Raw genomic sequence first — 249,941 nt, forward strand, 5'->3', positions numbered from 1 at the left:
CTTGGAGACAGTCGACACAGAGCTGCAATACCGTATGTCTAATCAACACACAAAGGTCTGTGATATACACTAAAATGAGAAGATAATGTTACATTTCTGGGTGATCTTTAATGACTTGTTTCCCACTTTTTCCTGAATCATCTGACTCCTGATCGTAAGTTGTGCATCTTGGAGGGAAATGCATTAATTAGATAGCCTGGTGTATAAAGGGGTGCACAGTATCTCGACAGGTATCACCACGCTTGTTCTGACAAAGTGAAGACGTAGAAGCAAAGCCGGTCTCTCTGGTGTGAGAAACAGCAGCGTTCTTTTTTTTTCTTCAGATATATCCCCACCACCACCACCACCACCACCACCACCACCAATCTCCAACCCTCCCTCTAAGTCATCCCTTCACTGGGCTTCCCTCTCTCTCCTCCGAGTGGGTGATGCACTGATATCTCTTGGAAGCGGATGCGGGGGCCCTCATTGCTGCGCCGCCTCAGTCTTCTGCCCTGTGGTGCCTCTTCATATCTCATGGTGCTTGTGTTCTCCTCCTCATTCGTCTCCCTCTATCTCCCCCCTTCCCAGCCTGCGAGCCACTGTCTTCTTCTCCTCTCTCACTCCCTGAAGATGTTGCCTTTAATTAGAATTCAGCTGTCAACACAAAGCCCCTCTGACTGCCTTTACTTCACCTCTGACCCTGTGACCTCACGCTCACTTGCAGCCGCCGCTATCTTCTTTTCACATTCCCCCCTAATTGGTCGTTGCATATACAAAACACTTGTCTTTTGCCTTAAGTTAGCACATTTTACCCAGTGTGTTCTTTCTATCTCACAAACATCCTGCCCCCTCCCCCTTTTCTCCTTCTTCATCTATCAATGTTTTGAAAATACAGAATCTGACCCTGCTTTCTGCCCGCACCTCCTCCGGCCTCCTCCCCCCTTCCCTCTCTCTCTCCTTCTTGCGAGTCCTGTCAGTGTCTCATGGTGTTCTTGCCAAACTTGTCGCCAAGTTGTTGGATGAGCAGAGCCAGCTCTCCGGCGGCCTGGGACTTCTCCTCCAGGAGCTCATAACGGAGGCTGGAAATGTCTTGCTTAATCTCCTTCAGCTCGCCTGCAACACAGTCAAACACGGACACTCAATCAGGGCACGTGAACATGAGCGTATATGGACGTGTACGCGGGTAAGCAAAGCCATGAAACTGTGCTACAGTTGAGGTGTGAATATAAAAAACAGATTTGAGTTCACACTTTTTATTTTTTAACAATCCTGACTTCTCTCTGACTTTAAACTCAGAATTAAAACGATTTCCCTCAGAATTCTGAGAAAAAAGTCAGAACTCAATTTCTTTTACAGTGGCCCTAATCCGCTTCTGTAGAAGCACAACCTCATATTGTGGACTTTATCTCACATACAGACACACACATACTAAGTCCTACCTCTTGTCTCTCACTAACTCATGCACACACATGCCCTGAGCAAATAATGACACAGTGAGAGTGGGCGCTTAATGAAGAGGGACTTTTTACCTTCATTGACTTCATCGTTCTCTCTGTCCACTTGAGCCTTCAGGACGTAGCGCTTAATCAGACGCTTCATGATATTCTACAAGGAGGAGAGGAAAGGAAGAAGATTAAATAGGGAGAAGATGACAAGTGTGACGTGACAACGCACGACGCAAAGAACAGCAAAGTGTCTCCGAGACTGTGTGTGAAATGTTGAGGATTGATCTGCAGCCAATAGGGACGTCCCACAGCTGCTGCCGAGGCTCCGGCAGTCGAGCTCTGCATGTAGGCAATCTGGATGTGGGTCGATACCTGTCACTGCACATACAGCACACATACAAAGGTCCAATCAAGTGACATCTATATAAGTGCATGGTGTGAGTGATCTTGTGTATTGTAAAAAAAGCAGTGAAAGAATTTAAGATCCCCCTCGGGGCAAAAGGCGAGGGGCAGACGTAGGAGGAGAGAATCTCGTACCTCCTAACTGTGATATTTTCAGCTCATTTACAGAGTGTCTGCTTTCAATCTCCCTCAAACAGCTCATTAGAGGCATTTTCAGCTTCACTCAGACGCTCTCTTTTTCTTTTTGCCACTCCTCCTCTTTCCCCTTTCACTCGCAATCAAATGTTCAATCCTGCCTTCCTTTCAGTTGCTGCCCTTTCATCCCAACTCTTGTTAAATTCTTTCCTCTCTCTTGTCTCCTTCCTCACTCCTCTTTCCCTCTGTCGTTTATATGATTTTCTCTGTACCTCCTCCACCCCTCTCATTTTCTCTTTCCATCTCTCCTCCTGTCATCCGCCATCATATCAACCTCCCACTCTCTGCACCTCTCTGCTTTTGTCCTGGTCTTTCTTCCTTGCACTTCTTTTCATTTCTCGTTCTTTCCTGAGATTCTCCACCCATCCTCCGCTTCTTCTTTCTTACCTGGTATCTTGTCGGGTGTTTTCTAGACTTTCTGGGGATGAACTCTTCTCCCGGGCGCAGATGAGACCTGAAGCGCTCATCCTGTTGCAACAGTGGGACACAGACAAGAGTCCAGAGTTAACGTCACATTTCAGGGTCGAGTGATCCTCTATAATGGAAGCATTTGAAAACTGTGTTCGAGGAGGCAGGACACTGCCAAAACAAAACAACAATGGAAGGCAGGGCTTTGTGTGTTTGTTATCGAATGCTCACAGATGTCTTCAAAGAGGACTGACAGCAACACTTGACCAGAGTGAATCTCTATTAACTGACACCCAGTTCTAACTCCACGACCTTGCTTTGGAGCTTGTGTGTCATTTCAGCGCTGCACCGTCAAAGTGAGTTTTTAACTGAAGTGTGGACACACGCAACCATCTGCTATTCAATGTGCACTAAAGCTGCAGAGGAATGGAGATTTCTCAACATAATGGCTGAATAATATTAACAGTTTGACAATGAATAATGCTTTATATAAGCTTCAAAGTTTAAAGCCCTGACAAAGCCAAATCCCATTGGTTTTTTAATGTTGAAGAATGTTCGATTTCTCTCGAAAGGCAGCCGAATTTTTCTTAATTATGAATGTAAAACATATACAGTATGCATTTATAAAATATAAAAATACTGAATGTGTCTGCACTAAATAAAAGAAAAGATTCATTCTAAACAACACCCAGGGTATACACTGAACAGAAAATCCATAATATAGAAATATATGTCATTTATAAACTGAGGATTTCAGTTACAGTAGAGACCATTCAGGCTGACATTCATGTACGCTCTCATTGATTTTACATTCATATTCCTGAATTATGTTTCTTTTTTTCATTTTGCAGGGAAACTCATTTTGTGTCTCTGAAAGAACTGAATGTACAGTAATTGATTTAGGACTTTGCAGAACAGAGAACACCTACCGCTAATACGAATGATTTGCTACAGAGAGGCAAATTAACTTTCTTATATACTCGTTGCTTTATTGAACCACACAACCAGATGGGAACTACTGTTTCAGCTTCGTCTGACTCTTTTATGCAGAGGTTTTGCCAATGCCCCGCTGACAAAGCTTAATGCTCTTTGTTGTGTAGTGTGATCTAGTCCCTATCAACAACCTGCTTTGCTGGCCTCTGTTTAATTGATATTCTATTGTTTTTTTGCTTTTGGCAAGAAATTAACTGTCTTCTGTACTGTGAATATTTGAAATATTGCCATATTCACCACAGGGCATCTGCATCCACTATTGCATGTGAGCAAACACACACACAGAAATATGTCAACTTTTATCAAATCCACATACAAACTTTCATTAAAAATATATTACCAGAGGCTCAGTCAGTCAATTTCCCTTAAACATATTAGACCCAGTCATTAAAACTTCCCCAACCACTGTCTTGGTTATCTTTCTGAACATATGCTGCTTTGAAACTCACATAATGACCTTTCATTCAGTGCATTAACTTTTCTCAAAGTCCCACATGAGGAACATATGGACCAAAAGACTGAAATAAAAAAATTGATTCAGAAAGCCCACGCTGCCTTTTCTAATTCTCACTTGACATTTCCGAAGCTGCACTGTGGTGGAGTGTGAGCTTATGTATCGATCGCTTGCTTCACCTGCCTGACTCTGCAGTTAAATTGTCAGGGCTGCAGAGAACTTTAGGAGCTCACAGAGGCAGCGGGGTGTAACCCTTCTTGTCCCCGTCCAAAACTTGCCCAGGCATTTGAGCAGACGCAGGCAGATCTAATGGCCTGAGTAATAGCTTAGCCGAGGTGAGCCATCTGAGCTGAGGAATCAGACAGAGGAAATGCAGGCGGACGAGGCCAGCGCTAAGATTGATTCTGTGTTAAATGGCGTATGCTGTTTTGGACAGAGGGGGAAAGCGTGAGGGGGAAAAGTGTGAAAAAGCTTCATCCCAGACCCGCAGTGGGAATATCATGTATTTCCTGTGTATTAACCACAAGGACATCTGAACACACGAGAAATATTATAGTTGCTGACGTTACAGAAATAGACCTTAATGCTACAAACAGTTGACCCAAGCCTCTACAAGAAGGCAAGTCCAATTAGTGAGCTTGTCCTTTGCCCCTTTTGCAGTTTCATCAGTCCTTTTACTGAAGCCACATGGGAAGCAAAACATAACCTCATTTAGGTTGGAAGAAACCTGCAAGAGAGGAATATCTGAAAGGCAAACACACTCATGGTAATCAGTATGTCCACCACTGCTCAGAAGCAAAGAAAGCAAACTTGAGGTGAACTGAACCAAACACCATTAGAAATTGCTGGTTACAGCGTTTACAGTGTAAATTGCCACCTTACAGCACCAATTTCCTGTTGTCTGACAGTAATACGCCAAATGGGAGGCCAGAAAAACAAGTTGCATTTTGTCAGTAATTAGCTTGTAATTACTGACTCCCATTGCAGCTCCTGGAAACTGTCGGAATAATTGAATCAAATCACTTACAAAAGAAAATCATACTGGAACGAAGAAAAACTTTATTTTTTAGTGGCTACAGCAACTTGGTGTGGAAAATCATTTGTCTGCCATTTTTCACAATGTCAAAAACAATGTCAGCCCTTTAGTCGTCCCTCTGTCACACAGGATAATGAATGCATAATAGCAACATATTTCTTAGTTTGTTTTGAGATTAGGAGTCAGCAGAGCTCCTTGGACTGACCTTGGCCTGTGAGTTGATCATGCCCAGCTCCAGCTCGTTGTTATGGCGACGGCTGCCGGCCTTGCAGAGGTGGATCAGGCAGGACTTTATGCGGAGGACCAGGTAGTAGAAAGACTTTGGGCTTGGAACCAGGTTGAAGGGGGCGGGCAGGGTGCGGCCCTCGTCAAAGTAGGAGAGCCACAACTTGGCACGGGCGAACTTCCACTCAACGTCGGCATCCTCCTACATAGACAGCCAGGCAGACACAGAAATAAGTCAGGCTGGTGATGAGTGAAGACTTGAAGAAACCTTTGAGGAAAAAACTTACTTTCTTCTAGTTCTTGGACTACACAAATTTTTAACCTCATGGTTAACTCATGAAAACTAAATCCAAACAATTAAAGCTACTTGAGAACAAATCAAGATTTAACAACATGTTTTCACAATAAAGCTGCAGTAAGTAAAATTATAGAAACCATTAAGACCAATCTACATTTTGAACGCATCCAACTGAAAAAGTCCAACCTCCACCATTCAGGCCTCCCTCCAGAGCCACTCCTTCGAAACACATGAAAGTGCAATGCCTGACGATGACACTGACAAGACTGCCTGCTGATAGCTCTCACTGGCCAGCTAGGAGATATGTGTGAGCAGCTAGTTATACAAGTTCTGTTTTTTAGTCTAATGAATGAATGAATGAATGAGTGAATATATAAATACACAACTATGTTAAATGATAAACACAAGCAAAAATAGCCATCATGAACGTGCATCAGTTTGAGAAGGCTATCCGCCGCAGGAGTTTCTCTTCTTCTTCTCTCTTTATTGCTGTAAGTGTGTGCTTTGTGCTAACAGGGTTAGCTTTGCTCAGGGGGTGTGTACTTTTTGCTAATATTAGCCGCTGAAGGAGGCTGTTACTGCATCAGTAGCTCTGTTCTTTGGCTCAGGGCCTGTGTGCTTTGTGCTACTGAGTTAGCAGCTGAACGACAGGCTCAGGGGCTGAGAACTGTTAAGGTAGCACACTGTTGTCAATGCTAACCATATCCAACTACCTCATGTCTTACTCACATGTAAGAAAACACCAAACATTATCATAATAAATGTAAACAATGAACATGGCTATTGTTGTTATTGTTATTGTTAGCTAGTATGTCAGTATTTGGAAAATTTGGGTCACTTTCTCTGTCATTTGTGTGCAACTAGCTCGCTAATAGATTTACCAATACATCTGCTGAGCCTTGTGGAAGACTCTGGTTGGGATATTAAGAAATCTTAATTGCTCCTAGAATAAGTTACCAACCCTATCTTTAAACCGGTGTTATCTATTAGTTCATGTGGATGTTTGCAAATTTAGACGATTGTTGTTCTATAACTAATTACCATAATTACACCTAGATTGTTATGACAGAAACTATGTCGAGTTAGAAGTATCAAACTTACAACAAAGGATAGCATTGTTCTGTCTAGAAGAACTGAACAAGACATCCAATTCATGTGTTGAAAATAAACAGCTGAACATCTATCTGTCCACTGATTTTCAGCTGTTGTCTTTTTGTTTTACTGGGATGGAGCAAGAACAAAAGAACGTTTGTTTCTCTGGTTTTCCAGACAGCTCAGATTTTTTGCAAAAAAAGTGACAGTTTTCTGAGTGTAAATCCATTTGGTGAAAATACTTCTCGTTTGTTTGTTTTTTTTTGGCGACAGCTTTGCAATGCGACTCCTGCTTTAATTTTCCATTCTATGTTTTTGTTTGTTGCCACTGAATTGATTTTTTACAGCTTGCGGTATTTTCATCTCACTCTCTAAGCCTTCTGCAGCCACAGAGGTGATCAAACAATGATCCTTATTGACTTGTTGACAATATTACACACTTTCTGTATTGAAGGACAGTCTTATTTATCTACCTCTATCTCCTGGTACGAGCTGTTGATCATAGCGATGAGCATGTTGAGAAGGACGACCACCATCGTGACGTTGTAGACTCCGTACAGCACGTAGCCGATGTTCTCTATGAACTTGTGGTCATACTTCAGCACCACTGAGATCACTTCAGACAGCCCGAAGATTGACCAGAAAAGAGTTTTGAAACTCTCCTCCACCCTGCAAGGAAAGAGAGAGAAAACAGTGCATGACACACATAAAGGACCACCGTGTTAGCAGCTAATTGCTCTTACACTCAAACACACAAAATGCAGTTTAATGTTGTTAGGTTTATGAGGTGGCACTGATTAAATACCTGATGAGTCATGTCCAATTTTATCTCTTACACACATACACATAGAAATACACCCACTTTTACAGTTACTGCACATACATATAAACACAAAGAAAGAGCAGGAAATTACAAAACTTCAGCATTTGAGAGATCAGTTGGTTTATAGAACCTAGTTAATTAAGTCTGTAGCCTTGTCCTGTGGCGACCTTTACGCATAATAGATACTGAAATGTCGCTGTGGTTAATGAGAAAAACAATAAAGGTTTCACTCGATAACTGAAAATGAACGCGCATGTGGTCTTTTTTCGGGCTGTAACTTAAAAGATAAATGAAGACACATTTCAACCCAGGGCTCATTAAACTCATGGAACATTTTCAAAACCTCATGGTGGTGAAATTAACTTAATTTAATTTAATTTGAATGCCATTGTGAATTAAATTTCTGAGATTGTTCATCGTAGAGACAATAGACAGCAGAAGGACTTGCGTTTCCCCCCTGCCATCAATATATGACAAATCAAGCACTCCATTTGTTGTTCGATTAAAAAAATATAGTGTGTTTTTCCACAGGTCCACAGTCAAATCTCGGTTCAGCCAAAAGGATCATTCTCTGACACTGACCCGGTGTGTAAGATAAGGTAAAACAGCACAAAGCTGCAAGACCTGTGAACATTGACATTCAGGTACATGTCTGTTGTTAAATATTCCATGAGTTGCAAGCATGGGCTTGAGATGACAGAGGCGGGTGGGCTCAGTAGGGAGGAAGGAGCCGCCTGCTTGGATTGCTGGAGGGGCTGGAGGTGGAAGGAGGCTGTGGGGAGAGAAGATCTGTGGGCTCCTGGTTAGAGCTGTAGGCGTCTTCCAACTTAAATTCTTTCAAAGAGACATGGTTTTATTGGCAAGCAGAGAGTTGGTAAAGGTACAGAGAAAGGGAAAAAACACACATGAACAAAAAAAGAGACACACATACACATACACAGACTCTCTCCTCTCCTTCTCCCTCACACACACTCAAACAAGTGCGCGTGCGCACACACACACACACACACACACACACACACACACACACACACACACACACACACACAGAAACAGAGACTCTGAATACTGCAGCATTAACCTTTCAGGAGGAAACCAAAACACACTCTTTAACCTTCAAGACCAGATCTGTGTGTGTTCTCTCACTCTAACTCGGGTGTAAAGCATTGAAGAATAAGCTCTGCCCTTACACAACATCATTTATTGAAAAATACATTGCTTTCTACTAACACTGATTCCAAAAAAGTTGGGATGCCATGTTAAAATAGAAATAAAAACAGAATGCAATCATCTTTTTTGAAATTGGAAAATATGGCTCCTGCCAGGTAGAATAGACTGTTGAAACTCTGTAATATTGAAAGCACCCTTTGCTGTCTTTTGCTTCTTGTTGAGCATTAAGCTCAACCTTGTCCACTGTCATTGCCAATTAGACACTCCTCACTGAATCCCTTTCACCATTCCCTGTGGATCTCTCTCTGAACCTCAGATAGTATGATTGATGGTCAGCACATATCATGTATCTACAGCTTTTAACCTTTGAATAGATCATTTCAAGTTTTCATTGATTTCTCCATGTTAACATGTATTGCCAATGTGCTCACCTGCTAACATGACTGATGTGTTTAAAATATTATGTCCAGGATCACATTGTGTTAACATGCAAAAAAAAACACTTGCTACGACCAAAAATCAGTCAGTCGCTATTTAAAATACCAGAAGACTCTACACCCACAAACCAAAGACCGTGAAAATGTTTTTTTCACAGCTTTTTGTTATTTCCCATGATGCATTTTTTACTTCAATCAACCTGGCTCAACTCGGCTGCTGCTGATACCAACTCTCGTACAAACCGCCTTCAACACTTCCTGTACAACACAGTACAAAAGAGACAGTTCGGAGGATTCAGGGCTCGCCAGATTTGTTTAGAGTCAGGCGGCGCTGTAGATTCATGTTTGTCCGCCTGTGGATATTATTCCTGGCTGCAAGCTGACTTTGGCAGAGTCTTGCTGCAGTTTGAAGGATAGTTAGACAACTTGCCTGTCAGTGTTTTGAATTTAGATTTAAATACTTTTATCACCTCCAGGCCATTTCTTGTTTCTGCTACTGTCATGATCAACAGATTTCTTGTTTATTTACTGTTCTAATCGTTATGTAGTCTACAGCTTAACATTTTGGGAACATAATGCTGTACTTCCACTCAATACATCATGTTAGCCTTGCTTTAAACAAAAGTTTTACTAAACAAGGCATAGCACGAGCTGAGACTAAAAGTAACATTAATATGCTTCTGACCACAGAAACATAGAAACATTTTTTTATTATTATTTTGAGAAAATTAGCCTTTCTTTGATAGTGAACATGGATGCAGAGGCATACACATTACACTATCACTATCACTATCAAAAGTGCCAAGACATCAGATTAACATCGGGCACGGGAAGTACCTGTATGTGTGAACAGAAACCATTCACAAGCATTAATAGTAGTTTTCTCGAGTGGTTTTCCTCTTTGTGTTGCTGTAATAGGTGGCCGAGGCATCAGACTGGTTGTGAGAAAGCAGCAACCGAAGGGCTGTTATCAGCAATACAGCCTTCTCACTCACTATTCCCATCACACACATCCACCCACCTATCGTGCAATCAGGAGAGCTGTGGAAGGTGATTTTGGTAGACTTGCCTCGAAAACCTGTTATTTCAAGCCTTCCCTCTTTAAATAAAGTCTCATCACTTATCTGGAGCCTCTGTTACAAGATAAAAAATGCTTCTTCGTGGCTTTGAAATACGAAACTAAATAGAAAAAGGGAACAATTATCTGGTCACGATTATGTTATAGCCTAATTATCTTTCTAATCAAATTATTGAGTCTTCCAGCTTTCCTTCCCACCCGTGTGAAACGCTCGCCCGATTTAGATTTTCATGTTCCCAAAATATGAGTGCAGACACGGATGAAGGGCTTTGTTCCAGGCAACTTTAATGTGCCATTAAAGCAGATACTGGCAGGGACAAATGTACACACACAATTAAAATTAAACTCATATTGCGGACTATTCATATACACTCTTCATCTGTTCTTTGTCCTTGGTGGACAGTTAACTATAAAGCAAATTCAGAAAATATGTTGGCAGTGTTCCTGGCAACACATAAATGAAGCCCTCCTTACAGCACAATCTGAGTCAAGCGTGTATTACACATGGCTACATACATTACACCTCCTAGCTTCTATTCATAACACATTAATACAGGTAAAGATGGATATGGATAGGTGTATGTATGAGAATAGAAGGTCTTCTTCCATTCTGGATAATGTTGAATCATGGGCAGCCAGTGCTGCACTGCATAATCATTTGTTTTGCTCACCTTGTTTTCTGCTTATTTAATTCACCGAAATCAGCGTGAGATGCCTCTCAGGGAAGAAGTGCAATTACTGAAAATCCAAAATGTATCCTTGGAGATCACCAACATTGATAAATTTGAATTTGTTTGTGGGCTCTTGTGAGCCAAGGTACTGGTCATGTGTGTATTATGCAATACACTGTTAGTGAGACAAATGAGACGCTCGATGCCCCGGATAATGGGAGAATTACAATAACAACAACCTAGGAATAAGATTAATCCAAATCAAACCTGCGTGTCTGTGTGTGTGTTTTATAACAGCATCGTACGACTGGCAGTGAATCAGCAGGGACGACGGCATCTGCAGACGGGGACGGACAGTGTGTTATTATCTGTTATTAAGATTGGCAGCTCCCAATAGGCTGAACGCAACATGACGCCTTCACACACACACACACACACACACACACACACACACACACACACACACACACACACACACACACACACTCTTAGCCCTGTAGGATACTGGCAGTAAAGAACTACTCACTCTTCCTCTCCAGCACACACACACATTAACACACTCACCCCACATACAGCCTGGTGTGTGTCTGTGTGTGTGTGTGGGAGTCTGGTGAGTCACCTCGGCACCGCAGGAGCAGTCCAAACCCAATCACCGACAGGCCCAAATCAACCTCTTCCCCCCCAGAGACATGCTCTCAGTCTCTCTCTGTCTCTCTCGCTTTATGTTTGTCTCAGTCGCTGTTTAGCTCCCCCCCACCACTATAATCTCTGCCTCTTGTTGGTGTTCTCTATCTCTCTCACCCATTTTCTCATTATATTCCCATTGCCATTGCTTTTATATCTATTCTCCGCATCACCCTCCCTCCCTCCCTCCCTCTCTCGCCCCCTTTTTCCATCTTTCATCCCAACAGCTTTTAGCTATTTCTGTGTCACTCAATCTATTCTTTTGATTTATACTTTTCTATTTTTTCCCATTATTTTTCTCCTCTCTCACATCTTTCTCCTCTTTGTTTAATCTGCAGCAATATTCTCACGTTGGCCGAATGTAAATGCAAATGCAAATGTAGACTTTGTGACGTCTACAGTCGGTCTTCTGCTCTGTCGCCATCTTTCTGCCCTTTGGTCATTAGCGAGATATTAAATTTCTGCTTCTTGATCACTTCTTGTCTGTTTTCTTTCTCCTAAACCTCTCCTGGAGACAAGCATTCAGACAGACAGGCAAGAATAGACAAAACATCTTTAAATATTAAATTGAGTTTAACTTTCTATCTGTCGCACCAAAGGAGCTGTCACCATGGCGACAGCAAGGGCCTTGCCCACCTCGGCTTTTAATGAATGAATGAATGAATGCTGCTCCCAAGAGATGCTTGCCTGCCTGTGTGTGCGTGTGTTTGATAGAAGGACAGAAAGAGGGGGAAAGAGAAAGGGGGAAGTGAACAAAAACTGATGCGTGTGTCTCATGAGTGTGCCTTTTTTGTGTATTTTTGTGTGACTGACAGCGCAACACAAACTGAGGAAGAAAGATAGCAATGCAGAAGGAAGCGGTTTTGTTGTGTGTTTTCAGGCAAGTTGTGAGAGAAATCTTATTAAGCGGGGAATACAACACCACAAGACGAGCAATTAGCAGCGTTTTGATACTGAATCAAGCTCGACATCAAGAAACTTTTTTTTTTTAATTCGCCTGCTCCCTTGCTGTCTGTCTCCTTTTCTGTCTCTCTGTTATCTATGTTGTCGAATAAACCGACATGTTGGGACTGATGTGTGCTGACTATTATGTGTGATACCAGCCTGACAAATTGGATGATGTACAGTATGTACATTTTGTTTTGCATTTTTAAGTAACCAATAAAACTGTTAACAGAAAGATTTGTCTAACCCCCTCCTAGAACAGAAATTGTCCAATTATAGCTGAGCACCTGGTAAGCTTTGGCTTTCTCCATCATTTGCATGGGGCTATAATAAGACCATACTCAGGGAGTTTGTAAGGTGATTTCTTTATTAGCCTTTACAAAACCAAGGATTTTGGTAAATGATCATTCCAGCAACTCCAGCTGAACCTGATAAATTATAATAACCCGAGAGCTACTCTTGTCAAACACAAGCATTCTGACGAAGACGGGAGATTGTTCTTTGTCAAAAAAAAAAAAAAAATCTGTCAGAGGAACAACTGAAAATCGTCTGAAAGCACTTCCCATTTATCTCACTGAAATGTTGCTTTGTAAGTTACTGTCTTTTATATTAGTTGTTATGAGATGTTTGAGTAGAAATAAGACAAATCTTCTTCTTTTAATATCTCCTGAAATATTAAAACTGAAACATACGTTTCGAAAATATGACCAAGTTTACAAGTTTAAATGTCAAATTTGTCTTGCTTGTCCAAGCATGTAAGCTAAGCAACCAAGGATATTTTATTATTTCCCCTGGTCATTGCCCTCATGTTACAGTGAAACCATAGAATAACTGTGGAAACTCTACATTGCAATAGAAAAAGAACCCCATTGATAGAGGAGGCAGGAGAAACCAAGTTAAAACAAGAGTGAACAGGCAATGCATCGTTACAGCAATGCATCATATTCTATCAGATCGCCATAGTGTTGCTGTCCTGTAGGAACCATGTATCTCAATTTTTCATAGGTTCAGAGTGACAGCCTGTTTTCAGCTCTGTGACGATGCATTCTAAAGCTTATCCAAGAGGATTTTAAAAATGCTTATTTAGCTTAAAAGTTTGGGGAAAGGGAAACTTCATCCTTCAGTTTATGACAAACATTCACACTCAAAATCAAATGGGTTTGAAAAATTGCTGTCAGACAGTAAAAAGTATTTTACTTTAGCAGAGTACAGACTTTTTTTTCCCACCGGTGCTAAACTTAGTGAGCCAATTATGACTCTATTATGTTATTTTACCGTATGTCCCTATAGTTAATTAATTCTTCATATGATCGCCTAATTAACAGTAATGAGGTGTTAACATGACCATATATGGAGTGATGATCCCTGCTCTGGGACGCAACTCAAGGAATGAATTTCATTTGAAAGATTTGTGTCAAATGACGGCCTCAGTGTTTATGTATTTCAAAGGGATTCCACCTCACCAAGAGGAAAACTGAATGTTCGACATCATTTGTCATGATTATAAATAAAAATATTGGCAAGCATTGACATTTAAAAGCCCATGTTTGTCATGCTGCATGAATGCTTTTCGTTTTTCTGTTATATTTGTCTCTATCTGGCCCACCTTAGTTGTTATTGTGTCTCCACTCCTCATTTTGCTAAAGGCTGAAAACGACACCTTTGCCTTGCCTTCAGAGTTAATCAGTCCTCTCTTTTGCTCACCCATCTCTGCTCTCTCAGCCACCTCTTATCGTCCTTTCAGACCCCGTCTCTCTCACCAGGATCTCAGTCTTGCCACCAACTTCCAACTCTATCCATCAATAGACTCAACAGCTCACACCCTTTGTTTTTTTTTCTTTCTCCTGACACTCTCTCAGAATTCACTTCAGCCTCAACTTCAGTTCAAGCTTGCATTTTCATCTCTGCATTTCTGTGTGCCATCCTTTATCCACTCCACCATTCTCTTTTGTGTCTGCTTGCATCCCTGGCCTCTTTATCTCTCTCTGTCTTTCTCCATTTACATTGCATTACATGGCTTTGTCCTTGGCTTTAATCTGATATGCCTCCAATCTCGGCAGTACCGTCTCTGCGCTCATTGTGTCTTTCAATTCAATCATGTTTCACTGGTATGAAAAGAAGGCCCATGTTGCCAAAGCAACTTAATGACTCAAACCAACATAACCTAAAATAGCACATTATGGTACAGAAACAGCAGGAAGTGAACGAGTAATACTCACTAACTGCTGGAAAAAAAGAGCTACTGACAAAATCTTTATACTGTAAATACCATGAGTTATTTTGTTTCCTTTGTTTTCAATGTATGCACTCTAAATCTGTCCAAAACCTGTGTGGCTGTCTGTTGCTCAGCCTGTTTGACCTTCTCTCATCCTCTCACTTTCTCTCTCTTTTTCCTCCGTATGTATACTGGCCATTCTACCACATTTTGGCTGAACAAACATCCGAGCCAAAAACATCCCCATCTGCATTGGCATCTCTCCCTGTGGGTCTCTTCTCATCCCATTCCCTCCATCTCCCTCCACCCTTCTCCTCCTGCCAGTGGACTGCATCTCTTCACTTTGTTGCACTGCTGATGCACCGATTGCTATGCTTGTGCTGCATTTATTCACTATCACTCTCACTGTTTCACTTACTGATTAATGATTATTTTTTAGAGATGCACGATACATATCGGTCTGATAAATTGTTGGTGTGATACTGGGAAATCTATATCATCTGCCATTTATCAGTATCTGTGAAATGTATAGCTGATAAATGGAGCACATAATATTTAGTCAAGTTACTTTCATTGCCTTAACAAGCACAGCATCATCACTCTCCAATGCAGAAGGTGGCAGTATGCCAACTTGGTTTGCTGACTGCCAATAAACACAGAGTAGAAGAAGAAGAAGAAGAAGAAGGAGAAGAAGGAGAAGAAGGCGAAGGAATAAGAAGAAGAAGAAGAAGAAGAAGAAGAAGACTCCCTGGAAGTCTGCACAAAGGCACTTGAAGGCCATTGTGAACTGGATGAATTGTGAGTTTGGACAGCCCTCAAGATTCACAGACTTCCTGCAAATGTACACGCAAAGTCCATGAGTCTGCAAGTGCGGTGAAGTCCGAACGTTTGGATGCAGCCAATTACAATTTGCGATACATGTTCTGCAAGAGTTCCGGGAGGAGTGATAAAGTCTACATTGTAAACAAAACAAATCTTTTTAGAGCTGATGGACTACATCCGAGCCTTTTTTACCCTCAAGTGTGCATAAGCTACAGGTTAGGAAGTTCTTTTTCAAATATAAAAATGTAAAATTATCGGTTACCTTATCGGTATCAGGCATGAAAAGCAGGTAATTATCAGTTATTGAAGAAAGAAATCCATATTGAGCATCTGTAATTACTTTCATTGTCGTTTTATCTGCAGATTACTTTAATGCTTAATCGTTTAATTGTTTAGTCTGTCTAAAATTTTTCCAAATGCTCATTACAATTTCCCAGGTAGAGCCCAAAATGACATCTTTAAAGCCCCAAAACAGAACACTATAATTAATAGCATCAGATGGTTGCTTATTAATTTTCCTTTAATAAAAATTGACTTATTTCTGCATCTTTACAGCATCAGTATTAAAACTATTTAGTTTTTTTCGAGGTCCTTGCAGCCCCATGATGAACCTTTACTCTGCCCCAAAATATGTGCAACTTCACTTTCCTATTTCATCCATCTCTCCCCTTTTTTTATGCCTTTACCTTCCCTGTCAGTCCACTCCCTCTCTGTCTGTCTCTCTGTGCAGTGTTGTCATGCATGGTTGACTAGAACATGGAGACAGGTCCACTGCCCGACCAGCGCTGTCCAAACCGGAATCCTGATAAGCGTCTGTGTGTGGGCTGATCTGTACATAAATGTTTGTTTGCCTACCTAAGCAGCACCATATGCAAAAAACAAACAGCGAGGGTGAGGATGTGTGAATGTGCATGCCCCTTGTGTGTCCCCACTTAAGTGTGTTTGCACGTTTGAGAAACATTAATGTGTGGGCACTAAACAAAGAGCATGTGGTGTGTGTTTTTGGAAGTGTGTGAGTCAGATATCCAGTCTTCTGGGGACAGGGTATGTGTGGCTATTACTGCTCAGTCCTCATTAAGCCCTATCCAGCTGTGCATGTATGTGTATGAGTGTGAGTTTTAGCTTGTGTGAGTAAGTCTATGTATGAAAAAGATTGATATCCTCCTCCTCCTCGCTCTTTCACTATATCCCACCCTTCACATCTCTCCTTCCGTCACCCAGCCCGAGTGGTCCCTCCTGGGGTATCATTACTACCTCCACCTGGCTCCCTCCTCATCTTCCTGTATCAGAGCCATCAGACCAGCCCTTTCTTCTGCCCTCCATCAAACACGCCCTGTCAGATAGCTGAAGTCACACAGCCCACGCACACACACAGAGCTGAGCACGAGCGCACACACTTACATCCACACAGGCACATCTGCTGGGTGACCGAGAGAAAAGATAAGACAAGAGATAGACGGGGGATTGTTCTTTGCGCAAACCACAAGCAAGACTTAATAAGAGTTGTGCAAAACACATTGTAGTCACACCTCGTAATTGAACTGAGCGGCACAGAAAGATAAACATGCACAGACACAAAAGAGACACAAAAATGCATCATAGAGCACAGACTGCAAATTCTGTCACATTTACAGACACAATAATGAAGAAAAGGGTTGATGAGATTGACACAGTACAAAAATAAATGCATTATTGTCTCTCTGCACAGTTCAGTCAGGCATTTGTTCTGTAAACCATTATACAGAGAAGGTAAGATTTAGAACCAGACTGACCCCTGGTGGAGAGATTGACAACAACAAAAGAATTAAAGGGCTGTCAGTCATGCTAAAACATCTTTATGCAGCTCCCACCATCAGAGTAGACAATGGAAAAATTGTCATCCAAAAGGAGAAACTCAGGGACACTTTCTTGCCAAAAAACAAGAAATGCAGTCAGAGGTTTTCAAGTTGAGCAGAAGTAGTTTCTATTTTTAGCACAGCTGTGTTAATGCTGATTTTTGAAGTCAGCCTTGATGTTGATCTCTAAAGCAGAGAGGAAAAGTGATGGAGGGACAATGTACAGAGCGCTGGATCCTACACTCATGATGGAAATGAGTGCGTAATGGAGATGATAAGGCACTTCCATCTGCAGCCATTTTTGTACTTGTCCTTTGCTTTCTCAGAAGTCTTCATTATGTCTGACTCACAGGTTGTGACCACAATCTTTCTTACCGTCCATCTCAACTTCCATTAGACTCTGTTTCTACCTGTCTATCTGCCCTCCTTTCTGTCTGTTAACTCCGTCTCATGCTGCTGCTCCGTCTGTCTGCTCATCACATTGCCTGGATCTTTGGCTCCGTGTGGGCAGCCAAGCAGAACTCACAGCCTCTAACACCCTCTCTGCGCTGGGGCTCAGCTGAGGAGCTGCTGTATATGCACAGCGCAGAGGTGCAGGGTAAGTCTGTATGGGAAACTCAGGTCTTCACACTAGAAGTCCAATCAAAAACCTTTATCATCAGTGATTCTATCTAAGGTGAAGGCTCAGCAGGTCATTAGCTTGTAAATTGCTCCCAGGCTTCACATACCTCACACGTGATGGCAATATGAGAGGATAATGGCGGTCAAACATCTGGAGCAATCAAACAACTGAGGCTGCACAGCTGTAACATAGATATTCGACCCAATTTACTTGTATGTACCTTATCAGCTGTAAGTATGTGAAACACTAACTATCTGAAACAAAGTTGTGTTTATAGGCTAAGCTCAGTCACACACCTACAGTACCATGAGAAAAGCCTGTGCATCATGTGGACATATAGACTCAAGTGCAGGCAGGTGCACAGACAGGTGTAAAACCAGATAAGGAGAACAGGCAGCCAGACAGATGGACAAGCAGTCCTGCACAATGAAGTCTGCCAACGAAACTAAATCTGACTCGCTGTACAGCTTGCCAAAACAACTAGGAACAACAAAGTGGTGTCAATGCTGGCAGGTCATTCTAACTTTATCATATTTAATCCTTCAGTTTGCTTCTATTACAGAGGGGAAGCGTAGATCGAAGCCAAATAATGGACCAGAACAAGAATCTGAAAAGGCAGGTCTGTGGTGCATCGAACTACCGTGTGATTTACTGGGAGAATTCCCAACCAGCAACAGCAAAGAAGACAACAGCGCAGGGTCTGTGCTGATGAGGAGACACATGTTGATGCCTGGTGGTTGTTTGTCATGGTTGGAAAGTCTGCGGATGCAAAATTAACTGAGGGCAAGAATTTAAGTTACACTCTTTTTATGTGTACACAAGCCTGTAAGGCAAATTATCACAAAGAACATAAACAAAACCATCATTGACTGATTTTTTTTATGCCTAAACAAACTAAATAAACAAACTCTCTTCGTTTTCATTACTTCATAAACTAAATAAACAAACATACTGTTATACTCTAATGGGGAGAAAAGATGTGTTAGTGTTGTGTATTTGCAGAGACCCTGCAGCCCTCTGCCTGGGTTTTCTTATTTTCTCAATTTGTTGCTAACCCTAACCCAAAAATGTTGGTCTTTGACAGTCAACTATCTTTCTGATGTGTTTACGAACAGCTCGAACAAATCCTACCGATTCTAGCTTTAAGTTTAATAGTCTTTGACTGATATTAATATGACGCGAGGTTCAGTAAGCTTTGCACAGAAATGGCTTAGTACATTTCAGAGCCTGTACTTTCATACTTTTACTTGAGTAAAGAAGTTGAATCAGTGCTTCCACCTTTACCAGATTTGTTTTTCTACACAAGTATCTGTATTTCTACTTCAGTAAAGAATATGTGTACTTTATTCCTTTTGTGCTTGCAACTATGTATACCTTAACACACCACATCAAAAACTGGAAAGACTTTTCTGTTCAGCAAATGAAAGAACGGTATATGACAGAGTAATCACAGACCAACTTGTAGAGCCTGTTTTGCTCTATTGGATTGAGCACGAATGGCATAATGTCATCTGTTTAAATCTGCAGATATCTCCCTCTGAGAAAATGAATGATGACATGTGACAGCAAGAGACCGCAGAGAGAGTTTTCATTTCGACATGAATGATGATAAACAGACTTGCTGAGAGATTCTGTCAGCAGCCAGAGATGGATAACTTTCCTACAAATATGAGACAATGACAGTGAGAGATCCACCGTCGCTCTGTTTGCAGCCGATGGGAAAGAATGAGCGCTCAGACACACAGATAAGATAAAGTGAAGGAAGGCAGCAGATTGTTCAGATTGATGTGTTGCAGGACTTGTTGGACAGGTGGATTGCTTTACAGGCAGGTTGATGTATAACAACACAACATGTCTGTGAAAATTCCAAAGTAAAATGTATAGACTTTGAACGTCTTATTGCTGATGTGAGTAACATTCAAATACATATCTGAGCAATGTATGGTTGTTTTTTATACACTGCAGCCTTCAAGTGCAATCTGCATATTCACTTAAAAAGTGCAGTTGACCATTTGAAATGGATGACCGTGAGAATGAAGTTAAATGCAGCACTTAAGCAGGTAAAGTGCATTTAGAGTACTGTGAGTGTTGTTATGATTGCTTTTGCAATTTCAGTCGGATGATTTTCAATTATCATATAATGTCTGATCTGATTTTTTTTTCTAACCACACTGCTAAAGCCTGAACAGTGGTCTAGGAAGAGAGTTTGTTAAATCCTGCTTCGGTACCCTGGAGCTTTATAAAGCATTTTTTTCTTTTCCTTCAGTGTTTTATATCAGTTCTTGTCTACACCAACAGAAGCTCCTCTCTCCCACAGAAAACACTGCTCATGAAACGCCTCATCAGTGCTCCCGCCTTTAATTCTGTGACTTTGTGACATCGCACTACAACACCATGTCACACATTTGCATAATTAATGCCTAGTGGCTAGTTTGACATGCAAGAATTGATTTCGCACAGCTGCTCTGTTGTTTTTAGCGCTGCAGGGTCTTGCATGTGTGAGCTGACCAATCAGTGCAGACTGGGTATTCATGAGGGGGGCATTAAAGAGACAGGAGCTAAAACAGAGCATGTCAGACAGACGGGGGATGCTGCAGCATGGACAGTATGAGAAAACGGATGTGTTTTTGGAGCATTAAAGCATGTAAAATATGTCTCCTTTCAATGATGGGAAAGTTCTTGTGCCTCAGGGAAAGTTCACCAAATGGTTTGACCGTTTTGAGACGCTGTCAAAACATCTCCAAAATCTCCTCTTCTTCTCTCCATACCGATCTAAAATTAAATGTCATCCATGGGAGATGTTTTACCTCATCACCAGCTGCATGTCATATCAAGGAGATTTCTCATATCAAACATTAGACGTTTAAATTACACCAATTTTGATTAATTTTTCCCACAGCTCGGACAGAATCTGCAAACCTCTCATTGACACTTCCATTTTCATTTTTAGTCCGAAATAGTTGCGTTGGGAGAGACACAGCAGAGCTGATCTCTCTTCTACAATACAGTGAACACAAAATGGTGCTGGGGAAAAGCTTAAATTAATACCCATAACTTTGTTTAAACTGTGAGAGAAAACCACAATTCACCAGTGTTAGTTATAGATTTTAGTTAGCCAGCCATCCAATTCATTCTTCTTATTAAATTCAACAACATAGACCGATTGCTAGCATTATACCTGAGGGAAGATTAAAGTTCGATCTACACCACTGATAACGCACCATGGATGTAATGAACCCAGCACAGTCTCATCAAGGAGGATATATGACGATTTATATTGTCCTGGGATTTACTTGTTCCATGGCTTTGTCTGGCAATTAAAGCAACATGGGAGCCAAATCAGATACTTTTGACATGAATCCTTTTTCTTTTTGCAGTCAATTCTGGTATAAAACGACCGGAGTAGAGCCGTCATGCAGCTACATTGTGTTCGACCTTTTTGAAAGCGCACATAACCACCATCTAATCACACAGTCACACACATTTACCAAAACACTCTGACAGCAGGAGGCACTCACGTGGTGAAGGCAGGATTGTACTTGGCTCCCAGGTAGTATGAGTACAGGTTGAACATGCCGATCATGAAGGCCACAAACACCATGATGAAGATGACCATGAACTTGAAGATGTCTTTGACCGTGCGCCCCAGTGAGATCTGCAGGGGGCCAAAGCTCTCATTGGCCGGCAGGATGTAGGCAATGCGTGAGAAGCTCAGCACCACGGCGATGGCGTACAGTCCCTCCGAGATTATCTGGGGGTCGGAGGGTCGCCACTTGTTCCTGGCTGAAGAAGAGGAAAGAAAAAGATGAGCAGCTGAGTAACAGCGGTTGATGTATCATTCAAATGAACTCCTACAGAGTCAAACCGGAGATCGTTGTGTTACTGTTTGATTTATTTTTCAGGTATACAAGCGTAGCTGCAAAATTAATGATGAAATGAAAATAATAACCATCGTAATCATCCACAGCTGCATATGTGTATTTAGGATTTTTATATTTCTATGATATCAAATTGAAACACTTGGTCTGATCACAGTATTTTTCACTGTGCCATAATATCCTATTTAGAAAATTCTGCATACCTTCAGCTTGATGTTGCACACTTTCCTTTATCTTTTTTTCTGGGCATGTGCAGAACAAACTGTTGGTTACAGTAGGATCTAAATGTTTGCAAGAGATGTTCCTAAAGAACATAATCTTCGCTTTTAGGGACATTGATGGAGGAGAAGAGACAGCAAGTAGATGGATTATGTGAGGATGGGAAGAGATGTGAGGGAACGACGGCAAGAGAAGGGATAAAGGGATAGTGTGTCCAAGGAGAAGTAAGGACACAGAGAGACAGAACGTAAAGGAGGGGCACCAGGAAAGGCAAGGTCAGATGGAGAGGAAGATTGAGCTAGATGGAGAAATGAGATACAAAAGAGATTAATGAAGTAACACAAAGACCAAAAACTGCTAAAAATGAAGTAAAAGAATGAAAGACTTCATTTGAAGGCATAATTTGCTGATAAACTGTGAAAGTCTAGGAAAGTAGCATGCACGTCTTTAAAGTGGAGATACAGAGACATATAGAGAAGAGCTTATATTAACTGACGCTGCAGTAATATACACCTTCATCAATTCACTGATGTGTCATGACAGAGTCAGTCCACCAGATGACAGCACTGATGAAGGTTCCCTTAGTAGGCCACTATGAAGTGTACAATCCAGTAGCCTGTAGCTTGCGGCATTGTTTCAATGTGTTGTAGAGGAGTTTTTGTTGTGGAAGTGAAGCAAAATGTACATGTTTTGTTACAGGTTTTATAGATTTTATAGGTTTTAAAATAACCTATAAAATAATAATAAGACAATTATTAATACCTACCTTAGTTATTAATGATTGTCTGAGGTGGGCTTTGAATCTAAATTCTCCTCTTAGTATTCTGAGCTTTAATATACTTTGAACTTTACTGAGTTTGCTCACCAGTGGAGTTCACGTCTGCCTGTGTAGTATATATATATCTATGCTTACTTGTAATCGTGAGAATATCATTTAAACCTGTGCATGTGTATAAGTGTACACATGTGTTGTCATTAAATGTGATGTGTTGCCATCAAGCTATGGGTCAGAATAAATATGCAACAATTACATTTTTATCTAAATGACTAATAAACTTCCATCTTCCAGCGCTCCAGCTCAAGGTTTTAATTTTTCATGACATTTTTACACAAAACACTCATCTGATTTGTTATTCCTTATCGGTGGCTGATGTAGCACAACAATGATTCAAGCACCTCATACAAGCTTTTACAATTCATTATGTGGTGTCAAAAGGGACTCTTTTTTTTGGAAACATTGTCTGGTAGATGAGAAGTGAGTTTTTGTCAGACTAAGTGAGTGTTTTCCAGACTGAAGATGAGAGGATAAGAACAATTATCACAAATAGAAATAGTCACAATAGCTCAGAAAACAAAGAAAACACTGAAATGAAATGACTAAACAATCCTCAAAACCTAATCAAATGTAATAGTGCTTACATTACTGACATTACATTCATATTTTTAAAGCTCAGTGGTAACTGATTCCAGTGATCAAAAAGCTTGGGACAGAATCCTTCCTATACAAATACTGTTAAAATAATTCACTAGCGAATTAAAGATTTTTTTTATACATGGCAACATATGAAAAACATTTTTAAACTGCTGTAATTCTATTTTTTTTACTCCCATGATCATTTGCCTCAAGGTAACCCATCTAACTCTGGCTGGCTGGTGCTGCATGCACATTGAAAATCATGACAGGAAAGAGCTTAAGCTTATGACAAACAAGATGCAGCAGTGAAACTTGGTGGCACTCTAAGTTGCCAAATTGTGTGGCAAACTTCTTTTTCAGAAGGGGACCTGAAAGCAGCTGGATAAACTGTTTTTACTCTGTGCACTTTACCCAACCTGGATACACTGACTAAAATAAAGAAACTGATGAAACATTAGCGCAGTATCAGAGTATATAAAAATAGAGATAACTGTCAAAAGGAACATTAATACATGTAGTATAACAGTAGAGGGCAGCAATATGCCATTGCAACGTCTAGTCAGTCTTATCCAAAGTAGAAGAAGAAGCACCGGCGGTTATGTTGCTGTCGTCACTACAGCAGTGCTTCTATACTACAGTATTTGCCTGTAAAATTATGCAACCAAACAAAAGGTTGGATAGCATTTTTGGTTGCAGCCAGTAGCTGAGTTTTGGCTAATGCTGGTAAAATGCTAGAATAACATCAATCAAGATATTGGAAAAAGACCGTTTATCTCGATCTACAACTTATACAACTAGCTAATTCATCACCTGAAGATGTCGATGAAATTGTCGATACCACACTTAAAGCTTCACTGTTCATGAGGGGTTTAACTCTTCATTAATGAGTGCAGCGATGGCTGCAGGCATGCTAGCAATAACATCAGCAGTGGCTACTGCATAGAACCTGGATCAAACATCAAATTAAACACGGTGCCCTCTTCAGCTTTTATATTTTGTTTTTGACCAGGTGTTTCCTCAGGTTATAAGTGTTGGCAGCATTGCATTTTGCATAACAAATACTGCAGCGAGTGTTGCCCTGACTCAATGTGACCTGTTCCAGGGGTGGCGTCTCGCTCTCTATCTTTTTCTCCATACTCTAAATCTCATCATAATTCAAAGTACTGAGTTCGGTACCAAACCCTAATCATGTGCTACATTTTCAAATGTCAATTAGATGGTAACTGCTTACCGTAAGTGAAGTAAGCGACTTCGTCAGGCAGCGAGGCATTGCTGAGGTCTTCGTCTGGTACATGCATGTCCACATACTGCTGGGCTTTGGTAGCCTTGAGGAACGCCATGAAGCGTGCTGTGAAGGATGCCACGAAGATTGACAACATGCCAAAATCCAGAACGTTCCATAGGTGCATGATGTACTCTCTGGGCCCGTCACTCCAGATCTCCTTACATTCTGACCAAATCATACCTGAGGAATAAAAACATGGATATAACCATGTGCAAAAATGGAAAACACAAGAAATAAACACACAGAAAAAGCTGAAGAGGCTCTAACAGGCACTAACACAATCGTAAACAAGGTTATCATGCACCGACACGCTCACAAAAGCAACATGCACCTACACAAATGTTGACAACAAAGCTTATAATTTATACAAAACCACTCAGACATCCCTACTTATAGCTCGGGTGAACACACATCTAATTCCTCCAACACGACTACTGTGTCATTCTCTATTTGGAGCCAAAACAAGGAGAAACATTGTTTACTGAAAAAGCACCCTGATCAGTACCATCTCTATAACAATTACTGGGCCTTCAAAACATGCTGCTGGAATTACAATTACCCTGCTCTACCTAAGCCACCACTCACTGCTCACACACACACACACACACACATACAAGCACCTGCTGCCAAAAAAGACCGCGGATGGGAAAAGAATGGTGCCATTACACGTAAACAAATAAAAACAGAACCATGTGCACCAACATACACAAACCACTCACATAATGTTATTATATGGGTGTGTGTGTAGATGAAAGGATGAACATCAGCAGATGGGAAGCAGCTGAGGTCTGACAGATATTGCCATAGGCTATTTATCTGTTGTGTTTGTCTTTGTCTGTCCGTTTCCCTGTTTCTTCAGGCCTGTCTTCTTGTATGCTCTATCCTTCCCTTTACTTTCACCCCTCTTCTCCCTTTCTGCCAATTTTCTTGTTCTCTCCATCCCTCCCTCTTTTGTTTATTCAGCACCACATCTCAAGTCAACCTCCAAATTTCCCTCCAGTTTATCTTTAGGACGCAGAATGGCCACTGTTGCAAGTCTGGGCTGTACTGCATCCACCTAGGAAAACTTGTATTTGATCTTTGGAAGATAAAAGAGAACGAACTGTTGTATTGCCAAAATATTGGCTTTCATCCACTCGGTTAGTATGGTGCTGCATTAATCTTTAATTCTGCCTCATATCAAAGCTGGGCAATAAGGGTCACAGACTCTTTTACTCTTTTACTCTTTATCGATTTGCGCAGAAGGTGTGTTGTAGAAAAACTCCTTTGGATTAGCATCAAAAACTTTTAAAACCTTGGTGGAAAAATAAACATAAATCTTCTGCACGTTGAAAAAGTACATCAACACTGATTAAAAAATGAAAATGAAAATCCTCCAGGAAATGTTCTACCTCAACTCTCTTCTATGCCATATCAAGGTTATTCCTTATTGTGATGGAGAATCTGCCTTGACAGCGATTATCTTACATCTATTTGCATTTTAATTGGCTGTAACTGTGCAGAATTTTAAACACCTTCACATTGTGTGTGCACCATGTGTGGCAAGGCGACTTACCCAACACCCACTTCATGATCAACATCTCTGTCCAGGAGAACTGGGTGGTTTTGACTCTGAAAACCTGTCGCGGGTGGTCTGTGATGGTCTCATTGGGCAGGTTCTTGACACCCTCAAAGCGGTCGGAGGCATTGATAACCAGCAGACCCAAGAAGATGGTGAAGGAGACGGCGTGAGCCACAAACTTCATGAAGGGGCTTCGCAGGATCTGACCAATCTGGAGGTTAAAAGATAATTTTACAAAGTTGATTTGCTGACAAACAGTTTTCTATTTCAATATTTGTTGACACAGAGCATCATTTGTATTCAAATATGTATCTGGCCAGCTGGTCTATGTACAATAATAAGTCTTCTTATAGCACTTTCTTGGGCTCAGCCAAATATCTAGCTCTGCTATGGCCACCAGCTAATTGCTGACTGTGTCTGTTTGTCTTTTGGAGATGAGAAGATATGTGTATAGTTGGTTCTCCAGAGCCTTTTTCCCTGAAAACAGCTGTTCAGTACATCTGGAAACAAGGTTAATGAGAGTGAATCAATAGATATTCAGGTCATAATTCTCAGTGGGTTCATCACCTCTCGTATTTAACGCAGATTACGTGATATTGTGCATTATTAAGATAACTACTGATTGCAGCTTTTTTTTTTTAAGTTCTCTGCAAAGTTTAAATTGTAAATAAAAAAGTTATATTTAAATTCAGTGCTGTGTGCATTGTTGAGCTGTAATAATTGTGTTTTCCACGCTAGCGGTATTCTTCTTTCCTGCCATTGCTATTGCATCGCTGCATTTTGCGGGGCATTACTACCACCTATTGATCAGTATATGGAACCATTGGCAAGAACGTGTGGGGACCAACTTATATAAAATAATCAAACTCCTCATAGCCCTACTAGTGGTCAAACACTTCATAGGGGCTTCCATATTTGTCAAGTAAACTTGTGTTTGCCAACACAACAGCTTGCAAAATCAGTTTTTGTGCGAGCGAATCAGGCTGAAGATACATGTTAAAGTTGTAATTTCCTTGATCAGTTAAAGAAATGACTATACACAAATGTAAAAATGCAGTGGAACAAAACATCTGTTTTTATTTCAGAGATAACTGTGTTCATGCTTTTTGCAGAGTTTCTGAGATTTTGCTCCTCAGGAGATCAAGATCTGTAAAGCACCACTACACAACCATCATAGCAGGCAAACAGCATCTGTTGTAATTCATGGATGTGCTTAACCACCGATCGCTCCCACAGCAACATAATGCTAGAGTAACTAGATGCCAAACAATCAGCAGAGTTTGTGGAACTGCACCATATGGGGAGAACGTGATGCAAGGTGGTGCTGCACAAGGAGCGTTAAACACGCCACCGCACAGAGGGACCTTTTTATAATTGCACAAAAATATGCCAAGACACACAAACACACAGAAACACATACACACATATTTCGAACCCCATACAGACGTCATTGAGATCCCAACATTTGCCACTCTCTAAGCCTGCTGTGTTCAATATTAACTACCTACAGGATAGCTCTACTCTCTGCATGCACACTAACACATCAGATTCAATAGCTGTGCCCATGCCACACACACTACTATCCCATGTGGGAAGAGGTTGTCGGGTGAATCTTAACCCTGCAAACCCTCCTCCAAACCTACTCCTGCCACTGAGATGACTCTGCCTCCTTCATTTAGCCCATCTGCGCTGCTGATAAGGCTGATCCATTCCACCCGCAGTTTAAATGAGATGGTCATCCGAGATCAGGCCTGCTGCGGTGTGACGACTGCAAACCCCACGGGTTTCTTTTTTATCACTGTGATGGTGACAAGAGCTGATCTTCTCGAAATGTTGGCCGCTGGCAGCAGACACATGCAGACTGAATAAAAGAGGTTTGGTGCGAAATGGGAATCTCACAAGGCCAGAATGGAGCTGCTGTGTCCTTTATTATTCCCTAACATCTTTTCACCTGGGAGAATCAAGCCTGACGTACACTGTGTGCAGACAGACAGTCACTCTGAATAATTACTTACGGTGTCCAGGTATGAGCAAAAACCTGACATACTGTGGATTATATTTCATGTCCACTTTGTGTTTAAATGACAATAGATTATTGGGGACTCCTGCAAATGTCTCTTTTCTCATTATCCTCCTCTTTGTTTCTTTTTTTTATAACTCACACACAGATACACCATCCTATTTACAAACATAGATTATATAAATGGTGAATTGATCTAACTTCGAATCACACAGAATTACAGCTCACCACCATAAACCTTTTGCTTTCTTACCAAGTATAATATTTTTTAGGTGATACAATTTTTGAATCCTTACCAACAAGGATTAATATACTGCAGGACTATTCAATGATGTCATTGCATAAATGATAGATGAATTGTGAGCCTCTCCTGTGTGTATCAATATCGACTGGAGTTTTTTTTTCTCATGGTGACCTCGGTTTGAATTTCCCAAGAGACGAGAGAGGAAAAGGCAAAAGACCAAGAAAAGGACAGAGGAAGCACACAGGAGGTAGCGAAGGAACTCTTGAGACGTTATTATTTCAATGTTTCCTTTCTTTTTCAAGTTCGCTTCCTTCTTTCTTTACATGTTCCCTCCTTCACATCTTTCCTTCTCCTATTCATTCTTTCCTTCCTTTAATTTCCTTTCTTTAGTCCTTTCCTTTCTTCCTCCTATTCTTTTCTGCTAGTTTCCATCTTGTGTTTCCTTTCCTTGTTTTCCTGTTTCTTTTCCTTCTTTGATTTTCTTGTTATCTTCTCCTGTTGTACTGTTTTCTAGTTTTCTCTTAATCCTTGTTTTGACTTCACATTTCCTTTCCTTGTTTCCTTCTTTTTGATTCCTTAATTCCTTTTTTCATTTCTTCTTTTCTCTCTTCATTTAATTTCCAGCATAGCTCCACTCAATTTCAACCTGACTACAGGTCTAATAAGCCAGACTAAGGGTGCAAAGCATTTCTAGTCATCCTAGAGTAAAATGTAATGTATGCAATATAAATGTGGTGGAGTTAAGACTACAATATTCTCTCTGGAATGCAGTGAAGTGGCAGTATAAAGTGGCATAAAACTGAAATTCACAACTTAAGTACAAGTACACCAAAATGACTGTAGTAAATGTACTTTCCACCACTGACTGAATCAATATTATTATCCATTAATAATAAAATGCTACAAGTTGACCCTTCCAGGGAAGCAGCTGTGCAGTTTAAATCTAATCAAATATTGAGATTATTGACTTTTTCCTTGACGTAAGTACAAAGCTTCCTCTAGGAGGAGAGGAACCTGCCAGCCAATCCCAGGCAACACTTTTTTTCCAGTCTCTTGTTCTTTTCTCTTATTCTATGTTTCATCTCTTTTCTGTCACTCAGCACAGAGGAAAGGTATCCCTATGAGCTCCTACCAATATGTGTCCCATCTCCCAGCATGTATTCATCGCTTTTCACCTTTTTTAATCAATAAGAAACATTCAGTACCGAATACGCATCTGTTTCTCATCACCCCCAAAGCCTATCTCTTTGATGACTTACTACTTATTTGTGAGCAACAAAAATACCAATATCTTCTTCATCTCCCCCCGCTGATATGTAATGTAATATGGTTCGGGCCTCCGATAATGGCTTGTTGCCGTGGTGTAAAAATGGAGAATATTATGAGCTGTAAGAGATGAGCAATTGATGAGATGAACAGAGGAAAATTGCATGATTAACGGCAGGTGTGGAGGGACACACTACACACAGTCAACCAAAACACATCAAAGCTTTCTCTCTGCAACCTGTGTCTGTCATCATGTCTCTATCTATTTCATTATCAAATCTATTTAATATACCTTTGTGTCTCTGTTGAGCTTCTGTCACATTGTTATTAGGCATGAATAAACATTAATTTTGTCTCTCATTTGTTAGTTTGATTTAATTGTTATCCCACAGTCTGTAGTTGGGCCTTTTCAACATCTCAAATGCTATTTTCAGTATTTTCAGTCATGAACTGGTTTTTAATAGCAATACTACTTCTACTACTACTAATAATAATAATACACAGTTTTGAGGTGCTTTGCATCGTCATGCGTCAGAAAATGGCAGACTATTGCACACAGGCACATCATTTTAATCAAATGTAATCACACACCCATGCACGTGCATACATGTGCATGGCATGGGATGGTGGAGATGCTCTCAGCGTTACTGCTCTCCGTTCTCCCTCGCACACTTAAGATCAGCTGCTTTCTCTCTATTAATCTACAAAATTACTAATTCAACAGTCACACCTGACACGAACCACTCAGTAGTCCTCCACGCTGTTTCTGAATCCACCACAGTGTGTGCACACAGACACACACAGTCACACACAGCACTTGATGATGAGGTAGAGGATTATCCAGGTTGATGAGCAGATCTGCACACAGTCTCTGTATGAGTATATGTGTGTGTGTGGCCTCTCTTATACTGTGTCATTTTAAAGATTATAATTTGCCTGATGGAGCATTAACAAAATGTGGCTGTAGGGCCCTATAATCAAATAGTGATTATACGGCGCTCTTTAAGTCACAAATCTGTAGTGTGTGCCACGCTAGTCTTTTTGTTTGTCCCTCCAACACTTTGGTCTAGACTTAAATACCTACTCTACTGGATGGATTAGCATTAATTTTGGGTACACATTTGGGTACAAAACTACAAGCCACCTGTACAGTATATATCTTCGACTCACAGATACTGTAGATTTTGGATGGAATATGACTTTAGCATGAAGCTATGTTAGAAATGCTACTGGTAGCATGTTCATAGGTGCTGTAAAAGGATTGGAATGGGACTGTTAGCATGCAAGCATTAACCCCAAAGCAGATCTGTACTTAACGTGTTAGGGTTAGGGTTTAAATCCATACAATCATTTTCTGGTGTATAATGATTTGTTTAGCTGCCAAGGTTTGTTCACTGGCTATTGACTTTCGTTATTATTGCCACAGCCATATACACACCATGTTGTGGAAAAACGTGCTAAAGCATGAGAACATTTCTATAACAAAAATCATAGTACATAAAGACAACAGCAACAAGTCCATCTAACCCTTTAAATGCTTACCTTATTAGCTTACTGTCACATTGACATGGTGGTGCAGCACCTGGGCGTCAGATATAGCAGCATTTTCTTTGATACTGAAGGGTTTTGATGAAAGCAGCTCTGGACATGAAGATGTAATTGAGGCCAGTGATGATGCCAGGTTTGTTTTTGAGCCACTTATGAACTAGATCATTTAAAAAAAACTGTGAGCATGTGAATGACAAAGTGCGCTCAGACGATATGACGTCCCTGTGCACATGTGTGATTCATACCTTGCTACATGGCATTATCCAGTAGGCGATAGCCAGGAAAGGCAGACCTACGGCGACCCCCAGCACTGTCCAGCACTTCACCCCAACGGACTGCTGCCTCAGACCGGGCAGGTTCTCGTACCAGATAGTCAGCAGCTGCTGCTGACAGTTGGGATGAGCAACAAACTGGAGAGAGAAACAGAAAGAGACATAAAAATCAATGTAGAATAAAGGGCAAGGAGATGGGGAAAGATGAGAGAGGAGAAAGAAAGAAGGAAAGAGGGTAGGTGGAGAGAGGAACTATTAACAGCCATAACAGCATCAGTGAGGACATTCACAGAGAGGCAATACTAATTCGCTTTTCTCACCCTATCTTCATACTTTTTTTTCAGATTATTTTCCCTTGAGGGGTGTGTAATGTCTTTAGCAGAATATTGAGCAAACATCGTGATGCTGCGTGTCTGGCAGCTACACTAAAACGGCCCAGTAGTCACAAACAGGAAAAGGGAGGATTATTTAACAAGCTGGAAGCAGGCATAGTTATCTTGGGGTTCAATATTTTGTAAAAAAACCCTGTAGATAAACAGCATACTGAGAATAACAATCTGATCTCACAAACTATCCTGGAGCCTTTGTACACACAAACATTCAATGCTGCTAACAGGCTCGTGCGTCACTCGTAATGATCCAATAATATAGAATTTATATATGACATTCTGAAAAGGGCTCATTCTGCAATAGCGCATTTATGTTTCATACTTAAGTACAGTTTGCTGCTTTGGAGGTACATTTGGAGGTACATTTGTATTTGTATTTCTACATTACGGTAATGATCTCATACTTCTTCCACCACTGGATTGTCCCCAGGACACAACACTCCAGGGAATGCGTAAACAAAATTACACCAGTGGCTTTTTCAGCAGAGCTGTACAAGTTGGAACATGGTGCCGTTTTTTTATGTTTACCTCTGAAAATCCTGTTTTTTTGTTTTTTTTGTTTTGTTTTTTAGATAACATGTATTTTTAGTTGCGGTATTGTCTTTTACAAATGTGTGACAGATATGATGATGGTTGTGTCTTCTATAATAGAGAGCAGGCTCGTCTATTTCTTCCAAATATTGTTGTTTTTATGGTCCAACATGCATTTGAGCAATCACTGCATTCTTTATGTCCCACTCCAACATCCTGTTTGGATGTTAATGACAAAAGCAGCAGATTTAATTTATTCTCTAAATTTCTGTACAGAATAAAATATTACACTAATCATGACAAGCAGAAATGCTACACAAGGTACTTTCATGTGCATTTGAATTACATCACCACAATGAAAATAAAATTAATAGGGTTAAAAGATGACCTATAGATTCATGAAATGGTCTACTGGTGCTCCTCTTTATGTTAATAATCAAGATATTCCTGCACAGCTGAGTGTGCAGGCTGCTTTTATATTCACATCTGTTGTGTATTTATTACAGTCAAAGTATATTATTCACAACATGTTTATAGTCACCGTTGCCACTTGACTTCATTTAGAATGAAAAAATATCAACAGCAGGTTGGAAAAAAATCTATTTAACATACAGTGCGCAAAAGAAAGCAGGCAGCGAATAAGAAGCACTGAGTGTTATTTGCTACTTAAACATGTTTGCTTTATTAAATAAGGCTTGGTCTGGTATTTCAGGATCTGCTGACGACTTCACTCCAAGACAGGACGTGATAAATGAAAGCCTCCACTGCTCTGCTGAGGAAGGAAAGGATAGATGTTTTTGTTCCAGTTGGAGGAAGGATGTGGATGACAGAGCGATCGATGTTCAGTAGGAGGTCGACCAGTGTAACAATCAAACTCTGAGTCTGAGTATTGTTTATCAATCATATCTAACATCTGAGCAACAGGTTAGCTCTGGTCAAACCTGGTCTCTCTTGATTTTCCCTTTGTTTTCTCCCTTCATCAATTTTCCCCACCCTTCACCGATCCTCCTCTGTTGTCGCATAAAGGGAGCATTTATCTAAGCTGACGATCGACATCCTCTGCTCCCCTCCACCAATCGAAAGGCATACGCACAATGTGTAAATGTGCACTCAATCATTTCTGCATTCAGAGGGAAACCATAAACACTGCACACCAAATCGCGGTTAACATAGTTTTCCAGTGGTGTCCAGTGACCAATCTATAAACCCACTGACCCATGACATGAACCCTGCCATCAACATATCAACATGAAGTCAGTCTCCACCTGGTTTCCATGGCAATCTGCCCCTCCCTCTCTTCTGGCTTGCCTCCTGTATAATTAGCTCTCTGTGTATCGGTCACGCTCTCTTGTACAGGATAAAAACACAGCTCAAACAAGCTGTGTAGCAACACACACACACACACACACACACACACACACACACACACACACACACACACACACACACAAACACACACCTGGGATATACCTGTTTAGAGTAAATATGCAGCCCATGAAGGTCAAACAGAGATAGGGTGAGAAAGAGAGCGAGTGTTGTAAGGAGAAATCGGGAAAAGGGATTCGGTTTGACATTTTGTGAGAACACCTCTGCTCAGCACGGATTAGCTTCCTGACATAGAGGCCAGTTTGTTGTTTACAGAGGTCCCTCAGAGGCCACACACATGAAAATAACACATACTGTGTGTGCACGTGCATAAAATGTCTAATAGCTTACTTAGACACACAAAAAGTACACGTTTAAACACTGCAATAAAACACTTTTGGTATTCTCCCATGTTAATCCTCCCCAACATGTATTATTAAATTATGGCATGCATTGTATCTAATTGACTTTTGAGAAAATAATTAAAGCCAACATTTAAACATGTGCTCAAATTGAAGTTTATAATTATGAGCACCCACGGATTATAATAAACCCAATCATCCAAATAATCCTAAACAGAACAGGATGTGGATGGAATTTTTCTAATATGTTGTGAATCTTTATTTGATCATCATCTAAAGTACCTGGCAGGTACTGGTAATTGTCCTGCTCAGGGACTCTTGGCAGGGTGGACATGTAGTTCCTCCAACAAGTCATCATATCAAAACGACAAAACAGGTTGTTTGTCAGTGCTTTTCAAAACCTATGGCCATCATCTACCCCCTCCTAATCGTAGAGGGCCAGTACGCCATTTTTACACATCAACATGAAGTTTACTTATTAATGGGAGTACTACTCAGCTTGTGAAATAGTTACAACATGTCTGTGGCTTTGGAGGAAATTGCTAAAGTATGAAAAAATAATCCATGATTACGTGATAGTGATACAGACAAAGACAAATATATATAAATATTTTAAAGCTGCTGTAAGCGTTCAGCTAACTTCCGGTCCATTTTGCAGTTAGCAATCCCCTCCCTTTTCTCTACGTCACCACACTTGCACATCTCCTTTCTTTTTTTCAAGGCAGCTCTCTTCGCCTCTTTCTTTTTCTTCAAGTGGCACTCCCAGCTTTACCCATTCCACCACCACTGGTAACCAGGAGGATCCTGCTCTCTGCATGTTGACCATTAGAAAGGACCACCTCTTTATGGAGGTTTCTGTCCTGATTGGATAAAGTTGGCCGGGATACCAGAAAGTTTCTTTTCTCTTTTACTGCATGAGCAGGGGGAGGAGAGACATGGCTTACTGACCAAACACTCTATAACAGTGATTACTGTTACAGATTATAGAGCTAGAACACCTATTTTAATAAGACAATAACGAGTTTGAAAGACTTGAGCATTTATCAGGAATTAATTCAATTCATTGTCTTGATTGTCCCCCAGCTGTATAGAAAAGCCCCCTTGTTAAGTTTAGGTAAGATCACTAACATGGTTTTCAAGGAAACAGACACTGTGATGGGACCTGAACTCTGTTTTCTCTATGTACAACCATTCACCGGCCTCCTCACTCTTATGATATGTTGCACCATAAAAATGTCACAACACTTTCTGCTTTGGCATTTAACATGCTAATAGGTCACTTGAAGCTGTTTGAACGAACACCACTGCCATTTTGCTCTGTCCTTTGTACATTGCCCCGTATCTATTGACATTTACAGTTTTTCTGCATCAAAAAGAGTCATGAGGAAACTTCAACCTGCCCAGAAAAGAGCCGCTAGACTGGTCTTACATTGTCCCATAAGGATGGGACTAATTCTCCCAGTCATTGTGTAAGCAGCGTTAGAAATGAATCATAATGAATGATATCTGAATTAATGTTTGAAGAAAATGTTCTGACCATTTCTGACCATTTCTTGATCATCTCTTCGTCAGTTATTTTTGGTCATCTTACCTTCTTGACTTCATACTTGATGGCCAGTTTGATGCGGCTGAGGCAGGGTCGGTTGTAGGGGCTTGGAGGGCACAGGTCCATGTCACCGTTCAGTATGGCCTCCACTTCCTCTGTGTTCCGACAAAGGTCCAGCACGCCCACCACAAAGTCCTTACACTGCATGGAGAGTTTGCGGTAGTCATTCTGCACGAGTCGGGGGGAGGTGAAAGTGGGGCGGGAAGGGACAGGGAGAGAGGGAAGATAGAAGAAAGGACAGGAGGGAGAAGAGAAAGTTGACTTGAGTTCAAACAGAATCATTCAGATAGCTGGTTTCAGACAATGTAACATATGCATCAACTTGTGACTGTGCCTCAGCTGCCCCTGGTGGGTCCTCACCTTGGAGCTTGGATTTGAGAAATGTCAACCGCATAGAGACATTTATTCTCATTTGCAATTATAATTTGGCTACAATGTAAAAAACTGAAGGGGAGATACTGTGATTTGGTTCATGGCCTTTCCATTTAGAAATAAATCAGCTTAACTTTGCATGAAAAAAAGAAAAAACATTTGTGGGGTGTATGTCTGACCTTATGTCTAAAGAAAAAAGCTGGATTATCAGTACAAATGATATTTGTCTCCGGAGGGAGACCGCTTCACTTGTTTTACATTAATAGCCAATCCATTTCATAATAACAGTCTTTGTTACATTCCCAGATTTCATACATCATTAGAAACAGTCATAGGCACAACAGAATGCACTTAAACCCCACAAAAGCTGAAATAAGGGATCCATGTGCTTTGTTATGCTCATTTTAAGTGCTCATTTAGTACATTCCCACACACCTGATTTTATGCACAGTTTGAATTTTCACAACAAAGAAAAACTGAATGTAAATGCCTGAAATTTCCAATAACTGTCTTCCTGGGGAGACAACAAAGGAAAACCATTTAGCAGAGAAATACAGGAGTTACTGTTGCAGTCTTGTTACACTCTCTAAAGAATATTTGCATAACAGTTGTTGATTTGCATTTTAATTTGCCAGCGTTTTCAAAATTCAGTAAATGTGTATTAGCTGAATGGGAGAAAAAAAAGATAATGGAAATCTGCACATTCATAACGGCAATGCATTTACACTCACATATACTTACAGATGAAGGCAATCAATATGAGGCCAGACCAAGGCCTAACGCGAGTCCATGTTATCAAGAAGACAAGACAACAACATGCAAGCACCTCATGAGGATGGGTGTGTGTGTGCTTTTTCTCAGTTTTTTTTTTTAAAATCAGTTAAATGGAAACATCACTATTGTTACTTATTTACACCTTTTGATTGACGGTCTTGGTAAAATGACGCATAAACCGAAGCTGCACCTTTTGAGAGTTGTGAGTTTTTGAGAATACAGTGATGTCACCCGTTCCTACAGAGCCCCCAATGTCCTGAGAGACTATTTTTTTCTCTTGTGTGAACAAGATAATGACTTGTGGACACCAGATAAAAAAATACCATCTTTCAAGATCCATAGGGTTCATTTTTCTTCCTCATCAGGGGAGGCAGAGTAAAAAAGAAGTGTGTGAAGTGAACTGTAGTGGCCTCAAGACAGAAGAGCAAAGGGTTGAAAGAGTGTGAAGGAAAGGAGGAGAGAGCGCTGAAAGGTCACAGGAATTTTACAGTTTACAGGTCTTGTAGAGTACTTCTGCATATGTAAAAAAAAGTAGTATAAAGCTTTATGAGGACTGTTCAAAAACAAATGATCCAAATTGATGCAGCAGCCCCCAGAGATATTGCCTTTTTTTATTCTGCTCATTCTTCTTCCCTTTTAAAACCTGGTGTCTGCATAACCCACAACAGCCACTGAGTGACATCACTGGAGACAATGTAACAGATTAGAGAACAAGAACTGTTAACACACTTTAATGTTTAAAATTGGTGGAGTGACCCTTTAACTACGAGGGTCCCAGAAGTAAAAGACAAATCTATTATTTGCATTTGATGATGGTGATCGGCACTTTGAGCAACTTCCAACATCGGGATCCCACAGAGCCAACAATTCTTTGAAAGATTACTTGTGAACAAGATAATGACTTGTTGACATCAGATTAAAAAAAAATGCTCAAAGTGGTGATTACCATCGTTAAATGCAAAAATGTAATTTGTTCTTTTACCTCTAGAAATATGCAAGTTGAATATGACTTTGTCCACTCCCCTACAACTCACAATTCCTGCCAGACCTTTCAACACTCCTGTTCCTTCACACACCTTCAACCCTTTGCCCCTCTGTCTTGTGGCCACCACAGTTCACTTCTCCCCCATTCTTCCACCTCCCCTTGTACTACTCCCTTGTTCTGTTCCTCAACAGTTGGCTGAGCAGGTAAACAGTCAGCAGATTAGAGCTTCTGGCAGCTTCAGAGTCCCAATGGACTGATTTTCATTTTGCATTCACCAGCGTGTTTGTTCTGTGCGCAAACATACCATAACAGTGTGTTAGATGATGCACACTCTCAAAACTTTTACACATGTCTCCCCAAAGAAATTAGTTTAGCACACACTTTTGCTGTAAGCAGAAATGATAAGGTGTTAATGTAGAGTATATACTTTATTTTTCTGTTTTGCTGCATACAGCTTGTCTTGAATATAAAATGGTTCACAAAATCAGTTTTGTGCAGTCACGGTGTGTTCAAACTCTTACCAAACAGCTGCAGTATCTCGGAGCTTAACTTGGATTTATCATAGAAAAAAAACCCCCAAAACCTTAACAGCATGTTAGATACGGATGTTCAAAAGGCCTACTATCTCCAAATCAAAAAGTAAATTCCAGGAATCAAGCGTCTATCAGCTTGTCGGGGACATGAAGGAAAAGGCACCATGTGGTGTATTTTACCTTCAGGGTTGAAGTGAAAAAAAAAATCAATTACATTCTCATGTTTACATTCAGAGAAAGGCAAGGCTTCAGGGAAATACACGCACAAGAACAATTTCTTAATCAACGATATATGCATTAAAAGACACACATCAAGATCACACTCACACAGGCACCACACACACGCAGCATATGTGAAAATCCAATCATAGTTCGAGGTGTGTGTATGTGGTATGTGCCTCGCAGGCTGAAAAAAAGGAAAAGGGAACGATGTTGTGCGATTGAAAATGGAGACGGAGCAGTGTGAAGCAGAGTGAGAATGGTTACAGACGAGTGAACTGAGGGGGACATGAGCCGAGCCTTAGACATGGCCGGAGGGAGATGTAAGATGGACGGATGAGAAGAAAAGGGGGATAGAGATAGTTTTTATTACTGCACTTCACTGGACATTCACCACCATCAGTTTACCTCTCTGTGGCTGTGTTCCTTTAAATTAAATCAAACTAAAATCGGCATGACACAAGCGAAGAGTAAAATGCGATTTGAAAAAATTAAACAACACCCTCCTCCGTCTCACTTTCTTTCACTCTTTTGCTCTGTCTCTCCTTAGGCTATGTGGAGGGTGTGTGTATTATGTGTGTCTGTGTGTGTGTTTCCAGAGGCTCTTTTGAGAAATTCATGGGCTGTCTTGAGAAGGAAGATGTTTGAAGATAAATGTTAGGCTGTTAAGGAGGCCTTGATATGCCTTTAGCAGTCCCCACATAAACATCCAATGTGCAGCACGAGCAGCACTCTTATCTCTGCACACTGACAGGTTGAATATGTGTGAGAAAGTGGTGTTTGCTTGCACTTGACTGTGCAGGGTTTCCGCTAGTGTATTGCAACCCTGGCTGCCCGCCGGGCCTGAGTTTACCCCCCGTCAGGCTAAGGATAAGGGAATGTTTTTACAAAATGTAGCCTATTTTTAAGATGTTAGTTGCAGTGGGGTGGCTCGGCTGGAAACAGATATAATAGTTGGAAAGCCAGAGACATCTGTTGGCTAAATCGTGAACACAGTATAGGAAAACAGTAAGTGTTCTTCACCCTCATTGTGCCGGAGTGTCGACATGACGCTTTTGACTTTCACAAGCTAATGTCCCCTAGCAACCTTATCTAGTATCACAGATAACTACTTCATTTGTGATATGATGTCAAGGAAGAAAAGTAAAAGCTAAAAAACCTTAGACTGCTCTTTCAGACAGCCAAACACTCGAGGTGATGATGATGAAAAAGAGGTTGCAAACATCCACCGAGTCAAAAGTAATGGCAGCCCAGTACTGCGCATGGGCAACTTTCATCAGAGAGAAGGAAATGAGATGGATCACTCAATATTATACTTAAATTATATAAACAATAAGCATCCATAGATAATTAATTTTGTTTTGAAAATCTTGATCAATGACATTCTGAACTAGAGACATCTTCATTTTATTTATTTATTATTTATTTTACTATACACAGCTGTAAAGTTTTATACTGTATCTTGTGATTGTGTCTGTGTCCACAGACAAACAGACAGACATATCAACAGCTGGCAAAGTATTTAAAACCAATTCTGTGTTAGCTCCTGCTACGAAATGTGTCTCTAGGCCCACATTTTGCGATGATGACACACGCACAGAATGATAAGGTAAAAACATTAGCCGACGCTGTTGTGGCTGCCAATTTAACATATTGTTTTTTCCAAAGCTGATGATTGAAGTAGCTAATGAGTGAGCCATCTCACTTCCTACTCATCTCTGTTGAGAGGTGTACATATGCAGTACCAATCGGGCAACTAGCATGGAAGAAGGAAACATCGCTCTCATAATTAAAATGATGTGTCTTCGGAAGCTTCCATCACAAAAAGGCTGACGTTCACACAGCACATTAATGAACCACAGCACATGCATCAGCTTATTACAGAACATTGTCACAGACAGTGTCAGAGGCCTGGAAACAAGCGTCACTCTCATAAAGTTGCCAGGAAGCTACACTCAAGAAACAGAATTAACTGCTGGGCAACTGCACACACACAAAATTTTCAGTGCAAAAAAAATGTAAAAATGAGAAGACTGGAAAACATGTCAAGGCACTGTCGTGATTGAAATATTGCTTCAGTGGCTTTTGATACTGATATGATACTTCACAAAACTTCCTGGCGTTGGCATCAGCATTGAAAATCTCATAGTTGGAAACCTTTTTGAGTGATTGGGTCTCATAAAGGTGTCATTACATGTTACATTCAGTGACATGCCCTAACTCTCATTCCCCATGTTTGATTTCCCCATATGGAACATGACTGTCTCAAGCTACTGGCGCATCGTCTTAACATTATTTGATATTTTAACTTAATGAGTGGGTGATGTGAAGAGGGACAGGAAGTCAAATAAAGAGGGAAGACAGGGGGGTGATAATGAGATGGTAATGAGACAGATGAGCTCCAACACAACTCTGGTCCCTCAGGTGAGCCGGTCTCATTAACTTGTCTGGAGATGGGAAACAGAGTGACAAGCAGAGAGGTGGAATGACAAACACGAAGGAGGGCAGAAAATTTGAGTAATGGAGGAATAAGGACAGACAGAGATGAACAGAAATTCAGCAACACAAGGGCGGAGCAGTGCGTTCAACTCTGAGGTCAAATAAAACTGTATTTTATCTGAAAAAGTCTAAATATAAAGTCCTTTAGTGTACACACACAACTGTACATTGGCATAAGTAATATAAACACTCAAGAGAAAATCATGACAGAGAATACACTACGAAATGTAAAACAATAAACAATACAAGTTCCTAATAGTGGACATTGTCCACTGTTTATTTGTCTTGGGAAAGAAGGGGATCTTTCTGCTGGCTTTGAGGGATGATACACAGAAAAGGGCATTTTTTTCATGTGGTGGAATATGAGAGTGTCAAGAATGACAATACCATAGAGCCAGTAAAGTGGCTTTTAACAGGTTTCCGTGTCACTAATCTCATATCATTATCACCAAAGCAGTGTGGACTGATAGTAGAGAAAGTGATGGTGTATCTCTCGGTACGTGAATACAGTTCAGACTTACTGAAATTTGATTTTCTTGCTACGTAAGCCCCTTAGCTGATGACAGCGTTTAATTCGGGAGTCGTCCTGTGTCCAAATGAATGATTTTGAGCAAGCTGTGATTAAAAACTTTCTGACTGAAACATGGTTTTTGTCTCTTGTTGTGCATGATTTCTAATATAAATTAGATTTTTTTGAGGGTAAGACTTTATGGCATTTTCGCCTTGATTTGATATTATATTTTATATTTATTTGATATTTTATATTGTCACAGCTTCAAGAAATAGTAAACACAAGGAGGAGATGGATGGTGATTACATACGACAAAGGTCACAAGAATTGAAGATCAGGAACTCTCTAGCTACAACGTACAGAACCATGCACACACAGGACAATCCCAGTTTAATTTTTCTGCGGGATTTTGCATTGATTTGCTATTTTTAATATTTATAACAGCTATCCTTATCAATATATTAAATAGGACACTCATAGCACTCAGCAGTACTTCCACCAAGGCCCAACACTCCCCTTTAATTCAATAATGCCTAATCCAATATCAAACTCAATAGCCTTGTATAATTCTAAATTTGACACCACCCATGACTGTTTAACCGTAATTTAAGCTCACCAGATCAAGGATCTGCATCAAATTGTGCTCCCTAATAGCCAGCCAACTGAAAACGCCTATTTTTTTTTTCATCAAAATCCATGCCTTACTCCCTGAGAAATTAATGAAAATGTCAAAAACGTGAGAAAAAGTTCTTGGATCAGTGCCTTTTTTGGATCTGCACCAAAAGTTATGGGGGATTGTGTAATCCTGCTGACAAACCAACCAACTAACAAACAAACAGCAAACGGACACAGGTGAAAACATTACCTCCTCGGCGGAGGTAATAATGTTTCTGATTGCATTGGCCAGCATTGTGTGGCTGTTCCTCTTTCTCAGTGGGTCTAATTTGTCAGTGAGTGTGCTGGCCCTAATATCCCAATCCAACTGATTTGGGACAGGTGTACCAGCTGGCACAGTAAGTGAGAATCATCGCCCTATCCATCTCAGGCCGTTACATAAAGCGTGCCCAGACCTGTCACACAGTGTGAGTGAGCCCCTGGGCCGAGCCAATCAACCTGCCTCAGGACAGAAGCCATCACATTCAGGCAGGTTTGATTTTTTGGAAAAACAAAGTGTGTGTGTACGTGGACTGTTATGAGTCAAAGATGTAAAGACCTTAGATTCAGCCTCTTCAAACAACATCATTAACTGTTACACACATGAGCAACTTCATTTTCTCCAAGACACACACACATACACACACACACACACTTTGCTCTTCCATCACCAGCATTATCATGGAGACTAGGTTCATTTTAGTGACTGCATCATTTAGAGTGCTTTCTTTTTCCTCAGTAAGAGCGTGAACACATCTCATATTGTACGGTAAGTGTTTCCCTTTAAAGTTCTTATTTCACCACAAGCTGAGGGAAGATTGTGCTGGTAACAAGAAACTGAGAAGAGTAATAAAAAAAAGCTGAGAGTGCAGTGGGAAATGCATTCAAGATGAGAGTCAAGTGATAGTTTTAAATCATTGGCAGAGATGGATCTGCAATTTTCCATTCAGCAAGAGGCCTGCTTTGTCTATAAACCCCTGAAAAAAAAGAAAAAATGTCAAAACTGTACTCATACTTGAGGTGATAAATTACGCTATTTTACATTTACAGTATTTGTGCTTTATCATTCTCAATGTCTTGCATTCATCTTTCCACCTTCCTTCTCTATACCACTCTGCTAAATCAAGCATTTCCCAACCCATTTAATGTCTGTTATGTCTGGGCATTAAAAAGTGAGAAGATTTAAAAAGTAAAATACTGATATATAAGAAACAAACTGGCAAAGATGTCAAGAAAAATATACAGAAACCACCGTACCTTAAACTCTGTCTCGATGTTGGCCAGTCTTGCCAGTTCATTGCTGAGCTCGAGGGCGGTCAGTACAGGGTCTTCACTGCTGAGTGACAGGTAAGCAGCACTGGCCAGGCCCTTATATGCATTCATCCTGGAGCGTGAGTGACTGAACGAGTCTTTCTTCTGTTTCTCCACACATTCTAAACACTTACAGAAGTAGTCGTGTGGCCTTTCTATGCGGGCCCCCTTCGTCAGAAGGATGTGGACGATCTCGTACTCCTGGCAGTGAGCAGCCAGGATGACGGGCGTGACGTCATGCGAAAAACGCGTCCCATCCTCGTCATAGGCATAAAAGTCGTCATCACGCATCTCCTGCTCCAGTGGGCTCAAAGCCAGTCGGAGACCTCCTCGAAAAGCAGGGTGACCGAGAATGGCTTCAACGATTCGAACGTAACCCTTAGAGATAGCCAGAAGCAGACCATCCCCGATCCTAGCCAAACCATCCTTCTTAAGAAGCAGCTCAGTCACTTCTAGGTGCTCATTCCCCACTGCCAGCTGCAAAGCATTCTGGCCCATGTAGTCCACACAATTGAAATTGAGGGTTTTGGACTCTTCCAGCATTTTACGGACCACAGGAATGTTTCCATATTCTGCAGCATCCATAAAACGCTCCTCCTCTGCAGTGAGGGGCGAGCCGCGTTCATTGAACATGTAGGCCGGGCCGCGCACTGCCTGGCGACGCCCCTTCTCTCTCAGCGTGGTGTGCCGGCGATGCATGGCCTCCACCCTGGAAACAGAAAAGAGGAGAGCAGTCAGTGAAGAAGTAATGAAGTGATGAAAGGTGAGGGAAAGAAAAGTGGCAAATGACAGAGGCAAGAGGATAAGACAGGCTCATTAGTTACATCAAACTGACCATGGTGTAACAAGGCAAACAAAATCATTACTGTCTCTCCATGCGGATGTACTACGCGGACAGGGACTGGTCAAACACAATCAGCAGTGCTTAACACAGACTTCTCCCATGACCCCAGAGAAAGTCCCACCATGACATCTATGATGTATCTGTCCCTGGCCAGATCAATGAACCTCTACCAGGGTCACAACTCAGTGCAGGGCCATCAAAGGTCAACAGCTTTGATTGGCAAGAGAGAGATGAAGCTGTCGCCTTAATTGGTTCCAGCATGACAAACTCACACTATGAGTAAGTGGTTATCCAGAGAGGCTCTTCAGCCATCATCTTTATCTGTCAACACACTAGTGCTGACTTTCTTCCCCTATAATCCCATTCAAATGCTGCTCATCATCTTTAATAATCAAATTATATTTAAAAGTTTAATGCTCAGATTTAGCCTATTATTATTTACTATGAGCCTACACACTGTGTACACAGACTTAGGCACAGCCAATACAAAAAGCACGTAGTTGTTATACACTCTGTCCAATAGGGGGCATTCGGTTCTTCATTGAAAGAAGAGTCAAGAATGGCACTCAATGCTTTTCTTGCCGGAAAAGATGTTTTCCCTCTTCTCCTGACTGGCTTTGGAAAGAGTTTGATATACCAACTGGCTCCACTGTTAGCACTCTTCGACTTGGTGGAAGTTGTGATATGATATGATATGACATTATTATGACAAACATTATTGCAACTGAGACTATAAAAGCCCATTTGTGCGAGTGGATCAGTGGATCACTGACTATTGTTGAGTGTTGTGTTTTTATCACCCACAGCATTGTAAGCTTGTTCTTAGCAGTGTAGTCAAACGTATGTTAACATAGCGTTAAGTTAGCTAATGTCTATCAAAAACCACATTCACCATATGCTCAAGTCCTACATTCCAGCTCTCCCCCAGTGCTCCCCAAAAGCTGTTTTGCAGCCGCCATTAAACAACAAAAACAGAAAAGATGAAGACACAAAAACACTTGACAAACAAGAGGATACTGTGATGATATGGTGAGTTCAAGCGCAATGCTGGAGCCAGAAGACACACCTGCTTCTTTCAAAATAAAGTGGAAACACATCTAACAATCACCGGTCCAAAGCAAAAAACGAACAACTTTTTTAAAGCAGCCTCTAGATGTAACAGCAGACAGGGTCAAAGACTTTACCAAAGCAATTTGCATTTACATCACGTTTACATTTGTTTTTTTAACAGCCCTGCATAAAAATATGACCTATGTGAGAGTGTATGTCCAGTGTTTACTGCTTAATGCACTCCCAAGCAAGGTTAAGCAGCATTTTATATTCTCCCCACCTGTTGAACAAGCTTCCTGAATACCTGAGGTCTGCTTAACTGTCAGCTCATTTAAATCAGGGCTTCAAACATTATTGTTTATCTTGGCTCTCCAATAAGATATAACCTATTTTTATCTGAAACTATTCATTTGCTGATTTTTGCTTTTTTTTATTGCTTCTAAATGCAATTTTGAACATTTTCTGATGTCTTACTTCTTAATGCATTTCTATGCCCCTGTAGAGCACTTTGAATTGCCTTGTTTCTGGATGGTGCTGTATAAATAAACTTGCCTTGTCTTGCCTACAGGCTGTACCAACTATCTCATGTGGAACTAGGTGGACACTAATTGGAACAAACTTCACTTGCACCACTGTCTGATGAATATAAATGAAAAGACTTAGCCTTATGTGTTATGAAGTTTTTGCTACTTTTTTCCTGTTGTAAAGAACTCTTACAGAACCATGACTTCACCCCTATCAAATAGTAATTTCAGCATTCGATGAGTGTTATTTTTTTACCTATTCAAATTATATTTGACTCCTGAAATTCATTACAAGTGCCCTGCAAAACACGTCATATGTCTTCATTTGTTTTTCTTTCTAAATGGAGCGCTATTTACAATGCCACACAGTCCCAACCCAGCAGACATATTGGGTTCAACAATAATATTATATAACTAGCTGTACCTTGCACAGAACCACTGGTAATCTCACCCCTCTTACTGCAAAACACATTTTTCTGGCACCATTGTACTCCTCCTATTGTATTTCAGAAACACAAAGATCTATCACAGTGACATTGTCTGCTGTTTGGCCTGACACTGTGACCCACATTATGAGAAAAGCCTTGATGTTCCCCAAAGCTGGAAAGACAAAAGAGATGGAGGAAGACTCAGAGACTCAGTGTGGGAGTGGAGGAAGAGATACTGGATGTGGGTAAGCTTTGAAATGTGAAAGTGGGAAGGGGAAATTAGTAGTGGTGTTGGTGGAAAATTACCCAGAACAGTTTAGTTCTCCAGTGTGAAATAACCAATTTAGACTTAAGATTTAATTTATAAAACGTTTCCATGATACTGTGTCACTCAGATCACAAGGGAAGCACTTCTTATTGAGCGGACTAAAAGGAAACACACCAACTTGCTAACTTAAATAGAACAACTGTGTTCTCTGAATTGGTCTAGTGACATTACAAATGACTCGGGGTCCAGTTTCCCAATAAGACCTGCCACCAAAATAAAATACGAACATGTAAGGTTATTTGGTGGTCCAGGCTATTTGTAATTCCTTTTACTTCGTGGGTTTGTGTGTCTGTGTGGGTATGTGTGTGTGAATGCACAAAAGGCTGGGCATTGAAGGAAGGGGTGAAAATGGAAACCTGTACATGGTGAAAAGATTCCCCTGGGGGTGTAAAGGATGTGGAGAAAGCGAAAAGAACTCACCAAGGCACATCACTGTGGGAGAGTGTGTGTGTGTGTGTGCATGTGCGAGAGACACAGAGACAGTGTGTATCCCAGTGTGTTTAAAGGGTATAAAAGGTCTGCAGCTCTTGATTGATTTTCGATTTACACAATCAGCTGTGTGTGCCTCAGGCTGCCAATCAATGGTACATGGCAAAGTCTCCCTCTGTCTCTCCCTTTCATCACACACATGCACAATTGATATCTATCTCACAAATGAACACACACACATAAAAATACCAATGTGGACTTAAGGTGCATACGCGTTCTGCAACATTAGCACCATCAGCACACATCCAGAACATGAATGTGCATATAAGGTTTTTGCTTCTTAAGGCGATACTTTGTGTTGGTGGTTTGCTACAATGCATTATGCTGTAGGGTGGACCTAATATCATCCCCAAACCCCCCAGCTATACACAAACCCAGACATATTTGTAAGCATTGGGAGGATTCGTCATAAATGAGAGGACAGACTGGCTGCCAGCCCATTTAGATAACCTCATAGTCAAGTAATGAATCGCCATTTTCCATCCCTCTCTATCTTCTTCTCCATCCATCTCTGACTGCTTGTGATTCTGATCTGAAATAGAATTTACCTGCATCATTTCTGTGCGGAATTACAATCACAAAGATAGGAGGAGGCAGACACAATGGAGATGGATGGATGGAGAGAAAGTGTGTGGTGTGTGTGTGTGTGTGTGCAAGAGGGGGAGAGAGGATGGAGATAAACAGTTGACGGAGGAGACAAATGAGCAAGTGAAGGACATATTTGTGTATCTGCTTATAAACCTAGTGATTGTGATTGTATTTTCGAACATCATATTATGTTATTATATAAGTTAAGACTGAAGGATTTGTTACATTATCATCGTTGAAACCATAACTTTGTTTGCCACATGGGTCTAGCAGATCATAATGTCATGCAACAGGAAGAAGAGCTCCCACATGCATTTACTACAAAATACAACTACATTTTCATCCATCCATTCTCACTAGATTTGTCTACCTGTCTACCTGTTGGGTCCAATGCTCACTCACCTTTACTCTTTGTGTTGCTTCACAACACATCTGGGTTTATAAAACTTGCTAGATGTTTGACCGTCCTCACTAATCACTTCCTTTCTGATAGCAGAATCAGAATAATGAGCTGGAAGTCGGTGAAAGTTGGATTGTAGAAATGGGTCTTGATTCGCAGTGTTGGCAACCTTTTCACGTTTCATTTGATTAATGTTAATGGACTGTTTGAAGCAACTTGCAATGTGATTTAATGTCAATAGTTTGTAATCCCCAAACCACCAACTGCCCCAGTTCAGTTGTTACTGGCTCCTCATTTGGTGCTGTATCCAAGTCAAAGGCGGCTGCAGATCACTCAGAGCCCCTGTCCAAGCAAGCAGCTCCCTCTCCTATTAAAAACTAAACTGTCAGAAAAGGGAGAAGCTATCTTGCACCACTGCAACTGATGATTCCAGCTATATTACAACACACCATTGCAAAAATAGTCCTTTATTGAGCCAAGCTGAAATTCTTTCATTACAAAAATAATGTATTTTTTAGTATGTTATATTGGCAAGCATTACTAATGTAAAGTAAGCCCCCCTCTGATAAAGGTAACCTCCAAAGAAAAATACATTGGTTGTGCTTTGAGTTATACAGTATGACTTCAATTTTGTGTGCTTAGGGGCCTTCGGAGAGTTCTGATTTCTGAGAGTTTAGAGCTGTTTAGTGGAGGTATCAACTCAAGAAGATCACTATTCCCGACTACATGCAGAAACAATAAATAAACTCATCTGAAAACATTGTTTTCTTGTAATGGCAGTCATGTAAGTGTGATAAGTAGTGGGCTAAAACAAGAAGATCATTTCCGAGGGTGTGCTTTCATTGGATTCATAAAAGATGCTGTGCCAACAAAAAACTCTCTTAATCAGGTTAAAAGAATCGAATTTGTAAATTAAGCATTTGTGATCTATGAAACTCAAAGCAGCTTAAATTGATGGCCCCTGCCTTCCTATTTCCCCTTATATAGGGCAGCATAAATGAGGGTTTAGCCATGAATAGCCACAGACCAAAAGAAAAAATCAAACGTTTTAGAAGACAAGATCACGACAATGGTAGAGGAGATTGAACCAGACATCATTCACTGTTATTTGGTGGACTAAATAGCCCCATTTCACGGGAGACATTTTGACTTGTCAATGCAGGAAAGGCACAGATGTGACCAATAATATTGACAATGGTTCAATTCTATTAAGTGTCCCAATAGGCCATGTCAGTGAGTGAGCATGCACAATACCAGTGCCCTGCAACTAGCTCACCTAAATGGAATGCAGCCCTCATTAGTGTTAAAAAATTCTACCTGTGCTTTTCCGGCCTTGACAAGTCAAAATGTCTGCTGTGAAAAGAGTCTATAGTGGGTTGACAAACAAATCTAAACACGCAGCTTGGTAGTGTGTTGCTGCTGCAGTAAACAAAGTGGGGTCGCATTATTCAGAAACCACGTTTAAAATTCTCCACAGGCTTCGATACATTCAGATGTGTCCCAAACTTCTATATTATCAGCAGGGAAATCACTTCAATCAAGCCTTTTGGTTTTAAAATTTTTTTTTTTTTTAAAAACTACTTATGTGTGGTTTTCTGTCTACGTTATACTTGATATAAAAATTGATGGTAAGTCAGTTTTTATAAATAAGGCCCACAGTCTTTTAAAAAGGTGCAACTTTTGTAGTTCACATAGCTTTATTTCACTCAATGAATATAAGCAAATAGAAAGTTGTTTTTGGAAAAATCCCCACATTTTGATGATGAGAAGATAACTTGAAAAGCACTGAAAATGTAGTGGAAATGTAGACAAAGCACTTTCAGTACAGCTTCAGCATAGAATGAAAAACTAATTATCTCACCGTGAGCTCTTCTGTTGTGAACCCTTTATAATCAGTTTTGAGTTAATCAAACAGCCTCTTTTCTCCAGCTAAATGTTCTAAGGTTAACCCACCACGTTCATTATTTTCAGTTTAAGCAGTCGGCTAGGTTGTGTCGCATATTTGTGAACTAGAGAAAAAGAAAAGAAAGTAAATTTGAGGATAATGAGTGAAAAGAAGTTTTGACTCAGCAGGAATATTTACAGAACTGACTAATGAGATGGTATGTTATCAGTGCAGAGACATGAGCAGAATATTTTAGAAGAGGTACACTCTCAGCGCTCTCTCTCTTTATCAAATACACACACAGACACTCTTTCAAGCAGTAAATTGCCAATTTTTGAGATCAAAGGTGAGTTTCCTCACCATATTTTGCTGGTAATGAGAAACAGGCATGTTTACCCTCTCTTACACACACACGCACTATTGGTGAGAGCATACATGCTTCTTCTCCATGCAAAGCCTTTTAAGCTGAACACTGGTGTATCAAAGGGACAGACCAGATCAAAGAGCCAACACTGAGGCCTGCCATCCTCAAAATCTGATCGTCAAAGCCAAGCTGGCACTGCTACGTGAATACCCATTAAGTGCCACCATTTATGTCCAATATGTGTCTGTGGACGTGTCCTGCATGGACGCAACGGACTGCATCCACAAAATGGTCTGCAGATCACTTATCTCTCTGTGAAGTAGTTAAATATACAGGACAATTTGGTGAAATTATATAGGACGTTGCATTTGCAAAATGGCAGAGAGGCTCCTAATCAGAGTTTTGTGAGTGTGTTTGTGCATATTTTGTGTGTTAAGATGAGTGTGACATTGTGGGGACGTACTGTGCAAGCTGATTTATGTCGTCTGTTCCGGCTCAGTGTCACATGGTTTTGCCCCGGTGTCTCTCTCTTACTCAGACTTAAACACACACACATACACACGCACAAAATCCCTGTTGACTGCTGCTTATGCATTCATGCACTGGAACCAATCAAGCTCTCTCGCTCTCTCTCGACCCAGGGAACAATGTAAGAGCTGTAGTGGAAAAGCCCCACAGACACACAAATTCATTCAATCTCATACACCCTCCACTTCCTTATGTATACTTTCTGTACATATTCTCAGGGGACACACTGCAGTCCAAACACAACCACCACACACAGTCTGCTTGGTATAATGACGTGGAGGGGGCCAGAGAAAGCTTCAGTTACAGGAGCTGATATGTAAGATGAAAGCAACACATTTCAGCACAAAGCTGAAATAACAGAAAAAAGTTCATTTACTTAATGCACATATTGCAAATGTTCCCTAAAAGATGGTTTGTAATTGAAGCAGTGCATGCAGCAAAAATATATATATATATGATGATGATCTTCCAGTAATGGCAGTCTACTGTATTACAGTACATGTCATCAATAGAAGCACAGCTGAGTGTCACACACAGGTGATGCAGCTGGCTCAGTGAAAACCCTGTCTCCAAAACTGACCTCTACTTGTTGACATCCCAGGTGGATTAGTTGCTGATTAAATTCTCTCAGCTTTGCCATTTCTAAACTATCACTCAGAAGCCTCTTTTGCGTCACAGCAAATGACTAAATACGCACATGGGCTCTACACAAGGCCACCAAAATGGTCACTTTACTTGTTTATCACATCTCTGGATAGATTAAAAAAAAAGTTGTGGGTTAATATGAAAGGATGACTCACGTTTGCCTGGTTTCGGAGTTGACCTCGGTGTCGATGTGCTCAGCAGAGTGGTGGTTCCCTTGGTCCGAGAGCTCCGGAGCCCGGTGGAGTCTCTGTCCGTGGTGCTGGAAGCGCTCAGAGTTCGCCCCACCGCGTCCTCTCCACTTGGGGAAAGGGTCATCGCAGCGGTCGTACACCGCGCCTATCCGCACATCCCGCCGCGAACGAAACGGGGAACCGGCCGTGTCCCCGGTGCCATGGTGTAACTTTGGCGGTGTGAGGTGCGGGGAGTCCGGGTTCTCTGGAGACGGGTGACGACACTCCGGAGAGGCGAGGTAAGGCGGGTCTGTGTCCCCCAGCAGCGGAGAGGCGGAGGAGAAGAGGTCCAGGGGCCGCGCGGAGGAAGGAGATCCTCGGGGAAGACAGACGGACAGAGGCGGGGAGGGAGACTCGGAGAGGTGCCCTCTCTCGCCGCTGTCGCTTTCCTCACCCTCGTCAGACATTGGAAGAGTTCGTGAGCAGCATATACTTCAAATAATCTGAGCTATGTGACGGACATTTAACGATGTTTGTCAAAGTTTCCACCGCACAAGTTTCTCCTGAGCGGCGCAGCAGCGACGAGCTGAGCCTCCACCTTTACACAGGAGCGCGCGCGCCAATTAGAGAGCACGCGCAGGGAGCCAGCCCCTTACAAAATGGGGGAAATGAACAAGTGGCAACATGACAACGTAACTCAACTTACACATCACACTGGCTCACACAAATTAGTACATTTAGACTACTTTTAGACTACGTTTTTGAAATTCAGGTTTTATCCCACTACACTGTTCAAATAAGCCAGTATGGTTAGGTATGCTACTTTTGCCAGTGAGCTAACACACACAAGAGGCAAGGTAATGTAAGTGTCTTCTTTGCAAAGACCAAGCACACATAACTGACTTTTCTATTTTCTTTCTTTTTTTTGACCAGGTTAAGAAAGCTAGGCTACTACCAAAAAAACAAAAAAAAACAATGGAAAAATAAAACGATGTACCGCTGTGCTGCAGAGATGGCATATTTTTTTAGGCTACCCCGGAAGTTAGCTAAGCCGCAGTTCCCTCGACCAAAAAACTTAAGGGACTTTTGAACTGGATTTTGGATTATTACCTAAAATAAGCTCTGTGGCAAACTCAAGTTTATGATATTTTTACATTTCGGTCAACAAGATAATCTTCACAGATGAACAGCACTTTTATGATTTTTGAAGCGTATATAAATGCAAGGAGTAGCTAAAACGCTAACGTGTGTTAAGGCTATCAACGAACTTAGGCTGTACAAACTACACTGTTATCGCATGACTTCAACGTCACCGCCACTAACCGTCTTACTACGCTTTAGTATACACACTTTCCTTTAAATCGATCAGTCTACAAGGTAGTCTCACTTAGCAACTTAGTAACTTATTAGCAACTGCTGTTTTGAGACACATAATGCTTCATAATTCAATTCACTAATGGGGTATTAACTGGTTTATTTTATTCCATAGAACAAGAGTTAAAAATCTCTTCATACTGGACATGACCACTGACCACGGACATGATTTCAGGCATTTAATCGAGAACCCATTAAAAAAAAACATTGACTTTGAGACCTGGGAACAGGAAGTGCAAAAATGGTCACCCATTTATGGTTTTTAGGACTCATTCCTGTGGCACTCTATTGTAAGACCCATTTGCAGGGGTGAGAAAGGGAAGGAATCCATTTGAAAGAGTCTGAGGTTGGTTGGGGAGTGAAGGGGCTAACATGCCTGCCTGTTGTATGCCAATTACTGGGACTGACATAATATTGTTACTGCTTCAGAGAACAAGCAATTAATACATTAAGTCACCCACATCTTATCTCAGTGGTGGGTTTGTTGTCGGATACATTAGCCCTTACCTGCTCTTTGGTAGGTTTAGACAAACCTGAACACAGACTTCAAAGGTCTTGGTATTAAGAGGAAGACAATGCAGTGTTTGAATGTCACTCTGTTAGCGTGTATCCTTGTGTGTGCAGTCCTGTAATTACAGTCAGGGATCCATTAGTCATGATGAAGACTTCCTGCACCCCCCACGCAGACAATAACCAGTCCCATCCCAGCTCTTTGATCCCTGTATTTATGCACCCGACACATACACACAGATTACAACTAATCAAATTAACACACATCTCACGTGACCGACTGTTTTCACTGGTGTTTATATTTGGGGAGAAAAACGTCGAAAAGAGTAAATTATCTAGAATATCTGGGTTTCCAGAAAACACAATGCAGCTAAGTTTTGTAAAAAAAAATGATTATCAATTTCTTAATAACTTGTTACTTAACAATTTATTCCGTAATTTAACCATAAAGCAAGAAATCTCTGTCTGTCTGTATGTTATTTGTATATCTCGAGAACTCTTCATCTGATCTACTTAACACCTGACAGGTGTGTTAGTGAACACTGATCTGTGCAGCAGCAGGGATTGGGCTTCAGTGCTCTGACTTCATTGCTCTGCAGACTGAAGCTGCTCACACTACAGCACTTTTAGAATAAACGATTTTAGGATGGGGTTGTGTCACATAAAGAAGGAGAAACTTCACACATTTTCTTCTATAGAATCTTAAACATGTACATACTACAAGATTTTGAAATAATGGCACAAAGTACACTACAGATAAGGTTAGCGTGCCAGGGGGAGCAATGCACCACCTCAAGTGATCCCTCTCATGTGATCTAATGGGGAAGCAGACATAAACAAAATGGAGATTAGCGTGGTGCAACAATTTGCTGTAGTAACGTCTTGCAACGAGGAAAAAACCAAAGCAGAAGGTTCAACAAATCTCGATGAGTGGTTAACACACGTTTTCTGCTGTTCAGCAAAAACTTTACAGCAGTATGTTAGCTAACGTTATCCTCAACGGATGAATGATCAATGATTACCGTTGCCTGGCAGCACTGTCAACTGCTCCCGGGATGCCTCTATCATTGGTTGTAGTGGTCCGGTTTGGAGACGATGTATTTAATCATCATGATTTTGAATGAAATATTTGTTTGATATTACCAGAGCGGCCCTGATGACTCTGTGAGCAGTTCACGAGGCTTAAGACTGGATCTGTAAACCCCTCACATTACTAGATAATCAATGCCAAACAGCATGTTTTGAATGGCACTGCACTAGTAATGAATAACAGATGCCCATTAACCATATAAATACACTCTATATTCCTTGAATTGCTCTGCTGTAAGTTACAAAAACACAGGAAGACAAACTTTGTAGATTGATGTGTTCAGCTGTTAACCATTAGGCCTCAGGGTTTCACTACTGACTTTTGGCTCACTCCAGTAGCTTGAAATTGCTCAACTAAATGACAAAGTAATTTCCAGGAAATAAAAGCTATATATAATTTCTTTTCTAGGAAATGAGGAAAGCAAGGGGGCCATAAAATATTTTCATGTCAGATTTTCACATTTTCCGCACATTAGAGTGATTAGGATTCAAATGAAAAAAAGCAGTGAAGCAGCCCTGCAGGATTAATTACATGTATGAAAATGAATGCTTTAATGATACTGTAGACCTGGTACAAGACACTCCTAACATTTGTGAGTTTGACTTTGGCTTCTAGTTAAAAAAAAAAAAAAAATTGGCTCGGGCTTTGATATTCAAACCTGCAACCTTGAGCGAAAAGAACATCTAATGGCTATGCATTAGTATTGCTAAGGTTAGCCCTTAATCCATTTTTAGATTGAGCCAATATAAGGATGATGAATTGTGTAACACTGTACGTTCCCGATTGAATGTCAAGAGGTACAGAGCTCCTATCCTTGTGTGTGTGTGTGTGTGTTTGCCTGTGCATGTAAGGGTCTGCCATTGTACCTCTTCTGTCATATTGCTTTGGGCTTTTGAAGTAGAAAAGGGTTGCTGTGAGTGTATGTGTGCGATTACAAAGTTAAAGTACAATAAGCTACTTTTAAAATGGTTTATCCTGACAATTTTTTCTTGTTGTTGTGTTGACAACCAGCCAAGCTTATAGGACATTTAAAGTGCCATTGTCAGAAGCACAATATTGAAGAAGGGACACAGGCTGTGTCTTTGTGAGTAACTGTAACAATTATGTAGTACTCCAGTTGTCCAAGACACATGCTTAATCTTCCTGCTTCACCCAAGTAATTCACTGCAGATTTACACAGTCCTTCAGGAATGTTAATAAGATATAAACAATGGAATTACCCAGAAATAGGATTCATCAGTAGTCTGTAATGTAGGGTCTCTCTATGCGTTGAAATATTCTGGTCTCACATCAATCACTAGTGCCACAGCAGGAGTTTTTTACAGTCTGTCATGGGCAGAACTCCTGCTGAGAAGTCACTGATTGCAGGTGTTTAGAAAAGCTACATGCTTGAAAGTTTCAATCACCAGAGAGCGGTGCAGCAGCCGTTTTCTGATGTACGTGAGTTTCTGAGCAAAGACAGTAACCAGTTCATTTGCTCCAAAATTTTGAGTTCAGATAATGTATTCCTATAAAGACAGAGAGAGAGATAAAAGGCAGGAAGACAGAGAAGAACACAGGTCTAGCAGGGTCACATTAAACCCTGCTCCAATCCCCTCTGGCAGCCCAAACATTACACACTCTTCTCTCACTGTTCATATTAAAACATAGAGCCATCACATGTAAGATGAAAGAAGAACACATACAGAGACACACAGATCTGGTGTCAAAGCAGACTCCCTTTCTCTTTACAGACCCTGCGCCCCACTCCGGCAGCTGCTCTGGCTGCTCAGTCAGTCTAGTCTGTTGGACAACCTGTTTGGGGGGTTTCTATACTCCGGTGACAGTGGACAGCAGATGTGCGAGTTTGGTGATGCCAGCTATCACTTCCTCTGGAGGAAACAAAGGGTTTTAGGATAAAGGTTCACAGTCCTGCGTATCACATTTCACAGGTTTTTGTGTCAGCAAATGTTGCACCCAGACAGAAATTTCACCAGAAGGAGCTGACAGTCCATGAAGCCCTAAGCTGTTTATGTTGTTGGCTGACGAAGGAAAGCTGCAACCCTGCTGTCCCGGCAGGTTCACATGGTCTTCATTCCCTTCAGGTATGTTGAAAAGCAGACCTCCACCACCCTATTCTGACCACAGAAAGTGTCCCAAATTATAATGGATCTGCAACATTGTCTGTCCATTTTATGATGCAAATCATCACTTGTGACCCTCTAGAAGTGTGTGGCAACAAAATGTGTGTAAAGAAAATGTTTATTACAGCAGATGATATGTGATCATGAGTCCTTTGTTTCAGAAAGTCTTTGGTGCTTAGACTCTACAGGGACATTTTGTGATTGAAGGGCATCTGCCCTGTGCAGCAGCAAGAAAAATCCCCCCCCCCATAAAGTCCAGACACTGGGGGTGGTGGTTGATGACTCTTCTGAGACAGAGAGGCTGATGAATGATGAAGCTGGTGAATCTGCAAAGACTGGTTGGTGATGGGGAGGTAGAGGGCACACTCAAAACAGCAGCATGAATGAACTAAAGGTGGGGGACTATTGTATTTAAAAAGACAGCAGCGAGGTGACAGGCTAAAAGTGAAGGTGTGTTGAGAAATAAACTAAAGACAAAGCATGTGAAAAAATAGTCGTCCTGATTGAACTCACTAGGGCTTCATATAGTCTCATATTACAGAAACTATAATAATATTCATATATCACATGCATATTGAAAGTGACGGAGATAATCTCCTTGTCCCACTCCTGCACACTGGCAGAAAGGTAGCAGTGCATCATTCACTGTACATTCAAGCACACAATATATTCACACCTGCAGCATGAGGTTACACACAGCAAATATTATAATCTTGAAATCACAGGCTTTGACAATGAAGACTAGAGTATGACTCCTGCTTCCCACATGTTGGAAGGCTTGTAAAGTACTTGATTAAGGTAAGGAACGGATTGTTGTTTTGGCAAAACCCTCTCTCATTTTTTTTGAATTAGCACTCCTCCTACAACTCCACAAAGTATTTTTCTTCTTGTTCCTGCAGCTGAATGTTTCACTCTGCAGAATGATGTTTGTTCAGAGTTTCACATTCATCTGCAGAAAGTGGAATGTGTGTCCGTGCTCAAAGAAAACGTTTAAATAGTTTGAAAGCCAATTCAGATCCAACATTCAATGTACACAAGTGTGATGTGAAATGTGGAAGCCAACACGTTGAATCGACCTTTTAGTAAAGTATGGGACATCTTGTGTCCAACAGTTAAACACTTGAAATGTGAAATAACATGTTCATATATGTTGGAGTTGGAGTAGATTTAATTTTAAATATTTTAACAAGATAACTGAACTTGCTCTGAACTTGCTCTCCTCTGTCACCACAGTGGAGGGGAAGTTGTGTGGCTCAGGCACCACTTGGCGATGTCTAGGCCTGCTCAGTCGTCAACTGGATCCACACACTTTACATATATTATAATTTGTATCAGATATTCTGTCAATGCAACTTGTAAACTGTGATTTTGTTGTTCTTTTCTCTACATGTGACATCTATTGCATGTCTGTCCGTCCTGGGAGAGGGATCCCTCCTCTGTGGTTCTCCCTGAGGTCTCTTCCATCTTTTTTTTCCCCCTGTTAAAAGGTTTTTTTCCATCAACATGTCAAGTTTTTCCTCACTCGAATCAAGGGTCTAAGGACAGAGGATGTCGTTCACTGTACATATTGTAAAGCCCATTGAGGCAATGTGATTATGATTTTGGGCTATATAAATAAAATGTATTTGAATTTGATTTGAACTTTTGTTGTTGAAATTATTATTCAAATTATATGCAACATGTCTGGAGGGGATCTTTAAATAAGACCACAATCTTTCCCCAATCTTAATTGCGTGCTTTGAGTAGCCCTAAACATTAGTAGGATGTGTTAATGCAAACATTTCCTTGTTGTGTTATTCAAAAATTAATCAAGGTGGCAAAACATATTTGCATATGCAAATATTGCTGCATGTGAACATACTTTTTAGGAGACAGAGTTGCCCACAGAGAGAAAATGACAGATGGTAGAAAGCATGACAAAAATCAATCACCAGTGAGCCCCAGTGTCATTTTTTTTAATCTCTGCATCTGTCCCTCTCTTTTTCACACCCTCCTCCCTAGTCCTCTAGCTGTCAAACGTTTTCTCACCCTCCGCTCATTTTGTCCAGTTTTATTTCTTATCACTGTTCCATCAGGTCTGGAGGCGAAAGTTTTCTGGGAGTCTGACACATGCTGAACAAAGCCTAACAGGATTATAGAGGGTTTCATCTAAAATGAACATTTACCATATTTTTATAGCCTGTATGGATTAGAAAAACAGTATTAAAAAAATAAAAACTGCTTTGGGGTAACACAGATGTGGAGATTCTTGGAAAATCCAAATTATGCAAATCCAGTGGTTTAGAGACTTCACCAATAGAGGATTAAAGTTTTCAAATCATAAGAGACACTAGAAACATCTGGTGCATTACATTTGGCTTCAACACCTTACCCTTAACTAAATGTTGTTGGTTGACAAATATTCAGCTGAGATGGCTTCTTGAGGGAAAAAATGGTGGAGTGATCAGTGATCAGGATTTGTTGACTGTAATCACATCTCACTGTTTGAGTTGTCTAAGTGATTGAACAAGGCTAAGTTAGCGCTATCATGGTACGTCAATCAGGGGTAAACATGGCAACTAGGCTTCGTGTCCTATTGACTTCAGCATGCCAATCAGTGTTAATGTGTTGGAGGAGGAAGGGCACATAAGCCAATCAGTCACACCCTCCATCGACCTCATGATAATTTTATTGGTTACTTAATCAATAACACATCTTGCCATGATTGTGGGCCACACTCCCCTGAGGGCAGCAGATGTCGGTGATGTTTCCCTACAGATTTGCTCTTTTGTATGTTTAAATTCTCTCTCCGACTCCAGCCAGTGCGATCCTTTACAGCTGGGTTTGAAATAGCGGGTGGATATTGTAGTCAATCCATACTCTATGCATATTTTATTGGTACAGAGCAAGAGAGGCATTGAAGGGTTTAAAACTTTTATTATGTCTCCTTGCCAGGGTTTGATGAATGACTTGTGACAGAGCATTTAATGAGGTATTCTGCCAACTGGCCTTTATTAAACATAACAGACGGTTTGTGTGTGGCTGTGTGCAGGCGTCTGAACCACAGACCCACTCCAAAGCTAGTATGTAAACACACATGCACACACACTCTCTCTCTCTCTCTCACACACACACACACACACACACACACACACACACATACACACACACACACACACACACACACACACACACAAAGCAATGCAAATCCATGCAAATAAATGCTCTGAGAAAAATTCCCTCTTTTGCTGTTTCTCCTGTTATTACAGAAATATATTCACAGCCACTTCTGATGCACCAAAAATATTTCAAATGGCACAAATTGTTCAAACACCCCATTCCAGCTTACAGTAATTGCCATTTATTATTTACGCATACACACACTCAAACTCATGGGTGCCCATACAGCAAACACACTCCCAGCAGTAATGTAATATTAGATAGCGACCCAAATGCACATAGCTGACATTTACATTAATTTATGACCTAATGAGCATTACTAATATGAGACTTTTAGGTATTAAAAAGGACAAACCCTTACTTGTGTCCCCTTGCTTCAGTGCATTCACCTTGACACATGACTCGAAGTCATAATGGAAAGTGTTTCTCCTTCAAGTGAAACAGGGTTTGCAGTGTGTGCGTACATGTGAGTATGTGTGTGTATTATTGTACCTGGCCCTGGAAGGGGAACATTCAGCAGATGGAAGAATTCAAGGATGAAAAAAAACGTATTATCAAAAACAAATTTAAAAACTTGAGCCTGCTCACGGCCAAAGTAAATGGTAAAGTGTAAATGGACTTGCATTTGTACTGAGCTTTTCTAGTCTACCGACTACTAAAAGTGATTTACAACACTTGTCACATTCATCCAAAACTAATAGTTGCTGTTTGTTGTGAATATGAATTTCATGTATTCGGCCCAGTGAATACTGCAACCAGAGGGCCAAAAGACAACTTGAAAAATTACATTATACTCAGCCCAGTCGCCTGGATATAATGTTAGCTGTTAACGTTTCAGCAAACCACAGATACATCCAAGAGTTGACATTTGTAGCAAACGTGGCATATCATGTTCACATTATAGGCTTATGAGCTGACTTTCACATCGGGAGGTACAGGGATGGTGGTGGTGTTATTACAAGCCAAAGGCCTGCCAAGTGGGAAACTGCAGTTCAACTCTGGGGGGAGATTTCAAGCTGTATTTGTGGCAACCAAAGCTGGCTATTTTTAAGGAGAAGGCAAAACTTGTGTTTTTAAGGAGACCGTGGGACATTTCTAGCTGGTTTTGTGGTGACCAAAACAGGTAGGGTATTTCAAGCCCTACCATGAACCTAAATCTAAGCAGAGCATTAGCACAGTGTTGTGACGAGAGAGATTAGAAAAGTGAGCCTAAACAAATGTAAGGTAGCAACATAAAGAAACTTTAAGTTGTAACTTATCTGTGGTTTTGCAGAAATGGACTTAGCAAACATTTATTCCAGTGATTTAGTGTGTTATTAGACAGGATGAGTAAATCACTATGTCCGTTGCATCCCTGAAAACTGTGCCATGGTTTGAATGGAGACAATGACTGGACAAGTTGCATCTTCTCATCAAGAATTCTTTATTGTGACATTCTCATCTATTCCAACACTTGTAAGGATGCACAAAGCCAATCAAGACAATCAATTTTGAAGTGAGAGCACACTGATGTGTCACTTGCTGACAATTAGAGAGTGTCCTCACAGTGGAGCAGCGGCTGATTTCTGCTCTCAGTGGGTGACAGTTATCACAGACTCCAACTAGTAGTCCATGTGAAGTTAGGAAATTGGTTTCATTCCTCCATGCAGAGCGGATCATTGGAGTAATACCTGCCACCAATTATCCTCACCAGTGGCCTATGCTGGGGGATCAACACTGTCTCTGGGACTGAGGCTGCTCCCTCAGCTAAACAGCTGGAGCAGCGGACGTATGCGGGGGAAAAAAAACATTAAAGTCAGAGAGGCATCGAATGAGAGCCCTCCTACTAAGTAAACAAACCGACTGGGTTGAAGTTAAATGAATGTGCACTGATGTCTACTTGAACGAGAATCTAATTTACAAATCAGTATTGATTTCACAGCAGGAACGGCTGAAAATGTGGCTGGTTGATACTGTTATCAAAAACCTTTTACAACAAAAGATCCACGGTAGACTCTGTACGCCGATGACACATTATTTGTCATGCAACATTAGATGACACATTTTCAGTTGTTTCTTTTGGTAAAGAAATCCTTTAAATCCAACATCAATACCTTCTTTCCACTCTGGTATGGAAACTGGCACATTCTCTATTAATTTAATTCGAAAGCTGAGGAACACTTTAGTGTACGTTTACAATGTAGAATCGTACGCTTGTACTAATGTCTTCATTGGATTTAATAAATCAGATAAGACACTCTTTTGTGCTGCTATTTCATCGCTGAAATCTGTGATTGTTTCAGTAAAGGCAATCTACATTAAAAGCAAGGTGCATTACCAACCCTTCCTCCTCTGAAATATCATCAAGTGAAACATATTTAGTGAAACTAATGTTAGCAGCTGTTGCTGTCGGTTAGTGGAGAGAGAGAGGCACTTGAGAACATGCATAAAGTCACATCCTTTGGACAACTTAGACAAATAGTCCATAGGCTTGTACAGGCAACTGAGAGAGACAGGCAAGGTCTCATTTTTCACTCTACATTATAATCCGCTCACTTATGGCCAATAAAAAAATGATTAATACATGTAAATTGCTACAAGACCCTTTCATAAGATGTTTGTCACTTTACCTTTATGATGCTCGTCTCAAATGTTTCCTCAATCTCAATGAATAAATCACCAAATCAGCAAAACCAAATGGAAAACACTGATGGTGAATATTTGCAGATGTTTTGCCGTTTTTTTGATAAAACACATATTAGATGCTTTTTCACCACTATATTCCTGAATGTACTTCACTATCATCCTAATGCACTCAGCAGACACAAACACAGCTATCCTCTCATTCAGTCCTCGTCTCCCTTCTGTTTGTATATCCATTACAGTTTGGAGGTCTTCGGCTGTGAAAACTCGTCACCTCTTTCAATCCGTTAAAGTCCACAAGATATAATCCCCAGTTGCCGTTCTTAGTAAAAGAACAAACTTTTACAGCCACTTTTCAAGCACACTGTGGTGAGTAATTGATCCTAAAAGGACAGATTCTGGTGGAGTACCACTCTAACGGCTCAACACAAAATATCCCCATCAGTGAAAGAGGGCTTCTCTCTGAACTGTAAATGACTCCAAAATAAATCCGCCTCCAGCCTTGTGGTAAACCCACACAATCCTTACCCCACTGCCTTGTTACATCTCAGGTTTGTTTGCCAAAAGCCCCTCATTTCAGTCTCACCCAGCCTTGACAGCCATGGGAAATCCATGCTGTAAATTGAAAAAGGTCCTGAGAGAATGAAGTGAGTGGCTACATTTTCTTTTTCACACTTCTGACCAAAGCAGTGAAAGTGTCACAAGGCTGCAGTGGTGTGTGAGTTTAGGAGCGAGTACTTTTCCATGACAACTAGTGGTGCCACTAAATGCAATTAATTGATGAAATGGGAATATGAAAACTAAGAAAATCTGAAACAACAAATAAACAATAGAACTTTATCTTAATCCTTGTGTTTTAGATTTTCAATTTATTGAAATTCACTGTGCTGTGTGACACTATGTTATAAGCAACATCAGTATAATGTGATCTCACGAGATGGCATGTAAAGAGAACACCACATTTAAGAACATTTTGCATGTCTTGTCATGCATTTCAAGCTTTTCCACAATTAGTATTGTTGTACTTGACAATTGTCTTGGTCTCAAGACTGGTCTCTAGACCGCTTTTCTAAGGTCTTGTCTTGGAATCAACCACATTTTTACTTGGCCTTGTCTCAACAACCTCTTGACCAAGAGGACTCTGGAATTTATTTGATTTTTATTTGAAATATCACTGTATTGTTTACTACATACTGTACCTGATGATGGTTTCTATGGGAAGCTGAGTCACCTGCAAATCCTGATACTTGCACACAAAATTGTGTAGTGTGAGGTCAACACAGGTGTTTTGGGTGAAAGTCTTGCGTTTGTTCGACCCATCCACCTGCCCGTAGTTTCCACCATATGTGTACTTTCTCGGTCTTCATGTTGCATCACCCGATTTTTTTTTCTGTGCCCAATATGACACATGAATTTTCATAAAACGCAAAAATGAATTATGACATTGGGGTGTTATTCATGCCATTTGGTGGGACCAGCCTGTTAAAAATGACACTCCAGTGTTTTTACGGATGAATATCAGTTTATTAGTCATGATTAGTACAACTGAGCCTGTGAAAACAGTCCTCTGTGGCTCATCTGTGTGGAGCTTTGTCAAGTCTGAGAACGTGACGCAGTCATTTGATCGAGAGAATTCCTGGAGTACTTCTTTGAACAGCAAGCTTGCAATCTATACTGTGTTGCACTGTAATAATATAAAATACATAATTTAATTATTATTAACTATTATTAAGAGAATGAGGATTTTTTTAAAGTTTGCCACTACTGTTTGAGCATCTGATGACATTCTCGCTTGGTAAGCATGATGATTTGCAGGTGTGAATACCTGTGGGCATCTAGTTAAACTGCTCTTTGAGATTTTTTTCAGTGATTTTTATTTTAAAGAATTAGAGTAGACAGACAGCAGACTCAGCCACCAAGATACCCCATACTGGGCTACATGTAGTTGAATGTTTTTTTATGTTTCACACAATAAATGAAAGGTCATACTCAACTTGCCCTGAAGTTTAGAAAAAAAAACAACAACTGGTCATTGGTTTATGAAACCAATTGGAAACAATCAATCTCCAGTCTGTAACTGCCCTCTGCTCGCTGATATTTACTGTATTTTGGTCTTGGTTTTGCACATACACCTGTTACAAAACTGAGCATCGGTTCTAATACTTCCCAGCTCCCTCGCTAGTTGAGTGGAATAATATCCTCAGCAAAATTGGAGCTTATGAAAAGCAATCACTCAACAAAACTAGATAAGTTCTTTCTAAAATGATAGTTTGATCTTACGACTATCTCTTGATTTCATTAGTCAGTGAAAACATTTTTACTGCAGCCAGCTTTTTTTTTCTTCCATCCACCACCCTATTGCTCTGTGGTTTACTATATGTACAGACTGTGTGTTTGGGTGTATATAAATCTGCATTTTTCTCAGCGTGCTTCTTCTGTGCTGACTTGGACTGTGGCGCTGTTTAATTAGCATATAAAGCGGGTCGACACTATCACCATAATTCAAAGTCGAGGCATGAAATGAAACACCAGAGATACAAAATCAAATCAAACATCATTCATTCATTTCATTCTTAAAAAACACTTACATTTCAAATGCATATAGATTCAAATTCAGCCTCCTTTCATGCAATTATTACAACCACACACATTTAAATATCAACACTATGACAAAAGTCTGCAGGGCCAATATTCAGGCAGGAGATCCCATTATTAATACCAAGCTTCAGTACCAGTTTCAAATACATGGACTGCATTAGCCAATGCTCCACTGGCTACCTGGCAGACTGAGAAAACTATCTTTGCAGTGACTACTGAATTCAAATGAGATGTCTGGTTTTTCCCTGCCATTTAAACGAGGTGAAATATTGGTTGTCAGTGTCAGCTAATGATCACGCCAGTATAGCCCGAGGCAGATAAATGAAAGAAAGTGAAAGGCTACGCTTCATAATGAAATGGTGCATGCAAACACTGAGACCATGGAGCATTTCATATTATGTTTTTTTTATGCTACGGGTTTAGCTTTAACCTTCAGTGCCTTGCTAATATGATCAAGAGCGTCAAACGATCTGATGAGAAGAAGGGACCAAAAAGCATAACCACCTCCCCCACCACGTAACACTACATTTCCCCAATAGCGAGGTACTTGTCACCCCTAACATCTCTTAAAGCATAACCAACATAACTCTGCACGCATGGGCTCATTGAATGAGAGTTGCATTCGTTCTTCTTCGCTTGCTGGCATCAGTAGATTATTTGCCACATCAGCATGTGCTATTAGCTGACTAGGAAAAACTGATTCAAACCTACAGTGTGTACAGAAGATGGTTATATTTCTGCAAACCTCAGTATGATAGCTGCAGCTCCCTCCGCCATCCAACATGCATGCACTCGTCCTGCTTATGCTATGATGTCAAGAGGTAATCTAAATCCTGTATGTAAGCTATATGTCACCAGGCGAGAATGATGGGGGATATAGTGCCTGCTGCAGAATCCCTTGGTGTGCTTCTTGGATTCTTAAAGCTCACAGGCATATTTGCTGAACATAACAAGACATCTCTACACAACTGTACATCGAAAGTCCAATAACTTATTTTTTAAATCAAAAAAATTTCGGCCAATTTGTACAGTGTGCTGTAGCTCAGTCAGAGGCATTTATGTTTTTAAAATGGACCCTTTATTGCAAATGTTTACTCAGTTCCATTTGGCAGGAACGGCTGCTGGTCTGATGCAGGGAAATGCTTTAGATGTTTTCCTGCAGCAACACACCTGAATCAAATGATTGGCTCGTCATCAAGCTCGGCTGAAGCCTGATAACGACCCATTCATTTGAATCAGGTGTATTAGGGGCAGGGAAACATCTAAAACGTTCAGAGGGCCTCCAGGACCAGGATTAAAACCACTGTGTTAAAGTATTGATGTTTTTAATGTTTTATAATATAACTTACATTAAAAAAGTTCACCCAAAAATGAACATTAAGCGATGGGACGAGTTGTAGAGAGCCATTTTATTTAAAAGGTCCCATATTATACTGTTTTTCATCAATTTCACACAGCTGTCAGAGGTCCAACAACACTGTATTCGAAATGTATTGGCCCAAACCCATCTGTGGTCCTGAATTTCAGCTGTCTGAAAGTCGCTCAGGTGAGCTCTACTGAGAGCAGGCTGTTTCTGTGCCTGCACCTTTAATGCTAATGAGCTCCGTCCTGCTACACGCCCCTCTCAGGGAGAGGATGCCGCTGACTCTAGCGGTAGCATGCGCTAATGTTTACGGTGGATGTATCGCTATGGCTCGCCGAGATGTTGTCGTTCAACCACACCAGTTTGACCCAGAATCAGACCCAGAAGGAGAGGCTCAGAAAAACACAGACTCTGCGGCTGCAGCAGGACTCCCCAACACAACCGCCCGGCTCCCACCCCCCACTGACCTGCAACAGGTAACATCTAAAAACAGCTAGCGAAAGCTGTGTTTGTCTCCAACACTGTCTCCAAACTCTTGGACACTGTTCGCATAGTCTCTGTCTCCAGTCTGCACGTTTCCAGACGTTTTACTGTGACAACCGAGCTCCCTCGTAATATTATTAACATTAAACTCGCTTCAAACGCGTTGCATAGCGGACCGAAGCGGAGCTAACTAGTTAGCCAATTTCAAGCTGACGTCACCATACTCGTAGGCAACTGTAAATACTATCAACACGTGGCGACACTTACCTGTGGCTCGGGTGCAGTTGCTGGGTCCAGTGTGGTTGGGACTGATCCTTTTACGAGGGTCAGTGTCGAGGCAAAGCCAGCTTTGTACTGACCCTCGTTACTGAAGCAGGCCGATGTGAAGTCGTTAGCACACACAAACAGACTTAATGAACCGTAGCCGGCACGTTGTCGTTAAAAATGAAACGCAACCACTGTCTCTTCTGTTCTTCTGTAGCCGGGACAGAATATAGCCACTTATGTTGATTTTTACAACCAACAACAGAGCAATTTGCGTGTCTAGCTCTGAGCGACGACATTGCGAAACACTGCTAGCTTACCGCCGGACACACCGACCTTCACCTCGGGGATGAACGCCCCCATCTCGGATATCTCCGGCCAGAGTGTTTTCGCGCAGAGGAGGCCGGTGTAGGGCCGAAAAACGACTGCCCCCGACGGGAACGCGCATCAGTTCAGAGGAAGTGGGCGTAGGTCTACTACGGGTCAGCTGGCAGACGCAGCACCGAGAGAAATGGTTTTTTTTACTGTGCAGTCCTGTAGCCCAAGTGAAGAGGCTACGGAAAAAGAACGGCGCGGATAAAAAAAGTAACCTGATGTTTCCATAATGTAGGCTAGTTGTCAACAATTGATGAGGGTAGATGCTTTACCTTTTATTGTTGTTGTTGTTGTTATCGTTGTTGCAATGTGATTTTACACCGCTTTGATCTATAAATAAAGTCATAATTCAATATCCCTGTTTCAGTGATTTTATAAGGAGGATTAGGAAATCAATGCAGAAAAGAATGCAGGAGTGTTTCCACGTCACATTAGAAAGCAATCATATAACACATACTGAGAAATTAGTAAGTGCTATCAGAGGTGGGTAATAACGATTTACATTTACTTCATTACATTTACTTAAGTAACTTTTTGGATAACTTGTACTTTTAAGAGCATAATTATGAATACAATAATGCAGTATATATAGAACTGTAGGCTAACTGTAACGGATTGCCTTTACATTCTGCATAACATTCTCTGTGTTTGCCAGGTGCATGTACAGTGAATTTGGTCAATATCACTGTGTCACTGTGCAGTCACTTTTCGGCAGGGCCTGCCGAACCCTGTAACTCTGGATTGCAAGGAGTGATATTGACCAAATTCACTGTACATGCACCTGGTTTCCTCTACTATTAATGCTGAAAAGACAGAGAATGTAACCCCTCCCAATCCAGAGTTACAGGGTGCAGTCACTTTTCGGCAGGCCCCTGTAACTCTGGATTGCAAGGAGTAATATTGACCAAATTCACTGTGCATGCACCTGGTTTCCTCTACTATTAATGCTGAAAAGACAGAGAATGTAACCCCTCCCAATCCAGAGTTACAGGGTAACTCTGGATTGCAAGGAGTGATATTGACCAAATTCACTGTACATGCACCTGGTTTCCTCTACTATTAATGCTGAAAAGACAGAGAATGTAACCCCTCCCAATCCAGAGTTACAGGGTGCAGTCACTTTTCGGCAGGCCCCTGTAACTCTGGATTGCAAGGAGTAATATTGACCAAATTCACTGTGCATGCACCTGGTTTCCTCTACTATTAATGCTGAAAAGACAGAGAATGTAACCCCTCCCAATCCAGAGTTACAGGGTAACTCTGGATTGCAAGGAGTGATATTGACCAAATTCACTGTACATGCACCTGGTTTCCTCTACTATTAATGCTGAAAAGACAGAGAATGTAACCCCTCCCAATCCAGAGTTACTGCACCCTGTAACTCTGGATTGCAAGGAGTGATATTGACCAAATTCGCTGTGCATGCACCTGGTTTCCTCTACTATTAATGCTGAAAAGACAGAGAATGTAACCACTCCCAATCCAGAGTTACAGGGTGCAGTCACTTTTCAGCAGGCCCTGCCGAAAAGTGACTGCACCCTGTAACTCTGGATTGCAAGGAGTGATATTGACCAAATTCACTGTACATGCACCTGGTTTCCTCTACTATTAATGCTGAAAAGACAGAGAATGTAACCCCTCCCAATCCAGAGTTACTGCACCCTGTAACTCTGGATTGCGAGGAGTGATATTGACCAAATTCACTGTACATGCACCTGGTTTCCTCTACTATTAATGCTGAAAAGACAGAGAATGTAACCCCTCCCAATCCAGAGTTACAGGGTAACTCTGGATTGCAAGGAGTGATATTGACCAAATTCACTGTACATGCACCTGGTTTCCTCTACTATTAATGCCGAAAAGACAGAGAATGTAACCCCTCCCAATCCAGAGTTACTGCACCCTGTAACTCTGGATTGCAAGGAGTGATATTGACCAAATTCACTGTACATGCACCTGGTTTCCTCTACTATTAATGCCGAAAAGACAGAGAATGTAACCCCTCCCAATCCAGAGTTATAGGGTGCAGTCACTTTTCGGCAGGTCCTGCCAAAAAGTGACTGCACCCTGTAACTCTGGATTGCAAGGAGTGATATTGACCAAATTCACTGTACATGCACCTGGTTTCCTCTACTATTAATGCTGAAAAGACAGAGAATGTAACCCCTCCCAATCCAGAGTTACAGGGTGCAGTCACTTTTCGGCAGGCCCTGCCGAAAAGTGACTGCACCCTGTAACTCTGGATTGCAAGGAGTGATATTGACCAAATTCACTGTGCATGCACCTGGTTTCCTCTACTATTAATGCTGAAAAGACAGAGAATGTAACCCCTCCCAATCCAGAGTTACAGGGTGCAGTCACTTTTCGGCAGGCCCTGCCGAAAAGTGACTGCACCCTGTAACTCTGGATTGCAAGGAGTGATATTGACCAAATTCACTGTGCATGCACCTGGTTTCCTCTACTATTAATGCTGAAAAGACAGAGAATGTAACCCCTCCCAATCCAGAGTTACAGGGTGCAGTCTCTTTTCGGCAGGCCCTGCCGAAAAGTGACTGCACCCTGTAACTCTGGATTGCAAGGAGTGATATTGACCAAATTCACTGTGCATGCACCTGGTTTCCTCTACTATTAATGCTGAAAAGACAGAGAATGTAACCCCTCCCAATCCAGAGTTACAGGGTGCAGTCACTTTTCGGCAGGGCCTGCCGAAAAGTGACTGCACCCTGTAACTCTGGATTGCAAGGAGTGATATTGACCAAATTCACTGTACATGCACCTGGTTTCCTCTACTATTAATGCCGAAAAGACAGAGAATGTAACCCCTCCCAATCCAGAGTTACAGGGTGCAGTCACTTTTCGGCAGGCCCTGCCGAAAAGTGAGTGCACAGTGACACAGTGATATTGACCAAATTCACTGTACATGCACCTGGCAAACACAGAGAATGTTATGCAGAATGTAAAGGCAATCCGTTAGTTAGCCTACAGTTCTATATATACTACATTATTGTATTCATAATTATGCTCTTAAAAGTACAAGTTATCCAAAAAGTTACTTAAGTAAATGTAATGAAGTAAATGTAAATTTCAGTTTTTTTTAAGATTGATTTTATAGAAGATATAAAATCCGAAACACATAAAAGATAAAGTTAAATTAAATTACAGTAAAACAATAATAAAAGAGAACTGACAGACTTAAACAATTACCTACATAAATAAACAACCAACACAAATTTTAAACAACAATCTGAAAACACACATATGGGGGGCAACAGTTATGTAGAGTGTGCTGCATCTTTACTTTCCACCATAGTGTACCTAACCTAACCTAAATGCAGGCAAGACACAAAAATATTTCTTCAGCTGGAGGCCATTTCACACACACCTCTCATTTTGATATTTATCACGATTTCCCAACCTTACTTTTCTCACCTGTGTGCTGGGTCCAGCATGTGAGCCAGCAGAACCGGACGCCATTGCCAGCGGACACTGTGAGGCATTCACAGTGCTACGTGGAAATCGGACATTTCAGTACTTAGTGTCTGTGCACAATCTGGTGTGATTTTGTCGCTCCTGTACTACAATTGGTCCTCAGTACTGTCTTAAACAGCTTCCACATCTCACATCTAAACAGCCTTGGAAATCGAAACAGTTTTAGCTGTGCAGGATATTCGTGCATGGTGTGCAAATGGAAGTTTGTCACTGACAGCAGTTTTTCACTGCCAATCATGTGGTGTAGCCGAATCATTTTAGATCCTACGTTCCCTGAAGGCGACATAATAGGGGAAGGTCTGTAGCCTTTTGGTTAAGCTGTCTGTAATGATTCCACACCCCTCTCACTTGATGACACGCCCCCCACGCTAGATCAGGGTCAAAAGTCTGAAACTGGAAAAGAAAGATCTGAAACTGAAAAAAAGATTTGAAACTGTAAAAAAACCAAGATCTGAATCTGAAAAGATAAAACATGCAACTGAAAGAAATAGGATCCCAAATATCAAAACATATGAAATTTCAAGGGAGTATGGCTCAGGGAGGACCAGTTTATATATGTAGAGACCAGAGAAAACGTGTTTTTCATAATATGGGACCTTTTAAAAAAAAAAAAAAAAAAAAAAATGTTCCTGTTGTTTTACATTTCAGAACAAGACACCTGACTCTCCATCGGCATCAGGGTGAGTAGCCATAGACTGAATCCTTTTTGGGTGAAATTATCCTTTAAAGAAATGTGTCTTCTCATGTGTTAAATAGGATCTACAGTAAACGTATCCTTGGAGTCCATCACATGTTCCTACAATCCCAAGTATTGACATTTTGCAGCTGCAAGATTTTCACTTGAGAGCAACATTATCCTGGGGATCATCTTTAAACCTCTGAGTCTTTTAGGTTTTTTATCATGTACAATATATACCAAGTAGCTCACAAAACGAATAGATACTGTGTGCTGTTAAGTCACACTCAAGTCAATCATATCTGGATGAAAGGATTTAGGAATTATAATGGCAGCCATTCAGAAGCCCTCAGAAACAGCTGTATCCCTGTGTGTTCAAGGAGAAAGAGTATATACCTGAAGAGGTGTATGCCAGCTTGTATTGTGTGCGCTTGTCTTATTTTATGAGCACAGTGTGAGAGTTAATGATGAAGACTCGTCTGTCTGAGGTAGGGAGGAGCACAGTGTCTGCACAGTGTGTTCAACATGCTTTACCAAAGTAAACATCTCCCCCATAAAACGCAAGCATCGTTTATCCTGCCAACGTGCTGCATGGTCGAGGTTCCTGCTCATTAAACAGGAGTCTGTGTAGTCTGTGTGTGTGTTTCTGGACTGTAGGTCTTCCCATGGAGCAAAAGACAGGAGCTGACACCAACTAACAAATTGCGGCTGTCGGATGAAAAATCTGTATTTTAAAAATGGCATGTTCCCTTACAAAAAAGCCTTTTGTTAAGTTAGGTGACAATGTATTTTTCTGAGATCTGTTGGGTTCCAAAAAAATGTTTAAAGGGGCACTATGTAGTTTTGAAGAAGAAAGTCAAATTTTAATATTTACAATATCAGCGAGGTAATAATACAAATTTAAAAAATATTTATTTTTCTATTGAATAAACAAGCTGTTCTCACAGGAAAATAAGCTCCCCAGAACACTGTTTGAAGCTAGAAAGGTGGCAGGGTCCGCCACATGTAAACAAAGTAAAACAGAATGAAACTGTGTTGTTGCAGTTTGTTTATTCAATTTGTTTAAGCATGAAATCAATCAGTTAAGATCTTTCTCTTCGGATTAAAACTTCTGTCTCAAAACTACATAGTGCACCTTCAATGAGCACAGAAGGAACAAGAAATCGCCGAATCATTTAAACAAGTGTCCCCGCTCGGATTTATGCCTATATACACCCTGTAATTGCAGTTATTCCAAGCTTCTCTGTAGCTCGTTGCAGAGTGTCAGAAAGAAAGAGAGGTATTTGTGTGTTTCCTCTCAGAGGCAAACAGGAAATGGCGGCTTGTGCAACTAATGGGGCTCAGGTGCTCATCCATAGACTGGGGCAGGACTTTTCCTTTCACTGCGTATATAAACACCGAAGAGACGAACACACACACAAACGCACAGGTGTTGCATTTTGTATACATTCCTTTCAACTCTCCTGCCTCTACCCCCCTTTTCTCAATCATTTTCCCTCCTTCACCAGCTTCCATTCTGCTCCCCCCTGAATCCTCCTCTGTCCATCACATTCACAAGGCATACAAGTCTGTCATTTCTCCTCCTCTTCCTCATTCTCCTCAAAGCGCACCCCAGACTGAAAGGAATGAGTTTGGATAGCAAAAAAAAAAGAAAAGACAGCAGTGTCGTGTAAAATATGGATGAGATTGCCCTGTGAAGGTTTGGACTATTTGAGTTTTGACGCCAGACATGGTGGAGGCTAGGAAGGGAGAGAATGTGAAGAATGTGAGACTTACTTCTTAATGCAGACAACACATACTGTGATCTACTGGAGTTTTGAGGTGGGCAGTGAAAGCACAGACACAAAGCCGGAGAGGACGGGGAAAAGAAAAACAGAGAAATGAGTAAACAGAAGCACAAAAACAAGCAATACAGGGGAATAAGAGTAGAATGAAACCATATTGATAATCGTTAATCTCCTGAAATATAGTCAACATTTTATTCACAGGTAATGGAAGCAGAAATGGACGCAGCTCTCCACTCAATCTTATTTTCCTCTATGGCAGCAGGGGAGGAGCAAACTACGGCAACTTACTAATGGAGGCAGATTATTCGGTAATGAATTACAAAAACTAATCTTCTCAATTCTGTCGTCTCTCTCAGTCACCCCCTCCTCCATCCACCACCTCCGACTCCACCTTCACCACAACCACATTATTTCTCTCCCCAAGGTTCTTGACAATAAGATCGCCTCACACATTGTTAGTGATTAGGTTGAACGCATTTATAGTAAATTTAGTAGAAGAAGAAAAGCTAATTGGGAATAGCATGGAAGAGCAGGCCCAAGGTCTGAGGAATTAAATCCAGAGCCCTCTCCGGTGTATTAAAACACTCAGTATTCTGAATTAGAGGCTGAAAATGAAGACGGAGAAGGAGGGGGTTGTTGCAGAAAGGTTATTCTGTCCCGACAATCAAGTGTAAGAGGCGATATGAGGAGCTGCCTGAGAATTACCGGGCTTATCTATCATGGTGCAGAGCAGCCACTTGTCTCTGTCACATTGTCTCTCTCTCTTTCTGATTGTCACTGTCTCTCTCTCTCTCTCTCTCTCTCTCTCTCTGTCTTCTACTTTATGCATACCACTGTCTCTTATCACCGTCTTTCAGTGACACTTCACCTCATTTGCAAATTGAACATCTGAGGAAGGAGGTGTGTTTTCTGTGTGTGGCTGTATATTTGTGAGTTTGCTTGGTTTGGCTTCCGGACAGTTATTGCTAAAAGTAATTATTTTTCACCATGCATCACGAGAGACTCAGCACATTTTCAGGAAACATGGCCTCCATTCAGCTTGGAGTTATCAAACAGCTCCCCTGTTTTTCCGGTCATCTATTTTCTAAGTCTGATCTCAATTTTTTCAAGTTTATGACTGGATAACTGGTGGAAAATAAAGTTTGCAAGGATAAGTACTTTTTTTGTTCATGTGTGAAACCGAGTGAAAAAATATGTTTTTCAGGAGAATAAAACAAGAAATTCAGGAGAATTTTTTTGTGAAATTATCCTGCAATTTTTTTTTTCACTTGGTCACATAGATGTGGTCTGGAGACAAAATGGATCACCAGAAAAAAAGCAAAAAGTTCTTCACTTGCCCCTCAGGGCTTTAGTAATAAACCACACACCATCAAAAAATATGATCAAGACCAAGACCCCGAGATGCAAGGAAAACTAATTGCACCAAAACGCCCCTGCGCTCTACACTGACACGAATATGTTGCATAATTCCTTTGTAGAGGCGACAAAGTGACCCCAAACTGACCTTCAAATCACATTTTTCAGCACGAGTGGCACCCTGTCAGACAGAGACAGGAGGTGAAAGAAGGCGAGTGGGAGATTAAAGTGCACGGTTGCGGGTTATGAAACACATCTATTTCATGACAACCACACATGCACAGAGTGTGATGTTTTCAGAGGTTGTATTGATCAACAGAGAAGGCAGCAGCCAAGTAATAATGACTCTCGAGGTTGCCGCTGTAGGACGTCAGACTTCTGACATTTTAAGAGAGAAAAGCTTTCTTCTGAGATTGTTCAGTGTGTGAACAGTCACACACACACACACACACACATGCACACACACATACACACACATTCAGGCATGCGGGCTGTCTTTTCTCTAAGGAGAGGAGAGCTCATTTAATCCTCTGTACTACGCAGCACAATTTATCAAGGACAAACTGCTCCTGCCTCCCAAAACAAAGCAGACAAGATTGCACACAAATACAAACATTCATACTTAAAAAATACTGAATAAATCTGTCAAGGAAATACTTTTTTTACAGTTAAAAGGCCCAAAAGCTGTTTTAATTATGCACCCGAGACAAATGACTTTTGATTAACATACTGAAATACTTGAATGATATAAGTCAGACTTTCAGCCCATTTTGTGGTCAAAGGGATGTTTGCATATGAAATACTAAATAAAAAATGAGTAGGTTCCCCAACATCTGCTTACCTGCTAAGAACCAGCAATTGATCGTACACCCCCCCAAAGCTATGTGAGATCTGGCTGTGAGTTCAGAGGATCACTCAAGTTCTTCATTAACTTCACAAGCTTTACTCTTGATTGAAGGCAATAAAAAAGAAAACAAATGACTCTCAGGATGATGGATTGAAAGCGATTTTTTGCTCCCCCTCCCCTCTCCTCCTCCTCTTTCTCTCTCTCTAATGGCCTTAATGAATTATTTAAACTGAGTTAAACAAGACGCAAAGTTTAATTAACTTGGGCTGCCCCTGCTGAGCTGGAAATTGAACTTTTTTCTTTTTTACCGCTTCCTCTTTTGTTAAGTTCAGACATTATATTGCGTTTCAAAAGGGACGAGACAGAGACACAATACAACAGTTAATTATCTGTACGTCACAATCTATTTACTGTAATTTAAAGTTACATAAAAAGCCCTGGGACATTTAAAAGGCTTCCAATCTCACATCAGCAGATGTCAATTATCTTTATGATCAACCCAAGGCAACAAGGAAGCAGTGTAAATAACAATCCACTTATTGGATATGTCTGATGCAGGACGTAAGTGAGTGCACCAGGCAATCCAAAATCACTGTATACACAATGAATAATGAACTGTCTCTTATGTCTATTTACTTGAACACTGGGAACTACCTGACTTGTTAATTTAGCTTCTCCTACAAATACTTCCGACAGCAACATGTGTCATCTAGTGACTAATGTTTTCCTCGAGGATTATGGGCTTCGAAAGCGTGAACACAGTGGACAGATTTAAATTAATATTGTGAAAAGTACTTTAAGAGTTTCTGGACACTACAAGAGGCAATCAGGCATCCTTTGCAAGAAAAGGAGAATGACCGATGGAGAGGAGAGGGCAATAGTTAATTTTAAGTCCGGCTTTCATTCGGTGGCAAGATCTTTGCGAAATAAAAGGCTGCAAGACAGACCCTGAGTAGCCTGCTATCTACTGTGTTGCTGCGCTTGCTTGACGTTTGGCTGTGTTAACTGTCGTGGTGACAATTTGCAAAACATACCAAACCTCGCACGATGTTGTTGTAATTCTAAAGTCATTCACTAGCCACTCATTCAAGCAAATATCAACCATTTTTCCAGATGCATCCCTGCAGATAGCATGTCTTCTCTTCTTCCTTTTTCAAGAAGATCCAATCTGTTGCCCACCACTTACTGCACTTACTGTTACTGCAACATAAGTTCTACAAGATCCATGTCTTACAGTTTAAAATGACTGCAATTTGACAAATTTGTCGACTTTCACTGACAACAAAATCAAGATGAAACGAGACAATTAATTATATGACTCAGAAGAAAAAGATTGCCTCAAGGGACTTGCACAGCAAATGACACCCTCTGTGCTTATTGATTTGGATAACTTACTACATTCTTGCTACATGCACCCCACCCCCTCCACCCCATTCCTGCAAGTGAAGTCATTAGCATGCAGTACATTTCCATGCAAAATGATAACTGTTCCCTTATGCAACATTTTAGATGTCCCATTGAGTAACACAGAGAAGATTTTAAACCCCATCAAAGAAAGAAGTGGAGTCCTTCTCTTTGCAAACAGGGAAACATTTTTTCAAGGGAGTTTTACTGAGCAATGAAAGGGTCTTTCCTCACAGCTAATTCAATTTGTCAAGCTTGGTGTCCAGGCCTGATAACTATAATAGCACATTCAGGGGTATTAGGAAACCCTCATTTCTTTCCCGACTCTACTTTACATTTTATCTGGTTCTAGCCTTCAAAGAGAAAGAGAGAGGGAGGAGGACAGAAATGGAAGGACTTTATGATGATGCGAGGAAGGAGGTGAGAGGAAAACGAGTGAGGAATGATAAAGAGGACGTGAATGAGACAGGCGCTTGCAGTGTCTTGTCTCCTGTCTAATCTTATTTCCAGCCGGAATTATATTTCATTAGCGCTCATCACAAACTTATAATTCGTAGGCCGCTCAGAGCCTGTCCTTTCCTCTTTTCTACTCAAATTCACTCTGTTGTCCCACACACACACACACACACACACACACACACACACACACACACACACACACACACACACACACGCACTAACCGCCTTTCTCCTCTCCTCTTTCAAATCTCAGCCAAATTTAATTAACGAGTAAAAAACTACAAGCTCTCCCATGGGAAGATACACACAAACAGCCCCTTCAGAAAGAGATGTGTCCTTTTATAGTTTGCGTGGGAGCCCCCGCACTCCAGAACATATGGGATGAGGATGGACAAGAGACAAGTGGCTGCACTGTATATATAGCATCATCATTCTGAGGGGAGGTCGTTGTGAGACCATCCGAGCAAGTGAGACAGGAAACGTATGAGAAGAGAAGAAGCCAATAACAGCCTTTTACAGTGATAAATGGCACTATACATGAGAGCAATAAAAGACTTATACAACAGCTCTTGTAGTCACCTCTACACCTTCTCGTTAAAAAACTATCCCATGTTTCTATTTCTGACATGTCTGGACTTTAACTGCCACTCTCAGTGCATTGTTACAACAAAGTGTGTATTTAATGGCTAATACACAGTGCCCCTAAAAAACTAAGCAAAAGAACAAAACAATATTGATGACAGGTAAAAAATGCTTATAATCAAACTGATACCAAAATAGGTACAATGTCTGTGTGTTTGTTGTTGGTTGGTTTGTCAATAGGATTACACAAAAAATACTGGACAGATTTCCACTAAACTTGGATGGAAGATGGGTCTTGACCCAGAATAGACCCCATTAATTTTTGGTGTGGTTCCGGATAAAGGGACAGGGTTTTTTTAACATTAGGAGATAGAGCTTTTTTCCCCCTACATTTTCATTAATTTCTAATTAATAATGCATGGATCTTGATGAAAAAAAACAGTTGTATTCAGGTGGCTGGTATCTATGAGTGAGTAGTATTTAATCCAGAGTTATTAGTGGTTTAAAATGATACAGGGCTGTTGATCTCGATATTGGATTAGGCTTGATTGAATTAAAGGGGGCTGTTTGACCTCTACTGTCGTGTTTTTAATTTCATTTTTATTCACTGTATTTATTTTCACTTTACTTTTAAAAATTAACAAAGAAATGTTCATTCGTACAGGTGTGATCTGTTGTTTAAAGTTTACTGCTTTGACATATGCTCTGAAGGAGGCTTCATGCCAAAGTGCATTAGCTGATTAAGTAATAAATCAGTAGAATTAAATATACTCAAAAGATCAGCACAGACATTACTGGTGAGAGGTACCTAATATAATGGCCAGTACACTGTTTCTCATCACACCTGTATTTCAACTCCTAGATGACATCATTAGAACACTGCAAGTATAAAACCAAACTGCACCATCGATTCATATACGGAAATATGGGTGTATGGAGCTGACCTTAACTGGATTCAGTAAATATAATCTATCAGCTAATTTAAAGTGGAAACCCCCTTTATTTTTTAGTGGTATTATGCACCTACCAGACTACCAGATCACTTTCCATTTTCCTCAGAGCAGCAGCTACCAACCACACAGGACCAAACATGAGTTTATGTGTTCATTTATTTATAATAAAGGCTTCAAAACCACTAGAGTTGGTGCCAGGCTTCATTTTCCCAGGAGAAACTGTGCCCAGTGTCAGACAAATTTGGCATAATAAAAGGTTTATAGGGAGCCAATCTAAACACAGATGATTTAATTATTCTATAGCTGCATAGCAATTACCAACTTGTCTTGAAAAGGTTTGTAAGGAAAGCGCAACAACAAACTGTCAGTGTCAATACCTGTAGAGGTGCAGGTAAGAATCAGAGAGGATCTGATCCAGTCAAGGAGCTGCAGCGATAAAATTGATTTTGAAAAGCACTAAAGCTAGGCTTTTGGACTCAGATTGGGATCTACATCAATGTGGAGTAGTGACTGATTTGCTTCAGTTTCCCATAGATATGGAGTCTAAGCTCAGGATTACAAAATCAAGAGTGAATCACTATGCAAGGATTACCCTTGATATCCCTTTCTTTTTCAATTTCTTTGTTTTTTCAGTTTCAAATTTGTTTCAAAGGAAGCCACAATTACTTAATCTTATATCTTAATACCTCTTCACTTAGCCTTCACTCTCTGATTGAGCTTCACCGTACATAGTGCTTGGCAGTGTATAAAATCTGAGTAAATGGAACAAAATCATCAGTTTCCTTTGGATTTGTACTAAATGTATGATTAATCTTCTCTCAAATGCATTAATTAGACTTGTTATACTGTATGCAGATTTTAGCAGTGCATGAATTAATGCTGTGTTATGCTACTGTGTTATCAGCACATAGATTTATACACAAGGCTTTTTATCACGTCTCGACATGTAGCGAAAAGGATGCAGACACGATGCCGATTCTCTGTCTACTTTTCTATAATCAGCAGTGAGAACAACAGTAGCAGTGCAGTGCAGGGACACACAGCCCTGAACAAACAGACTCTGACATCGGTTGTACTTTTATGTACACGCTTATCACCCTTAGCAATTAATTTTCAACAAAGATAATGCGATGAAGCCAAAAGAGTCTGTTCAACAGCACCAATGGGTGGAACATGCTTTTATATCACATTTCTGATCAGTATTGGAGTTTTTTGCTGCTGGCAGCTCCAGTTTATGCTGCTGAACCAGAGCCAATGCTAGCTGGCAGCCTCAATTACCTTTATCATTTAACCATGGAGAGTGATCAAATATGAATGGGAAATTGGGCAGTGTTGTGCAAACAAAGCATGAGTATGCTGATATTAAAAACATGTTTATAGATGGCAAGGCAGCCTGGTGAGAGGGAGAGATTAACGAGGGGCGAGATCACTGTGTACAGTAAAACTGGTGGCCATAGTTACTCTGTGTGTTTCCTTGTGTTTATACAGAACATGCATGTGTTTCTATGTGTGTGGGATTCTCCTTAACACAAAAACAGACGAGTGTGCTTGCCCGACCATTAAAACTCACATTTGCATCAAATTAAATCACCATGGGTGCCCTGTGAGCCTAACGAACATTTCCTTTTCTAAAACACCCTGCCTCCATAGAGACAGACGAGGATAACCGAACCACATACACTCTGTTTTTTTTTCTCATGCCAACCCTTACTCATTCAATTCAAGATCCAAAAGAAGTCACAATACAAGTAAGAAATTGTCAACAGTTAAGATACTTGGTGTCTTCAAATAATGATGCTCTGGGATTGTAGGACCATCCCAAAGCATCAGTTTTTGACGAGTTAGGAATGAGACTCAAAAATCAACTTTTCTCACAAATAGCACCTTTAACTCTCTGCAAGAAAGTAAATAAGCCTAATTAAAATGTTGACCTGTATTTGGAGGGAGAGAGGGAGAGAGAGCCTGTGAGCAAACAGCTCTATCTGCTCAGGCTGCAGAAGGGTAAAGAATTGTTAGTTAGCCTACATTAATCACCTGAAAAATGTACCGACACATCATAGACTCCTCCTGCTCCACCTGATTACCACCCTTCTGATAACATTCACAACTGTAATGCCCAAAAATATACAGAAACATGTAGATTTCAGCTGTAGCCATCTGCATTACATCAAAACAAGCCTCCCAGGACTCTCCCAGTGAAACTCAGAGCCTTGGTCTGTCTGGGCTAATGTCAGCCGGTTTGATGTGATTTCCGTTTTACTTAGACATGAGACAGAAGGCACAGATACAGTGTAGCAGAGGAGATGAAAGGGGAATATCTCCTGATTCGAAAGAGATGGAGTGAGAGACATCAGAGAGCAGAATCAGTATACCAATACCTACCCCAGGCCTCATTTCCTAATCACAGCTCTAATGAAGATGAATGCACAGCCTTTGTGTGCGTGTATGTGTGTGCATAGGCACGCACTTTATGTTTAATTAGTGGGGGTAAGTGCTCAGTCTTATAAATTATATCTCTAAACGGACAAATACATGATTGTGTTTGCATGTGTCACTGTCTTTGCATGTCAGCATCATTTTGTGCATGTTTACCTGCGCGCTCCATCTACATGTGCGCAACCGAATATTTGATCATTTCCAGTGCGCATACTGATGTAACTGCTCTGCATAACAAAGCCTCGGAAACTACAAGCTGCACTTCCCCCTAGTAAGCTACAGTAATGACTTATTATCCCCGTGGGATAAATATGAAAGCAAAGTATTGGTAAGCTATCAACTGATTAGACAACACAAACAACAAAATGTCAGCTCAGCTCAGTAGTTAGGGTGCCATGGCTGCTGTTAGGCTGACTGCTCATTAGTTTACTGCAGACACACTGTCTCTGCATTATGACTCACAGTGTGCACAGTGAAAGCATATGTGAAAATTGGGAATGTAAACTGAACGCTAAATAAAATTACTGCATGCTTTTGTAACCATGTCATTTTCTTTTCTCTTTTCTTTGTTTTCCACTTAGACCCAAAGTGTTCTCAACAAATCTCCCTTTTGTTCTCTCTCCGTTTTTTATCTTTCGCACAAGTGTGTAAGCAGTGCTCTCGCTGTGCTGCTTGAGTAGCTTGGAGCTTGTGCGTAACAGTAGGCTGTCTTGATTGCCACAATTTATTGGGTCGCATCTGTGGGTGGGGGCGAAAAACGAGATAAACACAGAAAGCAAGAATGACTGAAGAGGTGCGAGAAGTACAGTACACATAAACACAAAATATAAACATGTAAACAGTGACTACGAGCAAGGCCAAAAAGAGAATCCACATGTGTGTGTATATATATATATATATATATATATATATATATATATATATATATGTGGACACTATATACTGTATGCGCATGCAGACTCGACACATACAAACAGGAAGACGCAGCGACAGACAGAGGAGGAAGACTAGTGGTTCATTGAATGCAGTTAACTAGATTACAGTATTTGTTAGATGAGGGGGAATTGACCTTGATTACACAATATCTAATATCCAATATTGACTTCTTCCGGCACACAGATGTGTTACAGTATATTTACATGCTCCAGATGGCTACTCATAAATAAGTAACGTCAACAGAGTGATTTGGTTGATGACTCCGTCATTCGCACGCAGGGAAATGGAGGGAGAGCAGCCGAATGTAAGGAAATGTAAGCAGGAATTAATTAACGGGGCCGACACAAAGAAATAGAGTCATTACACAAACCACATCATGCAGGATGGAAAGGTTAGCAGGTAATGTGCACTTACTCAGAAACATATTACAGTCATTACCCTGCATTATGGAAAAGTTACACACTATTTGCATGCATAGCTCTCACACACACGCACGCACACACACACACACACACACACACACACACACACACACACAAACTTGCAATAATAAACTCTAAGTGCTCATAAACCCCCTGGAGATGAAAGTAACAGCTGATTAACCAGCTATCAGGCCCTATGAAGACCCACAGGTAATTTATGACAGCCATTATCACTGTCAGGTGCCCAACATACACACACAGACACACACACATGCACACACACACACACACACACACACACTCTTTCTATCTGACTCGTTCTCATACCAATATAAGTAAATAAGAAAACAGCAGTATAGGAGCGCTACAGTATGTTAGTGTTAGTTTGTCATCAAATAGGGAGTGGTGTTCAAACACACTTAGATTTATGAGCTGAATCATTCTGTATATTTGAAATGAATACAACACGGACCTCATTTCCTCTGCAGCTTTTAAGACTGTGTACTATTTTGTATTTCGTTTCAGTTAAATGAAACGTAGAAGTCAATCTCATTCGTGGCTGATGCTGTGAAGCACTGAAAAACTGGTTATGACTGTGTGTTGGCTCATCCCATTAAAATTAGGGCTGGATACCAAAATAATACTTTGTTGCTCCATTACTTCCAGGAATATAAACACTTTTCTCAGCAAAATCCTATTATACATTTAACAAAAGTTAAGATCAAGGAGTAGTTTGACAGTTAATAGGGAAATAAGCTCATATGCTTAGTCTTCCTGATTGAACTTACGCTAAGCTTCATTACTTCTATTGTGTATAATATCATAATTATTCTGTGCTACTGAAACATCTCTTTCAGTACCAAAAGAGGCTTCATACACATGCAGCCCTAAGCAAAGCTTCAGTCATGATGCACAGCAATATTAATGACTTAACAGAGGAAGGGTGTATGTGTTACACATGTACATGTATATTAGGCTAAGCTTTAAGGAGCCTTCCAAAGGTCCTTTAGAAAATGTGAACACCAGTAAAATATATAAGGTTCTTTATCCTCCTTATTGACCTTCTTAAGGATAGAAACACAAACACCCACTCAGGACATGCTGAATTGTTTGCTTTGCACGGCTGTGTTTTGTGTGGATAAATGAGATATTGTAAAGTGGGTGTTGTGTTTGTTGGATTGATGAGACCTCCATTGTCACAACCCTCCCACTCTTTTAACATCCTGACAGCAAGAAAAATGAACTTACTACTCTGTTGTGTACCTCCTGGTTCACGACTGATGAGCTTTCAGCATCAGCAGGAATGAAGCAATTCGAAGCACACACACAGTCCCCAGGTGCACACATGTTTAATACACACTTACACACTTTCAATTCGACTTGGCAGCTACTGTGCAGTTCCACTGTCGTTCTACTTTATTATTCCTTTACTTTGAAAATCACTGAGGATAGATTTAATTTGCATCAACAATAGGGATGGTGTGTCCCTCGGTTCACATTCTCACATACACACACACACTGTCACAAAAACATACGCAAATATCTGCAAAAACTTAAAATCAATCACACTCAGGAGCTTCTGCAATTTAGCTTATTTGGACATCTTTTCAGTAGCAGAGCGCTGCCGCTGCTTCAGTTATATTTCAATTATGGAAATCAGAGGACTTTTGTTTATTTGTCAGACTAAAGAGACCGATCTTCTGCTGGACCGACAGTCAGCAGCAAAATCACACAGAGCTGCAAGTTTCATTGCAGCTTTCAAAGTACGAAAAACAAAATGCAATTTATATTAATGAGTATCTACATCCTAGAAATCTGATAGAACTCTTTCTCCGAGTTTATTAAAGTAAATAAAGCAACAGAGGAGTGAGGGACTACAACTGCGACTACGACTGTAGGAGGAGTGAACATGCGTACATACATAATGTGACTTGGAGGGTCACGGGGAGACACACCGCTCAGAGCTGGTTGACAGAGCTGACCAGGCATTAGACTCTCTGAATCTCTGCTGAAAAAAAACAGGGGGGACTGGTGGAGCATCGACAGCCACTGGAAACACATTTCTGTCCCTTTGAGAGAGTCACTGTGTGGTTACCTGCCTTTTCGCTAAATATCTTGTTAAGCTCTGAATATAGGAGCAGCTATGTGTGAGAAGCAGGAAGTTAAAACACCCGTGCAAACTGTGGCTACCACCAGCCAGTGTTCTGCTTCTTTACTGGCGTGGGAAATAGACCTCAAAGTCTTGCCCATTTCGTTCTGGTTAGAAGGTGGCCAGTAAATTCATCCGAACTGAAGTTTCAAATCCAAGCAGACACATTTACACACTATGCATCATGTGCAAGCAAATACATAGTCTGCACTGTTTCCGTCTGACTTCTGTTCAGTATTAAGTTCAGTCTTTTGCTTTTTCACACTGTTTGGTTCAGTTCAGTTGAAATCTAGACCCACCCAAGCTCTTGTGTCTAAGGTCAGCAGCTCAGCAGCCTACAACAGACTTATCACGTTATGATTGTTTCTGTGACTTTTGTGATCTTCCAGCAAGCTTTCAACTAGGAAGCAGTGTGCTGTGTATTCCAGCTGAGATAACAACAAGGGAGGTCCGCTGCTAAAGGGTGGTGATTCAGCCAGTGACACTAACGATTCAGGGAAGCCAGCTGTGTTTGAAGATTCTGTTATAGATTTGTTCTTACATGAAACATAGATGGGACGAATCGTCTATCGAGGGAACATGTTAAAGAGAAAGAACGTTGATGAGGGCGCTGACGGGGTCAGGACACGCAAGCATTTCTCCTCTGAAACACTACAGTAGTGATACTGTTGGGATTTATTTCTCCCTTTTGTCTCCACAGTTGACTTTTTTTAACAAACCTGCTTTTGTTGGCGCTGACAATCCGACAATCAATACCTGGAGAGCAATACCCAGAGCCTGATTTATTTACAGTAAGCCCTATTTACTGTGTCAGCTCCCTCTATCTGCACTTAATCCCTGATTCATGACTTCGGCTGTAAACTTTCATCTGAACAGCTCTCATAGTTTTTATGCTCTGCGTCTCCAGTCATTTGTCTCTCTTCCTGTCACTCACTCAGGCTTCTAATAACATCATTCCACTGGGAGTAGATAAGTGTGGCTGTTGTGATAAGGAGCTGGGCGAGGGAACGATGCAATCTGTCTCCATCTCCTCCTACTGTCACAGCAGTTCTGATCCACTGGTGGATACTAAACGTCAGCTCTATTGATGTGCGGTACAGCATGGCTGGTATCTCTGATCTACAGAGGATGCAGCGTCTCATCTACAGATGCTGATGTTATTCCTTCACTTATTTCTAATACTGATGACAAAAGGTTTGGAGAGGATGGTCATGTTGTAGGCGGTCAAAGAAACTCTTGCAAGGGATTCAGGATTTAACGGGTTAAAAGCTTCAGGTTCGGTTAATCTTTTTACTTTAACTGAAGCATAAATTGATGGATTCTGAACTAATTTGTTTCCTCAGGGTGCATGAAACTTAATCAAAATACATTTAATGGTCTTACCTTCACTTAGTATTCCTTTAAGCATGTTCAAGATACACTGTTTGCATCCACGAGCAGGGATACACTTTTTCAGACCTAATTAGTTATTGATCTTATTATGCTGATAGATTCAGCCTCTTTTCATGTATTGATCCTGTCTATCTCAAAGCAACACACTGTTTTGTGTGAAACTGCTCGCACTTTGCATGACAAATACACAAAGAAATCTTGACATGAATTTGCATCGATTGATAATATCATCCTTTCTATAGCTTATACAACTAACCCACGTGCTTGACGTGAATCAGCTTTGTTTGCAATATGCAAACTAAATTTGAAAAAAAGTGCAGACTTCCTGGTGAATAATTCAACAGTGCACTGACATCAATAACACCATTTGTCACATACATTTCTGTTATTATATTCAAACACATTACAGCTTCTAGCTTGGTGCATGTCTGTGTTGGTAAAAAAAAATAAAATAAAGATACCCCCAATGTTGTAGGTAGACCTGTTATAATAATGGTATAATAATGTTACTCTACAATTATGTGGTTGAAGTGTATGAACTACACTGCAGACTGGGGTCTTTGTTAACAGTGACAAACAGGTAGATCTCTGGGCCATGGGCCTTTGGTGATCCAACATGGGCCTTGGACCGATCGCAACACGCTTCTCGAGTGACCACTTGTGATCGGATCTCACTTTCGCACTCTATATACAAATAAACATGTACAGTACATCACTGGTACAAACATGATGTTTTACACAAATAGATAAATAATAAGTACATTTATAAAATTTGCTGAATTTACATGATGGTCCAAATAACTATACATTTGTCAGAGACAGCATTTCATGAGGTTTATAAAGTTTTTCCCTGACTCAACAACTCACAAGATTGAGTTCATTTAGAAGGGAGTCTGTGGAGTTTCTCTCTCTGCTTATCTCCATAGTTGATATGGCTGCTTCGTCCTGTATTATGCTGGTCTACAAGTTTGCTGTCTGTTGCAGTGCATAACATTGTCAAGATACTGACATAAGTTATTCTGGCCATTCAAATTAATACAAAAAACCTAAATGTGGCGCATCATTTACTGTGACATCATTATATAGACTAACGCCTCAGCACCCACAACTGTAACTGACATTCTGTAGCTCTGTATCACATGTAGCTTTACCCCTTCACAAATAATTAGATGAAGATGAATCTCACTGTGTCACTTTGCCACTGGTGTGACTGGTGTCATTCACACAGCAGCCTTGTCATGTGTCACGCCATTTAACATGTGTAAATTGACGCCCTTAACTAAGAGGAGAAGAAGTCAAGGTGCAGTGGCCTTAGTGTGCTGCCCCCGGAAGCAACTTTGTTAAAGTTGCGGTTGCTGCTGAAGTGTTGATGAAAAATGAAAAATTCATGTCCAGTCCAAGAAAACATTGCGTGGGGGTGAACTGACGCACATTGATGTGTCCTTCCCTTTACTGTTAAATTAACTACATGCTCAAATCAATGGAAACATCTTCTGTTGTGAATATGTAACTGTCTAGTCCTTGAATATAAAACAACCAGATCAATTTCCTGGATAGTGAATTAATCATGTATTTGGGAATATGCCTGTGCTATCACCTTCTCTTATTTAAACTTCTGACAGTTTCTTTCAACTACCCTCGATGTTCATTCTCTGTGGGTTTTCCATCTTTAATTCTGTCTTGACTGCTGGATAGAAAGCTTTCTGCTCACCTGCTTTCCTTTCGGATGACCAGCGGGTACTCTACCACCTGCTCCCATTGCCTCCGATACAAGCCTTATTCATTTATTTGTGGTAGTGGTATTATTTTATTTATTGAGGCCTGAAATTGAAGTGCATTGGCAGATCACAGATTTGATCCCTTGTTCGTGAAATGTGCTGGCAAGGGCCGGCAAATCTTGTCAGCAATCTGATGACACCTGCTCCAAGGATAATTGCTTTCAAAGAGGCCGATGTCCTGCCACACTTATGCTCTCCCTCCCTACCACACAAAGACAGACACACACATACAAACACACTCACTGCTTCGTTCTCTCTCCGTCTCCGTCTCTCAACTCCTCCAGCAGAGACACACATCTTCTTTTAAAAAACTTTCGGCATTTTGTTCACAGTTTCTCTCTCTCGTCAACTCTGTCACCTGCCTTTTTCCATTTTTTGTTCACCTTCATGTCATTCTTTGATCCCTCAACATCTATCTCCTCACGCCCAGGCTCACTTTCTATCTCTTTCGAACTCCCTCACCCTTCAGTTTCTTCCCACATTTCAAAGCTGCACATGCACACTTTGACACATGCTTGAGACTTTCTTTTTCTTTATCCTCCTTCCCATCTTGAGTGAAGAGGATGACTTGTTACAGCTTCATATCACAGACCTTTTTCATCGCAGATATGTTGACTCATCACAGCAAGAAAAGCTCAGGTGTAACTATTGACATTAAAGGCACAAAATGTCATTTCTGCCAGTTAGGTCCCTCAATCAAAATAAACTGAATTGCTGTTTGGTATGTGGGGAGAGTCGGCGGAGCAGGGTGGCAGAGTTGCCGCTCTGCTGGAGTTGGGGTCAGAGCCAGACCCTCTGGAGGAATAAACAGAGTTACATCTGATTCTGCTCTGATCCAGAGCCATATATACCGACTGGAGGAAGGCTCAGAGATTATGTTTTAACTTTTGTGATTTAAAAGTAGATTCATCTTCACTTCTGTTTATCAACCTGGCTGTAGCGGTGATCCGCAGATATGACCTCCAATGTTGGTGTATTTATTAACCGTAAAGTTGACTGCCGACTGGAGCTTGAGGGGAAATTACCTCTTTGTCACGAACATAACATTACGGAGAAGAGATTGGAAAAAGAAGAGAGGGGAAACCAGAATCTTTGCTGTGTTCTGAGTACTCAGTGATTGACCTATATGGAAACACACAGACACACACCCTATGTGCGTGTTGTTGCACGCTATCTTATGGCTAATGTACGGCAATTTAATCTATTTGGGGCGGATAAATGCTTGAGCGAACACATCATTGAACAACCACCACTGCTGATGAAAAACTATCTAATATGACTCAGTTAGAAATGTTTACATTTAGTCTTATTTGCCGACTTCCTTGGTTCCTCTCTGACTCTCTCCTGGGAGTTATAGCACCAGGCGACCAAATGAGACATACCCTTACCTTTAGCAAATTTGTGGACATGAACATTGCTGGAAATATTTGGGACAATGTAAGTACACAGCTCATAACAAAGTGTAGTCATTTTTAGACATTTGATTGCAGAAATCTTATACATTTTATACATCTACATCTTTGATAATGGCTCAGTAAGATTAAGTGCCACAGGAGCAGCATGCACAGTACCAGGATCACCTTAATGTCTCCATTGTATTAGTGTAAAAGAAGCCCTCTGCTCTTATATTACTACCTCTGCTCAGCAGGACTTTTCAGATGCTACGCTGCAGCGCATTAACACATCACCTCTGGCAAGAAACTTCAACAAAACAGACAAAGTCTCTGGGGTAGTCCCCTGCTGATCCCGACATGAGCCAGCTTTTTCAAGGTATTATATTTTTGAGCTCCCCCTGAGTCTACCTTTTATTCCTCTTTACTCCTGAAATAACCAACCATCCATTTATTATTTTCCTTAAGCATTACTATCAATTATCACAGGGTGGTTTCTCCTCAGTAATGCATTTTTGTTCTCAGTGGGAGATTTGTTCAAAGCTTTTATTATTTTGACAATGTGAGCAAATAATTACATGCTTTTTATCATCTCATAGGGAGTTGCTTTCTTTTAAGGTATTATTACCTTTATATAAGTTTCTAACAAATATGATTATGACCTAAGAGTATAAATCCAAGGCCAAACAACTATGAACCAAACACAAAATACATTTAGTTCGAGAGCAAAACAAACTGACCAGTTTTTCTACCTCCTTACTTGTTGATGTGACGGCACTGTATATTCAAGCTGATTCTATTTCATGTTTTTTATCCTAGCCATCCTGGATCTCTGCAGTGAACTGTCACATAGTGGACTCACTGTTGCCCATATTGACTGTGAAAAAGCTTGCAGAATACAAGCCCTGATGCAGCCGCTGGATCAATCTAGTGAACTGACAGACTCATATTTCTACAGAAAAATAACTGTTTCAACTTACAGGAGAGAATGTTTCTGTATTATCATCTCCCCTGGTGCTGTGGACATTCTCTAGATATATAAACGTGGTGCCAACTTCACACACCTGGGCTTCACTATCGACCTCTTCGAGAGTGCACTGCTCCTGAGCCAATAGACGGTACCTGGTGTGCCAGGTCTCTTCAGTCTGTCCCCAAACCTGTCTCACATCAGCCTTGTTAGCCCTGCCCTGTTCCCGGTGTCTCTCCACCTGCACCTCATCCCCTTGTTAGTTTAGTTTGTATTAAGTCTGTGTTGTTCCCTAACTCCATGATGGTTTGCCTGTTTTTGTCCTAGCGTCAGTCCTGTGTCTCCTGTGCCTGTTCCCCGATCCTTGTGTGTTCCCTGTGTTCCTGATTTGTTCCCCGTAGTTTTCAGTGTTTTCCTCAGTCTTGTTTTACTTTCGTATTTTTCTGTGCCTCTCTTTTGTTGCCAGTTTTTGTTACCTGCCATTTTGTTGTTCACACTTTTGGAGTTTGGACTTCAGCTCGTTAAAGCTGACTGTAAGTCATCAGTTGCGTTTATCAACGCTTTCAACCTGGATTGTCAGCCAGATTGCTACTTAAGGCTGGGATGCACTTTTGGGAGTATAAACACAGGCAAGGACTTGGCTCAGGAAATGAGGATAATAAAGTCAAGAAGGAAGGATGGCTCCACTGGATTGTATTTATGTGTGTGGTTTTCTGTAAACAAAGAAATTAATGAGAACAGTAATGTTCCAAGTAATATATCACATACAGCACATCAAGCACCAGTCCTATCATTAGCTGAACAGAAATATACAGCCTGACGTACAATATAAACAGATCACTGATCTGTTTGCTGGTTAGTGCTTCTCTGCACACTCGAAGGAGAACCACTTGCACTCAACTCAACCGCCACCTCATGGCATCAGCTAAGGAATACAAAGTGCAAGACAAACCTAACTTGTTAACCAAACAGCAGGTGTAGAGCCTTTTTGTATGCACGTAAAGGAAGTGAATTAACTTCTTTTAACCCAAACCGTGATCTTTTCCTAAACCTAGCCAAACAGAATGGGGTAGCAGTCAGTAATGCATATTTAACTTAATTTTCTAAAGTTTCCATGGAGTTAAACAGGTTTAAACCCATGTTCTTTAACTCCAAACATTGGTTATATTTTTATGTGAGAAGAAATCTTATAAAGTCATTGTTGTCTACCCTATTGGCAGAGTTGTCCTTGATACACACTTCTTCTCCTTGTCATGCATTCTTTGCAGCATCTGAAACAATGACTCAGTCTTAAGTGTATTCTACTCATGCTAGCCACTGATTCGCTCATTTGTCGGTGTCTTTGTTCTTTTTTTGTTGTTCTGTGTCTACCTCCTTTTATCTTGCTGGTTGTCAGAGAAGAGAGATGGCTGTGCACTTGTATCTCGATCTGAGAGAACAGGGGATGGTGACTCTACCTGTTTGATACACACTTTACATCAGTGACGCACACTCGCTCCTGGGAAAATGCAAGAAGAAAACCATCTGGTGAAAGATGGTAAACAATAGCTCTGTCAGCAGCCTTTCAGCAATGTTAATGCAAATAGAGCGTCAGCGCTAGAGTTGACATTTCCATGTGTGCTCGTATGTTCTCACACTGGATGACATTGAGATGGAGCATGCTGATCTGTAAACTCCAGAGTAATTAATAAGCCCACTGTGCATCACAGGGACGTGAGAGGGAGGAGAGGAAGAAAACAGGGATGAGAAGAAGGAGGGGCACCAATGAGAATGCTGTGTTTAATTAGACTCATACAGAGAGCTGGCCGTCCGGCGGGACCTGCCAGTTTCCTTCATAAAGTCTTACACCAATTACCATTCTGCTAAGAGAAGAACTCGCAAAAGCAGAGCGAGAGCAAGAGAACAATGGAGGAGGACGAAAGTGTTGGGAAGGCTCTGGCTGTCCTCAGAGCACATACTGCACTTTGCATTCACAACAACTCAGATTTAAAATGACTTTTCCTGCATTTTGTCATCACATTTGCGAATTGCTGCCGTTGTCACTTCTATTTCTGTGCAGCATATTTTACAGCCAGCAGTGCAGCTTAAATACGGTGATAAGCTGAACAAACAACAGTTTAGTGAGAATGAAACACAACATGAGCAGCAACCAGCAGGACCCCAAAGAGGGGGAATATATTCAGCAATGCGCACAGGTCCACATGGTTAGCTATGAGTTAGGGTCTGTGCTGCTCTGATTACGGGCCAGGCAGAGCTCCGCATCCATCTGGCAGCCAGGCACACACAGATGGAGGGGGGCTGTTTCCGAGGGCTCAGGGACCATCACTCCTGGATCTGGATGTCCTGGAGCTTTTTGAAAGGGTGTGACTCTGAACTCACAGCTCCTCGCTCTCTCTTTATTCTCCATCTCTCTCCAGGTTGCAATTATTCTCAGCAGTGTGTCTCACTCTCTTGAAAGCAATCTCGCGCTCATCTGCAGATGGACGGGTCAGGTCTATCTGTGCCCAGGTTCACAAATCTTTTTTTCTGTCTCTCTGGTACAATTTGTCTCTGACTTTGAGGTGGATTTTGCTATAACAAAATAGACCATATTTGACACCTCTGTCTCACACTATTATAACCAGTGGTGCTTTAGTTCCTCGACAATAGCTCTGTGTTTTGGGGTATTTTAGAACAGCTATATGTGTCTCGTTAGCGTTGACAAGGACCCTAATATTCCATTAAAAATCAAAGTGAATGTACCAATCATAAGAAAAATGCCTCATGTAAACACCTCAATCGGAAGAGACTGATCTAATCCAGCCTGATCTGAATGAATTGTCAATCAGATCGAGAGGGGTGGTGCAAACCTTTGATATTCTCATCAATAGGAAAATAATAACCATGTAAACACTTGATGCCCTGGACTTGATTCAGTTTCTTGAAGACGTTTCACCTCTCATCTAAGAGGCTTCTTCAGCTCTGATCTGAAGAAGTCCAGTTGCCTACGATTTAGCACTTAGAATTACCATGACCTGAATGACTGAGAACCGTCAACAACATTTAAACACTTATTCCGATCGTTTCTCTCAGGCTGGAATAAATATATTCTGTCTGCGCATGTTCACCCCATGTGGGGGTAACATCATATGTGACATTGCTTCCAGGAGTCACAATAACATGGCGGGAGCAAAACAAAACTGGTCTGTGGTCTGATACAACTTACTTGTTGAAGGTCTTAAGGGAGTGAAAGATTGTTGAAAGCCTCGATGGTTCAAAGGCTTGAAACAATACCATTGGCAATACAATTGACCAACTCAAGAACTGCTAAAGAAGTTTGAAGGCAGCCTACTAACATTACAAGGCTTAAAGTCAAACGATTAAGGTGTTCTGACCCACAAAGAGTTATGGATTAACAGGACTTGCTGCATTACTGGTAAGTCCAATCAAACATCACAACATTAGCTAATGTTAGCTCGATAAACATGAACGTGAAAAATGTATAGACAGACAGCACAAATGAATGAATAAACTGAATATTCTCAATACAGTTGAAAAAAAAAAAATCTTCTTCTGTTATATTTCAGAGGGTGTTTATCAGATTACTTTAAGGGTACGTTAAGGGTGCAACCATGTCCACATAATAATTAGGCACCTTGAATTCATTCTCCCAACAAATAGGGGCAGCATATCACCAGAGCAACTGCTAACTGTATATTTTTTACACACACGACTGTAGCTCCTGTCAGCTTGTTAGCTCAATTAGTCCTGCAGCCAGCCGGACTACCAGGGGAATCTTGGTGTTTACCGCTTTGGACCACTGGGAGAAAGAGGTTTTGAAGCCCAAGGCTAGTGGGTTAGCATAATAACTTCTGAAGATATCTCAGATAAAAATATACGACAGCATAATGTCAAATGATATGTCTTCAAATTCTTACTGATATTTTATTTTAAAATTCTTACATTTAACACCTTTAAGTTGAAATCTCTCATCAGAATCTCTCAGTCTAATCAGACTGAAGAAATATTTTCCATGCTAACGCAGCTATTGTTTTGGATTCGTCTCAGCTGTTTTACTGGCTTTAGACAGGTGTTTGCACAAACTTCCGCCCTGCAGTCTTTCCATTATCCCTCACTGCTTCTCCAGTTATACTTACTGCTGGTGGCACAGTTTGACTCAGGCTATCTCATCTCCATTTCAACACAATTCTTGCTCATTCCTTCTCTGCCTCTGCAGCAATTTCTTGCCAATTCTCCTTTCCCCACCTACAGATGAGAGGAAACAAGTAGTAAGGAGGAAGAAAAAGGAAGACAAGCGAAAAGGAAGTGAAAAAGAGTGGCAGAGGGAGATGGAATGGGGGTGTGGAAGGTAATGGAAGATTAAGGACATGGAAACAGGAGGCAGTGAAGTATGGAAGGAAACGATGGATGTAAAAACATAAAAGAGGAAGACAAAGATGAAAGGGACAAAAACATGAAAGGGCGAAAAGGTTGATGGAAAGAAGGAAAAAATGTACGGGAGGAAGCAAAGCATTGAAGAGGAAAGAATGGAAGTGATGGATGGGGAAGAGGTGGGGAAAAAAGGGGGGAAACACTGAGGGGGAAAAGGAAAAAAATGTGGAAAAGAAGGATGATATGGAAAAGGAAGGGTGTATTGAGAACAACTCTTTCTCTCTCTGTCTTTCCAGCTCAGTAATGACAGACTTGTTGTGAGCTGCTGCAACAGATTGGCATCACAATCCATCACCAGGGGAGACGGTGACCACCCTGCGTGACACGGACACGCTGTTACTAACACACACACATTCATACAGTCATACAAAACCCACAGACATATACATACACACATAGATGCATGCATGAGAAAGTTTGCGAACCCTTGCCCTTTGAAAAGAAGAAGATAAGGACGCTGTAGGAGAGTGAGGGCGCAGCAGAGAGTGGAGAGCAGCAGGGAGGCGAACAAGAACAGGAGGTGACAGAGGCTGGTTACCTTGGCAACCAGGCCTCTGGTGACAACTGCCTAATCAGTGGGCGGACAGTCCGATAGCCAGGGTGATCCCCACGAGACCTATGCTCATTTCCCCTGAGGACCGCTTGAAATGTTTTACATTAATGGCCAGAGTGTGGCTTTTCACACAATCCCTTTAAGAGAAGTCAAGACAAAGGCTGCCGCTCTACTGAATGGACACTTTGTTTGACAAAAGCTTAAGACTATTTAGTTGGAAATTTTGTGTAAACTAAAGCTTGAAAAGAACACGCAGCCAAAAGTTTTTGTTTAACACTGGAATTTAATTTGATCTACAAACTGTGCCAGAGAAGTTTAACCAAAGAAACTCATTAAAACGTATAACCTGTGCCAAATATATTTAAACTTTTCTAAGAAAAGAAAAGATGACGATTCAGCACAGTGCCTTGGACTTTTCCACATTTTGCATTTATAACTTGAAATTCAAATTAGCTTTATTGGGATTTTTACCTTTCCATTAACAGAACATGTGTAGTGCTTTAGGGGTGAAAATAACATTTTGTTGCGACACAAACAGTAATCAAGACATCCGTTGTATACACAGGTGTTCACCCCCACTGAGTCAATACTTGGTTGAGCCACTTTTTGCAGTGGTAGGTACAGTTTGCCTCTACCAGCTTTGCACATCTAGGCTGCAATTTACGTCAGATTGGATGGAGACAGCCTGTGAACAGCAATTTTCAAGTCTCAATTGGTTTTAAGTCTGGGCTTTTTGACTGAGTCAATCATTCTCTGTATTAAATCATTCCGGTGCCACACTGGCTGTAAGCTTTGGGTCATTGTCCTGCCGAAAGGTGAAGCTCTGCCCCAGTTTCGAGAAGAATTGTCTCACAATTGGCTGGATCCATCTTGCTCTTAATCCTGACCAGTTTCCCAGTACCAGCATGATGGTGCCATCACTGTGGAGATGGTATCCTCAGGGTGGTGCGCAGTGTTTTGGTCTCATTTGACCAGTCTTTCTGTTTTTTGTGTCTCCGACTTGTCTTTTGGCAAATAACTATCAAGATTTCTCACAGTTTTCTTCTCACCGCTTTTCTATAAAGTCCAGATTTGTGGAGTGCACAGCTTTGGACAAATTCTCCCATCTGAGCTGTGGATCTTTCCAACTCTTCCAGAATTATTATTGGACACTTTGTTGCTTTTCTGATTAATGCTGTCCTCTGCCTGTCCATCTGTTTAGGTGGAAGACCTTCACTTGGTAGATTTGCTGTTGTGCCATATTCTTTGCATTTTGGGGTACATCCCAAGTCTCTTATTTGATATTTCCTCCTAGTTCAATGACTTGTTATCCTGTATTCGAAATGTAAATGTTATGTATAATTTATGGAAAACCTTCAATGAGTTGTATAAAGATTGCTGGCCCCTGTCACGCAGGAAGGTGAAAAAAACCTAATTGAGTTGCTGAGGGAATATGATTTTTTTTTTAAGTATTAATCTATTATTGTTGTATTTTATTGGAACTTTTTGTAAGCTACAATTGGCTGGAAAGGTGGACATGTCAAGTGGTGTCCCACACTCACACGCCATTTGTCCTTGTGGTGTAAAATTCCCACAATTGAAACTACAGTTCCCAGGGTACAGTCCACTAATTATCACAGCTAATCCTCCAGACACCTGTGATTGGTGGAAACAAGGTCTAATGGAGATAAATGAAGAGATGTGTTAAATAATGTTTGCTTAAATTCAAGAATGCAAAGACTTACTAGGTCAGGCTTCCCTCAGGTGTGACACCAGTGAAGTCAACTGGCCCCTAAGGCTGTAAGCACAAGCACCATTTAGGCCCTTGAGGGATTTCATTTTTAATTGCGGTCGTGATCTTAACTAGAAATGCTGTATGGTCCGCGCCTGTGGCTTTGATAACCATTGTCTCTGACAGAGGTTAGATCAGAGGTCACGGCATTGAGTAACAGACAATTAGCCAAAAAAGCATCAACCAGATTCTCCTACGGGGGCATTTTAACATCTATCATGGAAAAAAAATGCTATTTTACATGTGAGTGTCGAAGTGAGTGCACATGCAGGAAGGGTGTGTGATTATAAAAGAACAAAGAGCGGAGAAACAAGATAAGATGAAGTTTTTATCAATATGTAATCCAAGTCCAAAACTCTCAACACAATGCACCTCACTGGCTACTTCCTTCGTTCACCAGCAGATAATATCCTCTCCTTTCAGTCTCCCTCTATCTTCCTCCTTCGCCATTTCCTCTTCCCTGCAGCCAGTCTGTAGCATACTCAGACTATCATTAGGCCAAAGAGATATCTGATGGAAAATGTATTGCCACAGAGCACACACACAGAGAGACACAACACACACTCACATTGGCACTCCACGTGACAGTTTCACATACAGTATGGCCGTCACCAATTAGGTGTTCGATTTGAGATGTCAGACTCACTCATCCTGCTCTGCTGTTGGCTGTCCTGCTGCTACCTGTGAATGTCATGCTTATTAGTCTCACTTATATAAAACGTGTTGCAGGGTGACATGCATCCCACTTTCCAAACTTTCTACTGCCGCTTCCAGTGATCCACCCAGTCAGACAGAAGAAGAGCCGCTGCCATCACTGCTCTTGTCTGGTAGAAATCATATGCCGCCTGCAGTGTCACAGCCCGGAAAGGTTGAGCCTCGAGATCTGTTCCAATTTGTATGGTCTTAGTCATGGATATAATGCAGCGCCTGTTTTTTAAACAAGACATTTGTCACGTGAATGACATCATGACCTTTTGAGCAGGAGGAAAACGTCATTCTCCCATCTTCCACTCTGCCCCTATACAGACTTAAGTCTTGCTGCAGTATTGCAATCTCTATATCAACAGCTAAAATTTATTTTTTTTGAAGCAAGTATGGTTTGGCTGCAGTTCTGACTCATATATTGTATACTATAGCATTTCCAAAATTCTCAAATAAATAAGCATATTGTGGAGCAGGCATGACATACTGCTGATCATCACCATGGCTGTCAACATGCTGCGAACGTACATTAGCTGGCATTAATTAATGCATACTACCTGGATGTACTTGAGTCTTGAGAAACAGCTGGTTTTTAAGGAGTCACATACTGTACATGTATTCAGGCTACATATGTTTTTTTGGCACTGACAATTTAAAGGCACAATTTAAAAAAAAAAAATTTGGTTGAAAACATTCATTAATTAACTAAAAGCATCAACAGTTTTGACGTTATGGCAGCTGCATATTATGTTGCAAAGCATGTTTAGCATGCTAAACAGCTAGCTCCGTCATGTCCCTTTCCAAATAGCTTGCACTAGCGGTGTAAACCCCAGCACCTCTGCAGCGCTTCGAGCTCCCAGTCTGGACTGCTAGCTGCATGGCTGATGTTAAATGTAGATTTTAACATACATGAAAAAAATAAAATGACCTTTAATTGATAGACAGTCGATAAAAACACGTTTTTTATTGTGAAAACTGTCATAATATACAAGATATCTGTCGATGAACAAATAAATAACTACACAAAACTTGTAAATGTAACTACAGAACTAATATTGGCTGATACAAAACTACTGTTGCTAATTTTTTTCTAATTTAGTGTTACTGTAAACTTGGATGTAACATTTTAAATTTAAAAAAAATCTTATGGGTGTCCAGTTACAGACTTTTCGTGTTAATTTACATTAAAGATGTAAATTTGCATTTATTTTGTGATCTTATAGACATTTTCATGTATTTCAAAATCTGTAAAATAATCAAAAAAGTTCCATAAAAGTACAGTTTTGTTTTTTGTATGTGTGGAATATTTTTGGGTTGTAGACAAAACAAGACACTTGAGGATGTCATCTTGGGCTTTGGAAAACACTAATCGAATCAATTTAATTCATTTTTTTGTAGCTGATAGACCAAAATACTAATCCATCAAAAGAGAAGTAATCAACAGATTAGTCGACAATGGAAATAATCACTAGTCGCAGCCCTACCTGACACAGTTACAAAAGTATTTCTGTTCCCCAACAAAGTATACAAAAAAGAAATCTGTAAAATAATGTATTGAGTTATCATTCAGAAAGCAGACACGTAGATGTCTACAGATGTCAGCTATCATTACAGTAAATCTGAGGTTTAACTGTGCATTGCAATCTGTCATTACTTCTGCAAATACTGTAATACCGTCATGTCTTTCCTGTCCATTACTCAACGACACACTCCAACACCCTGTCATCTGCAATTTTGCGATTTTAAGTCTGAACCATGTGTTGCAGTCTATCATCCAGTATGTGTGCTACGGTACATTATACATATACATAACCAGTACTAACAAGCCTCCAGGCACAGATTACATGTGGTACATTACACACACACATACACACACACGTCCTTGTGAGCGGCACGCTGCTTTGATGAGCTGTCAGATTACGGATTACCAAGGAGCACCATTAAACTCACAGCAGCACTGTTCCACTTTCTGCTCCCCCATCAGCTGTTTGCGGGAACCTGTCAGAGAGATGGAGAGAGTGTCAAGAGTGTTAGAGGGGAGGGCAAAATGGGCTGGAAAGAGCGCAGAGAGGGATGAAGTGTTGGTAAAGTAAGAACTAGACAATTACAAGGCGGCAGCGAGAAGAAAGTGAGCTGACAGTAGAGGAGTAGAGGGTGGGAGGAGGCTGATAACTGGCACGTTATCAGCCTTGATTTATAGAGTTGTGTAGGCTATTCAACAGCTTATGTTCCTAACACGTTGGCTTCCTACATCAAACGGAGTGGGAGAGCTCAGTGGTGGCACATTTCAACACTGCACTCTACAGGCTGGAGCTGGAACATCAATTGTCAGGAAAAAAAGAATAAAAAATGATTACACAGGCTGATATTAGTTGATCTTGATTAGTCATTTTGAACACCCTTTTTTAAATTTTGCTATTGCTAAATGAAGCATCTGGTACAATATTACTAAAAGTAATAAGAAGCAGCTCTTAAAGCCACTGTGTTTTAGGTTTCCACTGTTTTCTACTCATGAGCAATGTTGTCAAAATGCAACAGCAGAGCTAATCGTCAATGGCAGCTGTCGTGCTATGTAACAGATTAGACAGTCACATCCTGGGTGAAACTTGGTGTAGAGATGACACTGAGTTCATCTCACAATGCCCACTCACACAAACAGGAACTCACCCGGCCTGTTTGGGCTCATTAACGCAGTAATTAAGAAAAATAGAAAAGAAGAACCGAGTGAGAGTACAGAGAAAGCTTTGAGGAGACAAAAGAGAGATTATACACTGTTGGCTGCATTCTACTGTAATATTTTGTACTACGCTTGCTTTCAGACTCTCTGATGCTATTACCAGACACCAAGGACACACATTATGAGGTGACAAAAATTTATAGTGTCTCCTAACCCCAGCTATCTTAAGACTACTGCATTCAATTTTAAGACCTTGACCGGACAGAGCGAAGCAGCTGATCAAAACACTGCTGACCAAAGCCAAACTGCTGGAATGAGAGAACTGTCCTTGTGCATGAATTTAACTTTGGTGGGAGAAGACAAAACAACAACGTAGGCCTACTTTTAAATTAAAGGTGCAATGTGTAAGAATGTTTGGTGAAAACTTGCAAAACATGGATGACGAGGATGTTTTGTGTTGCAAAGCATGTTTAGCATGCTAACCAGCTAACCCCTGGTCCATCCTGCTGCAAAGCTCTCATGCTAGTCATATAAACACCAACACATGGTCAGTGCTTTGAGCTCCCATTCTGAACCGCTAGCTGCACGGCTAACTGAGCTAACTAGCTAATGGCAGCTACAGTTGGCATCAGTAAGCGGTTACTTTGGTGATATGCTGCACACTCTTCCTTCTGAGTATGAATTCAACAGCTGGCCAATTCTAACATATCGCACCTTTAACCACTGATCATAGGATGAAAGACTAAAGGGAGCAAGAATCCAAGTCGCAAGCAGAACTTCGCCGTTATTGTGATGAGAGAGCTGTAGAGACAGAACTACACTTCTTAACACAATGTCAAAATTACACACACATATTAGGAAAGAATTATTCCCAAAGTTTGAAAAATTATTTGCACAAATTTCCAAAATTTGACAGACAGGGAGAAATTACCAATCAATTTTGGGGTGAAAATACATACAATATATGTGGGAATCAAAGGTTCAGTGGATCTCTGGTTTTCACTCCTGCATCAAGCAAGTGTCGGCTACAACATCATGTCACGGCTGAGGGGACTTTCTGCTCCTCTCCGCTCAGAGGCAACATCCTCTTCAGCAAGATGGCAACCATTCAGCCAAAGCATGAAAGGGAAGTTATAACCATGGAACTGATAATGCCTTCTTTTGTGTTCGCCTTCATCATGAAATGTACTTCCTTCTTTTGGTCACACATCTGTCAGCACACAAGGAAGTTATGCATAGGGGATGTCATGTGAGCACAAAACCTGCATTGTTCTCTATGAGGAATATTATGAGCTGTGTTTTGTGGGATTTTGTGTTTTTGGTTGTTAATTTCCTTCCTAATTTATTCATAATGCTTATTGTGCTTTGGCAACACGTAATGCTAATAATGCCTGATTGAATTGAATTGAATTGAATTGAATGTCTGCAAGACTGTAACAGAGAAGGGAGATGCAAACTCAGCAATATCAGACTGAAATTAATAAGAGTAAAGCAGTTCACTGGTCTAGCATTGGATTCCTATGATAGTTTAGAAAAAAATGACCAAAAAACGAAACCAGAAATTTCACCTCTCTTATTCCACGCATTCGTCTTCCTTTAAGAAACATGGTGTGTTCATTACCCACAATGCAACGTAGCCACTGAGTGACATTACTGGAGGCAATTTATCCGATTACGTGCAGCTTCCTCTGGAGTCACAAAAGGCTTTATGCTACTATTTTCACATATGCAGTCATGTGTAAAATTGGTGGAGTTACCCTTTAACTGGCCTGTTCCCAGGTAACTTTTGATAAAATCCCACAAAACACAGCTCATAATAGTCTTCATAGAGAACAATGCAGGTTTTGTGTTCACATGACATCACCTATGCATAACTTCCCTGTCTCATTCCTCGTGTGCTGACAGATGTGTGGCCGACAGAAGGAAGTACATTTCATGATGAAGGTGAACACAACAGAAGGCATTATCAGTTCCATAGTTATGACTTCCCTTTCATGTTTTGGCTGAATGGCTGCCATCTTGATGAAGAGGATGTTTGCCTCTGAGCGGAGAGGAGCAGAAAGTGCCCTCAGCTGTGACATGATGTTGTAGACGACACTTGCTTGATGCAGGAGTGAAAACCAGAGATCCACTGAACCTTTGAGTCCCACAGGGGCGACTTGCCACTCTAATGTGAGAGAACACTCAACCTGTCTGTACAGAAAAATCAACTTCTTCACCTCTCCTGCTCTTACAGCAGACCACAACATGTTTTATTATTCAGGTTTTCTATTACGGTGCTGCAATGTCTTACAGAACAACAAGATTTTTAAATTTCTTTGTCATATTATCCTCTGAGGATTCACAACAGGCATGCAAGTAGTCTGTGTAATCCTTCATCATTCATCTCCTTAACCCAACAACAATATTTTACTGCCCCCTAGTGGACAAGTATCATAACTACAACTCTCATTATGACGCTGTGGCTCACATGAAGCTGCAATACAATAACCGCACTGCAATTTCAACAATAATGACAAAGCTTATGAGGAAGTCTTCCAATGCTTATCTATAATTTGCTTGAAATTAGCTATAAACGAATTTGCTTCCACTGGGCCAGATATTAGTATCACTGTTTTCACATTACCACCTTTATTACTTTGCCATCAACTGCTCATTATGAAATTCATTATGATTTCTGACGGAGCGGAGCTGCTCAGCCATGTCCGTCATCCTCCACTCAGGCTGATGCAGACAACAGCCCTGAACAGCCTGCAGATCTCACAGGCCCAGGAGGAGCTGTGTGCAGCTGTGTCACTTTAGAAAAGATATTAAAAAAGCCAACAGTGAGTGCATCTATAATTTACTGACCATTTTACTCCATCTGAAATAAATTGAAAACCTTCTCATGTTCAGCAGGGCTTTAATCATGTCCACACGGAGTAAGAATTCAAATAACTTTTTAAAAAAATGTATCCAGTCTTTTTTTCTTTGATGATTTTATCTGTCTGGGTGAACAGCTAATGAGCTGCAGTTTTGTTATTATTATACAGGTTTTTTTTGTACATACACCTAAACTAAGTCTCCAAAATTGTATGTGCAGTATATGTGCATGTGTCTGTCAGTTTATTTGATCATGATACATTTAATCACATTTATCAGAAGAACAGCTGCACATTTTTACCTTCATCCCACCCCATTAAAATAATTAAATCGATCATGTTCCTGCAAGACAGCTCCTCATTTACAGCTGACACTTTCACACTTGCACAGGATATTACAGGTTGTGCACTGTTAAAAAAAAAAGGAAAAAAGTTGTTTTTAAGTTAAAAAGCCCAAAGTGCATGCCTGCCAATGGGAGCTCCTCTTTCCCACAGTCAATTCTGTGACTTTGTGACATCACACTACGTCACCATGCCACATATTTGCATAATTTATACCTATATTCACGGTAGAAGTGAAGCTATAAGGGGAAGCTGAAAACATGACAGAGCTGACCGGCAACACAGTGTGCAGTGCTGACCAATGAGAGCAGTGGGGGGGAGGGGCCTTTAAGAGAGAGACAGGAGCGTTTCAAACAGAGGGGGGATACAGAGCTGCAGCACTGGACAGTGTGAGAAAACTCATGGTGTTTTTGAGCATTAAAGCATGTAAACCTATTCTAGTAGTAATCCAAAATACAATTGTGAATCTGAAAATTAGGATAATATGTCTCCACTGTAAAAATAAATCAGTATTTTCACATTACATTTAGCTTCAGGGTTCTCTTTACAGACAGAAATCCTGCTCAGTTCAAGATAGCACAAGGTTGTTTTTATGTATTGATTGATGGATACACCTACAAACACAAACTTTATTTTCCTGCATGTTCTTTACAGAAACTGAAACAGTCTTTCTTTTGAACAAATTTCACTTTTGTACAAAACATCTGCATCCTCTATGGTTGTGCACAAGGATCTTTAGTCTTTAAAATACAAAATCCTGTACAATATAATATAAATGGGTGTGCATTTACAAACTGAAACAAAATGTGCTTATTGATCAACTGCAACTGCATGCTGTGATTGCTCATGTAAAGCCTGTACGATGCTCTGAGGGTTCAGGATATTAATATACTCAATATGATGACTAATTAAACAGACACGAATGTGGACGTCTGAGCACTTAAGTTATACCCATTAATATGACATGACAGCACCAAACAAAATGAAGCTCCAATTAAAGCTTCAAACTAAATGACAAGAGTTTGACATGCCTTCAGAGGCTAAAAGTAACACCAATAATGAATACGAGATGTGTGTATTTAATTCTTGACGGGTTTTCCATCTTTCCAAGCAAAGGAGCGACAGAGCAGGATCATTAACTTTGATATTAAATTGATAAATATTACAAGCCATGAATCATGAGTCATATTTTTAAATAAGTTAAATTAATTAATTTAACCCACCAGAGGTTTTTATCGGTTAGTATCTTGGTTTTTAATATTTTGGTAGCAGTCTTGGTGTTTTAGATGGAGATGATTCTGTTGGTCAGTCAAGCGATGCAGCGCCTTCATTCACTGGGAGAATAATACTGCCTTATACATCATTTAACTTAACCACCAACCCGATTCCCCCTCCTCCTTTTTTTTGGCAGAAGTAAGATAGATGTCTGAAATCACTCTGTGGTCACGGAGCAATGGTTTAATCAGAGGATCCACACTCCAGACTCAAGCAGGACTTTGCATGAGTTTCAAAAGGCCAGCCTGCAACTTTAAATTGGCTGTGGAGAAACTCGCTGGTCAGTGTGGCACCAGATAATGGAGGTATTAATAAGGGAAAGGAGAAATGTCTCCATTGTTCTAAATCACCTCTGACTGAGAACCAAGAGGACATAAAACCACCAGCGGGCAAATTTGAGGTATTCATCCACATCTACGACTCATTAAAACAGCCTCATCTGAATGATTTTCTCCAACGTAATGACCTTTCACCAATGCAGGTGACACATTAAGTCCCTTATTGACTGAGCTGGCTGCTAATACATAATCGTCATATGCAATAACCTTTCTGCTCTTTTCACACTTTATCTTCATATCTTTATTAAAATGTCACTAAAGTCGATGAAGAAAGTAAGACTTAAGCTAATTTCCTGCCCACCTCACTTCTTCACTACATGTCAGGGCATTGAGGGTTGCATTCAGAATAAACCAAGAATGACTTGCAGTATCTGGAGGGAATCAGCAACAAAGTGAGCGAGGGCGAGATAACACAAGTCATAAAGTAAAGCTCCACACTGGCCTGAAGGCTGTGATGTTTCTCCACCTCAAATTCTGTCTCTTGCTGCCGGAGAAAAGAGGAAATCAGCTCGCCACCCGACGAGGTTGTTTTTTTCCTCCGGCCCTCAAGAGTTCTTCACATCAAGGGAGTAGGCCTTGCAGACACGTCCATCCTGGGTTGTTCTTTCATAATTCACACTCCCTATCACCCAGCGTTCAGAGGAGAGATTCTTCAGGGAACCAACGGGCTCATATCGAGCAACATCAACATAGATTAAAAACCACACAGTCGCCGCCACAGCAGAGCTTCTCATTCCTGCATACCAAAAACTTTGTGGGGACTCCAAAAGGTCAGCTTGCAACTTTTTAGTTTTAGTTTTATTACTTCCTCTTTTATGTTGAAGTCCTCCCCGTGTGTCACGTTTTACTTTACACTTCCTGTCTTTGTCTTATTCCCGCCTGTTTTCTGTGCTCACATGTGTGTCATCTGTTAATTAACCCCGGTGTATTTCATTTGGTGTTTTCTCTTCATTCTTTATAAGTTAGTCTGTGTTTCCTGTGTCTGTTCCCCGTGTCTTTCTGGTTCATTCGGAGTTTTTGCATCTTTCTTTAGTTTTTTTTTACCATTTGCCGGCCTTAAATGCTGAATTAAGCTAGCAGAGTTGGCAAACAGACAATAAAAAGTGGTCTACATTTTGTCATATAACTCAAAAAGCCTTTATCTCCCAAATATCAAACTATTCCCAAAAGCTTTATTTGTTTTTAGATTTGAAATAAAAGTAAATGTTCCAAACTGTACTCACTGTGCAAACAACAAATATTGTAGCATTTGTACACTTGGCTCCAGAGTTTGTTGCTCCCTATTATATTTGAATGTATCACTTTGTTTGTTGTATCAGTGCCAAAGCTTTCTGGCAGCGTGTTCCTGTTTAAAGTCCTTCGGGAGGACACAGGAACCTTTGTGCTTTATCAAATTATTATTTTTCCATTAACGTCAGTCAACAATGCTGGAAAGTATATAATAAGACGCTTTTTAATCAAGCACATCAGCGGGATGGTTTGTGTTTGCTCATTCATGTTGAAGCTGAATTGATTGAAAAGCTGTAAGGTGGCATTTAGCTTCACTGGGAATCATTTGAATTACCAGGAAAAAGGTCATGGTGCAAAAATAGCCTTTATTGATAGGTAAAATCAATTATATTAAGGCAAGAGCAATACAGGGACTGACAGGCAGACTGACTGAGAGAGAGTGAATACATAATTGGTTTTAGCCTGCAGGTTGATGTGAGCTTCTTTGTAAAACAGATGCTAAAAAAATAAGCAAAGGCAACAGGAAATTAATAAGACGGATTTCAGAAGTGATTGCCGCTGTCTTTGGCTGAATCACTGGACTTCGCATCCTCTGATTTGGAGCTCTGTTGAAACAAACAAACATGCATAATGTAAACACAAGGTTTACTCTCAGTTAGGGCTAAACATGAGTTAAAATGGGTCCATGATGTTTAATTGGAAGACTTTGTTGGTGTAAAAATACATGATTTTGTTCTTTTACATTTTAACATTGCTTGGAATGTAGTAGAATTGTAGTACTGATTTGTGAGAGCCAGCCTGACGTTTCTTTATGGAACAACATAAAACCAGTTGGTCTCACCTTGGACTTGAAGAGGAGGTTGATGACTCCCTTTGAGCGCCTGTCAGCTGTTCGGTCAGAGGTCCCACAGACAGACATGCTCTTACTGTCCCTCCTGGCTCTGACGGAGTCCACCTCTTCTGCGCCCCCCACCACTGCCAAGGACAGACCTATAGACAGAATCAACTTCAGTGTTTGTGTCACTGATAATCAGCTTACAATCAAACCTTTACATGAGTTTTGTGATGACTAGCAAATGTCGATACCTGACTGGCTGACTTTGACTTCACATACCCATAAACATGGCGGACAAAAGTAAATGTTTGGTGGATGTTAAGAAACTTTTATTTGTTTATTGCATCTACATTTTTTGCTCACATGCAATTTGCATGGACTGGAAATAGCTATCAACACTCTGAGTAATAAAAGATGACACATCATGTTCGTGGCATCCATCTTGTTTCCACATTACGGCTTAAAAGCTCACGGACACACCAAAGTTTGGAATTGTGCTCTTGTAACTGTTCTGCTGATGAACTGTTTGCTCAGGCAACACCGGTCCCAATACATCGAGGCTAATCTGCAGTAGTGTATTAACACCACAGTCAGTGCTGGCTCAGCTGGCCTGGTTCAACATGGCAGGATGCCAGAGAAACATGAGTAAATTGTGGCCTGATGCACTATTTGGAAGTGCAGGGTTATGTAACTGTAACAATGAAACATGAACTGGATGAGTCTGCGGGCCAGTTTGGAAAATTACAACCGACATGACTGACTAATTTACCACCTGACATCAGGGGTTGTGTTAGGTCAGGCTCTCACTTCAACACTCTCTAGCTTGCCAATTTTGTTTCAGTGTATACAGTGAATATACAGGTGCTCTACTACAGCCGCAACAATTAGTCAATTGATCGATCCGAACATTGGCTGGTTCCAGCTTTGGATTTGCTGCTTTTCTTTGTCATTTGGTGAAGAATCGTTTTTTGTACTGTAGGTTGGACAAAAGAAACTTTGCCAAATTCAGATTTTTATTTGGATCCACATCAAATTGATATCACTCCCAGATACCAGCCAAAAAAGTGAAAAAAGTGAGTGAAAATTCCTGGATCTGTCTGCACCATAGGTTGATGGGGTCTATTCTGGGCCGAGACCCAACCGTCCGGACACGGGCGGAAACATAACCTTCTTTGCGGAGGTAATAACGTTAGTTGCAGCCCTACACTGCACTTCAAAAGTCATATTCCTGCAATGACCTTGTGTGTGTTTTTCCTTACAGTCAACTTTCCAGAAGAGAAAAAACACAGTACTTCCTCTCAGGTTTTTATGTTGACTTTGTCGGTTCATAGCTGTAACTCAATTACAGTACACTACTTGTGGACTGTTAGTCACCTGTGATGGCGGGCAGGGATCTGGAGTTTGCATTGGTCAACGACACTTTTCCTTCATTTGGGTCAGATAAGTTGGTGTCACTGCGGAACTCCTGTTTCTTGGACAGCTAGAGGGAGACAGAGATCACACAAAACTCAGTAACCACAGCGCCTCCATTACTTAGACACCCCTTTAACTTCCTTCTTTTCCTCCCTCCTCTCTCATCCCATCCCACTGAAGCTCATTCTCACCCGTTTGCAGTCCAACGTGTTTGTCCTTTCTCTTTCCTCTGAGATGAAGATCATGCTGCTCCTCTTCTTCTTCTTCTTACTCTTTCTCAGCTTGACCTCCGCGTCGCCCACTGTCACCACCACCTCCTCCGTTGTGCTTGCGCTCATGCTCCCGCTGGAGCGCTGAAGGGTCCAGGAGGTTGGCGACTCGGGGGGGAGGTCCCTGGGAGGGTGTGAGTAGTAAATAAAGGGGGCTGAATGTTGAATTTACATATTCAGTTTGTTGCTAGGAACAGATCTTTGCAGTTTGAGATTGACTGTATGCTTTAATTGAAACAAATTGGTGGCCATTTTATTACAACATAGTGGATGTAACCTGTAGATGAGATGTGTCATTCTTGCATTATTTTTTTAGGTTCTCTCGACACTCCAAGGTCACTAGGGGGATTCGTTCGTCAACATGTATGTGTCTGCTACCTGTCTGCATGGACCTTGGTCGGCGTCCCACATTCAGATCCCTGCAGTGAGGAGATGGAGATGATGGACTGACGAAAAGAGCGCAGCATGGAGCGAGGACGAGTGGACTTCCTCTCATCCAGGTCGGGCTGAAAATACAGAGTCGAACTACATTATATCAAGATAAAAAGACAATAATCCTGCTTGGATAGTGACGGTGAAACAAAGCAGAAGTGCATCATTAGAGTACGCAAGAAAAGCATAAACAAGTGAAGTTGCCCTTAAAAACAGCATATCATCACTCCCACTCATCATTAGTTTAATCGCTCCTGAAGGGCAGAGCCAATTTACAACTTAATGACCATATTTAGCCCCAGTCAGTCCATCCAAACTTTGCTCTGGTTGTAGAGAAATTTAAGGGCACAAATCCCACGTCAACGCTCTACTCTGAGGCTTTCATGAGCACTTTGATCTTTAAAATCCGCCTGGGTCAGCTCATTTGCAGCTTAATTAACGCAGCTCTACCGCAGTAGCTGTGAATCCGGAACATGTTTTAGACTACAGACCACTACCGGTTCTTACCAGCTCTCTCACTCCGTACTCCTTCTCCACTTTCTTCTTCAGCTGTTTGAAACACTCCTCCATGCGCTCGTGGAAAGGACGCAGGTCGTCCGTCACTCTCTTCCCGTGGAGAGAGATCCCTCCACCGAGTAATGGGATCTGTAAAAGAGAACGTCCACATAAAAGTGAGGCAACTATACGTGGTGTTTATATGTATCCAAGAATGTGGGTAAGGCGTGTTCAATACCTGCCATGCGATGAGGTCTTTGAGGCGCAGCAGTTTATCTCTGTCCTCAGTGTGCTGCTGGGTGTACTCTTCAGTAAAGAACGCCTGATACAGACGATATATCAGAAATCCATTTCATGACTTTCCCATCCAATTGCACTTTCAAAACACACTAAAATGAGCCTATATTCTAACACTGACTGGTGTTTGAAGCCGACGGCTAATAATATTTGGAGTTATGAAAACAGCAGCCTCAGGAAGTGATATTGCTTTTTGATACTATCTGAATTTTAGTCAATTCATCACGAGATATGAAATTTGCAATAAAGCACAGATAACCTTTAAGGGGGTCAGTCATCATAGAAAATTGCACCTTTTAAAATTCTACCAACAAACACAGTCACAATGAATCAGAACGTGTTTAGAAGGAAAAATAAACTCAAACCTAATCTCCACTGTTCCTTTACCTTGTCAAAAAACTAAACAAGAAAAACAATAAATAATGAAATAGAAATAATGACCCATGACCAGGGGTGTAATTTATAATAATCAAACTCAGTTTAATTCTCATTGGGCCTTGAAAAGTGTATTTGCGAGGGGGTATAAATTCAGGGCTGATTCTTTACCTTCTCATACTTTGCAAAGCCGCCCATCACAGCCGGGTCCACGATGCCGTTGAGCAGCATGGAGAGAGGGTTGATGGGGAGGCTCCAGTCAGCCTGGTATTGGTTAATCATGGTCAGAATCTTCTCATTGGTGGACTCCATGGTCTCTATGGCGTTCTCCAATGGAGACAAGGTGGTCTGGGCAGAGAGTGGTAGGAAGAGTAGAGGGAGGGAGGGAGGAGAGAGACATGAAAAAATAAGGCAAAAAGAGACAGAAGAAGAAATGCTACACTGGAGGCAACAGTTCAAAGCAAACACACATGTCAATCATTGAGTAAAAACACTGCCTCACAGACTTACATGTTTCATGTCAGTAGCCTCAAACCAGCGCAGGATCCCTGGCAGCTTATACACAGTGGTGAAGGTTGTGCGTTCAATCCACATAGACTAAACACAGGGATGAAAGGAAGAAAAAAGAAAGATAGATGAGCTTCTGCCACTTGTGAATACGCATAACATGATACCAAGTCAGACACTGACTGCTGTTGAAAAAATCAAAGTCCTGCTCAGAAGTCTGCTTACTAAGATACTGTCTGTCTTGGTTAAAATGTCCAGTTTTCATCGAATATTTCTTCATTTTTTATCAAGTTATATTTTGCAGTACATTTAAATGTTTCTCTGTTGATGGTTCCTGTTCCTGTAATATACACATTTAATGTCTTGGGACCACTGTGAGGGTAAGAGTGTTGGTAGTGTCCTTGCAGGAATATCAACTGGTGTAAAGTTGATTGGCACAGTGTTCATAGGAGCAGATGAAGTGTAGTTACAGGAGAGGCCATCAGCGACTGTCCTGTCAAACTGTGCAGGATGAATCCACTGACAGAGGGTTTGGTACTGTGAGTGTAAATAGAAGTGTTTTGGTGCTTCCAAAAGACTTTCTTTGCTTTGTTGTGATATTTTGCTCTTGTAGTTTCATTAATTTCATTCTGTGTTGTGATATTTGTATTTTTGCAATTATCTTTTTAAAGTAATTTAGATCTTTAAGATTCTTCATTTTCTGTTTTCTTTCCGTTTCCAATTCCGTCATCATTTTGCATCCACTTCTGTCCGCCATTCAATTCCAGTTCCTTAAAACAAAACATTCTCCGTTCTTCTTTTCGTCTCTTCCATTGGTGGGTTGAGACTAAATCAGATCCCTACGATAAGGAAATAGTATTGGGAAAACAAATCTTCCTTTCTTCATCTCACTCATTCTGCATAGGCCTGATTACTTTTCTCAGTGTTTTTTGGTCTCATTATTTTTTTCTTCAGACACTGTGGGCCTGCTGTATTTCATCTCATTGGCCATTTTCTGTACTTTCTTGGTCACTGCACACTCTGATATCTAAACTTGCACAATAATACCTGAATCTTATGTTGCATCTCAAGTGCTCATCTAAAATCTTGAAACATAAACTTATGTCTTATCATATAATTGTAAAACAGGCTTCTTTTAAATAAAATCCTATTATTTTACAGAACTGAAACTCATCTTTTCAGACTGATAACAACACAAGGATGCAAGAGTAAATGAAAGACTTTCATGGTCCCTGGGGTCATAAATCTTTTCATAAAAAAAAACTCACAGCAAACTCATTGTTGGGGTCCACAGGTCCTTTCCTCACAGGCCTGGAATAGTGAAAACGCTGCACATAGTTGGACTTGTAGAAGCTGCAAATTGTGGAAGAAAAGGCAGACAGAGTTCAAAATCAAAGGAGTCAAACGTAACATCATCATCACTTGTTCCACAGACATTTACATTTTTCCCTGTGAAAATATGATGAGTTAAAATGCTGTTTGACTGACTTGATAATCTGGTCAGGGCAAGGTTTGTTCTTCAGGCGAGGAGGAATCTCGAGGACTGGCTGCACTGTGAAACACTGGATATCTGGTTCAAATCTCTCAGGAATGAAACATCAATGCATGATGGAGGGTATCTCTACATCCCTGTGTCAGAAAGTCTAGCTGAGATGGATGTGTCTGACCTCCAGCGGCTGGGTTTAAATATACAGAGGCACACCAAAACAAAATTTAGATCCAGACAAAAAAGTGTCTAGATGTCGGGATAAGTTTTCTTGCGTTTGGAGCAAAAGGTCCCCTGATGTTATTTTTAAAAAAATACCAGATCTTAGATTCAGATTTGTTGTGACTTCTTCAGCGATCCAAAAACAATTTAATCTTACAGGTACTGCAGAGTAAATGAATGTGTTTTTCTCTCTCGATGCATTAATCCACAAGAGTACCTGTATAGACTGTAGACCATGTATAGCATTTACGTTATCTGTTTTCTATGTACATCCACATATGTGTAGACGTGTTATGGTGCCAGAAGGATACACTGAAGTGGAGAGTTCCTGATGTCATCTCCTGGCATGGTGGTGGTGTTTAGGCGCACGGCGCTGGGGAACTGGCTCATCAGCTGATTCTGAAAGTCCTCTCTGCGTTCATACTCCTTACCGCGGTGAATGAACACCTTGTTCTGAAGCCATAGGAAATGAATTGGAGTTCATAATAACAATGAAAAGATTGCACCTTTATTCATTCTATAAGCTGGTAGACATTGCATATCTTTTTCCAAGGCAAGGCAAGTTTATTTCAATAGTACATTTCATATAAACAATTTAAAATAAAACAGCAGTTACAGTAGATTTAAAAGATTTAACAACTGCAAAATCATAAATATGTAACATAACGGGAAAGGCAGTGACAAACAGAAACGTTTTAAGACCTCAGGTGTTCTGAGCTGAACTGAATCCTGCCTGTTCCTTTTTGTCTCTGACCCTCGGGACAGTCAACAAACCTCTCACAGATGATCTAAGAGCTCTGGATGGCTCGTAAACAGAGCAGCATATCAGAGATGTATTTTGGCCCCAAACCATTCAGTGCTTTGCAAATCTATAATAGCATTTTCAAATCAATTATTTGACGCATAGGAATCCAGTGCAAGGCTCTGAGAACTGGGCTGATATGTTCCACTTTCTTAGTTTTAGCGAGGACTCGAGCAGCAGTGGTCTGATTGTTTACAAAAACCTATAAAGACGCTGTTGCAGTAATCAAACTGTGAACAAGCACATTAAGTCTTGCTATTTTTTTCGGTGGTAGGAGGATGATTTTGTAATTCTGTTGAAGTGGGTTTTGAAATGCAGAACTACACCAAGATGGTTTGAAGTCTTCAACATTATGGCTTCAAGAGGAGCACTGACATTCAATCTTTCTTTTTTGGCACCATTATTGTTTCAGTTTTGCATTCGAGCAGACCCAACCACTATTTTTTTAAATGCACTAATCCACTGATTGTATTAGTCCATAATCATCTTGATTTTTTTGTTATGTAAATCGACATCATTTTTGTAGTAATGTTGTTGTTTTCCAAAACGTGAGCTATAATGGGAGTTGTGTATATGTAGATGTTGAATAGAGTTCAAGAATAGACCCTTGGGGAACTCAACATGTCATTGCCGTTTGTTCAGATTTGTAACAATCAACTGACACAAAATAGTCTGTATGCTACAGACAGAGAGACAGTCCCACCTATCAACTATGTTGAACACAGCACTGATATCCAGTTGTACAAAGACAAAGACTTTATCATGTCTGCATTTAAATACATGTTGTTTAAGATCGTTATCAGTTGATATTCCATGCACAAAAGTGGACCTGTGCCTCGCCTCCACTCACTGCCCTGCCCTGCCCTGCTCATGAGTCACTGACTTTGTCATACTCCTTAGCACAGCAGATGAACACACCTTATGAATACAGGAGCTTGAAACAGTGGAATATTTTATTCCTGCAGTTTGCTGAAATCCACAGATCCACAATGTCCCCATAAGGTTCTCAATGTCCAATTATGTTTACTATCTCACTGGTGTATTTAGAAACTTGTCCACTGCTGCAATTTTAAATAGCTTCAGCTTAGACATTTTTTCTTTTTTTTTGACCTTTTTGCACAAGCAGGGGAGTCAGCGTGTTTGTGCTGAAAGGGGGGAGAATACTTTTTGTAATACTGTTGTGACAAACACAAACCCTGAGGAAAGGAGGGTAGCCCTGTCCATAGTAGCCCACTGCAAAGTAGTCTGGCTTCGGCCGCAGGATCTTCATAATGTTCTCATAGAACTTGGCTTGTTTTTCCTGCAGAGAGAGAGACAGAGAGAGAGAAAGAGGGAGACAGAGGATTTGTTCAGGGGAGAGCTTCAGATGTGCACTGTGTGCAGCCGTAGCAGTTTTATCAGCTTGTGCCAATGACAAAGCTACCCTCAGCAGAATGCTGGGCCTTTGAGGGTGATAGATGTAGAAAAAATAAAGTGCAAAGCATCCAAGGGCAATGTCTGTCATTTATATAACCACATAAATTCAGCATTAGCTAAGAGAGCCACTGGTGCAGTCATATAAAGAGAGAGAGAGAAAGATTATTCCATTGTTAGGAAAAGTGTAATTCTCTGTGGGGAGGGGAAAAGAAGAGTTGAGTGAAGGAGAGATAGAGGGGAAGGTGGTGCTAAAGAACAAGTTAGGATTTGAGTATCGAGGGAATCACATCTGCTGTGGTCCTAAAGGAAGAGATGAAAGAAATAGAGGAGTGATTGAGAAGACAGACTAAGATGGGTTAGGAGGGGTTTGAAGATGCTGATGATTGGCAAATCACACTTTTTGAGGTCATATGGTAACGATGAAAGAGTTCTTCATGCAAAGGATCAGATTGAAAGGAGGATTTTGGCAAATGAGAATTCCTTTTTCAATGTGGACGAATGATTCTGACGAATGAGTGCAGACGATTAAGTGTGAGACTCATAGGGAACAATATGTTCTGAGGTTAAGATAACATGATATTCTGTACAACTTAGCACTTACAGTCTGGCTGCTGGAAAGTTTTCCTAGATTTAGCTTTCAAGGGTTAAGTAAACAACAGCTGTGCTGGAAGTGATGTTACTGCAGTTATAAAAAGACATAAATCGCCTGAATTCTCTTCTTTTTCTTTAACACCCCCTTACACCCAATAACATCTATAACATCTATAAAGGGAATTCAGGGGATGAGATAATGCAGAAAAAATTACATCATGGTTATTGTGCAGAAGATGTGAGATTGTTGAGTGTTACCAGTCTCTTGCTGAGCAATTCGTAGTCAAAGATCTCGTTTTCGTACTGATCAGCTAGTTCCTTACACAGAGTGATGGCCTCTTCCCACATCTAAACACACACAGACACAAAGGGAAAGAGAAGAGTGTCCGTCATTACACCATTTGCTAATAAAGCGGCAGCAGCTGTCGTGGTGGGAATTCATCTCATGAAAATCTCTTTTTCCAGGTCTCTGGCGAGAGGAAGGGAAATGTCTCTATCCCTGCTTCAAAGAACACAAAGCACTCTTGGAGAATGCAAAATGACTGTGACACCAACATAGTGCTCAGAGACTGTGACTGCATGATTGCAACACTGTCTCACCCTTAAAAGATACTGGAGGTATGAACGAGGAAAGGAACATTTTCCAAAATACAAGACTGTGCACTGAATTCAGATTTTACAGGCTTTAGCTTATCCCCAAGGAAAGAAAAATATTTTGTTCAGTTCTGTGATCTCGTTTTTTTGTGTGAAATGAATTCAGAAAGTTATGTTAATTTCTAAAATCAAAGCTTAAATACTCTCTCCAGAGTCATGATTCACTTTGGAGCTTCGAGCAACACTTTTCACATTACCGTGTTGCTCTATGAAGGTGTCTACGATGAGTTTTTACTGGTTATGAAAGTCTCAATTTATTACTGAAGCCTCTTTATGACCTACTTAAAATCATCAGCTAATATCATCAGCGGCTTTTTCTATATCCTTCTTCTTAATGCCTGCCACCGGGTCGCGTTCGCTACAAAATCACAACACTACTAGGGAAAGCTTTTTCAAGAAAATTATTGTTACTGAGCAATCAAATGTGTCAGTTGTAGGCTTACATGAAGGCTAACCAAGGTGTATGAACGGTAATTATACTGAAACAAGGGCAGTGATGAAGACCGCTAGACTGAAATGTTAGCATGTTTGTTGACATGACCAGAAAAAACTTTTAATTGGGAATAGTCAACTTTGCCATATATATATGTGTGTGTGCGTGTGCTGCCTTTTTATCTTTGGGAAATCAGCATTTGAGTATGTGACTGGTTTGCAGTGTTGGGCAAGTAACTTCCAAACTACTTTTGCATTCCTTTCACCAAAATAACTGCAGAAGTACAACTAGGCATTATAAACTGGACAAGGGTTTTGCTACTATAGCCTTGGATTAACCTGGTCTCCATTGATTCTGAAACCTTTTACGATCACTCAAATTCCATTGGTTATCATCATTTTGCTTATGTTCTATGTTCAGCTGCATTAAGAAAACAACTGGAAAAAGACACCTGCCACTGCAGAGTGCTCTGTCTTAGTACTAAAGCTGATTGGCTTTCCAAACTGGGAGTGCAAGCCAATATCCAGGGGCTGTCCTGCAGGTCAGAACTAAACAGAAAAAGGTGGGGCCAATTTCTTGATGTAGGCGGCAACATAACGAAAACAAACATCCCTAACAACAGCTGGCAGGAAGAAAAGAACATATGTCTCCTGTTATGTTTTATGAAGTTATGTAGTTGGAAGTGAGCGATGGACGGACTGAAGAAATATAAATTATCGAGGAATGGACACAGTTTAGGATTTAATGACCACTTCAAAGACAGGGTGTCACCACAGTTTTCTGTCTCTTTTGCTAACCTTGCCAGCAAATCTGAATGAATTATTCTTTGGTTCTTTTGATTTCTGTGAAAGAATCGAACGACTGAACTGACAAAAGTTAAAACATCTATATTGCTTTGAGCCACTTTGAAATAGCTCAAACGGGTTGCCGGTGACCTGGTGGGTCTGACCATCTATAAACACTTAATTTCGGGTGGTAATGTGTTACTGGAAATAGTAAATGGAATAAAGCAATAAAACAATGCTGACCTTGCCCTTGTCAAAGTAGTCAATGATGGTGTCGTAGAGCGTCTCTTTGAGCTGCCGCTGGGTTTGGGCGCCGTGGGACTCGAACTGGGGGCTGCACATCTCATCTAACCACTGCAATGGAGACACAGAGACAAAAGGTGAGATACAGTATGTAAAAAAATGTTTTTAATTGCTGAAACCAAAGAAAAAATCAGACCAGCTCTGTTTTGTACTGTCCCATTAATCATGATGTTAAAACAAAAGAGGGGAAGGACTTAAAGGGCTCCTCTGTTGTAATAAATCAATATTAGCCTTACGCAGAGTGTGCACAAAAACAATGCTCATTTATTATATAAATGAGACAATAGTTAATCTTCCATTACATAAATTAAATCCATTTAGAAAACAAACAAAAAGTACATCGGGATCTTCAAAACTGACTTATATTATTGGAACCGTTCCATCTGCTCAGGAAAGTGGGGAGGATTAGAGCTTTCTGTGTATTAAAGCCCGCTCTTTGCTGTAATGGGAAGCCGGCATGACGGGACTGACACCGACGATGAATGGAGATTATAAAAAACATTATAGAGTTCAACTGCTTTGATGTAATGATACCAGACAGGAGAGAGAGGGAGAAATGCCCCTGGTCCTCTGTCCTTCTCTGTGAAACTCTAAGTGTCTAATAAAAGAGATGAAGGAACAAAAGAGGTCAAACACACTCAGACACATGCATGAGCACACAAACCAGCGCACACGCACACACACACACACACAAACACGCACACACAGACTTTTCCTCATCAATCACCATAGTGATGAAGCCACAGTGGCCGATGCCATGCCATAAACTCACCTCGGAGCTTCATCATTTGGAGGCCAGAGACATAGCAACCATTTATCAGCTAATAAAAAACTGTCTCACTCGTGGCAGACGGACAAGTAATTAGGCAGAGCACGACACTGGCTCCAGCATTAAATGACAAAATATCTCTTTATAAGTGTGTGCGTGTGTCTGTCCTACCTTGAGCAGACGGGAGTGGAGCAGCAGTGTGTAGGCAGCCTCGGTGTAGTTTTCACCCTCCAGGTGAAGGTCCCTCAACTTGTACAGGTACCTGAGCACACACACGTGTACAAACACACACACAGTGACAGAGGTCAAGTAAAACATGCAACTTAGACATCACTCCACTAGATGCCACTGTTGGGCAACTTGAAGACCTACACATGAATTAATCACTGTCATTCAATCCGTCTCTTTCACAAACACACACACGCTCACACACACACACACCTATACATACCCTGAAATACGCAACTTAGAGACGTCATTCAAGAGCGGGCACGCACACACACACACACGCACGCGTGTAAACACAAAAACAAAATTCAGTGCATGTCTTTTTAATGGTCCGACAGATGTTTTGGAGCCCAATAATGTTTCCTCCTGACTAGGAGAAAAATGGGAACATTTGGCTTCTAGTGGACTCACCTTTACTGCCTCATCTTTTAGTTTTCTGTCTCCCTCTCCCTGTAGAAAACATTTTGCCACATGGCCAGAGGCTAGACTGAAGCAAGAAGGCTTTGGCTTCTTGATTCTCCTAAATGAACAATCCCCTGTACGCTTGGGTGGTATGGTTGCACTCTGAGGTCAATCGTTCATTCTGTCCGGCTGAATGTTGAAGGGTCTTTCTTCTTTTTTCCCTCCTCTTATGTCTTTCCACTCACTTTTAACCAACTCAGTCCCAGTCCAGTCCACTGACTGTATATAAAGATGAAGGACACAACATTTGCTCCAAATTGAAAGCAAAACATCTCGATGGCCCCAAGATTGTTTCTGTCATTCTAGGTTGTTCTAATCACACTGGTGTATCTTCAAGTGTTTATTTTTCTGATAAGTTTGGTTTTAATGAGTTATCTGATGCTATTAAAAGGCAGTAAAACATCACAACTGACAACCGAGCCCTGCTGGCTTCAGTCCTTCCCTCGCGTTCTTGAGTAAATCTGCATGTTCATTTACTTGTTTGGTTGACTAACCCTTCACTGTCACTTATTTGTCTGTTTTTCTCTCCATCCTTCTGTGACTCTTCTTGTTCCCTTCCTCCATCTCTCTGCATGAACCACCACTGATGATAGTCTTCTCATTCCTCTTTACCATTGTGTTAGGAACCGTATTATACAGAAAAATGACATCTGTAGAATTGATCTTCTCCATTCAAATCAGTCTAATTTTGTCCTCTAATTAATTAAGTAAAGTGGAGTTTATATAATTACTGAATGGAAACACTGGCCATGGCATGCTTAAACTGAAACATTGCTAGTGTACAGTCCATAATTGCTGAAAACTGGAGCATTTTGCCCTCTTTAGACATGATATTAGCTATCACCTAATTCCACCAGGATGATTTTGACATGATTATCAATACGCTGGTGCCAAACATTATCATATTTATTAAAACATGAGGCACATTGGAATGATGGCGCTCATGAACATGTACAAGTTGCATTCAGTGTGTGTGATAAAGAGGCACTGAAGTAAGACTTTTTGTACATCGTTTCATCTCAGTTAGTGTCAAATTCTGTGAAACTGACACCACAATGCAGTGATTAAATACCTAATCCCTGCAGTTATACAGATATAGTAACGTAGAATGACAAAAATCAGTATACATATGCTCCTGTGTTTTTTTTTATAATCAAAGGGAATGTACCTTGTATTCACAGCTGCAAAAAATGTAAATAACTGTATATTCTAGTGAGACAGTGTCACAAGCAATCATGAAATAAAATATTAAATGTTTAGAAAACCAGGTGCCAGTTGTATCCTAAAGTCAACGTTTGATTTGTGTCTGATGAAGTAAAGAATGTTGAGTTCTTGTATACTAACTGCGATCAACACTATACACTGTAAGATTAGTGTATAGTACATACATCGTGTCATTAACACAGTGTGTACTGGTACAGAATTGGGGACAGTTTCATTGCTGCGAATACAAATAAAACAAAACGCTGCAGAAAAGACTTTATAGAAACAGTGCCACTGATGCATATCGGAAGAACAGACTGTGCTTTGGACAATTTACTTTTTATTGTCGCAATTTACTGAATGGGCAAGTCTGAACATTACCGAATGGAGTTTCATAACGTACTGCACAGTTAATGTTGTTGGATACGGAGGGAATTCAGAATGAGTGTGCCATGAAAATGATGTTTTCTTAGTCAATTTTAGGCTCGTGTTACTGTTTTGAGCTGCGACACGTAACATCACAACATACCAGTAACATTCGAGCTGAGGTAATATTCAGCCGTCATGTAAGCTTCTCAGCAATTCAGCTGCAAATGTAATGTTGCGTAATTGCCTCACTGGGCTGTAACACAATTAGTGGTGGGTTGTTATTATCCATGTATGGCCTGCAGTAATATAACTATCTAATCTTTGTGCATGATAACATTCTGGTTTATTATCTTACACGTCTAACACATACGTAGAGCTCATGTGTATTTGCATTAAACTTTGTTTGTTTGCCAACTTAACAAGCGAGCCGGCCGAATATTACCATATTCTCCACAGGATAGACGAAGGCAGCTGATCAACCACAGAGCTGAGCTCACATTCACACATACAGATAACTAATTATGTCTATAAGCCATCTCCAGATAGGCACCCTGGGACCTGACAGGATCTGTATTCCCTCTATCTCTCTCTCTCTCCACCCCCTGAAATCATCCTGTCTTCCTCCATCTCTCCACCTCTCCCTCTCTGGTTCCCGACATGTCTCTCTTTCTCTCTGCTCTCCCTCCAGTCAGCCCAAGAGCTGATCCTGTGGATTTTGACATTAATTCAGCGGGACTCATATAATCCCTTGTCAGATTATGGAGGCACACAAACACACGCGGACATGTACACACATTCAGACACACACGCAGGCACATACGACACATACATGCACCACTTTAAAGTGTACCATGTGAAATTCAGCATGTAAATACCTGATGTACATCCCTTCACGATTGATGTCCTTGTAAAAGTTCTGCAGAATCAAAAGGAGAAGTCGGGTTAGTGTGTGTGTATGTGTGTGTGTGTGTGTGTGTGTGTGTGTGTGTGTGTGTGTGTGTGTGTGTATGTGTGTGTGACAGACGGAGATTTTTCAAAAATCACTCTGATGCACTGCACTGACTTTGAGTTTCTAATTTCATATTTCTGCTTCCAAATGCTTTTTCTAAATGGCTGTATGTGTGTGTTGTGTCTTATACTGTAGACTTGTGATTGCCTGTGTGTATTAATGTGTGGGAGTGTGTGCACACACATTTGTTAGTTAAGCAGCACCAACTCCCAGTTTAATGAAGTTTAATGACATCTACAGAGAACAGAGGAGTGGAACGAACTGATGTAACCCCACCTCCCACCAGCAGCATGAGCCCGCAGACACAATAATACACACACACAGACACACACACATATAATCACAAAAATGTGGGAAAAAAAGAGCTCAATTACTGTGAGATTCACAGTGAAGCCAAAGCATACTGAATGCATATTTATATCTATTTGCTTCATTTTGGCAAAGGTCAGACACATCATTGCTTGCATCAATGCATTTTAACTTAAGTGAGCCAATCTCCTGCTGGAGGCTCATCTAGCTACATGAAGGTCGGATGTTATGACTCACAGCAGTCTCCTTTGACACATCCTCTGAGCATACAGCGACACAATCCACAGTCGAACTACAGTATCATCTTCTGTTAGGGTTCCCACACTGTCTTAGACATTAAATTCCAAGACCTTCCAGGCTACATTCACTCAAAGTCTAGGGCCTGACACACCATAGTTTGAGACACAGACCAAGATGAATTACTGTTTCACAAAACTGAGAGTTTTTTAAATGACAACTAGCGGGCTTTACAGAAGCTCACAGACAATAATATAAAAGGGGCAGAGGCTTGAATATGTGAACACAGTAGAACGTAGTCTATTTGGTAACATAACATTAAAATAAACATTAGGGATGCATGAAATATGAGTATATAGGACTGATAAATGATCAGCCCTATATTGGGAAATTTATATTATTGGCTATTTATTAGTATTGGTGAAATTCTAACCGATAAATATTGACTTCAATGTGAGGCCAAATTGCTTGTATTGACTTAACAAGCACAGCAGAAGAAGAAGAGGAAGAGGAAGAAGAAGAAGAAGAAGAAGAAGAAGAAAGAGAAGAAGAAGAAGAAAGAGAAGGAGAAGAAGAAGAAGAAGAAGAAGAAGAAACAGAAGAAGAAGAAGAAATTATCAAACTTTCAATGATACCAACGAACCGTGGGATCCCTCTTCTATGAATCTTTCCCAACTGACAACACACCAAGTGGCAGCTGGTAAAACATCCCCATACTTGCATTTTATATGGAGGAAGTGAAATCTGCATTCCCAACATGCTTTGCATGCAAGCAGCTAAAGTTATACTAGAAAGCCTTTCGCCCAGAATAAGCAGCGGTTACTTTAGTGTATTTGTGTTCTTTTTTAAAAATGCATCCGCATGAGGAGGCATAGCAAATACCTATGTGATTGTGTGTGTATGTGTGTACTTCCTAAGTGAAGTTAGCCTGAGGGGGGCCATGGATGGGAGAGTGCATTAGTGCCAGCCAACCTGCAGAAGGGATTTTTTTAGTTGGCCAAACAAATGAAAGAGAATAGCTAATGGGCAGCTGCCCCGGGCTACAAGCTAAACACCTCTGCAATGTTCCAGCAGCCTCCTCTCCTCAGGGAAGAAAATAACACATTTTGAGACAAAGCCTTGCATCCATGTATCATTAAATGATCCTAAACGTTAGCTCTAAGAAGGCCCTTAAAAATGAAAATTAGAGGAAAGAATTCAAATAAAAACAACACAAATAAAAGAAGGAAGCCGGCGTTCAAGGGGTGGAATTATGTGATGTAATCTGCTGTGGCGAGATCGTATGGCGGGTAGATGAGATCTGTTTCTAAATCTGAGAATACCGTGTGGGGGAATCTGATTAGGAGATCACATAAGAGAAAGGATGTGGAACAGACAAAAGCTGATGCAAGCCCCTGCAAACAGTCAGAGACCAGACACAGAGATGAATCCTTTTCTTTAGATCAATCAGCACACAAATTAAATGTGGAAAAGCTATACAAAGACCTTGGCATGTAAGACTAGACATAAAATCTGTGTTTCCTAATGAACTCTTCAGTCAGCGTGGCTCTTTTGGCATGGATGAGAGTATTGATCGAGGTCTGTATGGAACAAACTCACCTACTACTCTCCTCTTACATTAGCTTTTCAATTAATAATGAGTTTATCGATGTGTGTATGTGTTGGTGTGTGCGCAGAACATCTAAGATAAGCACCTCTTTGCTGTGAAGTTCAATCCTACTGCTACAAAGTACATCGCATGAATCACAAGGTTAGTGTCGTTAAATGCAACTCCATGATGACGCATGCAGGAATCACAACATATGGGAGCTTTAAAAAGAGTCGGAGTGCATCAATGAAACATGAAGAAAACAAAAAATTAAATTCTTATGGAGGAAAGGCTCACAGCAACATGATGAAATTCTAGGACTCAACCCCCCACTTAGTCCTGATCGAGCCCACAGGAATTTTAAAGTACAGGGCTCGGACAACTCAGCCAGCTTAGCTGTAAAGAAGGTGGGACGCACCAGGAGATTGACGGTGCAGCTCATGCGGTTGTTCCGGCTGTCGTCGCTCATCACGGTGCGGTAGTCAAGGAGACGTATGAGGAGTCCCTTCACCAAGGCGACAAAGTGCTGCACCTGTGGCCTCAGCGTGGGTTTCTTTTCAGAGCAATCCAGCAGGCTGGAACACAAGCATCCATAAGTTAGTCATAAGAGGAGGTTGCCTTGATAGTCAGTGCTTAAGTTATGTGGATGTAGTGCTGAGAGATCAGTGATGCATCAACAGTTAACTTTTTGAGGGTTAGCAGGAAACCAAATGTAAGAAGTTATATGGGACAATATCCGTGGTCAAGATATTTCAATTTTAACCATTTTTGTACCATGTTATATCACATTCTTGCAGTACTATCACTTTACTGTAATTCTTAAGCACGTTTTATACTAAGTCAGACATTATTGGCTGCTGTAATTGTGGTATAGCCTAATACTCAGGCCTACATGGTCTCCAGTAGTTGCATGTATCGTTCGTCTCCTCCTCCACCCTCCACCTCGTGGTCCAACTTCAGAATGATCTCATTCTCAAACTATCCAAGAAAACAAAGAGAGAGAGAGAGAGAGAGAGAGAGAGAGAGAGAGAGAGAGAGAGAGATGGAGGGAGGGGGAACAAAGGGAGATGAGAAAGCAAATGAGAAGAGGAACAGAACAGGAAATCAATTATGCAAGCATAATTAAGGCGTCTCTTTTACTTTTATGTCCAGCGTCACAGGAAACCGACAGAGGAGAACAATGTGTGTGCGCCAGTGTTTCAGTGCAGGTGTAGATTTTGTGTTTGTAAATGTAGATCTTCAGGTGTCTTGTGTGAATATATCCGCACACATTCACACATTTCTGTTATACGAACAAAAATCACTGTATATATTCAATATGTGACGTCGCATCTTTGCGTATTATATACATATATGTGTCTTTTTACCTTGCTGAAGTTTCCAGAGTGTGCATGTTCACATGTGATCATGTCAAAGAAAATGGGAATGGTGGCCCTTCTCAACTCTTCCTCTGGGATCAAAGTCATCTCCAGGATGGGACCGACCATGCCAGGGATGAAGCAGATCTTGTGACTGCCTAAAGGATACACCCGCAAAGTCGAAAGGACAGGTAAAATTATATCTGACCCATTTCACCCAACCTTATCACCTGTTTGCTTCACGTTTGTCTTCGGGACTCTACAAGTCTCTGTCTAACAAAATATCCCAATCCCAAAAAACATTTTTCTGGAACTCTGCTTCTTATCTCCAGAATATACCACACTAGGATTGAGCGACAGGTCTATCTCAAGAGGGTATCCGACAAAATTTCTGTTGATAGCAGTGATTAGCTTTGGAGCAGTTCTTCTCTATATGGATAGTTCTAACAGCAGAAATAAACAAGACAACAGTCATTCAGTGCGCTGTCTCTCCGCCTCTGCTTACACAAACAGTGGACAGCATCTTAACTTCAGAGCAGAGCTCAAAGGGGAGGATATGAAGCAGACTCTAGGACATATTTTACTGGAGTCAAGGAAGAAAATGCTCATTTCCAAGTGCAACAAAAGGGAGACAGCATGATCAATACATCAAACACTTGTTGAACACAAACTTCAGCCATTGTGCCCGCAGAAACCTGCCAACCCTCTTAATCCACTACCAGTTTATTTACATATCCATGAAGCTCATTACGCTAAAGTGCTGAAAGTGAACCCATGTTTCCAAAGCTGACATCAATAAACATCAATTATACGGAAGAGCTTTTGGTTACCTCAAAAGCAACGAAGCACAGACTAAGACGGCCTGCAAAATATGCAGTCAGTCAGGAAGTTACACGACAAGCTAAGTTGTAGTAATTTTTTAAGGCAGATAAAGCATGTGGGCAAAGTTAAATGAGTACATATAACCAATGCTTTTTACCTAATTTTTTCACAGAATACATCTAAACCAAGCCATGTTTTCACAGCCTAGCTCTATACCATACTCACACTAAATGGTGCTGACATTTGAACACATTAAAATGCTGTACTGAAAACCAACTCTACTGGCACTCGGTTGTGTGAAGTGAAGTGAAGTGAAGTGAAAGTGAAGAGACACCTGCAGCCACCTACACACTCTGGTATGTCTTGATATCAGGGTAATTACAAGTTTGCATACCCAGAAGCTACAAGACAACCCCACACATATAAATAACTGACTGGATTTTCTTACCTAGTTTGTACCAGATATCACGTATAGCAAAGCCAATGAGCCTTCTCATGTCTCCGTATCTGAAATAGAGAAATAAAGAAATAGAGAAAATACACAGGGACAGACACAGAAAGAGAAATCAGCCCTGCAGTTTAGAATCAATGGCCCGATCAATACTGTTATTTTACACCTTCAGAAACTGAGCAACCCGGTGGAAGAGATAACGCTGCACTAATGTGTCCCAACATGAACTAAATTGAATGTCTGTCTACAGGCACCACGCGCCTTTAATAGGCAGTGGGAGTGTAAACAGTAAACGCAGACTCCAAAATAGATCACAAATCACTGAGTGTTTCATTAGAGTGTTGTTGTGTAGGTGTGGTAAATAAGGAAATTATATGGCCCCTCTCTCACTTGGCCAGAATCTTGTTCCTCTTGGTTGGGGAGAAATGCTGAAGCTGCAGAGACTCCTGGGTAATAAACGCCACCGCCAAGTGGAAGTAGTTGTTCCATAACTAGATGGGAGGAGGAGGAATGTAGAGAGAGACAATAGACATCCATGTTGAAACAGGGTTTCCGCAAGACTTCGTCAATGGAGAGTCGAGGAAGGTTTAGTTGCACTCAAAACATTGCTGGAGCTTCACAGCAAAACAGGGCTCTCTTAAAGAATTGAAGTTGATGGGGATGTTGGATGGGGTTGCTCCATTGTCATTATTGGTCCAACAAGCATATGTTGATTTGGTTTTGTAATTTTGTTACTGTGTGATGAAAACACATTTTTCCCAAAAACACAAAAGCATGACTGAACTAACAATAAGTAATGTTTACTTTATAATACAATACATTTTTTTAAATACCTGTCAAAACTGTATTCAAGACATTTTAAACAGACTACAAGTAACTTTTAACTGGTTATGTCTAAATTTAATACTGATCCCTCTCAATGACCTACATAAGAACATGAGGCCATCAGCAAGAAGATTGGCTATTTCTGTATAATTATTATAGTTATTCCTAATGCCTGTCACCGGGTCAGATTCCTACTTATCCGGGTTAAATAAGTCATAAAACTAAAACTATTTTTTATGGCAGAGTGCTGAGGATGAATTGAGGAGTCTCACAGCCGGAAGAAAAAAAGCTGCTGTATATCCTGGTTGTATGAATGCGCGAAAACAAATTTTACTTTGTTTAACCATCGTCATCTTTTCTCCAAAGGGGCTGCCAGAATCAACAAAAGTTCCTTGTAGAAGCTTTTTATGCCTTAAATTCAGATGACTGGATATTAGACTTTTTAAGGATTTGTGGACACATACAAGTCATACAGCCAGCTTTCACCATACAAAGCCTCTTACCTGTACTTCAAAATCATCATTATTGAGGAACTTCTGGTTCATAGTATCTGCGTAGGTATTGATGGCCCTCAGGAACACTCTGATAGACAGAAATGCACACATTTATTGTACAAACCCAAACAAAATACACAGATAAAGCAGAGTCGTATCAAGGGAAATGGACATCAATGCTACAAAAATAACTCCCTCATGCAGCAGTTTGATTGTTGATGACAGATTCATACATAAAAAAAATAACAACTTAAAGAAAAAAAAGTCAGTCTAAGAATAAAAAGATGAGAATCTGTCACTTATCACAAATGTAACTTATTTGTTGTTTATCAAAGAATTTCAGCTTTGACAGCCGCTCGAGCTCACAGTGCTATTTCAGCCGAGGCTGTACTATTGCTTCAGATTCAAAACTTATGTCACAGTGATAGATCATGATAGCAACTTCACACAGTGTGCAGGTGTATCAGTGAGTTGTGACTTCGTGCGTTTCTAAAGTTAAATAGGAAAGCTGCTCCCAGTCTTTCTGCCCCAGCACTATCTATCTATCACAGTTATTCAGAGCTGAAAAACTCCCTCACCTCCTTTTTCATTCCTCTCTCTTTTTGTACCGACACATCTCTTCTATAACTTCAGTCTGAAAACTCTTTATCAACCTGTCTTCCTCTGCCTCACTCTCTTTTCTACCTATTTGCCTTTTCTCTTCCTCTGACACAGCAGCAGCCTCCCCTCTAGCTTACATCACAAAAAAAATACACCCATGGCTTTCACTCCATCAGCTCACGCACACAAACACATTTGTCACATCAGCCATTTTCATCATAGCAGCCCTGATCCCAGCTTTGCTATCTCTGACTCAACCCTGTGTGGGTTTGTGTGAATATCAACAATCCTTTAAAAGTCACATACACCAAGCCTCGATGCCCCTACAGCAGGTCGAGCCCGGGGCAGCTGTGTCCTGTTCAGTTATAAAAGCAGATTTCAGACTGTGGTGGTGTTTAGCTGTTTGTGTATGGATGTAGTAAGGTACCTGTTCTGCACCATGATCATGGCCATCCAGTCAGAGGGATACACATGTTTCCCAATCAGGTCCTTGAAAAGCAGGAAGGACTCCATCAGGAAGTCCTGCAGTGAAATAAAAGACAAGATGAATGTACCTGAATGTTTATCACTACAGTTTCAGACATGTGCAGGTGTGTGTGTGTGTGTGTGTGTGTGTGTGTGTGTGCTTACCACCAGATCAGAGGTTCCACTGAAGGTTTCTATGTATGTATCATAGTGACGATCATCCATCTGACTGAGGATGGCTGTCATGCACGCCACCACTCGGGACTACAGAGGTAAAGTGTGAGAGAGAGCGAGGGAGAGAGAGAAGGAGACGCACCATTACTCTTTGGGCACTGTGCAGCTGCTCTTAAACTGAGTGCTATACATCTAAAGCCAAAGAAATCTCTTAATGGAATTTGTTTCTGTGCCATGTCTAAGGCTGCCTGAAGAGAGCTTCAAAGTAACCCTCCTTGTTATTTGTTCATTTGAGCCACAATTAATGCAAGGAGTCCAAACGGCATCAACACCATGACATGCTGCCTACAAGACCTGGAACAAAAGGTCAGCGCTCTGAGCAAGGGAAATTGTCGCGGTGTTATTTTTAAATATGTATCGAAAAGTCGTTCCCCAAATGTTATTCGCAAATTAGCATAATTATAATAAACACACGCCACCATTGCCAAGAGGACTGGCAGCCACTGCAGTCTCTAAATTGTGTTCTATAGTTGGCATTGTGGCCCTTTGCCAGTCTTTAAGATTCAAAAAATATATTTTGCACTGCTCTACAGCACAAATAAAGAAGCTTTTCTTTCCTGTGAAGAGAGAGAAGACAGCCTTACGCATATGAAACAGAGCAAAACCAAAGAGAGGGGTAATTTTGACAAATACTAGGGTTCTAGGTGTAGGGAGGATGTTTCTAATTTCAACATCAACATAAAGCGGCAGGCAAATTAAACAGTGCGATGTTATGGAATGGTAAAAAAGCAAAACATGTCAAAACAACATACAAAGCCCCTGATTTCACAAAAAAGATTCAGGTAACATCTATAAAAACACCCTAATTTTATTTTGCCGCAACATTTACATACTGCAGGGGTTTTTTTAGTGTTGTTTTTAATGAGATATTAACTCCTCTCGGTATGTGCAATTAAATCTGAACACGGCCCAAGGTGAGTACACAAACACACACAGAGAGACCAGCAATGGAGAGAATTACAGATGAAAGATGAAAGTGAAGGAGAGTCGTGAGACAGAAGAGGAGGGAGAAGGAGCGAGTGAAAGTGAGACAGTCATGAAAGATGATAGAGGATAGGCAAAAAAGAGAGAGAAGTTTTAAACAAGTTTCAAGTGTGTGTGAAAGCCACTTATGCCGAGAAAACCTCCTTGAGCTGGATTAAAGTACAATATTCATGGTAAATTTAGCACCAAACTTTACACAAGCGTAGAGGCTGAGAGGAGGGAGACACTGAGAGGGGCAGAGGGCAACAAAGGAAAAAAAAACAGAGCAAAAGGACAAAACTTTATTGCATTGACCAGAAGATAACAGGAACAAACGATGGCATGAATGTTAAAATATCTGCATACATTACACGCATTTGTTACTATCCCTTAGAGGGCTAAAATACTCATCGTCAGCAAAGCCAGAGTCATCTACCATCAGCCTCTTTTACTTCTCTCTGCTTCATGTAGTCCACCTGTTTGTTCTCTCTCTGACCTTTGTATTTGTGGCCTATCAATAACTTTTTGAGAACCTAACAGGAAACATGATGAAGCTTAAATTGAACATTTCTGTAGAAAATAGAGAAAATAAAGAAACGCAAGAAAATTGAAAATGACAAACAACCTGCAAAACATATTGTAAAAAATGACCTTGTCACTTTCGTTATTTTTCTCTTTCAATTGTTTTCCATCTACCATCTTTATTTTCATTCTTTGTCACACTAATGGAAGTAGGGCTGACTTTTTGATTCATCGATCAGCTTTCGAAAAAAAATTTGATCAGTATTTCCCAAAGCCCAAGATGACGTCCTTCTTTTGTCCATGACAGTATATTCAGTTTACTGTCAGAGAGAAGTAAAGAAACGAGAAATTATTCACATCTAACAAGCTGGAATCAGAGACTTTTGGCTTTCTTCTAAAAAAAAAAAAAAAAATGACTCAAACTGTTTAATCAAATAGTTGACAACCAAACTAATTGTTGCAGCTCTTAGCGAGTGATTCTAAAATGTCTCCGGACACCAGGAGGAGTCTCACTCATGAAATATGGAGCAGGATGTCTTGGCTTATCCCCTGCTTAAAGTCACTGTCTGTTTGTTCTGCTTCTACATGAACATTTTCTGATCCTTCCCTCTGCTGCGCCTAATTGCTGGAATGAAGCTCAGCAGCCTTTTTTTTTTTTCAGAAACGCGGCAGATGCACAGGTACGTCTGCCAGGGTTTGGGCGAAATTATCCTCCAGAGGTGGTGGCGGAGAAATGGAAACACGAGACAGAGATGAAGGATGATGGATGGCTAATTGAAGATGAAAGATGAATGGCAGCTCATGTGGTGACAGCTCACATCCGATCAAAATGAGCAGTGTGTGTTTGTGCTTGCTTGCATTTTAATAAGAAAACACATTTTTGAGACATGTATGCAAACACAAGCATATTTTCACTGTTTACGGTTTTAACAAATATAGAGGCGGGCGCATTTACATACATTCATGAAGGTGTTTTCCGGACTTCATTACATAAATGTCTAACTGCGGATGATCTATGTGTGTGTTTGAGTGTATAAACACCCCCTGTCCTCTACCCAACTTTCTTCTTGCAGTGCAGTGACACCAGAGACCCTGTCAGCACACTCCCCTCTTTCATCTCTCTTCCCCTCTTCTCTCTCTTACAGCCCCTAATGTCCCAATCACATGTTCCATCCTTAAAAGTGCTGCAACATCCATTCAGTGTGACATTAAAGTAGTGAGTAAGCACTGCAATTAACACTAAAACCAAGGAGCAAAGTGTGGATAGTCTCTCAGCCCGATGGCCAGAATAAAATGATGGCATTGTGTGTTTCTGTTCAGATAACATGTATTTTAGATAACTTTCTCATCAGGAGGAGGAGTGAATGGAAGTGGCATGACAGGTAGGCGAGAAGTGAGAGACTACAATCTGGGACCACTTAACAGCTGTCTCTGCACAAAACCAGGTGTTTTTGAGGAGACGTTGGGACATTTTCCAGGACATTTTTCGGCCTATTGGTGGCCACAAAACTAGGTATTTTTGAGGAGACGCCTGGACATTTTCAGGACATTTTTCAGCCTTGTTTGTAGCCCAAAAAAAAAAAAAAGATTTCTTTGAGGAGACATTGTGACATTTTCTAGAACACTAACAAGCTGTGTCGGTGCTGCAAAATGTGGTATTTTCAGCCAAAACTTGATCTTTTCCTAACCTTAACCAAGTGCTTTTTGTGCCTTTTTGTGAAACAGAAATGGAAATGTAAAAAGACATGTCAACATGGAAAAATGCTGGTGTTGACATTTTTCCCGACATAACAACAAGAGTTTAAATTATGTTACTACAGCAAAGTAACTCTAACTCCAAATCTTTCTCTCTGCTTCTCTCTCTCTTTCGTCTTTGCCTTCTTAGTGTGTAATGGTTGATCAGTAATAGGATTAGGAACACACACACACACACACACACACACACACACACACTCACCAAAACTATGCTACAGTTCAGTACTTTCTCAAATCATCTTCACTGTGTTAGTGTGTGCCTGTGTTTGTGTGTTGAAGTGTAGGTCACATGTCCTATTGCCCTACTTCAGAGGAACTGGGCTTCTCTGTGGACGTATGCTCTCAAGCTCCCTTAACACCATCGAAAACAAACACAAATGCTCAAAGGGACAAATCTGACCATCGAGTGTCCTCACACATGAATGTGTTTCATCGACACATATGGAAAGGCATATGAGCCTTGCGTATATTGATAAAACTACTGACTGTACTGCAGGGTGTGACGGACAGGGAGCTCAGAGCTTGTTGAGGCGCAGCCCTTACGCAACAGTGAAGAGATTACTGACAAAACAGGACACAGATGCTGGCGAGGTCTGGGATTTCTCGCCTCCTCCTCCTCCTCCTCCTCCTCCTTCTCTCTCCTTCACTTTCCCTCCCTTTATCCATCCAGTCTCTCACCCCGGTCACTCTTGGTAATAATGCATTAGGAGCTGTAATTTCAGAGTTGCATCACAATCACAGTTTCCTGGAAATGCACCTGCATGGAATGACATAAATCTGCCCTGTAAGCTGCAATGTTCATTATGCTCCACAGTACAAAAGCATCAAACTAGACTAGAAGTGTGTAGCAGGGTCTGTATCTGCCCTGGGCCTGTATTTTCTTAGTATTTTAAAAAAGATTGTGATCAGGTTACATCGTTGTCTACATCTCTCTCTGCAGCAGGTCTGTGTGTCTGTCTGACCAAGGGTGGGGCTGAGCTACACACACTTACAGGCAGGCAGCATAGTGATGATATTGCTGTTCTACTGACAATCTACTGACTGATCCATGTAATGTGTGATGCCGCCATTACTGTGGTGCCAGAATCAAATTGAACAATATCTGGAATGATCCCGGTCTGCAATTGTTCCCTCTGACAGTTGCTTTAGCCCATGAAAATGTGAGTGTTTGCTGGTCCCAAATTATTATTTAGAAATTCTTTGAGACAGATTTTGGGGAAAAGAAAATATGAATGTTTTTCTCCAACTTGAAAGGGAAATTTCTGATATTAAGATGACATTTCTTGTCAGCCTATTATTGTAAAGTGAGGAACTTGCTATCTGTGACCTCCCGCATTAGAATCAGATTTAATAGTAGAAGTGGAAAAAAGTGAAATTTCAGCAAGGAAATACATGCAGTGAGTACTAAGCCCAGCCAGCAGGAGATCAGTGGCAGACCACAGGAGGACACCAGTGATTAGTGGTCCTTAGATACACATGTAGGATTTAATGAGATTTATTCAAGTTAAATTCATTTCAAGTAATGGGGGCCTGTGGATTTTGCCTTTGCTGACATAAAGAAAGAAGAGTCAGTGTGGTTTTGGTGTTTGGTGAAAGACTGTATATTAAAACAGGACTAAATTTCTTTGCAAATTGATTTTTATGAAAAGTTTGAAGGAGACCTATTGTGCATTTTCGTTTTCTTCCTTTCATTCAGTGTACTATATAGGTTCTTGTGCATGTCAAAGATCTAAAATCAAAAAGGTCAAAGCCCGCACCAACAGAAGCTCCTCTCTCCCACAGAAAACACTGCTCCTGAAACACCTTGTCAGTAGTCCCGCCTTTAATTCTGTGACTTTGTGACATCACACTACGTCACCATGTCACACATCTGCATAATTAATGCTTAGCGGCTAGCTTGGCACATAAAAATTGATTTAGCTGCTCTGTCGTTGTTAGGGGTGCTGGATCAGGCGTGTGTGAGCTGACCAATCAGAGCAGACTGGGTATTCAGGACGGGGGACCTGGAAGAAACAGGAGCTAAAGTGTCTCAGACAGAGGGGGAATACAGAGCTGCAGCATTGGACAGTGTGAGAAAACGGATGTGTTTCTTTAGAATTAAAGCATGTAACGCTTTTCTTTTAGTAACCCAAAATACAATTATAAACCTGAAAATAAGCATAATATGTCTCCTTTAAGTCTTTTCTAAAGGGCATTTCGATGGCCATATTTTCAACAGGCTCTACAGGATCTCCTACACGTATTTCTTGGCAAAAAAATAAAACCTCAGCAGGAAATTGGCTGACGTGGAGGGTCTTCAGCTGACCTACTGTAGTTCACCTGGGCCTCATAGCCTATAACAGCTGGCCCATGTGCTCACTCTGTCTCTCCCTTAGCTGACATCCACCCTGCATCACCTTCTTTTGCACTTTCAACACCTCCACAGCACATTCCACTGCTGATAACGCTGATTTCCACACCCCATCATTCATTTGTGTTGACATTATTTTTGATGAATCGTTTGTTTTAAGTTAATCTTTTTTCTTGTCTGGACTCCCTCCTTTGCCACTTTCTTCTTTCTTCATGCATCACAAAAACACACCATTACTGCAGGGCCACTGCTGTTGTTGAGGCTTGTTTACTTCTGTCTTAACCCTGGATTTGTCATTAAGTATGCAGAGAGCATTCTCAGTCACTGTAGCACACTGGGTCCAACAACAAAACCTTACATAACTGACAGGGCACAGCACTGATTATAGTGATAAAACCACTGAAATGTTTATCTATGACATGCAGTGTCGTAAGATGGCAATATCTGTCTGAAGTTTGCTAACTTTTGCTAACACAAAGTCCTGGTCAAAGTAAGGCTGTAGCAGCAAATGAACAGAGGAAAAGTAAATGTATTATTTCGAGAGAGATTGTGCCTTTTCTTCTTTCCAAACTGACACAGACTCACTTCATGACATCAAGTCTGAATTCCCTTTTTAAAGTTTATTATCCCCAAGAGATGCCCAGTGGGATAAACAGTGAAACACAATTGATGCAATTAAATATAATTAACATATAATTCATTTTAAATTAAGACAGAGCATTAAAGCATTAACTTTGACAGCCCTAATTTAAATACTTAAAGCGTTAGGGTTTAATCTGTCAGAGAAACACAAAGAAATGTTTCTGGCATGTTCGTCACAACTGTCACTCAATAATGTGGAACTGTGGAGCAAGACGTCCACCAGGTACACATGGATAATTTTGGCATCAGCTATCCAAGACTTGAAGCCTACACAGAACCAGATACAAGAATAAATGAGTTTCAATTTGAGGTTTAGGTTGATAAAACCATTCAAATAATTCCATACTAGATAATTCAGGTTCATTTTCTGACTGTCCTCACCTCATCACCGTTTCCTTTTTTCCCCTTCTTCTCCTCCCTCCTCTGTTCTTTTGCGTTGGGAAATCATTGCTCTCCTCTCAACAGTGATTTTCATCATTTTTCACAATAGAACATCTAGAAAACACAGTCTCACTAGAACCCCCGCAGGGCTCCTCACTGCTCCTTCACAGACACAAGCTCACCTCTGACCATCCCGCCATTACACACAAATACACACGTTTTTTCGGACACCTGGGGGCTCAGATGGGAAGCAGAGGTGGGATGAAAGAGAGAGAGAGGGATTTAGCAGAGGTGTAATTAGAGTTCTTGTGTATGTGTCAGGGTGACGTGGCTGTGTGTTTGTCTGAGGCCGAGACGCGGGTGTCTACGTGTGTGCATGGGTGTTTGCCTCCAGTGTGTATGTGAACATGTACGTTTGTTCGCTGATGAGAAAACAGATCAATGTGTCCTCAGACTCCCATTTCCCAGTCAAGTTCAAAGAGACACAATCAGCTGATAGAAATAAGGAAGCCAAGGGAGGGAGAGAGGTCAAGGGGAAAAGAGAAGAGAAGAGAAGAGAAGAGAAGAGAAGAGAAGAGAAGAGAAGAGAAGAGAAGAGAAGAGAAAATGACATCCTCCTCCAAAATCAAATCACTGAGACCTCTCATTTCAGCACAACTATGTCATGCTGGGCGATTAATCGAATTTTATTTCCAGTAATGATTTTGGCTTCCAAAGATTATGAAAACAAGATCATTAAATAAAATCATTGTGCCGCATTCCATTTCCCAGATATGTTCTCTTTTATCGTGCGTTATAAATCCAACACACCCCTTTCCTTTACAGTGGTGTGCTTTTGGCCGTCACTGCAAGCCCAAACTCATTCTCAGCCAGGCTGTGCATGCAAAAACCCGGTCAAGCTGGATTTTAATGCACATGTAGTGGACTGGACAAACATAATTCACCATAATCTGAGTGTTTTCCCTCTCACTGACAACTGACTGTTGGGCAATGCACACTAGTAAGCGTCAGTGGGTAACCATGACAACAGAGAGAGGGTGTGGGCTAAGGTTAGAGGTTATCCCGCTGTTTTCAGTTCCGGTTTCTGTTGAATGAACGGCTAAATAAACAGAGTGAAAGAGAGAAGTTGTTCGCCTCCTGTTTTCCACAACTTCTACACACATCTATTAAGTGCTGTTATGGTACCGGTGCTTGAAATGGCCAAAAAGGAAGAGAAAGTTGCATTTCAACAATACTTTCTCACATTTATATACCAATTTAAAACAACATTATAATACACATCACATATTAAATATGTCTTTATATTTATCATATTATATATCATTACGAGACATGTATTTTTTTCTTGTTTATCATTTGAATTATATCTAAAAGTGCACTATGCAGAAAAATTAAGAAATATCCATTACAAAATAATATAAACTCTGGAATAATTATTTGATATGTTACCACAACTGAACAACTTTGTGTATGCAGCTTATTCAGTCATGAAAATCAATCAGTGAAGATTTTTCTCCTCTCTCTTTCTCTTTAAATTTCGTCCGGAAAACCACACAGTGCACCGTTAAAGTTCAAGGAAATCAGCTGTTAAAAAGCAAATGCATGATGTTTCCGAAGTCAATGAGTCATCGTGTTAAATACTTAATAAATACTAAATAAAATATTGAAAAAATGATAGCGATTATGTTTTTTGCCATAATCAAGCGTTCCTAGCACACGTGGATTCAGTTTAGTAGCCCCATGTGTTTCACTGCACCCTGACTGCTTATGTAATGTGCACAACCACTTCACACTGTCACACACACACACACACAGTTACACACATGCACACACCTTTGCTCGGCGCACCAGAGGTCAATTGAAACACAACGCAAGGTGAGTCAACCATTTTGCAGTGGCGCATACATCATCGGTTATTTTCAGATGGGAGAGGGGCCAGGAGGGACGTTCACATGGACACTGCATCAAGGGGCCACTCAGGGAACGCACACACAGGTAATAATTCATTGTTCACACACACACACACACACACTGACAGTCGTAACTCACAACACAGTTACATAAGCCACATAACAGTTTTGGTATACTTGTGAGAACATCGGCTTCTTTTATTTCACATTCATTTCATTACTGCAAACACTGACATCAACCTTATCTTAATTAAATTAAACTAAATCTACTTTTAATTTCGAACTTAAAGGTCAAATTCTTAAACTTGCCTGTAAAAGAAGCAAATACCTGCTAAATATTCTCATCTTCCCTGAAGCATGACGAATGAGAAAATTCATTTGCACATACACACTCCCTGCCGTGCACAAAAAGACTAATTAAACATAATTAGAACCTGATGTCATGCGGCGTTTAATCTCACGTTCCTTTCACTTCATCTTGTTTTTTGTCTTGTTTGCCTCAAGAAAGAAGCCAACATCCTCAGCCGGTACGAATAGAAGCAGAGGAAGAGAGAGAGTGCGATAGAAGAAGGGTGGGAAAGGTGCGACAGTCGACCACAGAGGATGAGGTGTGTGTGTGAGATGAAGATAAAAGAAGAGGAGAAGAAGGGTGGCAAGGGAGGCTAAAGTGGGGCAAAGAAGAGGGAGGACAGTGACAATACAGCTCAGAGAGGAGAGTGAGGTGAAGCTACCGGGGAGGGAGAGCGACAGAATGAGAAAGAGGGGAAGAGAGAGAGAAGCAATAGTAGACGCAGAAAAGCAAAGATATAAATAAAGTGACTGATGGAAGCGAGAGTGTGTGTTTCTGTGTGCTCGAGCGTGTGTGTTTGTTTGTTTGTGTCCTGGCTCGACTCCCGGGAGCAGACACTTTTATGCTGCCAAAGTTTCACTGGGTCTACCACCATGCCAGGGTCAATGCAGGCACACACACATGCACACACACGCACACACACAAAAACCAGGGCATGGCATTGGATAAGCCACCAATCAAGAGACAGAAATAGGGAAATAGACAGAGTGAAAGAGATAAACGGTGTAGGAATTAATGACAGAGTGATGGTGAAGCTAAAGAGAAAGAGCGAGAGTGTGAAGAGCTGCAGGTAAGGAGAAAAAAATGGGAGAGAGACGGATCAGAGAAAGGTAGAAAGGGAGGGAGAGAGGGATACAGAGAGAGAGAGAGAGAGGAGGGAGAGAGAGAGAGAGAGAGGAGGGAGGATCACCGGGCTCCGCGAGTATGCGAGGATCAGCAGCAACAGAATGAGACGGAGAGAGAGATAGAGAGCGGTAAAGAGTCTGAGGAGAGAGCTACTGAGGACTAAAAGACTATCAGAGACAGAGAGAGAGAGAGAGAGACACCGAGAACAAGGGAGAGGAGAAGCATGCGGACCAAAGAGGAGGATAAGAAAAGGTAAGTGACTGCGAAAGCGACGGAACACAGTTGTTGGACAAGATTGGATGTACAATAAGTGTGCCTATATGTCAGCGATGGCATAACAGCCTGAAATGATTTGTTTTCTTTTGGTAAATTGCTCTGTTATGACCCTCCGAGGACGCCTTCCAGTCTTTATTCTCAAAGCAGCTCATTCAACATTTAAGACACTGGCCAGAATGTGAATGGATGTACTTGTAATGGTGATTGTATGGAAGCAAGCGACAGAAAGACAACTGGACTGATGGACAAAATACTCAGGTTTAACCTCTGGACCACACAAACAACAAAAAATAACCCCTACAGCGCAGAGTCTGGCTCTGGATGGACGTCTTGTTTCTTACAGAGTGTCTGTGTCCTTGATAAAAGTGTGTACGTCTGCCTGCATGTGTACATTTGTTTAAAGAAATAGTGGGATAACAGCATCAGAACTATGTGTGCATCTGTGTGTGTATGTGTGTGTGTGTCAGGTGAGTAATCCCATCCATCTGTCACAGCAGGATTTGATGCATATGATTACGTCTGTGTGCGTGTGTTACAGTGCAGTGCATGTACTGTGCATGGTGCTTTTTGTGTGTGTTTCCTCATTCAACATTCATTACAACTTTTGCTTTCAACAAGGATTCCGAATGCTTCTGTCGATGTACGTACGTGTGCGTGTAAGTGCGTGTGTGTGTATCTGTTGCCCGATTGCTTATAAAAGCCTCTGAACCAATCGTCAGAACAGCTAGTGTAGCTTTAATATGGGATTATATGGCAATAACCCTTCTCTTATACACTAATGCTGCCTCTCTGCATCTGTGTGTGTGTGTGTTCATGTGTGTGTGCGAGTGAGAGAGAGCAAGCAAATGTGTGCAGAGATCTACAACTGAAACACTGTCCATATATGTGACCTGTGCACTTAGCATTTATATAACCTCAGCTTCAGTGAGTTAAGAACATAATTTAAAATGATAGTGTGTTTGTGTGTTTGTGTGTGTGTGTGTGTGTGTCTGTGTCTGTGTGTGCACAAACAAACACATCAACGAAGTCCAAAACTGAATCTCAGTCATTCAACGTCCCTATTTAAAGACATCTTTTTAAAGATTGTTTCGTTCATTATTTGTATCACATTTGAAACACTGATCACCCCCCTGGTGCTCCCGTGTTTGGAAAAAAACGCTGCGAAGTGCCCTCTTGGATGCTCCTATGGTAGATAAAACATGATAAAGTGCCGTCTAGGGTGCCCTTCCAGCTCCCTGTTTTCGTGCTGGTGCCACACCACATACAGCTGGGGCCCTTTTAATTTTTTTGTGCCTCTGCCCCTCAAACATCCTGAGTCTGCCACTGCATATGGTGTTTGTCAATTTAAAAGATCATTTTTCAATGAGAAAAGGAAGAAAAACAGAAAAATCACTAAGTTAGATGAACGTAGTGGAAGCACATTTGTTGAATAAATTATGTCACAGTGCTTTAATGTATAGGGATATTGTTGTGGGGATGTGGTCATTAGTGATGCATTAGAATATCGCTAAGTGGATTTCTCTGTTTTCATGCTTGATGCATGGCCAACAAATGCTGGCAGAAACTTTATTCGGTATTCATCAAACCTCCAAAGATTCCTTTATTTTGTTGTGAATGCGCCTTATTCATTTAGATATTTTTAGTACTTTGTTCTCTTTTGCAATGTTTAGAAGCGTTGTTCATTTGTCTGAAGTCAGCTGAGACAAAACAAACCAAAAGTTGAATTCTTTTGGTCAAAAACTTTGATTAAAAGTAATACATGCATGCAGGCGTGGATGACAGTGCTTGTATTGGAAACAACTGCAGCACAGAGAGAGAAAATTTGATGGAGTATAATGCAAATTAAAGACTAGGGAAACCAAATCAATAGGTTATAACATTATACTGCCTTGACTTTAATGATATCCCTTTTCTCCAGAGGATGACAGATGATGGAAGAAAATAAAGGTTAAGGGAGATTGACAGCGAGATGGAGTCAAGAGAAATGAGTGTGTGTGCCTTCATATGCATCCATGTGTGGATATGTGTCTGTGTCACTGACACTTAAGCCGCTCTGCTAACCAGACAGACAGTGAACCAGCGATGAGAAGGAGATGAGATGGGGTGAAAAAGTAAAAAGGAGTGGAAAGTCAGAAGGGCAGGAAGATGGATGAGGTAGAGGGAGGGAGGGTGGCCGGGGCAACAGGATGGAGAGAAGGGAGGAGGAGAGATAGATTGGGGGGGGGGGGGGTTAATGATGGAGAGATTGGATGGGATGTGCGGACAGCATGAGTGATACGGCAGAGAAGAGAGAGATGAGATGATAGAGGAGGATGGAGAGAAGAGTAATCAGAGGACGGGGACAGGTGAAGAGGAGGGATAAAACGATGAGGTGACATGAAGAAAAGGCTAAAAGAGAGAGCGAGTGTGCCGTTTTGAGCAAAACATTGCAAAACCCTGAGTATATCACACTCTATTAGCAACGCTGATAAGATGAGTGTGTGTGGTCTTCAGCTCCTCCTCTAACTTAGACACTTTGTTTTCCCCTCGTGGCTACAGGATCTTGTTTTCCACATTATCGTGTTCATCTCTGATTATCAAATATTTGTTGGAAACTATCTCATAAATATTCAGTTTTATGTTTTCTCTGCTCTGCCGCTCAATCAACACATTTTCCTCTAGCCAGCAAGAAAAAACAAATGAATCAAAGTGGCAGATGGATCTGTCAATGATGCACTCTTTGTCTATATTTCACCCCTTTTTTGCTACAGGTACCTACCCAGTTGTAAATAAGCTTTGGCTATAAAACTACACAGGCTTCACTCTTAATTTCTCTGGGGGCCCTCAGACTGGAACAGGATATTGATTTGAATTATGTTGTATTTATCCCCCCAGGAAAAAGTGAAAGGAGCTAAAAAGGATTGAAACTTTAAAGATTTTTTTTTTTTCTCACTGGATTGGCAGAGGAGGAGACTCAAACAGGTTTAAACACGTCTGTATTTAATTAGTTTTTATGTGTGGAGGTGTAAATTAACATGAGACTACAGGCTTCAGTCCAGCCTGGTCTACCTCACTGGTCTAATGAAGATTTAAGTCATCTCTGGCTAAATTAATCTTCTGCTTGTCTTACGTATGCATCAGCCCTTCCACACATTTGCACCCACAACAAGGCAAAATACATACAGTATACTCAGAGTCTTTTGTTCAGGGGCAAGGACTCAACACCTACAACTTTAAACTCCTCATTATCTACCTCACAGTGAGCTCCAGAGAATTGACAAAAACCTTAGAATCCTGAGCATTACTCATGTTCAGAGTAATGCGAAATCTACGGGCATAACAAAGATGGTAAGCCAGATTGGAAAGTAAATTTATCATGAACACACAGTACACAATGTTCCCAAAGCTGAGCTTTGAGGATGAGCCAAGGGTGATACAAGATTTATCTTATCATTGTTAATTCATGGTGTCTTTTGGAACAATTTTAAAAAACTTTTATTTAAAACTCTGTGACATTTGCATTAACAACAGCTTTTGTCACCATATACAGTATATGTGATCTGGCTCTCTCACCCCTGAGGTCGGTACTGTGAAGCAGGATTTGTGCTTATAGAGGTTTTCAGGCCTATGATGGTGGTTTACTTCTTACCAGGGTGCAACACCATGGTAACTTGTGCAGCCTACCTTATGTTCGAGATAACAGATATGAAAAAAGCACCACCTTCGGACCAATCAATTATCCGTAAATCACATTTTCATTCATAGATCTTGTGCAGGACCGTGACAGGTCTACTGTTGGGTAGGAGGGCCATGTCATCTTCATTCATTTTTTCCTGTTGGCTGCAAGCAATGTCACAGCCATTTCAGTGTGATTTATTTTTATAATAATATCATCTTACACCAGACACTGAATGGAGAACTGAAGTCTTGTACTTGTTATAAGAAATGGAAGTAGGCTACAACTTTGAATTATGTCTTTATATTTATTTTCTGTCTGCTCCAAAGTCCGCTTGACGCCGCGGGGGTTGCAGCTGAAAGAATAAGTCTAAAGCTGTCATACACATGCCAGAAGAATACATCTAAGCAACACTTTAATTTAATGGATATGTAAATGTAATTATAGTCAGATCTATTCATGCAAGATTGATGGGGCAGTGATATTATAAGCCTATTAATGTCCACATTCACACAGTCTGCGATGTTTTTGTCAGCTGTCTTTCCTGCATTTGGCAGCTGCAACTGTGTTGCTTTTAGCCTGGATTATGTGTTAAACTAATTTGTGTTTGTGTAACGTTACAGTTTGCCCTTTGTTTATAACACATGTTGCTCCGCTGCCAGTAGATTTGTTCAAGTTTGCGATTGGTCTCTCGCTGCAAACACCTCACCATCTATGCGAACACACTTGTGGCTAGATGGGGAAAACCTGGGTCGACTTATCAGGTTCATGTGTCACATCACATGTTCGTGTGATTGTTAGGTTTAGTGAAGACAGATAACAGAAAGATATACTGGCTATGTTGAACTTGCTACGTAGTGCAGGCCTCTGGTGTGGATAAAAACAAGAGAAGAAATTACTTACTAGTGGAGTCAGACCTGCGGTTTGTGCTCTGTCTCCAAACATCTACAGCAGGCTGACATGTCCCATAAAAAAGGCTGCAACCTTTATTTATTTAGTTTGTTTTTTCCTTGTCCACTTTAAATGTCAGCTTTTTTTTTTTTAAAGAACTACATCTAAAATAATAGCACATTTAATTGGATTCACTGTTTCAGTGAAATCTTCTGTAAATCTGCAGAGCCCCTGTTTGCATTAGTTCTGACTGATTGAGAATGAGCCAATATGATTTGATAATATTGAATCTAAAACTGTTAAAACTGAGAAACCTCTTTAAATACATTCATATTATATTGGGGGTTGGGTGACTCGGCGTGAAATGACAAAACATTTCCTTTAAAGGAGCAATTTGTAAGATATGGCCAGAATTTATCAACAGAGTGTGAAGAAACAGTGTTGATGTCACATCAAAGATGTCTATGAGTTGCAGAGATGCCCACAGAAATTAACATGCATGCTAGCCCCCAACCTGTCCTGTCTTGTAACTTCACTTTGTACCAGCAAGAGGCGACAGTCTGACAGCCCCTGTAGTTTAGGCTGGCAGATACATCCCAGCTGTTAATGTAATAAATGGACAAAATAAACTCAGAAAATGTCAGGACATGAAGTACTCTTACTTCTTTTTTCCTTACTACACAGAAAAAATACAACCGTACACCACAAGAAATCAAGTTTCTCTCCTATAACGAACCAAGACGAGCTTAACTGTCTCGTTAACTCATCATTACACACCCTCCATTCAAATTCAAACTTGAAGCCTGTGTTCAGTCCCAGTTCAGTGTCCAGTTGTGTTCACTCTCACGCCAGGCTGTCAAATCCAGTTGAGTTGGGCCATGTTGCCCATGGCGACTCCTCATGTGATCTGAGGTCTCGGTTTAGACAAACTGTAGGGCCACTGGCTCCACGGCTAACTGAGCCATGAGCTAATTGGTTAACAGTGGTTGGAAAACAGCAGCAGTTGTTAGCTACTCTAGTATTAAATGTCCCCTATGTTTTTGGAGCAACCTTTGAATTCTGGCCATATTCTACAGATTACACCTTTAAATGGGTGCAATGATCTTAAACAGCTTGGAAACCGCTGCTGTTGAGCAAAGACATTTTTTTATCTATCACCTATCTCTCATAAATTTGATGGCAATTTCAGTGCGTGTGTGGGAAACCTGCACTAGGTTCTCAGACAACAATTTCCATAGTTCACACTCAGTGCCTAGAAGAGACACTTGAGTCCCTTACTATCAGTGAGACACACACAACAGGCCCCAAACAATGCTTCAATGACAGCCACACTTGGATTATACTGGGTTGGCTGAGACACTTGGGTTTTGTGATATGAACATTAGCCTTTGTGGCTTTTGGCTCTTGAGTTGAAATGCTGATTAAAGTGCAGTGTCCCTGAAAAATACAGTTGCACCCAATTAAAATGCACAACAGGCTGCAGAGAGCTGAGCAGGTTTCGTGTTGTTTTGACAATCATTACTGGATTCTTTCCCTTTGTCTGAGGTGCAGACAGAGGGAAGATAAATGTTATAGTCTACCAGGATACTTAAGAGAATAAGAAACCAGTGACCAATTATGCACAAACAAAACCAAAAATGATAAACTGTATATCTGCAATGTAGCTTGCAAATATTGGACACCTGCCGACATACAATGTTGATTTAAGCAGAAATGGAAGCAAATACTAATACTATTTGCTCCTGCTACAAATACTGACACTAAAACTAGTCCCTTTCCTCAGAGCACACACTTGTATGTTCATTTCACATTACTGGTAAATCACAAGCTGAGAGCTGAGAAAGGATTCTCAGTAATTCTGCTGAATGTCTTTTTTAGTATCATGTTCGCTCAGGTGAAATTGTACTTGTAATGAGCTGATCAGTCCGACTGACCTGTCTGACAGCTTGTCTGCTAACTATATCAGCCAGTCTTTTTCAATCAATCACATTAGAACAAGTCAGAGATGAGGTCTTAATAATCTAACAGCACACTGTCTTTCTTAGTAGATCACTGTGGCTACTTGTGCTGACATCACTTCAACTTCTTCCTACAATTATTCATTGACAAATGTCTGTGCAAGCTGTCTGGAAATTATGTCTGATTCTGTGCTGTGATTAATATTCATGGAAATATGAAATATGTATTTTTACTGTGCAACACTGAAAGAACTGCTTGCATACTTATTCAGATTGATCTGGGGAGTGCCTTCAGGAGCAGAGCCTTTTCCTGCCAATTGTTGTAATAAACAGTGGTAAATTCTTTGACATAAAGTGTCCCTGACTGAATTATGCACTAGATTGAAATGTACAGTTTCAAGAGCTTGTATAATGAGAGAAATAGTGGTCATAAATCATAGAAGTTCACCAATATATGAAAATAAAATGCTGAAAAGAAAAGTTTTCTTCTTTGAGCCCAGGCAGCAGGGGGGGAGGGACTGACTACGTTACCCAAAATGCAGTGTGTGCCCTGTCTCAAAGGGCCAATAAAGTGCTGCATTTGTGTAGAGATGGTGACCGAGAGAGGCACTGTGATTACAGAGCAGTAAAGTGAGTCCATCTCCCTTAAACACACACACTCACACTCACACACACACACACACACACACACACACACACACACACACACACACACACACACAAACATGCAGGGCCCGTCAATCGGTGGCTGAAAAATAAGGCTCACCTTGAAACGACAGGGGACTCGATTCGCTGGAGCATTTAGGGCTCTGTTACCACTGCAAAGACGTGGGTGTGCACTAATTCACACACACATTGACACACAGACACACACACACACACTTACGGCCTCGCTGAGACTGCCTGCGTTGTAGACAATTCTCGAGCCGCCCAAACCCACCAACTGATAAATTAAACTCATTGCAAGTATAAACAGATTTCATAAAAAGCTGCACCCTGTCAAGAAACTCCCTGTAGTGTTTAATGGCTGTGTGTGTGGGGGGGTTTGTTTGTGAGTGTGGTGACAGATGCTCAAACACACTTGCAGTGCGTATTGATTACCGCCAAGCAGTGTGTGCAGCTTCCTGAACCTCCTTCTTCCTCTCTTTTAATGTCATGCATCTCTCTCTCCTCTGTGCTACTCTCTTTATAATTTAACAAACTCTATGAGACACTTTTGGAGATTTCAACTCCGGAAAATGGGCCTTTACATCTCATCCTCAGACACACGCACACACTCACGCAGCACTTTTATCTTGTATGTAAGATCCTTCTCCTTCATCTGTTCTCTCCCCCTTATCCCTCCACCACCTTTATGCACCTCCCTATATGCCGCCATCTCCCCAGTTCTCCTTTTTTCTCCGCCTCCCCCTTCATCCCCCGGTCGACAACGTTGCCTCCCCTTTCCCCTCCCTGATCATTTTGCACAGCCAGAGGTGCAATGTGGGCGCGAGACTGAGATTAAATATAGAGACAGAGGGAAGGGAGAGAGAAACACACAGCAAAATCAAAGACAGCATGACAGAGATGGAAAAGGGGGTGGTGAGTGGAAAAGTGTGACAACAAACATGGGTAATGATGAAAGACGAGGGGGGACAGCGGGAGAGCGCTATCCAATAAGACTTGGAGAGAGACAGGTAGAAAGATGGAGAGAGTCAGGCATGTGAAGCTGATTTCCGAGGATATGGTGTCACTTTCTAGCCGGCAAGCTGCAGGTCAGGGGTGAGATGTGAGACTTGAAACGTGGGCACACGCATAACCACACACTCTCTCTCTCTCTCTCTCGCACACACACACACACACATGCAGATAGAAGGAGACAGCAGGAAGAGAGAGCGAGAGAGAAAGTTTGTTGCAGCAGGTGCTCTGGTGTCTGGTGTGGCTGCTGGTGGAAAGACAAATGCTTGGAAATGAGCTGCAGTGAAATTATCTTCAATTGACTTAGACTGAATCCCGAGGCAGACGGCTTGACAACACATATGCACACTCAAACACACACACCTTCAAACACACACGGCGGTATGAATGCACGTACAAATGCGGTCCGTGCTATCTCCGTTGCACACACAAACACCGTCTCTCTCTTTCTCTCTGTGTGTTTCCCTCATATCATCATCATCTGCTATTTATTTTCGCAAACAACACATCTCAGTCCATTCTCGGGCACCTGGTGGCTGCAGCCTGCTTTGCAAATAGATTTCAACCACTCACACACACACACACACAGACAGAGCAAAGCCGTATTCACACACCACAAAGAAAAAATACTTTAAGCTAGAGCGATAAGTGAACCATAGGTCAAGACCTGTGTCTTCCACTCCAGGACAATCTCTGTCGCAGTTACCACGGTAACCCATCATAAACAGTCTGTGCTGTCAATTATGTGTGACCTCCTGCTAGCTGCCAGGCAATGTAACAGTCCTTGAGCCAAACGCACTGTCAAGATATTCATATAAATAACAGCGATATGTCACCGAGGTTGAAATCCTTTGATCTACAGAGCCTTACGTTAAGACCTTACATTTCAAAGCTCCACTTCTGTCAGTGTAACTCTCGAGCACAATTGCACACCAGGAGGTTTGTCATAAGCACTAACTGCAAAGCTCTGTTGTGTAACTGACAGTTGTCCCAGCAAACATGTCGGAAAGTTTCATAGAACAGGGACACGGGCTGAAAACAGCCTAAATTTAAATCGTTCTCAATCCTTAGCTGGGCCCATAGGCAGGCCCACCAGCATAATAAACTGCATCCACTCTGTTTTAATATTTAATGATCTTAAATGAAACCTGAAATTCCAAAGAGTCTGACAATATTAATAACACTTGCTGTCAGGGAAAAGGGAATAAAAGAGGCTAAAATGCCAATTTTTAAAATTCTGCTCATGGTGGCAAAACAGCGTGCGACGCCAGGCTTCAAAATGAGTCGATATAGGTCACAACGAGCATCTGTATGAGTGAATATGTGCATGACTATGAACTGTAAGTGCAGGGGACAGGCTCATCACAGTTGGTATAAGTTAGTACCTGTCTGCTTGTAAGAACATATTAACTGCCACAGGGCTGCAGCTGAAAGCAGGCAGATTTCTAGAACTTCTGGTGAACCTTGAGCATTATTTTGATGTTTGTCTATGCTTTTGAGACAAGCTTCTTCTTGACAACTTTTTTGTCTGATGCATTCATAAACTACGAGGAGAACAACAAAATATTGCACCTTTCCAACCTTGACCACAAGGATCTGTGCTGTGATGATAGACCAGCTGGCATTAAATAGAGTTTTTTACTCTCTCTATGTGTGTGCGACCGATTTTGTCATTTGCCTAAACAGACATCTGTTGGAAGGCACCAATATGTTCAGGAATCAACAGAAAACTGACTTCCAGAGTTGGCCTGAGGAGCCACAGTTGAACAGGGGTATAATTTAAATGTAAATGGTAACAATAAAAGTGCTGAAATGTCTCACTTAGATCTACAACATGTCTAAAACGTACTGATGCTTGTACTGTAGAGGTGTGGAAATGTCTCTATTATAAGAGTTTGGCGACGCAGACGTTGAAGATATGCATCGATGCAGAGACAGATAAGAAATGGGAGTTTGAAGCCTGTGTTGATTGCTGATTTTGAGGCCTTGGCCTGACAATACAGATGTAAAATGACATTGCAATGTTGCTCTACTGCTTTGAATTGTGGGTGAAGGTAACACCAACGTTATTTATGTTAGGAGACATTGCGGTAGGAGGCAGAGATCAGCAGGTGGACATCTGGCCACATTTTGGATGTTATGAAGTTGAAGTTGTTTACTAAACGCATTAGCCATTTTCACTTGAAGCTAACATCTGCAACCTTAAACAATGCAGCGAGTCTAGCTTATCAGCCATGAATTGAGGAGGTGCTGTCATCTTTGCCGTCCCTCTCCGTGAGAGGTGTGTGCAGCAGAGTCATGTTTGTGATGTTTGCCACATTCAGGAAGTGCCCTGTCTTAGAGCTGTTATGTGAAAACATTTTTGTCGATTAAATCACACATGCAAAGCACTGCAGACGGATTTATAAGACTTTTGATAGATAGATAGATTTTGATAGAGCTTTTTTAATCCCGAAGGAAATTGTTGCGCTGTTGTAGAGATTGCTCCGAAAATTTATAGAAAACAATAGAAAAAGCAGTTACAACCAGTGGGTTCCCTTGGTCAGGGTCACACACTGGGCCCAGTTAATACATAAAAGAGTATTAAATATTAGTAAAATATACAAAGTAAACTAAAAATGAACTAAAATAGAAATAGAAAAAAGTAGTATTGGATGTTGTGTTTTCTGTTACAGTCTGATTTTTAAAAGGACTTTCTAAATATAAAGGGAATATCAAATGATGAAAAAGCAGCCTTGTACAGAAATATAGAAAATTGGGAACGCCATACATTTAGATGCATCAGGATCGTTCATTCGAATTGTTGACAGGTGAATCGTAATCGAATCATGAGGCGAGTGAAGATTCACACTTTTATTGTATATTGTGCAGAGACTTTAAAATGACACACAGCAACTCATAGGATAATAAACCACAGCACTCCGGAGCAAAATCTGTGTAAAAATATATAAATCTACAATTTAAAAATACTATACTTATATTATAACATATAATATATAACACATATAGTATAATTGAATTACTAAATTGGATTCATTTGTTTAAACAACCTCCTATGACCTCCATTTACTCTCCTATGTCTTTTTCTTTGTGATGTACCAATATGTGCTGCTGCAATGGCCCAATTTCTTCCTACGGAAAAATCGAATGTAATATTATCCAGCTCCAATTTTATCAGCAACTCATAGAGTCGTAGTGCAACATTAAAGCATTCTGAGTCGATTCTCAAGTGATTTGAAGTGATTAAGATCAAAAGGATAATTTTGTTCCCCTCCCAAACCATTTTGAGCAAGCATATCAATACAAAACCAGATAAGGCTTGAGCATTACTTAGCTACACATTAATATAATTTTTTAATCAATAAAAAGTAAAAGATGCCCATTCATCCCACTGAAAAAAAAGGCAAGTGGGCAGAAACCATGTTATAGAGACTGACATCAGCCCGAACTCATTAGACAGATTCCCAAACTGCTTCTATGAGCGATGTCAAGGCATGATGCATCATGAGTTTACATACTGCTGTGGGAGGCAAACATAACATCATTTGAAATGTGTCACACTGTGTCATCGCGTAATAAAAGCCTGCAGCGACATCTGTAGTTCTAAATTTATTGACCGAGATCCTGGGCTGAGGGTGTAACTTTCAACTTGCAACTTTCTCGAGGCATACACGATTACCCTTAAGATATGTTGAGGCTTTGCTGTTCCTTCAAGAAAAACAGCTTGATGAGATATAGAGTTTTGCCTCTATAACGCCAACCCACCTGCTGGTCTAATAAAGGGTTGATAGAGTTCTATCGATCTGGTTAGTGTGTGCGTTCAGCCGAGGTCAAAGCTTTTATATGGTGCTTTACGTGCCTAATGTCTGTGTCTTCTTGCCAATCTAACCATTTATTCCCGGTTGTCCCTCCTTTCTACTGATGTTTCTCTCATTCATTGCCTCTCTCTCTTTTTCTCTCTCTCTCCAGAACAAACCCGCAACGCCCAGAGAATCCATCCAACTCATCATCTGCGAGCTGCTGGTTAGAGACTGCGAGAAGCTGTGAAAGTAATGTCCAATCAGAAGTAGCCAAAGTAGTGAGGAGGTCATTAATGGGAGGACATTGAGAGTGTAAAGCTTTATTGGATATTGAATTCCTGTCTTCAACTTCCGCATAAAAAACTCTTTCACTCCGCCTCGCAAACAGACAAATTCACCGGGTATACAAAAGCTGGAACTATTCCCACTTCCTATTGGATATAATTACGCTGACGTTGGCTGATGTCACCGCTTGCCTCCATCCCGTTCAGCTCCTCGGGGGGCTGAGCCAACCTGCAAAGGAGTATGGGCAGAAGGGTGGCTGACCCAACCAATCCGGTGCCTGCGCTGGGGGTTCCCCTGGCAGGAGGGCGATGGGGCCCACTGTGCAGCGTCGGGGTGCAGACTTCTCCCGGGCTGCGGACTCTCCCCTCCATCAAACGGCACGGCAGCCAGCCAACCAACACACATCGTCCACTCGCCATGGCCACAGACAAAACAACCACAGCAGAGACAGCTGGAGTTATCAGAAGTGACAGCAACAGTCTGCCAGTGTCCAAGGAGACATCTCAGAACGAGATCAACAGCCTGACACAGGACGACATGGGCTCTCAGGGGTCAGGCAGTGGAGTTTACTGCCAGATTAAAACAATACAGACAAACCCTAAGGACACAAGAGCTAAAAGGACAGCTCGGTATACAAATGGCAGCGTGGTAGCCTCTGATGTGGTGGGAGGGGTTTGCACTGAGGCCACAGAAGGTAAGGAGACGGCCCACGAGAGGAGGAGGGTGCAGTCTCTACGCATGGAGGGCCACCGCTCCGTACTAAAGACAGGGAGTGTTTGTACGACCGTGCACGCCACCCCGCCGCGGCCTTGTCGAGTAATGGCGACTTCCCCGCCTCGTCTTTGTGCGACTTGTGGGAGGAGACGATCACAGATTACGCCGTGCACAGGCGCATGTCGAAGGAAGGCTGTCAATCAAATAACAGCGAGCCAGACTTTACCTAATCCGCCACGGAAAACTTCTGCCGCTCCCAGCCAGTCAAGGAAGGAGTGTGCTCTGGACTCTGTGTCTTACACAGCAAACACATCAGTAAAGACTACTCAGATACCACAGCTGTCACACACGATACCAAAAACACACAGCTCACATTCCAACCACACATCACAAGCTCAGAACAAAACAAAAGATTCAAAACTGCAGTCGAGGCCACATTCTGCGGACTTTACTCAATACAAAGACTCGGCCACACAAACAACAGACACACACATGCAAAACAGCACAGACAGGACAACAGCTACCACACATAAACAGCAAGCACACACACCGTCTGCAGAAGCGACAGAGCCACATTCGACTGACAAACACAAGCAAGACTTGGCTAAAATCAAGCACGCTGATGAACACAAACATACATCAGTCCGTGTCAATTCTAAACCTTCAGTTTCTTCCCTCCACAGCGACTCAAAATCTACCAACACGCCACCCCTCCCACCGAAAAACTCCCCTAAGCTCACTCCTTCCAAACCGGCCACAGATGTAGCGCAAACCAAAAACACCAAGGACACCACGGATATTCCCAAACAAGCATCTTCACAGCGGATCAAACTCAAGGACTACACAAAACAGAAGAGCAAATCATTCGATGACCACACTCTGCCTTGTAAGACTCATATGAAAGCACAATGTAACGGGGCTCCGGGTGGATTGTTGGGCGGACAAGTAGGGAACGCACCCCGCGGGCTGGAGAGGCAGCTGCAGAGTGTGGAGGAGAACCTGTTGTCCAATCAGGAGAAGATCAAGGTGCTTCTGAACGTCATTCAAGACCTGGAGAAGAGCAAGGCCCTCAGCGAAGGGTGAGAGAGGGGAGAAACTGGGGAAAAGGAGGATGAACTGTACAATGAGACAGCAAGACAGAGAGGAAAAAAGAGAGATAAAGACAGGGATGAAATTAGAGATATGGGATGAAGAAAACAAGAAGAAGTAGAGGTGAGGTAGAGGTATTACCTGCTCTAGCGAATGCTTAAGTAAGAGAGTCAGAGAGTTAGTGATAAGGAGAAGAAAGAGGGGGAGAGAACAAGCCGTCAAGGGAGTGCACAAGATTAAGAAGGGAGTATATTTGAGTTTATATAGCAAAATATATACCGACAGGCTTTCAAGTCCGTGTAATGGATTTTAAATGTCAGGCAGGCCAGTGGAGAGTCATTGAAGTGTGTCTATGTGTGTGCACACGTGTGTGTGCTCGAATCCTGTAGAGATATATGATATACCTGCAAGCCTGTAGTCAAGGATCGCAGATCCTTCCTCTGTCCTTTAATCTTATATGCCTTATAGGGGATGTTCTCCCCACTGTAACAGTATCCTTAAGAGACGTCGTACTGCCTACCAAGTTGAACTCATCAGTTCGTCTTTCTTCTCCTGCTAACTCTTTTATTCATAAATCTCCCTCTCCTGCTCCATTACCTTTGTTTCTCTCTTCTTAAGGCATCCCAGTCGGCTCTCCGTACTCACTTCGTTTTAATCAGCGCCCTCCCCTTTCTCCGAGGCTCCTTAACCCGCTTCAAGCTATTCATCCCTTTCTGCACCTACGCCCTCGCACCTATCTTTCCCCAATTCTTAATTAATACCTTTTATCTCTCTCCATTTTTTCCTTTCTCTGCACCTCCTCATATAAATCATGCCTGCAGCTCACAACCGTGAATCCCTCCTTTGCCCTCTCTGCATTTTCTGATCTTCCCCTTCTCCCTGCCCTGACAACCTGTCAATCATTGTCCCCTGCTGTCATGTGCTAGCCGTCGCTCTGTTTTGTTTCCCCCCTCCCTCTATCGCTCAGCATTCTTTGCCTCCTCATCCTCCTCCTCACCATTTCACCTCTACTGTCAGTAATTCTTCTCTTCTCAACCCCTTTCTCCTATCTTTCCCTCCTAATCTCTCATGCCCAATGGTTCTGCTTCTCCTCCCCAACCAATTTCTTACCTTTTTGCCTTATCTTCAATCAAAAATTATCTTTCCAACCCCACCTAAACCTCCCTTTTTACATGATTTTACTCCCTCCATCCCCCAGTTTCTGTTTCGGGGTTAACAGATGTCTCCAGCTCCAGACTAATCCCTATCAGATTACCTTTGAGAAATGCAATTAATATTTAAGCTGCACAATAAGGCTCCTAAACTCAGTGTACATGCTGTCCTGCCCTGAGTGTGTGACTGTACAGTATAAGATTATGTATTTATATACTTCAGTACATATGTGAGGATGCTAATGTCTCGTTCTTAGAGTGCTACAAATAGGTTAAAAAGGGGGCAGACAGAATAGAGAAGGATAGACAGAGAGAGAGAGCAATTTACAGAAAAAGACATAACAAGAAAAGGAAAAGTAAGAGAACCAGCAAGTAAGAGAGCTGACATGCATCCGATGCTGCGCCTGAAATGAAAGTACTCTAAGTGGGCTGCTGTGATAAAAGTGTCGGCTGAGCTAAAAGGTTGTTGCTGTGCTCAGCTCCGCGTTTTCTCTCCTCTCTCGAAGCAAATACCCGTCTGCTCTTGCTGTTGTTGTCTTTGATAAAGCCTGCTTGGAGAGAAATACTGATGCCAGTCACACGGTTTCTCTCCATGTAATTAAAACATCTATTTTATCAACATAAATCAGCAACTCCCTCATCTAGACAGTTCAGTAAAGGGGCAGCCAAAACATCTTGGCAAAATAAAGTGTTTTAATTACATGACAGTCAGCATGAGCTTGTCGGATCTGTTCTTTAATCTGACTTTATTCTCCAGCAGCTCTGTCGTCTTGTTCAACCTTGATAACACACTTTGCATGTGTAATCAGGATTTTTTTGTAATGCACACCAAATTTCAACGCAGCTAGTTCCTAGAATGAAAGACAATAAGATACTTGTCACTGAACAATGTGCTTGGAATATGAATGTCACGTAATGCTCGGCCTCCCAGACAGTCACTGTAAACACTGTTTAGAGGTTATCTTCACCCGACTGCACAGCCAAACAGGCAGGTTTTACCCCACCAGGACAATTCAGGTGAAGTCTTGTCACTCCTGTTAGGGTACATCACATGCAGTTAATAACACAAGCTTATTTGTGCCCTTTTGACAACCCCCAGAGAGCACAGACCTGATGTTGATAACAGTTGTGACTCCAGCAGTCAAGAGAGAGAGAGACTCTGTCAAGACAAGCTTGACTTGTTTCTACTGCAAAATACGATTTCTTCCTCTGCTGTTGAATATCAGTATGTATATACAGTTGCAATGTTAAAGGGACAGTTAAGCCTAAAATCAAAAATACATATTTTTGCTCTTTTGTTTTTGTGTGAGTTGTGTGAGTTTGGAGGTATTGAGAGTTCATAGAGATGTCTGTCTTTTCTTGACTATTGACTATTTTCTTGTTGCTCAAAGCCCCAAAAAATAGATTTTGAAAAACTTCAAAAAAAATTTCTGATGACCCAGTTACTCAAGATAATCCACAGACTATGTTGTGAGCAGTTTCATGAACGATCTATTTTCTTTCTACCAAATTACATATAACTGCACAGAAGTACTTTTAACATTAATGGCGCCGTCCTCGGCTGAGCTTTAACTTTAGCTAGCTTAGTCAGTTTAGCTAGCTAGCCTCTTGTCCATGAGCAGATGCACACCTCCTTCTGCGTGGTGATATTGTTGCCGGTTAGGTACAAAGAAATAATAATTAGTGAAACTGCTCACAATGTCTATGGGTTACCTGGTCATGACTTCTGGAAGGAGACATTGCTGATGAGTTTTTCAAATGTATTTTTTTGGTGCTTTGAGAACCACAAGCCAAGTGCCATCTATATGTGAGAGAAAAGCAGACATCTCTACAGCTGATATGTCCAAGTTTCTGAAACTCACGCCACAACAATCTAGATGGATAGATAGCACTTCAGGTAAGGATTTTGGGATGAACCTCCCCAAGAGCGATAACTGGAGTTGTTCCCCAGGCAGACTAAAACATGCAGTATGGGTATTTGTCACATCTGATATGCCTTCAATTAAACCATTTTGTGAGTGTGTGTGAATGCTTTGCATCTGTTGTTTCTGCAGTCGCAGCTCATACAGAACTGGTCAGGACATTAACAACTGCCCCACCTGCCAAAAGACAGCCTGCATCATCTACAGGTAACATGATCAAGATAATGAGCTTACTGCATTGCATAACTCACCAATGCCAACTCATTCTTTCCCACAGCGTAATAAACAGCCCTGAAACGTCTCCTGGAATAAACTGTTTGCCTTTGGTAGCCTTGAAATTGTTTCATTTCACATGGTTTCTTCTGAGCTTTCCCAGGTTGTATCACTTATTCAGCACATCTTTCATTTTTTGTTTTATTTTTCATTAGCTTCCCTCCTGGTACCCTGCTGTCTCTGCCCTTTTCGCCCACTCTGATAATTGTATTGCTCATAAAATACATCCCTATTATATGAAAAAAAAACAAGACTATGAGTGATCCTCCTCATCAATATTGAAATTAATACATGCGCTGTTCTAGAGATTAGAGGAAGCAGCTCTCTCCAGGAAAGTTATTTACACACAAAAGAGTATTCTGTGCAAACAAGCAAATTAATTCAGCACCTAAATGATGTGTCTTTCCTGTTTCAGTCATCTCTTGTGTGTGTGACCTAAATAAGTAATTGCATTCTTAGATCCTCTGCAACTTACAGAGCTGCGCCCTCACAATCTGATACCACATACTGTAGTTTAATCCTCCCATCACCTCCACCCCATCCTTCTTATTTTCATCCTTTCATTATGTAAATCACTCCCGTCTTTTCATCCCATGCCTGCTCGATCTCTCTTTCTTTCATCTCTAACTTTCAATCAAACTGGTTTCCTCTGTATATCCCTGCCTCATTCCATCTGTCAATTGGCAAAGCTATAATCACCTGTGCCCCACTCCCACCAAACACCCAACGACTCTGCTCTTTCTCTGAACCGCTCACACGAGCTGGAAATGTGGGTTTTAGCATGTGCAGTAGCTTTGCTGTGAACACAGACAAAGAACACAAAAATAAATATTTAGTTATTGTAAAAACCTGCTTTTAGTCCAGAACCTTTTGTTTGCATGTATCATACTAAAGCCAGGCCTGGAGCTTATCCTGCTTGTTTACAATCATATATAAACCCCCCTTGCAGGCCACAAGGGATAAAGAGACATTTTACAGGGCCTTTATCTCTCCAGCTCTCCCTAATTCACAAAATCACCCGCCTCCCTACAGCACCACATCTTCAACCCTCCAGTGTTTCTACTTTCTACTCCTCTGTTGTTTCATCTCTCCATCTCTTCACACACTTCTCTGACTCCCTCTTCCTCCTCATCCTATTCTTTTCTCCCCTTGATCTTAATTAACACAGCGGGATCGTTAGCCCAGTAAGTTCTAATGAACACCAAGGGGAAATGATTGCCACATGGCAACATACACATCCACTCATATATCCATATAGATATAATGTACATAGATGTAAATAAAAATATGCAAAACTCCCCCTACTTTAAACAGATTCATATGCAAGATACGCACAAAGATGAGGAAGACGAGGAGGCAAAAACTGAACACATTTGGCCACAAACACTCAGTGGAATATGGACTTAGCTGAAATGATACTTTGTAAATCACTCGGCCCATAAACAGAGAATTACTTGGCAACAATTGAAAAATGTAAGTCATTTTTAAAACAATAATGGCACTAATTCTCTGGTTCCAATCCGTCAAATTTGAGGATTTACTGCTTTTTACAGTTTCGGGACTGTTTGAATGTCTGTTTAAATGACCGCAGTAGACTAAAAGACAAATCAATCAATTGAGAAAACAATTTTGGCAGATGAATCCATCATGAAAACTATCGTCAGCAACAACTTGTATTACATAACCATTCACTTAAGCAGGACATTTTTAAATGAATCTGCTCTTCCAAAAGTAAGTCCTCATATGAACTTGATGGAACTGGATTTTGAAAAAGGGAACGAAACAAAGAAAAAAGGTTTCCACAGCCATAAATCTACTTTTGAAAGCTCTGTACGGTTATAAGTGGAGGAAATTGGACAAGAGAAAATGTGTTAACAGGACAAAAAGTACTTTTATCTTCTATTTACTACTATCATTTTCTATAAACCTACTCTGTAACAAAAAACATGTAACAACAGTAATTAAGACATCACAATACTTTTCAGTTGAATATCTTCAGACATCATGGGGACTTTTTAATGTGCCTGAGGCTTCCCTGATCTCAGGGGTACATTGTTCATCATTATCATCCCTCTTTTCTCTTTTCTCAGTTTCATAGATTTTCATTTCCTGCTCCACTTTCCCTTTGTTTTTCTTGCACACATGCAAATACAATCATACACAGACATGCTAATTAATCCAACAATAAAGCCTTTTTCCAGCTTATTTATGTGCACTTTTGCGCATACTTGCATGCACACACTAATACATACAGAGAAACAAAGATATGAATATATTTCACGCTGCGTGATTGATGTTAATAACTTGGACAGATATGCAGAATCTGCATTTTCTTCTCACATATCAGTGCAAGTTCCTTACAAAGAAATTACACACATTAAATATGCAGAGAAACACAATTTCAGCGACCCATTGTGACAAGTACAGACAATAGACAAAAGTACAAGAGCTCTATTTGATTGGACAGTAACGACCTTATCAAACTCTCAGGGAGGATTCTGGGTAAGAGGGTGGCTGATAGGGAAAGAGACACACACGAGCAGAGGATGGATTACGCGTGGGATTGAAACATCCATCCTAATGATTTGTGGTTTAAAAAGGGGGTTTTGATGTGGGCTGACTGCCTGAAGATGTTTTGCCATTGTCAGTCCTAATTAATCTGTGTGATGAGCGACAAGGGGGAGAGGAACTTATGACAGCCCCTCTGTTTTTCTCCCAAAGCTCAAACAACTCAAACACATACACAGAGACATGCAGGCACGCATACAATACCTAAAGGTATTCCTCACTTTCTTCCTAAACAGGAAGAGACATAAATGACTGAATGATATAAACACCTCCATACATGCAGAACCTAAACATTAACCTTGTCAGCTACAGAACATGACTAACCTTCACCCTCACTTCAACCAAAAAGTGAAGTTTAATAATTTAACGGCTCCTCACAAGGATAAAAGAAACAATTACACACAGTCATGCACACAGTTGCAAAGATGCCGGAGATGACAGCTTGCAAAACGAACTAAGAGCGGCTGCTTTTCCCACCGTGCCGTAATCCTATGAACAATAGACAGAGAGAGGTAGTTCAAGAGGATTGAGACGGGGGGGGGGATGTTGAAACCTAGTAAAGTGTGTGGGTAAAGAGAGACCTGACAAAAAGTCCTCCACTCTAAAACATGATAGAGTATAAATTGAGCGAATGTAGGACAGGTGCACTATTTTATCTTTTCTCATGTTCTGTGAGTCTATGTGTGTGTATGTGTGGAGAATATCTGGCTGTGTGTATGTGTAGTCACAGTTCATCTCCTTTATTATTTATTCATGGCAGCCATTCCTTCCTTTATGCCCACCAGAGCTTTTACCTCCTCGTCTATTTACTCCTTTACTCGCTCCCTCCATCCCCGTGCTCTTTCAGCAAAGACCTCTCTGCCCTCCTCTCTCCTCGCCTCTGGTGGCCCACTTCCTCTCCTCCTTTACTTCCTCCCTCCTTTTTATTGTTTCTCTCCTTTATTCTGCAGTGACCTCGCTGCCCTGTTTTATTAAAGCCTTTCTTTCATGTATCCATCCCTCCATCTCCCAGATGAGTGTTAGTTAGTTTCTCTGTTCTGCCCATAAGTCGCTGTATGCACCTTTTCCCCCTCACTCAGCCGTGGGCTTGTTGTGGCAGATGCACACTTTAGATGTCAGGGGAGCAGATGTCTGTTTGTACAGTATGTGCATGTGTGTTGGTATGCTGTAGGAGGGGATGGTGGGTAGTTATGTCTGCTCTCCTTGCCTCATCATGTGGCTCATTAACTCCAGATGCCAGGCCCTGTATGCAGCTCCACCCCTCTAACCCAACCCAACACACAAACACACATATATTCTCTTGCACATAAAAAGGGGAGAGAGAAAGTCTACTACACTATGACCTGCAGCGGTGGACACTTCAGAGACGGTGGGGAAAAAGAGAGAGATGAGAGAGGGGGGAGGGGGGATGAGAGAGATGCATAGAAAAAAGAAAGCCGAGAGGGTCTGCTTTGAACACATCAGAGGAGAAAAAAAAGTTCCTCCCTTGCTCCTTCCTTTGGCTCCTCCACTTTGCAAATGCTCCTCTCCACTCCTTTCCTTTTCCCCTCCTCTCCTTTGCTGCTCTCTTTTTCATTCTCCTCCCACTCCTCTCATCTCACCAGCCTGTGATCTATCGGTGCATGAAGCGCGGAAGAATACTATGGACGTGAAATGAGTGCTGAGTTGAGGCCTGTGTGAAAGTATGTGTGCTGAAGGTGCATATATCCGAGTTAAGAACACGATTTTACATCTGCACATAAAATTGCATTATGCCAAAGTACAACCTCTCTTTAAGTTGTCAGCATTTTGCGACTACATTTTCAAACTCCTGCGCTCACCTGTCTCTCAATCCCTCTTTTTCTAAGCTCTCTTTATGCTTAGCAGACCTCCACTTGTCCTCAGATCCCTCTGCTCATCTCCTCTCTCTCCCTCCCTCCCTCCCTCCGCCACCAAATCTAATCTCTTTTTGTGAAAAATGAGCTATATAAATAAATTTGACTTGATTTGACACTACCCCAACCTCTAAATTGTGCTCCCTCCTTCCCCTTCAACTGCTCTATCTTTCTCTCCTCTCCAGTGTGGAGCATGATTTCCGACAGCAGGAGGGACGCTTGCAGGGGATAATGGAGGTGCTGGAGGGCGAGTATGATGTGCCTGCAGCCGCTTTGACCAAGCCCACGCTAGCCCCTTCATCTTCCAACCGCCCTAGCACCAAGGCCCGCGTGAAGAAACTTCGCAAGAAGTGTTTCTGGTGGCTGTAAGCTTCGGGCAACACTACATCAGGCTTTCTGGCCATAAAGAATTTGGATGATGATTATGTTTCAGAAGACCCCAGGCCCAAAAGTTTTGGAATAAAGCATCTCTCGCGTGGTCGGTCCTGTGGGTGTGTTTAAGTCTCATTAAAATCATTGGGAGCATTTTCCAAGCTGCTTTCCTGTAAATGGCACTTTTTCCACAAAAATCCATCCTCGGCTCTGAAAATATACACCAGGGGACCAGGTAGAGAAAGAGGAACTGCACTAAAGAAGAAAAAGAGGACCAAACAAGCTGCTGAACCTTCTTCTCAAATCCATCTAAGATGGAGATCCAGATCACCATGACCTCCCCTCTGTGAAAACCAGACTTCAGCAGCTAATTTGTGAAGAACTTTTGATTCATTGAGGATACTGGCTTCCCATAATGCTTCTGTAGGAGAGAAATAAGACACTGATGCTTCGGATGACAGACAGGCAGACTGTTTGTCACTTGGCTGAGTGGCTGTCTAGACAGATGGACAGACATATGAATGGATTTATACTAAGATGGATTCATGCTTACAGCCTGGGAATGAATCCTTACAACGAATTTGGCTAAATTACAGCAATAAGCAGAGGAATCGGAACGATTTCAGAAAAAATCCAAGGATTTTGACAGCTAATCTAAATTCTGTGTCTTTGGAGGGCTTGACAGCCAAAATTTGAATGTAGCAACAACTGAAGCGCTAAGAGGATACAAGTGGAAAACAAACCGATGAGCTCTCTGGAAACAAAGAGACAGCTCACTGGCTGGAGATCAGGGTTTCGGAGAGCACAGTGGAGATTGTATTAAGAATACATTAAGAGACAACGTGATAGGCAGCTGATAACAGACTGACAGGCCGTGTCAGATAATTAAAAATTCTGTCAACAATGACTGACAGAGTGATTGATTCTCTTCTTTATTACCATCCAAAATGGAAGTGTTTTGATGTAAGCTCAGCCTTGTTCAAGGACTTTTACACACATACACTCAAACACACACACAAACAAACAACATGTGTGCGTATACTGTAAATACATGCACAAAAAGGCATACACTTACAGGCAAGAACACACACATGCAGAAAACTCACTGAAAGACGCCACACAAACACATCTACACACACACTTGCTCAAACACAGCAAACTAGGGGCAGCCCAGTTATCACTTCACAGTTAGTTATTGGCTTGTGTTCTTGTTTCAAAGATGTATCAATATTTGCAAAGTCTGAACTATTAAGGCACCTATAAATTCTGTATGAATTTCAGTGAGTTTTTCCTAATTTCACATTGCACACATTGTGCAGAAGAATGCTCTGTTGTCACGCAACATGTGGAAAGCCCAAAACAATCAGTTTCATTTGACTATCTGCCGTTTCACAGTTCATACCTACCAAAATTTAACAGACAAAATCAAAACATGTCTAAACTTTGTCAAAAGGTTTTCCCCAATAACAAACATCCGCTTGATCACCTCAAATATACCACAGGTAACAATTTCAATATCTATGAAGTTGTTCTATAGCATAAAGGCTACACTCTTGCTGTAAGCTGGCTCATTAAACTACAACAGAGAAACAAAACAACAACAAAAAAATCAATGCTAAAAACATTCACTGCAGGTCTATACATCCCATCAAAATGTACAAAAAAATCAGTTTACTTTATCAGGTCAAGGTACGATATCTCATTTAGAAGTGACAATCTAACCAATAAACAACGGCTTTGCAAAATAATTACACAGTCAGTAAAGGAATATGGAATTTTATAACAAATATATTGGCAGACATTTATGTAATCAGAAATTTAAACTCTGTATGGGACTACCCCTCTGACTGCACATAAAGATGGACAACATGACAGCTCCCCAAAAACGAAGCCAATACCATCTCGATCACCCCCTGTTGGCTGGCTGGAGTAAGTCATAAATCCTGTGCCCCTCCCTGTTAGCAGATGGGACATGGGCCAAAGTTAAACCTCCAAGTATACTTCAAGTAAATTCTTCCCGAATATGATTTCTGTCATTTTAGATCGTTCTCATCACGCTGATATTTATTCAAGAGTTCATCTTTATGATAAGTTTGGTTTTAATTAGTCATTTGGTGCTTTGAAAAGGGGTTGTGACATAATAATTGACAGTTGAGCCCTGCTCACGATTTACAGTCACCTCAATAACACGACTTAATTAAAATAACTACAACTGCCCAGACTCTGTAACCAAATGACGTCACGTGCAAGATGGCTGTGCTCATATCCAGGATATTTTGGCTTTATTTTTGTGCAGTGGAAGATGCATCCTCTATCTTTATATATAGTCTACAGTCTACTATCCCTGTGGCAAACGCACACTATTATTTTCCACACACACATAAACACACACCATTTGCACACTGCTTAGTGCACAGCAGTTTAGAGCAAAACCACTAATCTCACACTTCAACTGCTTCTGGGTGACAAGTTGCCACAAATTAGAACCCTGGATGACACCACTCTTACTAATTAAATATAACAGTCTGTGAGCTCCCACAATGCCCCTCTCTTCCTGATCTTCCTCTTGTATGTACAATAAAAGTGTGTATTTTAAACAAAATTTGCCGTTGTTGACATACTTTGTGTCTCAAATTGCACAGCAGACAAGAGTTGGCATACGGTCTGACTTTTACCGCTCCACTTTAGACAGCAGACAAAGTGAGAAAAAGACGCAAGAAGGTTTTGCCATGCTTGACTCGTCGATTTACAGAAAGTAAAGCATATATGGCGCTTGAATGTACTCACGATTAGGGCATGCTCTCGACCCATTGTGATGACTGTCTGGTTGATTATCCTCAGCAGTGACACCACAATGTCCTGGATGTGTTGAAATGTTTCCCCCTGAGTAGAACAGAGACAAAGAGCAGAGTAAGATAAAGAGAATAGCAGAGAAGGATGGAGAAGAAAAATAGACAAGGAAACAACAGCTTGTTAGCCTTCCTCAGGTGAAAACACACACGGACGCACAACCGAGATTGTCAGGTATTGTTTGTGCAGCCGTTCTCATCAACCCTCCTCACTGTGAAGACAACCAAGTTTGCACACACAGCCCAAAGCTTCATTTGGGCTCTGAATGGACAGATGGCCGATCAAATGAAACAAGAAAGAGAATACAGTTTTCTGAATCTGAAAAGTTAAAGTCTGTTCCCTTTTCTGAAAAATCATCCTCACCAGAACATTCAGTTAATCCACTTCTGTGTGGACATTTGAACCCACTTGGATGTGGATTTTTCTTTAAAGACCTGCTTTCGTATTCCTGTCTTTCCCTTCGCTTTGAAGTCACTGTTCTGTCATGTTTTCTTTTCCTCCAGCTGCCCAAAGGGAAACAAAGTAGTATCTGACAGTCTGTCTGTATCTGTGCTCAGACCTGTCCTGAGTCAGATGACTGTTTCCTGGTCAAAATCTCTTCATTGTTTGACATCTGCATGGTTAAACCTTAAGACAGTGGTTGGACCTGCTGTCTATTCTCTGTGAGAGCATTTGCACAAGAAGTGATGCATTTTTAAATTTAAAGCAAAAGGAAAATACAAACTGTGGATAATGTTTCCAACATTTGCAATGGAAACAGCAAGCTTTGTGTAACTACCATAAGTCTTTTGTAACGAGGATAAAAAACAGTAACATGAACCGAGGAGCAGATAATATACATAAATCTTCTATCACGGCGCACGTGATTGAATAGAATAAAAGTATTTTCTGGTAACTCAAAGGAAAACGAGATGGAAGTAGCAGTGGCAATATTGACAAACTAAAATACCTGTACTGTGATATATTAAATCAAATATCTCAATATCAATGTATGATAATATAATGGTGGGATCGCTATTGGTGCATCGGGAAACACTTTCAAAGCAATTTTTCATGATAGAATGATTCGATATTACAGTAGGATAACCAAACTCAAGGTGATACTAAATAATTTCATCACAAAATCAATATTATTTAGATGAAGTGACTTGCTGTACTTTAATCTTACTATCCTTGATATCAATTTAACATTGAACATGCAGAAACATGTCAATATACGTATGTTGAAAAAAATAATAGCTAGATAGTAAGGCATTATGTGTTTAAAAAAGAGAGGAAAGAAATCAAATTGTGTAATGACCCATTAAACTGATGACACACAAGTACAAACAGGGCAAATCCGTCCCTCAAAACTATGCGTGCATATGTCAAATAAGCACCTTTATGGAGTCATGGCTCCATAGACACAGGATAAAACACACACACACACACACACACACACACACACACACACACACACACACACACACACACACACACACACAGCTACAGTGAATCAGTCAATAGAAGCTGACTCAGGCTTGCCTCGGGCCAGTAACTCACGAGTGAAGCATCTGCTACATCCAAACACACCTTAGCGTTAGTGCTGCAGGCTGCATCTCTCGGTGTGTGCATAACCTTGTTAGCATAATCTGACCCAAATATACAGTATGTGTGTGTGTGTGTGTATATATGTGAGTGTGTGTGTGTATGTCCTTGTATAAGCTTATAAGCAAAGCATAAAAAACGAAAAGTGAAGGTCTAACAGAAGTAGGTAAAAAGGACTGAAGTTCAAAGTTTCAAACACACCACTCACACCTTTCTCTGTGAATGTGATTGTGAATGCGTGCGCATGTGTGTCTGCATGTGTGTGCGTGTGCCGGCCTGATGGCAGATGATTTGTAGAGCCTGATGAGAATCAGGAAGGCAAGATTACACTGCGTTAAACGCGCTGGCTCACAGCCACAGGACATAGAAAAGATAAACACAACTGGAAGTGTGTGCATGTCATCTGGCACTCCATTTACATTTGAGACTCACTCAAACTCACACACACCTACACACACACAGAGAGAGGTTGAGGCGCAGCTGTTGATCCTAAATAAGTCTAAATCTCTCTGGCTCACTGTAGGTATTTTGGTCTCCTGGAAAGAGTTTCTCAGACAGCCGGAAGATGAGAGATGAGACACATTGTGCTCTCTCTCTCTCCTGCTGAAAACAAACACGTGGAAGTCGATACTCATTTATTCCAAACTGTAGCCAGACTGGTTTATCATCTCTACTGGCAACATGATATGAAAAAGAAAAGCAGAAAACAATGTTTTGGGGCTAGGGGGAAAGAAAAAAGGGCGAAAGCTCTGGCGAGCCATGTCTTCCTGTCTCTCTCTGTTAGTATCCTCCTTTTATCACATACGCACAAAAGTTACACAAAGCTACTTATAAATTCAACACAAACTCTCCCACAGTCTCAAGCATCTGTCTATCTTTCTTCTATCCCTGCCTCTCACTTCTTCTGTATCTCTCTCTAGTTTGAAGGCATCTGTGGTGTGACAACTTAATCAGGTACCACCCAGAGTGAGGAAAAGAGAGATGAGGGTGGAAAACAAAGGAGAGAGGAAGGAGTGAATAAGAGGTGGAGGGAGTGGAGGTTAAACCGTCTCCCATCACCACTCTTCCTCTACTTCTGTTGTTTTACCTCCATCTGTTTCATCGCTCCCCTCTTCCAATTTCACACTGTCATCTCTCCAGCTCCCTGTAACGTTTTCTTGTAAAATCCCTCCGCCATATTGTCTATGAAACAGACATTTTCACCTCCTTCTGTTTAGCCGTTAACTGTCTGTCCCGCTTTTCCATTCACTCATCCTCCCTGCACAGCCAGGAGGACTTTTTTATTTATCTTCTCTGCTCTTGTTAATTTTATCCCTTACAATTTCAAAGGCTAATCCTTCATAGTTAGCTTTTTTCCAGTGCCCGGAAACCAGGAACCGTGTGGTGTTACGGTCAAGGTTCTTGTTTAACTATGCTCGAAAAGGTCAGATACGTGTGTGTTTGTGTGTGTGTGTGTGTGTGTTTTACTTTGCTGCAATGTTTGTACTTGAATAGGAACATGAATATTAAGAATGAAATATCAGAGCCAGCACTTACTCTGACAGTGTCTTTAATGTTTAGTTCAAGGACCACACAGCATAACTGTATGTTTGTGTGTGTGTGTGCAGATTTCAGTAGAGAATACTGACAAAAGACTTTTTTTCCTCATAACCTGCGATAGAAAATTTCTATGAAGCTGAGCATGACTAGTTTTTTAAGTCTATACATGATTGTATTTGTACCCGTCATGTCCCTTTGACACTCATCCTCCGCCTGCTTTCGTTTTTACACCTCAACCGACGCAAATTCCGCTCATCAAATTCACTTCACTCCATTCATTACTTCTCTGCCTTCTCTCACCGTCTCTCTTCTCTCGGCTCAAGCTTCATTAGTGTTATCCAAATAAATGGAGCTGGAAAAAGAGCCATACCTTCACTTCAAAGACTCAGCAGGCTGTCAACAACTTGCAGGAGCAATTAAACAGACCTCGGCTGGATACTGGTGATGCGGTTGTTCTGCAGTTGTGTGCGTATTAAAGGCGTTTAGTTCAGGAGCTAACTGGATTTTGTTACAACAGACCTACATGCGGCAACATGCGTGAAACAAAAATCAATTAGATTCTAATTGGTCAAGGCCTGCTTCATTGCACGACTGTATGACTGTGCACGAAACAGCTCGTGGCTATTTACCTTGCTCTTCAGTAGACAAATTTCACTGGGGTGATGCAGAGCTCAGGGGTAGTTCAAATTCATCCAGTGATGCTAAAAAGATAAAGGAAATGTCTTCTACTTCATGGGCTGGATAATTTGATGCAACCTTTTTCCAAACAATAATACTTTGTAAGAAGGTGGTATTGTGTTTCAGAGCAAATTATACTTGACAGTTCAGTCTCGGCTGATTGGTCTGCCTTTGCTGGAAGCGTCTAGTGTTTTGTTTTTTTTGGCTTTTCTTATTTCTTCCAGACCTGTTCATCCTTTGAAATGCACAGATTGTTTCTTGGTATAGTCTAAAGTGGTGTTGTTGCCTCTTGTTCCTGGCATCAGGGTGAGTGGGTGCACCTCAAGTGACCACTCTGGCTTTTGTTTCCTGCTGACATTTGATTATGCAATCAGTCAGCTATACAGATACTGTGGGGAGCTTCGAGTGATTGGGACTTATTTTTGTATACTGGGTAAAACAACATAAACAAAACTCAAAATTGAAGAGGCTGTTTCGAAAGAGAGAAAGACATGAGAGCTTGCCTCTTGGCTCAATAGAAGCAGTTTGTCATGCTACTGCATGTGCAACAGCTTGGAACTGGCTGCCCTTGAGTCAAAAACATGTATCTTAACACTAGACAAGGAGACACTACAGGTGTGTAACAGGTTTAACTAATAGATATCAACATTAATGTTTCCCAGTTTCCAAGTTGTTTTTTTTTGTATTACAACATTTCTAAATTTTAGGTCTGAAAATGCAAATTACTCATTATCATTATTATGCAGATAGAAACTTGAAATAAAAAAACATTTAAGAGCTTAAGACTTGGCTTTAATTGGAAATCAAATTAACATGAACATTGGATAAAGCCAGGGTAAAAAAAGTTGTGATAAATGACCAAACCCTCTGTAAAAACCTGTGTAAATATGTTCAAATACGCAAAGAAGAATATCTAGTTCAATATGCCAATAATTTTCAGAAATTTCCAGAACAGAAATCTGAACTACAATAAAAATCTAAATGTGTATGTTTTCCACTAGTCTGAAAGAAAACATGTTATGTAAGCAAAATAGCCCAAAGTTTACCAGTGTGAAGAAATTATGTTTTCACCTGTGGTGTCTCCTCCTCTCGCAGTGTAACCACATACAAATATGGCGTAAGGAACTGGATCGTCAATATATTCTCTGGATGTGACCACGTCTACTTTGAAACAATCACCTAGAATGCAGTCTAATACATGTGTAAATATGACAGTGTGTGTTCTTTGCTGTGTGTCTCACCACACTGTCTCTGCTGAGGACCTCCAAGATGTTGTTGAGCAGCTCTAAACTATTTCTCCTTTCATCGTGAGGCCCATCAGCCATACTGGCCAGTGCCCCGCTCAGCTCCCGCAGCATCATGGGTAACAACACATCACGGCACTCTGTAAAAAAACAAAAACACACATGGTTCAATAAGAAAAGGCACAATAATAAAAACACAAAGACAGTGCAGAATATTTTTCTACACCAGAAAGTCCCCCAGTCAGTAAGAAAAATTGGATAGTGTGAGCGTGTTCACAAGAATGATGTTTTATTTACTTCTTTTTGGTGAAGCGGTTAAAAATAAGAGTGATTTAAGAAGTTTAAACACAACCATCAACAGTCACATAAAACATCAACATCAAACAAACAAGATTTGCTTTAATATGACACCTCTCTGAAACAACCCTTCAAACCCTAAAGCCCTGACTCTTACATCAATTGGTGCAGCACCTGTGGAGACAGCTGTGCCTACACAGCTTTGAGTAATGATGCTGCTGCACCTTGAAAAGAGATTCAACCCTAACGCCGGACTGCATATCAATCAAGTGTCTATTTACAGTTCCATACATGTCTGCTGCTCTGCCAGCCGCACAGTCAACACATCCATCACAGTGGCCTGGCACGTTTTCCCTTTCCCATCTCTCTGATTAATCCTAATCTTTTAGTTAAATCACGTGTTAATTTGGTCACACATGCAAACGCGTCATCAGTTATGACTTCCATAAAAGATTATGTCAAAGTGAAGGGCAGCAAAGTGAGGAAACAATTTGATTAATGTTAAAGTATAGTTAAAGCTTCTGTACATGCAGGGATCGGTTATATTCTTATACTACTTATCCCCTTCTGCTTAACCGACCTATTAATTCTTTATGGATGTTAATGGTCACAGCGCTTCTTTGGGGGTTGCCCAAAGTCACTCTAGGAATCACAGGAAATCATTAAAAGACTGAAGAAGTGAAAGTACTTCAGATGGAAAAAGAAGTATCGGCACAGTAAATTCAAGGATATGTATGAGGCGGTGAGTTAGGCAGGATAATTTCTTCACTTTCTCTCAAGCTTTCAGGCTGATGAATGTGTTTATTTGATGTCCCACAATATCTTTAATGCACCAAGAAGGAAGACTTTTAAAAGCAGCCCTTGCCTTCAGCTGCCAACAAAATAATGCAACTTCAAACTTAACATAATTTAAGTTTATCTTCATGCCACACTAACATAAAGAGAAAGCTTTAACTTTGCACAAGGCTGAAAACCTGCAAGGTTAAAGTTCCCATGAAGTCAAAATCGCTATGTAAGTGTTTTTGTTTTTCTCCACGTCACCTCTTCGCCAGTATCAGGCCCAAAAGCAGCAACAAAAAGCCATTTTGAAGGTATTCCTGATTATATTTTAGAGATTTTTTGTCCATTAAAAGCCTTCTTATGATGTTGCCATGGAGGAATGTGTTGCTCAAGACCGGACCTCCCTAATTACTTTACAAAAACATAACCATATAACAAAAACACAACTTTATTAATTCATTCACTGATGTGGGTGAAACTGGGTCATGTTTTATGGAATATTTTATTCTGGTTGTCACTCTGCTGACCTTGGGTTGCTCTGTCTGGAGCAGTCTGGACTGATAGCTTGACTTGTTGCTAAAGTAACTGCTAACAAACGCACTGATATCCAGCAGCTTCTTGATGAACAGCTCTGGACCAGGGCCATACGCAGCCTCTGAGAACAACAACGGAGGCCAGTGGGAGTATGGAGGTGATTTATGGTAGACAGATACTGGTAGCTTTGTTGCTAGAGTAGGTTAGTAGTTAGCTGCCATTAGCTCGGTAAGCAGTCCTTGCTTTTTCAGCCCCAGGTTGCCAGGAGCAAAACCCCCTATCTGCTTAGTAAAATGGCTGTTGTGTCATTTTAAATGTCTTTCTGAGCTTTTATTGAGAATTTGCTGATGCAAAACCAGGCTTCTAATTGTTTTTTAGACAATAAAGTTGACATTTGATAATTTAATGATGAGACAATGAGGCAATTTCACTCAGCATAGATAATTCAAATTATCTTTAAAGGAGGCTATCTTACTAAAATTCTCCTCTAATACTGTTTAGATCCCAGGCCGTCACAGTCCAAGGTGACAATAAATCCTCTGATTACTGATCCTTTAAATCTCTTCCACTCGTCTACGACCTCTCCCTGTCTTGTCTTCGTCTTTCTCCGTCTTTCTCCCCCCTCCCACTCCCTCCATGCCATCTCTCTTTTGTAGCCGCAGGTAGACGGAGCCCATTAAAAGCTCATTTGGGCTGATGCTCGTTAGTTTCATTATTAACTGAGCCAAGCCCGTACGCCTGCTGAGTGGACCCTCATCACAACACTCACTCCATCACACAAACATGCAGAGAGGGGCAAAGGCATGAGTCACCGACTGCCCTCGATGACTCAGAGAAGTGGGGGGAGGAGACGGGAGGGGGGAGGGGCCTAGACAGGTGGAGGAAATCCAACATGAGAACGGGGAGGTTTAGGTGAGACACTGGGAAAGATTGGATGACAAATGTAGTATCTCAATCTAGTTAACATAATGAATAATGTATAATGTCCAATAAAACTGTCCTTTTGTCAGAATGAAACAGGGAGGCCTCCCATCTGTGCCCTTTAAAAGGATACAGGATAGTGTTGTCGATGGTGCCAGCTTTGTATTTGAGTAGCAAACCCTGCTAAATCTGTTTAATCCATCAGAGCAGAAACTCATCATCCTTTGTCCTTTCACATAGAGAAAACAATGGGTGTTTTATGGCAGTATTGTTGTGTGTGCGAGCTCGAGGAATTAATCCATCTGCCTTCCGGCGGCTGGATGTACCATTAAACCTGTGGAGAACTCCATTCCCCGGTGAAATGACCCCAAAGCCACCTGCTTCTTTATTTCTATTGATCTTAGAAACAAACCCAGCTGATATTTTTAGGTGTAACGTGTTGAGGGGAGAGAAAGTGAAGAAAAGAGCAGGTGGGAGGGTTGAAAGGGTATCCTGTTGTGTGATACACTGTGCTTTTTGTTTTTATGGTGTCAGGAGCCAGGCATAATGAAAAAATAACCACGATAGCAAGTTTCAAGGTCTACACTTACCTTGACCCTATCTGTATTTGCAGGAGAATACATTTACTGAAGCTCTATGCATAACATTACTGCACATTGAATAGTGTGTCACAAAAGCAGTGTTGCCATCATTGCAAATTTAAAGCGTACTTCTGAAATGTTGCAAAAAAAAGAGAGGAAAAAAACTGAAAATGCGTAAAGGGCGCCCTTCCATCAACTGGTTTTGAGCGAACAAACTAGGCTGTGCAAAGTGAAATTTCATCAGAAGTTGGCAATGAAGCAGTGAGCAGAATAAGTCACAAACAGGAAACAAAACCAGTTGCTCGCCAATCAGCAATAAATGTCGAAAAAGGAGAAGAAACATAACCGGTCGTCTTAGCCATCAAGAGAAATATGGAAAGGAACGATGGAGGAAACCTGTGAGATGCCAAAAGAGGAAACAGCTTCCTCTTCTCCCAGAATGGAAAAAGCAAGCGATGTAAATGTTTGCTTTGTCAGAACTTTAAATCTAAAATCAACTTTTTCTAATGTGACTTTTTTCTAATTATGCTGATGGGAATTCATGGCTATTGAGAACATTGATATTATGCACACAAATAGCCCTTCCTGCAAGGCATTTCACATTGGAAAATGAGTGGTAGAAGTGGTCGACAAGTTGCTGTTTTTTGTAGATCCACAATGTCGTCCGGGGTTATCCGTGATCTGTCTAACACACAAAGAGCTTGGGAGAGAAAGAAAAAGCAACAGGAAAAAAGAAAGACTTAATGTAGCCGGGTGGTAAATTAATCATAAGTGTAATTTTCCACTTAAGGGTGAATGTATTCCAATGTACTATAATGTGTTTTTGTTTTCTTTTGTTCTTTCTTTTAAATGTCATATTTCAAATGTAAATGTAAACAAAATGTAAGTGAGTTAAATAAGTGGTCACAAGGTGGCAGCATTGAGCTGCTTTGGGGTTCAGTTGGGCGCATTTTGGTTTAGCCGCCAGGTGCATTGTGGGTTATTGTTGTCTTTTCTGCTGAATGTGAGCCACAAGTGCCTGAAATGTCTCGCCGAACAGAGGAGACTGTTGTTCTGTTCAATTGGTAGGTAAAATACGCACACATTGTAAGAGACGCCGTAACAGAATGTGACAATATAGTCTCATTTAGAGATATTGGTGATTTATTTCAGAGGGTAGCATGCCAGCCGTCGACCGGGGCTAACGACTAGCTTCAGGAAGCTCCAGCTCCCGTGTTCCACGCTGCGTGGCGTGTAAGTGACTGTGGTAATATTTTGAATGCACATTTTCGAGTTAATGTGACCGTGTCATGATTTTAATGACGTGTGTATTTTGTTGTTTCTGTAGACCTTCATAGCCCACTGCCGTATTTTGTCCCCTATGCTATTTTGTTTCTTTTTATGCTTTTGGTTTCGGTTCTCTCTAAAGTCTCAGATGAGAACGAATGACTTTGAGTTTAGAAATTCAGTCAAATAAGCCTTTTTGCAACTGATGTGAAATAAATAAGAAGGCTACAAGAACCCCAGTAAGTGTGTCCTGTGTGCTTCTAATTCCCGGGCTACACATTTTGGTACCAGGAGTGGGGTGTAGCTAAAACATTTTTTTGCAATTGGCAGTAGTAGCTTGTTTTTATTTTTTATTTGACAAAATACGGCAGTGGTGAAGATTGCAGGAGAAGCCTGTGGGTGGACGTGTCGGAGAGGCCAGCCTGTAGCGGAAGCGGTGACCGGTGAGAGACGACTTGAGGAGCTCCAGTGGCGCCACTGTTTCCTGATCGACACGGCTCATCCAGACCTGCGCTGAGGATTCCACCGCGACGCCAGCTGCCCAGCACTTCGTCCGGCTGCCAAGAGCAAGATTCAGCAGTGTTTCAAGACTGTGTTCATCGTATCCTTGATTCTTGTGTGAACTTAAGATTCACATTCAGACTGGACTGAGTAAAAACTAACATTTCATCATGGCTAGTGGTTCTGATGATGATGCTGCCCAGTTCGACGAGGCATCAGATGAGGTAGCAGGCCCAAGTACAGATGCTACAGCAGAAATGCAGACTCGCATGCAAGAGCTCACCCAATTGCGAGATGAACTTGTCAGGTTAAATGATGAGATAGGGGCTCAGAGGGCAAATGATAATAGCGCACCCACACGTTCATACATCTATGTTCCAAGAGAACGCCAGGTCCAAGCATTTAGTGGGGAGGGTGGTACAGATGGGAGGTCTGTGGAAGAGTTTATTGAAGAGATTGAAAGGGTTTTAAGATCCAGAGAGCAGACAACAGAGGGGCAGTGTGACTACATTCTATCTCTGTTGCGTGGTCCTGCATTGGAGGAGGTTCGACTATGCATGGGGGGTCAGTCAGTGAGGCCCAGTGATTTATACTCCTACTTAAGGAATGCATTTGGGGAAAAACGCAGCATCACACAGCTTTTGCAGACCTTTTACAACCGTAAACAAGTGGAGGGTGAAGACCTCCGTGACTACTCCCATGCCCTGTCCCAGATCTTGAGCTCTGTAGTGAAGCAGTCAGCAAACGTGATACCTAATGAGAAAGCCGTTCTCCGGGACCAGTTCATTGAGGGTTTAAGGGATTCAGCTCTCAGACGTGAACTCAGAAAGATGGTCAGAGACCAACCAGACTGTAGCCTTTTAGATGTGAGGCGCGAAGCCCTCCTGTGGGAAATGGAGGAAAGCAGGCCCCATCGTCCCAGAGTTGTTAAGAGCAGCCAGGTTAAGTCAGAGGTTTCAGAATCCCAGTTTTCTACTACTGAGGCAAACAATGGCCAATCTACTGCATTAGGTGATGTTCAAAGAGCAGTAGCTCAACAGGGAAAACAGTTAGTAGAGTTAGGCAAAACACTCGCCGACCTAGCAAGTGCTGTAACTGAGCTGAGTAGACGTACCACTCAAATGACTTTCCAAGAGCCCAAGCCACGAGCTAGACTGCAACCACGGTACACACCAGACGGCCAGCCTATCTGTTTCAAGTGTCGAGGCGTGGGCCACATTGCCAAAAAGTGCCTGCAGGCCAAAAGAGTCCAAGATGAGTCAACACCTTCTGTAGTGCAGGAAAACTTTCACCCTCGGTTGCCATGAGCCAGGCAATTCGAGGGGGATCTACTGGCTCACCAGCAGTAACACCAGACAGAAGTAGGATCCTAGAGCGTGCAGTCGGAGAATGCAAAACTGTCGAGGTGAAACTTCAGGGAGTCTCAGTATCATGCCTACTTGACACTGGTAGCCAGGTCAGCACAATTTCTGAGAGTTTTTTCAGGGAACACTTGTCAGATAAAAGTGAAGATATTCATCCTGCATTTGAGTGGTTAAAGATCACTGCAGCAAATGGGTTAGACATACCCTATATGGGCTATGTAGAACTTGAGGTCGAGGTAATGGGTCTGACTATCCCAGAGCGAGGCTTCCTGATAGTCAAGGATTCTGCACACTCTTCCTCTGTTCCAGGTCTCATAGGGATGAATGTTGTCAAAAAATGTCGAGAGCTCGTACACACTGAGTTTGACACCACACTACAGAGTAAACTTGACTCGAACTGGAGAGAGGCTTTCAATAATCTTCATGCAGTAACTGTAACAGACAGGCTCTCCTTTGCTAGAGTGGCGAGTAGGGAGATGGTCCACGTTCCTGCATTGTCTGCTGCCACAGTCATGGCAAGGGGATTTAGGACTGTGAGTGAACATGGCCCTTTAATGTTGCTGGAGCCTGTGAGTGCACCCTTGCCTGGAGGTTTGGTTGTTGTACCTACCTTAGTTTCATCTGAAAGTCATGTGTTTCCTGTCCAAGTCATGAACATGTCTGATGAAGATATCTGGCTGAAGCCAAGGATCAGGCTAGGGGTTTTGACTCATGTAGACAGTGTAAAAAGTGATGAACTTTGTGAGATACAGTTCCAGAGAATCTCAGCAGACACTGAACAAGTGAGCATCGACAAACATCCCAAAACACCCACAGATGTACAGTCCATCCTCGACCAGCTTGATGTAAGTGGTAGCCCAGAACAGCATGCACAACTGGCTTTGCTGCTGGAGAAATATTCTTTTGTGTTCGCAACAGAGGATGTAGATCTAGGCCACACTGACAAAGTGCAACATGAGATTCATCTCACAGACGACATACCTGTGACACAGCCATACAGACGAATCCCACCCACACAGTACAGTGAAGTCAGGGAACACATAGGCAAGCTGTTGAAAAAAGGAGTTATCAGAGAAAGCTCCAGTGCCTATGCTTCGCCGATAGTGCTTGTGAGGAAGGTAGATGGTAGTCTAAGGCTATGTGTCGACTACAGAAAACTTAACTCCAAGACGAGACGCGATGCATTCCCGCTACCAAGGATTGATGAGAGTTTTGATGCGTTGAGGGGGGCGAAATTCTTCTCAACAATAGATTTAGCAAGCGGGTATCATCAGGTGGCCATGCACGAGAGAGACATGAGTAAGACAGCTTTTACTACACCGTTTGGCTTATATGAATATGTGCGAATGCCTTTTGGTGTTTGTAATGGGCCGGCTACATTTCAAAGACTTATGCAAGTCACTATGAGTGATCTCATTTTTCAGATACTCCTGGTCTACCTAGATGATATCTTGGTTTTTTCAGAGACATTTGAGCAACATTTGGAGAGACTGGAAACCGTGCTGAAAAGACTGGCAGAGACAGGCCTTAAAGTGAAGTTGCAAAAGTGTGCTTTCCTACAGCAGTCAGTAAAGTTTCTGGGTCATCAGGTGTCAGCGGAAGGTGTGGGGACTGACCCGTCCAAGGTCTCCGCTGTTAACAACTGGAAGGTCCCAACCACTGTGAAAGAACTGCAGTCCTTTATAGGTTTCTGTAGTTATTACAGGAGATTCATTCAAGGTTTCTCACAAATTGCTGCACCGCTGCACGACTTAGTCAACAAATGTTCAGGTGAAAAGAAAACAAAAAAAGCAGTTCACCACTTTGGCGCTATGTGGACACAAGAGTGTGAGTCATCTTTTGAACAGTTAAAAGGAAAACTTACCTCTGCTCCCATTTTGGGTTTTGCTGATTTCACACAGCCCTTCATAGTTGAGACAGACGCCAGTCAGCACGGATTAGGCGCTGTATTGTATCAGCAGCAGGGTAACGCCAAACGCGTTATAGCATACGCTAGCCGCCGGTTACGCCAGGCCGAGAAAAATGACAGGAATTACAGTAGTATGAAGTTAGAGTTGCTTGCCTTAAAATGGGCAATTGCTGAGAAGTTCAGAGGTTACCTGCTGGGTGCGAAATTTGTTGTCCTGACTGATAACAATCCGCTCTGCCACCTCAAAACAGCCAAGTTAGGCGCTATCGAGCAGAGGTGGGTAGCTCAACTGTCTGTTTTTGACTTTGAAGTGAAGTACCGTCCTGGTAGTAGCAACGCCGCCGCAGATGCCCTCTCTAGGCAGGAGTTTGCAGGGGAGCCTGAAACTGATCCAGATTCAGATTTTGATGGTTGTATTGCCGTGTGTAACCTGATGGAGAGAGGGACAGTTCTAGATTCTGATCTTGTCACTAAAAGTCTTGAGTGTTACAAGGTGAGACAGATCCGTGCTATGGAGTCAGGATCAGGTGAGATAAGCACGAGACAAGGTAACACACCCACACTTCCAGGTTTTACCAGAGAGGAGCTGATAGGTTTTCAGGCTAGTGACTCCACCCTGAAAGAATTCAGGACATTTTGGGATCAGGGGAGGAAGCCTACTGCTAGGGAGCGAGCAGTCCTATCTAGCTCAGTGAAAAGACTGTTGAAACAGTGGAGTCGTGTACAGGAAAAGGAAGGGTTGTTGTACAGAGTAATCAGAGATCCACGTCATGGTGAAGTGTGGCAGTTACTCGTGCCTGGTTGTCTAAGAGACCAAGTCTTAGAGAGTGTACACAACCACATGGGCCATCAGGGCATAGAACGTACTGTGAACCTGCTCAGAGGGAGATGTTTCTGGGTTGGGCTTTATGAAGATGTTGAGAGCTGGGTTAAAAACTGTGAGCGGTGCATTTTGACAAAGATGCCTCAGCCAAAAATCCAGGCTCCAGTTAAAGCATTTCTAGCCTCCCGACCGCTTGAAGTGGTGGCTATTGATTTTACAGTGCTAGAACCAGCTTCAGATGGCCGTGAGAATGTTCTAGTTGTGACTGATGTTTTTACAAAGTTCACACAGGCATATCCTACCAAGGACCAAAAAGCAGATACAACAGCTAAAGTTCTGCTCAGAGAGTGGTTCATGAAGTACGGTGTCCCTGAGAGGTTGCATTCTGACCAGGGCAGAAATTTCGAGAGCGAAGTGGTTGCAGAGCTGTGCAAACTCTATGGGGTCAAAAAGACACGGACAACTCCATACAGGCCACAGGGAAATGCTCAGTGTGAAAGATACAACCGCACCCTACATGACTTGTTGAGGACACTTCCTCCGGAGAAGAAAAGGCGTTGGCCAGAGCATCTTCCTGAATTAGTGTATGCCTATAATGTTACCCCTCATTCCACCACAGGGTACTCGCCCTATTTTCTGCTTTTTGGTACACAGCCACATCTCCCAGTTGATGCATTATTAGGGCATGAGTGTACGTCAGACCATAAACAGGACTGGTTGTCTGTTCATCAGGAGAGACTCCGACAGGCACATGAGAGAGCCAAAGAGTACTCAGAGCAGAAGGCAGCTGAGAGAATTGCGCTGCAAAATGAGAAAGTGTATTGTCCTCCTATAGACATTGGTCAGGTTGTGTTCCTACGTCACAGACCCTCAGGGAGAAATAAGATTCAAGATGCATGGAGTCCAACAGTCTACAAGGTAGTTGACATTCAGGGAACTACACACACTGTTGAACCTCTGGAAGGAGGTCCCGTCAAAAGAGTTCATAGGTCAGAGTTGAGACCTTGTGCAAAACCAGTTCCCAAACCCAGAACCAAAACTAGGTCACATGTCAGTACACAGCCTGTAGTTGAAGACGTATCTCCTGAGTCCCCTGACCCAGAGTTTGTTGTTGTTGAAGAAATCCTGCCTCCTCAGTTTATGCAGATACCAAAGCTGCCATGCGTCGCCGACAGGGTTAATTTACCTGTGACAGCACCTTTGGATGACAGTGACAGTGAAGAACCTGAGGGAGGTCAGGCAGATATGGGAAATGGTGACAGAGAGTGTGTAAACAATGATGTTCATTCAGACGTTAGTGACAGTGACCTGCTCATTGGTGAAGATGGGAAAAGACCCACTCTAACAGGCATGGCTAGCAGAGCTGGGAGTAAAGCTTATGCACCTACACCTGCTATTAGGCGTAGCAAGCGGGCAAATGCAGGGTCTCATCCAAACCCCTTTAATTGGCCAAGGTCAGCCTGTAATGCTGTCTCAGTCAGCACCGACATGGTCTCCCAGGTTTTGACAAGTCTTGGTACTGCTCTCTTTGAAAAGGCATTGCAGGGAGCATTTGAGTCAGTTAATGTTTTGTAGTCTCCGAGGACGTTGACTAATTGCAGGGGAGCATGTAGCCGGGTGGTAAATTAATCATAAGTGTAATTTTCCACTTAAGGGTGAATGTATTCCAATGTACTATAATGTGTTTTTGTTTTCTTTTGTTCTTTCTTTTAAATGTCATATTTCAAATGTAAATGTAAACAAAATGTAAGTGAGTTAAATAAGTGGTCACAAGGTGGCAGCATTGAGCTGCTTTGGGGTTCAGTTGGGCGCATTTTGGTTTAGCCGCCAGGTGCATTGTGGGTTATTGTTGTCTTTTCTGCTGAATGTGAGCCACAAGTGCCTGAAATGTCTCGCCGAACAGAGGAGACTGTTGTTCTGTTCAATTGGTAGGTAAAATACGCACACATTGTAAGAGACGCCGTAACAGAATGTGACAATATAGTCTCATTTAGAGATATTGGTGATTTATTTCAGAGGGTAGCATGCCAGCCGTCGACCGGGGCTAACGACTAGCTTCAGGAAGCTCCAGCTCCCGTGTTCCACGCTGCGTGGCGTGTAAGTGACTGTGGTAATATTTTGAATGCACATTTTCGAGTTAATGTGACCGTGTCATGATTTTAATGACGTGTGTATTTTGTTGTTTCTGTAGACCTTCATAGCCCACTGCCGTATTTTGTCCCCTATGCTATTTTGTTTCTTTTTATGCTTTTGGTTTCGGTTCTCTCTAAAGTCTCAGATGAGAACGAATGACTTTGAGTTTAGAAATTCAGTCAAATAAGCCTTTTTGCAACTGATGTGAAATAAATAAGAAGGCTACAAGAACCCCAGTAAGTGTGTCCTGTGTGCTTCTAATTCCCGGGCTACATTAATAGAGAGTTTTTGGACAAAAAACTCAAACCAGGAACTGAAACATTTTATTTCCTATTTTGTTGCAGTCATTTTCTAAATAATGAAAACTTTCACTAACAGTCATGTCACAGGCATGCTTTCACTCTGTTAGACCTTTCTACAGGGCCTGCTGACACTGTGTAGTATATATTTTCAGCTGTTTGAATAGTGATGGAAAAACAGCCAGAGTCTCATGCTTTTTGAACACTCTCTCTATAACCTGCACTCTTCTCAGAGCTTTTGTTTGCAGAGTTAAACACCTTTAGCTCAGTCAGCAGCTGCTTTTCATCTTCAAATTCAGAAAACTGGTCCATGAACCTCTTAATAGCTAGCTCATCTTCCGCATCCTGCTCTGACAGATCTATGAGGGTGTGTATTGTCTGTTTTGATTTTACTTAAGTTCCCCTTCGTTTCAAAACACCTCTGGAGCTCCTGAATATGAGCATTAAAAATGATGAAGTGCAGGCTGCTTTGATAATGCTTCTCTAGACTCTGTGGCTGATAGTTTTCAGTCACTGACACAGAACCTTTAACTTTGCAGGTTTTTCACATCACCTAGCCTGGTCTTGAATAACATCAAGATGTTAATATCTGCTGCTTCAGCCAGAATGGTGGCTTTCTCAGAGACTTCTTTGAACAGCCCTGTGGTCCTCCGGGCTTTCAGTCTTGTAAGAACAGCAGCTACACTGGTGTGCAGCTCCGGCGTCTAGGTTATCCTTTCAAAGGGCATTTGAAATTATTGCCATTTCAAGTCACTCTTGCACCTGGAAGCTGCACTGTAGCTGACCGTACACATTCTCTGTGAAGAAATATGTTGTCCCAACAGAGGGATGTGCAAGAAAAAAAAAAGTTGAACACTAATGAGTAAGTCTCTACCTCTTTAAGTACAAAAGAAGCCAGCTCACAGTGGACCACCTCAATGGTCTAATCAGATACTGTGGAAGCCTCCTGCATTTCTTCTTAGTCTTTTTAAAACATGTATTAAGAGACCACACACTGAGAGTGAGTTCATTGTCGTGGGATTTTATGTCTTGACTGAGTCAAAATAAACACTACAAATTTGCCCTCATTTGAGTTTTCGTTGTTACTGTGAAAAGCAGTCGCTTGCTGACTAAATGGAATTCATTCCCTTGGCAAGATCAGTTGGGCCCTTAAATGCAAAAAACTTGCAAATGTAGTTTTCAATCTTCTTCTGCCAGCCTCCTCCTGGTGGCTGTCTTTCCCTCTTGAGCTTGCCTCAGTTTCTTCATCTGTTATTTCTATTCTCCAATATCAGTCTTCTCCATCTCAGTCTTTTGCCTGTTGTTTTCGATCTTGTTTCCCTCTCTCTGGTGACCCCTCTATGTGCCCTTTTACACCTCCACTTTTGATTCTCATTTCTGTCACGTCAACAGACTGTCCTGTCAGTCACCATTCTGCTTCTCCAACTCAGCATGTCGGGTAAAATTGATTTCACCAGAAATTTTTAGAAACGCACCAGCAATTTGCTACCTATTAATTGATCAAAACAATCACAATCGTTGTGTTGTCACAAGCTTCTGTTTTCTCAGTAAAATTGGACAATAAAACATGTGCTATGTGTTTGTGCCTCTCAAACAGAACTTCCTTTTGGGCTGCATACAAATCCGGCAACCATTCCTAGGATTGCCAGAGTCTTACCCCAGTCTTGGCTCTAATCCTATAACTTTAAACCATTTTTGCAGGGGTCTTTCTGGTGGAGCTCGCTGGTGGCTAGTTTGTAAGGAAGCAGCCAAAAAGAGATCCTGCCTGAAAGGCTCAACCAAAGGCTGAGGGGGGTTAGTGGCGGGGGAGATGAAGAGGCAGAGGAGTTTTGCAAAAGGCACCAGAGAAAAATAGAGGAAATATTGAAGAAAGTGAGAAAAAAATTCCTAGATCTGTCCCTTTATCTGGATCTGCACATAAAGTTAATGGCAAGACCCATCCTCAATCCAAGTTTTGTGGAAATCCGCTCAGTAATTTTTTGTGTAATCCCGCTGACAAACAAACCAACTAACAAATGAACACGGGTGAAAACATAACCTCCTTGGTAGAGGTTAAAAAAATAATAATAATAATAAGCAAAATGTTCTACCTTTTCTGAAATGTGAAAGGTTTGGTCTGACACAGACCTCCACTTGACTAAAATTAACATTTGTGAATCAATCACCAATGGTCACACTTTCCTATGCACACCTATATTTCTATGTTCCATGTGCCTGTGTGATTTACAGTGGTAGCATGTTATCTATTTTAGCCTGCGGTGCAACAATGCAGTAAATCAATTCAGCCATGCTGTGGAAGAGAGATTTGCCAACAGGCACTGGCAGACAAATGGAAATCGGGGTCTCGGGGCAAACATCGGGATGCATTTTAACTTTTTCTCATCTAGCTTTCATAGTGTGCAGATGTACACACTTGTTCAAAGAAACAGAAATACACACAGGTGCTCACACACAACATATTCAGACCGCACACTGACAGAGCTTCAAGTACTCATCTATATTCAATTGGAAATGTCTATTTATTCAAGCCGTAATCTCCCTTTGATTATTAATACCAATGTGTGTATGTGTGCCCAAGTGTGAATTGTCCTTTTTGTGTCTGATTTGTGTTGCTTCGCCGCTATTCAATGTGTAAGAGCTGGGATCTCTTTATGTCTGTGTCAGAGCGTGGTTATGCGTTTGGGTTACCAAGTTTGTGAGAACAGACAGCCACCACTGCTGGCAAGCCACCACACAGAGCACAGCTTTGATGGCTCAGCAGCCAGCTCATCCTTTTTTCTGGTCCATTTTTTTCATTTGACAGCCAAACACAATAAACTATGGCACATGCTAATGAGATGCAATCTCAGTTTCTAAGAGGCATGTAAATCAGAGGTGTCTGCCCCTTTCTCTCCGTCCTTCCCTCTCTTCCCTCCGTTTGGTTGTCGTGCCTCGCTTTTGGAAAATAGAGTGATAGAAAAGATGATAATGAGGTTTGGAGGCGCAACGACAAGTAAATCTTCTGAGTTGAGAGGGGGTTGGGACCACGCCAACTGTCGTCCCGCTTGGTGATGACTAAATGTCTCTCTCAGCAGGTTTTTCATCTCTCTGTGTCACCGTGGGTGTCTCCCCTCATCCACCCTCTCCCCATCCTTCATTTGTCTTCCTCCCCCCCTTCCTCACTTTTTCCCTTGTTCCATCTTTAAGCCCCATTAGAAATTTAAAGCCCCCGCATTTCCTCTGTTCCTGTTTAGGTTGTGCTGGTCTGTCCATACTTCTCTCTCTTTCGTTTCAGAGTGGTGGTAAAACATATTTTGACACATGTGATTTGTAAAAGCAAGAAAGCTGACACAAAATGGTTTAGTTGTGTAATATTTTTTTCATAGAAATACATAAAATTGTCTTGCTTGTGTGAATGAGTACTCTCCCGAAAGTGTAGCCAGGTAACTTACAGATGATAGAGTGCACTACAGAATGATGATGATATACAGCGGATATGATGCCTGAAAGTGCATTTATATTTGCTATGATGTTAATAAGACTCAACACAGAACAAATACTGTCAGCAAAACAAAGTAAACACAATCACAGCAAAGGTTGCTGTCTTGAGTTTAATTGCATTTCTCCATGTTTTCGCCCAAGAATACAATCAAACACTTAAAACAAAAATAGCCGAGGACTTGCTATAATAAGAAATTAAGAACAATATAGATGTACTACACCATGTACAGATCGGTGACAAAAACAACATCAAGTGTGTTACAAACCCCTGGCATGCGTCTCAACATGCATCTCAACAACTTCATGTATAACATATACTGAATTTACAAGACAATAAATAAAATTGTTAAGAATTTGTCATCGACACTGTTTCACAAAGCTCAGTGTGTTTCTCCGAACTCAACAAGGGAGTCTGTGGACTTTCTCCATAGGTGACAAAGAAGTTGCCTAAATTAGCTACTGTTAAATGTAATTGTAAAATTTGACATGTTTAACGTCACTAAAATGTTTGTTAAAATGTCTTCTTTCGTAAAGTAAGTGTAAATGGTGAAATCAGTAGAAACAGTGTGTTCAAACAGCTACTTAATATTGGCAGGTAAGACATGCACCTCAGACACAGAAGCAGACACGCTGGTACAACAATGCCATGACAAACTGACCATTTTTACACAGAAAGAAGCAACTTTATGTTTTGCATTTAATGCCTCATTTGCAGAAATGTTTTAGAATTTGCTGTAGAAGTGTCGCAAAGTTTTATCATTCGCTCCTCACTCAACTCTCAACTCTCAAAATTGAGCAATATTTTACAGAGTCTGGGGATATCGTGATTTCTGGTTAACAGATGAAATCAGCTGAAACAGGCAGTGTGTTCATAAACATCTGCTGCTTACCTTGGCTCGTAAGAGGGCCAAAACACGTAATTTACATTACAGTGAACTAAATGGAAATCAGACAGTCCATTCTGTCACTATAACAACATCACGTCCTGCAATGATGACGTCCATGTCGCCAATGTGTCCCTGACCACCTGGACCAGTGGATTGAGTGATCAAATTACAATGAATCTTGGTGGTCGTTTACACTTGTATTCAGAGTTGTGTACTTCTGTGCACTGTAGAAACTCTTTACTGATCACTAGAACATCTTTAATGACCCCAAGAACCTGCTAAAGAACCTTCAGAACATTCTCAAAGACTATGACAACCTTTGGAGCCGCCACTAAAATCTCCAAAATGACACCTAAAACCTTCTCAATGGCCATTAAGGGGCTAAAACTTCTGATATGACCTGCTCACTGGACACTAGACCTTCCTAAAACATACCCTGAATTAATCTGTTACAAAAAGTATCCCAAGAATCTCCTACAGGTATTCTTAAATAGTGTAGGCTACTCATTTGTAAGTGAAACAAAACTAAAACCCAACATCAAGTGTGTTCACAAACCTCGACCCAGGTTCTTGCTTTAAGCCGTCACCTGTCTGTCTGTATGTGCTGATATTTGCTCATTTGTCCAGACAGAACTGGATATGTTTGTCATATTTACCACTAAAAACAAAGATTTGTTGGAAGGCTAACAAGTACAAGATACTGTTGTTGTTACTGCTCCAGTAATCCCCTAGAGTGTTGCTTCGAGGTGCGGCTTTTATTTATTTCACCCTCTGCTTCAAACAGCGTGTAAATTATCTTTCTCTTTCTTTCCACCTGTCTTAGCCGCTGTCTGTGAGCCACCCGCTAATTGCCAGCCATCATCTCTACCTTCCTCCTCTGGCCCGTTTTCCATATGACCATTAAATTGATTGACCAATTAGTGTGTTGGTGGGATTAGTCGCACCAGTGTTTTAGATCAATTTAACTGAGGCAGATCAATGGTAGATTAATGCCTCACGGCAAACCATCTCACTGCTTTGACTGATGGGCAGGCTTATTCCCAGTGCCCTCTAATAGGAGGGTAATATATCACGAAGCTGCCGGCTCTGGTTAAGCCTATATCTGATTTCAGTTTTTTGGTATTTGTTCAGATTGGATAACAGGACGAGCACGATTGAGATACATACACTCAATCTGTAAATCTTTATCCACTTATTCTTTATATTATCTCCAATTTAGTGAAATGTTGAAATCGTTTGTCATCATATCTTCAATGCCATCCACTCCACTGTTATCGCTTCTGGTATATAATGACCTGACGGCCCAACAGGGATCATTAAGCTCCACAGAGTCACAGAAATGTTATTTTGCCGTAACCTGACACTTCGTTGTGCAGTGGAGAGCCGGCTGTTGACAGCACCAAGCTGTCTCACATCTGTACCAAATGAATGAATTGGCAGGTGTGCTGATACAATGACCGTTGTGTCCGTCTACTGTCCTTGTCTGCATTCAGTTCCCATAGAGATCAACCCACAGACACGAGCATGGATCAGAATATAAATGAGAGGGAAGGAGAGTGTGAGACAGAGGCATTTCCCAAAATGATTAAACTCCATTCACTTTGCGCCATTAGTCTCATCCATCCCTCTTTTACATCCACAACCTCCCAAACTGCAGTCTCTGCAGACTCTGAATGAATGACAGAAACTACCTCTCTCTCTTCTTCTTTCATTAACCTTGTGGAACGAACCGACCCACAGCTCGACGGGAAGTTAAGATATTTTGGGTCAGCCTGTACAACAACAGTCAAAAATCCTTTGTGGCAGGATGGCTCCTCTGCTGTCAAACACCCAAACACACATATTAACATACAGACAAATGCACACACACCATTTCTTGCACCCAATTTATATTCATAATCGTTTGACAGGTACAGCAGACTGTTTTTGCAGGGTGTTTGTGAGCGTGATCTCAATTTCAGTTACTGTAAGGCGTGACATGAACTTTAATGTGATCTAACAGAGGCTAAACTACTGTAACAGGGCATAAAATAATTTATTAGAACGAGACACAGCAGGAGGTAAGAGATGAGAAAAGGAGATATTAGAGGAGAGGGAAGGAGGAAGAAGAAGGAGAAGAAGTAGAAGAAGAAGAAAGAGAAGATGGAGAAGAAGAAGAAGAAGAAGAAGAAGAGAACAAAGGAGCAGGACAGAGAGAAGTACTTTAGAGCCAGGCTGAGGAGACACAGCAGCCATATAATGTTTTTTAAGCTTCACATGTCTGTCCCTTAATATGTCTATATAATGGAGGATAGCATATAGGCACATAGGGGCTTAATGGACCACCAAGCAACCTGTTACCACACACTTGCACACTCTGAGCAGCAGTAAAGCTGACAGCTTTGAAATTACAGCTTCACCAGCTGCTGTGAGAAAGGCCAGGAGAAATGCATAACAATAAACGCATGTCCCTTGTGGCGCATGCAAACACTCGCTGACCCTTGGGCACCCATATATCACATACCATCTTTACACTATTAAAAATATTTTCACAGGAGAGTTAGTGAGATACTAACACGGCCTAATAACAATTTAGACCATACGGAGGAGGGAAGTTCATCGGTTAATTGGTTACTTGGTAATATCTTTGTCATCTAAAGCTCCCTTGGAAGCCAAACCTAGAAAACCACGCTCGGTATTGTTATAACTGGAGCCCAAAGTGAACTGTCCCTAATACTGATTGGTAGAGAATGTGGGGACAACCAAGATCACTCAGCACTGATTAAATCCTGACGATAATAAATGTACAGCACATCATTCATCCATATTCATAAACCACTGACATGAATCTGTTAAGTAATCACAGCAGGGGGAAATATGGACATGGGTGTGAACAACGTCAACAATACTGTATAATGCGCTGCGGTAAACTGCAAGCAATTTAGGTAATGACATTGCTGTTGTTCATAAGAACTGATATAAAAACTGCTTACTGCACATGCATTCTTTCTGATTTTTTTTTTTTTTACGTCATGTTATAGAGATACTTAGCTGTAACAATAAATCCTACAAGAGCGTTAGAGACCAGGAAGAAACTAAAACATCTGGGTTTCCTTTAATCTGTTTAAGATACAGGACAAGTGACATGACTGCAGTCTTTTCTCCAGCTGTACAGATGGAGGAGGGGAAATGGCAGACTGGCTGAGAAAATACAGAGGGTTAGTGGATTGAATCAGGGACTTTGACCAGCTTTGGGAAATGAGTGGGCAAACAAAATGACAGACTCATCCCTCTGTCCCTCTGCCCTTTGCTCTCCCTGATCTCCCGTCGTTTTCCCCCTTTATCAGTGTTGATGCTCTCAATCTGTCACAGTGATTGCCTGACAGCATTATAATTTGCCTAAATTGAGCCATAATGCGCCTTGTAAATTTAATTTTGTCTCAAAACCAGATTAACCCGTATGACAGAGCACACATGTGTATCTGTGCATGCGTGCCACCCCCCATATGGCCGCATTGTGTGCGTTTGTGTGTGTATACAGTATGCGCTTGCCAAGATCCTTAATCCCAGGAGCGTATGCTGAATAAATCAGAGTATTTTTGAGCAAGAAAAAAAAAATCCAATCCCTTCAAAGGCTGCCCATGGATGCAACCAGTCATGAGGAAGCCAAGCACATGGACAGGAAATTGGACACACACACACACGCACACAAACCAGAGCTGGAAGAATCCTCATTACAAAAATAGCAACTGCTGTCCTACTGAATAACGGCAAAAAAAACCTTACATACAAGTAAGTAACAGTCCTACTCGAGCTGGCATGATTAGACAATTATTTGATTAGTTGTCTACTATTACACTAAATTAATTGTCAATTACTTTTACACAATTAATTACACAATCACACATTACACAATCTTTCATTTCAGCTTCTCAAATGAGAATATATTCTGATTTCTTTAGTTTTTTATGTGGTAAACTGAACATCTTTGGGTTGTGTACAAACAAGACATTTGAGGACGTCATCCCGGCCTTTGTAAAAGAAAGTGATGTCGTTGTTTAGTCCAATTTTATGGACTAAACAACTGATCAATTAATCGAGAAACTTATCGACAGTGAAAGTAATTGTTAAGAAAGGAACAGATTCAAACCTTTCTAATCCAGATTTTAGTCTCCATACACCTACAAGTTCTGGTGTTTCCTGCAGAAACAGGATGCTGACCAACCTTGTTTGCAGTAAACAATGTCCTCTTGCAATGAGGACATCACATTCCTCAGCAGTGTGTGAGGGAAAACTGTGAAGCAGACGCAAATGTGCTGCTCATTATGCACCCCCAGTAAATAAAAAAAGAGATTAAAAAACAAGGAATGGTTCAAATATGTTCTGGTTGGATTGCACTTGGTACATTTATAATCCAATTATCACCTCGATTTTTCTATTATTAATTTTTTTATCTGTTTTTTTGTATCTAAAAGACATATTATTCACAGGATTTTTAATATACAGTAACAACTAGGGGTGTAAAAATTAACCAATATGAATCAGAAATCGGTTTTAAAGTTAAAGATACTACTACACCAACACGCGGACCTCGATGGCCCGATTTTAAAGTTGTGAATCGGTTGAGTGAAGCTGCTATGCTGCTACTTCCTCACAGCGTCTTCAAACTCTCATAAAAGTTCAAAGGTCGGCGGAGACTCTCGCAAGATGAGTTAGCGTGAAACGTTAGCATAGCATTTCCAAGGAAACAAAAGCGACATGTCCAACAATTTACAATGTTGGACACAACAATGTACCACCAAATCTATCTATCTATCTATCTATCTATCTATCTATCTATCTATCTATCTCTCTATCTATCTATCTATGAGATTTGGATTTTATAAGAAGGACATAAAGTTGGACAAAAAGCAGGCCGTTTGTAAGCTCTGTGGAACAGTGTTTAAGTACAAGTATCTTAGCTTTAACCTGGTGAGACAGCATGGCAAAACCTGTGCAGACGACGAGGATGCTAGTAAAGCTAGCACTAGCAAGAACATGCAAGACAAAGACACAGAGATTAAACACTTTTTCCAGCCACAACTCAGCGATGTCAAAGGTAATCACGACATCTATAGCCTCTTTTATTGTCCAGGACTTACAGCCTGTCTGCTTTTGAACATGTTGCTATCATTAACTGTATTCTGTGACTGCTGGTAGTACTGCACACTGTTAACTGTCATTGTCTACTGAAACTATGTACTGAATTGAACCATACTGCACACTGTTATACAGAAGATATATAGAATAGTAAGAAAAATAAATAGGATTCCTTCGTCTTCCCTGGTCTTTTGAAATATCTATCTGAAGGTAAGCAATGCCACTTTTACATAATTAGCGATTTCTAATTCATAATAGAAAATGAATGTCTACAGGAAACAAAGAATTGTATTGTATCGTCCCTGAATCGTATCTTAGCCCATGTATCTAGATAGGTATCAAATTGTCTTGTCCAAAAATAATGATTCCTAGGTTCATTCATTCTCACTTTCTGTCAAACATGAGGAAGTAAGTGATCTCCTCTTACACATACACACACACACACACACACACACCTTGTAAGGATTTTACATTGATTTCCACTCATTGTGGACAGCCTAACCAAAATCCTAATGCCATCCTAAACCATAACAAATTCATGCCTAACCCGAAACTAAACCTCACTGAACCAGTCTTTGGTCCCCATGAGCCTACTGGTCCCAACAAGGTTGTATACTGGAAAAGGTCCCCAGTGTGTAATTAAAAATGCTACACACACACACACACACACACACACACACACACACACACACACAAACACACACACAAACACACACACGCACCCTCTCCTTCCATCATCTAAGCTCTCCTACACTGTCAGTGGCTTGACATTTCTCCCTGGAGGCTGAGCTTGGCAGGCTCGCTCAGACAGACAGTCAGACAGACAGGTAGTAGTTATTAAATATGTATTGCAGTGCAGTGATAGGACACCGGGGGCCATTAGCTATTATAAATATATAATTTAACTCTGCTGCATATTTCAGCCTCCTGGACGGATGGCACCCTAGCATACAAGCCCTCTGATTAGCATCCCAATGCTAAAATGCATCTCAATTAGACTGAGTGTCAGTCCTCATTTGGTGAGGCAGGGATCGAGATGGGATGGACCCATGTTTAAATGAACGAATAAATAAATAAGCACCGTACCAGAGGATGGAGAGAAGAGAGCACGGGGGGGCTAGGTGCTGCTGACCAACAGCGTGCAGGTTTGCTGATAGATTGCTTGTGAGCAGGCCTTAAACTTTAATCACTTCTGGGCTGTTAAATAGCAAAACAAGGCCAGTCTTTCTCTTACTCTCACACACTCTCCCCAAGCTATTTAGTTTTCTCTCAGCATCCCCATCCACCTGTTACCTCCTCCCTTTTTATCATCTCAAATCCCTTGTTCCTTCTTTTTCAACCAGCCTTTGTCTCCTTCACACACCCCTGTCATCCATCTTTCCCATTGCCTCTGCCCCACCTCTAACAATTATCATGTCGTGCCTCTTTCGTCTCTTCCGGGTCTCAATTCCTTCTTGTTTCGCAAGATTCTCCCCATCTCCTCTTTCTGTCTCGCTTCTTTGCAATTCTTTTCTCTTTTCCATCCTTTCCTCCTCTGTTTGTTCTTATCTCCGCAACCTCTCCCTGACTCCATCTCCATCATTTTTGCATTTGACGAGTTTTATTCCAAGACTTCCAACATTGCAAAAATGACAAACACTCAAAATGGCATGAACCTCTTGGCATGATTTCAGAACACTTTACAAGCTACGAATGGAGCTAAAAGTAATTTAAAAATTCTTGCTTCCAAAATAGTGGGAGGACAGTCATCCGTTTTTCACATATTGACTGATAATTCAGAGCTCTTTCTTTTCAAAAATTGATATATAGCTTTTTGGCGCGATGCCCTACATTCCTTTGATTTTTGTTCCATCTACCTGTCGCCGCCATCACTCGCTCTCCTGTTACTTTCATCGCTTTCCTCCCTCTCTTCTTCCTCCCCTGGTGACAGAGTGTGACTCTGAGCATGTTGACAGCCAGCCAGAGGGCCGAGCCTGTCGTCTCGCCCTCTGGGGAATCAATCATCTGAGCCAGGATCAATACCAAAGGACCGTATCCTGGACCGGCTACTGACTTGGCTGGCAGTGGTTGACTAATGAACGGACCCACTGCTACACAGGGCAAAAGCAACATTCAAGGCAGTGGGTACACACACATTTAGCATGCACCACTGCACAAACACACTCACACTCAGATATAGTGTCATCAGTCGCTCTGAAATAAATGCATACAAATGTGTTTGCTGGTTCTGTATGAGAATGCATTCATGCACACATGGGGCCATGCCCATGTTGTGACTGAATCTGTCTAGCATAGCGCAGCATGGATCCATCTCAGTGCCACTCAGACCGATTTTCTGTCTCGAACCAAATTTGGTCTACCACAATCACTCACAGTCTACTTTCAATTCTTCGGTTTGCGCTGCAGAGGCCCGATTATGGGCCCCCTTATTGAGTCTGTATTATACAGCAGCACAACATAAGCCCACTCTATCCATCACTGTGTGTTCCTGTGCAGGGGAAACCACCACTTATCAGCCCACTACAAGCAAATTAGACACACATAATAGAGCTGAACAGAGGTAGGGGGTGGACTGATTAGTGCAGAGTGTGTGATCATTGACGTCTAGTGCACTTTAAAAGGTACGATACAGACAAACTCAGGTGTCAGTGGCAATTATGCCCAATCTAGTGAAAATCACTCAAAAGAAGAATAGGCACACAGTGACACGTTAATGACGATGAAACTGCAGCGTTCTGGAAAGACTTCCTCTCTTATCTTCTTCAAACATTAGGTGATATTACTTCCACTCCTTTGGCAGAGGGCAGGTATCACCTGTGACATTGATATGGATAACACTTATCTTTCTCTATATTCACCACCAACACCTACTGAGGCGTGAACGGTGTACTCATCATCTGCTTGCTTATAAGGTTCATGGACATTTTCAGTCTGGCTGGAGGAGTAACGTCGATGCCGCAAGGACAAAAGAAAACTGCCAGTGACTAACAAATATCTGCTTAGGTCAATGTTATGTTAACCTCAAGACTGTTTAATCTCAGCAAGTGTGACTCAGAGTGACCTACCGTCAGTGGAGGAGTACATTTTTAGGCGCCACTTGTGCTGATTGTAATAAGATGGTATCTGACTGGGGTCCATTGAACTGATTATAATCAGTATAGTCAGTGGAGGTGAACATAACAGTATGGGAATTGTGTGTTACCATTAATTTTGTTTTCTTGATGTCAACAGAAAATAATTGTAAGGTTTCTTTTTACAATAACAAGGTAAATTGGGTAAATACTTTGATAAAAGATGTGAAGTGACAGGTCAGGTTTATTCAATATAAATTAAATTGACTTGACTTGGATGTGTGTGTACGTGCCAGTAAACTAAATAAAATACATAAACACCAGTATGTCCTTTCACCATTTGGCTGATGCTTTTATCCAGAGTGCTTTAGTGGATTGCTCTACAGGGAATGGAACATTACCCCTTACAGTATTAGCACCACACTTTTTATCTACTGTGCCATATCAAGATAAAACCTTTAAAGCAAAGCAACTCCCTTACTGGTCATAAAGTACAGTGGGAACAGCTGTCTGCCCGGTCCTGTCGCCGGGCGGGAATTACTCACTGTATAATAGACCTTTTAATGTGATCTCAACCTTTAAGTGAGAAGCAACTAATGCTCCATAGGATTTTAGTTGTTGGTTGGCAGTTGTTGGGTACATATGCGATTGGTTCTTCACACGGCCGTTAAGTCCGCTACTAGTCAGTAGCTCAGTGCTGAGAAAATGACACACCTTGTCTCTGGAAGAGTTGGCTGCTGACGATTTCAGTCATGGAGGCCACCTTCTGTTTCTGAAGTTTCTCAGGGGGGATGCAGGAATAAAAGTCATGCAGCAACTGACTGGAGAGAAAACGAAATAGGAATAAATAATCAGTAAGATCATTATACAGGAAGAGCAACACGGTTGTTTTCTTGAAAATGAGCACAATAAATATTCAAGATTCACTTTCAGCAGATTCTTGTATGTGTTTTGAATTTCAACTAAAAAATATATTTATCTGCCTGTATATTCCCACTATGTAATTGATTTAAAGATTGAAAACACAACCATATCTTTGTAAGTTAAGCTCAAAACCTCTCCTCCTTAAGGTCATAAAGCATGCAGCCACTAAAAGGAATGGTGCAGCATAGACATGAGCAGAGCAGTGCATGCTGCATGAAAACAAATGAGCCGCAGCCTAAATACGTTTTAATGAAGACACAGGTTTGAGTCATCCTCCGGCCCAAATTCAATTTTAGAATAATTAAACAGGCTTGTTGCAAGCCCCGATGCCACTTAGAAAGATTGAATGCTCAGAGCATGGCGAACCCTTTGTCTCCATTTGTTTGTCTGTCTCCTTAAATTATGCCACACAGGTGGCGGAAGCACTTTCAGTAATGGTATGAAAGAATGAAATGCATCACCTCTGGTCTCAAACCCAGACACAACAAAAAGGTTTGTACTTTTTGTGCGCATTAGCTGTCACGAGGACACACCGGGGCACAGAGGCTCAGCGCAGACTCATCAGGCCCACTAATCATCTGAGCTGAATTTAATTAAAACCAAAAATGTCAGCCTATTCCCACATGGACATGCAAAGGACACAAAGAGCTAACAAAAAACACACATAACTGACAATGCATGTGCTTGTACCACTCAGCTGATCACACTACAGGTTGAGTTTACAAGGAATGTAACTTTACAGAAGATGAGACAAAGCTTTGATGTCCACCTCATGCACAGATTGTAATTCACACAGCTTGCGTTTGCGAACTCTGCCCGAGGCAATTCTGATCAGGAATGCAACGGGGACCTTACTTTCAAGTTTAGATCGCTAGAGTATGTTTGTGTGTGTGTGTAAAAAAGTAGAGAAGACGTGTGGAGGGGGAAGAAAGAAAATAAATGACAGAAAGTGAGAATATGTGCTCTGATTTTTAACTCTCTGCACCTCATCACCTCTCTATACCTGTGTGTATTTGCTTGTGTGTCTGGTGTGACACCTTTGTGATGCAGTGTTGACAGTGAGCCACTCGAGCGACTGGAGCGGCAGATGTGGATGAGCCACAAACACACATATGCACACACAAAAGCACACATGGGTCACAGAGAGGTGAAAAGAGAGATTATGGGGATGAGGGTGTTTGAAATTGCGCGGCACGTCAAGAAAACATCAATTAACATCTTCTTTCAGGAAAGTAACAAGATCATTCCAAGATAATGGATTGTGAAATTGCTAGAGGACAAATAAAGTGCCTGAAATTTCTACTTTGATCCCAGCTGGTACAGTGAGGTCATTTCCTGGGCTAAACAGTAGGTTGTAAGCTTGATTCCGGGTCACAGAGAGGTTAAACAAGCCATTCCAGGTAGTTTTGCTCCTCAGGAGGTAGAAAATAAGCCTAAGAGAAGAGGTCCAAATGTCCTTTGTTTGATGGTTTGGCTGAAATTGTCAATTCACTCAGGGGCGCATGGAAAGGGTGCAAAGTGTGTTTGAGTGTGTGTCCTTGTGTATATGTCAGTTTGATGAGATTTTTATCGCCTGATAAAGAAAGGAAAGCTCGACCTGATGGAATGTGTGGGTGACAGAAGGGAAGGGGTCACTGAACAAAGCCAGGAGGAAAACTTGGGCTAAGCTGAAAGCTCTCGTATATCCCCTCTGTCAGTGTCCCTGAATGAGACCTAAGATAAGGCACTGGTGTATGTGTTTGTGTGTCTGTGTCTTTAAAAGCTAAGCTTACCTGAGGAGTTTGGCATCAAACACTTTCTCAACATCATGCAGGACCGTTGGCAGGTACTTCAGAGCAGCAACCTGATGACACACAGACACCACAAGTAAACACTGTAAAATTAGGAACCCGAAAGCCTGCGAAAGTTGTTGGTGAATAGAAGGTGACTTTGCCATCAGTCTGCCATCACAAGTGTGAGAAAAGATTGTTTTTATTTTGCACAGGGCCATTTGTCTGTCACCTTAATTTTAGTGACTCAACCTGTTCGTAGGTCGGCCCCGGTGTAAATACAGAGAATGACAGGAAGACATTAAGCAGCAGATGTTGGTAAGAATCTGATTGAGAGAGGAGAATGAGGAGAAGCAGGAAGATGATACATAACAAATGTAACAAAACAGAAAAAGAAGCAGAAAGGGGCAGAAAGTGGGTGAGGATTCAGCTGAGAAGAATGTAAAGAAGAGTCCTAGGTGGTAGAATATGGGTGCAGGGTGCATGCGCATGATTACCCTGAGCAGCAGAGTGGTGGTGTAGTCTGTCTTCATCAGACTGTTGATGGACTCGAAAAGCCTCCTCAGCGACTCCTCAAACTCTGCCTGCTCCTTCCCCTCGTATAGCCTAGAGGGGGGGTCAGGAGGAAATTAATGCAAATACAACTGAGATAACAGAAAAGGGTAGAAAGGTAGAAAGCACAGGGCAAATATGAGAAATTAGACATGATGAGGGAAATGGGGAGAAGAATGAAGGAGGAAAAAAAGAGATTGGGAAATGAACTGAAATATGAGAATAATAAGTGAGGGGTTGAGCTGAGGAGAGAGGGAGAGAGAGACAAAGGGTCAAAACAAGGATAGCTGACAAGAAGCTCAAGTTGGATATAAACACAGACAGTAAGAGACATATGAACATTTTTCTCTGCAACAGCAATATGGAAAGATTATTGAGTGTTTGGCAAAAAACGAGTTAGCAATTCAATTCAATTTAATACAACAATATAAAAAATGAAACTTGGATGTACATGGATGGACAGTTCATTCAGGGTTCAGTTCATCCGTCACCTCCATCACGTGAATCAGGTTTAAGTTCATTACATGATTCATATTTCCAGCCAATCAAAGTGCATAACCCATGGGATCATCATGCATAATAAGCTGATGCCTCTTCTTACATGGGAAACAAGGTAGTTCAGGTAGCCTCTAACAGGTCAGGATATGTGTAGCAGTCCTTAAGCCAAGCCATACATTTTATAAAGAAGCCACATTTTGTCTTGACTTATCCTTATTTTCCAGCTTTTACATATTCTATTATTTCTAACCTCCACTGGGATATAAATTATTCTGCAGAAGTTGTTTTTTTTTTTATCAGAGTTTAAAGTGATTTCCAAGCTGGTAATGATAATGTTTTTGAAGTTATCTTCAACAAGCCAGCGCTAGCTCTCTTGGTGCTAACTCAGAGTAATCCAGAATCAAGTAAAATAACACCTAAATTGTTGTGTTTTTATGGAAATAGGGCATTGACTGAAGTGGCTGCAGTTCCTCACTTCTTCTGCCAATAATATGGTTCAAAATGCATTCAACATGGTGCTATATTACACTTTAAGCCTCAAGTCAGTATTGCGTTTTACAAATAAAAGCTGAAAGGCCATGGTACCAAATAAGGACTAAACCACATACTTGTAATTCAATGCATCATGTTTAATTAAAGTGACGCAGCAAAATAATGCAGTGTGACGTTGACGGGGGAAAACTTAACACTGATGAGAACTGACTGCTGTGATTACAACAATCCTCCTCCAACTTTAAAAAATTGGGTTATCTTGGCTGCTGCTATTCCTATCACATAAACAACACCCACTCATTCCTCTACCATCCCTCCAGTCGCACTTCTTCCACCCCTCGCAAACTTTTCTCTCATCCATCTCTCCACCCCTTTCCTTCCCCTGTCTCCTCACTATCTCTGTGTGATTCACTGGAGCTGTGCAGTTGTTAATTACAATAGAAGTCATGAGTGCTGGAGGGAAGGATTAGCATGTGGCACACAGCGAATTTAGCATGTGGGGGGAGGGATTAGGCGGTAACACACAGAGGTATTATCACAGGGCTCTTTACAGAGTACAGTTATGATTACAGTCGCATTGTCCTGCTTAATCTGCCGGCCCTGTCTGCGCATGAATGTGTGTGTGTGAATGCGTGTTTGTGTGTGTAGGGCGGTGGATCTCAAACTTTTTTCTGTCATGCCCCGCTTTATAGGCCAAATAAAGATCAGAGGTCAAGGTAAAGGTCAGCATGAGGCCATCCATGCCCCTGTAGTGGAGGTCTGGCCCCCATTTTTGAGAACCACTGATGTTTTATTTTTGTTTCTTTTCCCGTAATTTTGCCTTGTTTTATCGCTTTTATTCCTTTTACTTGTAGTTAATCACCTTAGACTAGGTTTCCTTGTGTTTGGCTTAACTGTTGAGTGTTTATTCTGTAATATTGTCTTCCTAAGATTCCTGCTTTTGCTTGTTTGTCAAAGCACTTTTTTTAAAGGTGATATATAAAAAAAGTGTATTATCATTATTATTATTATTATTATTATTATTATAGATGATGCTTACATGTGGCGGGGTCAGTGTTGGTGTGATGACAACACGTTGTCACATATTGACTGTTTTTTCCCACTCACTAAAATGCTTCCCATTAGCACAGTAATGCATTTTACAGCCTGTAGAGTACCACTTTAATCCAACTCAAAAGATGTATGTTGAACTAAAAATGACCACAGGCAACTTATCTAAACATACACACACAAACACACACACAGGCACTTAATACCCACTCATGAGCACAACAACACAAATATGTCATAGTAGCTCAGCAAACTAATACTGGAGACAGATGGAGAGGAGAGAGAGGGATGAAGGGAAGGCTATCAACAGAGGGGAGGGAAAGGAGTGAGGGACACTGAGGAAAGCCCTGAAGAATGGAGGACAGCAAGTGCAGAAAGAGGAGTGCTCAAGAAACCAACAGGCAACAGCAAACATGTCCCTTATGAATTATGAACTCGACTGTCTTGCAAATCAGTCAAAAATGTCATGTTGTTGTGAATCACAATTGCAGTTCCTCCCTGAACCAATCCGAAAAAATGTTCAGTGCTGCAGTTAATCAGTGAGATGCAAGGTTCTCCTCAGGGGTGGCTAAATTAGAAATGCAGGTATTTTTGCATGACACACGGGTGAGTAAATAAGTGGTGCAGTGACGAGCATTGCTGTGACGCAGCAGAAATAATATAATTAAAATTTAAGTGCTCCTCCAAGACTGATAAGTGAACCTTTTAAAATGTAAGAGTGGTGCAATGAGTCACACGATTACCTTGAGAATTGTTAAATCCTATTTTTTATTTAAGAGTTTTATTCATGCAGACAATCAAACAAACACTGTAGACCCCTTAGGCTAATCAGCGTTATTGTGTTAAGCAAGAATTTAACATAAAATTGTTTTGTCGGCAGAGCTTGATATTTCTGTATCTGATAGACTGAAGAGAGTAAAGCAAGTATGCACCACTGTAATCAGATGTCTCCGAGCTACTTCTCATTATTTTAAGATGTGCTTTTGTTATTAAAATTACAAGATATTATGTCTTCCTATCATGAGAAGTGATCTCAAAATAATGAGAATAACAAAATGTCTAGCAAAATTAGAAAGCCCAGATATCATAATGTCATAGGACACAGAAGTGAAGAATTAATAATTAACAATATCCTTTTCCCATCAATGAGTAAGGATCTTTGTCTTCAGAAGAAATGTGCTTCCATTGGAAAAGGTGTGAAAAATTTAAAAGAGAAGTAATGAAGGAAAGAGACAAGGTGAAATTTAAAGATGAGGGATGGAAAGAAGGAGGACAAGGGGAGGATAACACAAAGGAGAAATGTAGAGCATGGCAGGTGCTCAGGGGAAAGGAAAAAGAAACAGATACAACTGATGACTACAGGGAAGTAATGAAAGCTACAGGGCGTGAAGGACAGAAAGAAGGTGAAGGAAAGAGCAAAATCTGGTACAGCCTGCCTTACATACTTCTCAAGTAAACATCACAAGCTCCTAATGCACTTTGCATGAACACAAAGCCAAGTTGACAAGCTAATAAATCTTCTATGGCGCCTGTTTAACTATTTATGACTGCTGGTCTTGATGGTGATGATGATGAAGCCTCACAGATGCACCTACAGTGCAGGTGGCTCCCTTGAATACCTGATTGTCTGTTGGCATGACGAGGCCTTATAGAAGGAGAAATCTGATGAGAAAACTTTAGATGTGGAGCAAGTTGAAGTTGTCAGCTGCAGGTAGTTGGAGGACGACAGATAGAAGAGGAGAGAAGCAGAGTGAGATTTATCGGTTCAGAGATACCCAGGGGAGGTTGGCAACTGGAGCTCAGTCAATCCAGGAGCAGTGGAGCGATAATGTGATGCGCACACACACACAAACTCACACTAAAAGATATATACTTAGCAGCATGCTTTAATGTTCATTTGAGGGCTTGTGTACAAGCAAATGCCCAAACATGCACATAAACACACACACACACTCCGAACCCCACTTGGGAAACCGCGCTAATGCATCCACTCAAATCCGCACTATGAATAAATAAACAAACACACCCACCACATCGATAAACAAACACAGCAATTTAAACAATTAAAACCCGCGATGCCCTCCACAAGATTAAAAGGACAGACCCTCATTGACCAACGGACGTTGAATGACAAACACATACACGCAACAACACACACACACACACAGATATCCCCTCCTAACTCAAATAAACAACCACTAATGCACTGCTCCTATTAGAGGCAGATAACCCATAACAATTCATACATAAACCTTGCATTCATACTCGAACAAGCACCGTATTACAAACATTTAAGTGTATGTTAAGCACACACAGGTATTCAAGTCACCTATAGACAAGGCACCTGACACAGTTATGGATCATGTCTTCGATCTGTCAGCATCCACTTCTGCGCCGCAGTTATAAATGGTGTTTACACTTATCCTATGGCGCAGCTCTCGCCTCAGCACAGTGGGTGTCATAAGTCTCCCTTGCAGGAACTTTTGTCTGTCTAGTGTTTCTCTGGCTGCACATTCAGCAGCCCTGGCTTGTCATTAGCTCTCATTCGGACGATGCACTTCATCATCAATGCTTATTAGCAACGTTAGTGCTGTAATCAGCACTCTTTTTCTCCCCGAGCTGTCAAAAACGATTACCCTGGCAAAGCAGTGTCACTGGGCTCTGTGTGTGTGCCTTCAAGAGTCTCTATTTACATAATTGTGAGTTCAAGAGGAAATTAGAAGTCTTTATTCTAATGATCAGTCTATAAAAAGGTACACAAAAACTTACTGGGAGTAGAGCATGCGCGATCGGACGATGAACTTGAAGATGTACTCCAGGGCTTTGAGGGTTCGTAGGATGGGCTCACACTGTTCCCCTCGACTGGACACATCCAGATATCTCTTCAACACCGACATCAGCTTTCTGGGAGAGAAAGATATGAGAGAGAGAGAGAAAGCAAGACAAGAAAATCATGAGAGAAAGAAAGGAAGAAAGAAATCATTGAGTCAGAATTGTCATTTCCTCCTCTGATGTTCCACAGGTTGCAAAGTTAATCACCAACTCCATTTTTCACTTCCATAGAGCAGAAAGACAGATTGCAACAGAGGGAATGTGAAAGAGCGAGACAGGGGAAGAAGAAGACAGGGAGGGGGGTGGAGATGGAAAAATGGCAAAATAGTATTTCACACCTCAACAGATGTACCTTTCACACAGCTCACAGACATTTTTATTTGCCCTCTGATGCATGATGAAAAAAAATCCTTCTCCCGACACGGGCGGCCCAAAGGCATCTTTAGACACACACATAAATATTCCGGTGTGTCAAAACAGTTGGAGAGAGGTGTGGGTGGCAGAGAGTTCAGTCTAAGTTTATGACATACCAGCATTTCTCTGCCCAATCTCCCTCTGCATTATCTCAATGGCACTCAAAACTAGCATATTTATAACACATTAAATGATACTGGCAGCCTACAGAGGTTAAGACTTTTGGCTTTGTGATGGCTCTATTTCCATGAAATGGCAACAGGGGATCACCCACTAACTGGTTTAAAACTACAAAATCCTCTTAGACAATAAAAGTCCCCTTAAAAGATGAACTCTAATCTGGCCGCACTTTCGATAGGGGGGCCTTAAAAATATTACTGACGTTATTACCATTCAGTCTTCCCTGGTTTTGTTTTGATGCATGGCTTAAAGGCAAGCACAGGAGGATTTATTCTTTTATAAGAGTATGAGATAGGGAGTTTAAAATGTAGTGAGAGGGAGTTAGAGAGTTTTACATAACAGCCCCCGGGCTGACAGGCGTTAAGCTGCAGTGACCCTCTTAAAGAGGGTGAACACCAACACACTGGCAAGGGAGGGATGGAGTGATTGTGGGGAGACAGATGAATAGATGAAGAGAAGAGGAGACAGCAGTTCAAGAGTGGCAGGGATAATTGGGCAAAGGTGGCTGAGAGGGGGAGAAGCAGTTAGGGGAAAGCCAGAGACGATTCAGGGGGAGAAGGGGAGCAGGAGGAGTTTTTAATTTCCTAACTGAAGCTTTGGCAGTGCAAACAAATGTTTTCTCGAGCGCCCACTGAATCAAGTGAAGTGATTATCAGAGAGTCAGACAGAAGAGTTTGGGGAGCACGCCTGAGTGCGTTAGCTGCAACTCCACAGAGAAGCAGGCTTAAAACTGCGGGTAGCTGGGTGTACAGTGAAGAAGTTTACTCTAATCTTGCTCAGTCAATTGCTCCAAAGGCCAACACAGACCCTGACCTCCAGTGGCAGCTGGATACAGTGCAGCAGTTGGTCACTTAACAACAGATCTTCACATTGCATTCAAGTTGGCACAACAGGTTTAACACTTGTATACCTTTCTGGTACTGTATTGTATTTGAGGCTGCTCTGACCAACTTTCTAGGAACCACAAAACAGTCTGTTTGTTTGGCTTGATGACAAAGAGTTATTGAAATTATCTGACAGGGATTTAAAATATTTCATAATTCCCCAGAGGTGGGAGAGTTGGCTTGTGAAAGATCATGTAATCCTTCATTTGAATTGCAAACAAGACCATTGCAAAACTTGCTGATACTAACGCTTCTACACAGAAGAAGAATGGTGTGTTTGTTGATATGACATTAAACACTGTCCTTCCATGTCCCTAAGGTCATACCTTAATGAAGTGCTCAGCTGGCGTTTTATGGAGCCCACAGTAAAATTATTTCAACTTTAAAAAGCCAGTCACACTCAGTGAGTTTAATTGATCATAAAGTCTCCTGTGGCAGGTTCAATACGCTTTCTCAAAACATTACAGGGTTCCCACACCTTCTTAAACATCAAATCCAAGGACTTTCCAGGCCTAATTCCCACCAATTCAAGGATCCAACACGGCACAGTATGAGACACGGATCAAAGTTAATTACTGTTACAACACTGACAACTTTCATAATGAGAACTAGCAGGCTCTATGGAAGCTCACAGACAACAACTAAAAATAGAGAGAGGCTTGAACGTGTGGACTCTTCTCAAATGTGCTGTGCTACAGTGATGGCAGGAGACTGCATGAGACATGTAGACAGCGGAACGTAGCCTATTTACGAACGATAAAAGTACTACAAATAACTTTTAACTGGTTATGAAACAATCACAGTTTAATACTGATCCCTCTTAATGACCTACATAAGAAAACTAGGCCATCAGCGAGAGGCTATTTCTGTATAACTTGAAGTTATTCTTAAAGCCCATCAGCAGGTTAGATTTTGACTTATCCAGGTTAAACAAGACATAAAATCAAAACTAGAATCAATACAATATTAAAGTTCCTTTTAGGAGCTTTAGGGGGAAAAAATAAAAAGAATTTCAGTTTCTATTCTTGCACAAAATATATGCTCATGCAAAATGTGTTAAATATAAATTAAACGGTACATTTCTTTGTCAAATTCTGATGTCTGTAAACTTTGTTCATCACATATTTTTATTAAAATCTGATGCAAGACGTACATGGTGATGTTCTTTGGGAAATTCATACAAAACAAACTGTTTTGGTCATTCGATGCCAACTCAACCCCAATTCAGGACTTTTTCAAAAGTTCATGTAAAATTTCTATTAAATTCACAACACCTACTTTTTTAGTTATGAATTTTATAAAGTTTGGCCTTCAGAGTTGAAGTTCAGATTTTTTTGCGATTCTTTCTATGTCTATTCAAAGACTAAACAATTGCTTGTTTATCACTGACTGGACTGGGTTGATATTTGTCCTGATCATCTACGAAAACCAAAATTTTAATTCGCAACAGGTATTCAAATTCATATGTTTTATAGAAATGAAATGAATAAAAATATTTTACTAAATGTCAAATCTTTTATTTTCCAAAAATAATATTTCCAATGGTTTTCACTTTCTTGCAACCATACTTTGATTATGTGTAGTGTTCATACAGTTTTACTTTATTTACATTTTTGACTCTAGGTTCAGTGTTTTGTTTTTTTTACTTGGTTACATATTTGTACTGTGTTGTCTTCTTTGTGATACCTATTGAGCTTGTTTCTGGACAAAATATTAATCTTGGTTCCTCTCAATACACATCCTGTATATTATTTCACAATTTCAAACTTTTCTGAATTAATTTACGGCTTGTTGAGTTGATATGTAATGACAGAACGAGATAAAAGGAGGTGAGCTGTGATCCAGGCAGTAACCTACTTGTAGGCCAGTGTAGCGCTGAAATGCTGCTTGATGTAGGCCTCCAACACTGTGTTGAAGTGCTGAAACTTTCTGTCTGCGATCAGACCGATGATGTATATCTGGAGGACAGAATGGAGAAACAGAGACACAGTTACATGTTTGCAGAGAGGTAGACATTTACAGGGCAGATTAGAAGTTTTGGACAATCGTCTGATAGACGTGTCTATTTGCAAAAAGGTGGACAGGTAGACAGAAAGATGTCAGACTCAAAACAAACACAGACAACCTGTCAAGAAATAATCTGCAACTGTCAACACGCACATACCACACACTCACCAATGCATCAAACACGAGGATGTCGTAGTCGTCAGTCTGAGAGTGTTCCATCATGATGTTGAACAGGGCATCCAGGGTGTCCTGCAGAAACTACACACATATATAGAGATAAATGAGAGGCCCAGTGAGACCACACACACACACACCATACTACTTATGCAAAGACACACTTGTATTCACACCACTGACCTTGACCACCTCCTCGCCATCAATGATTTTCAGTTTCTCCAGGTTTTCTTTGAGGAGTTCAGGCCGAGTCCTCCACTTGAGCAGCCCCAGCAGTCCCACTGGAGAGGAGAGACATTTTCCGTTCAGCTGTCTTAACTGTTTAAACACGTACCGTCTTGCTTTAAAGTGGATGCTTATCAAAGCTATTGTAATGGAAGTGTCTTCATAGTTGACAGTGTTAATTTTCTAAATTGTAGCTTTTCACTTGAACATTTGACAGCACTGAATACATATAATCTGGTAAAGTTACCTGTCAGTGACTTGACACTTTTTAATAAAATGTGAAAGATAAGAAGTTGAAGTTGACAAGTTGTTACACTGTATTAAAATTAGAGTTGAAACAATTACTCAATTTTTCAATTACCTGATCGTTATTTTGCATCAGATATTCTCTGACATCTTTAAGAAACTTAAATTTGCATGCCAAGTTCTTGTACATTTTTACAAAGGAGCAATGGAAAGCATCTACACTGGAAACATCGTGGGAACTTCGTTAGTAAACCATCAGTGATATTGGTAAAGTGAGGTGTCTGCATGGAACCCAAAGGACACTAACACCCACCCCAGCCACATAGATACTTAAATTAATGGCATTTCTCTCTTGAAAAAAATTCTCGATGCACAAAAGTCAAAGTTTAAAATCAATTTCTTGACATTTTGAAGCTTAGCATTAGTTCATGCAGGACACAGAAGTCATACGCCCCAGCTGTAATCAGCAGACAGCCTGCTGATTGAATCATTGTTACCAATCAGTCTCACACCAATCACAGTTATTCTCACCATAAGGCGGACCATTTAAATATGGCTCACCTCCTCACTCATAACAGCTCCTACTCAAACTGCCACACGCTGCTGCTGCTGCTGCTGCAAAGCTTGCCACCACCTTTTTATTTCTGATCATCTTCTATCAAGGCTCAAGGTTAAACTATATTCATGGTCTTCCTCAAGGCTCTCTCTTGTATACCCTAGGGGGTTTTCTGCATTGCGATCCCTGTTGTGGCTTGCATTGCTGCTTGGTCAATTCAGTGAGCATCTTAAGAGCGGAGCTGTCTGCGTCAAGAGCATAACTGTATTCCATTTTCTTTTGCAATAAATGGTTAAACCTATGATGAGAGTGTTCCTGACTGAAATGATCACCTGTAATGATTTTGTAAGACTGGGTTGTAAGCTCTTTACAGCTGAACCAATTAGATGGTGAAAAGTAACACATGTAAACCTGTTCGTCATTTTTATGTTCTAAGCTACTTCTAGAGTTTTGGTGAAGGTGGCTGAGTTCGAACAAAGGTAATAGAAGTAAATTCATCTCTTTATTTCAATTATTGATTATTACAAAGCTAAATATATATGTATTAAAAGTAGCAAGTAGTAACACAGTGAGAAGAAATAAATAACATATAGAAATCAAAGATTTTGATGCATCAAGAAGCACCAAGATGGAGGGAGGCAGAGATCATCTGCAAGTGAAAAAAAAAAGTATTGTTTTAAACGGACATCTCTGGGCACATGTCGATTTTCTGAACTTGCTGGGAAGCACGAACTGGACAAGACGCACGCTGAGCGAGATTTCTGCCTCACAACAATTACTAATCAAGTTAGCCATTTCCACCTGAAGCTAACTTCTGCAGCCATATAAAATAGCTGTTACAGCAAGCCCAGCTAATCAGCCAAGATCAGAGGAGGCACTGTCAACTTTGCCATCCAACTCTGAGAGAGGTGTGTGCAGCAGAGTCAATAGATACCTTATCTTAAAGCTGCTATGTAAAAACAATATTATTGGAGATTAAAACAGATGTGTAAGGCACTGCAGATGGATAAATGTTTTGTTTTTGTAATGTTTATGTTTTGAAAAGATGCAGCTTTTAATTTCTGCTGTAGTCTGATTATTGGAAGGACTTTCTAAATAAAAGGGGAATTTAAATGATGAAAAAGTAGCCATGTGCAGTAATATAGATCACTGAGGATGCCATACACTGATCGTGAGGTGCCTTGACATTCCCGCTATATTTAAAATACAGTTCCTCTTTGAAGATGTCACTTAGACTCTGGGAAATTGTATTTTTTGTCATCTTGTGTACTGCGCAATTGTTGATTCATGAATAAAAGTGACTTATATTTTATGTATTTATTCTCTTACATTAAATTCTGTTTTTTTCAAGTCGGTGCTTCTCAGTCTGACTTTAAAGCACCAACAAAGAAACAATTTGTCAAGTGATGATTTGTCATGTGGGCAGTCTCTGGTTCTCTGGTTTGTGAGACTTTCCGCTGAACATTCCTATCCACAGTTTCTGTCATTAATTCTGCTACAGTTTGACATGGGGCAGATTTCCACGTCTCTGTAGGGCTGCCCGCTTGAAACTCACTGCTTTCCCTGTCCAATAATTTCTGACTCACCAAGCCAAGCCGCACATCTGCTGGGTGGCCCCAAACAACATTGTGTGCCTGCGTGCCTGAGAGCTTTTGTGTGTGTGTGTATATATGTGTGTGTGTGTGTGTGTGTGTGTGTGTGTGTGTGTGTGTGTGTGTGTGTGTGTGTGTGTGTTTGTGTGTGTGTGTATGTGTGCGTGTGTGTGTGTGTGTGGTACAGGTGATTAATACTGCAGGATAATGTTCATTATAGTGATGGACTGGTTTCCTCAGTAACAGCTGTTGCACTGCACCTGTGTCTGATGCACCTTACTGTCTGGAGTCTATGTGTGTGTATGCGTTGGTAGATGTGGATGTGCACTCACACAGCATGCATGTGTGTGTGTGCTTACGTGGCTGCCAGCCAGAGTGTGTAGGACAAAATGACTCCACTCGCCACTAATAAATCCTATGTGTACACGCAGTTCCCTACATCCTTTGCTTACTATCCCATGACCACACACACACACACAGACAAACTTGTAGTTCTGGCACGATTAACCTAATTAACATACTGTTGACTCACCGTTAATTGGTTGGACGTCTCCTTTCCCCTAACCCTAACCTCGCCTCCCCCTTCAGCTACTGTCATACTGACTCAACTTTGGGCCCTGAATCTAAAAATAACACTAACAAGGTCAGAAAAATGTTACCTGCATTTCACTACCAATTTTGTTCATTTTCGAAGGAGAAATCTGAATTTCCAAAACATTTAGCCCAACACAAGACAGTATGCGCACTGAACCAATTGTATTTTCATACTTAAAGGGACCTTCTAAGTAGTGGATTTGTCCTCGACCAATTTCACAGCCAAGCGATGATTCATTGTCTTGGCCTGCTGCCCTTATTATTCTGTTGAAAGAAGATGTTAATTAATGTTTTTTTTTTAAGTGTCAGGTTTAATTTCAAACACCCTCACACGCCTCATAATTTGTTCCCTAACCTTTCTTCAATTTTGTGTGTATACTGGCATGAGTGTGTCTGAATGAAAATGATTGGCCTTACCAAGACTCCAAAGCAGCCTAATATCAACACAATGTCACAAAGGGGCTATTTGAACATTGTTTTTTTGAACACCTGCCTGCCCACAACATACAAACAAACACACATACACCTACCATTCTGGGTGAGTTTGGTGGAGCAGACCAGTGTGGAGATGGTGAAGCTGTCTCTGGAGCTGACCGACAGGCCTCCCCCACCACCGGACAAACTGCTGGAGCTGCGGCTCAGCGACGCTATCTTGTGGGGGTCGCCGTGGTGGTGGCGGGTCGAGGGCAACGACAAGTAGGAGTTCACATCCTCCATGCGCTTGCTGTCACCCTGAGAGGAGAATGTACGGGAGTCATTTTAAACCCAGTGTTGTTGACACACCAACCTCGCTAATGATGGTACAGATGTTTGGTGGGTGTCGCAGCAGCATTGGGACAAGAATCATATTTTCTGCATTTTGTCAAAATGTCTTGATGCAAATGCGGGTGTAGCAGACGGAGAGGCACTGGGGTTTGCTACATCCTGCAGTGATTTATCAGGACGGCCCAGGAGGAAAAAAATGACAAACAATGATTGAAGTCACCAGTTCCACAGCAGTAATCCTCTGATCGTTATGCCTTATCTACTTCAGTTTGGAAACCCATAACTTTGGAAACAGTGGGGCCAGGACAGGTTAGAAAAACACCAACGAAAAAGAATCACAACAACTACTGTTGCAGCATTTTTCTTAGTGCTGAAAAGGTCGAGTAAACACATGAGAGAAGGAAAAGATATATGAGGAAAACAGACGAGATGTCTTCTTTTGGCAAATTTTCTGTTTTGTTAATGTGATCATACTATACCTACTGTACATTCTTATATAATACATATAAATGTACCATCTTTAGGTCATAGATTGATTCGGGCCTCACACCTCAGCTCTGCCCTCTTTAATGCCAATCCAGTAAGTAATAATGAGTGAGTGGGTTGGGTAAAAGCAGGGAGTAAGAGATTGAGGCCATGAGTGGCACAGACATCGAGGGGAACGCAGGGATAACGAGAGATAATCGAGAAAGAGGGCACAGTGGGACCGTCTATTCAGTCTTTGAGTGAATCACGAGTAATTAATCTTCATTGCGTTTGGCATTTAATCAATAAGGGGATTCAATCTTAGCTTTGGCTCATTTGGCAGGAAATCTATTTGGCTTCACTCAACCTGTCTGGGTGGCAATAATCCGCCGTCCAGACTCACTATACTGTACGTTTAGGTCTGCTTTGATGATGGTAACGACTGAACCGATGTCTTGAAATGTGTTCTCTGCAACAGTTTAAACTTATCTCAGAGTCATTTTACTTTTTCTACTGTGCTTTAGCCAAATAACCCAGCCTGCTCCGGTGATTTTTGTGAATCTACCACTTAATTTCTCACCATTATACACATGAAGATGAATGACTCCAGAATTCCATCAGGAATGGCATTGAGCTTTGATACAGTTAAAATAAACTTCCCCATTCACCTCATGACCATGAATGATGAATCAAACAAATCCTGTAAAGGGGTCTTGTCATAAACCACCAATTGACTAGCTGCCACTTTCATTGGACATTTATTTTATTCATTTAAAAACATTTCTATAGGAGTTAGGCTGTTTAATCCAAAGGGAGGCGCCCTCGTCACAAAAGACTCCCTGTGTCATTTATCACTTTCAGATGAGCTTTGACATCTGTATAAGTCTGAAAGTTCTAAGTGCTGATCTGTTTTAACAGAAAAATGGGGTCAAGGAAGTTTTCAGTGAGAGACACTCCACCTTTCATGTCTTAACTTTCTGCTAAATGGTTTATGGTTCTGACCTTGAAGACTATAAGGTCATGCAGCCCATCTTGTAGAACCGTCCCATCCTCCTTCATCAGACGCACAAAAGCCATGGCAAAGTTCTTCTCGCTCTTGTCCTTGGCTGGAGACGAGGAAGACAAACGTGTAAACAAAATATGTAGGGAGAGGGGAGAAACACACAAGGGAAATAATAAGGGAGGAGGGAGGGGGAGAATTCAGCTATTGGAGGAGGAAAAACTGCTGATTTGTTTAATCAAGTGTGTGTAATGACGCCTTGGGTCGTTTTCCAAATTGCCTCCAATCATTCGGTCCTTTCAGTGTCACATTATGCTCAGGGGATCAGACGAGAGGAGTTAAGGAGTGTGGATGTATGCAGACAACAGACAGGCAGAGGACAAGAGGCTGATACTCACACTCCTGGGAGGAGCGGTGTCTGAACATGAAGCGCAAATGAATTCTGTGCATTTCTTCCAGAGGGACCGCCACCTGGAGGACATCTCATGTTATTATAGAATATAAAATAACAGATATCTTCAAATGTTTTCAAGGTATACCATGACATTCTGGAGTTTATTTTCTTGAAGGGAATGGTTGAAATGAGGAATGCAATTGTGATACACACAGCAGACACCTTCAAGGAAACTGAAAGCAGAGTCTGGTATCGACAGGAATACAATTCTACCACTAAATACTTTTATACTCTCTAAATCTACCTCAAATAGTTTACTCTACAACTCCCTCTACAACACACACAAACACACACACACCTTAATTGTCTCCATCCAGCGGGGCTGTTTGATTTGGTAGTAGATGACGGATCTGTACTCACTGACCGCTTTATCCCCGGCTCCAAGACAGATGGAGTTCTGGGAAAGAAGGAGGGAGAGAAAAATACTTGTGATATTGAGCTGAAGGATTTCATGTTTGTGTGTGTATGAGAATGCGTGCGTGTGCGTCTATATGTGCCTATGATGGATTTTCATTCTGGAATAAAGCCACATCTATGCGCCCCTGACTACGAAAGGGCGACTAAGACCTCGATCAGTGCCTGGCTTGCTCAGTGGCCCATACCACCTCAATCTCCTAGGCACTGCACGTTAGGTGCACACACACACTTTTGCACCTGCACACTGTATCTCAACCCACACACACACAAACCAATCCCCGTTTACACAAATCCCTTTCCCATCAAATACACTGACGTGCACCATATGACCTCATCTCCTCACGCTGCTGACCTGTATGACCTTGCCCTCCTCATCACAGACCCACATGATGACCTCCACGTTCTTCTGCGTCGTCTTGTTGTATTTGTCGAAGTCGCCGCCCTGTAAAGTGAGGTAGATGTCATTGCGAACATCTCCGGGCATAATGATCTCTGGGAAGCCCAGCTTGCGGGCCACCACGGTGCTGCGGTCCACCAGGTGAGGGTACTCCTTCCGGATCTGAACTATGTCCCCTACCAGAGCCTTCATGGTCACCCACAGACCTGGAATGAGGTGGGGGTAGAGGAGGAGGGAAGACAATGTATTAATGTTTGGGATGTGATTTGATTTTTTTCTGTTTTTTTCAGAATTATTCTGTTTTTCGATTCAAAATACAAATCCTAAATAAGCCAGTGAAAAAGTATTGGGACTCGTCACGGGACTTGACAAAGTGATGTATGGCACATGTTGTCTAGAATACTAACTGTGAACGGGTCATTAATGTAAAGAGTAATTATTTAATAAGTTGACAAGTTGAGTTGAACATTAAAGGTGAAAGCAATTTCAATGCAATGTTCAGTTTAAAGATGTTGGGCTATTTTGCTTCCATAACACGTCTTCTTTCAGACTAGTAGAAGTCAAGATTTTTGTTCTGGAAATGTATGCAAATGAGCACATACCTAATTAGACAACACATTATTTGCATATTTAAACATAACATATCTTAATCATGTAAGTAATCATCTGGAGTTTCATAGTGATACTAATAATTCCAACTTTTTGGTTTAAAGTTGTATGAAATTTTACAATAAATGTCTTTAAAGGCGGTTTTTGAGTTTTTTCTCATCATCTGAGCCAGAAATGTCCAATTCAGTAGCACTAACATACACCAACCTTTTCCAGTTTTAATCCTACCTATATAAGGTGTTATCAGAGGGGTGTGTTCATCATTGTATCATTTTATAGCCAGATTTATACAGCATTTTATTTCCAAAAACAAGGTGAAAATTTGTATTTTATGGCTGTTGACAGTATTTTCCAACTGCTGGGGTTAATAAAAGAGTTATCCAAAATTCCCTCTGTAAAAAACTTATAAGGACTATAATATGTAAACAAATGAATCATTGTTACAGAGTGTTTGGTCAGTAACCCATGTCTCTCCTCCTCATGCCGAAAAAGAGAAAATGAATTTTCTAGTATCCCTGCCCACTTCATCCAATCAGGACAGAGAACTCCATAAAGACATGACCCTGTCTGCTCATGAACGCACAGAGAGCAGGATCCTCCTGTTTGCTGCTATGTGTGGCAATTACCGCTCCACGTTCACGTGGTGACGTAGAGACGAGGGAGTGGATTACTAACATCAAAACATACAGGAAGTTAGTTAAAATGCTTTAAACTTCAAAACATTTCAGAAAACTTCTAATACAAACAATAAGTGTTTGATTGTAGGTAATGAACTTGGGAAGTTGTATGGTGATATCTATAGATAAAAATTTTTACCTTATTCACCTGTAGTGTCTTACCTTCGTAGAGAACTTCATTGTGGATTCAGAGAGTTAAATTTAATACTTCACTGAACTTATTTTTTACCAAATATTAATAAATTTACTCAAGCAGGTGCCACTCCAGGCTATTTTAAATGAGGAATCTGGAGAGGAGTTTTCATTCCTCTCTGCAGGTAAGTAAATCCAAATTAAATCCAAAATGAATGAATAAGGAATGTCAAGGCTCTGTAGCATTACAACTGAATTTAAAACATTTTAAGATGTTTTCGGGACTCACAGCAACGCTGAAACATTAGCTTTAAAGTGAGATGCACTTTGTATAAACTTTTAGTGTTTATCTAAGGGTGAACATTCTGAAAGTGTCCCAAGGTGAACCAGAGATGTGAAAATGTCTGCTGTTGTTGCAGACTAGACTATAATCAATACTATAAAATTTCTGTCTGCTGTTCGTGAAAGGAGTGTAAGAGAGAGGCGAGAAGGAGGCAAAGAAAAGTGAAGGTGTTCTCATAATGGGCAGAAATGTAGTCCTAAATAATATGGCCTCTCACATCTTTTAAAGAAATTATGTGGGAAAACAAAGACAAAAGAATGGACAGAAAGCGGAAAAAGGGGGCAAGTTATTTTAGGGAAACACATAGCTGGTGATATCTAGAATATGTCACAAACCCACATCTTCAAAGCTAACGAAATACCTACAGGGAATACTGTAGGGAATGTGTGTCCGTGTGTATGTGTGTGTGTGTGCTGTGGCCGAAGCAACTCAAGGTGCGAGGAAGGAGAGATTAGGGGTGAATAATGTTAAGAACAGACATCTGGTGGCCTCAGGTGCTCCTTCCATATCTGTTCGCCCGGGTTTCATATCTAGGTTATGCCCAGAGCCTTCAGGAGCAAGAGGAAAGATAAAAGCTGAGCAATATAACAGTGCAGACGAACGCACTGGGTGTCTCTCTGCGGAACAAGACAGCGTCAGACACAGGGGATGTCAAACTCAGCCATAAACATGAGGAAGTGGGCAGCGAGACTGGAGGCTGGCGAGGGAGGAATAAAGGGTAAGTAATATGAAAACATCGGCTCAAGGGCGCACGCTATCCATCAGGATAATGACCTTCATTCTCACCCACGGCGTAGAGAGACGAGGCGAGGATTGGATGAGAAAGGGCCGCTTTGTCTGACCACAAATGAATGCAGCATACACAGTCCATTGGGAACCTTCAGTGCATACAGGACCGCTAACAGCAGGATAGTCACATGGCTTACACGCTTGGAAACAGAGAGCGAAGCCTGTAAGAACAGTACCTTGGCCACCACTGTCTCCTCGTGATGATGTCACTTTGTTCAGCAGGGTGTGCAGAAAGTCGTTCTCAGCAACTACCCTGGAGCCAAACAAACACACATGCACTCACTTAAAAACACACAGAAAACTGTTTAATCTCAAAATCGCGCAGATGCTGAAACCTACACAAATTTGTTATTTTGCTATATTAATTACAGGGAGGATCTGTGAACAGAAGTTTCTTAAAAGAAGAAAAGCACCGAGGAGAAAAATAGGACATACGGGAAGAAAGGGATGAAAAACTGCTTCTCCTCATCACATTCCATCTTCCCTTTGATGAGATCGCTGATGTCCATCACTGCCAAGAAAAGAAAACAAATGTGTCTGTGTTGACAAAATCAAAGGAAATGCTATACAGTAATTTCTGATGTGGACTCACATCAGTCAGCAATGACAGCCTCTGTGAACATTTCGTAGATAAAGCTCTCAATCACACACAACGCACACCAGGCCTCAATACACACCCTGAGAGCTGTTTGTGAGGTTATATGAGGATATGAGCAACTTTTTTAAGCCAGAGGGCACAACAATAGACTTAATAGAAACTAGGAAATAGTAGTGGACAGTCAGTATCAATATTTTAGTTTTGCTCCTGCAAAAGATGACTGTGTTTACACCAGGTGGCTCCCTATGGGTGATAATACCCGCAGCAGCAGCAGCAGCAGCAGCTGACGAGTCAGTCAAAATTACTCTGCCCTTTAGGGAACAAAAGTAAAAATGACTGAAAGGCTACTAAAGGCCATTATTGTGGACTCGGCTGTTAAAATGGGACAAAGAAATGAGGCAGAACAGCCTCATTCTGTCATCAAATATACTGCAGCTTTAAAGGTCCAGTGTGCAGGATTTAGTGGCATTTAGCTTTGTGGTTGGCGACTGCAAGCAACTGACCACCACTCGTCTCACCCTCCCCTACAGTGGCCACAAAAAACGGAAAAAAATGTGAAAGACCGTTTTTAGAGCCAGCATTTTATTTGTCTGGTCTTGGAAACTGTAAAAACATGGTGGTGCAACATGGAGAGCACCTGCTCCCTCTGTAGATATAAAAAGCTCATTCTTAAGTGACGAAGTTTTAGATGATTATACACTAATAAAAACATAATTATTATTATATTCCATTACTGGCAATATCATATTCAATTTCTGCCTCTAACCCCCCCCCCTCCAAATCCTACACACTGAACTATAATTGATACTTTGCACAGTGCTTGACCACTTGGATCAGTAATTTTGTGGCACCTTCAACCAAAACACTCCTGTACTGACTGTTATTCAAGTACCTGCCACCCCAAACGGCCGTCTCAAGCCCTGAGTGCACTTCTTGTTGTTAATCTCTTTCAGGTCCATTCTGCCCACTCTCACTATCTGACAGATCAGATAAATCTTCTCTCTGCTCAGGTCCTTGTTCCCCAGGTCCTGATGGACAAAAACAGGGAACGGAGAACAGAGATTAAAAAAAAGCAAAGGAGGAGTATAGGGGGTAAAAATAAGAGTCATAGGGATGAAAAGATTGAGGAAAGTGAAGTCGGGGAACAAAAGGTTGGTGGGGAAGAGAGTGGGAGAGAACCTGAAAAAAGCAACACAGTCTTTAATGAGGAAACAACTTCATTCATTCCTATACAGTGCAGGGTCTTACGTGCTAAGAAACAGTGTGATAGTGCCCTCCTGTGGTCACTTACTGTAAAGACAACCTTCAGGTTGTTGAGCATGTCAATCTCCTTTGGGAATCCTTTGCTGCCCCAGCGAACCAAGTAGTTTTCACTGCACCAAGCATGCAAAAGAATTGAAAGACACACAGAACATCTATTCAGCAATGCAATATTTTTAAATACAACCACACATAGTTGGAACTGCAGTGAAGACTATCTCATCCCTCTTAACTGAAGCTCTGCAGATTCACTCTACTTGAGATAATGAAATTCTGTCTAAGGGTATGACATTTCCACCTCCAGGAAGAGATGAATCAAAAAGATAGAAACGCTATCTCTGTCCAGTCCAGGAGTGAGCGAGTGCATGGTCCAGATAAAGCTGTCCGCCTCCCTCGCCTTTTGGTACTCTTTGGGAGAGGATCAAAGAGCAGCCTGTCTGGTGTACATGAGCATACTATATGCAGTTTACTGACATGACATCACATTATTCCTGGGGAAATGAATTTAAAATGTTTTAGTCAACCCCTGACAGGCGTGTGGATCCATGAATGTTCCCCAGTACAGCTGCATAATTTTGATTAAGCGCTAAAAATACAACCCCTCTATCCCCAACAGCATAGACGCATGCTGTCACTGACATAAGGATGAATAGAAAGACAAACGGCAAGACAGATGGGTGTCTACGGGTACAGTGCGATGAATCAAAGCTGAGAAAAAAATGATATCTTCCGAAAACATTCCTGCTATAAAACCTCCCATCTGCCCTTTTTTTTCAGAGAGAGACAGACAGATGGACAGGGTGAAGGAATGGATAGTACAAAATGAAAATTTAACCAAAACAAACAAACATAACAGGCGCAGATCAGACAGAAGAGAATCAGGACGAATGTCAAAAAAGTAAGAGATGATAGAACGGTGGTTGATATAAACTGAGAAAAAGATGATCGATCCAGGTCTATCTTAATACTTTCAGCTGCTGTGGCTTAGACATAGATATGCCCACTATGACAGTGAGTGACGGGGCTTAGCATCAGCCCTGTCAGGCACCACATAGCGCTGTCAGTCACTTTCTGCTGCACTGTAATTTGTGTTTTCTGTATTTTTATTTTTGGCATACCATTGTTCTTATTTAGTGTGGTTCGACAATGGAGGAGAGAGGAAAAATCAGGACTGAAGGGAAGGAGAGATATACAGACACGAAGAAATGGAAGAGAAAGGAGGACAGTGCGTGTGGGCTGGACCGTGTGTGTGCGCACGTTTTGGACAGCTGAGGGATGGACGTGAGGTAGAGACAATCTGAACTTGAATTTAAAGGTGTTTTCATTCATTCCAGAGTACTAAGAGGGTGTAGTGGAGGATAAAACCACCTAATCTTAGTTTTCCCAGTTTACTTTTATCATGATCTCAATTCTTGAAATTAAAACGCTTAAGCAAAATATCATCAATATAAGCTATACAAAAGATGACAAGTTTTTCAAGAAATACCAGTAGCGTGTTTTCTATCTCTATGCAAATCAAAACTACACCCCCAAACTGATTTCAAATGTATGAATGCAGAAATCCGCCAAACTTCAATAACAACATCAGTTTAGTCCATTTGAATCTTGGGCTACACGGACCACCGTCTCGCTGTGTGAAGTTAGGAGCTAAGAGAGAAAGACATGAAAGTGACACCTGATGATGGTCTGTTTGATGGGATCATAGAGGGACATGAAGAGCTCCGAGTCCTCCCCGATGCGACAGACAAAGTTCCTCACAAACACGTAGAGGCTGTGGGTGGGCGAAGACTGGATCCGTGCTGAGATCCCGCTGTGGTCTGTCTGGATGTTGGACTGCAGGAGAGGACATTAGTTGGAGGTGAACTTGGGACAAGGGTTTAACAGGATAAAATGCCAGTCAAAAGCATTTAATTTCAAGGCCCATAGAAATCTGATTGGCTGGAAAAACTATTAATAAAAGTTGGTTCCTGTGATGTAACAGCTGCAGAACCCAGATTGTGGGTTTGTAAGGGGGAAGAAAATCGCTGAATAAGAAAATCACAATAGAGTACATTCTCTTCTTACTAATGAATCAGTGTCGAAATGTAAAAAAGGCTGAGTTGAAGCGAAGTCAAGCCAATTTCTGACGAAGTCAATTCTTAATTAGTCTTGGCTGGCAGACATGATTGGCAAGGCAGATGTATTATCCATCGCAATTTCATGAATATAAAGATTCATTTTACAACGTTCTATTAAAAAACTAAATGAAATGACAAAAGTGTGACCCCATCCAAGTCTAGTTCACAATAACTTTTACATTTCTGATATTATATCGCTATGAAAGGGGAGAACAGTTTCCCAGGAAAAATCTCTTAGTAGACATGTCTCTGGGAAGTCTAGTGCAGACAAACTACGGCCGTGTCAAATAAGTTACAGAATAAATGTGGTTGTAATTGTAACATCAGCCATCCCATCCACTCACCCTCCTGGGTTCTGTTCTAGGTACTTCAAACATCACTGCCTTCCTTTTCCTTACCTGCTCCTCTTTAATGCGTTCATTGATCTTGGTTGTGGCCTCCTCATGGGCCCGAAACAGACTGATGACACTAGCCCGTTCCGGGTCCAAGATGTTCCCATCCTCGTCCCGAACCACCTGGTCCAGCTCCAGGATCCTGTGGTAGGAAGCAGGAGAGGTAAGGATTGTGGTGATTGATGAAAGGTGAATAAAGAACAGGGGACAAAAAAATGGCAACAAGTGGAGATGGAAATGAAGGACGGAAGTAGGGTTAGTGGTCAGAAAGATGTGAACAGGTAGGTGAGACAGGAGCAAATTAGCTTGTTTGATTTTGTTTTGGAGCACACATACTTGTTGCCATAGTCAATCTTGGAGGTGACTTTCTGCTTGAGCTCTTTGAATTCGTCACTAGGCAGAGTGCCAGACAGGAGCTGGGAACGCCACTCCATTAGTTCACACATCAGTCTCTGGACCTGCTTCACACGCACCTTTTTATTGGCCTGGACAGGTAGATGTATGGTGTTAAACTCAGACACACAGAAACTCATACACACACACAGTGTATTTCTACCAGTTTTTTTACCACATAGAGCTGCTTCCATATGCTTCCCCACTCTCTCAGCGTCGTGGTCACCTCCTTCACCAAGGGCATCTCTGCAGATATCACCACCTCCTCTTCTCTGTAGTCACATACATTCAAACTTAATACATTTAACATTTGGAGACAGATGAAGACTTTTTTGATTCCACTCACCCTCGTTTTTCAATGTGGACCTCCTTAAGATGGACAAAACTGGAAGGGAACACTCCCTGGAAAGGAATATGTGTGGGGGAGATAAATAAGAAAAAAGAAAAGTAGTAGCTTTAACCTTTCAGGAACACAAAACTAGAAAAGATAATCCCCAAGTCGAATACAGCGGCTTGAACGTCATGCTTTATCACCTTTCCGTTAAAATCAATGTGATGCTGTGTGGTGTAAAAAACAGGTCATGTATGAGTGAGTTCTTACCTGCAGGGCTTTGTTCCTAGCCAGGTAGCCTCTGTACCATCCTGAAAGAAGATTGACTGTCATCTGTCTGCCATCACACCATATTGACATCTCTACATGGGAAGGCTTTTGGAGTTCAGTAGGCTATTTATATCTTGACTGTATGTGCCAAGACTGGTAAGCATACAATCTTTAACTGTATGTATACAACCTAATATTTGTATACAACTCTATATAGAGGTCATTAATCCTTTATATGAATTACACATATTATATTCTGTGAAATACTCCATGACATATAAGTGACATACAGAGTAAATACAGACAGAAGTACTAACTTCTGCCATTTCTAAATTGGACTATCATTTTCATTTTGTTGAACTCAGCTGGTGTATAGGAAAATATAAGAAAAATGTAACTAGCTTTGTTTTTGAATATGCTACACATAGCACATAACATATTACCAAAGCTTAACATTCTCACAGATGAACATATGAAAAAAAATCGTTATGTTTTGACATGTTCTTACCATCACAGACCTCCTGGATGTACACCATATCGCCCACTTCGAGGGAAAGCTGCTTCTCTCCTTGGCCAACAAAATTCCACTTAACTAAAGAAAAAAAGGAATTGTAACAGTCTGATGAGGGATGCGTTTGTTGTTAGACCCTTGTTTAATGGAAGTACAATGAAAAAACTTCCCAAGCTCAACTCAGCAGAATCAAACCCTCTCATGCTATGAATGTTAGCGCGCACAATAAGCTAGCTTGATTGGTGAAGTGCAGCAGTTCGTCGTCGCGTCGGCACGTTTGAGGCTAGCAGCTAAAGAAAGAAGAAGGTGAAATGGCTGTTCACAGAGAGAGAGCAGCGAAGGAGTAACACTTCAGTACAACGAGTATTAAATGGAAGAAAGCAAGTCGTAGCCTGATGCTAAAAAAAAAAAGTTGAAAATAGTTCAGCTTATGCAGAAACGAAGGCGGTCGGCTACGGAGCCCGGGAGGTGACGTGGATATGTTTTTTTTCTAAAACGCGCGCGCGAATTAATATCTCCAGCGCGCGAAGAATGACACTGGCTTTTACGAATGACGCTGAAACGTCAACCCGGAAGTTCATTCCCTGCTACATTTTCTCTTGCTAACATGCCCTCTCTTTCCTTTTCTCAGCTTTTCAGCTGGACTCTTGGCAGGTAAGCTTGCTAATAAAATGATTTCAAATAGGCATAGAGCTCAAATGATCTAGGGATTATCAATTAGCATTTTCAACTGAAAGAAAATCACCCTGAATTTGCATTAATTAATTAGCCTAGCTTCTCAACTGTGAGTATTTGCTGCTTGTCTTTGTCTTATTTGAATGTAAAGTGCATATCCAGAGCTTCCGAGTCAGATAAAAAAATGTATACAAATTTTTTATAGAGATAGTTGCCTTTGAACAAATATCAGTCTATAAACATATTTTCTGTACATTAATTTATAAACTTTTATATCCTTGAATGTTTTTTAATACCCAAATGATAGATGAAGTTGATTTATTTAAGTTAACATCAGCACTTTGAAACTTTATTTATAACTGTGTCAACTTTCTTGTTCCATGTGATGTGATGTAAATGAAGAAAAAGATTTCTCTGCACCTTTATTCCTGTTTAAAATCATTTGTATAGTGTGTTAAGACTCTTAAATTAATGGGTGCAAGTACATTATGTGTTAGCGCACCCAACTGAAAAAGTTAGGCACACCAGTGCAACCAGTGTATGAAGTTAGTCTGGAGCCCTGATATCTTTTGAGTTTTGGACAGTTGAACAAAACGAGCAATCTGAAGATATTAACACAGGCTCTGGAAATTGTGATGATGGGCAAAACCAAATAAAATAATCAAAAAAACTAATCAGCAGATGAATCAATAATCGGATTAATTGTCAGTTGCAGCCTTAGACTGTAAAAGCAGCAGTGATAGCAACAGGTGTTTGCAGTAGGAATTAGCCTTGCAGCAGCAGCAGCATAGCTATGCCCTGACAGTTGGGGCACTAAAAAAGTAGTTTCTAGACCAATATTTTGATTAAGAGATATCATGCTTTCTCAATGAAAACATACGAGTGTGCACTTCTTAACATGTGGTTTTTACTTTCTTTATCAACAATTTAGCTGTACGACTTCTCAACTCAGACAAACTTCCTTCCTCCTTCCTCCACTCCCTGTGTTGTAGTCTTACACAGACCAGGAAGATATTCACTATAGATAAACAACACTTCATTGAGTAATCATAAAAGCAATTGATTCAACATGGCTTTTACATGTTAATTGTCAATTTTACTGTCAATTTTAAGCTGTAAGTTGTAGAAATATTGACATAAAAAAAACGTAAAATTGTCCTCACTCACTTCCTATAAGTTACAAACTACATTCGTGACTTGGCGCAAATTACTCAAAGCATCATCTGCAAGAGGCCAGTGAACCTCTGCTATTACAATCTGGAATCTTAGAAGTCAGAAATCTGTTTTCTTGCTGGGTCTGTTTATGTCTTGCATATCTAACGGCAACACATGCTAATCAGCTCGGCCATATTTAACCCGCATACCAGATAAACTACAGATTTCACAGAGAAGTTGTACTTTCACAGTCTAGGATTTGCTCCCGGTGCCTAAATCAATCTTTCCACACCTAAAATTGTCATTTTCAGGAAACATTTATCTTCTTGCTTCTGTATTCATGTGCTGCATAATATGTAATGCACAGAGATTGCCAACTGCTGCTCATCTCTCCATCATCTTAGGATGAGTGTAGTTTTATTTATGATTTTGTCCCTCACACAATCCACTATAGCTCTTATTAGATACGTTGCCTTGAAGTTAAATGGCGAATACGATTTCTTCAAGGGGATTTCATCTGACCTATACATCCTGAAGCTCTAAGAAGCTGTTAGCACCTGCTTACATCCTGTTAAGCAGGATGTGATGGGCATCTACTTTTCTTATTCTTATTCTTATTCATAGCATGGATAACTTACCATCACACTGAAACAGATAGACACTATAGCTGCATGTTTATGTGCATGCACACACACACACACACAAAGACACACACAAGTGAGTACATACTGACTTACCTACACCATACCGCTCTGAGATGGCCCTCGCCCAAGGAGCCATGATTGTATAGTCGTTTACCTCCTCTCTGCTCGTCTTTCTGATTCTCCTCCTGTTTCTCACTCGCTGACTGTTTTAAGGGGTGTCTGCTAAACTTCTCACTTCTGTATTTTTTTTTTACTTTAAATGAAAGCAATAAGCCCATCCCCCCTTTGCCTCTCTTCCTCTTCTGTCTCTCCTCTCTTCCTGCCTTCAGGCGGTTAAGGGGAAGTGGGTGAGTACAACAAGGTGGAGTTGTGCAGAGGCACAGGCCTGCAGTGTGTGAATCCGCCATTTTGTTCATTTGAGTGTTTACCATACACATCATTTGTTTCCTGTGACAGTGGGTTAAAAAGTGGTGGTGTGTTATGCAAAGTAACCACAATGTCAAAAAAATTGCGCACGCTTCTTGTTACCGCAAAGTTCGGCCTGAACATGTTCCTTTATTAAGATGTAGATGTAATCGAATGTGACAGAAAGCAAGTTACATTTGTGTTTGTGAACAAAATACATACTGGATACCACAGAATGAGCTATTGAACTGTCACTTCACTCGACTGTCTTCCAGCTCACACTCTCTCTTCTCTTTGTGCTTTGAGTTAGGAGAAGCAGCACCACAGGTCCTAGGTGTTCAACTTCTCCTTATTTTGAGTTCATCTGTGAGGCTGAAAAAAGTCACCATGATCAGAACTGATGGGAATGTGCCTGTTTCAGGAATTCTTTACAAAACTGAAATTCTTATCAGAGATTTCAAAAATAAATTTTATGCTTCAGATGATGTTGACAGGGCAACCATTAACTTCCCATTCTGATCACATCCTTAACACAATAACAGCCATCCCTAGCAGCTAGGACATTTTTGCAATATTACTGCCTACTCTCCTGACATTAATTATGCACTACATTGTTAAAAGTTCAAGTGGCAAAACAGAGTCAAAATTACAAGTAAAAGAGTAAAACTTCCAAAATCCTTCACTTCGTACAGATTGTTTGATCAGCATGACAGTCCTAAGGCAAACAAATCCTTCTTTGTTTATCAATCAAGCACATTTGATGTAATACACAATCCTGCCTATTGTTTCACATTTTTCTGCTGATCCACAGGAGGCAGTAATGCGCCAAGAAATGGAGCCAGTAAAGTAAAGATAGGGAGGGAAAAGACTGGCTAGCTAATAAACATGGATGCAAAAAATGTTGTCATGAGAAATTAAATATATGAAAGTGAAAGTAAACATAGCTTATGTTTAGAGGAGGACTACACAGGGTAAGTATTTTATAAAAGTTGTCCATTTGAATCTTAAGTCCTTCATAAAGTCATTTTTTTATAAAACTTTTATGAAACCGTAACTATTAAACTTATTTTAAGTGGTGAATAATTGCAACTACTGCCCCCCGATGTAATAATCTGTCAGTCCATTATTAACATGTGTTTAGACAGCCAAAGTAGCATTTAGAAGATAAAAGGCAGCTTTGCAGGTTGACTTTCATCCAACAAGGCTGTCAAAACTTGACAACAGCTTATTTACAGTTTATCAGCATCTGACTGCTAGTGTGGGTGATGTGTTTGAGTTTAATTATAATGATGATTGAAGAGACTAGCTTTCACCACGCATTAATACCAGCTGTCCCTACAATGACGAAGAAAAAAGTACAGTACTTAGTTGTAACTTTCTGTCATCGGTGCTGTGTGTCATCACCGCCATTATAGAGAGGACAGCTCTTCTTATTACAAGCTGTTTTGGCCTCTTCAGCACTGTTATAGACTGTGTATACAGTAGTTTGGTATATTTACTTGTACCTCCTCTTGCGACACTTCAAAATAGGGCTACAAGTCTGAACTCAAGTGACATCATTTGAAAATATGTAGGCATATTGAAAAATAACTTTTTTTTTTGTTTCTGATCGATGCCATAAATACAACATAAATAGATCAAGTACTGTAGGTCTGATGGGGTAGCTAGCTAAGCTAACAGAGTGCAGCTACCTTAAGACTTTTCTGCTTTTTCAATGTAATTTAACCAGTAAGAAATTCCTGTATCTGCTGGTAAAAGTAGTCATAAGTAGCCTGTTACGAATTAGTGGAACTGTTGGTTGAGATGCCACAGTTATGATAAAGAAATCTATTGGAAAATATTGATATATTTAACAAAAAAATTGAAAAAGCAGTCATGCGTGGTCCACGCTGTGAGTTTAGATTCAAAAGAAATTCTACCATGAAAATTTAATCCAAGAAAAATAAAATTGCAAACCACCACTCATAGCTATCTATTACAATTAGCACAATCAAATAGTCTATATGTTGTTTAAAATTCAGTATTGTAGCATTTAACTTTATTTTTTTATTATTATTATTATTATTATTGTTAATGATGTTTTGGCGAGTTTTAAGTTATGTTACCATCAGAATCCATTTCTTTGTGTGGACAAGGAGTTTATTCAGCTTGTTGCCTTTAAAATTCCATTTGCCGTTTTTCATTAAAGAAACATTTGGATTCAGACCAACATTTTTCCATTCAGCCAGTCCTGTTTGCCTGCAGCTAACACTAACAAATGACTGATCTCCTTAGAAATGATGCCATTACTTTGCAAATCCAAAAGAGGGTGGTAGAGTTCTTAATCATTTTTCATTTAATTCACTTGGCATTACCTCATCTTATCTTATCTCTAGAAATGGCATATTTTAAACACGCTGTTGACCCAGACTGGGAGCTGTGGTTTAACTTCTCATAATAAAAATGTATATTACAATGCTAATGGAATTCCAGCTACCACTGCCAACTGCCTATTTAAATACCAGTTTAAATAAATGATCCGTTTCCTTACTCTACCCTGCATGGGAACACTGTGGCCCAAAGGCGTCATAGCCAAGGAACAATCAACTATGGTCCTAAATATATAAGACATCACATACATAGCCAAATGATTAATGAGGCCTCCAGAGATTGGAGTGCTAATCAGGTATCATCCACCAACTCTCCGGTAATCTTGTTGTCATGGAAGCATGAGGGAGACATGGCTGAGGTGTCAACACACTGTAGATGTGACACTGACAGAAAGGTGAGGAGCATTAACGAGTATGGGCATGTGAGGAGGTGACTCTTTTTGTGTGTTGCAGAAAGGGAAAGTGAGAGAAAGACAGGTAGATAAATGAAGAAAGAAGGCGAGAAGGACAGGGAGAAAAGAAAAAAATGATAAAGAAAGATATGTTATCGCATAGTTCTGTGTTGTGGAACAAAACTGGAACCTTGCTACTGTGACTCACAAGGAGAAATGAGGGTGGAGCTGAAAGGTGTGCAGAAAGACAGAAAGAAATGACAGCTATAGCAAGAGGTGGAGCAACATACAGATGGAGGTGTGAAAAAGAAATGCAGGTTGAGGGGAAAAGCACAAAATGAGACAAAGAAAGATTAAGTTCAGCAGCAGCTACACCATGAAAACTGAGACAGAGCCAAAGACAGACAGGGAATGAGACAGATAAGGAAATGGGAGGCAAAAAACGGACAACGTTATGAAATGAGACTTGATAATGACTCATGAATGTTAGCCTGAAGCCCAGAAGATGAATTGACACTGGAAAGGGAAGAGGGGCCATACCAGGGATCAGAGCACATGAAAAATAGATACAAAGGCTGAGTAAATGGCTGCACCAAAAATAGAGAGATTGATTTAGAAATCTGTGTGACCTATTGGGTCATTGACATCACTCCAGTCCAACCGGTGCCAGTTCTCAGAGATTTCCCCGGCCGCCATCCATCCATGAAGCTCTAAGGAGTCCTTAAATTATTCAACTGTGTACAGTTTAGACAGCAGAAAGAAAAAAAATGTAAATGCCAGCATCAATATCATGCCTTCCTGTGTCTCCCTCCACTACATACTGGACTTATTAACAAGCAATTCCACTAGGACTGAATGCAACAGGTTGCTCGGATTATTCAGGTAGTTCAGCACGGTCTCCAAAGGCAACGTTTTGTTGAAAAGAAGCTGCTTTATCGCAGCAGCTGGCACATGCAAGTTAGAAGGCACGATAAGAGAATGGAAGAGCTATTAGAATAATTTCAAAAGCAAATTACCCCAAAGAGATAGAGAAGAATAATAGGAGGCAACGCAGAGAGAGTGAAAGAAAGAAGGAGCGAGAGAGAGAGAGAGAGAGAGAGAGTGTGTGTCACTGGTGCTCCCTCACTTACTCTCTCTCCTCTCTTTCCCACATACACTTACACACTCTTTGCGCACACACACTTCATGAGCGAGACTGTTGCTCTCTCAGGGAGCAGAGCAGAGTGGCGGGGGCAGTCGTCACAGAAGAGGAAAAGCAGCGGAGGTGAGTTGATAAATTTCTACTTTATACTATTGAATATGTCACCAAACTTTGAATGAGTTGTGAGTGGAAAACATAATCCATCCAGCTGTGTTTGTGCTGTGACAGGATAATTAAGTTTCACTCAATATTTGCTGTAAGTCTGCAATGATTTGCCGGTTCCATTTCTGCAGCCAAACAAGAATATTGCTTTAATAATTGTCAAATATTTGATAAATGCTTTATTTAATTAACAGCACAATCAATACGAATGTAGTTTAATCTCTTTTATGACTTGTCCATATTAGATTTTGGAGCATTTCTGCCTTTTTTAGAGTTACAATTTGAAGCATTTTCATGCAAAGACAGGCAAAGGAAAGTAGAAGATGTGATAGAGAGAAACAGTATGTGGTTAGTGACACACGACCTCAAACAGGCTCACTAGTTCCTGCTCTGAATGTCTGGCAGCTCAGTTGTTAGGAAACAATTGTGTTATAACGTAAATCATAGGATTGTGGTTGTGAAGAGTTCTGCTGAGTGTGGTGTAAGCATGTGAACTCAACGACAAATATACAAAGGGGTCATTTAATCAGTACTGAAAATAAGGAAGTAAGATTACTTGTGTGCGTGCATGTGTGTGAGCTAATTTATCTTTCATCTGTTACACTGCTGACATACTTTCTGTATTTGAACTTCACCTTTCGACCTTTCATTTGTTTCAAGTGTGTGAATTTTCATAGTAACACATCGACAGACCCATAGATAGACACATCAATAGAGATCCATAGCTCTCTTCCGTGGCTTTTATGTTGATAACGGTTGACTTTCTGTAGCTGATGCTCTTTATTCTATATGTTCAGAAGTTGTGGCTGTCACTGTCAATGCTAACCAAATCAAATCACATCAATTTTATTTATGTAGCCCAAAATCACAATCACATTGCCTCAATGGGTTTTACAATCTGTTCAGTGAACGACATCCTCTGTCCTTAAACCATCCTGTTTATTGCAGAATGGGGAACCAACCCAATCAGCAGAATAAATATAAGCTATAATGTCAATGTAAGTACATTTCCTCAAAACCCCATAAGTTCAAACAAAGTGTTTCTATGTTGCAACTTTACCGTTTTTCAGGTTCCTACTTCTTTCACGCTTTGCTAATGCCTGCTTAGGTATAGCCACAAAAAACACTTGGTTAGGGTAAAACTAGGTTTAACTAGGGTCCAACTTCCCATGATATATAGCCTGTTTTTGTCACCACTAAAATGGCTGGAAATGGTGCAACTTCCCATAAAAAATATCCTCTTTTGGTCGCCACTAAACTGGCTGGAAATGGTGCAACTTCCCATGAAAAATATCCGCTTTTGGTCGCCACTTATATGGCTGGAAATGTCCCCACAGACTGGAATTGCAGCTGCCCGTTTGGCAGCCTTGTGGCTTGTAATAACGCAACCCCCTTCCCCCCCCCCCCCCCCCCCCCCCCCCCCCGCTCACGTGTTATGCCACGTCTGGTACAAATGTCAACCTTGCACACGTTAATGCTAACATAATAAAAATGAAATGTAAAAAAAAAAATCATAAAACTAAGCTAAATCACTATAATGGCAGATTGAGGGTTTACCCAAATCAGCAACGACTGAATCTGCTCTGTCTGTATAGACCGAAACATCCACCAGAATAGTGAGAGGATGTGGTTTAGTGTCATGACTTGGTCAGGGAACCATACACCGTGCTTAGCAGCTCAGTAGAAAGTTCCCTGTTCAAATAGCTGCAGGGAAGTGTAACAGTAAGATATGACAGGGAACAAGTTGACTCTGGACCTGTATGAGTGTGTGTTGTGTATACAAATGTCTTTGAGTGTGTCTACTTACTTAGACATTTATTAAGTTGAAGCACAGCATACAGAAGCTGTAATGTTAGCATAACAGAGGTGCGGTAAGGTCAAGATTGACACACTGGCACATGTCTGTGCCACAGTAACACATGCTGTTAGTGTTTATACATATTTTATGCATCTGATCCCCCTGTCTGTGTAAAGCAGCCACCTGTCTGTCGCTCAGTGTGTTTCATTTTCACGCTTCGTCAAGATCCGCCAGCTTCTCTCAACTGGTCAGGACATACAACTGTTACCAAGCAACCCACCATCCCAGACCACTTTCCTCTCTCTCAGGGTCTCTCAGTCAAGGACAAAACAAAGACAAACAGGAAGACAGGCGCAGACACACACACACACGGACGCACCCATTCCACACACAAACACACACACACACTCACAGAGGCGTTGGCACGTTCACAAAAATGCAGACTGCTATAGATTACTTTGCAAAGCGGAGGAAGTAACTGAGCCAAGTATTTAGTGCTCAATTGAATTATATTAGGATAGATGAAGCCTTCATTTGTCTGATTGAATTATGAAGCTCTTATGAATGCTGCGCGCAGGGAAAATTTGCTTTCAACATCTGTAGGCCTCCTCAGAATTAATGTCCCCACTAATTAAATGTTTGATGACCTTGTACCAATTAAAATTCCTTGCTTTTCTTAACGTAAATCCATCATAAACAATCTACAGCTTTCCTAATATGATAGATGCAGAATCAACAGCAGCTACTGCCACATTTCACATTTGAATTAGTCTAATCTTTTGGCCACTCTGCGGCTGTCTAACAAATAGTATATCACTAAAAAGTACATGGAGTCATTGCATGTACTTCTCCACACATTTCAGCAGCACTGTAGAGAAGAGGCAAGTGATTTGGTTCAGTGTGTCATCTTTGGACACTAACATACCTCCTGCCAACCATTAGGTGGCAGATCAGCTAACTGTGTTTCAGTTTAAATGAGCTGAATGAATGGTGACTACTGTGTCTGTAGCAACCGGATAAAAAGTTAATTTCACGCCCTGCTGATGATCAGAGCTTATCTCAATATTGCAATGAGCTGTAAAAGCAGAATTGAATCAATTTCTGACTCTTTGTAAACATATTCCAACACATTGCTTCACATTTGTGACAATACACATGGTTGATCATTGGGCTACAGAAGAGAAGATATTCCTTGTCTGTGTGTTTTCTAATAAGACATGTCTGGCTGGTGGAAAAGGTCGCACAATGAGTACTTGGTATTTGGAGAATCTCAAATCAGGCAGCGAGTCCCAGCTGAGAGGTAAATAACCTCATTACTCATCTCCGAGCTCAGACCATGTCTGGTCCAGAGCCACTGTTCCAAGTTCTCTTCTGCGCGCCTAAAATTGGGCTCATTTCGCCAGACCACTCACTGAGTAATGGCAGGTCTAGATGGGGGAAAATGAAGCTTTTTCCAGCTCGTTTGCATCTTTCTTTGCACTAGAAAACAGGGCACAAAGATAGGAAGCCATCCTGAAAGTTAATCACTTTGTTATGTCGGTCAACTGTTGGGTGTCACCTCAGATAGACTGTTCGTGCAATCTCCTTCGAAACCACAAACCCATGCAACGCTTTGTTGTCTCTTGAAAACATGAAACAGCATTCTCTTGCAGAAAACCTCCATAAGTAGAGCAGCCTTTACATCCTGTGGAAAACACTGCACTCAGCAGCCATTATGATCCATTACAGTCCTCAAAATCCATTACAAAGACATGTGTTGTTGGTTGTGTTTTAGTATGTGCATTAACACCTACATAAGAGTGAGTGTCTGTGATTATATATACAAATACAGTAACACTCACCATTGTATTCCATTAGGAACAACTAATGAGATATTTGTGAAAGAAAACAGATGGTCAGTAAGCAAGTAGCGCTCTGTCTGAATGAGTGATGCTTTATTTACTTTAAGGGGATATCATACTTCTCAACATAACTGACTTGTGACTTTCTACTGTAGATTGCACAGACTAACAGTGACTTGACATGGACAAAAAATAAAATAAACCCACGTCACTTGCTTGTGCTTACTTTGTGGTTCTTGGTAAGTGGGCAGTGTTGTATATTAATATAGTTTTATTAAAACACAAATGTTTATGCAGAAATAAACACAGGGAACTAATATGGTTATGCTCTCACAGACGCACTGTAACATGGGAAAAGGAACTCAAGCATTCAGCAGAGGGCAGATAACAAATTTACATACCTCATATACATTAATCCCGAGGTTAAGACAAGGTTATTGATAAAATTCAAGTAACTGTAATTCATGTCCATATGTGGACATTCCTCACAGGCCACTGTTGGATCAGAGCCAAACTTTTTCCGACTGTTTGTTTGAGCAAGTGTACGTGTGAGACAAAGTGAAAGATAGAGTGACTGACAGTGTGAGAAGCAGATTTCAATGATGAAAACGGTTGAAACGTGTGGTCTCGGTGAGTCAGTCAGAGCAGCTGTCAGATATAAAAGGCTGAGATGTCATGTGCATTTGAGAGCTGCACTTCATACGTTAGTAGCTGCATTATCAGTGTTTGCTCTGGATGAAGTTCAAAGCAGTGAGTCGGTGACAGAAATGTGTCCACGAAAAACAAAGAAGTGAAGATTAAAAGAGTTCAAAGATTAGAGATGGTGGTCTGGTTTCTGTAGACCCAGATTTAATTAAAAATCTTTCTTTCAGTCTTCTCTTCATTAAATAGTCCAATTTCTCTTTCTTCTCGTCTTCATGTGAAGCCAGTGTGTCCACCTCTGACGTCTCGCTCCCTCTCTCTCTTTGAGGTGATAAGTGAGTGGCTCTGGACCAAGTCTGGCAAATGTCCCAATACCCATTACAGTGTTAGAGAATAGACGGGCAAACATTACCCACCACCCACTGACGCAAACACATGTACTCCACACACACACACACATCCTTACTTATCAAGTAGTTACCCTCATTCCACCAAGCACACATTCAAAAACTCTGCTCACATGCCATTAATGAATGAGTTCACAGAGGACAAATTACACTGTGCAACCCTCCCAACAAAGTCTATTAAAAAAAGACAAAAAGTCTAACAATATCTACAAGAGAATCATGTTTGTCAAAAATACACTGTTGGACTTTGCAGTAATTTCTAGAGTTACTAGAGCAAAATGCCACAACTGTAATATGCATTGCATTCTGGGTATTGTTTATGACGTTTCATGTATTTTACAGTGACTTACTGAATATTGGGAATTTGGAGTATTCTACCGTTCACATCATTAATCTGCTCACATAGCATCACTTTTTAAGTGTGTCAGGTGTGACATGCTTTCCACCAGTGTAAATAACTTATTGAAAATCATGGAGAAAAACAGGAGGGAAAAATCCTGTAATTTATTACATTAAAAATAATGCACGCTTATTATACCTTAAAAATAAGTTGCAGTAAGGTAAATAAACGGGTATTATACTGAAGCGTGTTAGGGGTAGGTGGGTGGAGGTTCCCAGAATGCTTTGATGCCATGAGAAGTAGAAGTAAACTATTTTCAAATGTGTTATAAATCACCAGAAACTGTTACACAGTGGTTGGTGTTGCTGTTCATCACACTAATACTAAATATGTTTCTGATAGATTACCATTACTGTTGTAGTAAAAGACCATGAGTGAAGTCGTGCACATGGTTACTGACAACATGCCTGTGTGACTAATAACATATAAAAACTCTGAGTGTCCCATGATGAAAACAGATATATTTCCAGAAGTCAGACTGTCACAAGACAGTAAGTCACTTGTAAAGCTATATTTCTGTACAAGGTCAGGTATTGTGACTCACTGGCTGAAGTGTTGCCAGTGAGTTATTGCAAAAATATAACAATACTAACAGAATTAACATTTACTTGCCCATTGATTAAAACCAACCTTTTTATTATTCATGGAAATTTGTTGTATTGGTATTCAACTCATCTGTTCCTTATCTTTCATCAGCCAGACTAAACCCCCTGAAACCTGACTCAAGATTTCAAACAGGGTTTCACTTGAAAGCGTTGCCACATGATTGCATCAAATTGTGAATCATATTTAACATTATTGAAGACCAAACTAGTCGTAACATCATCTCAGCTGCAGCAGCTTGCTCAGAGACAGTCAGCCTAGCTGTTTACACAGTTGCACATACTGCACAAATACTGTGCACACAACGAGCACACTCATCTGCCTTGGTTTATGGTTTTATCATAGATAAATTGGAATTCTCCTTAGCTGACTGTCTGAAATGGCAGCTCTATTTTTGCTTGTTTCATCATGAAAAATGAACTGACATAAAAACAAATACATATACATTTAATAGGAACATGCATTTAAAAAAAACAAAAAAAACACCATAGTTGTTTTGATGATATATGTTGTGACTGGATTAATTAGCACAGTGGCCGTCTCATACTAAATTCTTTACCATCATAAATCATGCATGCAACGCTTGAGTCAGACACACTGTGTCGACTTTTCGTTTCACATCTCAGCAAGCCAAGACTAAATTTAGTTTGAGTGTGAAAGTGTGTGTGTGCACTCTTGTATTGCTATCTTTGTGAGGACCAATATCAGATTCAAACCATTGTGATGAGGACATATCTACATTGTGGGGGACATCTGAACCACCTATCACTACTTCTTCGAATCATTGTGTGAGAGTTAAGACTTGGTTTTAATGTCAAGGCTAGAATAAGGTTTAGGTTTTGCCACAGTTTCCGCCATTCAGCAAAAGTTATATCTTGTCGTCTTTAAATAATAAATCTTTAAATGTCACAACACAGTTCATTAGAAAGTTATCAGAGAATAAAAACAGTGGTTTTACATATTTCTTCAGAGTTTATTTGTTCCAAAGGCAGATTTTTGTGAACGTTTCCATTTAACTGTGAGTCATTCTGTCTGGGATTACTAATTTATCATTTTTATCAGCTACTTCAAACCTGATGCCAAGTTTGTACTTTGTGTCTTATTCTTGTATTGTTATCTTGTATTTTTATTAACCAGCTCATGATAGTGTATTCCATCATCTAGTGTACTGTATTAATAAAGGTTATCTGTGCAGACAGAAAACACACAAACAAATGAAATATTGTCCAAACAAACTGTTTTGTTTTGTTTTTTGTTATTGTTGTTGGACTAATGGATTGAAATAAATCAATGATTAATAATCAATAAATTACATTTAATAAGTTATGGTTATAACCAAACACTAAGTTATTTTTCTCTTTTGTGTAAACATGACTATGAAATATGTGAATATAGGAAATACTGTGCTGATTACTAACTGTGTTTCTCCTCTCTGTCCACTAGGTGTCACCACAGCCATAGAAGATGGTGCTGATGCTAAAGTGATGCCATGGATCACTACGAGTCTGCCACACAGACAGAAAGCTGTTCAACAGACATCACAGACATTTCAATAGCGAAGCATAGTGCTGATTCGCAATTCTCAGGTGCTGATGTGGTTAAGACACACGAGTTGAAAGCTATGGTTAGTAGGGTTCAGGCCCAGCAAGAACAGCAAACTGTCAAGTAATTCAGCAGCTAAGAGAGAGGAAATATTGGCAGACAGAGAGCTCACACATAGATCTTAAGTCACATTTGACCATGGAGGCATTCAACTTAGATGGTTTCCACCTTAATACAAGGGAGCACCGAACACTCTGAGTGTACATGCTTAAAAACATTATCAATGAACTTAAGTCTTATTATTAAGAGTGAGGCCTCTTGTCTAGGTTTAAACTACAACAATGTTTCACATGAAGCTCCAGCAGTGATGTCATCACTTTGTCTCCAGTGAAGCACCAGCAATAATGTTGTCAAGCGTGATGCTTGGGGTCCTTCTGTCCTTCCTCATCCTCCTGACTGTCGGCGGTAATGTGCTGGTGTGCCTGGCTGTCTGCGCCTCTCGACGCCTCCGCTGCCTCACTAACTGCTTCATCGTGTCGCTGGCTGTGACAGACTTGCTGCTCGGCCTCCTTGTCCTTCCTTTCTCGGCCCTCCTCGCACTTAACGAAGAGTGGCCGCTTGGACCCGTCTTTTGCAACTTCTACATCTCAATGGATGTCATGCTGTGCACCGCCTCCATCCTCACCCTCCTGGCCATCAGCGTGGACCGCTACCTGGCTGTGACAATGCCTCTGAGATACACCTCGGTGGTGCTGCCATGGAGAGTTGCTGTAGCCATGGCCAGCGTCTGGACAGTGTCTGTGGCTGTGTCTTTCTTGCCCATCCAAATGGGTTGGAACACCGTTAATGGCACAGTCCAGAACCAGGGGCCTTGGGCTCCAGAAAAGAGATGTCGTTTTGAACTCAACAGACCCTACGTACTGACAGACTCTCTCCTCACTTTCTACCTGCCTCTGATAGCTATGTGCTGGACTTACCTCCGAATACTTCGCATTGCACGGGCACAGGCCAAACGCATCATCAGTGCCCGACCCACTTGCATCACCACCTACAACTGCAGGAACAATCCTTCCACCAGCACCACTGTGGTTTCCAGTGTAACAGTGGTGGCATTCCGGGAGCACAAAGCCACAGTGACACTGGCAGCAGTGATAGGGGCTTTTGTAGTGTGCTGGCTGCCGTATTTCATCCTGTTCACGGTATTGGGCCTGAAGGAGCATCCAGACCCTAGCACAGTACCAGCATTCCCCTTTGTGTTGTGGCTGGGTTACACCAACTCAGCCCTCAACCCTATGCTCTATGGAGCCCTTAACAGAGACTTCAGGTCAGCTTACGCCCGTCTACTAAGATGCCGATGCCCTACTTACAGTGGGTGGAGGAGCCGACAGCCATCTCCCGTTGTAACAGCAGGTAAAGATGTAGAAAGAGCTTTAAGTGTGCAGGGATATCTGCTGAGTTTCATGCTCTTTAGTTTCAGAATCGGTTTAATTTCTGAGTGAACATTTATTTCTGACCAAAGAATTGTTGCTATTATATCAAATACATTATTCTGATCTTATCTCCAGTTTTTTATTCTTCCTTTCCTAGTCCCCCTTTCAGCCAGAGATGAGCTCACAGAGGTGACACTGCTGTGTGGTCTCACCCCTCCCACCTGCAGGGCAGGTCAAACAGATCAAAACTTCATGCTTCAAGAAATAAACAGCAGGACAGCCACGGCAACTGTCCAAATTGCAAATGGCACTGCTGCCATGGATGTCAATGGCAACGAAAGGTAAATTATTATTCAGTATATACATTCTTCTTTCATGCATCAAATTTAATACAACTACTCTAAAAGGAGTGATACTTAACACCCAAATTGGGGTGAAAATGCTACATCACACACTCATAATGAGACAAAATCTCATGAAAAACTTTCACAGAGAGAGGCTGCTCAGTGATGAGTGCTTTAATCTAGCTGTATGTGACCAGCACTCTCAGTATGTACTGCAATTCAACCCTTTCAGGATTTTGTGGTCTTTTGGGGGGAGTTTTAGGTCTAAAATGCCAGATTTTATGGCTGCTTTAGTGAAAAATTGTGATGCAAACACACTATTCATCTCTGATTCACTATATATTTTGAATGAAACCTGCACACAGTATTTAAACATTTTCTTTGAGAGTTTTTATTTCTAAACTATTTTCTTCATCACACACACACAAACACACGCACACACACTTACACTCCTATATTGACAACAGTGGACTCTCATTCTGCACTGCCAAATGTGGACCTCTATTTCTGGTCATTTTGTAAAAACAAACACAGAACAGAATACTTAGTTTTAAATAAAGGGGGGACTTGCATCCATGAGCGATGTCTACCTATCGAAGAGGGGACCTCTATATACTGCAGTTGAGTTGTTTGCACTCATTCTTTCACCTAAGGAGTGTTTGTTTATCACAAAAACTTTCTCTGTTTCTTTCAGAAATGGAAAATTGAACTTAAATACTGCAAATTAAATTTTTAAATATTTCTTTGTAATATACAAATATCACAAAACTATTCATGGCCACAGACACACTCACACACACATGCACGCACAAGTGTACACAGAGTTTGTCATGCAAACAGACAAGCCCCCTCTTACCACTTTGTAAGTTAGACTACATTAACATTACCATAATCAAACATACTTTGACTCTGTCAGCGCTTGCAATAAATCTGGATGTAACAGCCTCCGTCATCGTGAATTATCTTGTCTGTTGTCCTCGCATATCAGCCGTTCTCTGGGTGTGTTCGGGGGTGGATAAATGTTTGTCAATTGATGACTATCATTTGTGTTCCACCACAATGTCGCACATAGAGCAAAACAGTTTATCCCCACTTTGATGCAGAACATCATGGACTTGCATTGCATGGTCTTCAGCAGTATTTTTTGTTGGTAAATGTAAGCTGTTAGTCTCACGTCTGCATCTTCACAGCCAGAGACAAGACAGTGAGTTTGTTAACGCACATGTGTGGGCTAATGCTTTGCACAGGGAACTGAACTGACACGTGAAACTCGCGAGAAACTAAATGATTGTAACTTCCTGAAGAGACTGGTAATTGCATTAGATAATATATTAAGTTGCTGTTTTATTTTAAAACACAAACAGTCACACAAACACACATATGTGTAGTACTTCTCTCATCTTTCACTCCTCTCTATGGGCCCAGGTCGTGCTGAGCCTGTGCCGGTGAGGTGGATGTTGTGTTCACTATACTGTGGTTGCAACCAAGAAGCAGAAATCCATCAGCCCGAAACAGAGAAAACAGAGCAGCAGACAGACAAAAACACAGACAGAGATTTACAGCCCCTCTATTTGGAAGCCTTCAGTGCCACCGTAGAAGACCCCATAATACACCATGTAAGTAGATATACATGACATCCCTATAGCCCCCACAGACCGTGTCAGGCCCAGAAACAAATGAACTGTGACACTCAGATCCTAGCGGTGTCGTCCGCATTGCATCAGGCCATATGGCAATATGCTTATTAGGCCAAGAAAATGTGTTTTAAGCACAGAGGAGACACATTATCCAGTTTCACATCCTGTTCTCATTTCTTTGTTTGCACTTTGTGAACAGAGAAAGCTAACATTATCTATCTATCTATCTATCTATCTATCTAAATGGAAAGTAATGTTTCTAAAAACAAAAAAGTATTTATCACAGCAGTTACTGAGTGATATACATCATGTGTGCACAATGTTCTTTACTGTATCTGATTGTTGTTTGAGCAAACTCACTAATCTCAAGACACAGAGCAGGAGCCACAGTGGTTACGACAATGATTCTTTCCTGCCTGCATATTGTACACCCAAAGTGAGCAGAGAGCCAAGCTTTTGATCCTCTTCATTTTTTGTGTCTTTTAGCAATCACACCATCTATAATCTAACAAACAAATATGGAAGAACATCGGACCTCAGCAACTCCACACGTCATCAGCAAGAACTACTCTATGTGCATAGCCAGCCTCCATCCCAGGTCAGAACAAATGATGAGGCTTCTACGTGGATGGAGCCTAAAGTCTGGTTGTCTGACAGCCAACCATCAAACAGGGCAACATGTGGATATGCTCTTGAGCTTACTGTTGATAGTATTGATGCACTGGAGGACCAAATGAGACCAGCCGATTAACTTGTTGGTCATCAATTTCATGAATTACATTTTTTATGGTGACTCAAGAGTGCGCCCCAGTGGAAACACAAAGGATCACAACTTCAACCTGGACAAATAAAATGGAAATGAATGTTTCACAAAAAAAAGAGAGAGAAATGGACTTTTATTACACTTATCTATTCATGTGGACTGTGTTAAAATGTGTGACATTTGAATGTGTATAATGCAACCTTACTGTATGTAATGTGTCTATTTTGAAAAATGCAGAATTTGTCTTTACAGTTGCTCATTCAGTGGCAAAAAGCTGGAAAATATATGTATTGTATCATACTGTAAAAATAACAAAGGACTGAAAAGGGCATGTGTTCCTCCAAAAGGGAAAATTACAACCATACTGTTCCAATAAAGAGCCAGCTTAAATAAATAATATAATAGAGACTACCATTTTGGAGGCAATACAGATGGGCTGTTGTTAAGTATGGATAGGGATTATCATGTGGGATGATACAGAAAACACTGTGTGAGTGTAAAGGAATACAAGTACAATGGAAACAATTCATCACAGCTGTCAGCACACATCGCCTCAAACTATTGCCACATTAACACTTAACCTTCTCCATACTCCAAGCTATTTCCTTTGAGGACTGACACAGAAGGGTACGTAATATCTATCTGCATGCCAGGAACCAGCTGAAAACAAGTGTTGGGGGGATTTACAACCCATTCAGCCACATGGAAATACTTACTTGGTATTCATAACAACTAGGATAGCCATTCCTTATATTCAGCTCCACAGATGTTTTTTTTTTTTTACCCCTCCATTATAGGAACTTCCTGCTCTACACTCATTTACATCAACAGCCATAAATGTTGACCAATGAGTAACTCCACTGGAGCTGTTTGAGGTTCAAGGATAGGTTCAGATTTTGCTGAAAGTTTTATCTTAATAAATACCCTTATGCAATATGCACTCTGCAATTGCTTACACCAATGTAAGCAATTATGCTGATTACACATTTGTTTATGCTCAATATTTGTAGAGCACCTACTTTAATCTTTAATGTTATTTTCAAGTTGCCAGGTATATCAAACATCCCCCACACTGACGGAGGTAAACGTGGGCCGGCTGTTAGTTAGCAGCAGTTAGCAGTTACTTTAGCAGTAAGTGACGCTATCTGTCTATAGTTGAGGCAGAGCAGAAAATACTTTCTCTATATGTTTCACCCAAATCACTTCAACATCAATTCTGACTTCATGGGAACTGAACCTTAACAATGCTAGCTTGGTTTAGCCAAGTTAGCCTTGGTTTGACAATTTAGCACAAGCTAACACTGAACAACTAAATTTACTGGACAACAGAATACTTACTTTCACGTCGGCCTGCACTTCATGACTGTTTGATGATGCTTGGATGCAATGTATTACCTTTCCAGCTGATTTTAGTCTGTATCCAGGTGTCAAGCTACCTCCTGTCATACTCCTGTCATCCATTTTTAAGGTAAGTTTGAAATCTGACTCCTACTACACTGTGCTGCTGCCGCTGTACAGTGTCAAACACTTGTATTACTGTCACTTGAGTTGTTTGGCTTAGTTGATAACATAGTATTTTACACCCTGACCCCAACAACTATAGCTGATGTCTACAGACGAGTTGTAAAGTAATGCCAACACTAAGTACACTTACGCTTGTTGTAAGCTGCAGTACGCTCACAACCAGTTCCCTCAGTGGGTTCTTCGTGCTTGGTTAAATGCCTGTAATGAGGTCTGTGGTTAAAAGAAGTTTGTGAGATTTTCCCATTTTGTTTTATGACATAAAGTACGTCAGCTCATACCCCACACATGAATCATGAGGCATTTGCGTGTCTTAAACAAGCCAGTTGCTAGCAAGTGGCTAAATGACACTACAGAAGTTGTCAGGGACGTCAAACGTCATCATGCCGAACAGAGACTCTTCTACTCACTAGTCTGTCTTCACAGGCAGACTGTAGTTGCAAACTATTCCAATTCTAACTTAACTTGTAGATTTATCAATTTATAGTGAAATGTATATGCTATAGTGTAGTAGCCCAAGATGCTCTGTAGTGGTGACGTTGAAGTCACGCGTTTAGCTTTTACTTTTTACTTTACATTTTCTGCCATAATTCAAAATCCAATTGAAAAATCCAATATGCATTTTGTCAAGGGAACCAGGGCGATGCTAACCTCTGTGTGAGCCTAAAAAAATATGTCACCCCTTCAGCACTCTAATCCATTGTGTTTTATCACTATATACAGTATACAGTACATTAACATGATACATACTTTAAATTGTCATATTGCAAGATGACAAATTGTAGCTTTTCTCTCAACCACTGTCACAGTTCAGGATCGCTCTGAGTAATATTTATTTATTACCTCCATCAGTAACGTGACATCACGTCTTTTTTTCCGGCTGCCACGTAATTGAACTGTTGGAGAAGGTTCTAGCTGCATTCTTATGGACACACACCATGACATCTTTACCTAATCCTAACCAAGTAGTTCTGGTTCCTAAACCTGACCATTTCAAGGGTGTATCATACCCACATCATGCTGTGTTGTGTTGAATAGGAGAGTAACATGGAGGGTACATGGAAATTATGTAGGACAGAGGATTCCATACCCTCCTTCCTAGGAAAAACAGAGTTGTCCCCCTCAGTAGCCTATATCATTGTAAATATATACATTTAAATAATATACCATTAAGCACTGAAAACACTAATTATCAATGCAAAACATATTTTTAATAATTGGGGCCCAAAACTAATTTTACTTCTAGCACTCAATACAATAAAACACATTTACAGTTATAACTAGACTATAATTTATTTTGTTCACTACTTCTACTTGGAAGTTGTGTCTTTCAACGTACAACCCTAAAGTTATTTACTTTTTTTATCATCCAATATAGTTCAATAGTAGTCATCAGCATTTCCGATATATACTTTTAACACAACTGTACTTATGGCAGCACCTTTGGTGTCCTCTTCGGGGATTGCTCTTGAGAAATGTTTCTGTTTGTTGTTCTCCACAATAGTAAAATGAAATATCCACCCTTTGTTTGTAGCTTTACTGCCACTGTTGTGAAAATGCAGATATACAACTACGAGGACATTTTCATCCAGCCTGGATCAGCAAGGAATCACATAAAATAATTTCTTACCAGAGAGACTGTAACTCTGAAGATTCCCACTTCACTCGACATTTCTGCGCAGAATCACATGCCATATGTGTATGTGGCATGACAGTATATTACTCCCAAACAATAACAAATGCAAATGTAAAACTTAAGTGCCTTTTAAAAGCATGAAGAAAATTACATTCAGATGCATCAAATATCTCATTAAGGGTTTTCATGGCTGAAAACCAGAGTGGTTAATAACTCGGTCGTATCTGTACTCCGTCCTCTCTAACTGAAAGACATTTATTATGCTTTCATCTCACTAAGTCCCACAGTTCCTACATAAACATCATGTGTCCCTTGGCAATTCTGGTCACTTGCTACTTCTCCATCTTTCTCTCCTCGTCCCTCTTTTTCAGAGTGACCATTGACAGCTCAAACTACATGAAAACCATTCATCATTGCTTCTTTAACATCAGATTAATGTGGGGAAAAACAGAACATATAGACTCTCTTTCTCTCTTTCTGTCACTCTAATACGCACACACACACACAAATACAGTACACACACACCACCAGCTCTGTATAAGCTATCAATCATAGATATTGTCATTATTCAACTGTGTCATCGACAAGCCCCTCTCCTCCTCTCTCTCTCTCTGCAGTCTCTGTCTTTGTCTCTTTCTCCCTTTTTCCTTCCCTCTGTTCTCTCTCTCCGTCACACACACACACAGAAGAGAGAATCATGAATCATAAATCTTATGAATGCCATCTAAAGACTGCTCAGCGCTATGAGAAAGAGAGATGATTGATAGATGTGAGTGACTGTGGCGAAAGCAAAGAAGATGGACAGAAGGTTGTAACCACTAATACCGAGGTCAGAAACTGCAGTTCAAGGGTCAAATGTATCGGAGGAGGCACAATATGGCCAAGAAGGAAGGAGAAAATGGGGGAGGAGGAGGAAGAGGAGGAGGGGGGGAGGAAGGAGGGGAAGGAGTAAATGGTTGAAGGGGAAGGGAGAGAGGAGGGAGGATGGGGGAGGGTGTGAGGGGGGGGCGCTGCCACAGTGAGGCTAAAGCCATAACTCATCTTTTATTAAAAATAATGAAAAAAACTTAATGAGTTAATAATATCACGGAGAAAGAGATAGGGAGTGAGACGGAGATGGAGGAAGGGACAGGAGGACGAAGGAAAGGAAGGAAAAGAAGAAAGGAAATGAGAGTGAAAACGGTGGCGATAGGAAACAGAACAGGGTCAACGTGTGTCTCTCCTCACCCTTTGGTCATTTATTCCAGTTTTCAAAGTTCACACAAGATCCATTACAGCGGCAGGGACAATCATAGCGATCCCCCTCTTTCTGCCGACCTAAATCCCAAAGCCTGCCTGGTAATTAAAGGCACTTAACAACCAATTAACAGTGATGAGCTAAATTAGCAGGATATTGTCTCCTTTGACTAGGCTACTGCATTATCAGTGTATTGAAACGGCGATGAACAAACCTCAGTGGCCCGTGTTTGCATGTAGGCAAATGACGGATTAATTACTATTAAAACATCAGCATCTTAATGAGCTTGGAAACAATTAGAGAGGTCGTTAGCTTGTGGAAAACGGCTGAGAACAGGAGAAGGGGGGAGCGAGCGCAAAACAAGAGAGAAATCTTCATTGGGAAGCAATACTGATTAAATGGACGTTCGGTCGCACTCATCGCCCAATATCCACGGACCTATTAAATACATGACATCACCATTTGTCTTTTCCACCATCAAGTTTCTCCTGCCATTATCTTTCCCCCTTCTTCCCCGGCTTCCCCAACTCTCTGCCTCTCGTTTCGCCCTCTCATAAAAAGCCTTTTTCTTGCTCTTCCATTCCTTTCTCCACTTTCTGCTTTTTCACTCCCATTTCTTCCTTCCCTCCTTCATGCTTGGGGGGCACAGTCCTGTGAAGGAATTTAATATGCAACTTTTATATGAGAAACCAATCGCATACGTCTGGGTCTATTGGGCTCGCAATCTATCGGCCCGGACGGCTAATGCAATAGAGAGAGCCGGGGCTATTTATCACACAGGGAGCTATCTTTTCCTCTCTCTCTCTCTCTCCCACTCTGCCCTCGCTCTCTCTGTCTTTATTCAAGCCCAGATTCCTGGCTGCCACTAAATCAGGCCAACTATGAGCTATGGCTGCCCAGAGGGCATCTCCTCTTTTATAGGGGGATTTGGATTTTGTATCTACTGGTTCCTCAGTGGTCGTTGAAGCTGTGCTAACGGAAGCTATAAACATTCAACAAACAAAGGCAACAACTTAAATGTCCCTCCGTCCCCACTGTAATGATCATGAACGTGTAGAGATATATGGGAGTAGGAGGATGCATAAACCTGATGAATAAGATATATCACGGCATTTACAATGATGCTGCAAAGATTTGTTTGCGTGCACGTCTTCAGACAGAGAGGCACAAACACAACCCATCCACAGACATGTGTACACATCGTCTACAGTTATAGTAATATGCTACAGTATAATTCACTCTGTAGTCACACACAGCGGCAGCACAACTTCAAAAGTTTCCTGCTGAAAAACAAAAGCGACGGTGAACAGAGGACGCTGCCCACCTGCAGCAATTAAAATGCCTCAGAAAACCAAATTCATTTCAACAAATTAGCCACATTACTGGCCACTGTGTAATCGCTGATGGCAATTAATAAGAAATTAGTCACAATCAGCCCTATATTAACATCTCACCCAGGGGCCGCGGCTGGAAATTAATAACCGGAGATTCATCTCTCTTACTGTCTTTCTGGCGCTCTCCCCCTCTCACACACACACTCAGTCACACTCACACACACACCTATGCCCACCTACAGTATATTGTTCATGAATCTCCTCTAAGACACTCATTTTTTCTGTGTGGATCGTCTCATATGATCCACAATCTGCTCATGTCAGCTAGCCAGCTTCCTCTTTACCGGGGTGTGAAAACCCCCTGAAAGACATGAGTGTGTGTGTGTGTGTGCCTGTGTATGTCAGTGCATGCGCCTGTGTGTGTGTGTTTTCTCACCAGTGCACACACAGTCAACACATGTGTTTTGGACAGTTTGTAGACGTGGACATGTACAGTATATAGAGATATACAATCCACTGTATATCTGTGTGTACTGTATATGTGTGTGTGTGTGTGTGTGTGTGTGCTTGTGTGAGAGAGGTGCTACACAAATGGGGAGGGGGCATCGGTGGAGACTGGGCCCGCCTCTAGGGGTCCTCACACCAATCAGCAAAGCGCACCAAGAATCAATTAACACCAGTGGGAGGGGGCAGAGGGTAAGGCACCACACACACTTAGACACACACACTGTCCGCACGCACACTGCCCACACACATGGTACTGTCTGAGGAGATATCCATCACATCACACATTGTGCAATATGCCAATGTGTGTGTGTGAGCGTGTATGTGTGTGTCTCTGAGCGTGTGTGTCCCCGTCCCGGTGTGCCCCGGTCTCTCATGGTGTGAGGTTGGGGAACAGATTGGGGGTCAGCAGGGGGGTCAGGCCAGGGTCACCCCCGTCTGAGCCGTGTGTGTGTGTGTGTGATTCAGTCCCAACGTGTGTGTGTGTAGTAAAGCCTGACCACTTCCAGGGCTCACTGGCAGGCAGAAGTAAATAAGATGGATGGTGTTGATTCATACTACGAATTCATTGCTCCCCCTGAATCCATGGAGAATAAATACATCCACAGAAATTATGAAGCAAGGGACCAAAATGAGCATCTCACATTTTATATTCCTCTTTCACTTTTTCTCTCGCTCCCTTTCTTCTTTGTCTCTCTCAGGTGTGGGGCCAGCTGCTGGCTACATGAAAACCATTCATCATTGCATCTTTACCATAAAATTATTGACAGCAAGGAGGGCGAGGAGCTTTATTGGCTACATTTTACAAGGTTGGACAAAAGAGAAAAGTCACGCATCAGTGGAAAAACTTGAATTGAGAAATAACAAAAAGGCGGCCATGTTTTCGGGACGTTGTCGGTGCTTAGCTGAGGAGGAGAGCGAGTAAGCAAGATAAGACATTTCCGCTGCAACAGACAAAACACAAAGGCCAGATAAAGTGATCAAAGAGCGTCTGCCATTTGCCCGTGAACGTTCCACTGCGAAACCCCACCTCTTCCCTCTTCCTCTCTCTCTACACATTGCCGTCTCCATCTGTTAGCCCGTTGCACTCGTCCGTCCACTATCCCCCCTCCTCCGCCTCCTCCCTCCCTCGTTTCCTCTCCTCCTCTGCTCCTCTCTGGCCTTCCTACCCTCAGGGAGGTAAGGTGATCTCCCTGTGCTGGTGTAAGTGACTGGTATTAGTCTCCTTCTCTGTCTGTCTGTTTGATCCCGGCACTAATGACTCCACAGGGACTGGGGTCTGATAATGGGAAATCAATATAGAGAATAGCACTGTGGAGTGGCCTCACTTAGCTCTCGCTCTTTCACGCCTCAAAGCAAAGTGCCTCTGTGTATTTCTGTGTGAGTGTGTGCATGAGGAGGGGCGCAGTGTGTCTGTGTGTGTGTGCGAGCATGTGCATCGAGGAAAACTGGAAGTGTGTGTGGAGCCGAATTTGAAAATTTTAAACATTTTTGATTTAGTTGTTCTTTAATCCAAATGAGGGTTTACTTGCACTTCTATGAGCACATAGGCCAAAATCAAAGTTAGAGGAGAGTTTTGGGGTAATACGCATGTGTGGCTGTGTATATCTGAGTGTGTCTAATCGGTCACACTCCTTGCGCCTGGGGCCAGACAGGTGGGGCTGGTGGCATGAGACTGGTGGCCCCCCCTCCACCCTGAGGGGCCAGAAGGCCCAGCGAAGCAGGGGGCTGGAGTAGCTCCCTCTGCCAGGCACCAGAGCACTATGGCTGGTGGCAGCTGGTCCTCTGTCCCTCCCTCCCCTCCTCCCCTGCATGAGCGCCCCGCGGGCAGGCAACAGGAGGGGTGAGGAGGTCAAGAGGCAGGAGAGAATGGGTGGAACGGCGGCGACACGCAAGATAATCGGCTTTTATGAAGCGGAGAGGACACAGACAGAGAGGGAGACGGGAAACACAGCTCTGACACAATGCAACTGACTACAAGCAGTAATGAATTAACACATTAGCGCCACGGCCAGGGGCGTTCAGGAGTGCTCAGCTGCTCTTAAGCACAAACCTGCGGTGGCAGGCTATCCAAACATGCACATAAATCAGCCATAAGTCATGAAAGCAACAGCCAACACACGCACTTATTAATTGCATCAGTCATTTTGTCGATGGCGGATCCCTCTGGAAGCCACTGAGCGTGATCAGAGGTTAAAAATGTCTCCACAAAAAACAGCAGAGAAAGTTTAGCACTCAGAAGAGATAAGACAGAGACGGACGAGACAACGCTATGGGAATCCTCTCGTCCAAACTCAAGCCATGTGTTCAATTATCATCAGCCCCAAACGATCCCCCATTAATGCTTTAACTCTTTCTCTCACATCTCCATCTCATCCATCCTGGGTTTTTTTTTTTCTTTTTTTTTTTTTTTGCTCTCTGCTCTCCGTCCATCCCTGTAATTCTCCGTCTGTGCGGTTACTTACTTCCATCTCTCTACCCTCATTCTCCCTCTTCCTCTCCATCCTCCTCTCCCTCCCTCCATGACTTTTAACCAGCGTGAAGAGGCAGCCATGCATTCAACCATCAGACTTACAGGCTTACATGGTCTACCCCTCACGCACGCACACACAGAGAGTCGAAGCATATTGGTTCCTCCAGTGTACCAAAAATGTGATGTTCACTGAGACAGATATCCACCACGTCAGGAGGGAGGGGGTGGCATCTTTATGTGGTTAAATGTGCATCCTGATGCTTGCAAAAGGAAAGCTCACATGACTGATTTGTGGACAAGAAAATCACAGTGGAAGAATATAATCCACCACAACATTTTTATAATCATCAGTTTATAATCAACATTTTGACTCCAATAAAGAGACTCTCTCAGGATGACAGCCTTCATATTTGCTAATTAAAATCCTTCACCATCTCAAGCCATATATCTGACATTTACAGTGACATTTTACGTGGTTTATCTGCTTTTTAAGTGTCTGGCAGATGAATTGCGTCCACACGCTGCACAGAGCAGTGGTCCAGTGACAGCCCAGGGATGATGATGGCCCTGACCGAGTCCCTGATGGGGGATCCCATTCCTCTCTTCTCATCCAACAATCCCACTGAGCATGTCAATATGAAACACTATCGCCCCCCACGCTGGGGCCACGCTAGGCTATCCGTCCCATTATAGACAAGACAGGCTCAATATTGATAGGATGAGCCTGTAAACTGTGTGAAAAGATGCATGGAGCAAAGAGCACTAAATTAGACCAAATCAAGTCTCCCAACAGTATAACACGTTTTAGCTGTATTGCGCTCAATGTGAGCGTGATTTACTGCGCGACTTTTGTTGTATGTGGGCTGAGGGGGAGCGGGCCGTAAAGCTTTGTTTACCCAACTTTAAAAAATCCACAGCCTTGTAAATGTTGTCAGATGGCCCATGCCAGTGTCTTTCAGCTTAATACTACCTATATTAAATAGTTTAAATATTTCATAAGGGCGGTTTTTAGAGCGAGGGAGGGGAAATCGTTAGCTGCGGTAAAGTTTCATTAACTGGTCCCCATTTCGCTGCGAGGCAAACTCATCTCCTCTTATTGTAATAAAACAATCTCTCCCTCTCTCTCTCTCTCTCTCTCCCTCTCTCTCTCTCTCTGGGTGCTGCTCTCCACTCATCTCCCTCTCTCCACCGCCTCTCTCCTTCTCTTTTACATCATAATAATACACTACATCCCCTTTAAATGCACTATTACTTACCGCTGCCTTTTCATATTGTAACATCACGGGCACTTTAGCGACAATATAAAAGCGTGTCATTCATTATTCAGAAGCAGCCGGCCTCGTCCCCCTTTTAAAAAGTCAGGCGCGCTGCTGAAATTGATAACGGCGAAGAGACGCGCAATAAAAACGCAGCCCCCGGGTACCGAGCTGCAGCCCAGACCCCCGATTATGCAGATCAAGTGGTAATTTCTCAAACAAATCGCACTCTTTCACTCTTTTGTTGTCGTTTCTTTTTGGACTTTTGGAATCAGGGTGTCAGCATTTATATTGCCTGTGGAAAAAAAACGAGGATTGATGCGCGTCTTAATTGTTGGCGCGGGCTGCAGGCTTCTCAGAAACAGAATTATCTAAATATTTTGGCCTAAACGAGATCACCTCAAGGCTGCCTTTTAAAGGAGATAGTGTGTGTGTTTCTAAGTGGACTCCTGGTGTCAATTATTTTTTTATTTTATTTTTTTTTACCTTTTCTGCTGTAATCATGAAGCAATGAAATGATCCGACACCGTCTTCAAACGTCCAGGCCTTCAATAAATTGAGAGAGGCTGGCAGGAGGCGGGCTGAGGCTTCTTCCTGGTGTGTTTTGGATAACCGGTGTCACGGTGATATCCCGGTAGGTCAGAGCTAATGTGTCATAATCACTCATAATCATTGGATTACACCGGATTACTAACACCCAACATCTGCAACCAGTGGGGCCCCGTCTGCTCCGGACAGGCTTGGAGGGACTGTCGGGATAAACAATAATTATTAACTTTTTTTTTTTAAAGATGAAGCGTCATAGGGATGCGTCATCCTTAATGTGCAGATGCCTTGTTG

The 249,941-nt window shown here is 41.2% G+C and overlaps 3 protein-coding genes across 4 annotated transcripts; 1 reads left to right on the forward strand and 2 right to left on the reverse strand.

The window, feature by feature from the left end:
* Positions 1 to 955: 955 nt before the first annotated feature.
* trpc7b (transient receptor potential cation channel, subfamily C, member 7b) lies at positions 956 to 52,360 on the reverse strand. Its single transcript, XM_073487194.1, has 12 exons — positions 51,879 to 52,360; positions 43,597 to 44,359; positions 35,778 to 35,960; positions 31,513 to 31,677; positions 26,184 to 26,400; positions 24,575 to 24,808; positions 21,351 to 21,615; positions 7,004 to 7,199; positions 5,121 to 5,342; positions 2,412 to 2,492; positions 1,512 to 1,587; positions 956 to 1,095 (listed from the first exon to the last, which is right to left on the reverse strand). Exons 1-12 carry the CDS (start codon positions 52,358 to 52,360, stop codon positions 956 to 958), a joined length of 3,024 nt encoding a protein of 1,007 aa, XP_073343295.1.
* A 55,043-nt stretch (positions 52,361 to 107,403) lies between these two features.
* dock2-like (dedicator of cytokinesis protein 2) lies at positions 107,404 to 223,409 on the reverse strand. Its single transcript, XM_073487116.1, has 51 exons — positions 223,358 to 223,409; positions 220,788 to 220,871; positions 220,280 to 220,320; positions 220,025 to 220,080; positions 219,854 to 219,950; positions 219,622 to 219,770; positions 219,292 to 219,427; positions 218,452 to 218,609; positions 216,808 to 216,889; positions 216,409 to 216,544; positions 215,354 to 215,429; positions 215,095 to 215,171; positions 212,324 to 212,574; positions 211,853 to 211,951; positions 211,499 to 211,571; positions 211,103 to 211,206; positions 209,401 to 209,602; positions 205,841 to 205,938; positions 205,652 to 205,741; positions 205,334 to 205,434; positions 201,936 to 202,070; positions 197,072 to 197,180; positions 196,578 to 196,648; positions 194,596 to 194,702; positions 169,915 to 170,057; positions 164,807 to 164,902; positions 129,728 to 129,826; positions 129,525 to 129,619; positions 128,507 to 128,585; positions 127,569 to 127,669; positions 127,176 to 127,234; positions 125,915 to 126,063; positions 125,440 to 125,525; positions 124,966 to 125,122; positions 122,280 to 122,320; positions 119,314 to 119,404; positions 118,314 to 118,424; positions 116,457 to 116,546; positions 115,387 to 115,491; positions 113,701 to 113,842; positions 113,170 to 113,251; positions 112,950 to 113,034; positions 111,685 to 111,771; positions 111,346 to 111,522; positions 110,741 to 110,824; positions 110,515 to 110,652; positions 109,954 to 110,081; positions 109,498 to 109,699; positions 109,268 to 109,373; positions 107,900 to 108,048; positions 107,404 to 107,663 (listed from the first exon to the last, which is right to left on the reverse strand). Exons 1-51 carry the CDS (start codon positions 223,398 to 223,400, stop codon positions 107,601 to 107,603), a joined length of 5,520 nt encoding a protein of 1,839 aa, XP_073343217.1. The 5' UTR covers positions 223,401 to 223,409; the 3' UTR covers positions 107,404 to 107,600.
* An 11,513-nt stretch (positions 223,410 to 234,922) lies between these two features.
* Positions 234,923 to 239,519, forward strand: LOC141013538 (histamine H2 receptor-like). Of its 2 annotated transcripts, XM_073487293.1 has the most exons (3): positions 234,923 to 236,376; positions 236,566 to 236,737; positions 238,864 to 239,519. In XM_073487293.1, the coding sequence occupies exons 1-3, from the start codon at positions 235,371 to 235,373 to the stop codon at positions 239,126 to 239,128; spliced, it is 1,443 nt and encodes a 480-aa protein (XP_073343394.1). In that variant the 5' UTR covers positions 234,923 to 235,370; the 3' UTR covers positions 239,129 to 239,519. The 2 variants fall into 2 exon arrangements, 1 of the variants encoding a protein (XP_073343394.1); XR_012180436.1 differs by lacking the exons at positions 234,923 to 236,376; positions 236,566 to 236,737 and adding an exon at positions 238,188 to 238,356 and having other exon boundaries at positions 238,864 to 238,912.
* The last annotated feature ends 10,422 nt before the right edge of the window (positions 239,520 to 249,941 follow it).

Source organism: Pagrus major, chromosome 18 (genome assembly GCF_040436345.1).
Source record: "Pagrus major chromosome 18, Pma_NU_1.0".
NCBI classification, from domain to species: Eukaryota; Metazoa; Chordata; class Actinopteri; order Spariformes; family Sparidae; genus Pagrus; species Pagrus major.

Coding starts and splice junctions, on each gene's coding strand:
- LOC141013538 (XM_073487293.1), top strand. CDS start 235,371: ATGTTGTCAAGCGTGATGCTTGGGGTCCTTCTGTCCTTCCTCATCCTC. Junction 236,377..236,565: donor ATCTCCCGTTGTAACAGCAG/GTAAAGATGTAG, acceptor TCCCCCTTTCAG/CCAGAGATGAGCTCACAGAG. Junction 236,738..238,863: donor GATGTCAATGGCAACGAAAG/GTAAATTATTAT, acceptor TGTGTCTTTTAG/CAATCACACCATCTATAATC.
- dock2-like (XM_073487116.1), bottom strand. CDS start 223,400: ATGGCTCCTTGGGCGAGGGCCATCTCAGAGCGGTATGGTGTAG. Junction 212,575..215,094: donor AGGAGACAGTGGTGGCCAAG/GTACTGTTCTTA, acceptor ACCTCATTCCAG/GTCTGTGGGTGACCATGAAG. Junction 118,425..119,313: donor TCCACTCCCGTCTGCTCAAG/GTAGGACAGACA, acceptor TCTCCATTGCAG/TGGTTAGATGAGATGTGCAG.
- trpc7b (XM_073487194.1), bottom strand. CDS start 52,360: ATGTCTGACGAGGGTGAGGAAAGCGACAGCGGCGAGAGAGGGCACCTC. Junction 31,678..35,777: donor TCAAGTATGAAGTCAAGAAG/GTAAGATGACCA, acceptor TTCTCTCTCCAG/TTTGTTGCTCATCCCAACTG. Junction 1,096..1,511: donor GAACGATGAAGTCAATGAAG/GTAAAAAGTCCC, acceptor ACTGTGTTGCAG/GCGAGCTGAAGGAGATTAAG.